Source organism: Ornithorhynchus anatinus, chromosome 6, assembly GCF_004115215.2.
Source record: "Ornithorhynchus anatinus isolate Pmale09 chromosome 6, mOrnAna1.pri.v4, whole genome shotgun sequence".
Taxonomy (NCBI): Eukaryota; Metazoa; Chordata; class Mammalia; order Monotremata; family Ornithorhynchidae; genus Ornithorhynchus; species Ornithorhynchus anatinus.
Genome location: NC_041733.1, coordinates 20,010,110 through 20,297,707, shown reverse-complemented (window position 1 = coordinate 20,297,707; position 287,598 = coordinate 20,010,110). Strand labels below are relative to the sequence as shown.

The 287,598-nt window shown below is 46.9% G+C and overlaps 4 protein-coding genes across 15 annotated transcripts; 2 read left to right on the top strand and 2 right to left on the bottom strand.

Moving 5' to 3' along the window:
* Positions 1–49,137: 49,137 nt before the first annotated feature.
* Positions 49,138–180,959, top strand: ATP2B3 (ATPase plasma membrane Ca2+ transporting 3). 6 transcript variants are annotated; one of them, XM_016227866.2, is made up of 21 exons: positions 49,138–49,445; positions 84,453–84,650; positions 85,610–85,867; positions 88,175–88,300; positions 91,193–91,318; positions 107,547–107,588; positions 112,838–113,002; positions 115,089–115,303; positions 116,346–116,588; positions 117,793–118,034; positions 127,267–127,501; positions 141,340–141,519; positions 141,750–141,837; positions 147,105–147,211; positions 148,403–148,594; positions 150,171–150,384; positions 152,408–152,619; positions 153,956–154,063; positions 156,471–156,653; positions 166,337–166,450; positions 176,834–180,959. In XM_016227866.2, the coding sequence occupies exons 1-21, from the start codon at positions 49,241–49,243 to the stop codon at positions 177,152–177,154; spliced, it is 3,774 nt and encodes a 1,257-aa protein (XP_016083352.1). In that variant the 5' UTR covers positions 49,138–49,240; the 3' UTR covers positions 177,155–180,959. The 6 variants fall into 6 exon arrangements, with proteins under 6 accessions (XP_016083352.1, XP_016083351.1, XP_016083349.1 ...); XM_016227865.3 differs by having other exon boundaries at positions 166,337–166,490; positions 176,834–177,081; XM_016227863.2 differs by lacking the exon at positions 166,337–166,450.
* Positions 180,960–187,456: 6,497 nt separating this feature from the next.
* CCNQ (cyclin Q) lies at positions 187,457–198,306 on the bottom strand. The gene is made up of 5 exons (XM_029068051.1): positions 198,132–198,306; positions 193,674–193,857; positions 191,747–191,879; positions 190,073–190,300; positions 187,457–188,094 (listed from the first exon to the last, which is right to left on the bottom strand). The coding sequence occupies exons 1-5, from the start codon at positions 198,229–198,231 to the stop codon at positions 188,005–188,007; spliced, it is 735 nt and encodes a 244-aa protein (XP_028923884.1). The 5' UTR covers positions 198,232–198,306; the 3' UTR covers positions 187,457–188,004.
* Positions 198,307–229,820: 31,514 nt separating this feature from the next.
* DUSP9 (dual specificity phosphatase 9) lies at positions 229,821–249,748 on the top strand. 3 transcript variants are annotated; one of them, XM_029067802.2, is made up of 5 exons: positions 229,821–229,923; positions 230,345–230,416; positions 240,757–243,561; positions 244,741–245,190; positions 248,306–249,748. In XM_029067802.2, the coding sequence occupies exons 3-5, from the start codon at positions 243,174–243,176 to the stop codon at positions 248,632–248,634; spliced, it is 1,167 nt and encodes a 388-aa protein (XP_028923635.1). In that variant the 5' UTR covers positions 229,821–229,923; positions 230,345–230,416; positions 240,757–243,173; the 3' UTR covers positions 248,635–249,748. The 3 variants fall into 3 exon arrangements, 2 of the variants coding, with proteins under 2 accessions (XP_028923635.1, XP_028923636.1); XR_003760523.2 differs by lacking the exon at positions 229,821–229,923 and having other exon boundaries at positions 230,037–230,416; positions 248,306–248,694; positions 249,147–249,748; XM_029067803.2 differs by lacking the exon at positions 230,345–230,416.
* Positions 249,749–273,302: 23,554 nt separating this feature from the next.
* PNCK (pregnancy up-regulated nonubiquitous CaM kinase) lies at positions 273,303–287,485 on the bottom strand. 5 transcript variants are annotated; one of them, XM_029068045.2, is made up of 13 exons: positions 287,376–287,485; positions 287,186–287,255; positions 283,876–284,018; positions 282,235–282,366; positions 279,324–279,398; positions 278,327–278,465; positions 277,839–277,962; positions 277,193–277,268; positions 276,226–276,338; positions 275,902–275,980; positions 275,690–275,777; positions 275,189–275,314; positions 273,303–274,842 (listed from the first exon to the last, which is right to left on the bottom strand). In XM_029068045.2, exons 3-12 carry the CDS (start codon positions 283,950–283,952, stop codon positions 275,216–275,218), a joined length of 1,002 nt encoding a protein of 333 aa, XP_028923878.1. In that variant the 5' UTR covers positions 283,953–284,018; positions 287,186–287,255; positions 287,376–287,485; the 3' UTR covers positions 273,303–274,842; positions 275,189–275,215. The 5 variants fall into 5 exon arrangements, with proteins under 5 accessions (XP_028923878.1, XP_028923877.1, XP_028923876.2 ...); XM_029068044.2 differs by having other exon boundaries at positions 283,876–284,000; XM_029068043.2 differs by lacking the exon at positions 287,186–287,255 and having other exon boundaries at positions 283,876–284,000.
* Positions 287,486–287,598: the final 113 nt, after the last annotated feature.

The window sequence follows — 287,598 nt, the reverse complement described above, 5'->3', positions numbered from 1 at the left end:
CGCTTAGAACAGTGCTCTGCACATAGTAAGCGCTTAACAAATACCAACATTATTATGAGGGCTCTTGTCCTGATCAGCATCAGATTTAGTGGTCAACCATCCAAACCCAAGCACCACAGGGACTAATTTTGGAGAGGAAATTAAAATGGCAAACTATAGAGGAGGGTGCCTGTAGAAATGGGGACAACAAGGGATTTGCAGGCCAAAGGGTAATAGCCAGTAGGGAAAGGAGAAGAGTATTGGTTTACAGCTTGCTAGGTTAAATGACTTTTTAAAGAGATGCACCGTTCTCTTTCAAGGAATTATGAGCCCCCCAAATTAGAAGAAACAGTATCAATATGATAACTTCGGGACCTGGTTCCTTCCTGCCTTTCTGTCACTGTAGCTGAAGAATGTAGTGGAAGGAAGATCCATGAGGTTGGAACTCAAAGCCCCCGTTATCGTTTTTCTTCAAGTGAGGTTGTCCCTCTTCATGGGTGAGGAGCAGGGGGCTGATTTTCTGTAATGTCAATGGCCAAAGCAGGGCTGTGGACCAGTTGAGTGGGAAACCAGATGAAAGAAGAGGAGAGGCCTCAGTGAGGCTCATGGCGGATGTGATTCGGCCTCCCTGTCTGATCTCCAGGGCTCGGGTTTGTATGGTATTGGTGTGTGGGGATCTGCTTGGCTCTTGTTTTGCAGAGAGGGGCCCTTCCTTTCCCAGGTAGGGAAATAGAAGTAACTGTGATAGTAATTGTAGTATCAATAAACTATATTCGTTTATTATTTACTAGTATTTATTAAACACGTACAGTGTACAAAGCAATGAACTAAACACTGGGAGAAAACATACAGCTGGGAGTTGGGTGGAAATTTTTATGATTCTTGTCCCTTGATGTGTTCCAATTTAAGAGTGCAGGTGGGGAGAAGTGACTGGAAACAGACCCATCAGACTGTAAGCTCCTCCTCTAGACTGTAAAGCTCCTTGGTTACAGGGAACATGTCTACCAACTCAGACTGTATCCTTCCAAATGCTTAGTACAGTGCTCTGAGCACAATAAGTGCTCCATAAATACAACTGATTGATTGACTGATTGGATGATGAAGCAATAAAATGCAGCACAGGCTAATACCCTTGGCATTGCCCAAGTGACACCTTTCTTTCTTCTTTCATCCTCAGTAATGCCAGGTCTCCATCTGAAAAGACAAGCGGTCAGGCTCGCTGGGAAATCATTAGTCTCTCCTAGGGCAAGAGGAGTTTTCCTTCAGTGGAGGAAGGACAACACTCCAGAATAGTTGGTGTGCGACGAATGACGAACATGCTTGAAGCAGAGGTTGGATGCATAGATCTTACCTCAGGGGTTCCCAATCGCTAATGACTAATGCAGGGAGGGGAGGAGATTACAGCCAACAACTGGTACCCTTCAAATTCACCCACTCCACTGGAGCATGCTGAATTTAGAAGGAGAAACTCTATATTGTGTATTCATTAGTTGGATAACGCTTGTCATGTTTGTCAGCTCTGTGATCTCAGACAAGTCACTTGGCTTCTCTAAGCCTTGGTTATCTCATCTGTAAAATGGGGATTAATACTGTGAGGACTGTGAATCTCATGTGGGACATGGATTGTGTCCAATCTGATGACTCCAGTGCCTAGTACAGTGTCTGGCACACACTGAACAAATATCATGGAAAAAAAAGCACAGGAAGGTTGATGATTCCCCATTTTTTAAGGAATACTGGAGACATTTATCAACAGTCTAAGGCTGGATCAGCCCCCTTTGTCAACAGTCTTGGGAAGGGTCAGCCTCCTTTTCTAACACTTAACGTCTTCTAAGGCAGTGAGTTCCAACAGGAGTCTTCTTAGAAAATACTGGGACCCATCTTAAATAGGAGGGACAGATTGATTTATCTTCAGCCTCTTGCTCTTGTCCCTCCAATTTTCTCAAGAGGCAGACAAAGAGTACAGGTAACCCTGGGGAGCAGATGTCAATCATATGAACTCCGGGACCAATTAGGAAGCATTCAGCAGAACAAAATGCCCTGACTGCACAATCTAAGCCTAATGTTTTCGCTTCCTTCCTTGCTGAATTGCAACAAAATCTAAAAGTAGTAAATCTCCTCTCCTTGGCCGGGTACCTTGTCAGTTATGATTAACATCGTTAAGACAGAAGTGGAACCTGAGAAAAAAATTAACCTATAATTAGGCTAGCCAGAAGTTACCCGAGACTGGGGAATCTCACACAGAATTGACAAGGTTACAGTGGAGTCAGCCTCAATGTATCCTATTTCATTTTTCGGAGAGTCCGTACAGTTTATTCACTGAATGAGCATGGCATTTCATTAGAACACTGCCCAAATTACAATAATCTCCATTAGGCTTTTCCTGAACACCACAGTGAGGTGTAGAAAAGCATATGCAAGTCTTGAGGATCGCAAGCCTATTTACTTAAAATTTGCATATACCCAAATGACTCTGCAGTATGTTCTTGGGCAATTTTTAGATCAAAATCTTGTTATTTTTACCCTGAATAATGTCTTCGTTTGATGTCATGAAGAAAGAACATCCAACCAGCACTCCACTCCCTGGGGCATTACCGGGCGGGTTAGCCTTAGGTTCAACCTGCCTTCAGTCATCTAGTCAGTCAGTGGCATTTATTGAATACTTATGTGTGCAGAGCACTGTACTAAGCACTTGAGCGAGTACAATTCAATAGAGTTGGTAAACACTTTCCCTGTCATAACAGCCTAAAGTAGTAGGGGGGAGACAGACATTGAAATAAATTACAGATAGGAGAAATTCCTATCTTCCTTCTTTACTTTCTCCCTCAGAGCCAGATTCCTGTCACCCTGAGGGAAAATTTACAGTCAGCGGGTGGTAAAGGAAACAGTGAGATAAATAGAAACCTCAGTCAGGCCCAGGTAAAAAATTGAGTTCCCTGGAAAGCTCTTCACTGAAGTTTCCCTGAAACCGTCCGAGGAAGGACCCGGATATCTTGTCATAAGGATTGTTTCTAGTTTATTATTGTTTCTACCTGTACTCCTCTTGGTTTCTAGCTTCTCCTGAACTGAGGCCTCCAAAGTTAGCAGACCCTCCTCCCCGGGCTAAGGGTAGATTTGCCCTCCATTTGGAAGTCTCAGGCCATGGTTAAGTTTCTCTCTCTTGGTGAAGCAGGCGGGAGGGTCTGTCACAGGTCATGACCCAGGGTTACTTCCAAAAGATCACACTGTGCTCTCAGAGTGTCCCACCTGCTTTACAGTTTCAGGAAAATTGCTGCTTCCTGACAAGACAAATCTGATTATGAGAGCAGGATGGCCATGGGGCATGAAAGAACGGAAAATGCCACAATCTGAACACTGAAAGGCAGTGATATCTTGAAACCAGAGGTTGTTGAGCAGCTCACACATCACAGGCAAACCTTTAAATTGGATCCTGTCTTGATAAGGAGATCACAAATGTTAGGAGGAGGTGAGGGGCGAGTTGGGGTAATTGTCTATGTGCCTGGCAGTGGCACCTGTCCTTGCTTGGAGGAACAATGAGTTAGAGAGTCTCCTTGACATCCACTCTCTCTGTTATGGCCTTACCACCTAACCCCCCCAGCTTCTCCCACTATTAACCCATTAATGATGCTTTCACCCATGAATTCATCCTCTGGTACGAGGTGATAAGTGGCAGTGAGAAGTCCAGAAAGTGGCAGAGGCAGAAGGAAGAGAAGCAAAGGGTCTGGATAATTTTCACAATCAATATAATCACAACAGAGCAGAGCATTTGGCTAGAAAAGTAAGATATAGCCCCAGGCTTCTAGGAGCTCAAAGTGTTCTTTGTAGAAGGCAAAAACTACCCACGTACAATTAGAATAAAATGACCAAATGCAGGGAGGAAAAAAGGAAGAGTAGAAATAACAACAGAAAAACAGACAGAACTGCATTACAGAGCTCTCAGTGGTCCAATAAATTAATGGTGTGACAGCCATTTCCTGTGCAGTGAGAGGTGACACCTCAAGGCTCATATCCGTTGGCTTAGTGGAATGAGCATGAGACTGGGATTCAGGAGACCTAGGTTTTAGTCTGAGGTCTGTCACTTGCTGGGCCCTGGGAAAGTCACTTAACTTCTCTCTGCTTCCATTTCCTCATCTGTAAAATACGGATAATGATATCTTAATAATAATATCCCAGGGGGGCAGGTCTTGGTACTTGGGAAGCACTTAATAAATACCATCATTACCATTATTACTATTATTATTTTCCAGGGTGGGTGATCCTACATTAGGATTAATGACTGAAGAGGTAATGTTATAATTGGTTTTATTTGAACGTACAGTTCAGGTACAGTTAACTTAAATATGATTTACAGGTAAGATTTACAGTTAACTCTAGGGTTGGGGAAACTAGAGTGGATGACTGTTCATTCATTCATTCAATAGTATTTACTGAGCGCTTACTATGTGCAGAGCACTGTACTAAGCATTTGGAATGTACAATTAGGTAACCGATAGAGACAATCCCTGCCCAGTGATGGGCTCACCATCTAATAGGGGGAGACAGACAGCAAAGCAAAGCAGAACAAAAAAAAACCAACAAGACAACATTATCACGATAAATAGGATCAAGGGGATGTATATCTTATTAACAGAATACATAGGGTAATAAATAATATACACAAATGAGGATAGTGCTGAGGGGAGGGGGAGAGGGAAAGGGGAGGAGCAGAGGGTGGAGGGGAAGCGGGGGGGGGCTCAGTCTGGGAAGACCTCTTGGAGGAGGTGAGCTCTCAGTAGGGCTTTGAAGAGGAGAAGAGATTTGCTAATACAGACAGGAGACTAAATGAGACCATTCTTGGCTACATTTAGAAGCACAGGAAAAAGTTAATGTCTAATAAATGAAAGGATTCAAATGGCAGTATAACAGGTTCTACTTCTAAGGAAAAAGAAACTGTCCAAACCTAGTTATCTTGTACCTAGTGCTTAATAGAGTGCCTGGCACATAGTAAGTGCATAACAAGTACCATTAAAAATCATAATAATGATAATAATAATAATGATGATAAGTACTCCATGGCTTACCTTCATTGTGAAGTTAAAAACTATGCAATGCTCGTGGCAGCGATTTCCCTTCACTTGTGACTTCACCTTATACTTCTTTTGTTGTCCAGTTTCATCTTTGCTGATCTGGGAAGGTTTTAAGCCAGGAGGTAGGAATGTAGAAGAGCGTAATAGGAAGGGAAGAGTATGGTTTGATGAAAAAGAGGGGGAAAGACATTCCAGAAGGTCACATGAGCCGGCTCGGAGGTGAGAACATTATGTGTGGGGTGCCTTTTCTTGTGACTGGGTTGGCTTGGGTTGTGGATTTCCCACAATCTGGGGCAGAGGGGAAGAAAGCAGCAGCTGGGTTAGAAGGACATGTTGGTAGAGAGCCTTGAAATCCTAGTGAGGAGTTTTAATTTGATGTATGTGGCAACAGGGAAGCACTCAAGGAAGAGAGGGACACTATCAGAATGATGCTTGAGAAGGATGATTCTTACTGTTGGATGTAAAAAGACCGGAATGGAAAGGGGCACTGTTACCATAATCTAGGCCTGTGGTAATACAGGCTTACCCTAGGTTGGAGGCTGTAAGAGTGGAGAGAAGTAGTAATGGGCATTTATTAAGCACTTATAGTGTGCAGAGCACTGTCCTAAGCGCTGAGAAAACATGCACAGGAGAAAATCATAATGATCTCTGCCCCTTTTAGAATGAGGGAGGGTAGAAGGGATGGGCAACAGACACATAAGGAAGAATGAAACAGTAAACACAGAAACAACATAAAAGATTTAAGGGATCAGGCAGCGAAAGGGGAAGAGTGGAGATTAGGGGTCCTCACGGCTTGAAGTCCGACAGTCACGCCTGTGGCCATAGGAGGGGAAGGGACAGATCCAAAAAAAATTCCTAAGGACGAGTGGACAGTGTTTCCTAATGAATTGCCTTTGGAGAGGAATAAGGAGGAGGAGGCAAAGACCAGGAGTGGTATTTATTGAACACCCCCAATGTACTAGGCCACAATGTTCCAATCAATCAATCAATCGTATTTTTCGAGCACCTCCGTTGTACTAGAACACAATGTTCCAGGTGACTAAGCAACTCTGAACGTAGGAACTATGGGGACAGAGATATAGGAACAGAAAAGATAGTTGGTATCTTTGGCAATGACTGGATAGTTAAGAGGAGGTGCGGGATTAGAAGATTAAAAGAATTCAGTGTTTTACAGATTGTTAGAGGTGGTGGCAAAAGAAGACAGGAGAAAATAAAAGTCTGGAAAAAAGGTTAGAGGTCAGAGTTGGAAATAGGGATTTGGGAATCACATCTGCATAAAGGTTCTGTCCATCAGTAGTATTTATCAAGTGCCTTCTGTGTGTAGGGTACTGTTCCAAACACTTGGCAAAATGTAATACTTAGAAGACAAACCCTGCCATCAAGCAGTTTACAATGTAGTAGATTATAAGGAATAAATTGTAGGGAATCTAGGAATGTCATCCAACCCATGCCATTCCTCTCCCTTCATTACTCATCCCTCCTTTTCCTTAACCAGTGCTCAGTAGACAAGGGATCGGCCTACATCTATCCTAATTTAGTTTGGGCCAATCTAATAAATGGGCTAATGAAATAGAAATGTCCAATCCTTTTACCCACTAACCAATCCATCACATACTGTAAGAGAAATACCAGCAAAGTGGTTGTACAGTGTGGGAAAGATTCCTTGACTGAATGTTTCCCCTCCCCAGTGGATCGATTGATTTAAGAATAGAGTGAAGGGTCTGTTCCCCTTAAGCATTTAGTTATTCCCCCTTTCCCAGCTCCACATCACCTATGTACATAACCATCTGTAATTTATTTTAATATCTGTCTCCTCTTCTAGTCTGTGGTCAGGGAATACATCTCTCGACTCGGCTATGTTGTATTCTACCAAGCAGTACAGTGCTCCGCACACAGTAAGTGCTGAATAAACATGATTGATTTAACTGTGGTACTTGTTAAACACTTACTATGTACCACACACTGTGCTAAGCACTAGTGTAGGTACAAGATAATAAGGTTTCACACATTCCAAGCAGCGTGGCTGGAAAAAGCCCAGGCTTGGGAGTCAGAGTTCATGGGTTCATATCCCGGCTCTGCCACTTGGCAGCTGTGTGACTCTGGGCAAGTCACTTAACCTCTCTGTGCCTCAGTGACCTCATCTGTAAAATGGGGATTAACTGTGAGCCTCACGTGGGACAACCTGATCACCCTGTATCTACCCCAGCACTTAGAACAGTGCTCTGCACATAGTAAGCGCTTAACAAATACCAACATTATTATTCACTGGCCCACGTGGTGGACTGGTTAATTGTATTTTACTCTCCCAAGTGCTTAGAACGGTGCTCTGCACACGGGAAGTACTTAATATACACCATTCATTGATGAAAACACCAGCCCCAGGTTAATAAATGTCCACTGACACCTCCATCGCTTGACGTCCTGCCCGATCAGATTCCACTTCAATACGCGGACAAGGTCTCGGTGGCTCCTTTCCATCCAGAGGGGTGAGAAGCTGAAACCTTCTTACTCTTCTTCATACACTGGCAGCCCAGTGACTTAAATGGATGGTAAAAATGCACCTATAGCATGCAAAAAAGCAGAAAGCGATTGCCCCGTCTCCCGCCTCTCCCTTTCTGGCCAGAGTTGGCAGGTCATTGAGATCATTCTGATTATCTGTAAAATGTTCGTGTCTGAGAACTAATGACTTGGAAGATCTACTAAAGGGTGGAACTGTGCTCAGAGGAGGTAATCACAGGTCTTAACCGGGATTCAGTCCAGCTGTTCAGCCCAAGAATCAGGAAGGATTTTTTTTTTTCCTACTGGGTATGTGAAATATAATTTGATTGCCTGGGCATGTGATGTGGGAGTGGCTGCTTCTTCTGAAGCATTAGATCGTAGACTTGCACAAATATTTGATCTGGTAGGAGCCTCAAGAAATCACCCAATCCATTTTGGGGCAGGACTGATTTCTCTCCCAGATGGATGAGTCTCTCCTATTTTTAAAACTGACGAGAGACAGAAAGAGATCCCATTACTAGGACCCGAGAGAAGGAAAAATTGATTTGGAATGCAATCTTCTCTGTTCCCTATCAGTCTTCACCCAGGATGATACCTCACACCCCTCCCCTCTCCATTTCCATTCACTCCACTCTTCCATTTAGGAACATCACTCTGTTTCAAAATACCCCACCAAGCTTTCCTCCCATTGACACTTCAGTTTGAAGGCCCACAGACTTGAACTCACAGCCTTCCCAACCCCAAGGCCCCCATTTCTTATTGATGGCTTAAGCACAAATGCAATTTACAGCATTGGCCTCTAACCAAAAGCTTTCCTCAATTTAATAAACAATAAATGATACCAGTAAAAACCGGCTTTCATGGCACTTAAGTTTTCGTAGCTCCTTGTAAGTGCTTTATTGGAACCGTTTAAAGTCTTGGTTAATAATTTTAGTCGGAAATGATGTTTTTGTCCGCAGGGATTTGTCTGAGTGAAACAGAAATAAGTTGACTCTTTCCATGTTGCTCAATATATTTTAGGACTTTGGGGTTAGAAAGCAGAGCGGAGAGCAAGCGGAAAGGCTCAAAAGTCCAGCCACACCTTTCTCTCTTCAGAGCTTTTTCTGCTCTGAGCGACCGTGGAGATCGATTTTTCCCTTCTTCGGAGTGGTTCAGGTCCTAAAGGTCAGAGGCTGCCCCAGGAAGACTGGAAGAGGGACTGAGTTACCTTGGAAGGGAGACCAGAGTAATAGAGAGGGTGACAGGGCAGGATGGAGATCTCTGGTAATCAAATCATTTTTGAAGGCAGGGGATTAGCTGGAGCTACAGGTGCTTGCTATTCTCTGTGATCTATCAATCAGTGGGATTTATTGAGCACTTACTATATGAATATATTCTTACTATATGCTCACCATATGCATATAAACTATATGATGGAGTAAGATAAAATAGATTCCTGCCCTCAGCTTACAGTCGAGTGGGAGCTGACAGCCTACTGAGTGCATAATGGACTCCACTGTAACCTCAGCCGAGTTTCCCAGTAATGACTGTATTTATTAAGCTCCGATATGCCAAGCCCTATGCCTAGCTCTGGGGTAGATACAAGATAATCAAAATGGACACAATAACACGGGGGGCTCCTAGTTAAAGCAGAAGGGAGTAAGATTTAATCCCCATTTTACAGATGAGGAAATTAGGCACAGAGAAGTTCAGTGACTTACCTAATGTCACACAACAGACAAGTGGCTGAGTGGGATTAGCACCCAGGTCCTCTGACTCCCAGGACCTTTCCAGTAGGCCACACTGCTTCTTCCAATGAAATGGATGGTCCTTCACTGGAACCCGTAGGAAATGACAGGATGGGAAGCTTGAGGAGAAATCCCCAGAAGATCCAGTCTTCCAGGAAAATTGGCGTCCACTGGCTTCTCTAACTGGGCATCTAATGAGGACCCATGCAACTTGAGAGTCTTTGCTCGGCTATTAACTGAATTTACTCATGCCGGTGATAAACACTGATAAAACATTCCACCAAATGGCCAACACGGTGCACTGGGAGAAGGAAAAAACTGAAAATCAGCAATGATCCTGGGGAACTTGGAGCATGACGAGGGTGATGATGATGATAGTGATGCCATCATAATGACCCAGCTCTTGTAGGAGCTGATTTGTTGTGGTTTCCCTCTACAGAAACATCCTAGAGGCTTGGGTGAGATGCTAGAACCCACGGGGAAGCTGAAGGGCACAAAAATAAAATCAATTTTCATCCCATCAACTGGGGGGCTACCAGCACTTAGAACAGTGCTCCAGCGCTTAGAACAGTGCTTGGCACAGACTAAGCCCTTAACAAATACCAGCATTATAATTACCATTACCACATTTACTCATTTAAATACCTTGGCCCTACTTCAGATTCTGGGAGATAGTGTGACATCAGATTTATTAAATAGTACTAATAGCATTTATTGAACACTTACTCTGTGCAGAGCACTGTATTAAGCACTGGGGGAGAATGTAAAGAATGTAAAGGTGGGAATTAGACACATCCCGGTCCTTGCCCGGGCTCACAATTCTTACTGTGGGCTCAGCCCTGTGCGTAAACACAGGAAGAAACACAATCAACAATAATGGTGGTTTTTCTTAAGCGGTTACTATTGCCAAGCACAGTACTAAGCAGTGGGGTAGATATGAGATAATCGGATCGATCGATAGTATTAACTGGGCGCCTACCATAAGCAGAGCCCTGTAGAAAGGTTTGGAATTAGAGAGTTAGAGCATTAAGATACAACTGGGACGCGGATAGTGGTCTAAGTGGGTGGAGACCATACTTTGAAGAATGAGTGTGAAGTCAAGAACAATGACAAGCTACAGATTAATAATGTTGGTATTTGTTAAGCGCTTACTATGTGCCGAGCACTGTTCTAAGCGCTGGATTAAGAAATCAAGAAAACAGTGTTACCCTAAATAAATAAAAAATGCTTAGAGAGGGATTCTTAGACTCTTGATCTTCTTTGGAAACCAGTCCTTAAGGTCTCAGCCTCCCCAGCTTTGTGAAAGATGTAAATGTAGGACGGGGCGCTTCTGTCCTGGCGTTAATAAGGAGCCCAAGTGGTGTGTCTGGGGATGGAGAGGCCACAGGCCACTTGGGCCTTATCCCCAGCTCAGCCACTGGCTTGGAGTAATGACCTTGAACAAGTTATTTAAATAATCGGAGCCTCAGTGCCCTCATCCGTTAAATGGGAAGAATAAAACCTGGCCCCAACAGAGATGGTATGAGGATTAATTGGAGCAAAAATAATAATTGGCAAAATGCTTTGAGCTCTTGGGAGATTGCCACTGTATAAATAGATGCTATCGGTATTAAAACTGTTGCCTTGTGGTTTTTATCCACAGGAAGTAGGTAGTGAAAAGCTGAGTCACCAGAATGAATGTCTGCAGGAGCCAGGATAGAGCAGCAAGGACTGTGGTCTCCATTTGTTTTTAATTCATTTAATTAGCTGCTGCTGGCCACAGGCAGTTCATCTGTCTTGACCATTTCGGCTTTCTTTGAGCCAAAACCTGGGGTGAAAGAAGAATAATGGGTCCTGGAAATTCACGCCTCATACGTCGCCCCCCCTACACACACCAAAAAAAAAATCAGAGGGAGGCATAAGTTTGCTTCGTGTGGGAGACAGCGGGCTCTAAAGTATCACTATCTTGAACTCCTATCATTTAGGCTGGTTTGGTTAACGTGAGCCACGGCCGAGTCCCGACTGGTACCTTTTCCTGTGTCTTCTACCGTTCCTCATGGGAGAAAGAACTGGGAAAGGGGTTTCCATCTTGTTTGGTAAACCGTTTCTGGCTGTATTTATGGAGAGAAATGCAAGTTCCTGACTCACGCCGAGCCACATGGAACCAATTTTGTCCATCTTTCCTTTGTCCTGTTGTGCTGGATCATGACCACTGGTTCTTCTCATCCAGTAGCCCGCTTTTCTAGACGCCGTAGGGGGTTGTGTTCTAGATGCTTCCATAGAAAGCCAAAATGGACGATTAATATACTTACATTGGAGTGATACTTTACAGGGATAGCGGGTGGAGATTCCTGGCTGGAATCAGTGATCACCTGAAGCATGAAAAATCAATGGCCCTTTTCTCTGTTTTGCCTCATATTAACATCACAGCAAAACTGATTCTCTTTCCTTCTGCACCTGCCCTTAATTCCCGCCTGGAGAAAATCTGTTCAGATCTCCACCCCACCCTCCTGCCGGGCGGGCCTAAAGGGACCCCTCTTCCCCCGCCAACCTCTCTCCCCACCACATGCATACCCCAGGGCAGCTGGTAGCCCCCACTGAACAGGCCTCATTGACTCTGCTCCCTTCCCACTGGCACTCCGCAACAGAAACCGCCTCTACAGGCCACATGCTTGCGAGATCCATGAGTGCTAGTGACTCAGGGGGACTCTACCCACGTAGCCAGCTGCCTGGGGGGTTTCCACTCTCCGGAAGCCCCTCCCACCCCTCCCCACCATCCCCCTCTCCACTTTGAAGAGTGCCACTGACTTCTGACAGGCTGCCAAGTGAATTCACGGTCAGTGACCGTTAGGTCCGTCCACTGGAGTGCAGTTTCAGGGAGGGAAGGGAAGAGCCGGGAAGATGGTGGCTTTGTGATAACGCATTTCTGAAACTAGTTCGGGATGAGCCCGAACGTGTTAGCGAAAGTGTGAGTTCTGGGATCGGCCCCTCCACCGCCCCAGGCCCCTCTGGGCTTCTAGGCAAACTGAGTCTTCTCAGAGGACGTGGCCCAGATGGGGTCTTTGAGACTTGTTTTGTGTAGGGTCTGGGAGTCATGCTTCGGGGAGGTTGGGGAGTCAGGGGGGTGGATAGTGGGGCAGAAGTCTTCTGTTCCCCAACCTACAGTGTTTGAAAGGGTGGGACCAAGCCACACGCACTGTTTTGACAGATGGACTCTCAACCCAGGCAGCAAAACAAAGGTGGAGATTGAAGCTTCTGGCAGAGAGAATTAAGGGAAGATGATTTCAGGATGAATTGGATCTTTCTGCCTAGGCTTTCTCAGCACAGTTCCTTCCACCTTTCTTTTTTTGTGGTATTCATTAAGGACATACTATGTCCTAGGCACTCTACTAAGCACTTGGGTAGATACAAGTTAATCGGGGTAGATGCCATCCCTGTCCCACATAGGGTTCACAGTCTTAATCCCCATTTTACAGATGCAGTAACTGAGGCACAGAGAAGTGAAGTGACTTGCCTACGGTCACATAGCAAATGAGGCAGAGTGGGATTAGAACCCAGGTCCTCCTGACTCCCAGGCCTCTGCTCTATCCCCTGGACTATGCTGCTTTCTGCCATTCACACCTCTTTCTGTCCTCGCTCACTCTCTCTTTTATTTTTTTTTTGGTCCATCATTCTTTCCTCCTTTTTTATCGCTACCCACTTCCCTCCCACTTGTAGCTGCTTCTGGGCCATCCTTCCCTCTCTCATCGCCCACCTCTGGTTCCTCTCAGCTTTCCCACTCCCTCCCTCCCCGAGGGCCCTGAATCCCAGCACCATCCATTTTGCTGCAAGTTATGACCTGATGGAGAGGGGTCACTACTATAACTGCCCAATTCAGGAGCTTCTTGGGAGGAGGAACCATGCTGTTCTTTTTCATCCATTCAATATTCAATAGTATTTATTGAGCGCTTACTATGTGCAGAGCACTGTACTAAGCGATTGGAATGGACAATTCGGCAACAGATAGAGACAATCCCTGCCCATTGATGGGCTTAGAGTCTAATCGGGGGAGAGAGAGGGACAAAAACAAGACAACTTAATCACGATTAATCCTTACATTATACAGCCTCTCACACTTAGCCTCGAGAGTGCTTAGTCAATTTTCTGTAGGAATGAAGGTCAGAGGAGCGGGAAGGATTCCAGAATTCTTTTTTGACTCAGGTACACTGAATCTACAGCTCCAGGACTTCCCTCCCCACTCTCCCATCAAAATTGATAACATCACCATCCTCCCTATCCCAGAAGCCTGCAAGCCCATCATTATCTTCGCTCCTTACTCTCTTTCTACTCTTGCAATCAGTCTGTCTCTAAACGCTGCCAATTTCCTGCACATTTCACGAATCCGCCCCTTCCTCTCCAACCAGAGAGTCACCATTCTTGCACGGTCACTTGTCATAGCCTGACTAGATTACTGTTTCAACCTCCTTCCTAGTCTCCCTACCTCCGGACTCTCTGCAGTCCAGACTTCACTCTTCCATCAGGAATATTTTTCTAAAGCCACATTCTGCTCGTATTTTTCTGTTTTTCAAAAACCACCGACAGCGACCCACTCCTCTCTGCATCAAACAGAGGGTCCATCATCTCTCTCCCTTTTTATCAGCTCCGTTCTCCCACTATACCTCAGCTTGTACTCCTCTTTCCTACAAAGCCAATCTTCTCAATTGACTTGGTGCTCATCTCTCCTGCCTCCAGACTCTTTGCTCGTGCCCTTCCTCCTGTCTTTAACTCCCTTCCCCCTTCAAATCAGCTAGGCTACCGCTCTTCACATCTTCGAAGCACTTCTGAAATTCCACCTCCTCCAGGAGGTCTTCCCATCTTAAGCTCTACCTTCCCAGATCTTGTTCATCCAACAGACATTCTTAGCACTTACATTCATTAACCTAACATATTTTCGACTTATTGTACCTTACTCCTGTTCGTTTACCTTTTTTCTTCCATACTTTTGCTATTGATCGATCAATCGATGACTCTTACTGAGTGTCTACTGTGTGCAGAGCGCAGTGCCGAGCTCTTGAGAGAGTTGGTTGACACAATCCCTGCTCAAAAGGAATTTACGGTCTAGAGGACTGAGCCAGAGAGCCAAGCTCCAGGTCGAGAGATGTTTTCCATGTGTCTGAAGATGGTCAGACCAGTCACTAGCCATCCCAAACCCACTGCCACCCGGGGGTAAACCAACAGAAACTATCCTTGGGGATATGGGTCCATTTTGGTTTCTTCAACTTGTTCCCCAAGAAGCCCTAACTGTCGAGAGATGCTGGGAGCCAAAAACCCACCTTCCCTGCCACGTCCCAAGGTCATTGACTTCAACCTCCTCGAATGGGGCAGAGAGAAGTGCAGATAGAGAGAATAAAATTAATGCATCTCCTGTCAGGAGAGCCAAAGAGAAGCAATCGATTCCCTCTGAAAGCCATCTGAGTGTGAATCACTCTAGCTCAACCAAAGTAAGGAGCTTTGGCAGGTTCAGCCCCTTAGCCTCAGCATCTCGATCTTCTCACCTTTTGGAAATCCGGAGCGGACAGGGGGCTAGCGAGGCTTAGCAGGAGGGAAATGGGGGTCGTCTTGCCATCTTGGAGAGTACCAGTGGGGCCTCAGCAGAGACAGACACACCAATAGATTGAAAACTGCATAACCCAGAAGGACAATGCTGGGGTCAGAGAGGGTTGAAACCGAGATGAACGGTTTAGAGGAAGGGAAAGAGGTAGATAATGCTCAAAATGAAATTTTGAAATAATCTGCTTTGGATCCGAGTTTGAATAGCTCGTCGGGCCAGTTGGAAAGCTCGGGATCCCCGGCTTGCCCCTTCCTACCTCACCTCACTACTCTCCTACACACCTAGCCTGCACACTTCGCTTCTCTAACCCTAACCTTCTCACTGTACCTCAGTCTCGTTTATCTTGCCACCGGCCTCTTGCCCACATCCTGCCTCTGACCTGGAACTATTTCCCTCTTCGTATCCAACAGACAATTACTCTCCCCACCTGCAAAGCCTCAGTGAAAGCACATCTCCAAGAGACCTTTCCTAACTAAACCCTCTTCTCCCCTTCTCTCATTCCCTTCTATGCCACCGTCTTGCTCCCTTTATTTAGTCCCTCTCCCAGCCCCACAAGCACTTATGGACATATCTGTAATTTATTTCTCTTCATGTCTGTCTCCCCCTCTAGACTGTAAGCCCATTGTGGTCAGGGAATATGTCTTTTGTTTTCTTGCACTCTCCCAAGTGCCTCGTACGGTGCCTCGTAAACAGTAAGTATGATTGACTAAGTTGCATCCAGTGAGTCTTGAAGAGAAAGGATGTCTGTACCCTTGTCCTCCCACCATTCCGATTTCCCCAGCTCCACTCTGCCACTGACCCTTCCCCATCTGCCTGGCCGAGTGAGTGGGAGCGCATATATGTATGTGCTTGGGGAGCCACTGCCTGTCTCTGATGCCAGGGACGCTGCAGTGCAGCTTTTGACAAGAACAGCTCCACTTTCAATTGGATGATTAGTGTAATTTCAGCTCCTTCCTATGAGCCCCTCCCTCAAGGAGAACCAATTCGATGACATGAGACTCGGGGCTAGAGGTCCTTCTGAACCTCAGAGTATACGTGTCTCCGTGTCTTCCAAACAAGCAGTCGAACAATCAATCAATGGGGTTGAGTCCTTACTGTGTTTTTTGTTCGCTTGTTTTTTTTGTAGTGGTATTTGTTAAGTGATCACTGTACTAAGCGCAGGGCTAGGTGCAAGATGATCATGTTGGATACAGTCAATGCCCCACCTGGGGCTCACAGTCTAAATCCCCATTTTTCAGATGAGGGAACGGAGACACAGGTAAGTGAAGTGATTTGTCCAGTGGCGGAGCCAGGATTAGAACCCAGGTCCTCTGTCTCCCAAGGCCATGCTCTTTCCACTAGGCCATGCAGCTCAGTGGAAAGAGCCCGGGCTTGGGAGACAGAGGTCATGGGTTCGAATCCCGGCTCTGCCACTTGGCTGCTGTGTGACTGTGGGCAAGTCACTTAACTTCTCTGTGCCTCAGTTACCTCATCTGTAAAATAGAGATTAATACTGTGAACCTCACGTGAAACAACCTGATTACCCTGTATCTACCCCAGCGCTTAGAACAGTGCTCTGCACATAGTAAGCGCTTAACAAATACCAACATTATTATTATTATTATTCTTTGAGCAAAGCACTGTGCTAATGCTCACGAGAATGCAATAGAGTTGATAATCATGATTCCTGCCCTGAAAGAGCTTTGTTTTTAGAGGGTGATAGATATTAAAATAAATTTCAAGCAGGGGGAAGGCCACTGAGTATAGGAAATGTCCCTGGGACTCATTTTGTGGTAGAGATGGTGCTCAGAAATCCAGCCATCGAACAGAATCTTTCCAGGCACATTCCCAAGGAAAGAGAAGAGACATCACTCCAGAAGCCCCTGTGGAAAATGTCAATAGTACCAGAGGTGGGGATTTGGGCTTAATAAGATATTCGGAAGAGACTGTAAGATTGTTGTGGGCAGGGAATGTGTACATGACTCTGTTATATTGTACTCACTTAGAACAGTGCTCTGCACATAGTAAGCGCTTCACAAATACCAACATTATTATTATTACTATTACTCTCTCAACCACTTGGTACAGTGCTCTCAATAAATATGACTGCACGCTTGATTGATTGGGAGATGATGTCCTGGGTATGCTTTGCCAGATAATACCATATGGGTTCCAGCTTGCTCATGGCTAGCCATTCGTAGTCTCTTCAACTGAAGGAGCAGGGCTTTGGACTCACAGTCCAAGAAAACTCTCTTAAATATGATCTTTTGCATACAGTTTCCCCCAGATTCCTTCAGATTTTTAGGCCCTATATCCATTTTTCCCTTAAGAAGTTTTCCACTGGAAAGTTTATACTGATCAGTTCCGGGAAAAGCAACTTGAAGGAATCTTTCTGCCTAGTAAAACTTCCTGGAGATTAGGCTCCATGAAGCCCAGAGAGATATTCAGTAGCTTGATATTTGCATAGCAAGATGTGGGAACAAGAGAGGAAATACACCGAGTCTGGACCCCTGATATTAAACCGAATGGGAAAAGATATCAGATTTCCAAGTCCGTCCTGAGTGCCAGAGAGAGCAGGGACTGATTTCCTGTGACATCTTTGGCAAATAAGTCTACCCAGAACCCCCTAGAGAATCACTTCAAGCTCTTTACCCCAAAAATAAATATTCTGCAGAATGATGCCCATTCGCAGAATAGCAATTTTGGTTACCTAGGTTTGCCCAGATTTTATGGGCATTTTTTGGGAGAAGTCTTGTTTTGGGCTCTTTTCTTGGGGAAGAAGTGGCCAGTGGATTCATCCACTGTCCAGGTCAAATGCCCACTCAGAGCCCCAAGGGTTGAATCAGGGTTTGCAAGGATGTGACTATCAAATCTGCATCAACAGCAACTGGCTTGACTGTAGAGTCCAGTATGGAGCCTAAAAATTGGATGATTGCCTGTCCCAAAATAGTATGGGATGAGAGGGGGTTAGAGGAGGAGGAGAGAGAGAAGGAAAGAGGGAGAGAGAGAAGGAGAGGTAGAGAAAGAGATGTGTGCACATGGCATAATGGATAGAACCCAGGCCTGAGAGTCAGAAGGTCTTGGGTTCTAATTCCTGCTCCACCACTTGTCGGATGTGTGGCCTTGGACTTCACTTCAGTTCACTTCTCTGTGCCTCCATTACCTCATCTGTAAAATGGGATTAAGACTGTGAACTCCATAAGGGACAGGGATTGTGTCCAACCTGATTTGCTTGTATCCACTCCAGTGCTTAATTCAATGCTTGGCTCATAGTAATGGTTTAACAAATACTAATATTATTATTATTATTGTTGTTATTGGTTGATGGGGAGAAAGATTAAGAAAGTGAAATTTTTTCCTGGGGGTAAAACAGTGGTTCTCCATGGCCAGAGCTCTGCTTCCCGGGGTATTTCTTCAGATGTGACTCTGTCCGAGATGGGAAGAGACCAAAAGAAAATAAAAATAATTTCTTTATATCAATTTGAATGATCGTCTTGGCCCTAGAGAGCCTGCTTCATATCCCCATGGCAACCAGAATCCCAGTAGTGATACTCTCTGGCTTCTTTCTGGATGAGATTCAACTTTGCATCAAAAGGCAGAGACAGATGGTATTCTCCGCTCATCATCAGAGGCAGGTCCACAGAGCTTAATCTGGTCATATTAACCATCTAATGGCAGGGGGGCCTTCACCTCATGAAGGGTAAGTCTAGGGGATCTTAGCAGGCAGGTAAAGGAGTGAACTTTATGGAGAGAATCACCATGCTGAAGGAACCCAGCTTCATACCCTAGTGCAGGCAGAACTGAGACCTGTGGTCAGAGAGGGAATAGGGTTGGGAGGTAGGAGGGAGGGAACTTCCGCAAGGGATGTTGTTTGGAGACTTGGTACTCTACCTCAGCAGCGTCATGCTACCTTGAGCCGCTCACATCCTGTCTCCCTCCACTTGGAAAGAGGAGAAGAAAAACACTTACCATCTCCCTACTTTCCCAGCATTCGGCATGGATCAGAGAATTATAGTTTGTGATTCAATTTGCGATCTTCAGAGGAAGATTCTATTAGTGTGATCATAGGACAGAGGTTCTCATCCAACTGAAGAATCACTGTGAACCACTACTGGGGACACTGAGGAACGAGGAGAGCAGCAGGACGGCAAGCCTGCAATGGTGAGCCCGGCAAGTGTCCGCCTACCCGACAGATTTCCCCCCACACTTTTCAACTACGCTTCGATGCGAGTACTGAGTTGGGATGATTAAGGGAAGAAATGTCAGTCCCATCCTCCGATTCTAATGATTTGGAGGCGTTTGTTGATTTGAGCAGGTGGGTGATGCTGCTTCAGTTCTGAGCAATCCAGAATTTCTCCACTGCTTTCAGCACCGGCAGGGCATAACTCCGTGTTTCTTTGGCTCACAAGTCCCATCCAAAAATCCACCCCCGGGCTTTGCAATTGGCTGGGGTGTTTCGGGGCAGGGGGCTGGTCACTTGCAGGTCACAGGTTCTTGTCTCATGTCCTGGAGAAGGCTGGGAAATGTAATAGCCTGTTGGAATAAATCTCAACAGAGAAGAGAGAAGCTGAGAAGGATTGATTACCCAGCTCAAACCCTGTTCTTGTTTGATGATTTTTTTCTTTCCTTCCCTGCAATTAAAATAACAGAGAAGCAGCTTGGCCTAGTAGACAGAGCACAGGCCTGGAAGTCAGAAAGACGTAGGTTCTAATTCCGGTTCCGCTTCTTGTCTGCTGTGTGAACTTGGACAAGTCACTTAACTGCTCTCTGTCTCTGTTACCTCATCTGTAAAATGGGGATTAAGACTGTGACCCCCATGTGGGACATGGACTGGGTCCAACCTGATTAACTTGCGTCCACCACAGGGCTTAGTTGAATGCGTGCCATATAGTAAGCACATAACAAATGCCATTACAAAATATTAAGTTTTCAGTTATCTCTGGGACAGGAATAACCCAAGAAACAATCAAATAAAATTCCATGGGACCCCAAACGGTGCTCTCCCTCGTTCAGAGTGAGACCTCCTCTCCAGGCACAAAGGAAGCTGATTATCAGGCACTGAATTCTCCCCAGTTTCTCTGCTGAGACTTGTGTTAACTCCGGTAGTGGGTTTTTTTTTTTCCGACGGACCCAAATCCTTTCATAATCAGTTGGAGAAGGAGTCTGAAAAGGGTGTGCCAGTATGTGCCAAGGTGGAAAAATCACTTCCAATCATGTACAGTTCTAAGGATAGATAAAAACGATCCATCAATTATATTTATTGAGAGCTCTAGTAAGCACTTGGGAAAGTACAAATATAACAGATTTTGTAGACATGTTCCCTGCCCACAGTGAGCTTATGGTCTAGAAGATTCTGTCATTCTGGGCTTTATCACTGATCTACAGTTCTCTTAAGACTAAAAAATCAGAAAACAGGCATCTGTAATTTTATGATGACAGTTCTATGCTGATACCTGAATGATTTGATTAAGTATTTGAGATTATGTATCCCTGGATGGCTGATATTTTGGGGGTGGATTTAATGCACCCAATTCCAAATTTCACTCTTTTCCCCAAGATAAAAATGTCACTTTTCCACCCTTCCCAACCTTAGTTGGAAAGTAGGGAGGAAGGTGACAATCACCTAGGTTAGGGTCACACAGCTCCCATGAGAGGGAAACACATCTCAGAGCTGGACCATTTTAAGGGGGTTAGTTTTTCAGATGGTGGTGCCTCATTTATGTTCAAAATTGAGCACTTGCATTAACCCTGTTGCCATGTGATGACCTAACCCCTTAAGGTAGAAATAGAAATGAGGGAGTCAAAGGGGCCACTCCCCCCAGCCCTCTGATGAATTGTGCAGAGATTCAGATGGAATTTCCAATTCTCCTTGCCGTTGTTGTGGGGAAAAACCCAACCAAGAAGCAAAGCTGTCTCATTCTCCCTCAAGAGCTGACTCTCCAGGTGGTGGGTGGACGAGTGTCCAGTTGGTTGGTTGGCTTAGTGGAAAGAGCTTGGCCCTGGGAGTCAGAGGACCTGGCTCATCATCCCAGCTCTGTCTGCTCTGTGACCTTGGGCAAATCATTTAATTTTTCTGTGCATCAGTTCCCTCATCTGCCAAATGGAGATTAAAACTGTAAGCCCTATGTGGGACAGGGACTGTATCCAACCTGATTATCTCGTCTCTCCCCAGTGCTTAGTACAGTGCCTGACACATAGTAAGCACTTAAATACCACCAAAAAAAGAGAAACCCTGTGGCTTTGTCCCATCTCTATATCCTCCCACCTTCTAAGCATTTTTCTTTTTGCTGGAACCTCCAGTGGAGGAAAGAAGTGGGGGTTCAAACACAAATGTTTCACCACTTGCAATCATTCCAGTTAAAGTTTAGGGGAGGAAACAGAGAAAAGTTTTTGGTTAAAAAGGAGGTGCCTGGGCTGGGCTTAGGTTCTAATGACCCTGTTCTTGCCCCCCAAAACATAGATGAGCATGACCCAGATGACCAAAATGAAAGGGGATATTTTTGAGTGAACCTCCATGCTTTAGGGGTGGAGGACCCTTACCTAGTTCTCCTACAGACATTCCCCTTTTGCAGTTGAATAAGTTAGAATCACGAATGAGAAGACCAACACCTGAAATCACATGTATCTGTGTGTCCCAAATCTCCCCTTTCCTCCTCTTCATCACATGCACAGAAACAGTTTTCTGGGAAAGAACTGTCACCTTTCCCAAGCAGATCCTGAAGAGATGAAGGAATTAAGCATATTAAGAGAAAATTCTGAGTCCTACCTTGTGGGCAAGGATTGCATCTCTCAACTCTGGTGTATTGCACTCTCCTAAGTGCTTAGTATGGTGCTCTGCACACAGTAAGCTCTTAAGAAATGCCTTTGATCGACTGATAGTTTCAAGAAATCAAGGAGCAAGGGACCTCTATCCTAGGGTTGTGTCGATCAGTCATTCGATCGTGTTTACTGAGCAGTTACTGTGTGCAGAGTTCTGTATTAAGTGTTTGGGAGAGTACAGCATAACAGAGTTGGTAGACATGTTCCCTGCCCACATTGAATTTACATTCTAGAGGGGGAGTTTCCTACGTGCATACTATGTGGGCAACACTGAGGAAGATACAAACTCATCAGGTTGTATCCTAGAGAGATTGGGAATTGTTGGGTGGGCTATGGGCTGTCTGAGCAACTTTAGGCCAGGCTTGCAACCTCTCTGGGCCCCAGTCTTCCCATTAACCAGTGATTCCGTTTGCTAAGAGTGGGAGCCTGCAGAGGCTGTGAAATTCATCCCATAAGTCACTTAATGATAGCGTCTCCCATGAGAATGACAGACGAGCCTTGGCCTGGAGACGTCAGGATTGAAAACATGCATGGAGGAATTGATTCTAGGGCTAAGGGCTTTCACAGTGACACTCACACTCTCTTATCCCCTGCCAGTCCTGTTTCTCCTAGAATACAGAGTGCAGCGCGTAAGTGTAAGGAAAATCCCTTAATAGGCAATAACTAGAATGGAGTAGAAAATTCTAAAGGAAATCACAGAGGCGTTTTGGGATTTATTAGTATTAAAAAGAGCTTTTGGAGATAGTCTTCTTCACCATCCAACTTTCTACAGAACGCTTCCAAACTAAGAAGAGAAAGGTGTGATTTGCAGGTAAGGGGATGTTCACTGGTAGGTTGATCATGAAAAGATGGATGTGGTGTGGTCAGGTGGAAAGGCCATGGAACCGGGTGTTAATAAACCCAGCTTCTAGTCCTGATTCCTCCACTCGCATGGGGTGGGATTTAACTATTCTGTACCTCAGTTTCCCCATCTGTAAAATATCTGTTCTCCCTCCATCTTAGATCGGGAGCCGCAGATGGGACAGGGATTGTATCTGATCTGATTCTAGTATCCAGGGTTTATTTAGCACAGTGTTTGACACATGGTAAAGACAGTCACTGTTATTATGATCATCAGTGAAGGTAGAAGGGGAAGGAAGATGGGATGGAAAGAGAAGGAATTGGAAATGTTTGGGGGAATGGAACTGCATTTGAAAACTGCTGCTACAGTTTAATGACAGGATAGAGTTTTTCTTTTGATGGTGAACTGTTTCCTCGTTAATAGCCCCTATTTATAGGTATTCCATATTTTTTTCACACATTTTTACTGTTGAAACAATTTTGTATGCATGGGTAAACATACTCAATGGCCTAATTTTCCAAACTCAACATTTATAAAGAATATACACGGTTGTGTGAGTGTGTGTATATGTAATATACAGAGTATGTTCATGCCTCTGTGTGTGTGTGTGTGCTTGTGTGTGTGCACAAACCTATCTGTCCTTATTGGGCCCGTTTATTTGAATGCCTTGACTGCAAAGTAAGCATCTAACTTATCATTTGCAGCAGGGAAAGGAGATCAGTCTCTGGGAGAATCCGATCCACTGAGTCACAGGCTTGCCAACTGGTGAAGCTGGAAGCCATCTTCAGAAACTACCCAATCAATCCCTTTGCTACCCAGTGGCACTTTACCTGTCCTTCCAGGGGCAGGGTGGTTTAAAGATCTTCCAGGCAGGGGAGTTTAAATCTCTCTCAGGATTCTTTTCAAAGAATACACCCCGGCCTAGGCATGTAGATATTACCTGCAGAATGCCTCATGGTTCATGCAAGGACGGTCATTTGTCAAGAGTAGTTGTCCTCCACATTTCGTCAACTTCTTGCGGCACCTCACACTGATTGAGAAAGTAGGGCTGTTGGCACCTTCCGCACTGCTGTTCCACCACCGGGGCTTTAAAGGAAGCACGGTGCTCTAATCTCTTTGTAGTACTGCAGAAGGAAATGATAAATGCAAAATGGTAGCCTATAAATACATTATTTACTAATGACCTAGGACCAATTCTCCCAGTGTGTAGGCTTCTCCCAAAAAGACAGGGAATCTGTCTCTCTCTCAATTAAAGGAGAAGCTAATGACACGTTAAGAGGACAGGAGCTGAGTTGCACGCAGGATTTCTGGGTCTGTGGCTGCTTCCAGCTCTCCAGATCCCCTTCAAGAAATGGGGCCAAGTGAAGAGAAACCATTAAGGATCCAGGAGACTGATTTTAGGAGGTGAAATGTTGTCACTGTTGGGATCCTCTCCATCCTCACCCCTTCTTACTCTCTCCTATGGACTGAGGGTAGATTATCTCCCAGCACAACTTGCCTACACTTCCTTCCACCCACACTCCCACTCAACAAGCCCTTCCTTCTCCTCCACCCTGCCCAATTCCATCAAGGCCACCACAGGATCCATTCCAGTGACCCATGAATTAGGTCCTCGGAAGATAGGTAGGCTACCGTCTCCCGGACACCGACGTGCGTGTCCCCACATGAGGCAGCCACAGCCACCTAATTGGTAAGTAGAGGAGAAAATTTGGAAATCTTCCCTGGAGAATACATCACAAAGAAATGGCATTCAAATTTGAGATCAAACAATTTGGAAATGAATCACAGATCATTAGCTTGCACCTGTACCATTCCTTCAAGTGACTGTGGATTCTGATTGTTAGCTGTTTTGGATCCGACTTAGGCCAAACTAGGGGATGGCACAGTTAACCCCATGCTCCTGGGTCCACGGCGAGAGTGGTTCAAGCTGTTGGTTGGAACCGGGCAATGTGGACTGACATGTGGCCTCAAGTTTCACCCGTTGCCACAAGTTCCCCAGCCACGACAGCTACTGGGCCACAATGGAGAAACCCACAGGGTCTTACTTTGGTTGGCCGGGAGGACTTCCCATACTTTTCTGGGATATGTGGCTTAGCAAAGGGCTCCATTTTAAGAGAGTATTATGGAATACATTTCCCAGAAACCCTTGGGAAAGAGAAGCCCCTCCTTCCTCTCCTCCCCACATCACCACCACCATCTCTATCCCCAGCAAATGTTCTGCTTCCGTCTGTGCCAGCAACCCTCCTCTTCCTGCCCTCCCACGCCCACCCCATCCCACTTTCTTAAACATCCTGTTGGTTTAACACTCTGCCTTAGTACTAACTGGGCGTTTCTGACAAATGGTAATGAGCAATTCCCTCTCGGGCTCCAGCCAAACTGAGTGTCTGTCAAATGCCTCGGAGAGACCACTCTTGCCACTCCGTCACCACGGCCTGCAAAGGCTGGAGAAAATTCAGCAGTCCCCTCAACACCCAGGCTCAGTGAAACTCGCAAACCCCATCTGGTTTAGATTGATAATTGAGCTACAAGGGTAAACAAAACTACACAATTAACCACTGTACTCAACATTTCATGCCTCATGGTGGACTCCTGATTATCCAGCCTACCGGAAGATGACTGAAATGCACAGATTCTCTCCTATATCCACTGAAACTAAACTTTTACCCCATCAACTCTTTAACAGAGCAGCTGAAGAGTGACAATGTCCCATTTTCACCTTTTGACTCCCTCGTTATCTGGAATCATCTTCAACCATCAATCCGTCAGTCTATCAGTGGTTTTTATTGGGGGCTTACTGTGGGCAGAGCACTTTGTTAAGTTTTGGGGAACATACAATATAATGCAATTGGTTAAAGCAGTCCCTGCCCACAGGGAGCTTACAGTCTGGGGGGGAGAAAGATAATAAAATAAGTTTAAAACAAGGGAAATAGTAGAGCATAACGATATTTACTTAAGTGCAGATATTTACTTAAGTGCTGTGGAGCTGGGGTGAGTATCAAAGCAATTAAGGGATAATAATAATAATAATAATAATAGTACTTGTTAAGCTCTTACTGTGTACACTGTTCTAAGCACTGGGTTAGATACAGGTTCATCAGGTTGGACACAGTTCCTGTACCACATGGGGCTCACATTCTTATCCCCATTTTACAGATGATGTAATTGAGGCCCACAGAAGCAAAGTGACTTGCTCAAGGTCACACAGCAGACATGTGGCGGAGCTGGGATTAGAAACCATGTCCTTCTGACTCCCAGGACCGTGCTAGTGAGGGGAGGGGAGGAGGGGAAATATGGGCACACAGTGAGTGCTCAGTAAATCTGAGGAGGAGGAGGAGGATGATAAGGTTGTAGGTTAACTCCTCTACGAGAGAGTCAGAAGACCCAGGTTCTAGCCCTAGCTCCACCACTTGCTTGCTATGTGACCTTGGGCTAGTCATTTAACTTCTCTGTGATTCCATTTCCTCACCTGTAAGAGATACGTGTTCTCTCTTCCTCTTATTCTGTGAATCCCATATGGGAAAGGGACCGTTTCCAATCTGACTATATGGTATCAACACCAGCGTTTAGCACAGAACTTGGCACATAGTAATCTCTTATAAGAAACCACCACTGTGATATCATGATGATGACGATGATCTAGTGGAAGCCCCAGGCTGACATGTGGCTAGCCAAGACCAATTTGTCTCCTAGAAATATAATTTCTGCCAATGGACTCCCTGGTCCCCTTGCCCAAACCATAGGAGGTTGGAGGCATATGGGGGATAATAATAATAATTATTTTGGTATCCGTTAAGTGTTTACTATGGGCCAAGCACCGTTCTACGCACTGGGGTAGATACAAGGTAAGCAGTTTGTCCCACATGGGGCCTACAGTCTAAATCCCCAATTTACAGATGAAGGAACTGAGGGCCGGAGAAGTTAAGTGGCTTGCCCAAGGACACACAGCAGACAAGTGGTGGAGCCGGGATTAGAACCCATGGGCTCTGACTCCCAAGCCCGTGATCTTTCCACTAAGCCACACTGCTTCTCTGTGGGGTGGGGTAGGCCTGGGAGATCCGCTGAAGCGGCTGCTGAACCGGGAAGTGTAAGGGCAGCATCCCGGAAGGTACGGTAGGGCAAGGTGATGGGAAGCTTGCCCCTCTTTGCTTTTGAGAGTCACCCACCCAGTCCTCCCAAGGTCAGCTGGAACCACCTTGGGAGTCCCCCCAACTGATGGCCAACCCCATCGGGGCTATCAGTCCCCACGAAGAACCCCAAGTCGGTCCTAGGAACTCCAGAACCTGGGGAACCCCTCTGGGCTTCGGGGTGCAGGTTAGCGACACTGAATCTTGGTGGTGCTACGGGAGTAAGCTAGTTATCCTGCTTCATCTATTATGTATATAATTATGCATATACATTCATTTATTCCATCATACTGATTGAGCATTTATTGTGTGCAAAGCAATGTGCAGGACGCTTGGTAGAGTACGATATATATACATATAAGGCTACGCTAAGCTGCTGTATACGGGGGAGACCAGGAGAGGAAGAGCCACAAGAAACCAATTTTACCTCCTTCCCTTTTCCCACTCGCTCACCTCTTGAGGGAGGAGCTAATGAGCAGTGACCCAGGGCGGTCATGCAGGGGGCGAAGGAAGGAATTTGGATAATTTGCAGGGAGAATGATCATTCTCTAAGTCCCTAGAACAGAATGAAATGCCTTCAGTGTCAATGCTCTGCAGGAGAGTCCCTCTTCTCAGGGTACGGGGAAGACTTTGAAGTAGTTACAGTCTTTTCGGTGACTAACCTCCGGCAGTAGAGTCACAGCCAACAGAACATCCCTCTCACCACCTTCAAAGCCTTATTAAAACCACATCTGCACTCGAAATTGCAACCTTTCTTCACCCTCAGGCCCACAGAATTTATGTACGTATATGTAATTTAATTATATTAATGTCTGTCTCCCCTTCTAGACTGCAAGCTTGTGGGCAGGGAACATGTCTGCCATCTCTGTTATTTTGTACTTAGCGTTCAGTACACATGGGAAGTGCTCAATAAGAAAGACTGATTGATTGATAGAGTGTAAGATTTTATCTATCCAAAGCCGTACAAACCCTTCTCCCTCTTTAAATTAAATTGAGCTCCTGTACCGATTCACATCTCTCCTACCTCAAATGGTGTTCTGCCAGCATCACGTAGCTGAAAGGATCCAGCGACCTGCCATTTTGGAAACTGCAGTGCAACCTTTACAGAAACAGAAACAAAGCACTGCCTTAAGAGGCCTAAATCTCATTAGCAAAGGCTAGTTCCCCGGCATTTATGATTGTTGTACCTCTGTTGATATAATCAGTGAAGTATAAGTTATTCACAGGGCTGATTATCCAGTGGTAGATTGATTGCCCGCTCTCTGGATCTCCATTTTGCCATTTCGGGGACTCACCTGAAGTGGGAGAGACAAGGACACGTGGAGCTCGATTTTGCCCTTTTGGCCTCTTTTAAGTGCTGCCAGTGAAAGGTTTGATGGAAAAGGAGTTTGAAGCTCTTGGCTAGAATGAGAAACAGCACGGTATATTGGATAGAGCACTGGCCTGGGAGTCAGAAGGTCATGGATTGTAATCCCAGCTCCATCACTTGTCTGCTGTCACTTGCCTAAGGCCAAAGTCACTTCACTTCTCTGTGTCTCAGTTACCTCATCTGTAAAATGGAGATTGAGACTGTGAGTCCCATATGGGACAGGGACTATGCCAAACTCGATTTGCTTGTTTCCACCCCGGCGCTCAGTACAGTGCCTGACACAGAGTAAGTGCTTAACCAAGACCCATATTATTATTATTATTGTGAGAATTTGGTTTATCTGCAAATATCACTGTATGCCTCCTCTCCCTGCTTGAATTGTGGTGATGCCATTCCTTCTGGTGATAATAATAATAATAACGTTGGTATTTGTTAAGCGCTTACTATGTGCAGAGCACTGTTCTAAGCACTGGGGTAGATACAGGGTAATCAGGTTGTCCCACGTGAGGCTCACAGTCTTCATCCCCATTTTACAGATGAGGTCACTGAGGCATCACAGCTGATGTGGAAGAGTCAGGATTCAAACCCATGACCTCTGACTCCCAAGCCCGGGCTCTTTCCACAGAGCCACACTGCTTCTCATACAGGGCATGCCTTGCTATTTCTCAATGATGGAGGTTTTTAAGGCTTTTTTGTTGTTTATTTGCTCTTTGGTATTTGTTGAGTGCCTATATGTGCCAGAAACTGGATTAGGCACCAAGTAATCAGGTTAGATGCAGTCCATGTCCCACATGGGGCTCATAGTCCTAATCCCCATTTTACAGATGAGGTAACTGAGGCTAATAGAGTGTGCTCAATAAATACCACTGATGATGATGATACCCCCAGCATATAATAATTCTGTGTTAATCACTGTGCTAAACACTAGAGTTAATTACAAGACAATCAGATTGGACCCAGACCCTATCCCGACCAGGTCTCACAATTTAAGAGGTAGGGAGCAGGGATCATCCCCATTTTACAGATGAGGAAACTAAGACACAGAGAGGTTAAGTAACTTGCCCAAAACCACAAGCAGATTACCTCGATTCCCTTGGAAAGAGGTGCATTTCAGGGTGGAAAAACCAGAGGGGAGAAAACGGGACACTTAAGTCTCATGCAGAATGGGTAAAAGCAGAACAGGCCCATCTTAGTATTCCTTAATATCTTAATATAACTCTGTTGTACTCCATCAAATGCTTAGTACATATCATCAGTGGTATCTTTTGAGCACTTTGTGCTGAGCACTGTACCAAGTGCTGGGGAGAGTACAATACAACAGAGTTGGCAGATGCTTTCCCTGACCATTAAATAAGACTCCTGGCACCAACTGAGTCAGAACCAATGCTTCTAGGGAATAGAATGGCTCAGGAAGGGGTGAAATCAGAATGCTTTTTCTTCTCCCAAGGATCTCTTCTTTAAGAAACCCAACAGTAGTAACTGTTACTGGATATTCGCTAAGACGTTGGTAATGCTTCCAAGTGAGCTTGCCGGGAGAACTTTCCATTTTAGCTATCTTTCTATTGAGTATCCCGACAACTCGCCCCGACCTAACACTGGTGGTCTTTAGGTTGTGCAAGGTGCTGCTGGAACAAACACCTCTTCCCTACTGAGGCAGCCCCATTGGCCATTCATTTATTCTTGAATAAAACCAAAATTCCTGACCATTTTACATATCCGCTCTCTTCTCCTACATCACCCGAAGGAGGACTCTTCGCTTCTCTGATGCTAGCTTTCAAACCGTGTCACCCTCACTACTTTCCCATCTACCACCCAATACTCATACTCTTCCCCCTTCGTGGCTCGCCCTCCCCACCCAAAACCCCCAAACCACCACCGTCCCAGCCCTCCTAAAAAGCCACCTCTTCCAAGAAGTATTCCTTGGCATTCTCCACCTCCCCTGGCCTGCCTGCCCTCCTTGCCCCATCAGCCAACTTAGCACTCGTGGGAATATCTAGTCACTAATTAAATTTCTTACTTTTGCTTTTATCATGTATCTCTAGGCCCTAACCTATTGCTTGTTGGGACATTTATAACTGTATCTTCCCCCATTAGATTACTCGGAGCCCTTCCTTAAGTACTCATCTCCTCCATTCATTCATTCATCCAGTTGTCTTTGTTGAGCGCTTACTTTGTGCGGACCACTATACTGAGTGCTTGGGAGAGTAGGCTACAACAATAGACACATTCCCTGCCCAAAACGAGCTTATCACTCCTCTTTACATCATCCACACACTTGGATCTGGACTCCTTAAAGAGAAGCAGCGTGGCTTATTGGAAAGAGCCCGGGCTTGGGAGTCAGAGGTCATGGGTTCTAATCCCGACTCTGCCCCTTATCAGCTGTGTGACCTTGGGCAAGTCACTTCACTTCTCTGGGCCTCAGTTACCTCATCTGTAAAATGGGGCTGAAGACTGTGAGCCCCATGTGGGACAATCTATTACCTTGTATCTACCCCAGTGCTTAGAACAGTGCTTGGCACATAGTAAGCGCTTAAATACCAACATTATTATTATTATTATTATTATTTGATATCCACCCCAATCCCAACCCTACAGCACTTTTGCACATATCCTTATGGTCCTCTACTTCTTCTTTTGGCAATTTATTTTCATGCCTGTCTCCTTCTCTAAACTGTAAATTTACCTGCTCTCCCAACTCTACAGACCCTGAAATAATAACGGTGGTATTTGTTGAGCGCTTATTATGTGCCAGACACTGTACTAAGTGCTGGGGTAGGTGGAAGATCATCAGATCCCACATGGGGCTCACAGTCTAAGTAGGAAGGGGAGCAGGTATTGAATCCCCATTTTGCAGATGAGGGAACTGAGGCACAGAGAAGCGAATCACCCAAGGTCACACAGCAGGCAAGTGGCGGAGCCGGGGATTAGAACCCAGGTCCTCTGACTCCCAGCCCCATGTTCTTTCTACTAGACCACACCCTCCTCCTCTACTGTATTGTACTTTCCAAAATGCTTAGTCGGGTGCTCTGTACACAGTAAGTGTTCAAATAAATATGATTGATTAATGGATTGATTGATTACAAACTCCTTATGGGTAGGAACCATGATTTTTGCATTTTCCCAAGAACCTAGAACAGAGCTCCGTCCACTGTACGTTCTTTGTAAATGCTGCCAATTGCTGATGCAGCCAATTGAAATAATAATAATAATGGTATTTATTAAGTGCTCATTATGTGCCAAGCACTGTTCTGAGCACTGGGGTAGATATAAGGAAATCAGGTTGGACCCAGTCCCTATCCCACGTGGGGCTCACACTCTTAAATCTGAAATCTCCAATATCAAGGCCTGCACTTGTCCCACTTACAACTTAGCACCCAGAGCCTTGATCCCAGAACATTGTCTTGTTGACAGCTAATAGCATCTCTGTCTTTTTCGTCTCCCTGCCTTTCTGTTCCCTCATCCCACTGATGGCTGGGTGGGGCAGGGAATCTGTCTGTTTATTGTGATACTGTACTCTCCTAAGCGCTAAACACAGTGCTCTGCACACAGTAAGCTCTCAATAAATGTGATCGAATGAACGAACGAAAATATTCGTCCCCATTTTACAGATGAAGCAACTGAGGCCCAGAGAAGTTAAATGACTTGCCCAAGGTCACACAGCAGACAAGTGGAAGAGCCGGGATTAGAACCCAGGTCCTTCTGATTCCCAGGCCGTGCCCTATCCAATAGTCAACACCGCTTCCCTATTCCTTGTTCATTTCTATTCTTTGTTCACTGTTTCCTTAAAAGAAGTACTTGAAAGAACCCAAAGCACTTCCCAGAGCCCAAGGTCATTAAAAGGATGCCCAGGACACAAAATACCTGGTTTACAAAAGCCAGCCCCATCTCCTCTCGTGTTTCAGACAGCTCTGCCTGCTGGATGAGGTCTTCGCGACCCTGCAGGTTGACCCTGTGGACCAGCTCTCCACCTCGAGGTCACTGTCATGTTGTCTTGCGATTTTTGGAGCGGTGTGGCTGTTAGCCTTGGTCTGTGGCTCACCCCCTCCCTCCGCCGCCCCCACCCCCACCACTCTACACAAGCTGTTCCTTGGGGAGCCCCTCTGCTGTTCAGGCAAAAAATCAGAGAGGAGGAAGATTGGAGGAGAAGACCAGGGGCAGGACAAGGTCTGTTCCTTTAAATCTGTTTTCCTTTTTTCACCAGCACAAGTGCCAGACCTCTGAGCACACAGAAGCTGCAGTGATGGTGCCTCTGAAATATTAATGAGTCGATTCTCTGCGTTAACTCCCCCTCCCGCTCTCAAGCTTCCTCCCGCCCTTCTTCCTAAATGCATTGATTGTCCTTGCAGCAATCCCTTACTGTACAGCAGCACAGGATGGTCACAGATATGTGACAAGGGGAGAGAAAAATAAATAGATTAAAAACACTTCAAGGCCTTAGCAAGTGGCTGTCTCCTGCTGGCTGGGTGGGAGCACTGCTATGATAATAATAATTTTTAAAAAGAACCTTGAGAAACAGAGGAAAACTACGTGTTTTCCATTATCATTTTCTATTTACTTAATCCCCTTCTTGGAGGACCTGAAGGGGACTTAGAAACTTTAAACTCTCCGACATCTGAAAGGTTGCTAAAACTGTATTGGTTACCATCTCCAGAATCTGATCCATTTTTCATCTGGGCGGGAAACATCTGACTGCTAACTCCGTTGCCTTTTACTCTCCCAAGTGCTTATTCAGTCCTCTGTGCATAGTTAGTGCTCAGTAAATACGATCGATTGAGTAATCGGTAGTTGACAGAGAGCATCTTGAGGAAGGAAGGTCAATACATGGAGGTTGTCTTGCTTGAGGTGGGGGTGGGAGAGATTGGGACTGAAACAGGAGACTTTTTTTGTTAGACTGTAAGCTCCTTGTGGGCAGGGAATGTGTCTATCAACTCTATTGAAATGTACTCTCCCAAGTACTTGATACAATGCTCTGCCCACAGTAAGCACTCAATAAAAGCCATTGATTGATTGATTGACTGATTCTTCTCTCACTCTCAAGTTCATTGTTCCAAGTCCACAACATCAGGGTTTATTGTTCTTTCTTTCCTGACTCAAATATACAGTAAAGTGAGGTTGCATTCATCAGGGCAGGGGAGCCCAAAAGAGCAGCGAAGACTCCCCTTGATGCCAGAACAACCTCTCCTCTCTTCTAACACGACAGGTATGCAGGTATCCAGGGAGCAGCAAGAAAGGACGGAAGGTGGGGTGTCTTAGAAACTGCATCTACAAAAGCAATATGAAGCAGAGAATTCAACTAGTGCTGATTGTGATCACTGAACACAGCCAACCCAATCATTCAGATCCCCAAAATAGTAATCCACTTGATTCCCCATTAGAAAGGCTTTTGAATGAGCGATCTGGATAACCTCAATGTTCCTCTTGCTTAGACCCCGGCCAAGTTAGATCATAAGGACTCAATTGCTCTCTCCCGACCCTGGTTTAGGGTTTAATGGATGTGAATCGCTCGCCATCGCTGTAGGAACCTGTCTGCCCCGACTCCTAATTCCATACTCGCGCACGGAGGAAGGTGCTGTGCGTTCCTTAGTTGTGTAGTGAGCCCTTGTTGATGGTGATGATGCTCAAACGTTTATAGGAGCAGTTTGTGTGATTTCGAAGCATTTTGCTGGGGGTGTCACATCTTTATTTGGAAAATCAAGGATTTGGTATGATGTTGTTGACCGAGTATGTTTCTTTTTCCAGCGGGGAAGTTGAGTGATGGTTGGGGAACTGCCTTCAGAGTCCGGCTCTCTCTGTTCTACTCCCTGTTTTGCTGTTTATGAGCTCAACTGTTGCTCTCATGATTCTCCCTAAGTAGCATTAGGAGACTACCCTGAGCTTGCATTTACCCGGGAATTAATGGAAAGAATGATTTCAGGGACTCTTGACTTCTCGTTTTTCCCCCTGCCTGGCTTACCAGAAATGCTGGCAAATCATGGAATTGCTCTCTGCCTCAGTTTCCTGCTTTGAAAAATGAGGTGGAAGATAAGACTCTAGGGATATTGTGACAAGCTACTAATTAATGATTGTATGTATTTTGAGAATATAATTGTTACCTTCTGGGAAAGATATTCAACAGCTGGAACTTAATATTACTCTAGCATTCTTCTCTCCCTGGGCTCACGCTGATTATATGAACAATAGAGACTAAGGGCTTAAACTGGTTATTCATCAGCACGAATAACTGCCGCCTCTCAAGTACCAGAGAGTTCCAGGTGGAGAGGCCTCACCATTTGAACTGAGCCCAGAAGTCTTGTGGGTTCAGGAGTCAGGATCATTACAAATTGCTCAAGTCCACATTCCCACATTCTTCTTTCTGGATATTTGAAGGCTAGATGGCAAACTCATTTCCTGAGCTAAGCTGTTAGCACAAGACATCAGAAGCTTCTGAGGAGAAAAGCTGATATTCTTGGCCTTTTGGGTGTTTTGATGTTGAATTCTCAGAGTAGTTAGTGTCATTATCCCCCAAATCACTTCAGTGGGATGGAATGAAGAGACATAAATAACATCCAGTGTGGACCTAAACCATTCAAAGCGCATATTAATATATCTGTAATTTATTTACTTATTTATCTATTTATTTATGTCAATGTCTGTCTCCCCCTCTAGACTGTGTGCTCACTGTGGGCAGGAATGTGTCTATTTGTTATTATATTGTACTCTCCCAAATGCCTGGTACAGTACTTTGCACACAGTAAGCACTCAATAAACACCACTGAATGAATGACTGAATTCTCAAACAGCAGCATGGCCTAGAGAAGTAGCATGGCCTAGTGGAAAGAACATAGGCCTTGGGAGTCAAAGGACTTAAGTTTAATCCCAGTTCTGCAAATTTTCTGCCGGGTGACCTTGGGTAAGTCACGATTTCTCAATGCCTCAATTGCCTCATCTGTCACATAGGAACTGAATACCTGTTCTTGCTGGACTGACTGATGTGCTATTAGCTGTCAACAAGGCAGTGTTCTGGGATCGAGGCTCTGGGGGCTATGTTGTAAGTGGGACAAGTGTGGGCCAATATTGGAGATTTAAGATTTAAGAGTGTGAGCCCATGAAGGACAGGGACTGGGTCCCAAATGATTAACTTGTATCTATCCCAGCACTTAAAACAATGGTTGACACAGTGAATGCTTAATAAATACCATAAAAAACAGAACTTCCAAAACAAATGGCCCATAAACCTACTTGGTGGAAGGACCCAGAGTGTCACCTCAAGAAAGAGGAATTCCAGTCAATTATGTCTGGCTGCTTTACTCTTCCCCTCTTTCCCATCACCTGGCTACTAAGTGGCAAGCCCATTTTCCTACTAATTTGCCACCAGTAGGAAGCAATTACTGTTTTCTCTGAATTCCATTCTCTCTCCCCTCTCCACCCTCGATGGAGGGGTGCTTGACTCAGTAATCCCTCTAGATAAACAGGATGTCACTCCAATGTGTGGGTGGGGTTCTTCTTCCCATTTTCTCCTAAATCTCCAAGCTCCACCACTCTAACTTCCTCAAAGCCCTAAATGAAGGGGCTGGTTTCTGCTCCTGCAGAATTTAGAGCTTTAGAAAGGATGAAGGGCCGAGTGGGCAAGTTACAGCCCAGCAAGGGGGCCCCTCCGGCCTGCGGAGTGGAGGCCGAGGGCTGGCTCCAGGCCTGCCCCCCAGAACTGTCAGGAATCTCTTCTGATGCCCCCCCTTTGCACACCTGGAAGCTCTTGAACCTGCAGTGGGCGAGGATTGCTGGCCATCTGCCACACGCTCGGAGATATTCGGGAGCCAGTGGGCAGAAACGCAGCTGCTTCCACTCTTCAAAGTCCAACATCCCCCTGGCTCCTGCTTTTTACCAGCAACAGTCCAGTAGAGCTTTTAAAATCTAGTAAGCAGTTCCCTCAGGTGAAATAGCTGCCCATCCCTGATGTAGAGAAGTGAAAATCTAAGCATGTTGTCGTTCAGAATACCAAGCAAAAGACAGAGCTTTGTCACTCTCCAGACCATAAAACACCCAAACCTGACACCCTGTATACAGTTCTGATTGCTGTATCACAAGGAGGATGCACTACGGCAAGAGAGAAGGGCAGCCAGGATGATCATTCAGTTAGATGGAGTGGTTCCACATATAGAGAGACTGAAATGATTAGACTTGGAGCCTGGAAAGACGAATCAATCAGTCATATTATTGAGTGTTTACTGTGTGCAGAGCACTGTACGAAGTGCTCAGAAGAGTTCAGTATAAGAGAGTTGGTATAACAAAGCCTGAAAGGGAACACAACTGTCGCTTGCAAAACGTTGGAGGGCTGAGAATATCACTGTTAGGCCCCAAATCTCATAATGCCAGGACAAGGGGGCATCCACTGATACCTGACGGGGGTAAGTTCAAAACACATAACATTTCTTCTCATGGCTGGTGGCCCAACTATTAACTCTTTACCAAGGGAAATTGTTCAGGCCAAAATCAGGGGAAGCTTCCTGAGAGGTTGGATCAGCATTCCAGAATGGTTCCTAGGTATGAAGTTAGGCACGTAGAATAAAAAGTTAGGGATGTTCCAAGTAGAGGTCGAAAAGGGGAAACAGAATAGTGGACTAGTTGGACCACTGGACCAACCCAATAGTTCTTAGATAATAATCAGGATTTACTTTATGTTCTAATTTGGGTGAGTCAGGGAGTCAGAAAGCAGAAGAGCATATAAAACTAGAGGATATAAAACTAGAGGAGTGGATAAGGAGGTCAAAGTTATCCAGTTCTTCTACTTCAGAAACATTTCTACAAAAGCACAAAACACTTCATTATTAACAGTCATCATTAATGTGCCAGGTTAAGGAAAGTTCTTCAGGTTGACCTCAAACTTACAAACTTCCCCTCATTATCATGTCATTCTACAGTATGCTGATTTGGGAGCACTATTTAGATATCTCTTCCAAAGAAGGTTTGAACTCAGTGGGTAGTCGATTGATCCCTATGATTTAATTACAGAGTATGTGACCTTTAAAAGAGGAAATAGGCCTGGATTAGTCCTGGGTGACCCTGTGGCAAATCAGTGGGTAACACAGGTTTGAACACACCTATGTCCACATGTATGGAAGGATTTGGGACTTCCCATAACAGTGCCCTTCTAAAGTCTAATGAGAAGTTCCTTTATCCTTAATGGTAACTTTGAACCTTCCAGTCCCTGGCAATTAGACACATGTAGACACAAGAACACCCACAGTTCATGCATTTATGCTCAGCCTTGTGATATTCATGCCGTATCAAAAATTACACTGGTCTCCTGGTGGCTGTTTTCCTCAACTGGGTGCGACCAGGTTATCTTTTCTCATAAAGTCCACCTGCTCTTGTTCAAGGGGCCTGATATCGGGACAGCCATTAAGAGAAGATTTACTGATTGCTTAAGAAGCAAATGAGGTGGGCCATGACTAAATCTCAGACTTGAATCTCCCAGCTTCGGTTTTTGACCTAGTTGCTTATAAAAGGTATAATGGAGCGGATTCCCCCAGGTTAGTCCCAGCAAGTGAAAGGCACTTTAGAAAGCCGCACTTTCCCTTCCAAATCACTAGAATGCCATTTAGTTGTTACTTTAGGCAATTAGTGGTGATGGGGGGGACAGAACTGGTGCGGATAATGGAGTACCACGGTTGATCCCCAAACCTCATTTCAGCCATTAGTTGAAACCTCCCTGCACCTTCCTCAGAGCCTCGGCCTAAAGCTCTTGACAATGGTCCACTTTTGTAGTTGCTCATTTTTCCTTTGCTTACCCACTGGTGGGATTTCTGATGATCCGGGAAATGGCCAAAATGAAGCCAGAGGGAGGAGGAGGAGGAGAGCTAAGAAGCCTGGATAGACCACAATCTAGATCATCAGTTCTGAATCATGATAAATTGCTTGATCTGTATCGGTCTGGAAGCTTTCTTTGAGCCAACAGATTTTCAGGGCTTAGAATTTAGGAGTTGGAAGAGCTTGCTCAACATTTCAAGTTGTATGGCCCTGCGTCAGGAAACAATCACCGGAGAGAAATTTTCCTTGTGGTAGATGGCACGTGCTTTCCTGGGGCCTTATTCTTCAAGGGGTTTCCTTCAAGTTTAAGGTTCTTGGACTAGATTGGGATAATGGTGGTGACTTTGCTATGCAACATGGGACAGAGACTGTTTCTAAACTCGTTGTACTGTATTTACCCCAGCTTCTGGTACATAGTCAGTGCTTAACAAATATTATTATTATTATTACAACCTACTACAGTTCAAATGGGAAATGAAGATGGGGGGTATTATTTTTTGAATGGCATTTGCTAAGAGCTTAGTCTGTGCCAGGCATTATGCTAAGCTCTGGGATAGATACAAGCTAATCTGATTGGACACAGACCATGTCCCATATGAGACTCACAGTCTTAATTCCCATTTTATAGATGAGGTACAGTGAGATGAAGAGAAATAAAGTGATTTGCCCAAGGTCATAGAGCAGACAACTGGTGGAGTGGGATTAGAACGCAGAACATCTGACTCCCAGGCCCACCCTCTTTCCACTAGGCCACCCTGCTGTTGAGTAGAATTCCATCACCCTCCCCTTTAACCCCAGATCACCTGAGTCAATTAGAAGCCAGCGCTGCCCCCAAGACTCTCTCTCCCTAGAAAGCACTGGTTGCTTGGAGAAATAGTGCTGGGAGGGTGGAGAGATTCCTCCAAGCTGATAGTGAATCAGCACGAAGAAAAGGGCAGGCTGTCCTGCTGACGTTTCACGTTTCACAGAAGACAGGAGCTGAGACCCTGACCACTTACGATTATTAAAGATACCACAGTGCTCCTCTTGCCAGATTTGGGGTACTGACCTTAATGTCCTGGCCATTTCCAAATTAGAGAATTATGCTGTCATCTCTAAAATACTGAATTTGCCTACAGTTTCAATTAGTTATAGTGTCCCTCCATTCCTGCCTGGGTATTTATCTAGCACAATCAGCTTGTCCCAAGAACATTTGCTCTTGAAGCTTCCCAAAGCTCTGATGAGCTAAATCAAGAGCTTACCATTTCACAGATGGAGAAGCTGAAAGGCAGAAAAGTGAAAGAGCTCATGGAAAGCAGCATAGCCTAATCATTAAAACAGGGGCCTGGGAGTGAGAGGACCTGGGTTCCAATTCCCCCTCCACCACTTGTCAGCTGCACGACCTTGAGCAACTCAATTAACTTGTCTGTGCTTCATTTACCTCATCTGTAAAATGGACTGTGAGCACCATGTGGGACAAGGAATGTATCCAACCTGATTATCTTGTATCTATCCCAGCACTTTATACAGTGCCTGGAACAAAACAAACTTAACAAATACCATAAAAACCCAAAAAATTCAGTCATGCTTCTCCATCAGGGCAGCTTCAAAAGTAGGATTAAAACCCAAGCCTCCTGGCTGCTGGTTTGGTCAAACTTCAGTCCTTGATGAAGAGAAGGTAAAGAAAGGGATCTTCTGTTTCACTAACAGAGAAGTGAAAAAAAATCTCCTATGAGTTCAAACATCATTCTTGCACAGAATAAGAAAATAGATTGTAAATTCGCTGTGGTCAGGAAACGTGTCTACCAACTCTTGTATCGTACTCTCCCAACTGCTTAGTACGGTGCTCTGCACACAGTGAGCATTCAAGAAATGCCATTGATTTAAAAAAAAAAAGGACGGTAAAGTACTCCAGCTCTGAGTGGCATCTAGAAAGCTTGAAGAGTTTACTTGAATTAGTTGAAGGCCTTAGGAACACCTTCAGTTTTGTTGGGGTGTGGAGTGGCCTGGTCATAGTGACCAAGGTAGTCAACCAGGTGGCTTCAGTGAGATAAAGAAGAACCTGATACCTGTAAGGGAAAATGGATGAGTCTTGGTGATAGGGTCTACAGAGAAGAATCTGATACCTGTAAGGGAAAATGGATCAGTCTTGGTGATAGGGTCTTTTTAGGGCAAGGTTGTTACAAAGAAGGGATGAATAAGTGAAACTAGAGGAGATATCAGTTTCCCCACCCTGCATATGGGTGCAGTTGGGAAGTGAGGCCAGGATTCATTAGTGGGCACAGTTCGGCTAGAGGAAGGCATCTGTTCCAGCCTTTAAAGATGGGCTACACAACACGAGATTCCCTGTGGGGGTGGGAATGTTCAGGACATCCTTGTCGCTAAGTACAAACCATTTTTTTAGCCTACCCGCCCCTTCTGCCCTCCCACTAGCCATGAAATAAATAAAATCAGCTCAGTCACAATCACTTCTGAGCCTAGGTAGGGCACCACTAGTAAGGCAGGTAGACAGCGGGACGAGGGCATTTAGGGGAATTGGAAGAAATGGAGAGCTTGAGAGAAGAATTATATAATAGAGACACATGAGGAAAAGCTGATCTTGGCGAAGGCAGGAGACTGAACTAGATCGCCCTTTGAGATCACTCCCAGCTCCAGAAAACTTTAAAACGGTCACAAAAGCTTGGAATATTAGCTGGATTCCATAGTCTCATACTTTATATCAGTAGGAAAGATTTAAACATTAATTTGGGGGAAAACACAATGGTAGCCTTCCCGATTTTTCATTCCAGGACCTAATCTGAAGGCAGAGTAGATAGGATACTGCATCGGACATATCAATAATCTGCGTCAGTCTGACAAGATACCAGACTTACGTTGTCATTGAGAAAGGCAAATTTCATGAGCACTTTGTGTTCCCCAGTCAGCTCTGAACTGAACCTAATGATTCGTGATCCACCAAGAGCATCACGCAACCAACCTCTAGCTCTGCAACGGTATGGACTGCTCCGGGTCCAGATCTAAGGCTCTTTCCTGCTACCCTAACCAGTGATGACGGGATGTTGGTGGGGAGATGGATAGAATGGGGAGCAAAGGACTCTCCAACATTCAGTTCCGGGAACTACCGTCTCCATCGATGCATCGCTTAACATAATGATAAGGATAACCGGGATATTTGCTAAGCAGTTACTACGTGCCAAGCACTCTGTGAAGCACTAGGCTAGAAATGGTTGGGCACAGTTTCTGTCCCCCATGGGGCTCCCAGTTTAAGTAGGAAGTAAGGGAAAAGGATAGTCAGACATCTTCTCTGACTAAACCCTGATTCCTCCCACCTACTCTCCCCTCTCTGCCAACTCCGCACTTGACTGGTATCCTTTAAGCAATTTCCTACTCACTCCAGCCCCACAGTACTTACGTACATAGCCTTATACTCTATTATTTCCCTTATCTGTAATTTATTTTACTGTCTTTTTTCTCGTGAAGACTGTAAGCTCTTTTTGGGCAGGGATCACATCTACCTCCTCTATTTTATTGTACTTTCCCAAGCCTTAAGTACAATGCTCAGCACCCAGGAAACACTCGATAAATATCACTGATTGTTTGATTAACAGATCCTACCTCGAGATTTAATCTGTGGCTATGGGTGTTCCTTGAACCCTGAGCCACCTGGACTCTGAAGCTCCCTCATCTATCAGCTTCATCCTTCTGATTTTTGCTTTTATAATGTTCATTTGGTCTTGTCTTTTATGTATTTTAGTGTTTTATTGTTTCATCATCTCCTATGGTTCTGTCTTCAGTCCCCACTCCCTCCTTCTATTTTTTCACTGTGAGCCCCTTGAGGGCCAGGGACCATTGCTTACCCACCTTTGTATTCTTTCCCAGTGCTTAGAACGGTGTTGAACTTCTATGTAGCCCGCAGACTGGATTTGGCATTACTCTGAGGCAGCTCTTTCTATCCAAAGCAGCTCCTTCCTCAAATGCATTCCAACTTCCCAACATCCAGAGACCCAGACACCAGCAATGGGGACTGGCCAAAAGGAAGCACTAACTCCATCCTTTCCCAACCCAGAGTCAGCAAGGGTCCACCGAAGACAGAAGTGGCAACCCAACACAGTCGAATCCCACTCTCTGCCCCTCCCTTGCTCTTCATTCTTGGCCAAGGAAACTCAAATGTGATATAACTGCCCTCCTACCTTGATTTAAGGGTATGCAAATGATTTTAGAGTAGTGCATTTTGGTTCTCCCAGGTAAGCAATTTCCATCTCCGTGCTGTCAGCTCCCCGTTACTGTTTGAGTAATCACAACCATAAGAGAGACTCCTCACATAGACTGTTGCGTGTTTCCCCAACCTAATGGTAGGGCTAGAACTCTTCTTTGCTTATTGCTGAAAGAGGCATTCCTTCTGAGCTCTGGGACCAATAGTACTTTCTAAATAGCCCATTTCTCTACACTAAACTAAGACCAAAAATGAAGCTAGTGTTCTTCCACAGAGTCACAGATAAATTGGAATTAAAATAACTCAGCCGAATGGGTAATGATTTTGGAAGGATTACTATTGCCCGGAAAGTGAATTTGCACGGTGGTTTTTATCCCAGACTCTATGGTACCTTGAGAGTGAATGACTGAAGGGGTTTGATATTAAGAGTGGAGATTTTTCTGATAGTAATTCTTTTTCAACTATTTTAAATCTGTTTAAGTAAAATTATGCAGTTCATGACAAAGAGGTTTCAAATGTTTTGTTTAGCCCAGGTATCTTCTTTCATATGTTTATCTTTGGGTGGGTTAATAATATGAGTTCATTTTTTTGAAACATGGTCTAGATCAAAACTAGCATTTGAGCTAGTCCTCAAGTGCTTGTGCTGAGGTCAAATAGCCCACAAATCTGTAGAATCTGAAAACTGAAAGAACCCCAAGGTTCTTATAAAGTTGAAAAGCTTTGTGTTATAGGGACTCTGGGTCTAATAGCAAATCCACGTGTTAGCTTCTTTCAACGGGATGGAGGATAAATGTTGTTGGTCTTTGTGTTCCTTATGAAAAAAGGCAGATCGTATTTAAACCAAACCAGTCCAGGTTCTAATCAGCCTGGGCAGACCTCCAGGGGGAATTTGTTGCCCCTTCTCTTAGAATTAGGAAATCTATTTTAGGCTCCAGTCATCTAGTTAGGAAGCATGGTAATTGACAGGCTAATTATTCAAGTCAAAATCCGTTCAGGTCTCACCATCTTTATTCACCTGCTAATGGTTTGCGAAGATCTGCTTAAACATTCGGTCATCCTCTCCCACTCCAAGGAGAGAATTTATCTGTACCGTTACTCTGGAATTGGAGTTGTGTACAGAGGCATAATTGCTTTTCCTCCTGAGACCAGGGATCATGGTCTTTAAGGTCTATATGTCCTGCCCAGCTTGCCCCAGAAACGAGGGCTAGAGTCAGGAGAGGGCTGTGCAGAGAGGAAGAACTTGGTTACTTAAGCAGCTGTGAACTGGGGAGGATAGGTGGTGATCAAAGCTGGGCTTTGAAAACATAGACACCCAGAATCCCTAGCTATCGTGCCAGAAGGTGATGAGTCAATCCTCTCCCTTCTGGTTTGAGAGATTAAATTCCATATCGTTTGCCATGTAGGATGCCAGAGAGCTGTTATTTATTTATATATTTTTTTTTTCATTTTCAAATGGCAAATCTCTGTTCACTGAGCATGGAGAACACTCAAAAGTCCCACAAAGATTGGTTAAACATGGACATTTGCCTTGAGATTCCTGGTCAGAACAAGGCACGTAATGGTTTATTTTTCTTCAGCAGGAGATTGCAGTATCATGGAATTATGATGCTAACGGAAGTCCAGGCCATCTGCTTAAAGTGTCCCCAAAGGAGCAGACTGGACTTCATGATGTATGGTGTCCTCTTGCCCACAACTGCGAGGCTCTGAGCTCAGACACCATGCAACACCACTTCGGCTTCCATTTCCTCTTCAGTCTCTCAACCCTAATTTATGTTCAAACCCATGTTATTCTTTTGTCTGAAACATTTTGAGGCAGATTTCAATCACTTCAACATTTCAGTCTGAAGAAGCGATTTAATGGATTAGAATGACACCCTGAAAAAGAGAGAAATTTGGACTTCGACTTTGACATTGGCTTCTTCGGTCATTGAATTTTAACCTTATGTTGCTTATTTCCCCCCTCAAAAGACAGAGCAAATAATTCTGTACTGTACTTGCCTTCAATGTTTTGGTTTTTTTCCTGAAACTGCTAAAAGTGTGCATACCTAAGGGGAATAGTGGGAAGGTTGGAAAATTTCTCAGGAATGTTGATCCCAGAGACTAGAGCTGAGGAACTTTGCACAGTTGCCAGGTAGTAGAAGAAGCAGGGTAGGTTTTTGGAAAAAGATCTTCCCTTCCACTTACCAGGACTTTATTGTTCTGTTGAGTTCCTGCTGATATGTTCTCTGTCTCCTGCACTGACAGAGATCCCACTATTTTGCTCAGAGTTTTCTTCAGGCCAAAAGGCAATGTTGCCCACCCAGCTACCCCAGGGCTTTTGGGTGTGGAAGGCTCTCCTCAGTAAAGTGCTTTGAGCTCTTTTGGTGGGAAGCATGAAGGGATTAATAATTTAAAATTCTGACTTTTTTAGAGTTGTAAAGCACTTTGGTAGTGGAAAGTTCCATGTGGTGCCCATCAATAAATGAATGGATATAAAGTAGTATTAGGAAAGGGCTACCAGTGTTTCTAACTGGGCTCTTAGAGTTTATTCATTCATTCATTCAATAGTATTTATTGAGCGCTTACTATGTGCAGAGCACTGTACTAAGCGCTTGGGATGAACAAGTCGGCAACAGATAGAGACAGTCCCTGCCGTTTGACGGGCTTACAGTCTAATCGAGGGAGATGGACAGACAAGAACAATGGCAATAAACAGAGTCAAGGGGAAGAACATCTCGTAAAAACAATGGCAACTAAATAGAATCAAGGCGATGTACAATTCATTAACAAAATAAATAGGGTAACGAAAATATATACAGTTGAGTGGACGAGTACAGTGCTGTGGGGATGGGAAGGGAGAGGTGGAGGAGCAGAGGGAAAAGGGGAAAAAGAGGGTTAAGCTGCGGAGAGGTAAAGGGGGGGATGGCAGAGGGAGTAGAGGGAGAAGAGGAGCTCAGTCTGGGAACGCCTCTTGGAGGAGGTGAGTTTTAAGTAGGGTTTTGAAGAGGGAAAGAGAATCAGTTTGGCGGAGGTGAGGAGGGAGGGCGTTCCAGGACCGCGGGAGGACGTGACCCAGGGGTCGACGGCGGGATAGGCGAGACCGAGGGACGGTGAAGAGGTGGGCGGCGGAGGAGCAGAGCGTGCAGGGTGGGCGGTAGAAAGAGAGAAGGGAGGAGAGGTAGGAAGGGGCAAGGTGATGGAGAGCCTCGAAGCCTAGAGTGAGGAGTTTTTGTTTGGAGCGGAGGTTGATAGGCAACCACTGGAGTTGTTTAAGAAGGGGAGTGACATGCCCAGATCGTTTCTGCAGGAAGATGAGCCGGGCAGCGGAGTGAAGAATAGACTGGAGCGGGGCGAGAGAGGAGGAAGGGAGGTCAGAGAGAAGGCTGACACAGTAGTCTAGCTGGGATATAACGAGAGCCCGTAACAGTAAGGTAGCCGTCTGGGTGGAGAGGAAAGGACGGATCTTGGCGATATTGTAGAGGTGAAACCGGCAGGTCTTGGTAACGGATAGGATGTGTGGGGTGAACGAGAGGGACGAGTCAAGGATGACACCGAGATCGCGGGCCTGAGAGACGGGAAGGATGGTCGTGCCATCCATGGTGATAGAGAAGTCTGGGAGAGGACTGGTTTGGGAGGGAAGATGAGGAGCTCAGTCTTGCTCATGTTGAGTTTTAGGTGGCGGGCCGACATCCAGGTGGAGACGTCCCGGAGGCAGGAGGAGATGCGAGCCTGAAGGGAGGGGGAGAGGACAGGGGCGGAGATGTAGATCTGCGTGTCATCTGCGTAGAGATGGTAGTCAAAGCCGTGAGAGCGGATGAGTTCACCGAGGGAGTGAGTGTAAATGGAGAACAGAAGAGGGCCAAGAACTGACCCTTGAAGAACTCCAACAGTTAAAGGATGGGAGGGGGAGGAGGCTCCAGCGAAGGAGACCGAGAATGACCGGCCAGAGAGGTAAGAGGAGAACCAGGAGAGGACAGAGTCTGTGAAGCCAAGGTGAGATAAGGTATGGAGGAGGAGGGGATGGTCGACAGTGTCAAAGGCAGCAGAGAGGTCGAGGAGGATTAGAATGGAGTAGGAGCCATTGGATTTGGCAAGAAGGAGGTCATGGGTGACCTTAGAGAGAGCAGTCTCGGTAGAGTGGAGGGGACGGAAGCCAGATTGGAGGGGGTCTAGGAGAGAATGGGAGTTAAGGAATTCTAAGCATCGAACTAAGCATCGAGCTAAACTAATCTAAGTTTAGCAAAAGACCATTTTTTCAGTCATTATTTCATCAGGGTGCAACAAATAGACTTGTCCAGTCATTAATGCACAGGACAGTAAAGGCATTGAGGTAACATAGCAAACAAACCACAGCAACGACATAAGCCAAGGAAAAAAATGCACATAGAGGTGGTGGGCATCTGAGTAGTAGCGTTTTATTATTTTTATTAGCAATACTATAAATATTTGTGGTGTCTGTTAAATGTGCCAACCAATGCGATTAAGTGCTGGGTAGAAACAAGATAATTTTTGTATGCCTGCCGAACTAAGTGAACATCTGTCCCAGTAATGAGTATTCTGTTCATGTTACAGATTATGCTTTATACAAATTTATACCTGATCTCAAGGTGATTTTGTAGTAGAGTTGAGTTCAAAACTCCCCCGTCCTGGAGACCATGCCTGTATTCTTTGACACTGCCTCCCCACCCTTGTGGCCCGGGAATGTGTCTGTTTATTGCTATATTGTACTCTCCCAAGCGGGGCAAGTCACTGCATTTCTTTGGGCCTCAGTCACCTCATCTGTAAAATGGAGATTGAGACTGTGAGTCCAACATGAGACAGAGACTGCGTCCAACCCGATTTGCTTGTATCTATTCCATGTGTGACTGTGGGCAAGTCACTTCACTTCTCCGTGCCTCAGTTACCTCATCTGTAAAAATGGGGATTAAGATTGTGAGCCTCATGTGGGACGACCTGATTCCCCTGTATCTACCCAGTGCTTAGAACAGTGCTCTGTACATAGTAAGCACTTAACAAATACCAACATTATTATTAGTACAGTGTTCTGCACACAGTAATCACTTAATAAATATGATTGAATGAATGAGAAAACTACTGAGACTTTGACATTGTACAATGCCCTTTGGTTTTCAGGAAGGAAAAAGGATATGAAAAGTCTCTTATCTGCTTTGTCTTTATTCCTTTCGGGGCTGTGAGGTAATAAAAATGATATTCGTTAAGCACTTTCTATGTAACTAAACTCTAGTACAAGATAATCAGGTAGGACATAGTCCTGTCCCACAAAGGGCTCATGGTCAAAGGGGAAGAGAATAGGTATTCCCCATTTTACAGATGAGGAAACTGAGGCACAGAAAAGTTAAGTGACTTGCCCGGATTAGAATGCAGGTCTTCTGGTTTCCACATCTGTGCTCTTTCCACTATACCACTGTGTCTCTACAGAGCTTCTTTTTAAGCCATCCATTCACAAAGACCACCTGAGTCAGTCAGAACAAGGAACACCATTTTCTTTTTTCTCCCTGAGGGAACACCATCCTTTGTGGTGAATGAACAATGTCAGCATGATTAGAAATGAGAAAATTAATTACAGCACTTTTCCCGACCAGAAATGTTGGTGTGGATTGTTACTAGAGAAAAACCATCAGCAGATACACTAAGAGTGGAATACCGGCCATTTCCACGGAACAATACCTCATCTCTTCCAAGTTCATGAAGCTGTAGAGAGTCTGGAATGTTTGGGGTAATGGCTCCAAATTCTTATAAAAATGAATTAGGCTTGAGAAGAGTGAGGTCTAGTTCCAAGAGAGTCATGTGATCCTTGTTGCTGAGCTGTTGTCAGGTGACTGTAATCATCTCCCCAGTTAGGTGGAGGATTGCTTTGACCACCTTCACCTGAGTGTAGTCTTCACTAGTCGATAAGAACGTTTGCTCAGGTCTCCCTCCCTTATATGCTTTCACCAGGCAATTAGCTATAGAAGGCCCTACCGAGCTGAACCCTAGGGCTGTTATTCTGTAGACTGAAACTCCATGAGGTCTCTGTTTATGCTGAATCCTCTCAGTGTTTAAAATGGGGTGTGGCATAAAGTAAGTGCCAAATAAATCCTGAAGCGATTGTTAGTAGGCAGTTTAGGGTGTGAGCGTGAGAGAGGTTGGAGGACACCCACTACCTCCCTGGTGTACTCTGTGCTGCTCAGAGCCCTTAGGCTAGCTCAAGTGTAAAAGCAGATATCTATTGGCTTGCGTAAGTGGATTGAAATCCCTTCTGTATGCTTCACTATAACCACTTTAAAAGCATTATGCTCCGTTCGAGAGAATAATACCACACGGAATCAGGTAACACTCTCAGTAGAGGCAATAGGCTTTACCCTCGTATAGACTACGCCTAAACCATTGTGTTTCTACTGCATTTTGTAAATTATGTATTGGAGTATGAGTCACATGTGAGTAGGTGTGTGTCATATGAATAGATGTGAGTGGCTGGATTGAAAGGTCTTCGGCTCTCTATCTGTTATTTTCTCAAAAGTGTCTTAGGGCTTTTATTATTCAAGTACTCCTACTGGTGCTCAGGAAGCCCAACTCCCTCCAAGTAGCCTGGCTGCCTGCTAGGTCTTCTGGGAAATCTGAATCCATCCTTACCCCAGCATCTTCTCATTTCAGTTTCTCACAGGGATGGAACAGCAAGAAAGCAAGTGGTTAGGGCCAAGAGATCTTAAAACACTGTAGGATGGGTACGGCATGAAAGAAAGGAGGAGACTGGGGCAGCTGGAAAGTGGAAACTCCTTCCTTTCAGGGGAAACTCGGTTGGCCTGTTTTTGGGGCGGGGCAAGCCTGGGTCTCTCTGTCACTGACCTGAACTTCTTTCTTTCCATTTTCCTTTTGTGTGTGTCATTTTCCCAGGTTTCCTCAGTGCAGTGGAGACACTAGGTGTGCTAGGCCCTGACCAGGATCCCATTACCTGCCAGAAACAACCTTGTCCATGGATTGGCCCCCTCATTCCTCCCTGACACATCGTGGCCCCCGTGACTGTTAACTGGAGTTGAATCCATGAGAGAAGACCCCAGATCTATAGCATGAAATCAACAGAGACCATATCTTAACCAGGCAAGTGAGGGGTCCAAAAGTCGATTGGAAATCCTGAAATTGCAATTCCTGGCTGTTCCTCTTAACTGAATTCTCTTCTTCCCCTCCACGCCTTCTTCCTCTCTAGGCGTTTCCATCTTTCTGTCACACTGACCTACAATCGTCCCAGGCCAGAACGTCTACCAGCCACACACCACCGACCTTGAAGTCAAGAGGGCCCCTAGTGAAGACGAGATGGGAGACATGGCTAACAGCTCAGTGGATTTCTATCCCAAGAACCAGCGACAAGAGCTGAACCATGCTGGCGGCTTTGGCTGCACCCTGCCGGAGCTGCGCTCTCTCATGGAGCTGCGGGGAGCGGAGGCTCTTCAGAAAGTCCAGGAGACTTACGGGGACGTCAACGGCCTCTGCCGAAGGTTAAAGACCTCGCCCACCGAAGGTAACCTTCCTCCTTCTAGCTCTAGGGCAGAGTGAATGGGTCTGTCGCTCTGCGTCTGGCCTCGGGAAAGAGAATGGTTAGCCTTGGGGAGTCACAAATGCCACAGAGGAAGAATAGCTGTCTGGGAAAGACATAACCGATCATCTGTCCAGCTCCTGGGCCTGCCACGCTGGCTGGCCAGTCCACACTGTTTCCTACACTGTGCTCTCTAGCGTTCTGAGAAGTCTAGTTTTCAGTGACGGGAGTTCTGAACTAGCCAATTCCTTCCCTTAGGATGGCTATGCCACCGCTTGAGTGATCTCACTGTGCGGAAAATATTTCCAGACATTCAGCCTAAACTTTCCTGAGCTCCATTCCTGAGCATTTTTCCTAGTTCCATAACACCAGGGCTCAGAAACTAGAGAACTGAAAAGGAGGCCAAGGAGGCCCCTTGGATCCAGATGTCATTTCTCTGAGTTGAACTATCACCTGTTATGTCCATTCCACTGTCGTGCTCAGTGGTCCAGCCTTTTTCCACATTCCTGGGTTCATGTGTCTGGGGCTTTAAAGAATGTTAAATGTCAGAGTCAGCTTGGGCTCTTGTGACTTGATTTTCCCTGGTTGACCAGTTCCACAGATACACTCTGCCCACCACTGGAGAGGCCCCCATTTATTTTCAATTAAGTGCTTCAGCTATATAAATCCCAGGAATTGGCAGAACCTCTGTGGCTCGTCTGGTATGCTCTCTGCTTCCTCCTGCACTCTCCCACCAGAGTCTCAGAAAATCATGGATTCCTCTGGCAGGGTTATAATTACCTTTAACCATCTCTAACCTATTTTTAAAACCTCCAAGGAGACAGATTCCACTGCCTCACTCAGCAATTCATTCTAGGATCTAATAACCCTCCCTGTCCAGAGGTTATTTAATCTAACCTAAATCCCTCATTCTTCATTTTAGCTCCCTTTAGCTAATCCCCTTTCTTCTTCTCAAGAATGTGGGAGAAAGTGCACACAGAGCAGTGTTCTGCACCTAGTAGGAATTACTGTAGATACAAGTCCTAAATTCTCCCTAAGTAGTTCCTGATTAGTTAAAACCTGTCTCCACCCATTTCCTTCCCACCGTTGGGCCCCACCTCTACTATTCTTACGTCCAATCCCACTTCTCACAGCTAATCACCTAAGGACCCCAAACACTGTGCTAACTTTGATATTATTTGTTAAACCCAATTGTCAAATACGGTGCTGTGCTGGGTTAGATACAAGATAATCAGCTCAGACCCAGTCCCTAAACCACATGGGGCTCATAGCCTAAGTAGGAGGGTGCAGGATTTATTCCCCATTTCACAAATCAGAAAACGGAGGCCAAGAGAAGTTGTGATTTACTGAGGGTCACACAGCAGGCAAGTGGCAGAATTGTGATTAAAACCCACATCCTCTTACTTCCAAGCCCATACATTTTTCACCAAGCTGCCCTGTGATTCAAAGGTGTCCAGTCTCTGAAAATTGGGAGCCTGAAAAAGATGTGAAGTTAGCCATAGATTTTAAAGGATTAAAAAAAATTTCAGGAAGTATGGTACGTTGAATTTATTAATATTTTAAAGGATTAAAAAAATTAATAAGTCCAACATACCATACTTCCCGAATTTTTTTTATTCCTGAGGGTGTGGGTGTGGGTATATACATATATTTACACATATATGTATGTATGTGCACTTAGTACAGTGCTCTGCATACAGTAAACACTCAATAAATACAATTGAATATATGTACTTATGATATTAATTAAGTGCTTACTATGTGCCAGACACTAGACTAAGCAGTGGAGTAGATACAAGCTAATCAGTTAGACACAGTCCTCATCCCACATGGGGCTCACAGCCTTAATCCCTATTTTACAGATTATGTAACTGTGTCACAGAAAAGTTAAGTGATTTGCCCAAGATCACACAGCAGACAAGTGGCGGAGTCAGGATTAGAACCAGGATCTTCTCACTCCTGGTCCCATTTCTCCCCTCTAGGCCATGCTGCTTCTCTAAATTGCTAATGAGTGGAAATCTCCCTCATAATGTACTGAGGGATATGAATACTTATAATGTGCTAAACACTGTGCTCTGGTAAACATGAGCCCTCAGAATTTAAGAGACGGTATCTTATTCCCATTTCACAGATAAGGCAAGTGGGCACTTGAAGGTTAAGAGACTTGCCCACGGTCACAAAGCAGATCGGGACAGAGCTAAGATTAGAACCCAGACTTTCTACCCATGTTTTTTTCCAGTAAACTCCACTGCTTTCTCCTAGACCCAAATTAATAATAATAATGTTGGTATTTGTTAAGCGCTTCCTATGTGCAGAGCACCATTCTAAGCACTGGGGTAGATACAGGGTAAGCAGGTTGTCCCACGTGAGGCTCACAGTCTTAATCCTCATTTTACAGATGACGCATCTGAGGCCCAGAGAAGTTAAGTGACTTGCCCACAGTCACACAGCTGACACATGGCAGAGCTGGGATTCGAACCCATGACCTCTGACTCCCAAGCCCGAGCTCTTACCACTGAGCCACGCTGCTTCTTATGTTGCTTCTTAGTTCTAAACTAGCAACTGAAGCAATTTAACACATAGTCTAGGTCCTTATCTTACTTCTTGGTCTTGGCTTGCTTGCTTCTCCCTGCTCCCCCAAATCTTTCTCCCCCCCCATGCCACACTCTGTCCACAGTCTTTGGCAAAACCTGGGTCCCTCCTTCTGATGACTGCCATGGGGATGTTACCTGCACATTTTGCTTAGACCTCTACCCCGTACATTCAGGTTACTGGACGTTCAAGTACTTTTGATTATTGGGGGGGGGGGGTGCTGAAGTCGCTAACACAGCACTGGTCTAAATGCTTAGAGTACAGTGGAATCAGCAGACATGATCCCTGCCCTCAATGATCATTCTAGCATTCTACATTCTACATTTACATTCTAGCAAGGGAGGCAAACGCTAAAAAATAGATTAACCATAGAAGGAGAAGAGGGAAAAGATATGGACGTGAACACTCTGGAGAAGATGGTAAAGACATGAGCATACTTGTCATGGAGCAGGCGGTGTGAGTTATCCAAGGGCTTCATAATAACCATAATAATAATACTAGTTCTGTTATTTGTTAAGTACTTAATATTTGCCAGGCACTGTGCTGAGAGCTGGGATGGTTACAACCAAATGGGTACGAGACTCACAGTCTTAATCCCCATTTTACAGATGAGATAAATGAGGCACAGAGAAGTTCAGCAACTTGCCCAGAGTCATCCAGTAGAGACGTTAGGCGAAGCAGAAGTGCTGAGGTGGCAGTTGTGGGGGATGGAAGCTGGGAGGATGAGAAATGAACAAGGGAAGGTCTCCTCGAGGTCAATCGTTCTGCCCTTCATCTCAAATCCTCTCTTTTAGAGGAAAATAGGCAGCTCTCTTCTGTCAGAATTATGACATCATCCTCCACATAACCTAGAATCCGCTTAGGTGATTCATATTTGGCTGGATTAGTTGCCTGACAGATGTCTGAGTGGCTAAAATCCCCCCAGGGTACGGTGCCCGGCACTTTTGAGATCCTCAGTCATTGCTGTATTTCTTTACAATAAATTATCCCCTTAATGTCTCCCTATCTAATTCCAGTGCACATTTTGGCACTGGAGGTCTCGGATGGAAAATCCAGAGCTGAGGCTCCATGTTTGTGCCCAGAGAACTAAACATTGGGTGCCTGGTCTGTGCCTGGCGGTGATCCCTTATGGCCTCGTCTTTTTAGAGAAAGTTAAAAAACGGGGAAAACAGAGGGTCAGGTAAGGGATGGGTCACCCCAAAGGAAATACTAATTATGGTACTTAAGTGCTCCCAGGGACAAAGGAGATAGACATGGGGGCGAGGGTGAGCAGAGGCCAGGGAAAACAACATCTTAAAAAGATGAAGTGGGGAGAGGAGAATGAAAGGGAGAGGGAGAATGTATATCAAAAAATACTCTCCAAGAGGGGCAGAAAGATGAATTGCCTGCAGGGACAGGAGAGAATGAGATAGAGGGAGGAGGAAAGTGAAGGTAGGGAAATCAGGAAAAAGCAAGAATAAAAGGAAGGGGGAGTCTTCTGAAATTCCATCTCCTCCAAGAGACATTTCCTGATTCACTTCTCATCTCCCTGGGTTAAATTGCCCACAACCACCTCTAACACTTGCATACATATCTTACAGACCCTCTATCTTATATATCTATGGCTAACCCTTATTCATATCCACTTTACTTTCTTCCTTTAATCTGTATGTTCTATGATCTGTCTTTCCCCCAGATCATAAACTTCTTGAGGTCAGGGATCTTGTCTAACAGTCCTTGTACTCTCCCTAGTGCTGGATACAGTGCTCCATGCAGTAAGTGCTCTTGATTGACTGAAACATGTTGAGAAGCATGGAGAACAGAGAGCAAAATCAAAAAAGGTACAGCAGGAAGAATGTGGAGCCTTGGGAGGGTACAATATCAGAACAAATTTACCCAGTCAGTGATATTTATTGAGCACTTATGTGCAGAGTGCTGTACTAAGCGCTTGGGAGAATACAGTACAATGGAATTAGCAGTAGGATTCCCTGCCCATAACGAGTTGCAGTCTAGAGGAGGAGGCAGACATTAATATGAATAAATAAGTAATTTATAATATATAATTTAAAATAGGTACATAAGTGCTGTTGGGGTTGGGAGTGGGGCGAATATCAAATGTCCAAAGGTCACAGATCCAAGTGCATAGATGCTGCAGAGGCAGAGCGAGCCAGGGGAAAGAGGATTTAATCGGGGAAGGCTTCTTGGAGGAGATGTGACCTTAAATTATCACCCACATTGCCAAACTGCAGACAGCAGCAAACTCTGACCAAAAGTCATCTCCAATCCCTCCATGAAGCAAGCCTAGCTAGCTGGGGACCTCAGAATGGGAGAGGAGGGTATAGCTCCTCAACCAAGCACAACAAATAGAGCCAACACACGTAAAATACATCCTCAGAAAAGAGCAGTGAACTAGCAATGTTTGCACTACCTCGGGCCCCAAAGAAGAAAAAGAGAAAAAAATGGGACTTAAGCACGGGAGAAAAAAAGAAAAGAGGCAAAAGGAACAAAAAAGAGTGGAAAATGAAGATGTTAGATGACACCTGAAGATGCTTTAGGAAAAGAGAGAGAAAGAAACTCAGACAAATGAGAAGAGGGTAGAGAACTGTGTCAGATGGCTAACAATCAGAAACAGCATGTTTTAAAAATCAGGAAAATCGAGGAAAAAAAGGAAACAGAAAAGACACCTTAAGAAACAAATAAAGGGGAGAAGATGATGGAATAGGACGGTTTCTCCTTGGGCCTGCTCACACACTGAGGTGGATTGGGAATCCTTTGGAGGCCATCAAAGGTGAGGGTTTAAAGAGTCTTAGGTGAGGATGCTTGAGGGACGGAGTGTGTGCATTAACTGTGGGGGGGGGGGGGGTTTGTGGGTGTCTGGGTTGGATGTGGCAAGTGGTTTTCAGGGATGTGTAAACGATGTGGAGAGACAGAGGGGAAGGGACAGGAGCCAAGAGTGGAGAAGCCCTCCTTTCCACATCTCTAATCCAGAATGTAGCCAAGTAAACCCTTTCTTACTTAAATTAACCAAGATGAAGGACAGGTAATTCTATCATTTAAGTACAAATTAAGAAATAAAAGGAAAAAAAATCAGGAAAAACAAAATCAATCCATGGTATTTATTGAGCATTTACTAGGTGCGGAGCACTGTACTCAGCACTTAGAATGCAATATAGCTGAATTAGTAGTCACGTTCTCTGCAAGTAAGTTTAGCAAAAGTATAAAAGGTAGTTCAGTGGAATGATTTTTGTAGTTTTTCAGGGTGTCAATTGAAAGTCCTTTTGTAAAAATCATAACCTGGGTAAATTAGGTTTATCCAGCAAATTTTTTGCTTTTGTTGCTGCTCAGCCAGCTTTTGCAGGGGCAGTCCAAATGGAGTTAAGTCCCATTATGAAGATGCTGAAGAGATCAGAGCAATGAAACAAATGGATGGATTTCTGCTAGGGTTATTGATTTTCTATCTTTATGTTAGTACATGGAGGGGAAGACTTCTAGGGAAAATGAAATAGCATAGAAAGTGTTAGGGTTCATCCCCAATCTGGTGTTGGGCAAATCCAGAGGCAACATTCCCAGTAAATCCAGTATCAAGGAGGATCTCCTTGATTACCAGTAATGAGTCATCCTTCCAGGTCCCCGTCTTTGCTGCTATCCTCTCAGAACTTCTGCTCCTTCTTAACTGGTACTTCTGCTCTCACTGCTTCCCATTCCACTTTCATTCATTCAATAGTATTTATTGAGCGCTTGCTATGTGCAGAGCACTATACTAAGCACTTGGAACCATTCGACTGATGGTATTTATTGAGTGCTTACTGTGTGCAGAGCATTGCTCTGAACGCTTGGAAAAGTACAATGGAACAGTGTCAGTAGACGGGATCCCTACCCACAAGGAGCACAATAATATTTTCCTACACTGCTGTTTGAGCACTTCTTCCTCTTACGTGTAAATAATAATAATGTTGGTACTTGTTAAGCGCTTACTATGTGCAGAGCACTGTTCTAAGCGCTGGGGTAGATACAGGGTAAGCAGGTTGTCCCACGTGAGGCTCATAGTTAATCCCCATTTTACAGATGAGGGAACTGAGGCACAGAGAAGTGAAGTGACTTGCCCACAGTCACACAGCTGACAAGTGGCAGAGCCGGGATTTGAACCCATGACCTCTGACTCCCAATCCTGGGCTCTTTCCACTGAGAATTATTTCACATCTATCTCCCCAGATAGGTTGTTCATTCAATATTCATTCATTCAATAGTATTTATTGAGCGATTACTATGTGCAGACCACTGTACTAAACACTTGGAATGTACAGTTCGACAACAATGGGCAGGGATCATATTTTTTCAGTCACATTGGCCCAAGAGCTTAGACTCGTGCTTGGAACCAAGCAGACACTTGACATATATGATTGAGTGATTGACTGATACATTTTGACAGTCTGTGTGTCACTAACTCTGAGTAGAGAACCCAAAAGTAAAATGGGTACGAGATTCACTCTCACGTAATTAGAAGTTGCCAGTTATTCTAAATAATTCCCCTTTACCTAGCCTACTCTTACAAAATGAAGAGAACTGAGGCAGATATCCTTGTCGTTCAAGGAAAAAGAATTTGCCTTATTTAATTTCAGAGCACGTATACCCATAGTCCCATTAGGTGGGTGATTACTTGAATATTAGACTGTAATAATAATAATAATGTTGGCATTTGTTAAGCGCTTACTATGTGCAGAGCACTGTTTTAAGCGCTGGGGTAGATACAGGGTAATCAGGTTGTCCCACGTGAGGCTCACAGTCTTAATCTCCATTTTACAGATGAGGAAACTGAGGCACTGAGAAGTGAAGTGACTTATCCACAGTCACACAGCTGACAAGTGGCAGAGCCCGATTAGACTGTAAGCCCATCATTGGACATAGATTGTCTCTATCTGTTGCCGAGTTGTACATTCCAAGCGCTTAGTACAGTGCTCAATAAATACTACTGAAGGATTGAATATTAGGCTTTGGAGGTGTTGAGCAAGGCCTAGCCATGAGGTTTGCATCCACCTCAGACTGAACTCAAATGGAGCTCACAAAGTCATATAGTCCCTTCCCCTGCCTGTAAGCAGGAAGTTGGTTTATTTTGGGGGTCTGAGCCCGCTGTTCTAAAGAGACTCTCCAAGGAGCAAAGAAAGGTTTGTGTGAAAGGCCTGCCAACTGACGATCCAGAGAGTAATAACCTCGGGACTCAAGCCAATTCTGCCAAGGTGGCAGCAGATTGACTTTAAACACTGCCGGCCAGAGCGGTCCAGCTCCTCAGAAGAAGGCAGGCCTTTCAGGAAGCAGGGAGTTCTGGCAGGTGGGTATTTGTTGGAGAAATGTAGGGCTACAACATAGAGTTGCCCAGCTCCTTCCTCCAAACTCTCTTCTATTTCACCGCAGAGCCCATTGTTACATTTACTTCTTCTGGTGAATGAAAGGTGCTTCACTGAAAAAGGGGATGAAGATGATGATGGTACTTGTTAAGCGCTTACTATGGGCCAAGCACTGTTCTAAACGCTGGGGTAGATACAAGGTAATCAGGTGCTCCACGTGGGGCTCACAGTCTTCATCATTTTACAGATGAGGTAACTGAGGCCCAGAGAAATTAAGAGACTTGCCCAAAGTCACACAGCTGACAAGTGGCAGAGCCAGGATAATAATAATAATAATGTTTGTTAAGTGCTTACTATGTGCAAAGCACTGTTCTAAGCGCTGGGCGGATACTAAGTGATCAGGTTGTCGCTCATGAGGTTCACAGTCTTCATCCCCATTTTACAGATGAGGTAACTGAGGCCCAGAGAAGTTGAGACTTGCCCAAAGTCACACAGCTGACAAGTGGCAGAGCCGGGATTAGAACCCACAACCTCTGATTCCCAAGCCTGGGCTCTTTCCTCTAAGCCTCGCTGCTTCTCATCTGTCCCCTAACATGAAAGGAGGAAATGCCCACTCTTCAAATGTGAAGCTCAAAACCATTTGTGAACTTGGGGTGGTTACTGGTGGTCCCACTGTCCCTCCAGACTCTCCCTTTCTCTGAAAATTGAACTGTCCATCCAGGGAGCCAAAGGACTAGCATCACTAGGCATGTGAGAGGATTGGAGAATGAATTCTCTCTTTCAGTCTTCTGACCACCAAAATGCATGAAGCCCTGCAAACTCATAAAGCTTAAGGAGAAACAATCAGACAATCCAATAAAGGACCCCAGCCCATTTTCCCACATGTCTCCCTCTTTCTTCCCCAATGCTTGTCTCTCTCCCTTCCTCGACCTTCCTCTGTGCCCTTCTGTGCCCTAACCTCACCCTTCGCTAGTCTTGATTATTTTTAATATCAGCAGAGAGATGAACTGTCATTTTAAGGTTTGGTTCAGATAACTGTTCAAGCCCGTGTCCTCGAGAATTGGTAAAAGACAATCGTGCTTAGTGTCGGTGGGCATTAAGGGATCCCTTTAGAGTAGAGATGTTAGATTTTTCAGTGATTTATTCACCCTACATCTTCCTCCTCTATGAAGTGATTTTTACCAAATCACGATTCTTCATGCAATATTAGTAGTTACAGTCTTTATTAAGTGCTTACTGTGTGCAGAGCACTGTACTAAGCACTTGGGAGAGTACAATATAGCAGTGTTGGAAACACATTCCCTGCCCACAATCAACTCACAGTCTAGAGGGGGAGAAGGCATATTGTTTATATAAATAAATTATGGATATGTACATAAGTGCTGGGGGGTTGAGGAAGGAGTGAATCAGAGAGGAAAATCCAAATGCAAGAGTAACTCAGAAGCGAATGAGAGAAGGGGAACTAAAGGCTTCGACGGACATGTCCAAGAGCTAACAGAGTTGCCATAAATGGAACATGGTAGTGATTTGGGGATTTCTAAAGAGGGATCCGAGGACTTCACTTCCCTACCCAAAATTCCGCAGGGCACGGCATGGTGAATTCTTGACCATCAGCTCCAAGGTTCTCCCTCAGTTGGCCCCCTCTTCCCTTTCTCATCTTCTCCCACTACATCCCAGCTCAGGTTCTCCCCTCCTCCCAAGCCATCCCTCACTCATCACTCCCGTGTATTGAACAGAGAGTGAGGTGAGAGAAATCACCTTTGAGACGTCCCCGGAGATTGGAATTTTTTTAACAGGCGACAAACTATCCTGACCTACAAAGGAACTCTCAGATTTGAGCACAGCATATAAGCACACACCCGTGCTTCAGTCTGCAACTGATTTATGGCTCAGAACAACCAGCCTAAAAATTTATCTCCTCTGCCCTTCCCATCCCTGCGTGTGTGTGTTCATGGCCCTGCTTTGAGTTTATTTTGAGAAAGCTGGGGAGTTGCTATTAGCTTGGTCTATGGGTCCTAGTTAAGCCATGAAACCCATACTGTGTTATCAACCTCCTGATTTCTTCCTGGGCTAGTAGCACCTACCCTCACTGGGCTAAGAGAGGTAGCATTTTTCACCCGTGCCAGTGGGAATGATGGTGTGGTAAAAGAGCTGTTTTCCTGCATTCCCATTTTGTGTGAGGATTTTGGGGGTAGAGGAAGAGGAAAGCCATTCACCAACTAGAGATCTGACCTCTTAGAGATAAAAAGAAACAGATGATATGAGACTTGGTGCTTTTCATTTTACTGCGCCGGGCTGTTTGTGTTGTTAAATATTAAAAATGTCAGATGGCCTAGGGAGCCTGCATAATTTCACTGCATAAGAGGCCATAACGGACCGTCAGAAAATTCCAGTCCCTCTGAGAAACAGATGGGGAATGGCAGCCAAAGAAGCGGCCCGAGTGAACCTTTGGGATTCCTTCTCTGGGGGGTCAGCGTAGCCGGCTGCTGTGGACCTCAGGCCTGGAGCCTGGTGCCTGCCCCTGGCATGGATATTTTGAAAGCCTCCCTTCTTCCCCTGTCTCGGAGAGTCTCAAGTCAGGAACTTGATTTTACCTGTTCACCTGCAACTCCCTCGTGGCTCTTGATGTTTCCCTTGGGCCTCGGGGCTTATAGGTTCAGGGAATGGAGGCCTATATCCGAAGCCCTCCACTAGTCCTTTGGCAAGAACAACATGCTCTCCCTGCACCTCATTTTTTCCAATTGCAAAATGGAAATCGTAATCCTTCCTAGGCTCCGATCCCAGTGCTGAGCTCTGAGGTAGATACAGCATAAGCAGATCTGACATAGTCTCTGTCCAGCATGAGGCTCATGGTCTAACTAGGAGGGAGAATTGGTATTGAATCGTAGATGAGGAAACTGAGGCACGGAGAGAAGTGTCTTAAATGTCACAGCAGACAAATGGAAGAGCTAGGATTAAAACCCAGGTCTCCTGATTCCCAGACCTGTGCTTTTTCCACCAGGACACACTGCCCTCTCCTTCCCACACAGAAATGGCATGATGACTGGTGAGATCGTAGATATGAAAGGCCTCGGGGTTGTTTGAGAGAAAAGTTCCGTCTTCAGAAACACAGTACAAGGTGTAATTCACGTGACTCGTGTGTGGTCTGACTCTAGGATTGTGAGTTCTAGGTCAAAGGTCCAGCTGTGTAGAAAGCAAGTGTCAGACACTTCAGGAGGTGTTGCTGATGGTGAAATTCATCTTGGAGGCCAGATGTGGCTGAAAAGATCAATCGATCCTATTTATTGAGCATTTCCTATGTGCAGAGAGCACTGTTTAAAGGTTAGGTTAATGGAGGCCCCACGGTCCCTCCCCAACTGTACACAGACCCAAAGCTTGCTTGCAGCTCCTGATGCAGTTTTCATGTTTGCCTCCTTGTCTCACACTAGTGAGCTGAATGACATCATCTGCGATGAGAAGAAACAGTGTAAAGAGCACAGAGGACCAGAGTTCTAACCCCGGTTCTGTCACTTGCCTGCTTTGTGAACCTGGGCAAAACACTCCACTTTTCTGGGCCTCAGTTTCCTCATTTGTTGTCTCCCTCCTCCTTGAGACCGCGAACCGTATCCGGCCTGGTTATCTTGCATCTACCTCAGTCCTTAGAACGGTGCTTGGCCCTTAGTAAATGCTTAATAGATGCTATTATTTATTATTGTCTAAGTGAATGCCTGAGGTGGAAGTGATTTGTCTTTTAAGATAGTGACTGGTAGATCCCTTAGAGACTTACTATTTAGGTGAGAACTGCAGGTTATCAATCAGTCAATCAATGGTATTTATTGAGTGCTGACTGTGTGCAGAGCAATATAGGAAGGATTTGAGAGAATACAATACAACCGAGTTGGTAGACACATTCATGCCCATTTTGAGCTTACAGTCTAGAGGGGGAGAGAGAGACAATATATGAATGAATAATTAATAGATATGTACATAAGTGTTACGGGGCTGAAGGTGGGGCAAATACCAAATGTCCAGAAGACCCAGATCCAAGTGCCCAAGTAATCCAAGGTAAAAGGAGACGCTGCCTGTGGTTTGTTAGTTCCACCATCCCTGGGGCCAGAACCAGTTTTAATTTCTTGGAAATTCCCACCTTGCCACCTCCTCCAAACTAGCTGCTTCCCTGCAGGTGCTAGTGGACAGGAGTTGACTCAAAATGAATGAAGGCAAGAAACGTCACTCCTGTTCTTGCAGGAGTCAGTTCCTGTGAGTTAGATAACCCGAGCCAGATGGATTTATTCAAACTCCTGGGGCGGGAGGGGGCAATCCAACATTAATAATAATAATAATAATGTTGGTATTTGTTAAGCGCTTACTATGTGCAGAGCACTGTTCTAAGCACTGGGGTAGACACAGGGGAATTAGCTCGTCCCACGTGGGGCTCACAATCTTAATCCCCATTTTACAGATGAGGTAACTGAGGCACAGAGAAGTTAAGTGACTTGCCCACAGTCACACAGCTGACAAGTGGCAGAGCTGGGATTCGAACCCATGACTTCTGACTCCAAAGCCCGTGCTCTTTCCACTGGGCCACGCTGCTTCTCCTAATTATAATTATAGTATTTATTAAGTGCTTACTCTGTGCCAGGCACTGTATTAAGTGCAGGGGTGGATACCAGCAAATCAGGCTGGACTCAGTCCCTGTTTCACAGCCTCACTCCCCAATTTCCAGATGAAGTAACTGAGGCACTGAGCAGTGAAGGGACTTGCCTAAGGCCACACAGCAGACAAGTGGCGGAGTCCGGAAGGATTAAATCCCAGGTCCTTTTGACTCCCGAGACCGTGCTCTATCCATTACACCGTGCTGTTTTCCAGTAGTACGACCCTGGGATCCAGACACTGTCTGGTTGGGAGAGATGCAGGGGCACGCTCAAATTGTGGGGTGGGGTTTAGTTAGGGGGTACTCCAGGTCTTGTTTCTTTGTGAGTTTATCACGAAGCACAGGGAAAAAAGCTTCTGCCTGCGTTGCCATGTGGTTCCTATAAGAGTGCAAGATTCTCTCACTCCCCTCCACCCCTGCTCCCCTTCCTGCCCTCCGAGTGGGCCACTCTTCTTGGATAATGTTGTGAGGCAATGGTATTTTCAAGGCAGCAATCCCAGGCTCCCTTGGGGTGTTGCCTTATAATGCTGCTCAGCATGGAAATATCCCAGTTCAACTGAGGGCACTGTAGCTTTTCCCAGTCTGATTCATTCAGGTCCAACTCCTGGATGTTCAGGGAAGGGGGTATATCTCTGTCCTCCCCCTGCCTCCCTAGCCCTGGAGAGAGAAGAGTTTCAGAGAAAGACAAAGACATTTTGTGCACCACAGGACCCAGGAGAAAGACCAGTGTGGGAAGACTACTTTCTGAATGCTGGTTCTTTTATTAGGGTTTTTTGTGTTCATTTAATCAAATTGGGATGGCATCTGGCAATCTGGTATTAGCCTAATGCCCTGTTTCCATCCAGGCTGACAGCTTCAACCTCTCTACTTCAGAGCTAATTTGCTACCCCAGAATGCTTGCACTCTAGTGCCTAGCTGGCTCCTCATGCTTTATCTTCAGGTACTGGGGAGGGGCTGCGGTCTTGCTTCCCCGTAGTCTTATTAACTCCAGAGGCTGCATTACACGCCACCTTTTTTCACACCGTAATTAGTTCTGCTTCATATCGCTGCACTCTGACAGGGAAATGAATACTGCAAAAGCCTGCAGCATAGAGGGAGAGAAGGAAAGAGATGGAAATGGGGGAGGGGAGGGGGGGGAAAAGAGGGGAAGGGAGACAGGGAGAGGAGAAGGAGGAGAGCGTAGAAGGGGGTGGGGGAATAAAACCAGGGAGGGGGAGGCAGGGAGAGGGATGTGGCCACAGTGAGGAGCTTTAGCTTGGCGCAATCTCAAGGACAAGTCAAGGAGAAACAATCAGAGAGGGAGGGAGGGAAACAGAGAGAGGGGGAAGGCAAACGAGACATTGAAGCTGGCAGAATCTGCCTTTACATGACATGGTAATTTCCCTCTAGTCCACCAGGAACTGCCCATAATGCAGATTTCTTGAGATAAGATCAGCCCTAACAGGGAATATCATTGCCCACATCTAATTTGAAAGTGACAGTTTCAGGATGGCAGCTCCGGTACACGGAGGGTTCCTTTCCCTCTGGAGAGCAAGCCCAAATGAAGTTTTTTCTGAGACCCCTCCCGAGGAATATGCAGGAGGGAATCGATCAAAAAACCAAAGACTAAAAGAAGCAGGGAGCGGGGAGCAGAGAGATGACGGGTGCTACCCGGACCACAGATCCTATTTTTGGATCGTCTTTTTCAAGGAGAAATAGGTTCCAGCTATCATAAAAGAAACATTTAGGTCTTGATTTTAATGTCTTTAAAAGTCTGTCCATCCTCCCCAGAGCAGATTTTTCAGGAATAGAAACTGGGAAATTACCAGAGATTGGGGGACTGTTATTCCTTCTAAATCCTTTTAGCCCCTGAAAGATAAAGGGGGGTGGGGGTGAGGGGTGCTCTCCTTTCCGTGTACCACTCGCACCCAGTGATGCAGCCACTTAATGTATCCAAGGAGCTGAAATAAAGTCCCAGGTTGAAATGGTGCTGAGAGCAGGAATGCTCCCAAGCGAAGAGTTCTGATGTCTACGAAATATCAGTCTTTCACAGTGACAGTGGGCGGGGACTGGGCTCCCTCAGAACACAATTTATGGGGACTTCGAAGTGAGGGCAAGGTAATCTTTAGGGAGGCACTGGGTGACTGTGGACATCAGCTGCAACCTGAAAATTTTGGCAATACTAATGATAGTAATAGCAATGTGTCATTTAAATGTTTGCTACGTACTAAACCCTGGAGTAGGCATGTGATAATCAGGTCGGACACAATCTCTGCCCCACACAGGGTTCAGTCTAAGGAAGTGGGAAATAGATATTGAATCTCCATTTTACAGTTGATGAAACAAGCAAAGAGAAGTGAAGTCATTTGCCCAAGGTCACAAAACAGGGAAACGGTGGAGCTGGGATTAAAACCCAGGTCTCCTGACTCCCAGTCCCATGCTTTTTCCACTAAGCTACAGAAATCTTGATGAGTTGTCTCATAATGGAATGAACTTTGGGGAATCAAAGAGGGGAGTCCTCGCCCCCGTAAGTCTCACAGAGTGCTCACAGAGAGATGTCCCTAGGACATTCTTTATCACTGCGATCTTCCAAGGGACTGCAGCATAGCCTAGTGAACAGAGTATGAGCCTGAGAGTCAGAAGGACCTGGGTTCTAATCCCTGCTCCCTCCACTTGTCCACTATGTGACCTCCTCCAAGCCTCAGTTTCTTCATCCGTAAAATGGAGATTAAGACTGTGATCCCCAAGGGGGACAGGAACTTTGTCCAATCTGATTTGCTTGTATTTACCCTAGTGCTTAGTAGAGTATCTGGAACATAGTAAGCACTTAACAAATACCATAATAAGAACAAAACGAAAACCCTCAAAGTCCTAATGTGTCAGTTAATAATTAAGCATTAAAGGATGTTTTTCACAGCTGCTGGCTCCAGGTCCCAGGTCAGACAAGTTGCAAAGAAATTGCCCTCTGTGAGACCTTTTAGTGGTCTCAGCCTGCAGTATGGAGGTCATAGTTGTCCAGTCCAATGAATTCAGTCCTGAATGGGCATTCAAGGACGGAACTACTGTTCAAGCCAAACTGGATGATGAAGTAAAAACTCCACTTCTGGTAAAAGCGCCCCAGACGGGCTAGGCATGTGGGGGAGTGGGTGTGTGGGAGGACTGTGGATCTGTTCTTTGGGCATAACGATTATAGAGTGCCCACCGGGGGAAGATCCCAGAACACAATGCCGTGGAGAGTTTCAAAGGAAGGAACATTGCATCCGGCCCTTGAGGAGTTTATAATCTAATAAGGGAGCAGAGCAAACACACGTCTTCAGCACCTACGTAAATACCAGTGAAAAAAGGATAATCATTTGAATCTGTACCCTACTAAACTGAGCTAGACAGAGATCTATATGTAAAGGCTATAGAAGCAGTACGGGAAGCAATGTAGACTGATGGAAAGAGAACTGGTCTGGGAGTCAGAAGACCTGGGTTCTAATCCCAGCTGTGCCGCTTGTCTACTCTGTGACCTTGGGTAAGTCACTTAATGTCTCTGTGCATCAGTTACCTAATTTGTAAAACGCAGATTGAGACTGTGAGCCCCTGTGACACACAGATGGTGTCCAACCCGATTAATTTGTATCTACCCCAGCGTTCTGAATAGCGATGGCCCTGTGAGCCCTTAGCAGATACCATTTTAAAAAAAGGATCAGCGTAGGGCAGGGTGAGAGGGTGAAGGTCAGAGTAGAGTTTCTTAAAACACTTGAGTGTCTGTGTGCATGGGAAGCTTGTCTTTGCCCTTTTGGTGATATTCCTAAACAGGGGGTAGGAGAAGGATTTCAAAAATGTTAAACCAACAAATCTCACCAGTATTGAATCTATGTCTAAAGGATATTAAATGATAAACCTGGTACCAATTATTAGCAGAATTTCATTTTGAATTCCTAGCAATCTCCTGGCCTCTCTGGGTAAACATTACCAGTGGCAACAGAGACCCACAGAACATCTCTGAGGGTGATGGTCACATGCTCCTGATTCAAATATCACAAACATATATCGAAACCCTGGGTTCTCCTGAGAAGTTCAGTTCAGACTATTGCTAAATCCCACTGGCTTTTCCTCCGCAATAGTTCTTCAGTTCAATCCCTCTTCTCCTTCCAAGCGGCCACCACCCTGATCCTGGATTTCGTCACACTCCGGCTAAGTAACTGCATCAACCTCCTTGCTGCTCTCCCTGTCTTCAGTCTCTCCCCTCTCCAGGCCATACTTCCCTCTGCTGCCGGTATCATTTTTCTAAAAAACCCTGTCTCTGCCGCTTCAAAACCTCCACCAGTTATCCATTCCTTTCCGCCTCCAGCAGAAACTCCTGGCCACGAAGCAGCATGGTCTAATGGAAAGAGCAGGGGCTTGGGAATCACAGGACTTGGGTTCTAATCCCTGCTCTGCCACTTGTCTGCTGTGTGACCTGGGCAAATCACTTAACTTCTCTGTGTCTCAGAGTCCATAGCTGTAAAATGAGGATTAAATCCTACTCCCTCCTACTTAGACTATGATCCCCATGTTGGACAGGGACTGTGTCCAACCTGATTATCTTGTATCTACCCCCAGCACTTAGTACAGTGCTTGACACATAATAAGCACTTACCAAGTATCATAACTGGTATTATTATTTTTATTATTATTATTATTGTGGACTTTAAGTACTTCATCAGCTCTCTTCCCCAAACATCTCTTACATGCTCCCTAGCTAAGACTTTCGCTATGCCATCGCCTCCACTTCCCAGCCTCCAACCCCTTCCTCCTTCCTAGAACTTCCGTCCCCTTCAAATCTGCCAGACTTCCATTTTTACAGTCTTCCTGAAATCCCACCTCCTCCAGGAGGCCTTCCCTAATTAAGCTCCACTTTTCCCTATCTCATCCATTCATCATCCACTCTTATAGCCCATTTGTTTATACACCTCCTAAAACCACTGTGCTAAGTGTTTACTGTGTGCAGAACACTGAACTAAACACTTGGAAGAGTACAATACAAGAGTTGGTAGATATACTCCCTGCCCACAACGAGCTTTCAGCCTAGAACGTACATTAACTAACTCTAATTTCTTCGTTTTTCCTTTGGTAAGTCTCCTGTCAACCACTACAGAGAAGTGTATCTTTCTCCTCCTCCAACTATTTGAAAATAGTTATACCTGTGAGCCTCCTCCATTTAATTGTTAGCTCCTTGAGGCCAGGGAAGATGCCTCTTAATAACTGTACTCTCCTAGCACTTATGGTACAGGGCTTTACTCCCAGAAAATGCTCAAGATACTATTGATTAATTAAGTTCCGAACACTGGCCATTAGAAAGCAGATGTCATTATCTGGACAAAGGACTTAGGAGACAGTGGAGTAGAAAATAAAAATATAAGGGGAGGAAATTGAGGAGCCTACGCCAAAAGAATTGGGCTATAAAATGGCAAGTTATAATGATGGAGTTGAAGAATATGAGAGCTGACTGTTCTGGGAGAAGAAGGATAAGGTCAAAGGCGAACGGTCGTATTTCTTTATATTAAAGGAAGTGTGCAAAGGACAAGATTCATTTAGGGGCATAGAAAATGAAGGCCTTAGAATGTTAAACGTAAATATCCTTCAGAGAAGAAAGGATTTATGGCATACCAAGTCCTTAAAGTCAGTTGTTTGCTCTTTTCATTCCAAAATCTGCAAGTTCTTCTGTACCCTTTAGAAGCAATGCAACCCTGCAGGGCTCAGGATGGGTTGGGTGAACCTTCCCAGGATGCCCACAGCCCCCATTTGCCCCCTCTCTGGATACTGGGTACTTTCCCTTTTGAGTCTGGGGTTACCAGGGGCTGTCAGTGTCCAGATTTTCCCTCACCTCCATGCTACTCTCTCTGTACAGAAAGGCTTCTCAAGGATCAAACCAAACCTAGACATTTAAAACCCTCACTTTGGCAAACCCTAAAATCATTCTTCATTTGAATCCCTGACCCTACCCCCCAAAAAAAGAAGACAATAATCCCTATGTCCTAAAACATAGCAGGGTACAGGTTTTATTGGGCGTATGAGCTGGCTGGGTCAAATGCCTTGTCAGAGGGTCTGGAAGGTAATTGAGTTTACACTCGCTCCCATTCATTCCCACAGCTTCAACTACCTCCTCTATGCAGATGTTACCCAAATCTAGATCTCCAGCCCTCATCTCTCTCCAGTCTTCCGTTCTCCTCCTGCCTTTAAGACATCTCTACTTGGTTGCCTACCAGTCCCCTCAAGCTTAACACATCCAAAACAGAATTCCTTATCTTCCCATTCAAACCCTGTCCCCTCTCAGTCTTTCCCATCACTGTAGAGAACACCACCATCCTTCCTGCCTCACAAGCCCATAATCTTGCTGTTATTCTTGACTCCTCTCTCTCATTCAACCCACATATTCAATCCATCACCAAATTCTGTAAGTCCCACTCTCACAACGTTACTAAAATCCACCTTTTTTACTCCTTCCAAACTACTATCCACATTAACACATTCACTCATCCCACCCACCTGGATTAGTGCCTCAGCCTCCTTGCTGACCTTCCAGACTCCTGTCTCTCCCCATTCCAGGCCATACTTCATTCTGCTGCCTGGATCATTTTTCTACAAAAACATTCAGGATATATCACCCACCCCTCCTCAAAAAACTCCAGTGGTTGCCCATCCACCTCTGTATTGAACAAAAACTCCTCACTCCTCTAGTGTTAAGCTTCTCCCTGTGCCTGCATCTCACCTGTCTCGCAGCCGACCCCTAATCCATGTCTTGCCTCTGACCTGGATCACCTTCCCTCCTCAAATCTGACAGTTACTCTCCCCGCCACTTCAAAGCCTTACTGAAGGCACATCTCCCCCAAGAGGCCTTCTCCAACTAAGCTCCACTTTTCCTCATCTCCCATTCCCTTCTGCACTGCCCTGAATTGCTCCCTTTGCTCTTCCTCCCTCTCAGCCCCACAGCACTTAAATATCTGTAATTTTATTTATTTATATTGATGTCTGTCTCCCCCACTCTAGACTTTAAGTTCATTATGGGCAGGGACTGTCACTGCTTATTGTTGTACCATACTTTCTCAAGAGCTTAGAACAGTGTTCTGGACACAGTAAGCACTCAAAAATTACAATTGAATGAATGAATAAAGTCTAGACAAATGGAAGCAGAAAACAGTCCACAAGCTTGCCTTCGGTCATCCTCCACCTGACACCACCCCACCCCGGCCACACTCCCACTCCAGCCTGAACCCCGTTCTTCAAGGGCCAGTGCTAATTCTAAATCTTTCACCAGCAGTGGGAGGTCACCATAGTCACAGATGTCACAGCAGTGGGGTGCCAGGGGGTTGCACAAGGGTGGGAGGTAGAGGGTGATGTGAGAGGTAGCAGAAAGGTGCAAAGAGAGGGCCTTTGATGTGTTTGGTCCCTCATTTCACCGTTCTAAAGGAAGATTTTTCCCAACATGGGAGTTACAGAAGTTCAGAGTGTTTTAAAAGATCCTGTTAGTTTTTCCCCCTGTTTCTATTACCATGAATTTTATCTGCCTCACTTGTTCTCTCTCATCTGTATCTCTTACCCTTTCCACCTCTTCCCCTCCATTCCATTCCACTCTTCCCTCTCTCTAGGTCTCATTCCACTGTCCTCCCTCCCTTCTTCACCTCCTCCCTTCACTCTTAATCAGCACCCAGTGGTTTCAGAGAAGGTGTCTCCCATGAATTGAGGTGAAAGCCAGAGTCTCTTCCTTCATTAGAAACCCAAAGTTGCTTCAGTAAGGAGCTTTTGATAGGTGGAGCCTTTGCATTGAGCTGAGCAATTGAAGAAGAGAAGTACGAATCCAGTCTTCAAAAATGTCTTGATTTATCTGCTTTTGGAACCCAATTGATAGCTCACTTTTTTCACTAAAAAAGGAAGACTAATATGATCTCCACTTGGGTGATAAAAATAATGGAGAATATAGGGAAAGAAGAGAAAAAAAAGTGGTCTGTTGTTGAAGTTCAGGATCAACTCTTTTATTAAAAATAATAATAATAATTATTATAATATTTAAATGCTTACTACATGCTGAATCCTGCACTAAGCACTGGGGTATACGAAAAGTCATCAGGTTGGACACAGTCAAGGTAGGAAGGAGAAGAGGTATTGAATCCCCATTTTACAGATGAGGCCCAGAGTAGTTAAGTGAATTACCCAAGGTCACCTGGCAGAGCGGGGATTAGAACTCAGGTTCTCTGACTTCCAGACCTGTGCTTTTTCCACTAGGCCATACTCCTTCTCACTCCCTCCCAACCTCCCACTCGTACAGATCACCAGGCTCAAAAAATGCTAGTGGGCTGGGGAAGAAATTTGTTGACATCATTCAGGCCTGATTTGTTTTTAAGGCCATCGTCTGATTTCCAGGTTAATTATCATTAAGGTCAGGGCATATGCTGATTTGCATGTCTAGGCTTTATCAAAAAAAAAAGAGATGTGATTTTCCTGGTCTGAGCCAAGAACTGGAAACCAGGAAGGGCTGATTTCTAATTTGGGTTCTAAAAATATCTCTTCCTGAGTGAATCTCTTCACTCTAGCCTCCCTATTTCGGTGTCTGTCTCTAGGTTGGGGAAGGAGGCACTGGAGACTTAGCTAGCTGAAGAATTCAGCGAAGACCCAGGGCAACCTTCAAAGCCCTACTGAAGGCTCATCTCTGCCCCTTCCCAGACTAAGCCCCCTTCTTCCTCAGCTCCCCCTCCCTTCCGTGTCACCTTGACTCACTTTCTTTGCTCTTCCCCCAACCCCAGCCCCACAGCACTTACGTATATACGTATATGTAATTCTATTTATTTATATGGATGCCTGTTTATTTGTTTTGATGTGTATATATCTATAATTCTATTTATTTATATTGATTATTGATTCCTCCTTACTTGTTTTGCTGTTTCCCCCTTCTAGACTCTAAGCCCGATGTGGGATTGTTTCTCTTTATTGCTCAATCGTACTTTCCACGTGTTTAGTACAGTGCTCTGTACACAGTAAGCACTCAAAACATTTGAATGAAATGAATGAATGAATGAATGAATGAGCATAGTGAGCTCTTAAGAAAACCCCCAGTTTTTGTGATTATTGAAGCTTTTCCCCCACCAGTCCTCCCTTCCCACTAGATTCCTTACCCTCTTTGCTGCATTCACATTGAAAAGTTGGGATCTCTAGTCCCTAGCCATTGTCAGTCCTGTTCTGGAGCTGGAGGGGGCTCGGGGTGGCCATTTGACTGGCTTAGTACCGGACAGTCTGCTTTTCAGCTGGTCCGTCCCCTGTTCAATACGGGACACTGCACCAGACGCCTTGAAGACTGCCGGCATCTTTATTTTAAGCTCCCAACCTCTTTCTGGCTAGGCACCTGCCGTCAAGTCCTTCAACTTGGCTGTCGGGTCCCGGTCCGTGGGAGGGGAAGGCCAAGACTCCAGAGTCCAGGGGGTGTCAGGGGTTCTCCGGTGATCCACTCTAGATGCTGCAGTTTTCTGCCAGTAGCTTTTTCAGTCACATGCTGTGCCATCACATTACAAAATGGACGTCTGGTTTTTCCAGGTCAGCGAAGAGGTGACCAGTATTCTCTAAGGTGGTCAGTGCATACGCTGAGATGATCCCAAGCAGGCAGGCCTATTCAGCTAGCATAAACCCTGGTCCTTCCTGGTGCTAAATTGGCTAGTGTCCCAGGCTCAAGGAGCATTAAGAAATTCACTGCAACCTGAAAAACAGGCTCCCTGAGTTCTAATCCCAGCTCCACCACTTGCCTGCTGTGTGCTCTAGGCAAGTCATTTAGCCTCTCTGTGCCTCAGTTTCCTGATCTATGAAATGGAGATGAAATATTTGTTCTCCCTCCCCCTTAGTCTGTGAGCCACATGTGGAAAAGGGACTGTGTGCAAACTTATATCTACTCCAGCACTTAGTAGCCCAGCTCTGCCACTTGGCAGCTGTGTGACTGTATGCAAGTCACTTAACTTCTCTGTGCCTCAATGACCTCATCTGTAAAATGGGGACTAACTGGGCCCCTCACATGGGACAACCTGATTCCCCTGTATCTTCTCCAGCGCTTAGAACAGTGCTCTGCACATAGTAAGTGCTTAACAAATACCAACATTACTTTTATTATTATTATTACAGCGTTTGTCTCAAAGTGAGTGCTTAACAGATATGAATACAAACTATTATTATTATTACATGAAATGGATCAACCCACATCAGTTCTTATTAGCATGCCTTCTTGCAAGGTAGCAGAATGAAAACTCAGCATTCTTGTTTATTCTTAGGAATACTGCTGCCAGGCTCAAATTCAGAACTAAATCACCGTTTGAAAAGTACTTCAAAAAATTAATAATGATGGTATTTGTTAAGCACTTACTATGTGCAAGGCACCTAAGCACTGGGGTGGATACAAGTAAGTCCCACATGGGACTCACAGTCTCAATCCCTATTTTCCAGATGGGGTAACTGAGGCCCAGAGAAGCAAAGTGACTTGCCCAAGGTCACACAGCAGACAAGTAGTGGAGCAGGGATTAGAACTCATGACCTTCTGACTCCCAGGCACTCGCTCTATCCACTTCGCCAGTTCTTAAACTGGAAAGGAAGAATGATGCTAAGCTCCCATATTAATGAATAAAACCCAATCTGCTCAGCATAGTCTCTACAGTAGATCAGTTGATCGCTGGAATTTACTGAGTTCTTACTGTGAGCAGAGCACTGTACTAAGCACTTAGGAGAGTATAATAGGGTTGGTATTCACATTCCCTGCCCACAGAGATCTTACAGATTAAAAGTCACTGACTGAAGTCTTAATTGTAAACCCCTTAAAGGACAGGGATTGCATTTTTTATTTCTTTTGCACATTCTCCAAGCATGCAGCAGGCACTCAATCCTGCTGATACTAATTTACTTAATTGAATAAGATGAATAATTACCATTCTTGGTGACTCTTTTACAGCACCATTAGTTTAAACCAGCAGGTTCCTAAGTTTCTCAGGAACCCATTTCCCCTCCAAAAAAAGCACTTGGACCTTCCTTTAGTCTTCTAGATCTCTTCCCTGGAACAAGAGAGAAGGGGAGGGAAGGAGAGAAGGGTAGTTTGGGGGAAGAGAAGGGAGGATTTTTCACAGTGAACCCTGGATTCGGAAGTTTCATGAGCCTCTTGGAATGCTGAGTCTTAGGCTTGGTGACTCCCACTGGATTTCTCCCACAACATTTGATCTATTCCTGACCTTTGTGAGTTTCATTTTAGGAGAAAAATCCTTGCACCATTTAAAATGTTTCCTTTTCTCAGCAACAGAAAATGGAAAAAAAAAATGCCCTGCCATTTGATGAGATTGTTTCTAGCAAGTTCTTAACCACCAAATGGTCATTAAAATCCTTTTAAAGGAATCAAGCACTGGGAACATCGAAAAGAATCACTGTAAAAAAAAACACATCAAAGAATTTTTAAGGGCGATTTCAGCATACAGATAGGGTGGGCTCAGTTTCTTTTCAGCCAATGGGGTCATCAAAATAAAACTACTGAATATTTAAAATTCAACACCAAATTGAGTGCATTTTTCCATGTTAAAAAAATTGTGCACATTGCCTAAATGGCGCTGATAATTTTTAAGAAACTTGTAAAGAAAACCCCTTTAAAGATAAAATGGCAAAGACAAAACCCAAGTACAAGTTCCGGCAGATCGTCCCCATCAGAATATGTACAGGAGGCTAAATAGAGAAGTTCCCATTTGACCCAGAACACACAATACTAAGTGGAAGACCCTTGAAATAACTTCATTTGAAAGCCAAAGCCAAGGAGCAGACAAAAACAGTGTCACTACTTTTTCCACAATCTTATTTTGAAAGCACTAAATGAAAGCAAAGGCATTGGCAACAACAATAATAATAATAATAATTGTGGTATTTTTAAGTGCTTACTACGTGCCAGGTACTGTACTAAACTCTGGGGTAGAAACAAGCAAACTGGATTGGACACGGTCCCTGTCCCACATGAGACTCACAGTCTTAATCCCCACTTTACATTTGAGGTAACTGAGTCACAGAGCTGTTAAGTGACTTGTCCAAGGTTCCATAGCAGACAAGTGGTGAAGCCAGGATTAAAACCCAGGTCCTTCTGATTCCCAGGCCTATGCTGTATGCACTAAGCCACGCTGCTTCTCTGACAATAAATGAACTTTTCTTATAAGAATCAAACACCCAAGAGAACCGAATGGGATAAAACAACCAAAAGCAAAACATTCTGCTAAAAAATTGGGGCAATTACATTTTGGAATGTAAAAAAAGTCTCCTAAAAATGCCATGGAATGCCTAGATTAAGTGAAACCAAATATTTAAATTGAGAAGGAAACTGGTGGTTTTTTGCCCCATCTTCTTGAAGCAGTTTGGGGTGCCACGTTTACCAAGTGATGGGGAGACCAGATACAGCAAATCTGGAATGGAAAGGCCGTGTGCTGTGAACTTACAGGTGTCCCCATTTCTATCTGGAATGATAAAAGAAGGGAAAGAGGACTGGAAGAGACAAGCATCAAATATCTGAGGATGCCTTTTATATCAAGCAGTCATTCCCCCCACAGGAATTCCATTCTGTTAGCATCGTTTCGGGAAAAGACAAACCTCACTGAGACCCTCTGGGCTATGTCGGGCTGGGAAGGAAGGATGGACACCTGAGAAGAATGGATGATGGCAGGAGGTCCAGCCAGCTGTTCAGTGAGCACTAAAATGGGCAAGAAGGAAGGACAAAACCACTGCTTAAAGGCATGAGGTGGCCCAGCTTCACCCAATATGGTCTAACAGGAGCTGGTTGCAATAGAACAAACAGTCTGTTTGTAACAATCAGGAACACAGTCATCATTCAGACATGTTCCCTGCCCACAACAAGCTTACAGTCAACCAATCAGTGGCATATATTGATCAGTAATAATAATAATGTTGGTATTTGTTAAGCGCTTACTATGTGCAGAGCACTGTTCTAAGCGCCAGGGTAGATACAGGGTCATCACGTTGTCCCACGTGAGGTTCACAGTCCTCATCCCCATTTTACAGCTGAGGTAACTGAGGCACAGAGAAGTGAAGTGACTTGCCCACAGTCACACAGCTGACAAGTGGCAGAGCCGGGATTTGAACCCATGGCCTCTGACTCCCAAGCCCGGGCTCTTTCCACTGAGCCAAGCTGCTTCAATCAATCAGTGATCAATCAATCAGTGGTGTTATTGAGCATTTACTATGTACAAAGCACTTGGGAGAGTACAACACAGCAATATAACAGACACTTTCCCTGCCCATAACTTAGTGTGCAGAGCAGTGTACTAAATGCTTGGTAAAGTAAAATGGACTAGGTAGACATGATGCCTATGTTTAAGACGCTTATAAATCTAGCAGGGGAGACCGGATTTAATATATATTACAGTAGGGAGAAGCAACAGACTAATGATAATAATAACGTTGGTATTTGTTAAGCGCTTACTATGTGCCGAGCACTGTTCGAAAAGCTGAAGCAGATAGAAGGTAATCAGGTTGTCCCACGTGGGGCTCCCACTCTTCATCCCATTTTACAGATGAGGTCAATGAGGCACCGAGAAGTGAAGTGACTTGCCCAAAGTCACACAGCTGACAGGCAGCGGAGTCGGGATTAGAACCCATGACCTCTGACTCCTAAGCCCGGGTTCTTTCCACTGAGCCACGCTACATAAGGATATGGACTTACGTGCTGTGGGGATGGGCTGAGTTTCAAAGAATTTAAGTGGATTCAGGTCACTTGGTCTGTGAGAAGGACATTTATGAGGGGCTTCAAGACTGTAAGCTCATTGTGGGCAGGAAATAAGTCCGCCAACTCTGATGTATTGTTCTCTCCCAAGCGCTTAATACAGTGCTCTGCACCTGGTAAGGTTTCAATAAATGCCATTGGTAATTAATATGCATTGGAGCTAAAAGGAAGATTCTTCAACAGGAACTCAAACAAGAGTTCTGGGCCACTGCTTATCTTAGAGAAGCAGCGTGGCTCAATGGAGCTTGGGAGGTCATGGGTTCAAATACCAGCTCTGCCACTTGTCAGTTGTGTGACTTTAGGCAAGTCACTTCGCTTCTCTGTGCCTCTGTTCCCTCATCTGTAAAACAGGGATGAAGACATGGGACAACCTGAGTACCTTGTATCCCCCAGCGCTTAGAACAGTGCTTTGCACATAGTAAGCGCTTAACAAATACCAGCATCATTATTATTATGCTGTCGAGTCATCTGCGACCCATAGAGACAGCATGGACACATCTCTCCCAGAATGCCCCGCCTCTATCTGCAATCATTCTGGTAGCATAGCCTAGAGTTTTCTTGGTAAAAATACAGAAGTGGTTTACAACTGCCTCCTTCCAGGCAGTAAACTTGAGTCTCCGCCCTTGACTCTCTCCCATCCGGCTGCTGCCCAGCCACTGCAGCAGCCTCAATAAAACTTTGCCAGGTAGAATGAGCTATTAATAAATCATAGAACTAAAATCTGGCTCTAAACCCATCCACTTTCTGCCTGAGGCAAGGAAACTGAAATTTCAAATCCAGTAAACAAGCCCTCGGGGCGGGGGATCCTTAAAAAACAACTGAGTGGAGAAAACAATCGCATTTAGGAATTGGGGATGGGTTTTGGTGATGAAAGATTTTGTTTTTCTGGAATCACAACTGCTTTCTTTGAAATTGGTTAGACCTTTCTAAGGGCTTCCTTTGGTGAAGCCGAGGAGAACTTCCAGTGCCTCTTTAGAAGCACTAAATCGCTGACACAGTTCCCATCCTTGGGAGCTTAGGGAAAGTGGATGGGAGTGGGAGAGGGGGATTAGTTGTGATTGAGAAAAAGGAGATTGTGATGGTTCTTGTCAATGAATTTTGTGTCAGTCCACAGCTGTCTGCTTACACAGCTCACACAGTTGCTGGCAATCCATCTTCACCTGGGGAATTACGGAACAAAATTCACAACCTTCAGCTCCAAAAACATCACTCTCTCCATCCACTTGAATTAATCATCTCCTAATTCATTTGGAATTAGGTGTTTGGATTTGTGGTGCTTATGTCCTTTAGCCATCTTAAGCCTCACGGAAGCAAGAGCACTACCGCTGATCCATCTTAAAGTAGGAAGCCGTAGTTCTTACCCAGCTGAACTGTACAGAAACTTCAACAGAAACAATCACAGCAGAACAAGGCCTGGAGGGAGCATAGTGCAGCCCTCTGCATATAAATCCCAGGAGTAATTTGCCCTCTTGAATGGATAAGATGTTATACTTGGAAGACAATGATGTTATCAATAAAGTATAAGTAAAGGGGTTCAGGTTGAATCAGGTGTTGTATAGTGCTGGCCAAAGAAAAAGCAAATAAAATGGTTAATATTCTACAGGTGCCAAAAACTCTACTGAGGCAGTTCAAACCCTAGAAGCCTGTATGAGCAATTTCTCCTACCTGCCGGCAGACACACACTCAATCAGTGTGTATTTACTGAGTTCCTACTGTGTGCAGAGCACTCTACTAAGCGGTCAATCGATAAATTATGCTGATTATATTGAATGCTTACTGTGGGCAGAGCACTATACTAAGCACTTGGGGGAATTCGACACCTTTGGTAGACGCGTTCCTGGCCCGCGGGTTTACAGGAGAGACAGACCTTAAAATACATAAAGTATAAATATTACAATTAATTATATGAGTGCTGAGCAAGGGGTGAATATCAGGTGCTTCAAGGGTACAGACCCAAGTACATAGAAGATGCAGAAGGGAGAGGAAGTAGGAAAAAAGAACTTAATCAGTGAAGGCCTCTTGGAGGAGATGTGATTTTAATAAGGTTTTGAAGATGGGAAGAATGGTAGTACATGAAGAAGGGAGGAGTTCCAGGCCAGAGGGGGATAAGGACAAGGGGTTGTCAGGGAGATAAGCATGGGAGAAAAGTAGATAGACCTGATTCCAGCCCTCAAGGAGATTACAGTCTAGCAGAAGAAAGAGACGCTAAAGTCAATTACAGAGAGGAGGAAGCATTTGAGTATATAAATAAGTGTGCGGGCAGTGGGAGCGGGGATGGACTGTGAGTACCTAAGTGCTGAGGTGGCATGAAAATGCTGTTTTAGCATTTGGGGATATAAAGTGAGGAGATCAGAAACTAATCAGGAAATGCCGTCTGAAGGAGATGCGATTACAGAAAGACTTTGAAAATGGGGATGTTATATGCTGTTAGGATAAACGTCACTGAACTATTATTAAATTTAACTATTTTTATTAAATGTATAGTAGTTATTAAAGTAATTCAAAGCATAGCATCACAATATTAAATAAACAAATTGTGATATGATTAAGTCTCTGTGAAAGGCTCCAGAAGGAGAAACTTGTTCTGCCTACTGTGGGAGTGGTTTTTCAATTTTAGTGAAGAATCTGCTCTATTTAGGTTAAAGAGAAGCCTTCTTCTTTGCCTCATAATATAATGGTATTTGTTAAACTCTTACTATATGCTAACATTGTTCTAAGCACTGGGGCAGATACAAGGTTATAGGTTGGAAATGGTTCCCACCCGACATGAGCCTTGCAGTTTTGGTAGGAGGGAGTAGGACTTAAACCCCATTTTACAGATGAGGAAACTCAGGCACAGAGAAATTAAGTGACTTGCCCAAACTCACCTAGCAGACAAGTGGAAGAGGCAGGATTAGAACCCAGATCCTCTGGCTTCCAGACCCAAGCTCTTTCCACTCGGCCACACTGCTTCTCTAAAAGCTAAAAGTTTCTTTAACTGAACTCCTTCAAATACCTCTGCACACCTTTGAATTCCTCTTTAGTCTTCCATCTTATTCACACTCAGTTCATCCACAGCGTGTGTTGTCACGACAAGTGTCGGCCAGAAGGTTCTTATGGAATTGGGGAACGTTCTTCCCAACACCATGTGTCTGTTTTGGATGCTGCAGGGTTAGAAGAAACACTGGTGTGAAAGAGTGTGTGTGAGGAGTTGCAACGGGTCAGTGTTACAGTATGAGTTTTCCTTAATGCATAGTTGTACGCAAATGCAACCCCATCTCCTCCCGACTTTACGGAAGAACATAAATTCATCCACTTCTTGAAAAGTGATGTTGGATTTTTTGAATTCCAAGGTGGTAGTGGAGAAATCATAACTTCAGCTAATAATAATACTAGTAACGATGATGCTTGCTTATAATAATAATAATGTTGGTATTTGTTAAGCTCTTACTATGTGTCGAGCACTGTTCTAAGCGCTAGGGTAGATACGGGGTCATCAGGTTGTCCCACGTGAGGCTCACAGTTAATCCCCATTTTACAGATGAGGTCACTGAGGCACAGAGAAGTAAAGTAAAGAAGTAAAGCCCATAGTCACACAGCTGCCAGGTGGCAGAGCCAGGATTCAAACCCATGACCTCTGACTCTCAAGCCCGGGCTCTTTCCACTGAACCACGCTGCTTATGCCTACAGTGTGCCATTTTGCTAAGTTTGGCACCTGCGATGATGCATTGGCTTGTTGATGTTGGATGAGGTCCTCGCTGGACAGTGATTCCGCTCAGTGAAACGCAATTAACTCGAAACACAATTAACTCATCAACACCAGCATTATCCACTTCTAAATTAAGTTGCCTCCCAGGTTCAACATCTCCTTTCGTTATCTCCTCCAAGTTCTCTTTAATATCTTGAAAATCTGTCTGTGAACTTTGAGCAGAGTTTCCTCCAAGATCTGGTAATTGTTAGTTGGTTAATCTCAGCCTGGGGAGAATGTAGGTGGGGAGAGAGTTGGGAGGGATTTACTAATTGTAGTACTTGGTCAAAGTACAATTCGGCAACAGATAGAGACAATCCCTACCCAACAATGGGCTCACCGTCTAGAAGGGGAGACAGACAACAAAACAAGTAGACAGGCATCAATAGCATCAAAATAGATATATAGAATTATAGATATATATGCATCATTAAAAAAATAAATAGAATAATAAATATGTACAAATATACACAAGTGCTGTAGGGCGGGGAAGGGGGTAGAGCAGAGGGAGGGAGTAGGGGCGATGGGGAGGGGAGGAGGAGCAGAGGAAAAGGGGGGCTCAGTCTGGGAAGACCTCCTGGAGGAGATGAGCTCTCAGTAGGGGTTTGAAGGTGGGGAAGAGTGCTAGTTTGGTGGATGTGAGGGGAGAGGGCATTCTAGGCCAGAAGTAGTTGTAACCCACCCTATGCCTGTCATAAGGGTGACATTTGTACCCTCTAGACTGTAAACTCATTGTGGGCAGGGAATGTGTCTGCCAACTCTGTTGCATTGGTCACTCCCGAGTGCTTAGTACAGTGTTCTGCACATAGTAAGCCCTCTATAAATACCAATGATTGCTTCATTCACTCATCAACATTCGCTTATTTGGACTGAGCTCACTCATACGCAGGCTATTCCCCCATGGATCAACTCCGAATTCCTGCCTTCCAGCAGTTTCCATTCTAAACGACAAACCCTCTAGTAAACTGCTACAAGTACAAATATGGGATAGAATTGATCTCGTAGAATTGATCTCTTTAGCTGCTTAAGCAATTTGTGATGTTTATGTAAATGACCCTCTAAATGACTTTCATCTGCTCATCATGAAAGTGAAAAATATAATATTTGGTGGTAAAATCATGCTGGCTGTTCCCTGAGAACAGAAATGATCTCTCAGTTTAAAATTTCCGTATTCTTAACCAAGGTATGTATCTCACTCTCCAAAATTTTCCAAGAGGAATCAATTCTAATAAGAGTAATAATAATTATTGTGGTGTTTGTTAAACTCTTACTTTGTGTCCAAGCACTGGAGTAGCTACAAAATAATCCCGGCCCCACATGAAGCTCACAATCTGAGGGGAAGGAGAACAGAAATTTCATCCCATTTACAGATGAGGTAACTGAGGCAGAAAGAAGTTAAATGACTTGCCCAAGATCAGACTGAAGGAATTTGACTGTCCTGGGATTCGAACCCAGGTTTTCTGATGCCCAGGCTCTGGCTCTTTCCACTAGGCCTCGTTGTTTTCCTGTTAGTTTCCTAGATGTGTACTATGTTGGGCTCTTCTTGCACTCTCCCCTTTAGCAATTTCCGGCTTAGTTATTTTTGTAGGAACCAAACCTGGTCCTTTGCTCTTCCAAAGCGCCTCTCTTCTGTCGGAAGCATCTGAAAGAAGCAATTTATCTCACTCTAACCTCATTTATCTCCCTGCTCCTCCCTGAGGAAGCTAAGCGGATCCTTAGAGATGATGGAAATGCAGAAAACACAGATTAAGGCAAAACCGTGGTGAGGGGTGAGGAAGCTTCCCAGATTATTGTTCTACTGCTGGGCCCCAATCCCAAATAGCTTCACAACTGGCCATAGCCTGATTTATCCAAACCTGGAAAAATATTTCTGTAGCCTGCTAAAAACAAACCCCTTTTTAGAAGCAGAAGTGAGAAGCAGCATGGCCTAGTGGAGAGATCATGGACCTTGGAGTCAGAAGGCTCTGGGTTCTAATGCCGGCTCCACCGCTTGCCTGCTGTGTGAATTTGGCAAGTCATTTACCTTCTCTGTGTCTCAGTTAGCTCATCTGTAAAATGGAGATTATGACTGTGAATCCAATATGGGATATATGGACTGTGCACAACCTAATTAGTTTGACTCTACCACAGTGCTTATCTGGCACGTAAATATTATTTTTAAAAAGCACAGGGGAGCCCATTTTAAGTAGGTCAGACTGTGGTACTGATTGGTAACTTCTTAACCTTGTGAAATTAATAATAATAATGATGATGGCATTTGTTAAGCACTTACTATGTGTAAAGCACTGTTCTAAGTGCTGGAGAGGATGCAAGGTGATCAGGTTGTCCCTCGTGGGGCTCACAGTCTTAATCCCTATTTTACAGATGAGGTAACTGAGGCACAGAGAAGTTAAGTGACTTGCCCAAAGTCACACAGCTGACAAGCGGCTGAGCGGGGATTTAAACCCATGATCTCAGACTCCCAAGCCCGGGCTCTTTCCACTGAGCCACGCTGCTTCTCTAGGAATTCTGTATGGCTGAGTCTTAGGGGAAGCAGCATGGTGTAGTTGATAGAGAATGGGGTTAGGAGTCTAAAGGTCAAAGGTTCTAATCCTGCCTCTGCCACTTGTCTTCTGTGTGGCCTTGGGCAAGTCACTTCACTTCTCTGTGCCTCAGTTACCTCCTCTGTAAAATGAGGATTGAGATTGTGAGCTCCACTTGGGGCGGGGACTGAGTCCAACCTGCTTTGCTTGTACCCACCCCAGTGCTTTGTACAGTTCCTGGAATATAGTAAGCATTTACAAATACCCCAGTTATTATCATTATTGTTTCCTTTCCGCTCCAAGGACTTTTTTTAATGGCATTTATTAAACACTTACTATGTGCCAGGCACTGTACTAAGCACTGGAGTACGTTCAAACTATTCAAGTTGGACACAGTCCCTATCCTACATGGGGCTCACAGTCTAAATCTCCATTTTACAAGCGAGAGAACTGAGACATCTTGCCTCGGGAACTCTTGGGTCACTTTCCCCACCCATCTCCAGGCTTTGATTATGAGGAATGGGCTCCTCTCTTTTGCAGGTGCCTTCCCTCCCATCATTTACTCAAAGTATAACAATAATTATTATAACAGTAATGGCAGTTTTTCAGTACTTACATCGTGCCGAGCACCGTGCTTAGTGCTGGGGTGGCTAATAAGGTTAGACACAATCCCTGTCCCAAACAGAGCTCACAGCCTAAGGGAATGGAATTCCCCATTTTACAGATGAGGAAGTGGAAGCATAGAAAAATTAAGTGGCTGCTCAAGATCACACAGTAGGCAAATGGCATAGACAGGATTAGAACCCAGGTAATAACAACAAATAATAAATAACAAATCATAATAATAAATAACAAATAACTTTGGTATTTGTTAAGCTTTTACTGTATGCCAAGCACTGGGCTAAATGCAAGATAATCAGGTCAGACATAAGCCTTGTTGCCACACAGCATTCTCAGTGTAAGGGGAGAGGAGAACACACATTTAATCCCCATTTTGCAAATGAGAAAACTGAGCCAGAGAGAAGTCAAGTGACTAGTCTTTTGACTCCCAGCCCTGTGCTCTTTCCATTAGGCCACACTGTTTCTCACCAAGTTCAACCGAGACCCGCCTTCCCAGAAAGTCTCCTCAGTCTGGGTCGGGATGAGTCACTGTCCAACGCTCCTTAGTGTATTCATCTGTTTCTTTCCCTAATGGGGCTTGATCATCTCTCTCAATTATACTAGATTATAAACCCTCTGAGAGGCTGAACCTGGCTTCTCTAGATTTTATATGCCCCCCGAGTGCCTAATACAATAACCAGTCAGGAAATATTAAGTGAATTGAATTGGGGTCCATTTAAAATGCAATTCAATTTAAACTGGACCCTGAGTAAACCTATATACCCTGGAAGCCAAAGTGTTCCCCTTGGGTAGAAGTGAAGGCTTCCATTTAATAATAATAATTATGGTATTTGTTAAGCACTTACTATGTGCCAAGCACTGTACTAAGTGCTGGGGTAGATACAAGATGCTTTAGACAAGCAGCGTGGCTCAGTGGAAAGAACCCGGGCTTCGGAATCAGAGGTCATGGGTTCAGATCCCGGCTCTGCCACTTGTCAGCTGTGTGACCGTGGGCAAGTCACTTCACTTCTCTGTGCCTCAGTTACCTCATCTGTAAAATGGGGTTGAAGACTGTGAGCCCCACGTGGGACAACCTGATTACCCTTTATCTACCCCAGCGCTTAGAAGAGTGCTCTGCACATAGTAAGTGTTTAACAAATACCAACATTATTATTATTATACAAGATAATCCGATTGTCCCACTTGGGCTCACAGTCTCAATCCCCATTTTTACAGCTGAGGTAACTGAGGCACAGAGAAGTTAAGTGGCTTGTCCAAGGGCACACAGCAGACAAGTGTTGGAGCTGGGATTAGAACCCATGACCTCTGACTCCCAAGCCCGTGCTTTTGCCACTTGGCCCGGAGAGAGATGTAGTGGACAGGATGCCTGCTGGGTGGTTCTGGTTGGTAGTTTGAAGTGTCAAGAAACAAGAGAGGCTCCTGCCCCCTCCGCTGGGAACAGTGCACCTTGGACTTTCTCAAATATCCTCGGGGAATTTCAGATTTGCAGATGTTACATGTGCCCAGAAGACCCAGGCCATGGCTTGAAATCTAGAACACTTTCAGGGGATCTTAGGGTCCCATTTTAAGAATCCTCTGTGGACATCTTGTTCCAGAGTTGGTTTATCATCATCATCACTGGTGTTTATTGAGCTCTTACTGTGTTGTGTGCAGAGCAGTGAACTAAACGCTTGGGGCAATACAATACAACAGCGTCGGTAGACACATTCCTTGCCCACAATGAGCTTACAATCTAGAGGGGGAGACAGATATTAGTAGAAATAAATAATTTGTAATACATCATTCATAGATATGTACACCGTGAATCATATGTCTATGCTTTCTCTTACCACCCACACCAGGTCTGTCAGACAACGTAGCGGATTTGGAAAAGCGAAGGCAGATCTACGGACAGAACTTCATCCCTCCCAAACAGCCCAAAACGTTCCTGCAGTTAGTTTGGGAAGCTCTCCAGGATGTGACGCTCATCATATTGGAAATCGCGGCCATCATATCCCTGGGTCTTTCATTTTATGCGCCACCGGGAGAGGAGAGTGAAGGTAAGTGCGGCACCTCGATAGGAGATGAAGTGTGCCGGGATGGGCTGCAGGTTGGGGTCTCAGCCGGGCAAGAGGAGAAGCCATTTAGCCGTTCCCCTGCTCCCAGGCAGAAACACACCTAAATCACCCCAGGCAAGCAAGAAACAGTCCAGTAGTCTTCCAGTGAAGGTAATTCCTGCTCCAGCACTATCTGGGTTCAGTTAGTCAATCAGTGGTATTCATTGAGCACTTATTGTATTCAGAGCACTGTACTAATATCTGTAACATTTATAGAGCTGTAATTTATTTATTATATCTGTAATTTATTGTATCTGTAATTTATTTATATATGTATATAGATGTCTGTCTCCCCCTCTAAGACTGTGAGCTCGTTGGGGGCAGGGACTGTGTGTTTGTTGTTGTACTGTACTCTCCCAAGTGCTTAGTACAATGCTTTGTACACAGTAAGCGATCAATAATTACGATTGAACACATGAATAAATACAACAAAAGTGGTAGACACAGTCTCTGTCCACAAACAGCTTACCGTCTTGAGTGTGGGGTGCCTTTTGAATGCCTATAGGAGTCTTAGCCTGCAGTTTAAGACTATTTCCTCTCCTTCTGGCCTCTATGGAGGTGAAGACCACCCTCTGAAAGCTAACCCTCCATGTCCTTGAAGACTTGTGAAATTGTCTCCCAGGCTTCTCTTCTCCAAGCTCCCATTTTCCCAGTTCCCATTTTCTTCCCTGATAAATATTTCGGCCCAGACTTTGGAGTGATCCTTGTGGCTTTCCTCAGCATCATCTCCAGGTTCTACAAGTCCCTCTTAGATTGTGGAGCCTAGCACTGGGATTGCCAAAGAGAAATGTTGGCCTATTCCATTAGGCACTGGTGGTCTGAATTTCCCAAGGCACCTAAGCCTATATCCTAAAAGCAGAAGTAACGTTGCCTAATTTCTCCTCCTTCTTTTGTCGGTACAGCCTGTGGAAATGTAGCAGCTGGAGCAGAAGATGAAGGAGAGTCAGAAGCTGGCTGGATTGAGGGAGCTGCCATCTTGCTGTCAGTCATTTGTGTCGTGTTGGTGACGGCCTTCAATGACTGGAGTAAGGAGAAGCAATTTCGGGGCCTGCAGAGCCGGATTGAGCAGGAGCAGAAGTTCACAGTCATCCGGAATGGACAAGTCATTCAGATCCCAGTAGCAGAGCTCGTTGTGGGAGACATCGCCCAAATCAAATACGGTGAGGAGGACGTCAATGTTCCTGCCGGACTCCCCTCAACTGTGGGCCACAACCTTAGGATATCTATAGATACACCTTATATGTGTGTATTTGGAACTAGACTCCCTGCTCTCTACTGTAATCAATCAAACAGCATATTCAGGGTATATCAGTTTGCCCTGACTGATTTCACCAGCCTCACTCCCCAGTCCCCAGTTCTTACGCATCATCAAAACCCTAAACCTAGAATTGCCTCAGCCCCACAGGGATCACCCCCAAATTAGAAACCCGAACAATTCCTCCCTCACCTCCCCACAGTGTCTGCAGCCTGAGCAATAATAATAATAATAACTGTAGTCATTTGTTAAGCGCTTACTATGTCGCTAGGCCCCGTACTAAGCGCTGGGGTGGATACAAGTAAATCAGGTTGGACACAGTCCCCGTCCCACGTCGGGCTCACAGTCTCAATTCCCATTTTACAGATGAGGTGACAGAGGCATAGAGAAGTTAACTGACTTGCCCAAGGTCAAACAGAAGCCAAGTGGCAGAGCTGGGACCTCCTGACTCCCAGACTCGGGCTCTACCCACTCTGATGTTCCTCTGGTCCACTCCAGAATCCCAAAGTCACAGCAAATGACTGTTAGGCTGCTGCAAATGTGAAATACTAGTAGTAGAGTAGGTCGAACTGATGAGAAGGAAAACCAATCTTCACTTTTGAATGTGCACTGCTCTTTTGGGGTCTTGAAGGCATCTTCAAGTGCTCTAAAAGAAGTAATTTACTGAGTAAGCGAGACTCTTGGATATCCAGGATCCCAGTGATCAGTGGTTCAAGGCTCAGTAATCCTTGGCTGTTGGGAAGGCGATTTGGGGTGTTAGTATATTTTCAAGTTCTTTCTTCTTTCCCTTTCTCCTGTGGCTTGGACACAATGGGAAGGAGAGAGAAACTACTGGCTAAAATGAAGTTGGAAACTATCTGTGAATTTCAGTCTTCTACGCTCTCTCCTTTCCCCAATTAAAACAGAAAACCAGGAGTTGGATGTCGAGGAATTTGTGCTCATGGCTAGACTAGGTTCCTGGATTTCCCAAATTTTCATGCCACTGCTAATAGGGAATTCCTCTGGGTTATCCACCAAACATTCAACTTCCCCGTACTCCAGTTCCCTGCGACAGATTTGGAGAACGTATTACCCCAGAGGGGTTTTACGAGTCTTCATTAGTTCATGTTTGCAAAATACTCTAGAGATGAAATGTGATCAAAGCCACTTCAACAAGTTCTCTGCAGCTCGTGTTGATGGTGGCCCTTTGGGAGAAGATCGGTAATTGAGAAATGGGGTGATGAAAATCATTTGAATCCTTTACTCCACTTCTTTCCTTTGATGTTGTTAACTAAAAATGAATCAAGCTCAGCTTTTAAAAAAAGATGAGTAAGGCAAGAAGGCACATCTTTACTGAAATTAGACAAGCAATCATTTACTGAGAGCTTACTATGTGCAGAACACTGTACTAAGCACTTGGAAGAGCGCAGCGCAACAGAGTTGGTAGAAATGTTCCCTGTTCACAGTGATTTTACAGTTTAGAGGGGGAGACAGACATTAATATAAGTAAATAAAATAAGACAGAGAGGATATCTTTCAGCAGGCAAAGGAGGAGAAGGAGAAAAAGCAGGAAAAGGACAGAGTACATGATGGATGAGATGGTCCTGAATGCCATCCTGCACTTCCTACAGAGACCGGCCTGCTGAACCCTCTCCCAGGGTCAATTCTTCTCTGATCCCCTTCACCCTGGGATTCAAGACCAAAAAACCTATTCGAAGTTCGACCGCTGTAATTTGGATGTAGAAGATTTCATCACCACACCTAAGCAGTGACTCTGACTAGGATGTAGTCTCAGGATTGTTGATCTTCCTTCAGTAGGACCCAAGTTAGCTTCAAGATGGAGATTAATAAGGAATGTGTCGTACGTTCAGTCTCCCCGTAGGTGTCCTTGGGCTGATTTGAATATTAATGATCTTGGGGATTATCTTCGCGAGCTGTTTGTAATTCAGATGGACAGAAAGCTGCATGATCAGACCTGGAACAGCAACACCTCTGGCTATAGAAGCCGATTTTTTTCTTTCGAGCCCTGAGGCGAAGGTGAAGTAGGGGATGTGCTGGAGCTTTACCCTGAGAGGTGAATCCCCAAAGGTAATAGTCCCACCTCCTACCAGGCTTAGTGTGCTTCAGAAGCTGAGGGCCAAACTGGTTGAAATCTGGAATTGGATCAGGGGTTGGGGGCAGGTCATTGAGAGCCTTAGTTTCCTGACTTTCCATCTCACTGGTGTTCTTCCAGGGGACTTGCTGCCCGCAGATGGAGTTCTGATCCAGGGGAATGACCTCAAAATTGATGAAAGTTCATTAACAGGAGAATCAGACCACGTGCGCAAGTCAGTGGAGAAGGATCCAATGTTACTCTCTGGTGAGTATCCCGGCTCTGGAGTTCTGTCTGCATTGTTGGGGGCGAGGAGGCGGGGCCTAAATTAAATGCTGCAACTAGAAGAAGCTTTGCAGAGGACACTGCCCTTTCCCAGCAGAGAAGAATTGGGAGAAATTCAACAGAGAAAGAAGGAGCTGGGAGGCAGAAAATGTCCCTTAAAGGTGAGAAGTCAAATGGGGGAGAAGGATACTAGAGACATAGGGGGGAAAAGACCAAAAGAGGGAGGATGAGAGAAAGTGAGGAGAAGACACAGAGCCGAGAGACCCAGGATGGAGGGGGAGCAAAGAAAAATTGCCTAAAGGACATAGAAGATTAAACTGAGTGAGCAATGGAGGGATTGTGAGTTGTTGGTGACAGGCTGCAGTAAGTGATTGTAGCTAATGATGAAGCTAGTTGCTCCCAGGTTTCCTTTAATAATTATCTCTGACCTTCAACACCATCTGCCAGATTTCCCAGTCTGGGATCCTCAGCTCCTGGCACAGTAATTTACTAGGGGCTGTTTGCACTAACACTGCTCAGACTACCAGGGAGGGCAGCCAGAGGCTGGACACTGGAATACAGGCCTCTTTGGTTCCCACTTCCCGCAAGTCAAAGAAAGCTCTCCGACTCCCACCAACCTTGGGGTCTCCAACGTCACAATAAGAGGAAAGAACTATACCTTTCCAATATTCATGAATTTTAGCGTTTGCAAGGGCTCCCAAATCAATCAGTGGTAATCCCAACTCCGCCACTTGTCTGCTGTGTGACCTTGGACAAGTCACTCAACTTCTCTGTGCCTCAGTTACCTCATCTGCAAAATGGGGATTAAAACTGTGAACCCCACATGGGACAACTTGATCACCTTGTACCACCCTAGCGCTTAGAACAGTGCTTTGCACATAGTAAGCGCTTAACAAATACCACCATTGTTATTTTTTACGGAGTGCTTACTATGTGCAGAGTTCTGTACTAAATCCTAAATGTTTGGGAGCGTACAATAAAACAGAATTAGTGGACACACTTTCTGCCCATAATGGGTTTAAGGGTTGGGGCCAAGGGGAAGTGAAAGTACAAAGAAACAGGTGCCCATAGGTTGAATGGTGGCACTTACAGTTATTCCAGACCTACTCCACCCTGCCCAACTGGACTGTTCAGAAGCTCTACCAGGGAGACCAGCAGACTACATCCAGTTCTATCCACAGGCAGTCCCAAAGTATTTATTGAGTGACAATTGTGTGCACTTGGGAGAGTTAGAGCACACAATCTCCTCCCTGGTGGAGTTTATGCTTTAGCAGGGAAGATAGATACAAAACAAATTACAGGTTGAAGGAAGGAGAGAATGAAATATGGACGAGGAAGTTTTTAAATAGTAGAAGAGTCTGTCAACTGAGGTGTTCAGAAAGGCTGCTGGTGGTAACTAGTTCACAGGTGATAGGAGGATATGTCCTGGGGAGAAGAAAATTGAACTGGGGAGGAGGTGGGATTTCAAATAGGCTTTGCAGAAAGGGAGACCTGTGGTCTGGTAGATCTGAAGGAAGAGAGTCCAGGGAGGAGTAAGAGCATGAGAAGGGGTCAAAAGTGAGAGAGATGAGACCAAAGCACAGTGGCAAACCCCATATTCAATGTCACCAAATCCTGCTGACAAGATCTCCGAGACCAACTCGTCAAATGGCCACCCCGATCAGATCCTGACATGACTACTGCATCAACCTCTTCACTGGCCACTGGCCACCCTGCCCCCAGTCACTCCTCTTTCTGCTGCTCAGATCATTTTTAGTCATAATAGTAGTAATTACATTTATTATGCACTCATTCTGTGCATTTTCCTAAAATGTTCTTCTGCACACATCTACCCACTCCTCAAAAACCTCATATGGTTTCCCATTCCTTTTTGCATCAAGCAGTCTCCTGATCATTGGCTTGGAAATGCTCTATCAGTTCTCTAGCTCTTTCCTATCCACTTTCTTTTACTATACTTTGGTTTGCGTTCTCTGTTCCTCTCACTAACCTATTCCCAGTGCTTCATTCTTGTCTCTCACATCAGCAACCTCTTGTTCACACCTATCACCCTGCCTAGAACTCCTTCCCACTTCAAATACAACAGACCACCGCTCCCTTTCACCTTCAAAGCCCATCTGAAATCACATCTCCTCCAAGAGGCTTCCCCCAATTAATCTGTAATTGCTCCAGGTAATTAGCCCCTCATCTGCCACTTCAGCTTTTCCCAGCCTCCTAAAAAGTCACACCCCCACAGTAGCACTGAAGTGTGTAGGTTATATACCTGTGACTAAAGCCCTAAATCATTCGCATATTCTCTTTCCCTTCTTATGCTTACCTGTAATTCATTTTAGTGTTTCATTTCCCCCAATAGTTTAAAAATTCTCTGAGGGCAGAGGGCAGAGATGGTGTCCACGACTCTATTTTCCTCTGTCACGCACTTACTACAATGCTCTGCACACAGCAGGGACTCAGTAAATGCTGTCAGTTGAGTTATCTTGAGAGGAAAAAAGAGTGCAAGCTGTAATTCAAGAAGATGAATTGATTGGGGGAGGAGGAGAGAGCTGATTGAATTCATTTAATTGCATTTATTGAGTGCTTCCTACGTGCAGAGCACTGTTCTAAGCGCTTGGAAAGTACAATTCAGCAACAGACTGTGAGACCGTTGTTTCTAGACTGTGAGCCCGTTGTTGGGTAGGGATTATCTCCATCTGTTGCTGAATTATACTTTCAGCATTTAGTACAATGCTCTGCACACAGTAAGCGTTCAATAAATGCAATTGAATGAATGAATGAAATAGAGACAGTCCCTACCCAACCATGGGCTCACAGTCCGTGGAGACAGACAACAAGATGAAGTAAGTATGCAGGCTCGCAAACCTTGGTATGTTTTCCCAGGCACCCACGTCATGGAAGGATCGGGGAGAATGGTGGTCTCTGCTGTTGGTGTAAACTCCCAGACAGGAATTATCTTTACCCTGCTCGGAGCCGGCGGTGAGGAAGAGGAGAAAAAGGATAAGAAAGGTAAGCCCTGATTTTGCTACAGTGACTCTTGATTTCTATACGGTTATTGGCTTAACAGGTCTGTGAAGTGAGGCCCCACTTTCCCCCCATCCAACAGCCAGAGTCAGGGAACCTAGGTTCTGATCCCAGCTCTGCAACTAGGCTGTTGTGTGACCTTGGACAAGTCACTGAACTTCTCTATGCTTCAGCTTCCTCATCTGTAAAATGGGAATTCAATGTTGGCTCTCCCTCCTCCTTTGACAGGAAGCACCGTGTGGGACAGGGACTGTGTTGGGTCTGATTATTTTGTATCTACCCCACTGCTTACTGCAGTGCTTGGCACCAGTAAGTGCTTAATGAATACCACAGTTATTAGGATCATTTTATTACTCTTATCATTTTATTATTCCTAGTTACTGACATCAGGATCCTGGTTTCCCAGGGAGGAAGAGCCAGGACTCAGTCCTGACTTGGGAATTGGAGGATGGCCCGCAGAACTTTTAGGGAGCACCAGACTGCAGGCCCCGTTGCCACCAGTGGATCTACATGCCCATTTAGGGCACTTGGTTTTCGTTTTGGCGTCGGCTTTTCAAGAGAAAACTGCTGCTCACTGCAATTTCTTGCCTATTTCCCTACGAATGGTAGCCCAAATGTAGGTCTTAGAGGCTTGGAGGCCATTTCAGCCCAGGGAAAGGCAGGTGGAGAGCTAAGTTAATAGTTCAAATCTTTCAGGTGAATTTTTATTTTTTTTTGGTCAGGGGCGCTTAAATTATTCACATAATCACCTCACACTTTGCTCTATTTTGTACCCATAGGCCCAGATTTACATAGTAGATACCTACTTCCCCGACTGGAAGAAGGGAGAAGGTGGGGAGTGTTTCTAACAAAGCGGTAGGCCCGATTAGCCCCTCAGGTGTCAGAGACTCTCAGATCTGCCAACCAGCTTAGGTTAGTAGCTCATTAACTCCCAGGAAAGCCCTCAGACACGAAACCCGGAGAAGATTTGCAAAACAGTGGAGAGGTAGGTGGGGGGTATTATTTTATTCGGTGAGGACCCCACAACATCCAAAATGTGCTCATTTCTTCTGCCGGCGAGGTAGGAATCTTGAGGCAAGAATATCACTGTCATTCTCTGGAGTATTTCTCGGCGGAGTTCAGAGGGCAGGAAAGAACAGAGTAGAAGGAAGCAGAAGAACGGTGGAGAATGAGTCAGTTGTGTTTCCACCTGCTGCCCTGCAAGTCAGATCTCGTGATGGCAAATGGAACAGCCAATCTGTTGGTTGCAATTCCCAGTTGGTCTACCTCATTCTACTTCTTCCTGCCCCATGGCAGCCTCCGCAGCCTCTGGCCCCCTTCCTCCCAGTCACCAGATGGTCGCAGCACCTCCTCATTGCAGCTTGTGAATGGCGCAACATTAACGCCCAACAGTGTTGTTTCTTTGTAAGGCAATTTTTTTCCATAAAATATTCATGTTCTTTATAAATGATTAACTCCCAGGCACCACGGTTTCCTTTTTCAATGAGAAGACAGGGGTGACAGATGGGAAGTTATTTTCACTTGAAAGCCCAGCTCCTTGATGGTGGACCAGCTAGCGTCTTGTAGCAGTCACTCATTTCCCCCGTGGGGCTTGATCCCTTCTCTCCCCTCTTCGATGAGATGATCTACTGGGATTTATTTCGCAACGCAAACTCACCGGAGAGGTCCCCCCGTCTCTGGGAGACCCTGGGTTTCCTGTATTTCCACACGCCAAGGAGCTAGGACTATGGAAACTGTGTTTGGACTGAAAGTGGAGGAAAAACAGCTTTCAGGAGATTGTCCCCCACAAACTGATCAGCCTTCCTGAAGTTGAGAGGCAGGAGGGCAGTGCTGGCACTGTGGAGGTGGAGATGGGATAGTTGGGGGTGAGAGTCTCGGCTAATAGGAAGTTCAAACGCTTAGTAAAGTGCTTTCCACACAGTAAATGCTCAATAAATACAATTGAATGAAATTCCATAATGAATTTCCCATGGTAAACAATAGTAGTTCCACCACAAAGACTTCAGGACCTAGAAACCTGTGTGAAGGAATGATTTTGGAGCTAGTTGTTCACACATCACCACTTGCACATTCTCTTCCCTGCCAGCCATGTTCCTGCTGAGGCAGTGGATGTAACCAACAAGAAGGCGGGCATGGGAGCAGTAGCGTGGCCTAATGGATAGACCATGGGCCTGGGAGTCAGAAAGACCTGGGTTCTAATCCCAGCTCTTCCACTTGTCTGCTGTGGGACCTGGAGCAAGTCACTTAACTTCTCTGTGCCTCAGTTACCTCATTGGGACTAAGACTGTGAGCCCTATGTGGGACATAAACTGTGTCCAGCCTGATTACTCTGTATCTACTCCAGCACTTAGGACAGTGCCTGACACTTAACAAATGCCATAAAAATAATGGCCAAAGTCCCGTAAGAATTTTACATACAAACCCCATTTACACCCAAGAGGTCAGAGCACATCCCAAGCGCTGGGCCACCAGCAGATGATTACTGCCTCCGTAGCAGCTCCTATCTTCACCACCCACTTACGCGGGCCGTCTTCTGGATTCAGGCCAAAACTGTCCACTACTTGAGATGCCCGAGGTGGTTCTTCAGACAGAAACTTTTAGGACTGACGGCCTAGCTCCAACAGTCCCCCACTTCCGTCCATCTCACCTCCCCCCATCCCCTAACTCTCAAGTCTAACGAGCCTGTTAAGACCTAATTTCCATGGGAACTGGTTAGCGCAGCAATCTTCCCAAACTAGCACTGGGAGATTCAGGAGTACCATGGAGGCCAAGAAACAGCTCCAAATATTCCAGAAGGAATTACCCAGTTCCTGGGGCTCCTAGTCTCCCAGCATGGGTGCCCATCACATCTCCCTGCATCTTAGGTTCAGGCTGGAACTCTAGTAGCGGCTCTGAAGGTGTTAGTCTTCTAGGGCACTCGCCTTTCAAGTGCAAGCTAAAGGATTTGTGAGGGTCTCATCTTAGCTAGGAGCCACCTGTCCCATCTCTCTGAGCCTGCAAGAGTCAGTTTGGGCCCCAGTCATCTCTTCTTCAAGGCCTAAGTCCCAGGAGCTGTTTTGAGCTCATCTTGGCTCAGGGATTGAATGATTTTTGCTGATTTCCCCAAGCATAAAAGGGGGTGGCGCTGGAAACAGAAGGTCTGCTCTTTGAACAGCCATCCCAACCAGTGGTCTATCTCTTCCACCGTGTTCTTTTTTCCTTCTCATTGTTATCCTTTCTACCCTGGACCTCCCCGGCACTCTCTTAAGTACACCCAAGCAGTGCCAACAACATCCAGTGAGTGTGTGGCAGTAGGATTCCGCTGAATGCTTAGGTTTGAGCAAGAGACAAGATGTTTACAGGCAAAACGGAGGGACACGGAGAGGAGGAGAGAGTGGGAGGGGGTGATTCATTATTTATGACGTTCTCTTCCTTTCTGCTGCTGCTTTTGCAGCACAAGCCAAGAGCATAGAAGCTGAAATAATATTCCCTGGGCACAGCAACAAAGCCATGATTCGGAAGGTGGGAGAGGGAAAGGTTCTTTTTCAGCAGGAGCCTGCAACAAAATATGAGAAGGATCCGAGTTGTGAAATAATGGACTGGCATGAAAGAAAGGCTTGCTCTTTGTTAAGTGGAATTCCAGTCACCCGGGTTCTCACTACCAGCCCCTTTCGTTGGCATCAGAGCAATGGGCTTAGAATACAAGGAAGCCTGAGTGTCAGCACTGGGAAAAAAACAACCTTGTAGTGCCTTACAGGTACTTCACGCTAGCTCCCTCTGGTCTGATGCCAAATTGCTCCCAGCAATTCACCCTCTAGTATTTGTCTCGTCTGGTTTGAAGCATCTTAGCTGAACTTACACTCCTTCCCCTGAGAAATGATATAGGAGTGCTTAGTGACACAGTTTCTTCCGATTCTCAAACTAAATTTTTCTTGTCTCTTCCATGGGTCTGCTCTCGAATTACTGATAACTATATGGTTCCCTTCCTAGGAAAATTAAAGCATAGCAGATAGTAAAAAATATAGTGAAGGAATGAAATATGCTAGAACATAATAATATAGCAGGGTTTGGAACCTTTTGTGGTAATAATAAAATATTAATGATGGCATTTGTTAAGCGCTTACTATCTGCCAAGCACTTTTCTAAGCACTGGGGTAGCTTAGGTAATCGGGGTGCTCCAGGTGGGGCTCACAGTCTTAAACCCCATTTAACAGATGAGGTAACTGAGGCACAGAGAAGTTAATGGCTTGCCCAAAGTCACACAGGTGATAAGTGGAGGATCTGGGTTTAGAAGCCAAGACCTCTAACTCCCAAGCCCGGGCTCTTTCTGCTAAGCCACACTGCTGTTAAGTGTTACTTGCCTCCCTCAATTTTTCCTCCTTTGATCTTTTCTCAGGAGTTTTTGTTCTTTCTGGAAGCCCACTCGATGCTGCATTCTAAAGTCAGTTTTGCAAGAATTGTTTGAAGAGGAATAGTTTCTTTGTTTACTGATATGATTCACCTTGACATGAAGCTGAAACTAGTAATAGCCAGTTCAATAATAATAATAACGTTGGTATTTGTTAAGTGCTTACTATGTGCTGAGCACTGTTCTAAGCACTGGGGGAGATACAGGGTAATCAGGTTGTCCCACGTGAGGCTCACAGTCTTCATCACCATTTTACAGATGAGGGAACTGAGGCACAGAGAAATGAAGTGACTTGCCCAAAGTCGCACAGCTGACAAGTGGCAGAGTCAGGATTAGAACCCGTGACCTCTGACTCCTAAGCCTGGGCTCTTTCCACTGAGCCACGCTTGCCATATTGTTCTGCAAGCTGCAGGAATAATGCCTAGTTGCTACTTTCTGCATCTGATTTCATGACATCTCAAGGCCTTTTATGAATTCCATCTCTTCACTCACACCAGCCTTGGAAAACATGGGGATGACAAGAAGCCAGCACCATTTCCCTTCCAATATCATCCAGTAGTCCCTACATCTAGAATGAATCTCTCCATTTAGTCCACAGCCCTAACCACTGTGCTACTGTACCCTATATACTAAGTATTCAATAACTGCCCTCCCTGACATAATCCCTGGGCCTCTTTCTATATTAGATTTTCTTTCTTCTTTCCCACTGAAATTCTAGCAGGATTTTCAAATACTTATAATAATAATTATTATTTTGGAATAAAGTGCTTACTCTTTGCCAAACGCTGCCCTGGGAGCCGGGATAGGTATACGATTATCAGATCGGACATGGTCCCTGTCCCACAAGTGGTAGGGAGAGCAGGGAGCATCCCTTTTTTACATACGAGAAAGCAGAGACCCAGAAAGGTTAGTCGACTTGACCAAGTTCACGCAGCAGGCCAGTGGCAGAGTTGGAAGCAGAACCCAGGTCTCCTGACTCCAAGACCTGAGCTCTTTCCATTAGGTCACAGTGCCTCCAAGATATGTTTTCCCAAAAGCTGTAATTTCCCAAACAGAATTAAATGTTACTCTTTTCTGTGCTTATTGCCGACTTTCAAACATGGACCGGGAGTGTCTACTTGCTCCGTCGTACTCTTCCAACAGATAGCATAGTGCTCTGCTCACGACGGCTGCTCAAGAAATACCAATCATTGAGCGAATGGTTGACGCCCAGGGTCCTTCTCCTCCAAAAGCAGCTGTAGTGTATCTCCCTTTAGCGGGACATGCACATGGGCACCTTGGGATCCTTGGCTTTTGCAAACAAAGCAGAGCCTGGCTCCTCTCCCACCAGTCAGTCCTTTATCCAAAACCACTGTTCTGCCATGGGAAGCAGCACGGCCTAGTGGAAAGAGCATGGGCCTGGGAGTCAGATGACTTGGGTTCTAATCCTGGTCCCACCACGTACCTGAGGTGTGACCTTGGGCAAGTCACCTCACTTCTCTGTGCCTCAGTTCCCTCATCTGCAAAATAATAATGTTGGTATTTGTTAAGCGCTTACTACGTGCAGAGCACTGTTCTAAGCACTGGGGTAGATACAGGGTAATCAGGTTGTCCCACGTGAGGCTCACAGTTAATCCTCATTTTACAGATGAGGTAACTGAGGCCCAGAGAAGTTAAGTGACTTGCCCTCACACAGCTGACAAGTGGCAGAGCTGGGATTCGAACCCATGACCTCTGACTCCCGAGCCCGGGCTCTTTCTACTGAGCCACGCTACTTCTCAAAATGGGGATTCAGTACCTGCTGTCACTCCTACTTAGACTGTGAACCCCATGTGGGGCCTGATTATCTAATATCTACTATGGTGCTTGGCGGACAGTAAGCACTTAACAAATACTATTATTATTGATATGCTTATTTATATTGTTGCTCTCCTGCCTGCTTCCCACATCTGCACTAAGGCACTCATGAAGTCAGAGAACAGGTTTCCATTTTGTGAGGAATGCTTCACTAATTCTGTATAAGACACATCGAATATAGCCAAACCCTGAATTACACAGACTTCTCCAGAAGAAGATATACGACCAAGTGTGCCATATATATTTTATTTTCTTTCAGTTACCTAATGCTTCTTGGTGCTCAGGAGTCTGTGTTTCCTCTGATGGGTACAGACTTTCTTTCTCAATACTTCCTCGGCATTCACTTTAGGTTTGTGGGCTCTGAGCCTTTCTTGTTATAGCTGGTATTTTTCCAATTTGACCTGATTTTTTTTCATGTCCATAAAGGGTTCAGCATGTACATAAGCAATTTTCCTTAATATGCTATGCTAGGTAGCAAACAAATGCACTGATTAACATGTATCTCCGTTTCCTAAGTATTGGCTCCCTACCTGGTTGTTGCGGGCTGCCCACTGGGGTCCTTTATGACTTCATGAGTCTGTCGGTCCCCATCTCCCTCCTGCTTTTCCCTCATATGGTGGGATGGGTTGAAGGGCCAGGATGATGCCTCTGCCCCTGGGCCACCTTTGTCTCTTCAAATTGGCTTCCTCCCCTGTGCCCTTTCCGGGCCTGGCAATCTCAATCAGGGGCCCGGCCTAGGATGGCACGGGGAGAGGCCATAGAGCAGTAGCCATAGGCTTCTCTACACAGAAGTAGGACTCTCTCTTCCCTGGGAAAGGGCGCAGAAGTCATTCGTTCCTTCATTCAATCGTATTTATTGAGCACTTACTGGGTGCAGAGCACTGTACTAAGTGCTTGGAAAGTACAATTCAACAACAGAGACAATCCCTACCCAACACAATCTAGGAGGGGGAGACAGACAATGAAACAAAACAAATAGGCAGGCATCAATAGCATCAAAAGAGACAAATAGAATTATAGATATATACACATCATTAATAAAACAAATAGAATAATAAATCTGTACAAATATACACAAGTGCTGTGGGGCAGGGAAGGAGGTAGAGCAGAAGGAGGGAGCAGGGCGATGGGGAGGGGAGGAGGAGCAGAGGGAAAGGGAGGGCTCAGTCTGGGAAGGCCTCCTGGAAGAGGTGAGCTCTCAGTAGGGCTTTGAAGGGGGGAAGAGAGCTAGTTTGGCAGATGTGAGGAGGGAGGGCATTTCGGGCCAGAGGTAGGACGCGGGCTAGGGGTCGACGGCGGAACAGACGAGAACGAGGCCCAGTGAGGAGGTTAGCGGCAGAGGAGTGGAGTGTGCAGGCTGGGCTGGAGATGGAGAGAAGGGTCTCTACCGGTTGATCATAAACTCCATTTTACAGATGAGGAAACTGAGGTACAGAGATGTTAAGTGACTCGTTGTGGGACCCCGGGCAAGTCACTTAACCTCTCTTTGTCTCAATCCCCTCATCTGTAAAATGGGGATTAAGACAATGAGCCCCATGTGGGTGATGAACGGTGTCCAACCTGATTCCTTTGTATCTACCCCAGTGCTTACTACAGTGCCTGGCACATAGTAAGCACTAAAACAAATACCATTAAAAAAAAAGACTTCCAGGGAGCACCAGCCTAGCTGAGGGTAAAAGACAGGGTGGGCTGGTAGGAGGTGCCCTTCACTGGGCTGCACTCAGCATGGGGGCCGCTAGTGCCCTCCTGGAACAAAAGGCCAAATTGAACCGGATCGGTGAATGAACCGAAGGCTCTGCCCATGCTAGGGAGGAGTCTGGGAGTGCATAAACCAGTTGGTTTGGTGACTCGAGGGAATCGATTAATCACATTTATTGAGCTCTTACTGTTTGTAGACCTGTACTAAGCGCTTGGGAGAGTACGGTATAACAGAGTCGGTAGGCATGTTCCCTGCCCAAAGAGGTTACCCTCTCCCTGTCCTCCCTCCCAGCAGTTCCCAGTGTCCTCGAGCCCAGGGACGGGACCGGTGAGGTAGGGACAGAGTGGAGGCCGGAAGCTGCACTAGCTCGGAATTCTCCAAGCTGCCTCTGCCCGGACTAGGTCTTTCCATAGGCAAAATTTGTCTGTGTGGGTGTGGGTGTGAGAGAGAGAGAGAGAGAATGTTCTTGTGAGCATGTGCATCTATGTGGACATGTGTAGGTGCCTGTATGCATGTAAGTATGTGCCTATGTGCATTTGTGTGTGTGTATGCATGTGTCTGAGGACAGGGGCCACTTCCAGACAACCACAAGCATGGCTCCTAGGTGAAGAGACCACCAACCTGGCTTCCCTGCTTCCCGATATAATCGTGGGCAAAGGGAAAGGTTGACAGGGCCTCTGCTTCCGGAAGGGGAGGAGGGCAGGGGGGCCAGTCTCTGCTGGCGCTCTGGGGGACCAGGCTCTTAAATCAGAAATCACAGTAGAGGCCAAGTAAAAAAATCTACTCCCAGGCACTTATTTCTCCTCAGAAAGGAACAATGGAATAATAACTCCTTCTGAACGTCAGCTGCCAAAGACCCACTGCTAATTTCTTGCCCTCTCTCACTAGCAACCAAACTGGCTTTCTCCATTTTTTTCTTCCATCCTTAACACTGTGGTGCTAAATGCCCTCCAAGATCTCTTTAACCCTCTTTATGGTAGCTGACTCATTCTTGCTCTTTGATGCCCCTTTCTTTTCTCCAGAGAGCCCACCTGGTCTCACGGCTAAAGACGACACCTGGAATTGCAGAGAGTCCCTGATTTCAGGGTTGCTCAGAGGCTCTAAAAGGCCCTGAGGCCAAAGAGGGCAGGCACCGCTCCCCCCCATTCGTTTGGGGGAAGAGGCCTAGGCCAAGAGGTTGGGGACCTGCCCACCCACCAACAGCAGTGGTAGAAACTAGATCCCAGCTCTCCCAAGCCCCCTGAGCATTCTTCCGCCAGACCATCACTTCTGATTCTGCCGCTTCCTCTCCTCTTGCTGATGCAGAAATATGGCCTCTCATTCTCTGCTTTGTCTGACACCGGGTTAGTCCCTTGAGTATTTGTCCCTCAACCACCCAAAATGCTGCAGCTGCCAAGTCCGTCCAGATGGCCCTGCGGTCCACCCTCCCGTCCTTCCCTGACTGTCTTGCCAAGTCTGTTCTTAATAGCCCCAGCATCTGGGTCTCAACCCCCGGTACCATCTTTGTCAGTATTTGCTGTCCCTGTTTTGTACAGAGCTCTGTACTTTCGTGAGCCACTGACTTTAGGAACTGCTCTAAGGTTGAATCAACTTTTGGCTGTTTTCTTGATTGATGGCTATAATCAGCAGCCCTTTGCTTGCACGCTTTTTATCCTGATTTGACATCTCCCTATCCAAGGGTTAGTGCCAGCTACTGCGCTGTCCTGCTTCTGTATTTCTGATAGGAACATCGAGGTCTGTCTGGTTTAGGGAGGGAAAGCAGAGGTTTTCCCTTGTTCTGCCACCTTACCTTTCCCCTCGCTACCCCTGTGTCCCCTCCCCATCCCTTTCCCAACCTGTAAACACCCTGGAAAGTCCGATTCCCTAAAAATAATAATAATAGTATTTATTAAGCACTTACTGTGTGTCAAGCGCTGACATAGAATCAGATAATCAGATCAGACACATTCCTTGTCCCACATGGGGCTCACAGTCTAAGGAGCAAAAGAGAATGGACATTTAATCCCTGTTTTACAGATGAGTTCACTGAGGCAGAGAGAAGTTAAATGACTTGCCCCAACATCACCCAGCTGGCAGGGAGTAGAGCCAGAATTAGAACCCGGGTTTCATCGATTCCCAGTTCTGGGCTTATTCCACCGGACCATGCTGCTCCTCTAATTTGATCCCCCAGGGTCAAATTGTTTGGGAATCTTTCACGCCGTCTTTTGTGAGTCCAGACAAGATTGACCTATGACTTCGGGGCCTGTTTGATTTTTGACAGTCACATCCACTCACGTCGCTCCGTCCTTTGGCTGCTCAGCCAAAATATTGTTGGCAGTTGGATACTAAGTGGCTTCTAAGTGTTAGGCTCCACACAATACCCTTAGTCAACGTGGTAGGCCTGCTCCCTCTGTGCTTCCATTCTAAGGCAGCATTATAGACAATCCTCTACTTTCAAAATATGTTTTTAAACAAGGGTTATTTTGGTTCGCTTGGCTCTTCCTGCACTTTCTCTTTATTTGGAAAACAGGCACGCCCGGCACCGGAGCAGCTTCGAGAGGGGTGTAGGGCTGTAGGCAGGAGGAGAGTGGCAGTTTCAGGAATGTCGTCAGGGGAACGGGGTCCATAACTAGTGCCATTTACCCCAGAATTGCCTGCAGTAAGTCCCAGTGGCAGACCAACTGCAGATGGGGAAGCAGGATCTCACCCGCTGTCACCACCCCTCCACCATAAGTTTTTCTGCAGAAGTCAGAACGTAGCTGTGGCCCCAGCCATGACGGACACGGTCTCCTCTCTGCCCCTACCTCCCTCACCTCCCCTTCCCTCCGGCCCCAGTTGGCCTGGGAGAGGATTAAGGCTCGGCAGACGTTCCCCACCTAAGTCAAGGCTTGGAACGGTGTTGAACGAAAGGAAAGAGGTGACTGGACACCGGGAAGAGAGGAAATTGTTCTCTCTTGGACAGCATAGAAGAAGCTTGAACCCTGAGAGAAGGGAACAGAAGCAGCAAAGAGCAGATTCGTTTGCATGGAATAAAGACAGCAGGCTAGAGGATGGGGGAGACATGGAAGCACATTAGCAGAGAAAGAGGAAGGATGGAAAAATTTTCATATCGGGAGAAAGGTGTTTGGCTTCTCTTATGGCAGGCAAGATTTTAGGGATGAGAATTTCTAGGATTAATAAATCAAATGACATCCTTATAGGAACAGAAGCTTTTAAAATGGAAGGAATGAGAGAATGAGGTTAATCTCATTAAGATTGCACGGTACTTGTTCGAAACTGGATGCCTACAAATGCTGTGCGGTGCTGTCTTTCAGTTAGATGCACTGAAAGCAGATGAAATTTTACTCTGGAGGATAACCTGAAGTCAGAGAAATTCATTAAAAGGTTTCTTTCCCCCAGCTGCCAATTATTCCTGAAAGCCAGCATATGTTTGGGACTGATTTGTTGTTTGTATTTAAAAGGAAGAATGACATATTATATTAAAAGCGGAAAGCGGTAGAAGGGGGATCGTTAAGACTGCTCTTTGGGGACATCAAACTGTCAAGAAAGGCGGGGACAACCCTCGGAAGCGGCTTGCAACTCACCCCAGCCCTAGCAGCAGCGTAGACCCTTTGATGTCTCCAGGGAATGTGGCCCTGTGAGATATTGCTCCGGTGGGCCATCAGTTAGGGCCGAGGGCACGGGGGGTCAGCTTGCTGTCGTGCAACAGGGCAGGGTATCCTGATTCCAGCCCTGTCCCCAACTTGAAAGTGATGCCTGCATAAAGGAACTCCCCCTGGACTGTGAGAAGAAAAAGTAGGAACCCAACTCTGTCAGCGATGCTTTCAGAATTAAGTTGGCAGTGGGCTGTGTTCTGGGGGTTTGAGTTATTTCCCTTCTTGCTAGAGGGGGATTTGAGAAGAACGCTCGGAGGATGATGCCCGGTCTGTTTTCCACAACAAAGTCAAAGATCTTGGGGTAAAAGTGTAGATTTGTCTTTCAGTCCGATGATGAGGTCGCTGAGGGTTGAGCTGTACCTACTTTCTAAGCATGATTGGGTTCCATGTCAGAAGGCTCAGGTGTGGAGAAACTATGAATGGGGTCGGGCCTATCACCCTTTGGAAGTGCTGCTGCAGAATACCATGCAATGTAGGCTCCTAGACCTGGAAGAGGATCTGAGGAATTAATAATAATAATAATGTTGGTATTTGTTAAGCGCTTAATATATGCAGAGCACTGTTCTAAGCGCTGGGGGAGATCCAGGGTAATCAGGTTGTCCCATGTGAAGCTCACAGTTAATCTCCATTTTGCAGATGCAGTAACTGAGGCCCAGAGAAGTTAAGTGATCTGCCCACAATCACACAGCTGACAAGTGGCAGAGCCGGCATTCGAACCCATGACCTCTGACTCCCAAACCCGGGCTCCTTCCACTGAGCCATGCTGCTTCACCCCCTGCCTTAAGGCAAGATCACACCTCAACCCAAGTAGACGTAAGAAGATCTCAAGCGTGGCTTAGTGGGTAGAGCGTGGGCCTAGGACTCAGAAGGACCTGGGTTCTAATCCTGGCTCCACCACATGTATGCTATGTGAACTTGGGCTTTTAGACTGTGAGAGCATTGTTGGGCAGAGACCGTCTCTATCTGTTACCAAATTGTACATTCCAAGCGCTTAATACAGGGCTCGGCACACGGTAAGCGCTCAATAAATATGATTGAATGGATGAATGAACTAAATTTCTCTGGGCCTCAGTCACCTCATCTATAAAATGGGGATTAAGAATGTGAGCCCCATGTGGGACAGGGACTGTGTCTAACCTGATTAACCTGTGCCTACCTCACTGCTTAGAACAGTGCTTGGCACATAGTAAGTGCTTAACAAGTACCATAATTATTACTATTGCCATCTCCTCAGAAAAGAATATTCCACTCCCTCCCAGTCACCAATCTCAATGTTTTGAACAGGTTTCATTGTCGGGAAGTATTTCTTGAGGTCTAAACTTCATTCCCGCCGGTTGCAGTTCAAATATGTAATCCCGTTGTTGGGCAGGGATTGTCTCTATCTGCTGCCGAACTGTACATTCCAAGCGCTTAGGACAGTGTTCTGCACACAGTAAGCTCTCAATAAATGTGATCGAATGAATATCTAATCCTCTAATTCTGTTCTCCCTGGATGGCACTTATTGAGAGCTTAGTGAGAGTGAAACACTGTCCCCAGTGCTTGAAAGAGGACAAATGAAGCGAGATAGCCCTTCCCTGCCCTCAAGGAGCTTGCCATCTCTAAAAACAGGTCATCCCTGTTGTTTAATCACTTGAAAACTGTTCTTTAGTAGCCACAACACCCTAACTTTCCTATCAAAGGGATAACTCAATCTTTCCTTTTCACAAACCGGCCCCCAACCATCAGTTAGTTGAAACCAGAAACTTCACAATTAGGGATGTTTCACACTTATCTTGCTCTCTGATTTGGGAGAGAGTCGCCCTTCTTTTACTAATATTCATTTAGGAAGCTTCCTAGCACCCCAGTGAGCGAGGTAAGTATTGTTCTTATTTGGCAAGCAGGTGGAATGAGTTGTCCACACTCGCACTGTGGTTGCACACAGGACAGAATCCTCTTCCTGGAGAAGGTCCTATGCTCTCATGGGGCCAGGTGGTCTTGAAACCATCTAGGCCCTGGCATTTCTTATCACCTCCCAAACTTTCCATTTCCCATCCAGTCTGGGAAGCAGCCTGACCTACTAGAAAAAGCATGGGCCTGAGAGTCAGAACACCTGGGTTCTACTTCTGACTTTCACAGTTTGCCTGCTGTGTGACCTTGGGCAAGTCACTTAGTTTCTCTATGCCTCAGTTTCTTCCTCTTGTAAAAGGGAGATTCAATAGCCGCACTCCCTCCTACTTAAGCTGTGGGCCCCCTGTTGGCAGGGACTGTGTCGGACCTAATTATCTTGTATCTACCCCAGTGCTTTGCACATAGTAAATGCTTAACAAATACTATTACTGTTAGGTCTGGTTCCCCAACCCAACCCCCAGTAGAATGGTTGGTTACTCCAGAACCCCATTATTCTGAGACATTACAGAAAATTTTAGATGAACTAGCTAAACCACCCCCAAGGCCAGGGGCGATTAATGCGACAGCACGGACTCTGTAGGGTAGAGAGTTATCTGATCCATCCCTCCCATGCCCTACACAGTATGCCAGCCTGAAACCAAATGGAAAGACCAAGATTCAGATGTCCTCCTCTTTTAAGTGACAGGAAATCATCTGTCTGTACCTGGAAGTTGAAAATGACCGACAGAGTTAGGTATTCAGTCCTTGAAGTTAGCGATTTTCCTATTTTGCCAATCCGGGCCACATTCAGTAACATGGCTAACTTGGTATTTTTATCCTGATGTATGTCGAGCCTGAATAATGTTTTGGATCCATTCCATGGCAGGTTTACTCACTTTCTGTTGTTCAATCTCTAACCTCCCGGCAACATCTCCACCACAACTCCAAAAATCATCCCCACTTCATCTCCCATGGAGCACTGCAATCTGAATTGCAATCTGGCCACAAACCCACTTCGTTTCATTCATCCCCATTTCACTTCTTTCCTAGTGGCTGTCAACCATGCTTCCAGAACCAAGATCAATGTGCACGGCATGTGCTCTGGACCCCCCATCTGTCGCCCTGGAGGCGAGCCTTTCCCCCGGACCCTCTCTATCTTGGTGACGGAGCATCTTCATTCCAAAAGGGGAAAACTTGGGACCAGCATTTCCAAGAATGGAAATGAATCACTTCCAAAGGAGAGGAAACCAAACACTCTGTGTGGAGCGATTTCACTGTTTTCCTTCTCCTTATCCCACCACTTCCAAATATGGAGGTTTTCTTAAAATCCTCATTTCCCATGCACATTGAGGAGATTGTGCCTGTTTTCGCATGCAGTGACTTTCAACCAGTATGCCAGCAAGAGAATGGGGTGAGGGTGAGGTTAGATTCTATGAGAGTAGAAAGAGCCAACAAAACAGTAGAGGGCCATCTGGTCTGAGGAAGAGAAGAGGTCATAGTCATGGAACTTCAGACCAAAAGAAAAGCCTCATTAACACCACCCCCATGCCTGCTCCCCTTACCACCTGCCCCTGCTCTAAGTTGCCTCTCTGCTGCAGTTCATTAGCAATGATGCCAGAGAATGAAATAGGGTTTTCTTTCTCTTTCTTTCTCTGCGGGGAAGCATACATGCAGCATAGAAGGGGTGTTGACCCCAATGTTCCTGATTATGTTTAAGCCGCTATAGTCCTGGTTTAAAAAAAAGGGCCAGGGCTCCTGGCTCATAATTCTACTTTACATATTATTTTTCATAAATTTGCATAGTAGATTCGAGAGGCCCTGGCTTCAAGGACATAAATTATAGTAAAGTGAATTAATTAGGCTGATGTACTGCAGCTGTATTAGACCCTAATGGTAAGGACATTATTACGCACATGAAATGCATAAAAGGTTTTGGAACTCATCCCCAGTGGGGAGTGAGGGGAAATGGCTGAATTGAGCTGCTCAGCAGCCCTTGTAGAGAGGCTGGAGGTCTGGAGGTCCTCTGGCCTGCCCCGTGAGGGAGAATTCCTGTCCAGGATCGGCTGCTGTGGGATTCTGCCCCTACCCCAGACCTTCCCTGGACCCAGGTATAATGCTCATTAGCAACAACGGATGTGAATTTCCCTTCGCGCTCACTTGTTAAGTCCTGCATCCTCTGAATTCAGAAAGCAGGCCATTCATTACAGCATCATTAGCCTGGAAGGATCTTGAGAGATTTGGGAGGATCTAGTGGATCCCCCCGTCTGCAGGTTAAAACTGCCCCTAAATCGACCAGAGATCAACTGAGCATGCATCTCTCCTGAAACGGCCAGAGAAGTAGATTCCACCCCCTTTCTCTGGACTCCAAGATCCCATTCTTGTTTCTATCCATCTTCACAAGCAGGAAAACTGTACTTTCTAGCGGACATCCCTTGTGATGCAGCCTAAGACCTTCTCTCCACTTCTGTTCTCAGCTGCCCAACTGGATTTCCCCGAGACATTTCACTTCCTGCCCCCAAATGGGGCAGCCCTGGTGTCAGCGCCATTTTGGTATGGATCCTCCTTACCCAAGAACACAAAGATTGTCTCCACGGCAGTTTCTTTGCCTTCCTCTTCACGCTTCCTCCACCCCCACCATCTCCTATCCTCTGTGTCGGTGTCCATCACTGTGGGGACCGTTTTGTGTATTACGCAGCTCTACTCTCCATCGAGTGTGTGAGTGTGTGTATGGGAGAGTGCTGTCTTGTCTGTTTTCAAGTGTTGTGTTTGTCATTCCTCTTTCATTGTAGGAAAGCAGCAGGATGGGGCTGTGGAGAATAATCAGAACAAAGGTAAAGTGCGACACAGAGCGTAACTTTTCCAAGGTCATTTACATCTTCTCAGCTTTGGAATGCCTTGGGGAAACTGGGTAGTCCTAGAAACTCATGGGTAACCAGGGGCCTGTGACTGGGCTGGTATTCTCTGAACGCGTTTCTCATCTTTCTCCGTTGCCCCCAAATAATCCTGTCCTGGTACTAAGAGGTAAGTGGGTGTTACTCTGAACAGCTCCAGGTGGCTCCTTGTTTCCACGTTTGGAGGAGGAAATAAAAAAGCAGGGATTTGGCTAATGGTGGCATGAATAGGAAAGAGTCTTCCCAGTGTACTTGGGTAGAAACAAGCAAAAGGTACTTTAACGCTCCAAAATGAGGGTTATTTTAGCAAAGCCTAAAACTTAGAAATTAGGAGAGGAAAATGTCCTAAAAATGAATCTGTTCCATACTCAGCAGAGAATCGCACTTGAATTGCCTTAACAGTCAAGCAAAACGGCTGCAGCCAGGAGGTATCCAGTCACTCTATAGTCTTCTGGATTATAAAATAAGAAAATAGCAGACAGTAAGAAATTGTGAAAATCTCCTCATGGCCCATCTATTTGGTAAATATAAACCTCTAAATTCAATCCTTAAAACAATTTTAGACTATAGTTTTTGGCAAAAGAACAAACCTATAAAACCTCACCTCACAGTCTAGTTTTTTTTCGATCCTTGTCTTTGACTTTTAGGATTCTCAGAACTCCTACATGCCAAATCCTGTCATCTGTCTGTCGTTGAGGGAAGGTTTGGATTGCAACTAAGAGATAACTAACTACATTTCTGACAGCAGTCAAGTCTGCATGAGGCAGACCTATTTTTTGAAGAGAATTTTTGATTAAAAAAAAATGTGGGGTGGGGCCTGTATCAGGGCATAGATAATATAAAGCTTTCTTGAAAATTGGGTTTGAGAAACAGCATGGGCCCCAGAGCCAGAGGACCTGGATTCCAATTCCCGTCCTGCCACTTACTTGCTGTGTGACTTTGGCTAAGCCACTTAACCTCTCTGAACCTCACTTTCCTCATCTGTAAAATGGGAATTAAATAGCTGCTTTCTCTCCTAGACTGTGAGCCCAATGTGGGACAGAGACTATATCCAACCTGGTTCACTTGTATCTACCCCAGGGCTTAGGCCAATGTTTGACATATAGTTAGTGCTTAACTAATACCATAATAATAATAATGATGATAAATGATAATAACAATAATAATAAAGCCCTTTAGAACACCAGATGGTTTGTTCCACCCCAGTGACTGATGGGAAGCCTGACATCATCCTGCCCGAGTGGCTAGCAGAGGGCATTTCAGGTGTCCCCCCCTGCTCCTCGCTCCACGGCTCAGGGAACTCAGAACCCTCTCAGATTCCAAATAGGCTGGGAGCAAAGGTAGTGGAGGAGGTCGCAGACGCACCCTCGCCACCCCACCATCAGGCACCAGCTGTCAATCAGGGACCTCACAGTCCAGTTCAGAAGTGAGCAGAGGGAAGCAGTAGTATAACAGAGAGCCACAACTTCCCCTATTGAGACACTGGTTCACAAGACAGATACCCTTTATAGCACAGTGAAGATAAAGAAAGGAAAGATCCCATTGAGTTCTTTCGGACGCCCTTTGTTTGGTCCATGTGGATCTGACCGAATGATCACTGACAAACTACTGATCTAAGCCAACCTCCAGCTCGATTATATTAGGTTAGTCACCATGTGATATGAGGTTAGTCACCATATGACTTCACAAGAGTTTATTCTTTCAGAGGGGGATAATACAGGTGAGGCTGAGTGGAATCAGTGCAGAGCTGATGAGTGCACTTTGCCTTAGAAAAATTGGCAGACAGTGTGAATTTTTCACTGTCAGAGTCCCATGGAGGTAACCCAAAGAAACAGCTCCTTTTTAAGTCATCAGAACCTCTCAACAGGGGGCAGTGAGCTTGACAAGGAAACGGCCCCTGTGTGCCCACGGCACCAACTGACTGGTTTGCCATTGCCTCTGATGAGGTCGCCTGTTCCACAGAGAGCGTATACCTCCCTGTAGGGCCGCGTAAAGTGGGGCCATCTTGGCCAAAGTCATAAGAAGTGGATTGGGATATGAGGAAGAATAGAATGAGGTGAAAGGGCAGATCCTTTCCTTGAGAGCGCGATTCTTTTTAGCCGTGAATGCATAAATACGGAGGGTCTGAGGAAGACAGGCCCAGCCTGAATGCACAGAACATGCACAGAACACACCGTCAGTAGATCTGGGTGGCCTGAAGGAGCCCAGGTGCTGCCAACATGCCATATGTTGCTGACGTCCTCTCTGAGGAAAGCTGTGAGGTTTCCCAAGGTGCGGTGATGCACACTGCCACGTGACTCAGATGACTTCCGCTGAGGCCATGGAATCCCTCCTGAGGCTGGGGACGCGGGGGACGCGGGCTCTCTGCTGAGACTCACCTGCTGCCTCTCAGAGCACCTTCTGGCCCGGGTTGGTAAATTTGCTGGCCACCTGGGCTCTTCCAGGTGGAAATGGCCACCTTCGGTCCCCTTGACCAAGCCCAAGTTCCCAAAGTGAAGGTGTGGACCAGGAAAAGGAACAAAAGGCATACCCCGGGGGTTCTCAGGTACCCTCTCTTTAACCCCTCATCCCCTTCTTGCACAACCCCAGTGCTCACCGGACTTTTACCCCACAGCACACAGCTCTGGGCTGCTCTCACTCTTACTGTCATGCTGTAGGGGAGCTGAATTCCTACCTGTGTCCTGATGTCCCAGGGCAGCTGGGGTGGGAGAGGAGATTAGAGTCGGAATCCTCCGGGAGAAACGGAGGGCAGAATCTGCCCCAGCCCATGTGCCAATGGACTTGGCCAGGCAGGAGAATGTTGCTACTGAAGTTTCTGCCCTCAAGGGGAGAGTACTGGGAAAGTTTGTGCCTGAAAGGCTCTAATGACCCTGATAAATGGCAAGCAGCCAAGGAACTGTTCTGGTTGGAGATGCTGGATGGAAATGAAAGACCTATTTTCAATAGCCTTTACTCACCCTACTGGCCCTCAGCTGGCTTCTCTAGGAGGCGGTTAGGACCTTGCTACTTATTTGAGACTAGGCATCAACCACAAGCAGCGGGAGCTTAGCTTGAAGGGTTAAATTGGAAAGACCAAACCATAGAAAGAGGCAGTGCTGTCAAGCCTCTGGGAATCTGCAATCCTGGAGGCTGCAGTCCTGATCCAGAGCTTGTAAGATAATAATAATAATAATTATGTTTTTTGTTGAGCGCTCACTCTATGCCGAGCACTGTACTTAGCGTTGGGATAGATACAAGATAATCAGGACCCACATGAGGCTCACAGTCTAAGTAGGTAGGAAAGTAGATATTGAATCACCATTTTGCAGGGAACTGAGGCATAGAGAAGTGAAGTAACCTTGCCTAAAGTCATACAACAGATACATGGGAGAACTGGGATTAGAACCCAGGTCCTCTGACTCCCAGGTCTATGCTCTTTCCAACAGGCCAAATTGCTTCTCAATATGGTAAGATGGTCCCTCTGGCCCAGTTTAAAAAAATAAATATGATTAGAAAAAGAAAAGAATTAGAAGGAATGGAAACAGGGTCCAATGAAATTTGTGAGTTACAGTGCAAAGGTTGTCAGTCCCAGAGCTTCTCAACCACAGATCTGCCCTCCGCCAGTTGCAGCAGAACTGTGCTTCTGAGCATCTTAACTATTCCATAATATCATCAGGTACTGCAAGGAATGGAGATAAGATTCTATACAGTGAACAGTGATAAGCAGCCTAAGAATCATGTTCACTTTGGACCGGGACATTCAGGCTCCAGATCACAATGGAAAACTGGTAAAGACCTCTTAATGACCCATGGAGCAGCCAAAGTTTCAATTTGCCACAGATATTTGACTCCCAAAGCAACCTAAAGATGGCTCTTTGATTGCCCAGGGCTATAAGGAAGGGATCTTGTGTGTTTGGTGAATTCTTTATGGAATGAGTTGTTGGGTCTCAGCTTCCTGAGTGAGTGGGAAAGTACGTGCAAAACAGTCACCTCAATTGGCAATTTCTCGGTCAATTTGGAGCTGGAACAGAGGAGGCCAGAATCGAACAGGCCCAAAATCCCACCCATCTCAACCACTGACGTTCTTTTGAGTGAGACCCACTGCTGGGGAGATACAGGTGAGAGAAGCCAAGAAAGAGATGATCCATTTCAAACACGAAGTGGTCAGTGGTGAGTTCAGCACTTCAAGAGAACTTCCACTCTTTCTGACTTCCAGACATATCTGTTCTGTGACTATAAAGAATTCAGCTCTTCAGCTGGTTCCTAAGACCAACTGCACTGGTTGGCACTGAGGGCACAAGTTAAACTTCTGCTCCCATTAGGAAGCCCGGACAGTTCAGTACATGGGGAGGGATTTTCACGCTGGGTCTCGAGCAGAGACAGTACAAGTTAGCACACTTTCCTGGGCAGAGCCAAAGACAGGGGTTAAAATCATCCACCAAGGCAGAGGGGCTGCAAGAAGCCTGGGACATCCCTGGTAGAGGGGAAGGGGAGACATCTTGGGATCAGGTGCAGACCCTGAGCTCGATTAAGCTTCCCTTAAGATGGAGGCAGGCTCTGCCCTGGGCGGTTCATGGATCCTGTGGATCCTCAGTAACGCATTATGTCGTCATCTCAGCACCCCTTCCCTTCCTCTAGCCCTCTAGCCCCCACCCAAGGTAAGTATTACAGCCCCCATCGGGCAGATGGGAGAGCAGAGACCTAGGGATACCTGTTCTTCTGAAGATTAGATGACATCCCAAGGACACCGCCCAGATTGCCTGACTTCAGATATGGCATTCTTCATTCCAATTGTTTAATCTCTCCATGGAAATAAAAGTCTCGGATGGTAAAGAAAACAGGAAATGCTTGGCAATCAGGGACCAGAGCTAAGGCACCACCTCGGCCTGGGGTTTCTGAGCAGTGTCATTTTGTTAGTGTCATCACCTTGCACCTGGACATCAAGTTCTCAAAGGAATGTCCAGTTATGGGGTTGGGGAATCTGGAATTAGGGGTCTAGATCGACACTGAAAACTCACATAGTTACACAGGATTAAATTGATGAAAAGGGGGTGAATTTGAAAGCCCTGATGACATAAGAAAGGATTTAAATTTGAGTGTTTGCTATTGTGGGTTTCTCTTTTGGACTTTTTAACTGTTTGCAAGTACCCCACCCCTCCCTGGGTTGAGGGTTAAGTAGCAACCTGCTGTGTGGTTTCCCTTCTCTGCAGCGAAAAAGCAAGATGGGGCAGTAGCCATGGAGATGCAGCCCCTGAAGAGTGCAGAGGGAGGAGAGATGGAGGAGCGGGAGAAGAAGAAAGCCAGTGTGCCCAAAAAGGAGAAATCAGTGCTGCAAGGGAAACTCACTAAGCTGGCCGTGCAAATCGGGAAAGCAGGTAAAAGATGGCGGAACACTGGTTCAGAACTGACAGCCACCTGGCTGAGGTTTAATGAGGAATTTCAGGGACCGGTGAGGGGGCATGTTTTCCCCACGTTGATGAGATGTGAATAGCCCATTCCAAGTAACAGCAGCTCAATCGGTCAGTCGTATTTGCTGTGTGTAGTACAGAGAGCTATACTAACCGCTTGGAGAGTACAGTCAATCAGAGTTGATAGACACATACCCTGTCCACAGGGAGTTTACAGTCTAGAGGGGAGCTGGACTGGAAGGTCTCCTGGATGCCTGGCTCCTTAATGGGGGTGGTCAGCACCAGCCTCAGCCTCCTTTCTCCTGCCTCCCGGAAGACAGCCCGGAGTTAAATGTTCCCCAGAATTTCAACTCTGCTTCCTCTCAGTGAGGAGGCTCAGTGGGACTAGGGAGGTACTTGGAGATGTCGAGGGGAACAATAGAAACGCAGGACAGACAGACCCCACTTCGGCAGGCCCAGCCTCCAACCTGTCAGCAAGTGAGCACTAAACCTAACTGAAGTTTTTTGCTTCTTTTGAAATCATAAAATAAAATTAATTTTGTGGGCCACTGGACTAAGCAGTTAAGATTATAGCTATCCATCCATACCGGCTGTTATCTGTAGCACAACCTAACAGCACTCAACTGGGAACAATGTGAAACTACGGCAATATTGCCCCAGAAGCATATTAGACACTCTACTGCTTTATAAACAGTGGATGGGATGAGGTATTTGTTATCTGTGGTAGAGTTTTAGTGAGTCCTGGGGAGCCCCTCCCTTTCCGTTCTAATGTGCTGCCCTGCCCCTGACCTGCTCTGGTTTCTGCCTTAATTTGTCAGGGGTTCCCTGTTCCTGAGCTGTCCCTGGGCCAGGCAAGAGGCAATCTAAAGATAATTTGTGTGTAAAAATGTGAGCTCGAAAAATCAGCCCCTGAACCAATTGCCAGCCCTCCCCCATTTGGCCACTGGTTGCAAGAAGGTAATGGAGGGGCACTATGGCCAGGGAGGTGAGAGGGTAAATGAGCAATAGCCTCCGTCCATCTGGGGAGTCTGGCTCACTTGCCCTCTTCCTGTAGCATCCCAGATCTGCCTGTCTGCCCTCCCCACCTTGACCCAAGCTTCCTAAGACCCAGATGGAGCAGAACACGTCCCCTTCCAGTACTGGCTCACTTTGAGAGGCCGGGCTAGCTTGGCTCCTCTTCCTCCTAGTCTAGGGTCAACAGGAGGGGAGAGGAAGGTTAATCAGTCGTATTCTTCAAGCGCAGCACTTAGTACAGTCCAGCACCTTGCTTCACCAAGACATTATTGTTACAATTATTAGGTGGAAATAGTGGGCATGTTTTTTCAGGTTGTGGAAGGCAAATTCTCCCCGTTGAGAGGCTACAACGGTGCACTTGGGCGCTCTGGACCCAGACTTTAGGAAATAGCAGGCTAGTGACCGCTCGAGTCCTGACAGATACACTGTCAGATGAAAGCTTGTGCTCCATCAACCCTCCGTAAGCACCTGCTTCTGACAGGCTGGTGGTCCCTGCTGCCCCGGAAATCCAAGCGGGGGGCTGCCAGCAGCGAGCTCCCCTTTCCCATCCCATTTTCGTAAATGGTTTTGTAAGAGAGTCTGGTTTATTTGGGCCCTGAGCTGTGCAGCTGCCAGAATACACTGGAGTATTTCAGTGTGGGGAGGGACTTGAAGAAGGTTGAATTCCAGATCATGGTGGAACAAGGCCAGGGTGGAGTGAGGCAAACAAGTGGCTGAGCTGCTGACATTTGAATGTATCTTCGAGTTTCACTCCAGTTCTGCGTCTAACTGAAATGCAGCCAACTCCGGGGAGAAGCATGCCATCCGTTTCAGAGGTGGTCCCAACGTCAGAGAGGTTTGCATAAGAAATCCAAGCAAGATATCACCATAAGCAAAAGTGTAGCTGTCCGGTGTGTCAATAAGAAAGTACCACAAGTCGCTGGCAGCTTTTGCCTCAATCTCTTCCTTTATTTGTAATATCTCTCTTTCTTTTCCTTCTTTTGTTTTCCCTTCTCTGTCTCGTCCTCCCGGCACCCTCCTCGGCACTGGTGATGTCCAGGTTTGGTGATGTCTGCCATCACCGTAATCATCTTGGTCCTCTACTTTGTGATTGAGACCTTCGTGATCCAGGGCCGAGTCTGGCTGGCGGAATGCACCCCCGTCTACGTGCAGTACTTTGTGAAGTTCTTCATCATCGGGGTCACTGTCCTGGTCGTGGCCGTGCCCGAAGGCCTGCCCCTTGCTGTCACCATCTCCTTAGCTTACTCGGTCAAGGTAAGCACCAGGGCATTCTGCCCAGGCTGGACCCCTTAGGGCATCATCCCCATCCCTGGGGCTGACCCCGTATGGGACTGCCATGACACTGAGACACTCAGCCCCTCCCAGGAATAGGGGAGGGTCAGTCAATCGATGGTATTTACTGAGTACTTACTGTGTGCAGAGCACTGTACTAAGCACTTGGTAGAGTACGATACACGTTCCCTGCCCACAGTGAGCTTACAGTCTAGACGAAAGTACAGTACAATATAATCTGTAGATGCAATCCTTGCCCACAAGGATGTGGGATGACAAACATAAAAACAGATTACAGATAAAGGAAATAATAGAGAATAGGAATATTTGCCTAAGTACCGTGTGGCTGGGGTGAGAATCCAACGATGCCCTTCTTCATCGGCCTTGGAAGCCATCTGGTCAGATTCCCAGGCGACAGTCCTACAGACCTCCTTCATGGAAGTTGCTTGCCTGTGGCAAGTCATGGAGGGAAATGTAGCAAGTTACTAGAGATCCCCTTCTATAGAGAATGCAACCAAAATACCACAGTCAGAGAAACGGTCACACCAGCCACATGGAAGCACAAAGCTATCAAATGACATGAAAGTCATTTTTATCCTTTGGAGGTTGGTATGTGGGTGCTATAGTACCACAGAGTGCTCTGTACTACCCGATTTGGGGTCACAGTCCCTTCCCATTGTCTCCATTTTCATCCCCTCAGTCAGTTCATGGTATTTATCAAGTGCTTACTGTGTGCAGAGTACTAAGGTCTTGAGAGAGTACAAAAGGTAGACACGATCTCTGCCCTCAGGGAGCGTACCATCTAGGCAGGGAGATAGACATTAAAATAAATTGCAGGTAGGGGAAGGAGTGGAGCCTGAAGATATTTACCTAAGTATTGTGGGAGTCCTGGATTGAGTTCCAAAATGCACCGTGGATAAGGACCCAAGTATGTTGGAGACTCAGAAGGGAGGGAGAATAGTGTAGGGAGATGAGAAACTGTTCCACGCCAGATGCTTCCAACAGATTTCGTTCTCTTTTTCAGAAAATGATGAAGGATAATAACTTGGTTCGGCACCTGGACGCCTGTGAGACCATGGGCAACGCCACTGCCATCTGCTCTGACAAAACGGGCACTCTCACCACCAATCGCATGACGGTAGTCCAGTCCTACGTGGGGGACACACACTACAGAGAGATCCCTGACCCTGCAAGTCTGACCCCAAAAACCTTGGACCTTCTTGTCCATGCCATCTCCATCAACAGTGCCTACACCACCAAGATACTAGTGAGTATGGGAATGGCAGACACGGTCTGAAGGCGCAGGCATATGGGTTCTTTCATTTTGCAGTAGGAAGGAACTGATGTCCAGCAGCCTCGTAGTGCTAAGCCGTGTTGGTAAGAGGGAGCTTTGAAGTCTTAAAGGCACGAGGCATGTTCACATGTACAAAGACAGGTTTTCTGAGCACACGAAAAAAGTCTTTGTGGTTATTTTTTCCACTTTTAAGAAATACGATCTTCTTTCCTTTGGGTAGGTAAAAAGGATCATGGGAGGCAGGGAAGAGAGAGAATGGGATGACAGAAATAGGCAGAGTGCAATACCAAGGTGGCAAATGGAATTTTCGATCTATGTCCCCGCATGTCACATGAGAGGTGAGTGGGATGTAATGGGAAGAGCTAAGGACTGGGAATCAAGAGACACAGGTCTTAGTCCTGGGTCTGCTACTGGCCTGCAGTGTGACCTTGGGCAAGTCACTTGACCTCTCTGTGGCTCAGTTTCCTCCTCTGCAAGATAGGGACAGTCATTCAGAGAAGCAGTGTGGCTCAGTGGAAAGAGCACGGGCTGGGGACTCAGAGGTCATGGTTTCAAATCCCTGCTCCATCGCTTGTCAGCTGCGTGACTTTGGGCAAGTCACTTAACCTCTCTGTGCCTCGGTTCCCTCAACTGTAAAATGGGGATGAAAACTTGAGCCCCACGTGGAACAACCTGATGACCTTGTATCCTCCCCAGCCCTTAGAACAGTGCTTTGCACATAGTAAGTGCTTAAGAAATGCCATCATCATTATTATTATGCCTGCCTTTTCCTACCGTTCAGGGATGGCGTGAGAACCAAAATGAGATAAGTAATGTAAAAGGTCTTTGGAAAATAAAAGTGCCATTCACGAAAGGGAAGAAAGCCAATAGAAATCCAAACTCACAGATGTAGAAATAGGTCAGGTTCCAGAGGAAAGCAAATAGCCCTGCAGAGCCTGATGAGCTGCAATGTCTCGATTGGTTTCGCATTTTAGGTTGATACTAAACTGGCCACCAAAAATTCCCCTGCCAGTTGATGGGCTAGGGGATTTGGTCTGTGACTCACTAATTGCTTACTCCAATCCCTTTCAGCGGTGCTCAAAGGACTCCAGTCCGCTCACCCTTCTAGAAACAATGTGGGGGTCATGGCAGGGAACAGGCTACAGGAAGCTAAGTCATTCTTTTCTCCTGCCACCAGCCTCCAGAGAAGGAAGGAGCCCTTCCACGCCAAGTAGGCAATAAAACTGAGTGCGCCTTGCTTGGGTTTGTCCTGGACCTGAAGCGGGACTTCCAGCCGGTGCGAGACCAGATCCCAGAGGAGAAGCTTTACAAGGTGTACACCTTCAACTCCGTCCGGAAGTCCATGAGCACGGTCACCTGCATGCCCGACGGAGGCTTCCGGTTATTCAGCAAAGGAGCATCTGAAATCCTTCTCAAAAAGTGAGTCCAGGAGGGTTTCGTTCTGCTCCCCTCACACAGCCGTACACTTTACCGGTCCTTCCCTAATCCACCATTGGCAAAGAAACCCTTCCTGCTCGGAAAACTCTAGCACTTACTAGCTTAGTCCCTTCATCACCAGCCTTCTCAGCCTCATCACTGCAGCAGTTAGGGTTACAGGGAAAGCTAGAGATGAGGTCTTTGTGCCAATAGGATGCTGGGGCTACAGGCTCTCCAAAGAAGGGATGTTTCTAGACTTTGTGGATCTTAAGAAACAGCAACTACAGAGATGGGGAAATTCAGGCAGGGAGAAAAGCATAAGGGAGTAGGCGAATGATACAATTTGTCAGACATCTTGTGAACCAGCAGGGCTGGAAATAAATGCTTCATTGCCTTTGAAAGGTTTTTGGACCTAAAAACTGGATGGGCACCGCACTTAATCTTTGCTACTTCTTTTCTGGCACTCGGTGAGATGAGAATATAGCAAGACCGAGGCCGGGATGATTTTGCATCGTAGTATTTATCGAACGCTTACTGTTTGCAGAGCACCGTCCTCTTCATCTTCCCAACCAAACCTTGTCCTCCTCAGCATTTCAGAACGGTGCAAAAGAGTTGGTAGATATGTCCCTCGCTCTCAAAGAGTCCGCAATCTAGAGGGGAAGGCAGACATTAAAATAAGTTAGATAGGTACGTAAGTGCTCTGGGGCCGAGGGAAGGGTGAATATCCAAGTGCTTTAAGGATACGGATCCAAATGCACAGGCAATACAGAAGGGATAGGGAGTAGGGGAAATGAAGGTTTAGTCGGGAAGGCCTCTTGGAGGAGAATCAATTTTAATAAGGCTGGGGAGAGTGGTGGTCTGTCGTATATGACGGGGGAGGGAGGATGTGGGCAAGGGATCGGTGGGAAATAGATTAAATTGAGGTACAGTGAGTAGGTTGGCTGGCACTGGAGGAACAAAGCCTGCTAGGCTGGGTTGTAGTAGGAAATCAGGGAGGTAAGATAGGAGGGGGCGAGCTGATTAGGTGCTTTAAGGGTCAATAGTAAGGCGTTTCTGTTTAATGCAGAGGTGGATGGGGGTTCTCAAGGAGTGGGGAGTGGTGGACTGAAGTTTTTTTTTAGAAAAGTCATCTTGGCAGCAGAATGCAGTGACTGGAGTGGGGAGAGACTGGAAGAAGGGAGGCCAGCTTCGGGGCTGATGCAGTAGTCAGGTGGGATATGTGTGCTTTAATCAGCATAATAATACTTTGAATGGAGAGGGAAGGGTGGATTATAGCGATGTTGTGATGGCAGGCCTGACGGAATTTGGTGACAGATTGAATATGAGAATTGAATGAGAGAGCTGAGCCAAGAATAATGCCAAACTTACAGGCTCGTGAGACAGGGAGGAGAGTGGTGTTGTCTGTGATGATGGGAAAAACAGGGGGAGGACAGGATTTGGTTGCGAATATAAGGAACTCTATCTTCAACTCTCGGACCCTTCTCTATCCATAGGTCTTAGGAACTCTGTTACCAGTGAGATTCCTCCCTTACCTTACCCTTTTGCTTTCAGCTTACATTGCCAAGGTAGGTGGCCATGACTCAGTCAACATTTAATAATAATAATGATGGTATTTGTTAAGGGCTTACTATATGCCAAGCACTGTTCTAAGCACTGGGGTAGATACTAGGTAATCAGGTTAGCCCATGTGGGGCTCACAGTCTTAATCCCCATTTTACAGATGAGGTAACTGAGGCTCAGAGAAGTTAAGTGACTTGCCCAGAGTCACACAGCTTACAAGTGGTGGAACCGGGATTAGAACCCACAACCTCTGACTCCCAAGCCCATGCTCTTTCCACCAAGTCACGCCGCTACTGAGATCTCACTGAGAGCCAAGCACTATACTCGAGAATCTCGCTAGACTGACAGCTCCTTGGGGACAGAAATCATCTCCTACATCCATTGTATTCTCCCAAGCATTTAGTAAAACACTCTGCACAAAGCGAGCTCTCAATAAATACAATTGGGGAATTCACCGATTGAGGTGGGAGCTGAACACTGCATTCCTTGATAACCCTGTTGGGGTGTTCTAGATCCTACTTTTAGCCTGTTTCGCAAGTATACCTGGTTGCAAGATTCTGCCTTGATGAGGATTTTCTTTAGCAATCAATCAGTCCACTGTATTTACTGAGGACTGTGTGCACAACACTGTCCTAAATGCTTGGGAAAATGCAGTACATTAGAGTTGGTAGACGTGATCCCTGCCCACATCTATGGGGGTGAGACAGAAATTAAAATTACAGATAAGGGAGATAGTAGCATAAAGGGATATACACAAGGGCTGTGGGACTGAGGTGAATAACCAAGCACTCAAGGTATAATAATGTTGGTATTTGTTAAGCTCTTACTCTGTGCCGAGCACTGTTCTAAGCGCTGGGGTAGATACAGGGTAATCAGGTCCCATGCAGGGCTCACAGTCTTAATCCCCATTTTCCAGATGAGGTAACTGAGGCACCGAGAAGTTAAGTGACTTGCCCAAAGTGGCACAGCTGACAAGTGGTGGAGCCGGGATTAGAACCCATGACCTCTGACTCCTAAGGCCGTGCTCTTTCCACTGAGCCACGCTGCTTCTCAGCCACGCTGCTTCTCTGGATACCCCGCCAAGTGCGTAGTCAGATTGTCTCCTCTGACTTAAATCATCAACCAACCAATTACTGGTATTTGCTGAGCACCCACTGATCGTTAGAAACCGTGCTAGACACTCCAACAGCAGTAAGACATATTCCCTGCCCTCAATCATCTCTCCCAGAAGCCCTGTAACGTTAGCTGTATTTTTCTACATTCTCTGCTGAATTAAAGCCTGTTACCCCGCTTCTGAACTCAGCCAGGGCTGGCATCTCCATCATGTTGCTGGCCTGGAACACCCTGCCTTTTGGAAAAGCCCCAAAAACATGCTCCCCTCATCCCCCACCCTGCTTCCTGCTTCCCTGTCGTGTGGCCTTGCAGGCTTGAAGAAGGGAAAAGACGGGAGAAGGCCATTTGCTGGCAGTGGCTCTCATCATCTTGAATCCATTTCCTTTCTCCATCAACTGCAAGGAGCCATCACTGCTGAAGAAAGGGAATTTGCGGCTGTTGTTGGCAGAAGGCTTCAGAATACTGATGGTGGGAGTATCTCTGGTCTCATGATACTTGCTACAGCCTGCTCCTAATTGATCAGCCCCAAAAACTGTTACTGATTTCTCGGTGAAATGCATTGACCTGGAGAGACATCTGCCTCATTGAACTCACTACCTGGTAGCGAAAGGAAGGCTCCCCAAAAGGACATTATCGCCATCATCCTTTTCATGAGCAGAGCAGTGTCTGGGGAGCTTGGAACCATAGAGTAAAAGTAAAAGGCACAGATGTTTCCCTCAAGGAATTTATAATCTAATGGTGCATAAAATGGTAACGTTAGTACCATAGGAATCTAATGGGAAAACGTAGATACAGTTGGTCACCGCAAAAGTCAGCAAAAATGAATTACTAAGTCGAAAAAATAAACCTATCTCCACTTTGCTGCTGAGCAGATAATGAGTTTACTTTTTCAGGTGGGCTCTGAAGGTGGGGATGGATGAGGTTTGATGAATTTGAGGCGCCGAGGGAGTTCCACGTGGGGGAAGGTGTGAGCAATGGGTGGGAGGCAGGAGAGTAATGAGCGAGAGTCAGCTAGGTGCCTAGCTTTGTGGGAGTGAAGAGTGGGAGCTGGAGGGTAGCAAGAAAAGAGGACTGGAAGGTAAAAAAGGGGAAGCTGGTAGGGAACCTTGAATCCAGTAGCCTACTTCTCCTATCTGTAATTGACTTCAATGTCTGTCTCACTCTGAGTAGATTGTAAGCTCCTGCATTGCAGGGATCAAGTCTACCAACTTTATTTTAATGTATAAATCAAACAATCACATTTATAGAGCACTTACTCTGTGCAGAACATTGTACTAAACCTTTGGGAGAGTACAACATTACAGGGTCGGCAAACATTCCCTATCCACAGTCTAGAAGGGGAAGATGGTCGATAACAATGTAAATAAATTATGGATATGCACATAGATGCTGTGAAGCTGAGGGAGGGACAATAATAATCATTATTATTATTATGGAATTTGTTAAGCGCTTACGATGTGCCAGGCACTGTTCTAAGCGGTGGGGTGGGTACAAGCAAACAGGGTTGGACACAGTCCTTGTCTCACATGGGGCTCACGGTCTCAATCCCCATTTTACAGATGAGGTAACTGAGGCACAGAGAAGTGAAGTAACTTGTCCAAGGTCACCCAGCAGACAAGTGGCGGAGCTGGAATTAGAACCCACTACCTTCTGTGGTATTCTGTGAATAAAATTTGTGAATCAAAGTTCAAGGGTTACATGGAAGGGAAAGGGAGAAGAGGAAATGAGGGCTTAGTCAGGGAAGCCCTCTTGGAGGAGATGTGTTTTCAACAAGACTTTGCAAGTGGAGTTAGTGATCGCTGTTAGGGGGTGGGTTTTTCAGGCCAGAGGCAGGATGTGGGTGAGAGGTTGGCGGTGAGATAGACTAGATCAAGATACAGTGAGTAGGTTGGCACTAGAAGAGTGAAGTGTGTGGGCTGAGTTGTAGTAGAAAATCAGCAAGGAAAGGGAGAAGGGGGTAAAGTGATTAAGTTCTTTAAAGCCAATGGAAAGGAGTTTCTGTTTGATGCAGAGGTGGGTGGACAACCACTGGAGGTTTCTGAGGAGTAGGGAAGCATGGAATTAATATTTTTGTAGAAAAATGATCCAGGCAGCAAAGCGCAGTGTGGACTGGAGTGGGGAGAAACAAGAGAAGGGGAGGTCAACTACAGTGCTCTCTGCCCAGTAAATGTTCAGAAAATACAATTGATCGATTGGTCAGTTTTCATCCGATGCAGAGAGAACTGGGGAGGTATTGGAGGTTTGCGAGGAGAGGAGTGGTGCAATATGAACGGCCTTTTAGGAAGAAGATGTAGACAAGAGTGTCTAGGGTATTCTGAGCATGGAGCAAATAAGTCAGAAACTGATTTTTGTCTCTTGGCAATGGAAGCAGCCTGGAGCATGACCAAGGGGGTAGGGAGGCAGGAGAGGTGAGGCATCTCTTTTGCTGTTGGTTGAGCTGGCACTGCCCTGGAGCAAAGCTGATCTTTAATTTCCATGTTTGCCCCTCTGGAAGGTTTCACTTGGACCTTTTACCCACGAATGGCTTAGAAATAGAGGAATCCACCTGTCCATTGTCCATTCCTGATTCTTTGTGAAATGTTTGCTCTAACCGTCAGGTACAAGGGAGGGGCTGTTTTGTTTTGCTTTTCCTCTGGTGTTCTGAATTATGAATAACTGTTTCTAGGAATTACTTCCTGAAGCTCTGCTTCTGCAAAACCCTGGAGTCAGGTGGCTGAGGACACAGGATGTTTTCCCTCCAGGCCCAGTTTATAAGGGGCCAAATTGGCTATTTGGTGTCCACTGAGGATGACTAGTCCCAGACACATGCCCTCTGCCTAGATTCTAAGGAGTATTGATCCTTGGGCCTACCCCTCTGGTACTACCAATGCTCTCCGCGTAAAGATGTCCTGACAAAAGGATGAGGGCGAGTAGTCTAGGCCATCTGCTGCTCTGGACAGATGAAGGGGTGTCCAGGGCCCTTACTCATATATGAACAGAGAACCAATCATCCTGCCATGGGTCTGGGACAGGCACCTAGCTGAAATCAGGGGGGATGTTTCCTCTAGAGAGATGGAAGTGGGATTAGGATGAGGTCTAGATCGGGGAGCATTGCAGGAAGGCAGGAATGACCTGTAATGCCTCTTTTAGCAGTAGCAGCCTCTTGAGGATCACCCAGGTTATCCAATCAGTTAGTGGCATTTAATGAGCGCCTACTGCATTCAGGGCATTATTTGAAGCACTTGGGAGAATCCCGAAAGGTCACAGACATGATGCCTGCCCTCAAGAAGCTAACAGTTTTGTGGGGGAGACAGACACTTAAATTACAGATGGAGGAATAATATTGTATATGAAATAGAAACGTAACTACTCCGGGGTGGGGGATAAGGGGTAAGTTAAGCTTTTAGGTGGTGTAGAGGGATGTAAATGACAGTTGGAGGCTATAAAGGGAAGCCTAGAGATTAATCAGGGAAGGCCTCCTGAAGGAAATATCATTTTAGTTGGGCTTTGAAGACGGGGAAGCAAAGAAGCAAAGTGGCCTGGGGGATTCATTCATTCAATAGTATTTATTGAGGGCTTCCTATGTGCAGAGCACTGTACTAAGCGCTTGGAATGTACAATTCGGCAACAGATAGAGACAATCCCTGCCCAGTAATGGGCTTCACAGTCTAAACGATAATAAACCTGGTATTTGTTAAGCGCTTAGTATGTGCTGAGGACTATTCTAAGCGCTGGGGTAGATACTAGAACAGTGCTCTGCACATAGTAAGCGCTTAACAAATACCAACATTATACAAGGTAATTAGGTTATCCCACATGAGGCTTACAGTCTTCAACCCCATTTTCCAGATAAGGTAACTGAGGCATAGAGAAGTTAAGTGACTTGCCCAAAGTCACACAGCTGACAAGTGGTGAAGCCGGCATTTGAACCCATGACCTCTGACTCCCCAGCCCGCGCTCTTACCACTGAGCCACGCTGAGTATGGGCCTAGGAGTCAGAGGACCTGCGTTCTAACCCCGCTCCACTACTGGACTACTCTGTGACCTTAGGCAAGTCACTTCTCTGTGCCTCAGTTCCCTCAGTTGCAAAATGAGGATTCAATACCTGTTCTTCCTCTTACTTAGACTGTGAGCCCCATGTGGGACCTGATGATCTTGTATTTACCCCAGCACTTAATATAATCCTTGACACATGCTAAGCACTTAACAAATGCCATTATCATTATTATTATCATTAGGAGAGCTGGACTTCTTGGATATGAAGGGGAAGGGAGTTCCAGGGAGGCAAGAAGGGCAGGGAGATAAGTAAGAGGTAGGTGACTGGGGAGACAAATATCGGTGCAGAACATCAGCCCAAAGAATCTAATTGGGTTGATGTCTGGAGCTGAGATGCTGAAATGGGCTGCTGTAGCCTCAAGACAAAGAGCAATCAGGGCTCCAGACTGAATACATCTGGCTTAGGAAGGCCAGGAAGGTTGTTTTGTGACACCCCCTGTTCAGGAAGGGTTTGGGAGAATTAATTTGGTAGCATGCATCTCATTTGCCTCTCTAAACATCCTTCTCACTTCAAGGAGTCACAGACTAAAGAAGAACTGAAATTGGATGTAGGTTGTGTGAAAGGTCAGGGGAAATTTTCCCTCTTTGAGTCAGAACACCTTGCAGAATTTCAGAAATTTCCCTATCTGGGTCTTCTGGCTGGAAAAGGGAGAGCTGTGATGCAGAGGCGAGTTATCGATCGAACAGTCATATTCATTGAGCACTTACTATACGTAAAGCACTGTACTAAGTGCTTGGGAGAGTACAATATAATAGAGTTGGTAGACACATTCTCTGCCCACAACGAGCTCACGGTGTAGAGGATATCTTTCCCAGATCAACATTTACTCTCCCTCTAAGATGCAGCCTCTAAATCCTTGGTCATGGAACATGCAGGCCTCAAGATCAGCGTGGCTCAGTGGAAAGAGCCCGGTCTTGGGCGTCAGAGGTCATGGGTTCGAATCCCAGCTCTGCCACTTGGCAACTGTGTGACTATGGGCAAGTCACTTAACTTCTCTGGGCCTCAGTTCCCTCATCTGGAAAATGGGGTTTAAGATTGTGAGCCTCATGTGGGACAACCTGATTACCCTGTATCTCCCCCAGCGCTTAGAACAGTGCTCTGCACATAGTAAGCACTTAACAAATACCAACATTATTATTATTAAGATAGGTGTTTTTCGACTAAATTATAAACTCCTGAGGACCGGGATTGTGCCCAACAACTCTCTGTACTTTCCCAAGTACTTAGTACAGTACTTTGCACATAGGATTGTTTGATTTTTTCCTCTTGTATATTGAACCACAAAATTCACTGTTTCATATGTGAATGTCAACTTCACATATTTTACCGCTTCTGTAGAGAGACCCAAGACCACACTCACTTGGGTTTCAAATTCTGGCCCAGAGTGCTAGCTCTAAATTCATTTAAAATATTTTCCAGAAATAAATTTACAAATAACCTGCTTTCTTATTAAAACTAAACTAGGACTCACTGAGTGTCTTCATGTAACTCACAAAAGAAACCCTTGTCTCATTCAGTCGACATCTCAGATGGAGGCCTGAACAGCTAGCTGAGAGATACGTAATAAATTACCTGGTCTAAAGGAAAGTGGGGGTTAGTGGGATAAACTTGATATGAATACTCTTCCCTCAAAGTCAAACTCAATATCTCAGAGTAGAAATGCTGCCCCTGGTAGGGTGCTTGTGGCTTTCATCTGAGTAAAAGAGTAAAGATGGCAATATTCAGTCAATCGATGGTATTTATTGAGCGCTTGCAGTAAGCACTTGCAAGGGTACAGTAGAGACAGGGAGGCAGAGTGGCCTAATGGAAAAAGCCGACAGGGACTGGGATTTAGGAGACCTGGGTTATAAGACCTGGTTTCAGCACCTGCCTGCCAAATTGCTTAACATCTTTATGCCTCAGGTTTCTCAGGTATAAAATGGAGATAAAAATAGCAAATAGCAGTTCTCTCTCCCATTTAGAATGTAAGCCCCATGTGGGCAGGGACTGTGTCCATTCTGACCATCTTGTTTCTATCCCAGCCCTGTTTGGTGCTTGGCACTTAGTAAGTGCTCAGCAAATATTACCATTATTATTTAGATAGGGCAGGGATGCAGGGCTTTTTTGGAGTCCAGAAAATCTCATTATAACAAACCATCCCTACCAGCCGGGGGTACCGTGACCTACTCCAATACAGTTCATTTGTCTTACATGGGTGAGCACTTTGCCTCCAGGAATCGCTGTACTCTCCCAAGGGCACCTTAGGCTCAAGCCAATTATAAACCATGAGGAGAGTGATGAGGATGATGATAACTAGGTTGAATCCACATTCACTACCAGAGTGTCGGGATTATTTAAGCATGTAATATCAGCGGGTATCCAGGGCAGTTCCCCGGCTAAGCCCCAGGGATAGCTTGGGTCCAGCTCAGTAGAGTTATTCATCCAAATCTTGCCTGGGACGGATGGCACCCCTGGGAGCAAGGGGGATTTCTCACAGTCTGCCTTCACCGGGCTTGGTTTTTTCTTCCCGTTCCCCTTTGGCTCCAGGTGTACGAACATCTTAAATAGCAGCGGTGAGCTCCGGGGCTTCCGCCCCCGCGACAGGGATGAGATGGTCAAGAAGGTCATCGAGCCAATGGCCTGTGACGGATTGCGGACCATCTGCATCGCCTACCGGGACTTCTCTGCTGGGCAGGAGCCAGAGTGGGACAACGAAAACGAGATCGTCGGAGACCTGACCTGCATCGCTGTGGTGGGCATCGAAGACCCCGTCCGGCCCGAGGTGAGTCCCAGAGAGCAGTAGGGGAGTTACATCTTATGCTGTCCTTCCCCAGAGAAGGAAGTAACCTGTGCCCTCCATGGAGAAATCCCGCTTCTCCTTAGTGAGCTTTATTTTTGCGTTATTTTTGAAGCCCTTACTATGTACCAGACGCTGTACTAAACGCTGGGTAAGATACAAGGTAATCAAGTTGGACAAAGTCCTCATCCCACGTGGGGCTCACAGTCTTAATCCCTATTTTACAGCTAGAGTAATAGAGGCCCAGAAAAGTGAAGTGACTTGTCCAAAGTCACACGGCAGACAAGTGGCAGAGCTGGGATTAGAACCCAGGTCCAGCTGATGCCCAGGCCCGTTCCCCATCCATTAGACCACACTGCTTCTTCGTGGTGGCCATGGTCAGAGGACAGTTTCATTACCTGCCTGGGTTGATCCCTCCCTTAGCCCCAAAGCACTTATGTACACAGCGTAATGTATTTATTTCATTGACTGCCTACACTTCTAGACTATTAGCTCGTTGTGGGCAGGGAATGTATCTTCAAATTATGTTTTATTGTACTCTCCCCAGCACTTAGTGCAGTGCTCCACACACAGTAAGCACTCAGTAAGAACGATTGATGGATTGGGAGAGGGCACTAACTGGGAAATTCATTTCCAAGAGGTGCCTGCCTTTAAAGGGTATATCTGCATAAACTCAGACTTTCTTGGGGATTTTTTACTTGTCTGAAAAATTCAGAGTCCCAGATTCATTGAGTTGTAAACTCCAGCTGTCCTGGGACTACTTTAAATTCAGTCCACTGCTTTTATTTCTCTGGTGAATTCACTAAGAAGCCAGTGCCCTTCTGGGCACCCAGCAAGTGCTCAGTAATGAATGTCGGTGTCTCTCTTGCTGGTCAATTCACGACATACCAAATGTGTTCCTGATGTGAAATGAGGAATAGGTCTTTTCATTTTCGGCTCCCCTAAATCTGGAGTTTCCAGTTAACAATAATAATAATAATAACTGTGGATTGTGTAAAGGGCTTGCTATATGGCAAGCACTGTTCTAAGCACTGGCGTACATACTAAACAATCGGTTCCCACATGGGGTTCACGATCTAAGTGGGAGAGAGAACCGATATTGAATCCCTATTGTGCAGATGAGGGAATTGAGGCACAGAGAAGTTAAGTGACTTGCCCAAGGTCACACAGCAGGTATGTGGCAGATCCAGGATTAGAAGCCAGGTCCTCTGACACCCAGGCCAGTCCTCTTTCCACAAGGCCTGTTATGTCTTCACACCAAAGGGGATTCTTACTCTCTCCATCCACATCTTTCCCTTTTCTGCGGCCATCCAATACTCAGAGAAGCTGAATGGCCTAGGCGAAAAAGTATGGGCTTAGAAGTCAGAGGACCTGGGTTCTAATTCTGGTTCTGCCACGTACCTGTCGCGTGACCTTGTGCAAGTCACTTAACCTCTCTGGGTTTCAGTTTCCTCAACTGTGAAATGGGGATTCATTACCTTTCTCCCTCCTACACAGTGAGCCTTCTGCAGAACAGAGTCTGAGTCTGATGTGATTATTTCGTATCTATTCCAGTGCTTACTATACTCTTGCCACACAGTAAGGACTTGACAAATATTATTAATATAATATTTAATATAATATCAATATTAATTTATTGTGTTATTTATTATTTAACCGTGTTAAATGTTGATATTAATGTTATTAATAGAATAAGGACTTAGTTATTATTTTTAATTCCTGTTTGCACTCAGCTTACTGAAGTCGTCTTCAGGTCTGTCAGAATTTCCCTTCACACCAAGCAATTTCTCCTGCCCCTCTCAACTACAGCATTCCCTCCCCAGCCCCAAAGAAGATCAGCGTAGAAGGAGATATGTGTCTATGTACTGGGGGAAATTGTGTGTGGGAGTGCAGGAAGTGGGGATCGTCTATGTGGGTGCCTATGATTTGGGCTCATTTTATGAAGGAAAATGAACAATATTTGAAACTTGAGGAAATCTAAAATCAAACTCACCTCTGAATGTCAAATTCAATTTATTTTATTCTGACTCACCTTTCCATGGCCTTGTTACAGAATGTGCAATCCCCGGGGTAGAGCAAGTGAGACTTATATCAACATATCTGTATTTGTAAAGCTAAAAATGTTGGTTTGACATCAAAGTCGGATGAAGCCAACTCTTGATTGTCCCTTATCAGGAGGGAAAGAGAGGTCATGGACAAATGAAACCACAGACGGAATATGGAAACCTCATTTCAGCCAGTAGTTTCAGCCTCTCCAAGAAAGTCAGGTCGGGCTGCTAGCAATATACCCAGTGACCTTTGAAGTTTCACTCATTTTCTTTCTTCTTTTCTACCTTTGGAGAAGATGCTAACCAACAGCACTACTTGTCTGCTGTGTGACCTTGGGCAAGTCACTTAACTTCTCTGTGCCTGTTACCTCATCTATGAAATGGGAATAAATAATGTGAGCCCCACGTGTCCAACCTGATTAGCTCGTATCTACCCCAGTGCTTAGTATTGTGCCTGGAACACAGTAAGCACTTAACAAGTACCATAAAAAAGAAAAACAGTGAAAGAGCCAAAAAGATGGGGAGGATAAAAAGGAGGGAAATTAGCCTAGAGAGTGCACAACTTGGACAGTGAGACATGGATTAAGACATAGTTTAATTAAGACTTTTTCATATAGGGATGTTTGCCACCCATCTTCTAGAACACAGCCCATATGTTTGATATGCATAAATTTTCTCCTGTGCCTTGTATCTACCCCAGTGCTGAGTAGAGTGCTTGGCACATAGTAAGCACTTAACAAATACCACAATTACTATTATTAAGTCCAGTTTGCACTCAATCTGTTGACAGCTTCTTCAATTCTGCCAATTTCATCATTTGCTCAACTGGGTATGGAAAATGTACGGACCTAGTTTTAGGTTCTGTGGATACTATCCTTAGCCATCTACTTTAAACTTTAGAAATGTAAAATTTATGGGGGAAAGTACCCTAATGAACTAATTCGGCCTCTTGTTACCAAAGGATGAACACCAGTGGAGCCTCTTTTTGCCTTTGTTAATCAAAAATTTGACTGTGACTGTCTCAGCTTAAGTTTAGGAGCATGTAGAAAATGCCCTTTTAAACATGTTCTTAAATATGAAAAGTGTGTTATTGTGGGACTGTAACAGGAAATGTTTTTACTCCCAGTGTTCAAGTCCAGGACTCAGCTGAGGTTGAGGGATCTGGATGTATTTTAAAAGAAGCAAAATGAGCTGATCCAGAATTGGTTGCTATAAATCTCATCTCCCTACTTCTTCACTAAGCTTCTTTTTTTTCCTCCAAAAACCAAAGAAATTGTCAGCCATAAAGGTGGATCCCCATTTCCTCAACAGCCCTCCCTATTAACTTCCCCTATCAAATGCATTTTCCATTCTGAAAGTTGTTTGTTTTCTTCTTTATTCTTGAATTCCCTCCTTTCTATATAGATTACATTCCTAAATATGAAAATACCCTCACCTCCCTCACGTCCAGCCAATAGGAGACATTTATTTCTAATAGGTTCTTCAGGAATTTTTGAAGCTGTGACTGCAAATTTTTCCAAGTGAATTTCTTGATTTAGAGCTTGAGGTATGAAGACTTCATAAAGAAACTGCCTTAGAATAGAAAATAGACATTGAACAGCTCGGGTGCTGTCTTTGCTGGGGACAATTCTTGATGATAAATAAACTTGAAATAAACCCCCCGGGCAACATTGTGCGATTTTGTTTGGCTCTGCCCCTTATAACAAGTAGGAAGAAGCCTAACCGGAAATTTTTTTCTCTGGTTCCTCAAACCATCTTATTTTCTGGCCACTCACCTGAGCAGGATTTCAAGGTGCTTTTGCTGGCTCAAGTTGGAACTCCCTTCTGAGGGGGTTAGGTGGCTGTTTTTTTTCTCCTTTAGCCATCACAAGACTTATGGAAGGAATATTGAGGTCTTGAAACAATGTAAGGGAAAGTTGTACTTCAATTCTGATTGTAACTTCCTGCTGTTCCAGTTTCACTTGCTGATTGTTAATTCTCACTGGTCGGGAGGTGGAGGGGTAGGAGGGTGTAGCCTGGGGACTGGCTGTTGGATTTTCAGTCTCAGGGGTGCACAGCTTCTAGCACAGGAGCCCAGAAGGCACTGGAGGGCAAGCCATTCTAACTTGTTCACAGTGCCCATTATTCACCTTGGTGTTTTCAATAACTTGGTGTTTTAAGCTAATTTCCCCCATTAAATTACTGCCACACTCTTATCATCTAGGCGGCCACTGAAACGTCTGTCTGCCTTTTCTCTGCCAGTTGCCATCAATCAATCAATCAATCAATCAATCAATCAATGGTATTTACTGAGAGCTAGCTGTGGGCAGTATAGTGTACTAAGCACTTGGAAGAGTACAGTCTAACAGAGTTGGTAGATATGTGCCCTGCCCGCAGTGAGCTTACAGTCTAGAGGAGGAAATGGATACTAATATAAATAAATTATGGATAAGTACATAAGTGCTGTGGGGCTGAGGGAGGGGTGAATAAAGGGAACAAATCCAAGGTCAAAATGCAATGCAGAAGGGAGTGGGGGAAGAGGAAATGAGGGTTTAGTTAGGCAAGGTCTCTTAGAGTTGTGATTTTAATAAGGTTTTGAAGGTGGGGAGGGTGATCATCTGTTGGGTGTGAAGCGGGAGGGCCTTCCAGGCCAGAGGCAGGACATGGGTGAGAGGTCAGCGGTGAGATAGATGAGATCAAGATATAGTGAGTAGGTTGGCATTAGAAGAGTGAAGTGCGTGGGCTAGGTTGAAGTAGGAAACCGGGTAGATAAGGTAGGAAAGGCTGAGCTGATCGAGAGCTTTAAAGCCAATGGCAAGGAGTTTCTGTTTGATGCAGAGGTGGATGGACAACCACTGGAGGCTCTTGAGGAGTGAGGAAACATGGACTGATCATTTTGGTAGAAAAATGATCCAAGCAGCAGAGTGAAGTATGGACTGGAGTGGGAAGAGCCAGGAGGCAGGGAGGCTGATTCAGTAATCACAGTAGAATAGGATAAGTGCTTGGATTAAAGTGGTAGTTTGGATGGAGAGGAAAGGGTGGATTTTTGAATAGAACAGCAGCATCATCATCCCCAACCTCAGTGATCTCTTGCTATCACATTGTCTCTCCTTCAGGCCAAGTGGGACTCAAGTGGGGAGAAGGAGGGGAGGGAGAGTGGCTCTCCTGCCCAGATCCCCTAATACACACTGTGCAAGGGATATGATAAGCATGCATCAGTCAGTCATATTTATTGAGTGCTTACTGTGTGCAGGGTGCTGTACAAAGTTCTTGGAAGAGGATAACAGAGTTGGTAAACACATTCCCTGCCCACAAGGAGTTATTCCAAGCTGCCAAATAAATTAAAAGCCTCTTCGGTGGCTACTCTGACTCCTGGAAAAAGTAAATCCGAATGTCCTGGATGGATCTGGGTTTCCAACACTCCAAAACCCAGAGGGATAGAGTCTTAAAAGCTCCCTTTTATTCAGCTACTGGTTATTCAGATGCAGCAATTATCTTCCGGCATTTCTCCCTGGAAGCATCTTCTGTGGAAACCCCCACAGACTCCAGCTGAAGCCGAGTGAGCTTTGAAGCTCCCCGTGCCTTGTGCTGGACATGATTTATGCACTTCCTCACTGGGGAAGTGTCCTAGAAAATGCACCATGAATTAAGAGCTGAAAGGGATCCTGACAGGTCGTTTTTCTAATTCATCAGGCAGGAACCAATCTTAAACCATCCCAGACAGTTGAGACTCAACTTTGCTTTTAAAGACCTCCAGAGAAGGGGATTCTACAGACTCACTGCTTGCCTACCCTGTGAGGAAACTCTTATTTTCTTTTTTTAAGAACTTACTATCTTCCAGGCACTGTACTTATCTTGTAGCAAATCAGGCTGGAAACAGTCCATGTCCCATATGGAGCCCACCGTCTTATTCCCCATTTTACAGATGAGGTACCTGAAGCTCAGAGAGGTTAAGTGACTTGCCCCAGGTCACACGGTGGCATAGTGGATAGAGCTTGGGCCTGGGAATCAGAAAGTCACGGATTCTAATCCCGGCTCCACCACTTGTCTGCTGGGAAACCTTGGGCAGGGCACTTCACTTCTCTGTGCCTCGGTTACCTCATCTGGAGATTGAAACTGTGAGCCCCACGTGGGCCAGGGACTGTGTCCAACTTAATTTGCCTGTATCCACCCCTGCTCTTAGAACAGTGCCTGGCACATAGTAAGAACTTAACAAAAACCGTAATTGTTAAATAAATGGCAGAACCATGATTAGAACCCAGGTCCTTCTGACTCCCGGGCCCCTGCTCTACCCACTAGGCCACGCTGCTTCTCTAACTTTTCCTTCAGAAAAACTTAAATGCCCAGTTTTACCACTGAAATCTCTACTCTCTTGCTCTGTTTTGAATTGGCACTGGGGAGCTGACCGTCCCCGGCTTCTTCCCTTACCGAGTTGCCCCTTCAGCCCTCTCTTCTCCCTGTGGACTAATCCCAGTTCCTGAAAACTTTCTTCGGTATTCGAAGTATCGCTAACCCCCTCTGAGATCTCTGAGCCTGGCTTATGAGTGCCTGATTCGTGAGTTCTCAGTTAATCGATCAATCGCATTTACTGAGCACTTGTGCAGGGTACTGTACGAAGCACTTGGGAGAATGTGGTGTAACGGGGTTGGTAGACACATTCCCTGTCCGCAGTGAGCTTACCATCTAGAGGGGGAGACAGACGTTCATATAAATAATAAATAATTGATAAGATCATGTTGCTATATTAGCACTACTGTATTGTATCATATTGTATCATGTTGCTATATTACCGATTTCGTTTATTACTGTTTATTGTTGTCAGTGCTGCCACCCACCTCTCTGGCCTCGCCATGTCTCTCCTCCCCCCCTCCCCCCTCCTGCCCCTTCCTATCCTCCCCTTCCCCTTCCCCTCTCTCGCTCAGCTCTTTCCCGCTCTCTCCTCTGTCTCCTCCCCCCCTCCTCTCTCCCGCCCTAGAACCCCACTTTACCAGCGCTACCCCTCTTCCCCCTCCCCCTACTCTTCCCCCCACCAAACCCCCTCTTCACCCCCTCTCCCCTTCTCTCTTCCCCACCCATGCCCCATCCCAGTCCTCTTGTCCCACCGCCACCCCTCATCCCCCTCTCCTCGTCCAGGGCCCCGCCATCTCCTTCCCATCCAAACCCTCCCCTCCCCCCGCCCTTCCCCCCCTCCCCCCCTTGCACCCACAGCTACTTTCAAGTGTGGCCTCTGGAACCCCCGCTCTATTACAGGCCAGCTACCTTTCATCCATGACCTTTTCCTCTCCCGCTCTCTCCTCCTCCTCGCCCTTTCGGAAACGTGGCTCTCTCCCGAAGACACGGTCTCCGCCGCCGCTCTCTCCAGCGGAGGCCTCTCCTTCTCCCACTCCCCCAGACTCACCGGTAAGGGAGGCGGCGTCGGCTTCCTCCTCTCGCCCCGTTGCCGCTTCCGCACTATCCCTCCTCCCCCCTCCCTCTCCTTCCCCTCCTTCGAAGCCCATATCATTCGCCTCTACCACCCACTCCAGTTACTTGTCGCCGTCATCTACCGCCCTCCCGGTCCCACCTCCGACTTCTTCAACCACCTTGACCCCTTTCTCACCTTGATTCTCTCCTTCTCTCTGCCCACTCTGATCCTCGGAGACTTCAACATCCATACGGATGTACCCGACGACTCCTCTGCCACCCGCCCGCTATCCCTCCTCGACTCTGCCGACCTCCTCCTCCACCATACCGCGCCCACTCACCGACTCGGTCACACCCTCGATCTCGTCATCTCCTACCGCTGCACTATCTCCTCCCTCACCGACTCTGAAATCCCTCTCTCTGACCATAACCTTCTCACCTGCCTCATCTCTCACACTCCCTCCCCCTGCAAATCTTCGCTACTGCCCCACAGAGACCTCCGCTCTCTCGATCCCATCCGTCTTTCCAATAGCATCTCTCCTCACCTTGCCGCCCTGTCCTCTCTTCCCACTCTCGACGAGCGGGTCTCCGCTCTCAACTCCACCCTCTCTACTCATCTCGACTCTCTCGCCCCCCTTTCCCTCCGCCGCTCTCGCTCCACTAACCCACAGCCCCGGATCACCTCCTCCGTCCGCCTCCTACGCTCCTATGCTCGAGCTGCTGAGCGCTGCTGGCGAAAGTCCAAGCACCAAGCCGACCTCACACACTTCAAATTTATCCTTTCCTGCCTTAACTCTGCCCTCTCCTCCGCCAGGCAAAGCTTCTTCTCCTCCCTCATCGACACCCATGCCCGTCACCCCCGCCGATTGTTCCGGACCTTTAACTCTCCTCTTAGGCCCCCTGTTCCTCCCCCTCCCCCATCTCTCACCCCCAATGATCTGGCCACCTATTTCCTCACGAAAATCAACACGATCAGGTCTGAGCTCCCCAAAGTCACCCCTCTGCCTCTCCCCTCCCCCCCACCAACCCCCTCCCCTACTTTCCCATCCTTCCCTGCAGTATCCTCAGAGGAGATCTCCTCCCTCCTCGCAAGTGCCACCCCCTCCACCTGCGCCTCGGACCCCATTCCCTCTCACCTTCTTAAAACCGTCGCCCCTGCCCTCCTCCCTTCCTTAACTTCTATTTTTAACCACTCAATCTCCAAGGGCTCCTTCCCCTCTGCCTTCAAACATGCCCACGTCTCCCCCATCCTAAAAAAACCCGCTCTTGACCCCACTTCCCCCTCCAGTTATCGTCCTATCTCCCTACTACCCTTCCTTTCCAAAATCCTAGAACGAGTCGTCTACAATCGATGCCTAGAATTCCTTAACTCCCATTCTCTCCTAGACCCCCTCCAATCTGGCTTCCGTCCCCTCCACTCTACCGAGACTGCTCTCTCTAAGGTCACCCGTGACCTCCTTCTTGCCAAATCCAATGGCTCCTACTCCATTCTGATCCTCCTTGACCTCTCTGCTGCCTTTGACACTGTCGACCATCCCCTCCTCCTCCATACCTTATCTCACCTTGGCTTCACGGACTCTGTCCTCTCCCGGTTCTCCTCTTACCTCTCTGGCCGATCATTCTCGGTCTCCTACGCTGGAGCCTCCTCCCCCTCCCATCCTTTAACTGTTGGAGTTCCTCAAGGGTCAGTTCTTGGCCCTCTTCTGTTCTCCATTTACACTCACTCCCTCGGTAAACTCATCCACTCTCACGGCCTTGACTACCATCTCTACGCAGATGACACGCAGATCTACATCTCCGCCCCTGTCCTCTCCCCCTCCCTTCAGGCTCGCATCTCCTCCTGCCTCCGGGACGTCTCCACCTGGATGTCGGCCCGCCACCTAAAACTCAACATGAGCAAGACTGAGCTCCTCATCTTCCCTCCCAAGCCCGGTCTGCTCCCAGACTTCTCCATCACCGTGGATGGCACGACCATCCTTCCCGTCCCACAGGCCCGCAATCTCGGTGTCATCCTTGACTCGTCCCTCTCGTTCACCCCACACATCCTATCCGTTACCAAGACCTGCCGGTTTCACCTCTACAATATCGCCAAGATCCGCCCTTTCCTCTCCACCCAAACGGCTACCTTACTATTACGGGCTCTCGTTATATCCCGGCTAGACTACTGTGTCAGCCTTCTCTCTGACCTCCCTTCCTCCTCTCTCGCCCCGCTCCGGTCTATTCTTCATTCCGCTGCCCGGCTCATCTTCCTGCAGAAACGATCTGGGCATGTCACTCCCCTTCTTAAACAACTCCAGTGGTTGCCTATCGACCTCCGCTCCAAACAAAAACTCCTCACTCTAGGCTTCAAGGCTCTCCATCACCTTGCCCCTTCTTACCTCTCCTCCCTTCTCTCTTTCTACCGCCCACCCCGCACGCTCCGCTCCTCTGCCGCCCACCTCCTCGCCGTCCCTCGGTCTCGCCTATCCCGCCGTCGACCCCCGGGTCACGTCCTCCCGCGGTCCTGGAACGCCCTCCCTCCTCACCTCCGCCAAACTGATTCTCTTTCCCTCTTCAAAACCTTACTTAAAAATCACCTCCTCCTAGAGGCGTTCCCAGACTGAGCTCCTCTTCCCCCTCTACTCCCTCTGCCATCCCCCCTTTACCTCTCCGCAGCTAAAGCCTCATTTTCCCCTTTTCCCTCTGCTCCTCCACCTCTCCCTTCCCATCCCCACAGCACTGTACTCGTCCGCTCAACTGTATATATTTTCGTTACCCTATTTATTTTGTTAATGAATTGTACATCGCCTTGATTCTATTTATTTGCCATTGTTTTTACGAGATGTTCTTCCCCTTGACGCTGTTTAGTGCCATTGTTCTTGTCTGTCCGTCTCCCCCGATTAGACTGTAAGCCCGTCAAACGGCAGGGACTGTCTCTATCTGTTGCCGACTGGTTCATCCCAAGCGCTTAGTACAGTGCTCTGCACATAGTAAGCGCTCAATAAATACTATTGAATGAATGAATGCTGTGGGGCTGAGCGAGGGGTGAATAAAGGGTTCAAATCCAAGTGAAAGAGAGTCATAGAAGGGCATGGGAGAAGAGGAAATGAAGGCTTAGTCAGTGAAAGCCTTTTAGATATGTGATTTTAATAAGGTTTTGAAGGTGGGGAGAGTAATCTTCTGTTTGATATGAAAGGGGAGGGCATGCCAGACTAGAGACAAGACGTGGGCAGGGGGTCGGTGGCGAGATAGATGAGATCAAGGTACAAGGTTGGAATTAGAGGTGAGAAGTGTGTGTTCTAGGTTGTAATGGGAAATCAGCAATATAAGGGAGGGCTGAGTGCTTTGGTAAGTTTCTTTTTCTTCTTTTTTTTATGGCATTTGTTAAAGCACTTACTATGGGCCAGTCACCATCCTAAGCACTGGAGTAGATACAAGCTAATCAGGATAGGCACAGTCCCTGTCCTACCTGGGGCCCACAATCTTAATCTCCATTTTAAAGATGAGGCACAGAGAAGTGAAGCGGCTTTCCGAAGATCACACAGCAGACTAGCGGCGGAACTGGCATTAGAACCCAGGTCTCCTGATTTCCAAGTCCACGGTCTTTCCATTAGGCCATGCCCTCCACTAAATCTTTAAAATGTTTATTGTGCCCTCCATGCACCCCATTTTCAGTTCAGTTTGGGTTTTTCTCTGTTTGTCCAAGCCCTTAAAACTGAGTTTCTATAAACATGGACTTACTGCCGGTGACTGATGTCAAAGACAAAGCCTCACTGTACTAAACGCCAGGGTAGAGATAAGTAAATCAGGTTGGACATAGTCCATGTTCCACATGGGGCTCACAGTCTTAATCCCCATTTTACAGATGAGGGAACTGAGGCACAGAGAAATGAAGTGACTTCCCCCAAATCACACAGCTGACAAGTGGCAACTGTGGGATTAAAACCCAGGTCCTCTGACTCTCAAGCCCATGTTCTTTCTTCTGCTTCTCCGTCTTGCCATGTGATGTAGCTATGGCTCCCAGAGTTGCTGATAATAATAATAATAATGTTGGTATTTGCTAAGCACTTACTATGTGCAGAGCACTGTTCTAAGCGCTGGGGTAGATACAGGGTAATCAGGTTGTCCCATGTGAGGCTCACAGTTAATCCCCATTTTACAGATGAGGTAACTGAGGCACAGAGAAGTGAAGTGACTTGCCCACAGTCACACAGCTGACAAGTGGCAGAGCCGGGATTCGAACTCATGACCTCTGACTCTCAAGCCCGGGCTCTTTCCACTGAGCCACGCTGCTTCTCAGATGACTTTGCTAGAGGTCTCGCAGTGCCTCCTGAGGGAAGCCCAGCTCCCACAGCCACAGAGAAGTTTGCCCACCCCCACAGCTCTGTAAACCGTCAACTTGGCATGACACGCCATGCCCCGTGGATGCCAACCGCTGTCGGTCTCTTGAAGCGTCTTTGTCTAACCGTGCGCTGTTGGCTGGCGTTCAGCCTGGGGAAGAGAATTCACTTACAGGATTGAGTGCTGTGTTGCCGATGAGCATTTTTGGCTCTCCGTAGGGTCTCCCTGGTGCAGGCTGCTCCCTAAACCCTTCGGACTCATTGCCAATCCAAAGCTGTGGGCAGACTCTTCAAAGGAGTTCCTAAAGATCCACTTTTCCTCTTATGTATGTGCCTCTGGAGCCAAGTCACTAGCCCACGTTAGCGTCTGGCTAACTGACAGAGTCCCGTTTGGAAGAATTTCCCAGTGGGTCAAAGCACATTCTGGCCCAGCTTTAAGGCCCAGGTTCTGGCCCAGCTTTAAGGCCCCTCTTCCCACCCTCCAGCCAACCGTGTATCCACCTCAACGCTTAGTATAGTGCCTGGCACATAATAAGAGTTTAACAAATCCTACTATTATTAGTAGTAATAATAACAATAATAATGGCATTTGTTAAGCGCTAAAAAAATTAACAATTCGTTATTGTTATTATTATAAAGAAGAGTCGGACAGGATCTGACCTTCACTATCAGCTTGCTTCTCTCTCGGTCAGACTCTGTGAAGCCATGAAGCCATGAGCCCATTGATGGGCAGGGATTGTCTCCATCTGTTGCCGAATTGTACATTCCAAGAGCTCAGTACAGTGCTCTGCACATGGGAAGCGCTCAATAAATAGGATTGAATGAATGAATAAGCAGTTCCTTGAGGGCCTATGAATGAAATGAGCCACCGGATGGCAGCAGAGATTAAGGAAAGGGAACTGGGCAGTTACATCCCCGTAGAAATATTCCAAACTCTTCCCATCCCAACATGGGAATCTCTATTTTTCTTTAATGGAATCGACAAAAATTAGAAAAAGCTAATGGAAAGAGCAGCCCCTCACTCCGGATAGAGCTAATTAGACTTCAGCGGGCTCACCTGCCCCAGGATTTCCCTTTTGTTCTCATTACCTGAAGAAGCAACTGTACACAACGAGGGTCCTTCCAGTGCCAAAGTCATGAACTGACGTGACCGTAAGGACTGCAAAAACGGGGACCTGGTTCTCCCCGGGGCCCGTTGTGTTGCCCTTAAAAACAGGGTCAAGAAAAGGAGGGTCCCTGAGGGCTCCTAGATCTCTCACCAGCAGCAGACCCCATTCTAGTGAGCTGGTTGAAAACCATTTGGGACAAACTTGCCAGTTGGAACCAAGGGCAAATAAAAGCAAAATTCTTCCCTGATGTTTGCTGAAAAAGCCCATGGGATCTTGAAGAGGGAAGAGGGAGCCAATCATTGGAAATTCTTTGAGGGAAAGTTGGATGGTGGCTTCATCTACACACTTGAGTCCTCCCTCCCTAAGCACTTCTGTACTCTCCCCTCACCACCATCCCTACCCAGAACTTATATACTGGTCTTTAAACTCACTCGGTTCCTTTTCCTACCTAAAATGTATTTTAGGTCCGTCTCCTCTGCCCAAGGATAAGCTCCTTGAGGGCAGGGATCATGTCTTCTAGCTCTAGGGTAGTCTCCCTAGCGCTAAGTAAAGCACTCAACACAGAGGAAACTCTCAATAAAGACCACTGATTGATTGATTTATTGATTGATTAGGGTGTCAATGAGAGGCTGTTCTAGCAGTGAGGAGTGGCACAGAACAAAAGGGATCAGAGAAATGACACATAAGTGGGGGACAAGGGTCACAAAAGCCCGGAAAATAGGAGTCTAAAAGACCTCAAGCGTAGTCATATTGGTAGGTCTGACTCTCTAGACTGCACGCTTGTTGTGGGCAGGGAACGTGTCGACCAGATCTGTTGTACTGTACTCTTCCAAGGGGTTAGTACAGTGTTCTACACACAGTAAGCACTCAATAAATATCACTAACTGATGTGTAGCCCGGAGCATGACAGAACCTCAGCACCAAATGTTTCCCGCGCGGGAATAAATCTCTCCTTTCGTCTTCAGGTTCCTGAAGCCATTCGCAAGTGCCAACGCGCTGGCATTACCGTCCGCATGGTGACGGGAGATAACATCAACACTGCCCGGGCCATTGCAGCCAAGTGCGGCATCATCCAACCTGGGGAGGACTTCCTGTGCCTGGAAGGGAAGGAATTCAACCGGAGAATCCGAAACGAGAAAGGAGAGGTAGTGCTCTTCTTCTAGTGTAAGGGACGAAGCCGGGCTTCCTTGTTCAAGGGACGATCCTCGTAAGCACCAGACACGAGTGTGTGCGTATGACTGTACCTCTCACACCGGGCTCTGGAGAAGGCCTAACCCCTTGGGATGTTTCTGCCTTGCCTGTATCCCTCTGTCGACTTGCTCTGTCTTTTTTCCCCTGCGTAGCTGTATAGCTCTGTGTTGTTTGCTTTCCTCAGATAGAACAGGAGCGCCTGGATAAAATCTGGCCAAAGCTGAGAGTTCTAGCTCGCTCTTCTCCAACCGACAAACACACACTGGTCAAAGGTAAAACTCAGCAGTAACCATCACCACCGCTTCCATCCTCATCTCCACCTGTCCCACTTCTGCCGCTGGTCTCCTCCTCCCCGCCTCCCCGTTGCTTGTGTGCCTCTACTCTTTTCCCCCCCTCGCTCTGTATGCATCCTTGCAGTGTTGTGTCTGAAGAGCTGAGTTCATTAAGGCCCCGGTTTGGTTCACGTCCTTTCCCACACCGACACTGCACGTTCGGAAATACACAGAGAACACTTTGGGGGTTTTGGTGCTGCAGGGCCGGTCTGAGGGTCCCTTCCACCAAAGGACTGTAGAGGAAAAGGGGCTGAGAGGATGAGCTGGAGATAGAAGAGTCTTCTGGATGTCAGGATGCCTAGCTAAAGGTGGACCCTTATGCTCACTTATGCTCATTCCCACCTCAATGGCTTGGCTTCGGGCATGCGTGGCTTGGTCCACTCTGAGTGGGTCCCCAAGCCAACTCTGGCTCCAGGGGTCAGTTCCCGTTCCTCCCATTTCCCACGAGAAGCACCTTCCTCAGTCAGGATTCCTCTGGAATAAAATTTGACAGATTTTTGATCCACCCAATTCCCAGAGGATCATTTTCATCTCTTCTCAGAGACCCTCAATCTGGTGATAAAGGGGTGCTGCAATTTCATCCGACTTGAGGCACCCTAAACAGTCAAGCTGGTCCATGAGGAACTCTCTGATTTTATCCTCCTCCTGGCATCTGAAGCTGTCCAGCCAGCCCAGAGCAGGTGCTGGTATTTCACCTGGCCAAGGGCAGCGCCCGAAGCTCTCAGGCCGGCCCTGTGCGATTTGGTTAGCTCAGAGAACTCCCAGGCTTCTTTTTTCCTCTGTGCAGTTCCCCGCACTCCCTCCTGAGCCACAGTATGTGAGGTGTGTGTGCACATCTCTGCCCTCGAGCATTTTACATGCATTGTGAGTGAATGTCTTGCATGCCCGTGCTGACCTGGGCAGGGACCGGGAGAGAAGGAGGGACGGCATCTGGGTGCACTCCGCAGAGCTCATCCACCGGGCTGGGCACCCAGGCCTGATGCAGGGGTGTGGATGGGTCCTTGCCCGACTGAATGAAGCAATGGGCAAAATGGGTAGGGCCTGGAGTTAACGGGTGGCTGAGCTGATGCCACTGAATGTTACAGAAATGAAATCAGGAAGGAGAACAGGAAGAGAAACTGAATTACGGGCCATTTCTCTGAATGCATGGGAAGCGGAAGAGTAAAGGAGCCCAGGACAGCTGGACTCAGACTAAAGTTACCCCATTTGATTTAACAAATGTTCTGCGGACCCCTATCCTTCAGAAGCCCCATTTGTTGATGCCCAAGCTGTAGGAGGGCAGACAACTCGATAGAACCTGGCCCGCTCAACCCCTGACCCTGGCCGGCCTCCTCTGGCCCCCAGGGTCCAAGGGCCAAACTGAAGCAGAAGTGAGCAGAAGTTACCACAGCACAGTATTTTGAACATGGCAAACTCTTCTCCTAACGGGCAGGGAACGTGCCTGCCAACTCTGTTGCATTGTAACTCTCCCAAATGCTTAGTACAGTACCTGGCATATAGTAAGCACTCAATAAATACCTTTGATGACAACTAGCTTATGCACGTGTGGTAGCTCCCAGAGCATCTGGGACACTGGGAATTTTAGTCCCAGAAGCCTAGAAGGTAAGGATGCCCCAAATCTATCTCAGCCCCTTTCAGGATGAAACCCCCAAAATGGAGGTGAGGGGGGGAACGGCGGTATGGGAATTGTGAGTTTGACTCAAGGCTCACCTGGGGAAGGGCTTTGGGGGCCCAAGGAATCCCAGCTGATCTATAATAATATCTACCCAACTCTGACCTTGAAACAAAGCAGGTTTGGGATGGGCAGGTGATGTGGGGGAAAGAAGAGGAGAAAAAAGAGTGAAAGCAGCCCTGGAGAGAAGCATCTACTCTTATCGGTCCATCTCCCAACACCCTGGCCTCGTGGACCCCAATTCACAGTAACTCAGTCGAGGAAGATGTGACCCTAAACTGAAGATTCCTATCCTGACCTTGACCCTCCCAAAATTGTTTTAAATCTGCTGTTGTATGAGTCTTCCCCCAGTTTAAGCCTTGAGGGGTTGCTGGCTCAGAAGCAGTATGATCTAGTAGAAGAAGCACAGTCCTGGAAGTCAGAGGACATGGATTCTAATCGTGGCTCCACCACTTGCCCGCTGTGTGACCTTAATTTCTCTGGGCCTCAGTTTCTTCAACTGTAAAGCGGGACTGTGACAGGGACTGTGTCTGACCCGATTACCTTGTATCTACCCTAGTGCTTAGAACAGTGCTTGTCGCACAGTATGCACTTAAATACCATTTAAGGAAAAAAAAAACCCAAACCCAGCCATTCCAGAGAAGAATCCTTATTCCTGGCTCACCTTAATTTTGGTGCTGGGGCAATTAAGCCCTCCTCTCTGGGCCAGTATCAGGCTGATGATATGGCCACTGGGACTTTGAGGCCAGCAATGCGGCTGTTAAGATGCTGCTGCCTCAGTCTCTCCACATGCGACAAGGTGACTCTTCACAGGCTGTGAGACATAGAAACTGGTCTGCCCTCTAATACCCATTAAACCTTTTGCTCCACATTCCAAAAGACACCTGTTAGAGCTCAAGTCCTCATCGAGCTTACCTCCACGCAAATCTCCTTGAAAAACCAATGTTTAAATCTCCTAACCTGTTGGATAATAAGCTATCCCACTCTGTTCTCCCAGAGGCTGCGTTTGAATGCGGGCGATTGAAATGGTCCTATTGGTCGAATGCTAAGGATCCTCAGGCTGCAGTTTGGAAATCAAAGATGGAAACTGTCACTTTCACTTCATTTCAAATGTGTTTTTTAGAGTCCAGCAATTGACCACCCACTGCAAGCCAAGAAATATTTATTTTCTATCAATCAATAGTATTTATTGAGTGAGTTCCATGTGAAGAACACTGTAGTAAATGCTTGAGAGACTAAAGCAATTTTAAAAGTTCCCATTACTGCCACTGAGGAGATTATGCATCCAACACAAAACCTTAGTAGCAATTATGTACATATTTTAAACTCTGCTGCTTCCCCACTATGTTGTCTATCACCTCTACTGAACTCTACAAGTGCTTAATACAGTGCTCTACACAGAGCAGGCCCTCAGTAAATACTACTGATGGACTTACAGCCTATAGGGGAAACAGACCCTAAATAATTTACAGATAGAAGAAAAGAAAAACATGTGTGTAAATGAGCTAGTTAAGAAGTAGATTTTGTTTCCACTGAACAGAATTCTCCTTCTTTGTGATTCTGTTTATTAACTCTCCCAAGGCTTAATAAGAGAGATGGGTGAGTTGTTGTAGGCTGTATTTTTGCAGAGCAAAGGGAACTTTGGCTTCTTCTTACTGAGAATTCAACCTTTGATGGCTATTGACGTCTGGGTGTCTATAAATCGCATGCCAGGGAAGATCACCTCAGTGAGACTGAAGAACCGAAGAAGTTGTTTCAATTATTATCAGTCCTTCATATATTTGTGTTACTTTTAGTAATTGTGGTATTAAACACTTACTATGGGTTAAACACTGTACTGAGCATAGGGGTAGATATAAGATAATCAGATCCCACTTGGGGCTCACATTTTAAGTTGAAGGGAATATTGGTGCTGAATCCCCATTTTGCAGATGAGAGAACTGAGACACAGACAAGTTAAGTGACTTGCCCAAGATCGCACAGCAGGTAAGTTGCGGTGGTAGAATTAGAACCCAAGTCCTCTGACTCCTGCGCAAGGGCTCTTTCCACTAGGCCACTATGCATTTCTGTGCTGTTGAAGCAATAAGTACCTGGTAAAGCCAACCAGAGGCTCTCTGCCAAATATCTCAGAGAAGAGATTTCTCATGGGACAGAGAAGATAATCAACCTACTTGACAGCCCTCACACCTCCATTTTGGGAAATCTTACCTAAAATAACATTGCTAGTCCCAATTCCTTCATTTTAAAAATGTCACCATTTTGGGTGATGACAGCGATGGGAAAATTTTCCAAAATGGGACAGGAATAACTTAAGAATTGGTGAGAACTGAGATGAGAACAGGAGACTGTACCTCATTTCATCTAAAATAAAGTCTCTCCAGGGGACACGTCAATGTTCCTTGGCTATCCCAGCAATGAGAACAGAGGAGTAAAAAAGCAGTAGCTCCGTGGGACTCAGCTGTTGAGGCCATAAAAACTAATGGGACTGTGTAGTTAAGAAGGATTAAAATGAGCTGGGGAAGTGGGAGAAACTTTCTCTTAGGAAGGAAAATTAAGCAATGGGGTAGTTGAGTGAGCAGATCAATGCAGAGTGTTGTTTGAGATGCAGTAAATTTAAGGCAGAAAGCAAGAGTTAGAATGCTGAGATGTTTTTAGAATGCTGAGATGTTTTATCATCTGAGCCTCCAAAACTCAACCGACAGCGTAGAATGGTATTCGGGGCGTGGTATGAGGAAAGAAGTGCCAAGAAATATGCCCTTCAGTGCAGGGTTTTTATGAGCAACATCAGCAAGAAGCACATATACTACAAATATTTATAACTGAAAAAAAAAAAGGAACCTCATGAGGCATAGACCTGGAGGCAAGCATGTTGTCCCTAAAAGAGCAAGTAGTGACTGTCCTAGAATAAAATTGCCCACCCTTGGGCCTAATCCGCTTCACCGTGTATTTAGATAAGCAGCATGGCCTAAAGGAAAGAGTACCATCCTGAAAGACAGGAGATCTAAATTCTCATCCTGCTCCATCAACTTGCCTGCTGTGTGACCTTGGGCAAGGCTCTTCATTTCTCTGTGCCTCAGCTTCCACATCTGTAAAATGAGGATTAGTCAGTCGATCAGTCATATTTATTGAGCACTTAACCTTTTTAGAGCACTGTACTAAGCGCTTGGGAGAGGAGGAGAAAATCATCTATAGAATTGGAATAGAGAAGAGAAATGGAAAAGCAGAAAAGACAAGTTAATCGATTCAGCAGAATTCAACCCCAAGGAGGAGTGTGGATGTGGAGACCCAGAGGGAGGGGGATGGTCCAACAGAGAGTAATGTTTTGAGGTGGGGAGGGGTAGGGGAGCCGGGGAGGTGATAACTGGGGAAGGGATGGGAGCTTTCCCTCAGTCAGCTGTTAAAGAAAAGCTCCAGGAGAACTTTCAGATCCCCTCTGAAACAGGCAGGCCAGCGCCACTCCTCTCCCCACCCCGCCATTCCCCGCCATTCGGTAGGTGGACTTCCGGCACCAGCTGTGGTCTGCAATGTGTTTCAGGAATCATCGACAGCACCATTGGAGAGCAGAGACAAGTGGTGGCCGTGACCGGGGACGGAACCAACGACGGACCGGCCCTGAAAAAGGCTGACGTTGGCTTTGCTATGGTAAACAGACCTCGGGAGCCGTACGAGTCAAGTGCCCCCTCACTCTGGTCCCATCTGCCTTGGAAAAGCTGATCTCATTTTAACTCTTTTAAAGGTGGTAATCCTCGAGCTGTCGTTTAAAGTGCCCTAGAGACCAATTCCTATGGAAAAACTCAGAAAGCTATAGTTCTTCTCACCATTCTAGACAGCTTATCTCTTCCTGTGCCTTTGCTGAACGAATTAGTTAAATCCCCAGAGAGCTGACTGGGGGCCAGGTCTTGGATTGACTCTCCTCAACCCCTAGCTGAGCCCTGCATTCATCACCAAAAACAGGTCTCACCTGCCGATTACACTTAGCTACCCAGGTGCTCCATCAAGCCCTGCCCACTGCTGCTATTTCACCCATCCCCACCTGAAGAGATGACCACTAGAGCCCAAAAGAGAGACAACCAGAGTCTGCTCCCTCTTTGGTTTTCCTGCCAAAATCTCAAACCAAGGAGCCTCATCTGGCTGGACTCTGAGGATAGCTTTGTTTTTGGGGAACTCTTTTATCTTTCTTAGAAACTGAAGTGAGACCCTTCAACTCACTTTCCAAAGGGTCACCAAACAGTATTGGCTTTTGATGGATGCCTTCTCACTGGCCCAGGTTGGATTCAAGCGAGTGACCTATACACAGAGAACTTTCTCCTTTAGAATCTACCCGCTCTTCCACCCAGATTCACAGAATGCTGCTGCAGCTTAAAGGTGGCTTGAGCCTCATCCTTAAAGGTACTCACCTCCCACCAAACCCTTTAGGTGGACAGGTGACTAATCAGCTCTCAAGGAGGCTGCTAGGGTAGGGAATAGGCACCCCCTCGACATCCACCTTGGACAATCCCTCCCTCCCCTCACCCCAAGTTCCAAAACTATTTGAAACCCCCTTCTTCCAAAGTGTGGGTCTTTTGGTGGCTGGTGGTGTTTTGGAGGTGTTAGGCCATATCTAGGGCCCCCACCCCATGACTAAGAGGAGCCATGGAGTCTGAACGTTTGTTCAGCATCTGGTTATGGTTTGCGCACTCACGCATCTAATTGTGCGATATGTCATGGCAGAGGGGGACACTCGACTATCACCCTGGTGTGGCGGTCACTGAGCCCAGTCGGTGGGAAGCAAGGAAATGGGAGGGCAGGGGCCTCTGGAGGTATTCCCAGTTGTACCTGTGTGTGACTCTCCAGGGGATAGCTGGGACGGATGTAGCCAAAGAGGCTTCGGACATCATCCTGACAGATGACAACTTCTCCAGCATCGTCAAGGCGGTGATGTGGGGTCGCAACGTATACGACAGCATCTCTAAATTCCTGCAGTTTCAGCTGACGGTCAATGTCGTGGCAGTGATTGTGGCCTTTACAGGTGCCTGCATCACTCAGGTAAGTGTGAATTGAAGAAACTTCCCAGGTCCCTTGATAGTGGATGATCATCATAGATTGCTTAACAAATACCACAATAATAATAATAATGATATTTAACAGGCAAATGGGAGCCCAACACCAAATAGCTCAGTTTGAAGTAACCAAATGGCTCAGTTCCTCAGTAATGGGTTAGAGATCCTTTGAGAGAAGTCAGTCTATCATATTTATTGAGTACTTACTGTGTGCGGAGCAGTGTACTGAGTGCTTGGGAAAGTACAATAGAACAATATGACAGACACATTTACAAGTTGTCTGTACATATTTGAGTTCTATTTCCCCTGCAAGTGCTAGGACACGTCAGATTGGATGGGATCTGAACGAGAAAATACTTGTGGTATTTGTTAAATGCTTACTATGTGCCAAGCTCTGTATTAAGTGCTGGGGTAGATACAAGCTAATAAGATTCAAGCGCTTAGCACAGTGCTCTGTACACAGTAAGCGCTCAATAAATACGACAGAATGAATAAGGTTAGACATAGCACCAGTCCATGTAGGATTCACAGTCTTAATCTCCATTTTACAGCCGGTATAACTGAGGCACAGAGAAAGGAAATGGCTTGCCAAAGGTCATGCAGGAGACAAGTGGAGGAGCCAGGATGAGAACCCAGGTCCTCTGACTCCCGGGCCCATGCTCTTTCCACTATGCCATGCTGCTTCCCTGAAATTCCCTGGAAGCCATATTTTTACTGTGCCCGGGAGTCAATCAAGTTGGCTGACAAGCTTCAGTCCCCTTCTCTCAGACACAGTTTATCATTAAGACAAAGCAAACTATCAGTAAAATAAGATAATAATAATAATAATGGCATTTGTTAAGCACTTACTTTGTGCCAAGCACTGTTCTAAGCTCTGGGGGGATACAAGGTAATCAGGTTGTCCCACATGGAGCTCACAGTCTTAATCCCCATTTTACAGATTAAGTAACTGAGTCCCAGAGAAGTTAATTGATTTGCCCAAAGTCACACAGCTGACAAGTGGCGAAGCTGGGATTAGGACCCATGACCTCCGACTCCCAAGCCCATGCTCTTTCCACTGAGCCACGCCGCTTCAAGATTAAAGACAGATGTGGCTCAACAGTCAATTAATGGCATTTATTGAGTACTTACTGCCATGGACTAGTGGAAAGAGCACAGGCCTTGGAGTCAGGACGCCTGGGTCTTGATCCAGGCTCCACTACTTGGCTGCTGTGTGACCTTGGGAAAGTCATTTAACTTCTCAGAGCCGTTCTCAGAGCCTCAGTTTCTTCAACTGAAAATGAGGGTTCAACACCTATTCTCTCTCCTAATTACTCTGTGAGCCTTGATGAATGACAGGGATTATATCTGATCTGGTTATCTTGTATCTGCCCCAATGCTTGGCACATCCATTTTTATTATTATTTTTAATAAAGCTTCTTTGAGCCCTCTGAAGCTAAAACCCTACCCAGTGAAGACATTGGCCCCAATTTATTTAGCCAAAGGGCCAGAATTGTGGTGAAAATCTCCCCTGACTTTGTTCCTGCTGGCTAATTTCTTCCTTCTCATATCCTTTCCTGCAGGACTCTCCTCTCAAAGCCGTCCAGATGCTCTGGGTGAATCTGATCATGGATACGTTCGCTTCTCTGGCTCTGGCAACAGAACCACCCACCGAGTCTCTCCTCCTGCGCAAGCCGTATGGTCGCAACAAGCCCCTCATCTCGAGAACCATGATGAAGAACATTCTGGGACACGCGGTCTACCAACTCACCATCATTTTCACCTTGCTTTTTGTTGGTACGTCCACAGTCCCAGAAAAGCCGGGCTTTCCATTCTCCCAGGAAAATTAGTCTTTCCCTTTGTTGCAATCAAAGAGCAGACAGGGAAGATTGGACAAGGAAGCAGTCAGGGCAGGTTGGGAGGAAATCTTTTAACTTCAGGACTCGACTTCTGATGCTTAAAGAAATGGGCAAAGAACTCTGTTTGGGGGTCTCGCACCTTCCAAACACAAAAGAGAAAAGGTATTTGACTGTAAAACACACCGCCCCAGACTGTAAACTAGTCCCCTAGACTATAATCTTGTCCCCTAGACTGTAAACTCTCTATGGGCAGGAAATGCGTATGTTATAATGTTGTGTTGTACTCTCTCAAGTGCTCAGTACAGTGCTCTGCACATCAGACAAGGAAATTCATGTGCAAACGCAAAGTGTTTATGCTAATAATGTCAGAGACAGAGCAGCCTCCCAATGGCTCTGGAGAAAAGTAGCTTCAAAGGGAAACAGTTCCTTTTTTTAGAGCACTGGCAAATCCTGAGGCCCTTTTGTTGGAGTTCCCCACCTATTACTCCTGGGAGTAATAATAATAATAACAGTGGCATTTGTTAAGTGCTTACTATGTGCCAAGCACTGTATTAAGCAGTGGGGTAGATACAAGATCATCAGGTCCTTTATGGGGCTCACAGTCTAAGTAGGAGGGAAAACAGGTATTAAATCTCCATTTTGCAGATGAGGGAACTGAAGCACAGAGAAGTGAAGTGGCTTGCCCAAGGTCACACAGCAGATGAATCTCCATTTTGCAGTTGAAGGAACTGAGGCACAAAGAAGTGAAGTGGCTTCCCCAAGGTCACAAAGCAGATGAATGACAGAGCCGAAATTAGAACCCAGGTGCTTTGATTCCCAGACCCATTCTCTTTCCACCAAGCCACGGTGTTTCTCAAGTAGCGAAACAGAAGCTTTTGGAGGATTCTTGAGCAGTGGGTCACTGCGAAAATACATTTGAAAAAGTACCTCGTTAATCAGAGGAATGAAGAGGTTTCTCTTGCAGATACAAAGTAAGCAATAGAATTGTAGCACTTAGAATGGAGAGGGCTGACTGGGAGACCAGAGGACAAAGAGGAAACCTAGAGAAGCAGCGTGGCTCAGTGGAAAGAGCACGGGCGTGGGAGTCAGAGGTCATGGGTTCGAATCCTGGCTCTGCCACTTGTCAGCTATGTGACTGAGGGCAAGTCACTTCACTTCTCTGGGCCTCAGTGACCTCATCTGTCAAATGGGGATGAAGACTGTGAGCCTCATGTGGGACAACCTGATTACCCTATATACCCCAGCGCTTAGAACAGTGCTCTGCACATAGTAAGCACTTAAATACCAACATTATTATTATTATTATTACTGACTGAAAGATGGGCATGGATCTTGCCAATCTGAAATTTCTATTCTTCTAACAAAAGCTTAAACTGGCTCTGGGGTAAGACCAGTCACTGTCGTGTACAGTAATGTTCCTCCAATGAGTGGAAGAGTATTGTTTGGGGAATTAATTATAACATCTATTAGAGTCCCTATTAGATTAGGCTAACAAATGTGCTTGCCTATTAAATTTCCTAATAACCTGGCCTGGTCGGAAATTTAAATTCCAAACAAATCATTTTACAACCGATGTACCATTTTGGGGTACGTCTAGTAGATGTCCACGGAAGGGAAGGCACCAAAAAATCCACACTGGGTGGCAATTGCTATCAACAACTCTACTTTTGATGGTAAGGCAATCAATCGGTTAATTGCCTCGGTATTTACTGAGTGCTTACTGTGTGCATAGCGCTGTACTAAGCACTTGAGAAAAGAGTACAATAGAATAGAGTCGGTAGATATGTTCCCTGCCCACAGTGAGCTTACAGTCTAGAGGCAAGAGAATGCAGTGGGGGAAGGCAGCAGGGTGGGGAGGAATTAAACCAACCCTAACGACTCTAGAGATTCTCATACTACATTGCTGCATTTGTTTTTCACTAACATTTCTTCTCTTTCTCTGCAATGTTCTGCAATTCCAGGTGAAATCTTTTTTGACATTGACAGTGGCCGAAATGCTCCTCTGCACTCTCCTCCCTCCGAACACTACACCATCATCTTCAACACTTTCGTCATGATGCAGCTATTCAATGAAATCAATGCGCGGAAAATCCACGGGGAAAGGAACGTCTTTGATGGCATCTTTGGCAATCCCATCTTCTGTACCATTGTACTGGGAACGTTTGGTGTTCAGGTAAGAGACGTGGTTCGTGGGTCGACATTCAAGATGCTAGGGGAATGCCCAGTCATCAAACCGCAGCAGTTTTAGAACGGTTCCTCTTTAGTTTGAAGATGGAGAACACAGGATGAAGATGTTCTTATAACTGCTCTGACCCTTAATTTGCCAGTGACCTTGAACGAGTCATTTACCCTCACTTGCCTTAATTTGCCGGTGACCTTGAACAAGTCATTTACCCTCACTTGCCTCAAGGTAAAATTGCTAAAAAGGAAATGGCCAAGTAGAAGAAATGGCCAAGTAGACTTGGCTGAACCCAAAGAATCAGAGAATGTATCCTCATTGTTGCCCCTTAGTGAATAGATGGGCACTGTATTTAAGAAGGTGAGACCAAAAGCAGTGCTCTGTCCTGGGGAAGATCAATGGTCCGTCCAACCCAGTGTTCTGCTCTGCTCTGCCAATCACCTCCGAATCTCGTGTACTTGTCGCCCTCCTTGACATCCTTCCTCATGATTAGAAAAGCAGGACTGTCTAGCTGTTCCCTCTAACAAACTCCTCAGCTGGAATAAAAGGAGAAAGGAATTCTCAAAATGGCTGATAACAAATCACCTCAAAGCTACCTAACGAAATCAAAATGTATGTTGAACTTTAGAAGGCGGGTTTCTGAGAGTGAACTCTTTTGAAGTTACCAGGGTACACAGTGGAATATAGAAACCAGGGTCAGAAAAGGCTCCATCAGTCATTCATGTTCTCCACCCCGCTCAGAGCTGCATTCCTCCCGACCAAATAGGGAGTGGAGACTTTATTCTGGCCTCATTTAAATGTCCCGAGCAACGGGGCTTCTATAACACACGTGAATTTTAAAACAGTCTCTCCACTGTATTTTTCTCTACTAGTTCCAGTTATTTATGTGCCTTTAGCAATATGAATAATTACTCCACCCATCAAGAACACGTATGGAATTGTTACCTGTCTCTCTATTTGTCCTTTAGCCAAGCCAAACCTAAGTGATTCTTTCCATCCTTTATCAGGGTCCTGCCATTTCCTTAAAAATGATTATTGCGCTTCAGAAAGAGAATGTAGATTACAGAAGTAGGAATTTGGGATCAAGATATGCCAGCGTAAGAGGGTGAAGCTTAGAGGGATGTGGCAATTAAAAGAAGTAGCTCAAGGGGAAAGGTGAACTTCAAGCTGGAAATGAACAGATTGGCGGCATCTTGTTTGCCTGGATTAGCAAGACTGCATCGAATGGAAGGGGTAAAGCCTCTCCTGGGTGAGAGGGCCAATCCCATTTCTGCTTTGTTTTTGTCCAGACCATCTGGACTGTTGTCTCACGCCAGTTCTTCTCTTGCAGATCGTGATTGTGCAGTTTGGTGGCAAGCCCTTCAGCTGTTCACCTCTGACCACAGAACAGTGGCTCTGGTGCCTGTTTGTGGGCGTGGGGGAGCTGGTCTGGGGACAGGTGAAATACCCCCTTTTCTACGTTTTCCCTTTGCTCATCATGGCCAATTGTCGCTATTCTATAGCCCCTTACCCTTTTCAGTGTTTAACCCCTGACAGAGCTTGGGACTACTTCTGCTCCAGAGATGGAGACTTCTCCAAGAGGGAATAGTCAGGTAGTTGAGGGTACATTAAAGCTTGGATTCTCCATAGGCTACTGAGATAGCAGGGCTGAGGGGGCCCACATTACCCTATGCTCTAAAGGTTCAACGAACAATACCTCTTCATAGCCTGGGCATGACTCTTTCTCCAAATAGATGGAAAAAAATGGAAACAGTAAGGCCATTCGAAAGAGATCGGGCCTGGGAGGTAGAAGACCTGGGTTCTAAACCCCTCTCTGCCTCTTGTCTGGTGTGTGAACTTGGGCAAGTCACTTAACTTCTCTGTGCCTCATTTTTCAACTGAACTCCTTATCTTCCCATCCAAACTCTGTCCTCCCTGTCTTTCCCATCACTATCAACAATACTACTATCCTCCCTATCTCACAAGACCATAACCTTGGTGCTGTCCTCCACTCATCTCTCTCATTCAACTCATATATTCAATTTGTCAACAGATGCTGTCGGTTCGACCTTGACAACGTCACAAAAATCCACCCCTTCCTCTCCCTCCAAATTGCTACAATACTGATCTAAGTACTAATCCTATGCTGCCTTGACTAATGCATCTGCCTCTTCACTGAACTCCCTTCCTCCTCTCTTACTCCAGTCCATACTTCCCTCTGCAGCAAGGGACATTTTTCTAAAAACAAATTGTTTAGTTCATGTCTCCCTGCTCCTCAAGAACCTCCAGTGTTTGCCCATCCACCTCCACACCAAACAGAAACTCTTTACCATTGTCTTTAAAACGCCCAGTAAGTCCACCTCCTACCTTACCTCACTGATACACTACAGCCCAGCCCACACACTTGGCTTCTCTAGTACCAGCTTACTTATTTTTCCCCAATTTTATCTACTTTGTTCCCAGCCCCTTTCCCATGTCCTCCCCCTGGAACTTCCTCCTTCTCCGCATATGCCAGATCACCACCCTACCCACTGACAAAGCAATTGTTAAGGTCCCATCTGCTCCAAGAGGCCTTCCCAGATTAAGTCCTCTTTTCCCCAGCTCCCTCTCCCTTCTGAGTCATCGTCTATGCAGTTGGACCTGTGATCTTTGGGCATTTGATAGCCACCCCACCTTCGGCCTCAATCCCCTTATGTGCATATCTTTAAAGTATATATTGTAATTACTTATATTCATGACTGTCTTCCCCTCTAGACTTAAAGCTCACTGTGGGTCGGGAGTGGGTCTGCCAACTCTGTTGTGTTCTTCCAAGTGTTCAGTACAGGCTTCTGCACATAGTAAGTGCTCAATAAATACCATTGTTGATGATGATGATTTAAGAGGGGAGATGGGAAAGAAATAAGGCCAATTAAATCCACTCTTCCCATGATAGTAACACCAACAGAGATATCACTATTGATGTTACGTGTCCTGGTGATTTTTCTCATGAATAACTTCCAGGGATTGGGATTTGATCACAAATTCAGTTTCCGCTTAGATTCTGAAAGAACTCTTCGATTCTCTCTGAATCTCAAGGCTGAAAAGGACCTTGAGAGTCACCTCTAAACTGTGAACTCCCTCTAGACTGTAAGCTCCTTGTGGGCAGGGAGCTCTATTGCAACTGTATTGCATTGTATTCTCCCAAGTGCTTCGTACAGTGTATGATATGTTAAGTGCTCAGGAAATGCCTTTGACTGACTGATCTAGTCTTTCCCCTTGCCCTTAGGCAAGGCCATATCCAAACCATTTGCAGAAGGTAAAAAACCTGTCCTGCTTTTTTAAAACTTCCAAATCAATCAATCGATGGCATTTCTTCATTCATTCAATAGTATTTATTGAGCGCTTACTAGATGCAGAGCACTTCTTGAGCACTTACTAGGTGCAGAGCCCTGTACTGAGCACTTGGGAGAGTACAATAGAATCGACAGACATGCTCCCAGAGAAGAAGATCCCATAATGTACCTCAGTGACCTGTGGCCGGGCTCAACTTGCTACCCACAATTCAGTAATATGTCACTGTCTGCATGCAAAAGGGTAGGGGAAGTTTGGTGACCTAAAGTATTTAAAAACTCTCCAGATGAGGACTGGTGACTAGAGAGCCAGGGAGATACAACTGCAGGCTTCAATCGTCCGTCAATCAGTGGTATTTATTTAGTGCTTATGGTGGGTGGAGGACTGTGCTAAGCGCTTGGGAGAGTACAACACAACAGAGTGGGGAAACTCATTCCCTGTCCACAAGGAGCACTTCCTGTAAAGATGTTTCCCTCGGTCCCAGCCCTTATCTGACACCCGCTTTGGGGGCTTGTTGGCCTTTTGTCTCTACTCAGGTTATCGCCACCATTCCCACTAGCCAATTAAAATGTTTAAAGGAGGCGGGGCACGGGCCCGGAAAGGACGAAATAACCGATGAAGAGATGGCTGAGGACGAAGAAGAGATTGACCATGCCGAGAGAGAGCTCCGACGTGGCCAGATCCTCTGGTTCCGCGGCCTCAATCGGATCCAGACTCAGGTACTCCTCCTCTAGGGAAAACGTGGGAGGAGGACCGATGGAGACCGTTTGCGCCGTTCAGGTCTTTGCAGTGCTCTCCAACGCCATTTCTAAATCGATTCCAGAGTTCTGCATGCTTTCTGGGGTTGTGCCAAACAGCCATGGTTGTTTATCTAACAATTTTGCTTTTGTTAAACATTGCTTTTCCACCTAGAGAGACTGGAAAGAAGCAGAGAATGGGAGAACTGGGCCTAAACCACAGAAGGATTTTCTTGTCCTCTTGCCAATAAGTTGAACCAGCCAGTTGCCATTCTGTTATTAAAAAAAAAAAAAAAGTTGAGCTAGTTGGTAACCCACTGTGAAAAACAGAAAGAATTTGAGTTAGAGGGGGGAAAAACAAGCTGTTTTCCTTCCTTCTAAAGACAGATATGTGGGTATTAATTGAATTCTAAGAGAACCATCTATACAAAGAGTTACCAAATGTTAATGTGTGTTCCAACCAGAATAACTCTCTAGACCAAATCCATCTGTGGGGTGGAGACTTCTGTCTCCACATCCATGTCAGAGTGGTTTAGACCACAGCTGGACCCAAGTTCACCTACCACCTCCTCCTCCTCAATGCTTTGGGCCTTGGCAGGTCGGCCAGGTAAGATAAATAAATCTGTCACTCGGCCGCTGCACTCTGAGGCGAGATTCCTCACCTGGATCTAACTGAATTTGACTAGCAATCCGGTGGTGGTGCCGGGGTTTGGGATTTGGGGTTCCATGAGTGATCAAACCTGGCCATCTAATGAGCCTGCCAGCCATTTCTGGATTGCGATATCCTTAACTGCTTCTCCCCTCAACTCAAAAAGGACCCCCAAGGTACTTGTTGGACTTCAATCAATGACTTCGCTGCTCAAGATGGAATACAGGTTGGACCTAGGCCTTGTCCCACTCTGAACCCAGTTTGACCCCTCCAGTCCTCAGTGGCACAGGGAAATCACTGCAACCATGAGGTTTTGTGCCCAAAATGATTTGGGCTAGACAAATGGGTATGGGCCGGTGGGCCCAGTTCTCTTTGGGGAACGGTGAGAGATCCAGATCTGTCCTTCAGGTGGACATAGTTTTGTCTTAACATGGGTTCTAAGCCACTCCTATTTTTCAAATGTGATAATCTGGCCATTTTTGAAGCAGGCTCCCTCCTCCTCCCAACCCCCGTATTTGCTTTTCTTCAAAGAGCCTACACTAGAGCCGAAGTGGGTCCATAAGCACTTTATTGTCTTAACTGCCAAGGTTATTTTGAGTTTATTTCAATGAGATTTAAGGTACAAAACTCTCCAACCCAGCAAAGATTGTTTTTATCCACCTGATGTCAAAACGTTTTCGCTGGTCTGTCTCACCTGTTCGTTTTTGTAACCATGTTGTTGTCTGCTTTTTCATCCATCGTAGTCCCTATGTTGCCTGGTGTTTTGATGTCCTGTCACGTTCCTCACAGATTTACTGAGGGTCAGGGTGCTGCTAGAGGAGCTTCCATTTGCTTTTTCCCCGGCTAACATTTGGGGCCAGGTGGCTGCTTTCTGGTAAAGTTTGGATTTATGAGGATTTGCTAGGTGCTTCTTCAAAGGTGCCCAGGGCCTAATGCGGGTGGGGTGGGGAAGGATGGGGTTCAATGCCACGCCATCTCTTCATACAAGGAATGTAATCATTTTGCTTCCTCTTAAGGGTTAAATCCGGGTGAGGAAGTAATCCATTCCCCGGTCTTACTTCTTCCACTGAAACAGTGCCCAAACCTCCCCGCTTCCCTCATCTCTCTCTAGTCAACATCACCTCTGCCAAGTCCACCTATTGTATCCGAGCTCTGAGCTATCTGAGTCCTCTGCCCTGCCTAATGCCAGCCCTTAACTGGGAAATCTGAGATTTCTTTGATCCATTTCATGAGAATCTAATTATGAAATTGCCTTCACTCTCTTTCCGGGGCTTCTTGTTTGCGAATCAGTATTCCAAACCCCAAGCCGTCTCTTGCTGATTTCAGCTTTTCACTGGAGAGTGTTTCATCGGCAGCCTGCTCTGATTTCTGGCATTTAACACTGTGGCTGTTCCTGCCCTAATAGTGGGGCTTAGGCCTGAAGCCAAAGGTCTGCTCTCCAGGCTCCTGGCAATTTAACCCATATTGCTGCCACCCTTTCCCATGCTATCCCTCAGAGTCTGTAGGATGCATGTTGAGAATTCAGTAAATGTTGCCTCAGGCTGCAAGTGTTCTGCTCTTTCCTGAAGTTTCTTCTCAACAGGAAAACCAAACAGTCATCTGTGTTGGATGAGCGAGGTCAGGGTTCTCTAAACTGCCCCACAGACATGAGTGACCTGGAAATGTTTTCTGCTGGCTTTTGCCAATTTAATTAATTATGGCATTTACTAATCACTTACTATGTGCTAAAATCTGGGATGGTTATCAGAGCAGACACAGTCCCTGTCCCACAAAGAAATCACTATCGACCTTATTCCCATTTTATAGATGCGGAAATTGAGGACCAGTGAGGTTAATTGACTAGCCCAAGGTCACACGGCTGGCCAGTGGCTGCATTTCCCCAACTGTTCATCTTCCATCGTATGATGATTGTTTCTGTGTAGGGGCTCTGGGACCAGTGACAGCCTTGGGTGAAATGGAGTGTGGGTTAGTGATCAGTTTTAGTTAGAAAATTGCCAGAGAATCTATGGGGCTACTTACCTAGGCATGTACTGCTCAAGTGGAAATTCACTTGAGTCTCTCCCACACCTGAAAGTGGTTCATGGCAAAAATCCTAGTGGAAACCAGGCCAGAGCCTGGTGTACTCTTGAGAGTTGTCCTCCCAGCGCTACCAGTCTAAGTTTGCAGGGCCCCAAACGTTCTGTGGGATATAAATTGTCTCATCTCTTGAACCCCTGGGCTGGCATGAGGGCTATTCCTGGATATCTCGAGGTCTTCCTTCACTCCCAGAGTTACCTGGGCCTGCTCCTTGGATTGAGTCCAATCCTGAGATACATTCAAAAAGGCTTTTCCAGGCTGGACTCATGTCATGTGGTAGGCCCAGTAGCCCAGAGACACCAGCTAGTTCTGGATTTTGCTGAGTGATGGGAGGGAGAGGAACAATCTGGGCCCAGGCCAGGCTTGTTATGGGATCTTTTAGTCAAGGCGACCTCCTTGTATTGCTCCAGTTACGTTCCCTCGGGATAGTGCAAAGATCCCCGGCAGTGCAGAGAAAGCTGAACCATCATTGAGTCTCCCTCCTCTTTCTCTTTTTCTTCCTCCACCTTTTGGATCTGAAACTCGACGGGCAGAGACCTAAAATGAACAAAAAGAAGCCCATCTTCACCCAGCTGTTGGTAACATCATCACAGGAAGGCATGCAGGCCAGAAATTTCAGAGGGGCTGGTTAAAGAGGGGTAGCATCAATTCATACATGACAGGTCCATAATGCTTTTGAAAGGGAAGATCAAGGATGTTAGGGTGACGATGATGAAGGATGTCAAAAAGCACAACCATCATTTGGTCCCTCTCAAAATCCTGTTTTTGTTGGGGTAGACAAAAATTTGGTGGATGAATCATTGGTCTTGGTCTGATTATGGTATCCCTTATGTTCAGGTCTTAAAAACTGGCCGTCTTGTCATGATATAATCTAAACTGGGAGGAACAAAACTCTTTGTCTCACTTCTTGATAATGAAAATCACAGGGCACGGGGTTAGAATTCAATATTTTCTGTCCTGCCAAACTAAACCTCCACCTTTCCCAGTACACTTCTGTATGAGTTTCCTCTCTAATACTTGCCATCTATAACCTTGTCTGCTCAACAAGAAAACAAGATGATGGATCAATGTCAATGCATTATTCAAAGATCAAGGAGGCCCTGAACCTCCTGCTACCTTAATAGTACTTTTAATTGATTTTATTAGTGTCTTTGCAGTTTTTCCTCAAATAATCAAATGTCCCAGATATGCATAATATCTCTAAGGCAGATTGATCCACCTTGATTCAACTTCACACTCCTTACTCCCTGCCCTGAAAATCACTACATGAATAGTTAGAATCACAGATCATGGATATGCTAGGTCTTCTTTTCCCAGAGCTAAAGTTGGGATCTCCAGTACTGGACTATGGTTTGTTTTCCTGGCCCATTCCCTATGGAGGGGGAGTGGATCATTCCCTCCATTCATTTAGGATACTGAAATAAAAACTGCTTCCTCTTCCAAGGCCCTAGTCTTGCGTCAATTCCAGTTAGGCCTCACAGTACATTCCCTAAAGCAGAGAGCAATTACACCCACGATATTTGGTATGTTACCGACGAACGATTATCAGGACCTTCCCCACCAACAAATAACAAGCCACCACTGGCACAGGTTGGTGTGTGTCATCAGATGAAAGACTCCCATCTTGTAGTCTTTATAATTATCTCCAAATTCTTCCGATGCCCCAGTTACTTCCCAGCTAACAAATTTCGTTCACCTCTTGTTAATTTTTCCAGGGTCATTTCTGCTTAGGTCCCTTATGATTTATTTGTTTATGGTGGAAACCCTTTTATTAGAAATTCAGTTTGGAAGCTTGTTACAGGTTTTCCAGGTCCTCAAGATCTTGATCTCTTTGTCTTGTTTTCTGTGCAGCATTCTAAGATACTTGGGTCATAGCTTGGTTCTGATCAAATGTCCTTCTCATTTTCACACTTGTACTTTAGAACTTTGGCCTACTCAACTCCCTCCAGGTAAAATAATTCAAAGAGATTCATTTGTTTAAGGCCTCTACCCTCTAAATAGAAGGCATTTTTGTCTTCGCTGAATGTTGAAAATTCTGTTATGTTTTAGTTTGATTTAACCTTGTTAAATTCACCATGCTGCTCTTGAATGCTGTTAAATAAATTGATGATTTTATCTGAACCTTTTGAAGAGCTTCTGCTCTGCTTGCCTCGAAGTATCTGATTATATCCTAAAGGATTCACCAAAAGATTTGGTTCCAAATCTGCCGTACTTTTATTGGTCTTCTGTCTCTCTGCCATGCGGTTCTCATTTGTTGCGGAATGGCAATTGATTTGGTCTGTTAAATCATCGGGGAGTAATTATTTAATACTCCTGTGTATTATTGCATACTGTGCTAAACATGAGAAAGATCAAAGAGAAAAATGATTAGTTTTAATGATTGATGACATTTCCTTTGGCTCATATATTTTCCTTAACTTGGAGTTTCCTTGGGTTTAAAAAATGCAAATATGTGGGTCAAGATGAAAATGGGTCAGTGCATCATTGTGTGTGTGTGTGTTTGGAAACATATTTCTCAGGTTCTGAGAGATAAGCATGTGTGCATCTGTGAATAGGTGGGTGTATACGTGTGTTCAATACAGTTCTGTGACCAAGTCACAATGGCATCAAAATGATCAAAAACATTACCTTTTGGGAAAGCATCTACAAAAAGGTGTGGATGTAACTGTGCCCATATTCTCCAGTTCATCTGTTGAAGGAAACTTCACGTCTGTATGGGACAAATTTGGCACAGTAGGCTGAAAAAGCAACTAGAACTAATCTGCGCCTTAGCAGGCCTGACCATGTATGTGTGTGTGTGTATATATATATATAAACATATACATTTACATGTATATATATATGTATATGTGTATATATGTATAAAATCACTCACCTTAGTTTTCAAAAGTGATGCTACTAATGGTGAGATCTATACCTGCGGTTATAAGTGAGCCTGGAAAGGTTGATTCCTGACTGAGATGCCCTTCCTTATTGTGTGCACCGAAAGGTAGTTCAGCGCTATGCTATTGGGTGTATCTCATACAGGCCCTGTCTGTTTCCGGGCCTGCCTCTCGGAACCCGGGTCGGTCTTCGCAAAGTCTTCCTCTCCCATTGCTGCCCATCGGTCCACCAGCATTTGACTCTTTCATCTGCTCAGGCAGGAAGAATTCCTACGACACTGCCCTAACAATTCAGCACAGTCAGGCTGAGGAACAATAGGCTGGGGATGGTGCAGACCTAGGACTTTGATTGACCTAGGACTCTGCTGATTGACAGCTGTTTCCCAGGGTACCTAACATCCCTAAGCACCCTGCCTTTTCATGCCACTAGCCTTTCTGGACCTTAAAGGTGTCCCTGAGGTCACCCCAGAGGGTGGCAATGAGGGGAGAGGACAGGGCTAGGAGACGGATAGAAGTCCCCGGAGGGACTCTGGTGTGGGCGAGTGGTATGTGGCTGTAACATCATGAATCTTTTCTGAGCCTACATCCCCTTCCTGTGTTGGGTTGGCATTTAACATTAGGCTTAACACATCCAGTCCGGGGCACCAAGTTGATTTACCGAACAAGGAGAACTTATTCCTAAAATCTGCTTCCCCTCTACAGCCAGAGTCAGAGGTCAGAAGGATCCTCATCTGACAGGTTGCTCTGGATATTCATTTCTAACACAGTCATGATTCTAAAAGGAAAAAAAGAGCGATACCAAAACCTGATATGATTTTATGCCCCCACCCCCAAAAAAGAAAAATCCTTTCTGAATATGTTTGGTATTTACCATAAAGGTGAAACTGATCAAATCCATTTATTATAGTATTTGTTAAGTGCTTCCTGGGTGCCAGACACAGTGCTGGGCACTGGAGTACGTAGAAGCTAATCAGGTTGGACATAGCCCATGTCCCACATGGGGTTCGAAATCTCAATCCCCGTTTTACGATGAGATAATTGAGGCACAGAGAAGTTAAGTGACTTGCCCAAGATCACGCAGCAGACAAGCGGCAGAGCTGGGATTAGAACCCAGGTTTTTCTGACTCCCAGACTCATGCTCTATCCATTGTGCCATACTGCTTCTCTCATTTTGCTTTCCTTTAATATCTGAATGTGATTCCACAACGCTGAAGATGACCTAGGTTAATATGGTCAGTCTTGGGAAACCCGGGGACTTGGACAAATTCGGTGGTGAGTTAATTGCATTCACTCTTGTGTATCCCCTGCTTCCTCTCCCTCTCCCTGTGCTGTCTTTGGAACAGGAGAGTTGGATGTGACAGAAGTGCTGATTTTTCATCAGACCACAGGATTCTGGTGATTAACTTGGATGAATACAAGTCTGTTTAAGAATAAATTCCCCTCCAAATGAACTTATCCAATCCACTCCTCCCACCCCACCCCCAGACTCTCCCTCCCCTGGGCACATATAGATGGGCTTCTCATGATTTATTAGCGGAAAATGTTATATTTCAAAAAAGGCATTTCTACTCAGGCTTTCTCTATTGACAGAAAAGGAAAGGGGAGGAGAGAGGCAGAAAATAGACCTTCTGTCTTGATGACATTGGTCTGGACCAATGTCTACCCTCTGCCTCCCTCCTTCTGAAAACCGTTTTTCAACTTGATCTCTCCCTTCTTGTTTTTGCCTCAGTGAGGACATCTCCTTTAAATGAGACCATTCACCCAGATGGTCTTGATAAACCCCCAAATTTAATTGCCATAAGTGAGGGGAAACAATGAAGAGGTCCTTCATTTTTTGATTAAATCAATCATTTGGTGGTATTTATGGAGAGCTTATGGGGTGCAGAGCACTTTACTAGGCTCTTGGGAAAGTACAGTATAACAGAGTTGGTAAGGCACATTCCCTGCCCATAAGGAGGGTGAGGAAGCAGTGGGGCCTAATGGAAAGAGCACAGGTCTGGGAGTCAGAAGGATCTGGGTTCTAATCCCAGCTCCACCACTTGTCTGCTGTGTGAACTTGGGCAAGTCATTTAAATTATCTGTTGCCTCAATTGCTTCATCTGAAAATGGGGATTAAGATTGTGAGCCCCTTGTGGGACGTGGACTGCTTACAACCCGATTAGCTTGTATCTTCCCCAGTGTTTAGAACGGTGCCTGCCACATGGAACAAGTTTAACAAATACCATAAAAAAATGGAGCTTACATCCATGAAATGACATTTAATTATCTAACTGCCTTCTGCCTGCAAACCTTTCTGTGTTTTCAAGTGGCTGTATTGCTTACCTACCACAACTGAGCCCCTGAACCAGACAAATGCTCAATTCGCCTGTAGAATTTTGGACTAGTTTTCCTTACTCGGGAGGAACAAAGGGCTAGAAATCTCAGGGCTCATCAGGAAAGCCCTAGGCAGAATTTTGAGAACCGGTTAACGTGAGTAACGCTGCTTGTGTTCGTGTACCTCCTGCTTTGACCCGTAACGTCCAAGCATTGCTTGCAGATTCGTCTGTTTCACCTTTAATGCTTCTGCTGCATGGCCAGTCAAAAGCATTTTCAACCCCTGAACAACTCGGAAACTTTGGGTTTGATATTTGGTTAACAGAGCCTGGGGAGAGATGGAAAATAAACCTATCCATCCCTAAGTATAAATGGGTGGATGAAGGAGGATGGGCTTCGAAAACAAGGTCTAGAGAAATGTATTTTCTCATTTTGATGCAGTATTGAAAAAGATAAGAGGATGATGAACGACCGTCCCGGAAGTGATTGAACCTTGAACTCTGCTGCTATGACCCTCTCAATAAACTAACCTAAATGTCTGCAACTTCTTTGGTTTAAGTCAAGAATTTGGTTCCTATTTTAGGGGTGTAAAATTCTCTGAATGTCATGAGGATTCTTAGACAAGCTTCAGTTAGGTGATTCAGTGAGAGTATAATATCTAAACCAAAAAGCCAAATGCGATGAAACTTTATTAAGCAAGTTCTAGGCCTGCTGCATGCTCTGGTCAACAGCCCCCACCTCCTCCTCGTCCCTCCCACCTCACCCTTCCTCGCTCCCTCCTCCTTCCCCTTTAAGTCTTTGGAAGAGTTGGTTTTCAAGAGGAGCGCTCACATTTCAAACCGTAGCAGAAGGGAAGGGGTTCTGTTTGTCTACAGAAAAGCACAGTATGGAGAGGCAGATCAGGAAATGTGATGGCACACTAAGGATTGAGTGCCAAACAATGAAGGGTTCATGAGGTTGTATTACTAAACGCAGCCTGAGCCCAAAACGCTTTTCCGAAATGTTTTATGCCCATAGCCTCAACCTAGCCCTCTGCAGAGATCGAAGTTATTTCTTCAGTCTACGTAACAGCTGATTACTGGAACCTCAGTTATTCCAGTGGCCACTTATCTGAACCGAGGCTGATTCCATTAACGCGAACAAAACAGGGTTTGTGCCTGTTAAGATGCCCAGTTATTTGGATTATCTGCATTTACTCTCCCTCTGACTCAATAGTTTGGCTAAGAATACAGACTCTAAAAACGGATCACATCTCGTACCTGGAGGGAGAAAAAAAAAATGTATATGCCCCCACATCCTTATAGCTCTTTCCCGTTTTCTCTGGGATTCTGGATAGCGGAATGGAATTACGGCACATCAGATGAATACAGTAGGCACCAGGCGCCCAGCAGCTTAAAGGAGAACAGGTCTATCTACACGGCAGAAGCCGATCCTGTGCTCTTTCTTGCGGAGATGAAAGACCTGAGGAGGCTTTATGTTGTGGTCGCTTTCTATACTCTGCTCCCTTTGGGATCAGCTTCCTGCTGGTGTTTACTAGTGGAGTCTTGTGCTTTAGTCAGACTGGTGAGCCCTGAAACCAGCTCAAGGAGTTTAAAGAAGAAAAAAAGGTAGAAGAGTTTTTAAAAGTCACTGCCCAGGGATAATTTTGGATCCAGTCCCACGTTACCTCTCCCTGTCCCAACCCTTCCTCCACGCTCCCATGTTGCTACTACAAGCCAAACTTTATCTCATTTTCTCTCCCACAGATGGAGGTAGTGAGTACCTTCAAGAGAAGCGGTTCATTTCAGGGTGCCGTGCGCCGACGTTCCTCGGTCCTCAGCCAACTCCATGACGTAACCAATATTTCTACCCCCACTCACGTAATTCTCTCTGCCGCCAATGCCACCAGCACTGCTGGGAGTGAGTCTTGATTTCTCCTTTCTGCTCGTGAATAACATCCTTTAAAAAAAAAAAAAAAACCCAACCAAAAAAATCGCCCCCCAACTCTTTCTTCTCTTTTTTCCAGTCTTGCATTCTCTGCTCACCGTGATTTTTGAGTTCTTTCTTTATTGCTTTGTCCAGTCTTTCTCAGTCAAGATGGTGTATAATTTCTCAAGCCATAATCTCTTACGATACCTCTCTACATCAGTGGTATGGCTAGAGCTTCTGTTTTGATTTGTCCTCTTTTCCGTTTCGATTTGAGGGGCTTCGTTTTTCGTTTCCTTTTACTTTGATCTGTCCGACTTCTCGGTGACTTTGGCTGCTTTCTTGTCTGTGGCGTAACTTGTCTGTGGTGTGTTGATTGAAGGGTTGGGGGTCTTATATTGTCTTTGGTGGGGAAGGGCAAGGGGGCAGTGCACGGTTGGGGACAGCCTTCTAAGCAGTTGTTTAACCCACAAGGAGAGTGGGAAAAGGGATTCAAAGAGGAAGAGAAATTATTTTTTCCTGTCATTTCAGCAGAAGAATTCACTTACTCGGGCCACTGATCAGTAGCTTCCAGTCCTATTTGGAATGGATCCATTAAAAGACTAAAAAATGGGTCAAATGGATGGTGAACTCTTGTTAAATGGTCCCCTCTATTGGTTTCTTTTCATGCTCACAAGAGTTAGCAGATACGAGCCAACGTCCACTGGGCTACAACCTTCTCATTGCCTACCGCCTGCCCTAGAACTAGCACTAGGGACTATGAAATTAGAAGAGGATACCGTCCTGTACCTTGTCTTGGGCCGATGCTCGGCACACTTTTGACTCCTAAGTGAGTCTGCCTTCAGTTTATATTTTCGTTTGAATCCTTTGCTACATCTTTCTTGAAAGCCATGGATTCAAACTCTGCAGAATAATTGCCCTGGACCTCAACATCCAAATGACTTTGAAAATGGAGACCGCTATCCTTTTTTTATTACTATTATTGGTTTTGGTGGTGGTGTGTTCCTTGTTGTATCAAGCACTTCTTTATGTGAAAATCACTATGCTAAGAACTGGGGTAGTTTCAAGATAATCAGAACAGAACCGGTCCTGCTTTTAAAGCATCCATCTGTTTCCACCAGGGCCTGTGCATTCTAAGTGGATTCTACTGCTTCTGTATTTTATGAAAGCATTTTCCCACCCAATGGCCATATTGAGATGGTGATCCCCTGCTCTGGCTTGCACTCCACTCTATATCTCTCTCCTCCTTCCTCAGAGAAACTGAGGGAAGATGTCCCCTTTCTTTTGACATTTATTCAAAGAGGTTTGGGTTTTTTTTCCTTTTTTTGACTGTTAAAAATAAATCAGAGGACTTGTCCAAAAGAGGTAAGCAATATTTATTATTTTGCCAATCCAAAACCAGGCAAAGTAGCAACAATGAGAAGTAGCTAGAAACTGACATCTATTTGTCCTGGTCAGTGTTTCCTCAAAAAGGAGAGAATATAGCGAACTATAATTGATGGCGCCACAGATTCCAATCATACCACCGGTCTACTTGTCACTCTTCACCCAAGAACTGAGAGTAAACCTTCGAGTATAGGCCCAGAGTGTTTGCTGAAATATATTGATGCTGCCCGTTTTTGTTTTTCCTTCCAGTGAAATGCATTTCCTTTCACCTGCAGTGAACCGAACTGAATATTTTAAGAGACTGAAAGTCATTAACTACATCTTTTTTTTTCCCCATCACAGAAGCTTTGGTTTTCTTTTTTTTAGGAACTGTTTAAAGGCCACCAGTGGGGTCAGCAGTCCTTGTGTCTAAGCTGTCATTTCAGGCTTCCCAGAAAATTTGGCCTCGAATGAAAAGCGTGCCTATCGTAGGAACCCCACCTCCTGTTCTCCCAAGTGCTTAAGACAGTGCTCTACACAGAGTAAGCACTCAATAAATACAATTGATTGATACTTCTCTTAGAACATAGCCTAAAGGCATCTGTTGTGCTAACTACTGTACTTCCTGAAATGATATTCAGGCATGCACTGACTGGAATATCAGCTTAAAAAATGCAGATTCACACTGAAAAAGGCATCCAGTAATTCACAAATACCAATCAGTTAGCTCTGTTTTGGGAGCCAGCCGACTGGGTGCGAAGCACTGTGGTAGGCACTCGGGGAGCATACAGAAGAGGTAGGGGGCACTAGCTCTGTCCCACTGAGAAGCAGTAGCCACAAGTGGGCAAGAAGGTTTAGTGACAAATACCCCAGTTATTATTAGTGACCGCTCCGTGGCCATAAATGTGTAGGCTGAGACGTATTCATGCCGAAGAAGGCTGGTCGAGGCAGTGATTCCTCAAACCTTGAATGCTCAGTCTGGATCTAAACAGGGAAGTGAGTGGTGCATTCTACAGTGATTGTTTTTGGCCAAAGTAAATATTCAATCCTATTCCCTTTGTAAGAGGGAGCACCTGTTGGCCTAAATCTAAGGGAAGAGGAGGCATTAAGAAGCTTACATTAGAGAAAGCTTCAGGGTTATCATTCTTAAATACTTTCACCTTTTCTGCCTTTATTGCTGCTTTATTGATACTGAGTGTGCCCCTTCTGACCTAAGCTCCTGGAACACTACCAATACCAGTAGCTGTATTTCTCTTCTTAATGTCTCTCTGTTTGCTTCCTGTCTGTGTCTGTGTTATTGTTTTAGGAGGAGGGCAACAAACACTCATCTCCTACCTGATTCTTCCATTCCTGCTTTTTCTCTTATGCTCTGACACTTGCTTCACAATGGCCCTCTCACTCCCCTTATAATCTGAATGCCATAAGGCAACGTTCCCTGCTCCCCGAGGGTCCCTGCTCCCAGGGATCCTTTCTCTTTGCTGTTCCCTGCTTGGACTTTTCGGAGCGTCCCCAAGACTCTCTGCTGTCCCTAATCCACCCCGGGCTCTTGGTTCCTTCCCTTCCAATGGGATTTGCCAATGATCCTTCCTTCCCACTGCTGGCTGCCGTCCAGGACCTGGTGGCTGGTAAGTACAGTGGGAGATCGATTAATATGACTCCTGCTGTTTCCTCAACAGCTTGGGCAGAGAATTAACTAATCACTGAAGGGGAAAGGTCAGGCATTTCTCATATTCCCTCTGGTCCCTTTGGATCAGCAAACATGCTTATAGGGTTCTGCCGTAAGCGAGAGTTGAGCTTTTTCATAATTGATTTATTGAACAATGTCTGAAGAAAGAATGAGAAGTACTGGTAGCCAAGATAGACTGATTTTTTTCTTTCTTTTCCCATCATGACCCCTAAAAAGAAAGAATAAACAACCTAAGTAGGGGCGTTATCAATGGTCCTGACCTCTATTCTAAGCTTCACTACTGTCTTGCTGAGCAACTTAGCCAAGAGGCTATTGGCTCACGCTATTGTAATTAAGCTCATGCTTAATAAATATTCCCCTGATTGTAAAACTTCACCAAAACCATGGAAAGTTTAGTGGGAAAAGGTATAGAGCCTTATATTTGAAGAAGAATCCTGGGAAATAAGACAGGATTTTTATTTATAAAATGAAAACAAGCAGTGTTTCAACAGGTTGTTTTTTTTTTCAGAGCATTCAAGAGCTGGAATGCAAATAGTAAAATAGCAAGAAATCTTTGGAACAAATCCGCTCTCCCTATGATAACATGACTAGATCATACAGAGAGAGATTTATATATGAAGAATGTTTAAAATGAAAATAGATGATGATGATGATGTCATTTCTGATGATTGTTGTTAGGAATGTGAAGCATTTCGATTACTTTCACTTATTCTGCCAAAGGGTGATCCTAAACCACAAAGCACACACTTTCCACCGTCTTGGAGCCCACAAAGCATGCATGCACCCGCAACCTACACCTTTTCCACAGATGCCAAGACATCTCTCTCTAGTGTCACAGCCTCCAGCTGGTATAATTCTACCTCCACACTCCATTCCTCTGCTTCCCAGAGCACTGTCAAACCGAGCCTGAAATGAACTCTTGACCACAAGAGATATCTGTGAGCTCCCCTGTGACTTTCATCTCAAAATCGAATTGTGCCCAAAACCCAATTTCTCCTGTTTTCAGCTCAAGAAGGAAAAATGGATGGACTCGGCTTTCTTCTATTCGGAGTTTGATCTTCATGGATGTTCTTTTAACCTGCTTTGTGTTTCCCTGTTTTGTTTGGTTTTTTTTCTGATAATTTTGCCATCATTGTCATTCCATTTTAAAAATTGTTTTCTGCTTGCTGTTGTGTCCATGGCATATCACATATCTTTTCACAGTCACCTCTTCATTTGTCAGAATTAGCATCGCCATCGCTCTCTAAGGCCTGCAAGCCCATCTGGTAGACCACAGCTAAAAAAAAAACAAAAAACACTCCCCTCCTGGTATTAACTTTAGTTATTGTTTTACACAGACTGAGGGGACCTATGTTTCTCCTGGATGGGTGCATATTTCCCTACTAATACAGGGGGGATCTCGTCTTCCCACACAAGAGTGTTTGACAACTCCATTAATACGACTTCGGATTTTTACCTGGTTGTGCAAATTTATCACGTATATTCATTAAAACGGAGAATTGTAAAATGTCCTGAAAAGTATTCCCATATTACTTATACACTATCAAATGACCTGAAACTTATTGTTTCCCAAGTAAACATTTTTTTTTCAAAAAAAAAAGACCACCTTTTTAGTTGAGAGGCAAATTATTCCCCCAAGTGTGGGTTCACCAGGTAGCGTCTCAAAGAGAAAAGCTGACAACGGTCAAGAAGCGTGCAATCTGTTAAACTGAAGCATGAAAATGATAATTTCTCATTAAAGCTCAGAGTCCACGAAAGGCTTGTCCAGAACCAGCCCTGCTTCAGCAGATGCGATTAAGAAGACCTAGTTGGCCCAGCTGAAAGCCAAAAATTCCTTCCATAGTGCCTAGCTGCATCTGAAGACATGCATTTTCACACACACACATACACACACATCTGACCCACACACCTGTGAAGCCGCTCATCTCAGTCACAATTTGCAGTTCCTTGTTTATTTCTTGTGTTTCATCAGCTTTCTTCAGGGCTTAGGCATGGACGGACCACCAGCCACCTGGCATGCAAAGCTCCCTATTTAAACAGAGGTCACTCCTAGCCAGTCCCTCTTCCAGCAATAATGGGCCTTTATACTCGAATGTTTACTGGTGCAATAATGCATGAGTTCTATACCTGAGCTTCCTTCGAGGGGTTTCAGGCTTGTCGATTGTGGACAGAGGCCTCCTCTATTGTTGTTTTGATGATTCATGCCGGAAACAGAATCACGGGGGGTTATTTTTCTTTCTTTTGCAGCATGAAAACATTCCATCTAGCTTTGCAAAACCAGAGCTTTTGACTTGTTCTAGGCCTGTTTGCCACCCTATGAGGGTGTTCACTGCTTTTCATTAACACAACTCTCTAGAGCATGTGTATTCTTTTTCACGATGCAAGAAAAAGATTTTTCTTCCGGTCCCGTGCGATGGTTTAATCATTATGGAAAGCGCGATGTTGTAAGTAGCTCTTTTCCTAGAAAAACCTAAACGTTTCTAACTGCTCCAAGGGAACCAAAAATTTAAGCCAACCAAAAATGTCCAGTTTTATGCATTGCTGTGAGTTCAGAGTTTCTTCTACAAAAATGCTTTTTAGGATCCCTAGAGCCCTCAACGCTTTGGGAAAGGTGTGAAGCAGCAATCACGGCAGCTGAAGTTCGTTAAACTGCGTAGGAAGCCTCCCTTTATTGGGAAGTAAAATGGGCCTTTTTCTAGTTAGAAAGCAAACAGACCTTCTGAAGAGGTCTTCTGCTCTCTCTCCACTGTACAGCTGATTTGTGTTTTCATTCGGGGCCCTGGAAAAGATTTAGTTCTCAGAGTCAGACTTAGTTCTCCTCAGCATCAACACGGTAGTTCGATGTAAGCTTTTCCAGATGAAAGCCTCCATATACCTTACTGTAGTCCATCAATTTGGTTCGACTTTACAAACAAAACCTTACCCCAAGTATCTGGATACTGGGAAGTCCCTAGTACATCCACCATAAGTCACTGGTCCTCGGCCCTGGCTTTCAGATGCCATTTACTAATAACTGTGGCCTTTGTTAAATGCTTACTCTATGCCAGGCACTGTACTAAGCCCTGGGGTGGCTACCGTATAAGCAGAATGGTTACAGTCCCTGTCCCTCACGGGGCTCACGGTTTAAGTGGTAAGGGCAACAGGTAGTGAATCCCCATTTTACTGCTGAGGAAACTGAGGCCCAGAGAAGTTAAAGGACTTGGCCACAGTCGCAGGACAGTCACAGATCACTTGAGAACCAGCCTGGCCTAGCGGATAGAGCACGGGCCCGGGAGTCAGAAGGACCTGGGTTCTAATCCCTGCTCTGCCACTTGTCTTCTGTGTGACCCCGGGCATGTCACTTAAATTCTGTATTCCAGTTACCTCAACTGTGAAATGGGAACTAAGACTAAGCTCCATGTAGGACACATATTGGGCCCAATCTGATTAGCTTGTATCTATCCCAGCAATCAGTACAGTGCCCTGCACATTGTAAGTGCTTAACAAATATCATTATTTAAAAAAAAATGGCAGAGCCGCGATTAGAGCCCAGGCCCTCTAACTCCCAATCAATTAATCGATGGTATTTATGGTACTATATGCAGAATACTGTATTAAGCTTTTGGGAGAGTGCAATAAGGCCTAGGCTCTTTTCACTAGGCCATGCTGCTTCCCTGAGCTCTGTTGAATGTTCTTGTTCTGTAGCAGTAAATCTCCCAAAAGGCTGCACCTCCCCTTCAGGATAAAACAGCTTTTGCCTTCATTTTGGGGTGTTTCCTGCTTCTTGGGGTTGCAGAGTGCTATGGAAGTGGACCCGTGTTGAAAATCATAGTCGCAAAGGTTGCGGAAGAATTTTCCTCAGGGCTTACACATCTTCAGGTACATTTTCTGAAGTGATTCTTGACAGTTTAAAAAAGGCAAGGATGTCAATCATAGGCCACTTTTACTAGTTTTGTCATCGGCACTTTCCGCTTGCCGAAACATAACGTGCTCTCCAATGCCACCACTTCTTCATTTTTTTTCTTTAGGTTTTTGCCTCTCCATTAAAGGACCAACTGTGGATTTTGATTTTGATTTCTCAGCTTCAACCCCCCCCAAGCATTAATGCAGTGGTTATGAAATGGGGCCTTTCTAAGATAGTACTTCCATTTCCGGTGCATGAATTTGAGCATGAACCCTTTCTTTGCATTCTCAGGGTATAAAGTCTGCTTGATTTCTTTTCACAAATCAAAACAACTCTCCTATCCTAGGCTGTTGGCAAAAGGTTTTCCATTTGGCTTTTAAGCTGCATCCTAGAAGTCAAATATAGGAAATGGCTTTTATAAATGAGAACTCTGAAGCTAACTGTAAGCATTTCCAAAGGATCAATGTGTGGTTCCAGTTTCTCCTACCCACTACATTCAGGATTTCACTCAAAACGGGAATGTTTTCCCACAGTGGGATATTGCCAAGGTTTCTCTGCCTTCCATAGAGAAATCTACCAGGGTTTCACGGATGCTTTTGAGGAACAAAGCGGACAGTTCTGGACTAAATGGTTTGTACTTCAGCAGTGGGATTCAATTAACAAGACTGGGCAAGAGTGGGGTTTTCAGAACAATTTTAATGACAGCAAATGTATTGCAGACTGCTAGAATCCAAATCATATTTGTAAAACTTAGTAAGAGTGATGCAGTAGGCAGGCTAGGAAATGATCTTAAAATGCATGTTTTTTCTCAGCACTACAGCAGCATTTGACACCTGGATTTTAATTCTGCCCAAGACATGAGGACAGAAAAAATTGAAAAAGTGGCCGTCATATGGTTTCAATCTTGGTGGTTTTTTTCATTTATGTGGGATTTTTTTTGGAAGCGTAGTTTGTTTTTTGTTGTTTTTTAAAAAAAATCTGTGGGTGATTTTCCCAGCTCTTTGCTTCTATTTTACTGTTTCATCATCCTCCACCACTGTCATGTTCATCACCAACTGCACTGTACCACAAGGACTGAATGAAATACTAAACACATATCTATTTCCAAAATGGCCTTCACGCTCTCTATCTAAACTATCTAACTATATATATATATATATATGTGTGTGTGTGTGTATTATATATATATATATGTAATACTCATTAACCAATAGCACATTTATGTTGCATATTCTATCACAAGCATCCCTTCTGCTTCTTGTTTTTCCTTTCTTTTTTTATGGCGTCCTCGTTAATTAGAAAATGTACCCACACCCCAACGTGCACTGTTCTGTCTTATATGTTCCTCAGCCTGGATCAGTCCACACTAATACATCCAACAATATATAATTGTTCATCCATGCTCATCAGGAACCATTTTACAAAATCCTCTCTAAGTACGATGGGTGAGTAGGATAGATGTTATAAAGGACTTGCATTTAGGCGGGGGGTAGGGGGGGAGAACCTGGCCAGGAATCTATCACCGATATTCTGAATACCCTTTGGGTTTCTTCTCTTGGAAACAATAGAACCCTAGTGAAATGGAGCCCCTAGTGCCAACGTGACCACACTGAGCTCATTTTCCCTTGAACGCACCCTTCTAGGACTTAGCTTTCTCTTAAAGACAAATGTTTTCTCTCTGGGTCCTTGATCACACTTGCTCCTCAGATGCCCTGCCCCTCTCAAAACCCACTGTCTGTACGTTATTTAAACGGGCTCAAAAATATTTGAGAGTGCTCGGAGTACTCTTCGTATCATACAGTCAAGGCCCCAAAAACCAGCCCCGAAGAACCCAGTTCCTCTGAAAGGGAGGCAAGAAGTGACTCCATCCCAGTGGCCAAGATAGCAGAGGAGGAGACGGAACCCAGGCCGCCAGCCTCGAGAGGCTGAAGAACCAGAACTAATCCATCAATTGATAGGATTTGAGTTCCTGTCGGGGGCAGAACACTTATCTAAGACCGGCTCATACTATCGTGCACGAAACGTGGACTTCTCTGTTTGTGACTAAGTCAGCATGATTAAGAAGTCAAGTGACTACCCCACTGGTCAGTTACTAGGTACAGAATTAGGTGTGCAGAGCCCATCGAAAGCAAATGGTCTTTGGCCCATTCCCAAATTCAAATCTGATGTAGGCCATCGAGGGCCGATTTAAAGAAAAAGCTTGGGTTCCTCTTAAATTTTTTTTTAAAAAGAGCGTAACAGGAGCACAGTGGAAAAGGAACTGGCAATTTCAAGGGACTCAACTCCAAGAGCAAGCTCTGCATTTGGAGGGCTACTATTTCGTAGTGGGGCATAAAACAAATAGAAATAAACCAATTCACTGTCTAACGAAAATAAAGCCTAAACCACCGAAGATTCTCAAGAGTGGGGGAATTAAGAAGCCTCCCTGAGAGATGGCGTGAAGAACACGTGAATGGTGAGAAGAGGCCCACCAAGATTTTAGTAGCTCAGCCACCACAGGAATTAGTCTTTGCCTTCTGCACAGCTTGAGCATTTCTGACAGGTTCTCAGATAGCAGGTGCCCTGGCTCAGCGCCCTGGAAAACTTCTAGCAAGTCAGTCCTTCGCTAAAGTTTATCGAGCTCCTACAGGCTACCAAGTGCTGTACTCTGTGCTACTGCATGCCCACCATTGACAGGTTAGCTCTGCCCGACAAAGGTTGCAATTCCGAACTTAGACTAACTTCCAGCTCGATTCACAAGCTGCTGTTTCCAAAATCCTGGCTAAGCTTTCCTCCAAGAATAAAATCGTTAGCTAATAAGAGGAGAATGAAAAAAAGAATGCTCTTTTCTTATGCCACTGGGTCTTTTTTTAGGTTAAGCAGTAATTACCCCCATTTCCTTACAACAATACCTGGAAGACACGGGCCACTTTGGGATGCCCAAAACCGAAGTCCAATCTGAAAATTAAAGTCACCACGATAGTAAAGAATCAAAACCAGATTTCTAGGGCCCCTTATAAAAAACAAAAGGCATTTGGTTCACTGCTTCTCCTGAGCGGGAAGCAACGGCACACGCATCCGAACATAAGCACAGATTCCGAGCGGGTCAGAAGAGGGGAGCCTGTCACCGGTACTGGTCTGGATCAGTTGGATGAGAATGGAGCTAGGGACCCCGCTTCTCAGGAGCACATCTAATGCGTGCAAGAAAATTACTATATTAAGTAATGAGATGAGTATACAGGGACCCACCTGATTCTTTAATTTGGCTTTTAAGCGGATGAACAATTATAATGCGACAACCCAAAGTCATTAATGTGGACTGACCAGTCAGCAACAATTAGTCAAAAACTTATTGTTTCTTCCTTACTCTTCTCCTCTCCCCATTCCAACTTCTGCCCTCCTGCCCCTCAACTCCCATTTTAGATCCGGGTGGTGAAAGCATTCCGTAGTTCTCTCTATGAAGGGCTGGAGAAACCGGAATCCAAGACCTCCATCCACAACTTCATGACGACGCCTGAGTTTCTGATCAATGACTACATCCACAACATCCCTCTCATTGATGATACAGATGTGGAAGAGAATGAAGAGCCTCCAGGCAAGGGCCTCCGGGCCAGCCCGCCCCATTCCCCCAACAAAAACAACAATGCCATAGACAGTGGCATCTACTTGACCACAGATGCCAGCAAGTCAGCTACCTCTTCTAGTCCAGGAAGCCCAATCCACAGCATGGAGACGTCACTCTAACCAGAACTTCTCTCTCAAGCACACGCTCATAGAAACAAATACCGACGCCCAACCCCACAAACAACAGCAAAATGCAAATATGTATACACAGACATACACACACAAAACACAGAGAGAGAGAGAAGCCAATGCACAAGAGAGGAAAACAACAGAGATCTCTGAGACTATTTTTTTTTGCAGATGGTTTGCAAAAAGAAGAATAAATTAAACAAATAAGGATCGTGTGGCAGATGTTTGTTTATCCAGGACATGAGGAATAGCTTATTACACAAAAGGGGAGAGAGAAAAAAAAAACTAGAGAGGGGAAGGGGTTTTTTCCCCTATTGATTTTTTTGTTGCTAATGATTACAAAAATGAACTCCTAAATTCCACCATCTGTTGGGGGCTTGGACTCTGAGCTGGGGTGGGTTTTTTTTAATGCACGGGGGAAGAAAGACAAAAATGTACTCATAAAGGAAAACAAAAAAAAAGAAGAGACTTCGGCGGTTTGGGCTGAGCTCAAACCAAGGAAAATGCTGTACAGAGATAACATGCATTTATTGATTTTTTTTTCCTTTCTCTTCAGTCCAGCAAAGAGCTCACATGCGTGAGCCACTCAAATATATTTGCACCAAAAAAAATTTAAAAAAACAAAAAAAATCTTCACAGCTATATTATAAATATATATAAGAAACAAAACAAGTATTAAGAATAGGAAACTGATTCTTGGCATGATTTTTCAGTTCCTTTTTCCAGGCACTTTTATTTTTAAATTGCATTTTTGATTGTAGCAGGTATTTTTTCAGGGAAATAGTTTGCAAAAATAACTTTTCGGTTCCAAAATTTTGCTCCCTTTCCCTTTGTTCCATCTCTCCTTCCCAACCACCTTAACTTCCTGGCCCCTGCATTTATCCCTCTTCCCCTAGAGTTAAGTTCCTGGAAATATTTTTTGATGAAAAGTCATAATCCTAAGGGGAAAATAAATGAAGGGGAGGGGAAGAAAGGGCTTGAGCAGGAGCTAGGAAAGGGTTGGAATAAGATTATTTGCACTTCAAGAGATATGACTGCACACTTGTGGCGTGAGGGAAGCTATGTTAAAGCTCATTATTAAAAAGACTGTAAGAAAGTGTCTAATCCGAAAGATGTCATTCAGTAGGTGGAAGCTGAATTATTCTTTTACATTTCACTTTGTTGGCTCATCCTGACTCCGGTCCACAAGCCGGATGTTGCTATTTCTCTATCCTCCTCCCCAATCTAAAGAAATGGGATGCCAAAAGCTCCATAAAAGTTGCCAATCCCTGATTATCGTAGAAGTCCTGATAATAATAATAATCGTGATATTTGTTAAGCACTTACTATGTGCCAGGCACTGTACTAAGCGCGGGGATGGATACAAGCGAATCGGCCCTGTCCCCTCTCGGGGCTCACGGGCCTTAATCCCCATTTTACAGATGAGTTAACCAGGGCACAGAGAAGCTGTGATTTGTCCAAGGTCACACAGCAGACAAGTGGTGAAGCCGGGATCGATCTCTGGCACTGGAATTTACAACAGATTGAATTATCATAGCACATTCCCATTGGAAGCTGACCTTGGTATGCCACTCTAAGCTTCTTCAAAAAGAACTTCTTTAAGGAGGGGAGGGAGGAGAGAGGAACCATTAAATCGTTGCCTCTAGATGGCACGGAGCCAACACGGTCATTCATTCTTAACTGCACACGCCGCCGTATATGCTTGCTCGTCACAGTCCCCCAGGGTTAGACCTCAAAGGAACTGGAATAAAGGTGCTAACAGTGAAAAATAATACGCTTGAGTAAAGCTATGCCACGTTCAGTAAAGGAGAAAGTTGGAGCAAAAGGGGCACAATGCCAGTGAGAACCAGCGCTTAGTTTTATTCGGTAGATAATTAGCCCTCTCTCTTACCTGTCTGGTCTCCTCCAAAGCTCGGAAGAAATCATTCCCTCTGCTACAGGAAGGTTTTAGATTTAACACTGGAAAAGCATGGATCTTGTGAACGGCACTTTACCTGGAGGCTACCGACAAGGTTTGGACCCGATCTATTTTTCTTGCTCAGCCCATGAAATACGCCAAAATTAGCGTCAACAGAGCAACGGTGGAAACGTGTCAGATTAATATCCACGATCAAATGGGACACGTCCAAAATCTCTTCCGATCTTCCACCTTCTGGCTCAATGAGGAGGTATAAAGAGAAAAGTAGGAAAATATAGCTATTTTAACCTTCATTTATTTCAGCTTGTGATAACGTTGAGAGAGACAATTGCATAAACAAAGCCATCTGGAGGAATCGAATTATGTCCTTGTTAGAATAACGCTCTGTCTCCCGGGCACTGGTTGGGGGGTAGGAAACCCCTTCAATTATGCAAAAACAACTTCGTTACTTACGCGACAAAAAAACGTAAAATGTTTTAACGGATCCGTACGTGTACCACCATTTTAAACAGCTCATCGACGTGGAAGAGTTCTTCTAGCATATTGCCGCCCTACCTGGTGTTGTCATTCTCGCCATCTGTGGGCATAGAATTTTTCCACATCCGATTTGAAGTCATGCATGATCCCACACAATTTAGGGGCACTTTAAATAACCTCATGAACCCCTTGTCACCATTTTTCAGCTGTAAACACTTTGTATTTTCACTCAATATTAGGTTGAACCCTTAAGGAGATGGAAACATTTTCCAAGAGTGTACAGTTCTGTGCATATTCTGCCAAGGGGAGTCAGGGCAAGCCTAGATCTAACATTGCAACCCGAGAAAATCGAGAGAATAAACAAACCATTTTGTGGTCGTCCAAAGGTATAAACCTCTGACGACCAGAGACTCATACGATTCTTTAAGGCATGATTTCAAGAACACGACAACTACTTTTTAAACCAATAGGAGGCACAGCAAAGAGAACTGTTCTTTCTCAACTGCGCAAGAGGATCGATAGCTTCATCTGTTAGCAACCTCGCTTCCTTCGCATTGGTTGGTACTTTTTAATTGAGATTACTCCATGTTTTATCTGCTGAAAGATCCATCTCTTTGTAGCTGGGGCTAGACAGTGGCCTGGAGGAGGCTGAGGTGGCCGGGGGTCGGCGGGGCTGGGGGGAGAATGGCAGTGGAAAAAACTTATATTGTGAAACTCGTAGTTGTCGAAGACAGCGGGAGACTGGCCTAACGGGCGTGCCTAGAAATATATTTTTAACCTGCCAGGCGAGAGAGCACACCACTCCCACGCCAGCTCTCTATCATCTTCACAAATGGTGCAGCATTCACACAAAACAAGTGCCATGCAAATGCCACAGAGGAGTTGTTGCGTTTATCTTGCTCTGTCCCGATAGGCTTCTCGGCTGGTGTCCGCCTGCATGGAAGACAAGACTAAAGCGCTCCAGTCCCCATCGTGCCATTGTGTCACAACAGAGAAAAAAAAAGAAAAAAGAAAAAAAAAGGATTCAAATCTGTCTCTGAAAAAAAATTCTGTTTAAATAAGATCCCACTTTAAAATACCAGCTACAGATAATTTAAAGCCATCCCTTTTTTCTAAAGGGCACATTGAGAATGTTACCCATTTGTAAATCGTTTCTTGCTGTCCTTGTTTTCAAAAACAGAAAAAGGCAACTCAATTTGTTGAGCATCTGCGTGTTCTTAAAAATGAAATAAAATTCTAAGTGTTTAATTTTAAGATGATCAAACGTGTAATACTACATTCGCAGGCTTCTTTTCATTCAATATTGTAGATATATTGATAGAACAAAGGATAAAATATATATTTAAAAAAACAAAAAAAACTTCACTGCTGCTGTATAAAGTCGCCAAATGTAAGCATCAATGGCTTATTCACTGGTTTTCCTTTATGGTGGGGGTGGGGGGGTTGGGAGAAGAGGATGGAGGTGGGGCAGTGAAATATGTTCATGTTGAGTTTTTTTTTAATAAAAACAACAATTGCTTGTACATTTTCAGGAGGAGGGGCTCTGTCTCACATTGGGAGGCCTCTCTTTACAAAGCATTATACTCTATTGAATGGCTCTATAAACTTTGTTCAGATTATTAAATATGTTAAAAAAACTTATCTGCCTGTTATAAAAACAAATGGAAAAAAAATTATATATGAAAAAGAGTCCACACCTGTATAGTAATACAAAGTCTGTAACTGGAATTTCTGAACTTAAAAGAATAGGCCAAAACTTTTTGTCTGTATAAAAAAAAAAAATATGAAAGTATCCTACAATCCCAGCTTTGATAATGTGTGTTATTTGTTACTTGCTGAAATCTCGCATGGAACAAAACAACAAAAGATTTCCTCACCACTGTTCACAAATACAGCAGCTTGACTAAAATATAATAAACTGCAGTAGTGATGTGCGTCAATTACGTTGTGGAAGAGCTTTTCCAAGTTTTTCTAAAGAGGAAAATGGCCTAGGCGATGAGGGACAAAAGGGTCATTCCGGCTAAGAGGTCTCATGCCCAAATCCACAAATGTCACCGGCAAACTTATACATGATTATACAAGAACACACTACTTCAATTTATCAAATTAGGATGGCACAAGGGAGATTATTAAGGAAGAGCGAGGAGCTTTCTTTCTGGGTTGATTGGATTACACGCTGGAGAATCAGGATAGAGTACGAAGTGATCTAGTTGGAAAGGTGATTAGAGATAAACAAGAAGTTTATAAAGGCCCAGCAGGGTTGGACTATTTCACCAAGATAGCAGGAAAATCCCCACTGAACCAGTGTGGACCACCGTAAGCCAGAGTCTGAGGAGAGCATAGAGGAATCAAACAGTGGGCCTCTCTTCTATACGCAGCATTGGTCATTTCAAATTCACTTGGGGGTCCTGTAGCTAAAATGGAGCCTGAGAAAGGGACGGAAGAGTGAACTAATTAAATACAGTCCGTTGGAGTTAAAGGAGCCTGTTCAAGCCTTGCAAAGAGAAGGCTAAGAAAGGACTTAGCCTTCAGGATAGCTTGTTGAGTGAAGTGAGCAGCTTTTCAGTTCCCACCGTAGACAGGACAAGGAGATATGGATTTAAATTGTAGAAAACTAGACTTTAGGAAGCACTTTCTGACTAAGAACTATAAGATATTGGGATGGTACAAGGGAAAGTTAGGACAAGTTAGTACAAGGGAAAAGTTAGCACCTTTCTTTCTGGGGTGATTTGAATACAATCGATCATCAGTGGTACTTATTGAGTGCAGACCACTGAATTAAGTGCTTGGGAGAGTATAATAGTGTAGATAGACAGGATCCCGGCCCCCAAAGAGTTTACATTCTACTGGGGGAGACAGAGGTTAGAATAAATTACACATAGGGAAAGGAACAGAATATAAAGATATACATAATATAAATTCATAATACATAATAATAATAATAATAACATTGGTATTTGTTAAGTGCTTACTATGTGCAGAGCACTGTTCTAAGTGCTGGGGAATCAGGTTGTCCCACTTGAGGCTCACAGTTAATCCCCATTTTACAGATGAGGTAACTGAGGCACAGGGAAGTTAAGTGACTTGCCCACAGTCACACAGCTGACAAGTGGCGGAGCGGGAATCCCTGCTCTGCTACTTGCCTGCTGTGTGAGCTTGGGCAAGTCACTTAATTTCTCTGTGCCTTAGTTACCTCATCTGTAAAACGGGGATTAAGACCGGAGGTTCCATATGGGACATGGACAGTATCCAACCTGATTAGTTTGCATTAGAGCTTAAATACCATGAAAAAAGATTTCTAGGATATTCCAGAAATGCTGTGGCAAGTAGAAGGAAAAAAACAAAAGATGAAATAGGATAGACAAGTGATTAAGAAGCATTGCTTCAATTCAATGTCATGAGTTTTAAATCATTAGAAGCAGCCAAACCTACTGTGGAAAAAAAATTTTACAACGTGCCAGATAGTAATAGAATTTTAAAAACGAATAAAAAGCCACACTTTTAGGCAAAAGGCAGAGGAAGTTGATTAGAGTCTAATGGAGAATTAGAAATAAAACAATTACTGGAATGAGTCTAAACTCATAAATCGTTGCCGAACTGTACATTACAAACGCTTAGTACAGTGCTCTGCATATAGTAAGCGCTCAATAAATACTATTGAATGAATGAATGAATAAATAAAGATGCATAAATTGACAGTTTTGTGGGACTCCACCAAAGAACGGCACTAAAGTTCTGACTGATAGACTTAACACATCTTGTAGTTTAATCTCTAAATACAGGGAGCAGAAATATATGTCAAAATTCATACTTTCTCCCAGTATATTCCTAATAATCAATCCATATTTTATTCCTCAAATGCCCCCCAAATAGCATACTAAAGTCTATTTGACCATGCCTTTTTCCAAAAGTAATTTCCCAGAATTGTTCATTTCCAGTGTGAATTGCATTGTGAATTGGAAGGAATAACATTTCTCTGAAATATTTGTCCTTGAGCTGTGGGTTCTGGATATTTGTTTGGTGGCAGAGCAGGGCAAGGTGGCTCTGAAAAATTCTCTTCCTTCATCTTATCCATTCCTAGCTTAGGGGTTTGCTCAGCTGCTCTTAAGGCTAATTCGGCACCTACTAGACCTTAACAGTTGGAACTCCAGCAGAGAAAAACCCTGGTCAAAAGGGTATGTTTCAGCCACGAATGTCCCTGGTAGAAATGAAAGAACAGGCTGGTTTCGTGTTTTATTTTCACAGCTCAACGGGCATTGTTTCAGTTTGAATGAGACAAACTACTGAATTTAAGAATCTTCACAAAGCAGAGATATTCAAGCTTCAACCTGAATTATACACACACTGTATTTTTCCTCTTTCCCCTCTCTCCCTTTATCAACAACGGTATTTACTGAAGACCTACTGCATGCACTGTTCTAGACCCTTGGAAATATAACTCTCTTCAGGGAACTCACAATCTAATGGTGGGGATAGGCAGACATAATTGTCAACCATATAGAGAACAGTAAAAAGATTCAAGAGTATATAGACTCAGATGATAAAAAACAAAAGGCATTGAAAAACCAGAACTCGAGCGATGACGACGGCTAAAGTTTAAGATATGACCAGGAATGTGGGGATTAATGGAGAATGTTTCATGGAAAAGGGTTTCGAAAGGGGACTGAAGTGGTTGGCTGGATTTAAGGAGGGGTTGGCCTTTCTGCACAGGAGGAAAGGACTGAGAATGGATTGAGCACGTGAGATCCAATGAGGTACACTGGGAGGAAGGAAGAGTGTGAGCTGGGGTATAGTGGGAGAGGAGTAGAGACACAGATGGCGATAGCAGGAGGAAAGTCTTCAAGTCCCTGGTCAGAAAGTTTTATGAGAAAATAGCTGTGGGAGATTTGAGATTTTTTTTCCCTATAATTATCTTCTTGTCACTCTCCTCCAGCATTTTATTATCATTATAGTACTTAAGTGCTTACTATGTGCTAAGCACTGTACTAGCGCTGGGGTAGATAGAAGATAATCATGCTGGACACAGTCCCTATCCTACATAGGACTCACGCTCTTAATCCCCATTTTGAAGATGTGGTAACAGGCACAGAAAATTTAAGAGACTCATCCTAGGTCATCCAGCAGATAAACAGAGGAGCCGGAGTTAGAACCCAGGACCTCTGACTCCCAGGCCTGTGCTCTTTCCACTAGGCCCCTTCAAATAACCTCTTGCTCTGCTGTTGCTCTCCATTTCCCTACTGGTCAGCTATTCCTACTGTCTGTAGGTGTTCCTCTTCCTATTTTCTTTGGGTTCTCTTCTTGCTCTTACCTATTCTCTGCCCTCTATCCCCTTTGCTCTTCTCCCTGTAATTTCACACTTCTCTTCCCTGTAATTTTGCCCTTATTCCTCCTTATGCCACCCACCAATAACAACAGGGACTCACGAGCATCTTGCTAGGAAGGGGTCGAGGCAACGCTCAGAAACAGGGAGGGCAATCACTTCTCTCTCAGGTTATCTCCTCCACTTCTGCTGCAGAAAGGGAGACGGCAGGAGACAGGAGAGGTAGAGTTGCAACAGACAGCGCTCGAGAGTTCCAAACAGCCCCTCTCTAGCCCCTCGAAGCCAAAGATGTGTTATGTTTCTTAGGTTGCATAATGGAATGGCGTCAATGGGACGCCTGAGATTTCTTGGTGTAAGTTTGCCGAACCTACAGCAGGTGGGATGTGCCACACTGGTTCCAGAGCCATGAAGCTCCCCTCCCAAATCCCCGTAAATATAGGCACCGCTTCCGAGCCATGTGATTCACTGGTAGGAGCTGAAGTGGAAGAAGGCTGAGGTTTAAGCCAAAAATACTGAGCATTAAGAGTCTTGGCACCATATTCAGACTTTACAAGGGTTAGGCTAAATGCAACTTGGACTGCTGGGTAAAAAAAATCTGGACCAAGCTTTTCCCTCCACCCCCAAAGCAGTCCACGGAGCCTGAGAGGGCTGCTGCTTGTGATTCAGGGGGCTTGAGTTCCACAGCTCCCCCATCCAAAATACAAACTCTGGGGACACAGTGGAGCTCGGTGTGTTCTCTAGGCTATTTTCTTCTCCGTATCAGGCCAGACACTCTGTGGCCACAGTGGTCTCCATGCCAACCATACAGCAGTCAAGGCAAAAGCAATCTTATTTTCCACACACTGATTACAGCTAGAATAGGGGGGAAATAGAGGGAAATAACAGGCTAGTGATTCACCAGTAATAGCTGGTAAATCACAGCGTTCAGGTTAAGCACTCAACCAGCTCTGAAAATGAATAGTTGGGGCAAATAAAAAAAAAACAAAAATTGGGGAGTAGTAAGAGACTTTTACCTTTCTTTTCACTGGGGTCTAATCACTCTAGATTTGAGCTCACAGTTTTGATTACAGAAATATACTCAGACTCCTGTTTATGAACTAGCCAAGATGTAAATCACGGTGGAAGATGGCACTGCAAAAAGTGGGCTAGAATGGTGAAAACGTTTGTGGGAAAGGATTCAAATCTAGTCTCAAAGCTAGTCCAAGTCAATTTTTCCACATAAAATAACTGACAGCTCAAATGAATCCTAAATGCAACGATGATTTAGTACTGGGCCAATACTGCTCAACCAACGTTTTTGAATCTTTAAGCCCTATCTGCAATTGCCTTCTCGATCAAGTTGTTAACCCATCTGGAATCTTAATTTTATAGACCTTTTCATAGCAGTATTTTAAAGTTTAGATGGAGGGGCTCGTTTGCCTACAAAAATGTCACAGACCATTTCTGCCCATAAATGTAATAATTTCAGCAGATACTGTTTACTGTGGGCAGGGAACATTTCTACCAATTTTACTATAGTGCACTCTCCCAAGCACTTAGAACAGTGCTCTACATGCAGTAACTGCTCAATCAATGCCATTGATTCATATAAAACACTTCTAAATAAGCATCAGTAACATTCACAAGACACTCTTTCCTTTCCCTCCCCTTTAAAAAAACCCAAAAAACCCAAAAACCAAAAAAATGAAATCAAAGCTACAAATTTTATACTTGGGGCATACTTTAAAGAGGAATGAGAAAAGATTCACTATCTTCTGATAAGCGTCTGAGCTTTTAATTTTCTGCAAATTTATCAAGTGCTTACTGAGTATAGGGCATTAAAAAAAGTGCTTCAGGCAGGTAAAATATGAATGGAATCTACAAATAATTCTCAAACCTCGATTTAGTCCATGCTTCAACTTTGACCCCTATCAAGTCAACAGATTTTTACCAGATTTAACAGCAAGCAGCTAAGGCCCATCAGTTTCACCTCCTTTCCCTATCCTTGCCCCTAGATATGTGGCAGGTGTCAATGAGCAATAAAATGGTGGCTAAGCAGTCAGCCAGAGGGGAAGCAAAGAAGTGGATAATCCAAGATCCTCTGCATGATCACATCCTTTAGATGATTTTAGATCAACACACAACCTAACCTGTTAAAGTTCAAAGAATATAGGGCTAAATACCTGTGACTTTCATTTCTGTATCACAAGAAAGCATTTCCACAAACACATTTATTCAATGGGGTGTAAATTAATTTATATTATAGGGAGTCAATGACATTTTCCAAATATATTAAATGAACCAAATTTGACAATTTGCATTTCAAATTCTAAACTCTTGGGAGGGATGTTCTAAAAACTACAATACACCTATTTTAGCGAAATCCACGTCATAGTTACAATGAAGTAATCTCAAACCTAAAAATGCTTCTGTTTCAGCACTTTAACCCAAATGCTGATATCATAGGAATATAGGGAACGTTTTCAAATTGTACTTACCATTTAAATGCAGAGAAAATTAACTCTCCCCCCCAAATAAAACTAGCCCTTATATTAACAGAATCCAACACAAAAGTAATAAAAAACACAAAGAAAAGTTGTCTGTGTTTATCCACACAATGTTTTATTAAACAAAATAAAATGCAATACATTTGTTAAAAGTTAACACTTCCTCAAATATAATGAAGAAATACTGATGCTCTCAACTGCGGTGTGCACCCAAGCCAGAGTTCAAATACTTGTAACACACTCTTGGCATCTTGGAAGTCAAATGAGGATCTTACAGTAGTATTGGGATTGTGGGGGTGGATTTAAGGTATAAAAAAATTTACCTCTATGCAAATTCCACCTCAAGGAAGTCAGAGAATAACCTGTTTAGAGGATAAGGACTGAAGAAAATGACCATTTTCCTGGGCATGCAAAACTGCTCCACAAATTCTAATTTCTTGCCACCAGCTTCCATGATAATTTGATGAAGATTCATTCCAGAAATTTTCCCCTGCTTCAAGAATTCCATCCTCAAGTTTCCCAGTCTTAGGCACATTCAAAGAATAAAAGTGTGCCTTTTTTCATTCTACTGGGTCCAACCCTTAACAAGATCATCAGTTGCTGCTCTTTACAATACTCCAAACTATTCTGTTGTTCCTTATTAGGGAATTTCTGTGTCCAGGGTGTAAATCTGAATTAGGTCAGATACAATATTATCAATGATTGACTTTGTAAGGTCTTCACTAAAAACCTAAAAAAGAAGAAAAAATTAAGTTTAGACGGACTTGCCTTTTATCAAAGAACATTCAAGATCATTCGGGTGTTTCTCTTCTCTTCAAATTCAATTGTTTCCTCTCTGAAGGAAATGATTACAGAGGGCAAGTTTGGATTTTCGTACACTGGTTGCAAGTTTAAATCAGAGATGATCAAAAACTTGCACTCTGGTATATTTGCTGGATTGCCTAAAAGGATTCTTGCTCTTCTAAAATGAGTGTTCTAGTTCTTTTCCAGAAGCCAAATGAGTGCACTGGAGATAACAGCAGTCAGTAAAAACCTTCAGTGGCTGCTCTTGCCTCTCCACATCAAGAAGAAATTTCTGACCATTGGCTTAAATCAATCAGTGGTATTTATTGAGCACTTTTTATGAGCTTAAGGCACTCATCAGCCCTCTCTCCTCCACCTACCCTCGCTCCTCTCCCACTACATCCCACCTCACCCACTTTGTTCCTCTCAAGCCAACTTACTTCAGAAACTAAAAAGTTTCCACATATTATTCCAGATAATATGAAACAGGGAAAATCCACAGAGAAAAGAGAGGGACGCCTTCCTCAAACTTAGAATGCAATCGATCCAGACAACGAAAAGGCTGCGAGAGTAATGATATTTACTAAGCACAGTGTACTGTACTAAGTCCTTGGGAAGTACAACAGAAGCGCAAGATGTGTTCCCAGCCCACCAGGAGCTTATACTTTAAATGAGGGATATGAACATAGAAATGTAAACAATATACACGTGGGCTGAAGATGAGCATAAGTAAATACGTAGATGCAAGAGGTGTCTGAAGGGTTGATAATGCAGATGATGACAATTAGACAAGGGAGGCTTCTTGAGGGAGGTGGGATTTTAGGAGGGTTTGAAAAAGGGGAGGACCAAGGTCTGGCAGATTTGGAGGGCCCTAGGGATTGGAAAAAGGCAAGATCAAAACCTTATTAAAGGCACATCTCCTCCAAGAGGCCTTCCCTGACTAAGCCCTCATTTCCTCTTTCCCCACTCCCTTCTGAATTGCCCCTGCACTTAGATTTGCTCCCTTTATTCACCCCTCCCTCATTCATTCATTCAATAGTATGCATTGAGGGCTTACTACATACAGAGCACTAAGCCCTCAGCAAAACAGCACTTATGTATATATCCATATTTATGTTCATTTCTTTCTCCCCCTCTAGACTGTAAACTCACTGTGGGCAGGAAACGTGCCTACCAACTCGGTTATATTTCCCCAAGCACTTAGTGCAATGCGCTGCACATATTAAGCGCTCAATAAATATGACTGATTAATTTGAGCTGGGTACTGAGGAGAGCAGATAAGAAAGCAGGAGGGAAAACTATTGGAGGCAAATGGTAATGAATCTACTGACTCTGGCATTTAAAGAAGAGCGCAGCACCTCAATTCAACTTCAGTAACTTAGTCTAGGGCAGTTCACCTGTCACCATGGCTTCTCTACTTCAGAATCTGCTGGCATTTACAATGGGATGCCCTGTCAGGAGGGTCACTTGGAGGTAAATCGCAAAAGAGAGGGTGAATATCAAATATGTTATAAACAAACAGTAGTAGAATTTATCATTTAAGAATATGGGAAGGACAGGAATTGTGGGAGACGGTGATGCCCCCAACAAGAAAATAATGCGACACATTCAGTTTCTGGAGTGTGCTCTTGGGGAACTCTCTCAAGGCTCATATCCCTTTTGAAATGGAAACAGATCTCTCTCAGACGATGACCTCCTCATAAATATACCTTATGAAAGCCAAAGTTAAGAGTGTTGAGTGGAGTTCTAGTTAGTTAATGAGATTTTGTAAATGGATGCAAAATTTCATAACTCCTATACGCCCTCCTTCTTCCTAGACGAATGACAGAGAGAACAATGACTGAGAAGCGGCAGGCCCGAGAATGGAGGCCTGATGGACTTTCATCCTAAAACCAGAAAAAAGCCCAGGCTGAATACCCTCTTACCTGCCACCATGGTTTCTCCGCCTCAGAATCCGCTGGCACCTCCACCCCATAGCACTGAAGGGCAAAATACAGCACGGCCACAGCAATGTGCTGGGCCTGGTAACGAAGGCAGAGTGCTCCGTGGTAACTATCCTGGAGGAGTGCCCACGCAGCCACCGAGATGGGGGTTCGTTCCCAGCTATGACGATTCATCCAGTGTTTTAAAGATATTAGGTAGTGCAGCAGATACTGAAAAGACACAAACATTGGGTCAGTTTTCTTTAATGGGAATTATTTCCTTCGAGTCTGGCTCTTCCTACACGAAGTCACCACTTCTGATTAACTAAATAAATCTCAAACATTTATTCTTCCAGAAAAACATCTTTCTTGTCCCCCTCAAATCAATTTGGAAAGAAAGCCAATGGACATGCTAGAAACTTTTTCAGGGGAAATGTGTACTTGGATATCAGCTGCCAGGCAGGAAGGAGTTTTAAGACAACTCCAGGGCCTAAATCCACTTGAGAAAAGAAATAAAGTTTATAAAATTCCTAATAAGAGAGTGGCATCTGCCTTTATAGCTTTTCCACTGACTCATGACCCTTCCTGAAATAACCGATTAGTACTTCTTAAAACTTGCTGTCTTTTTAACCATCTCTCACAGAGAACACTGTTTGGTCTGCCAGATATATATAAACCATTATTTTCCCTGAAGAAATTATTTTGTTTTTGTTAAATACACAGATCAGAATTCTTCCGTTCTTACTTACTTTTTGCCAGGCACTGTACCAGGTTTTGGGGTAGATACACGACAATTAGTTTGGACACAGCCCCTGTCACACATGGGACTCAGGGTCTTAATCCCCATTTTACAGGGAGTTTTACATTTTACAGACCAGGCACAGGGACATGGCGACAGACAAGTGAAAGAGCGAGGATTAGAACCCGGGTCCTTCTGACTTCCAGATCTGGGTTCTTTCCCCTAGGCCATGCTGCTTCTCGCAGGCCTTGCTGCTTCTTGCTTTTTCTAACTCATATTCTCTAGTTGCTCTCATTCTTCAGAGAATTCTTGGAATGCTCAACTTATCTCTGCAATTGTTTAAATTGTTCTTAAAAAAAGAACTGAGTTGGAGGCGTTATAGCTTTCACCATCTGTTGACCTATTTTGTGTTTCTATAGGCCAACTGCATGGGTCACCTCTTAACTGGCTACAGCAAGCACAGGTATCAGTAATTTTTGCTAAGGAAGACAGCTAGCTGCTCTTCTGAAAAGTTGCCCTATGTTTCAACTGACCTACAGCTGTATAGGAAATCTTTTAAATGGAATCCTGAATTTGTCACCTGCTCATCAGAAAACAGCTCTATCAACACCAGACTCCAGACCGGGACAAAGGTCGGTGACTGGTATTTAAGCAGATGAAAAATGCTCAACAAGACATAATTCAATAAGGACACAAGGAAATTAAATATGCCGGTTGAGTGGGGAGGGAGAGGGGAATTGGGGGATGGAGGGAAACAGAGATGACTTCCTGATTCCTGAAACATTAATTTGGGATCCAAAGGATGAGATGATTAACTTTCTGGCTAAAGAACAAAGATCTTGGCTTATTCGTCTTAAAGCCTCAACGAATGACCTCAATGCCGTGTCCCCTCCTCTTCCAGCATTCCTTTTCCCGCATGACAATTCTGAAGTACGTACTTTGTGTGGATGCTGGAAGGAGACCCGAAAACGTAAAACTCTTAGCATGAGTAGTTCACACTGAACGATGCTGTCTCTCAGTTCCCAGAAACGAGAGTCCAGCTCCAAGGGTTCACTTCTTGGATTCAAATACCTACATGGAGGAATAAGATGACTAGGATGTTTATGGATTTTCCCTCAATCACTTCCTCATGATGGTACTTCTTCAGTTGATCAACAAAGGAATGTTTTATTTACCAAAAAGTCAGGCTAATCACTTAAGCTTCCAGCACACAAGGCTTAAGAGTTTTAACAAGGAAAAGAGTTAAACTTGCATTTTCTTCTCTAGAAGGACTCCCAATATGATTCAGGGAAACGCCATTTTTTTTAAATCTACTTCTCACCCTGCCATAACATCAGCCAAAAAGGATGGTGGTTAAAAAATCCTTTTAAACCTTTTTCCAACAAGGAATTTTGCACCTCAGTATACGCAGCTTGGAATATTTTTAATTCCAGCCCCAACCTTTCACTGCCAGTCTAGCTAGTTGCTTAGGAATAGCGGGGGATTAGAGACACCCACACTGTAATAAATACATGGTCAATGTGTTTATTGGTCAGTGGTCATGAGTAGTTCCTTGTCCAAGTACCCAAGTACCCAAGGTTGTTTTTCTGCCAAACACTTGATTCTATACTTTGTGCCCCACCTAGACGGTAAGTTTGTTGTGGGAAGGGGACACGTCTACCAACTCTGTTTTACTGTACTCCCAACCATTTAGTACAGTGCTCTGCACATTGTAAGGACTCAATAAATAGCAATGATTGATTTTCTCACATAAACAGGACCACCCAAGTCTTATAGAACACCCTCCTTAACCACAATCAGGGTTTCCAATCATCTTCTCTTGTTACTCATCGTCCAACCTCCCCCTTCCCTCCTGATAAAGCCCCAACACTTCTTAGTCTCTCTTCCCTGTTATTCAACAGTCAAAAGCTAACAGACTCCCCAACCCCCTCCCTTCATCAGATCCCTGCCTGGTTTCCCCTCCATTTATCTCTTCCCCACACTCTGAAGCTGTCACTCTTGGAAACAAAATATTTCCTTCATCATCTGTTCTCAAAATTCAAGGACAAAGTAGTTTCCCTATAAGCTATAAGTGTCCCAGTAAGTGCCTGTGACTGAATGCTGCCTAATTACTTTCCATAAGTCATTTTGTATCATTTGGGGACCAAAGTACTACTTGAAGGTTTGGAGGGAAGCAGAGCTGGGCTGGCTCTGACAAAAGTACAAGGAAATCCCTGCAAAAAAAAGAGCAACACGGAGGCAATAGCTCCATTCCCCCAATTTTTTTTTCTGGTATTTGTTAAGTGCTTACTATATGCCAGCCATTCTACTATGCACTGAGTAAATACAAGCTAATCAGGTTGGACATAGTCCATGCCCCTCTATGGGGCTCAAAGTCCTAAACGCCATTTTACAGATGAGGGTAACTGAGGTATAGAGAAGTGAAGTGACTTGTCCAAAGTCGCACAGCAGACCAGTGGCAGAGGCGGGATCGGAACCCGGATCCTTCTGACTCCCAGGCCTGTGCTCTATCCACTAGGTCACACTGTTTCTCGATTAACCCTGCACGGCCCCAACAGCATCTCAAGTAAAACCACATGGGCACACAGGGGCCAGACCGGACCTGATGGGTGTAAGCTAAGAGGAGGAGTCTGAGCAGCCTTCCCTGTCGATAGATTCCATGCCAGGGTAGTTCTCCAATGGAAAAGAAAATTTTAAGTAGCCAATATAGTCCCACACTAGAATGCCATCACCTGGATCAGGTGTATTGTTGGAGAAGGCTATCTGATCTTACCCACTTGAACCTAGAGCACATATAGAAAGAATGGCATAATAGGATTGTTCTGTTTGCCAAAATCAATTCCAACCCAGCAAAGAAAAAGTTACCTGTGTGATACGTTAATAATGTCTCGAGTCCGCAGATGCTGCTCCTCTACTTTGCCTGCCAGGTAAATGGCAGACATAGCGACCAGATAAGGATCATATGCATCCAGGGTGGTCTCGCAGAAAAATTTGTGGTAAATGGTACAGGCCGTGGCGATGGGAATAGACTGCATTCCCAACTTGACACCTACGAAAAATAAGACATTTTTACTTCAGTTTGCATTTACTGACCCTTTACAACTAAATGGAACTGTAGTATTACTCATTCATTCATTCAATCGTATTTATTGAGTGCTTACTGTGTGAAGAGCACTTTACTAAGTGCTTGGAATGTACAATTCAGCAACAGATAGAGACAATCCCTGTCCAACAACGGGCTCACAGTCTAAACGGGGGAGACAGACAACAAAACAAAACAAGTAGTCAGGCGTCAATACCATCAAGATAAATAGAATCATAGATATATATACATCATTAACAAAATAAACAGAGTAATAATATATACAAATGAGCACAGTGCTGAGGGGAGGGGAAGGGGGAGCAGCAGAGGGTGGTGGGGAGGGAAGGGGGAGCAGAGGGAAAGGGGGGGCTCAGTTTGGGAAGGCCTTTTGGAGGAGGTGAGCTCTCAGGAGGGCTTTGAAGAGGGGAAAAGAGTCAGTTTGGCAGAGGTGAGGAGGGAGGGCATTCCAGGTCAGCAGTAGGACATGGGCCAGGGGTCGACTGTGGGACAGGCGAGAATGGGGGACCGTGAGGAGGTGGGTGGCAGAGGAGCAGAGTGTTAGAGGTGGGCTGTAAAAGGAGAGAAGGGAGGTGAGGAAGGAGGGGGCAAGGTGATGGAGAGCTTCGAAGTCAAGAGTAAGGAGTTTTTGTTTCGTGTGAAGGTTGATAGGCAACCACTGGAGGCTTTTGAGGAGGGGGGTGACATGCCCAGAGCCTTTCTGTGGAAAGATAATCTGGGCAGCGGAATGAAGTACAGACTGGAGCGGGGAGAGACAGGAGGATGGGAGATCAGAGAGGAGGCTGATGCAATAATCCAGTGGGGATATTATCAGTGCTATTACACTATTTCTTTTGAACTCCCCCAACTGCTTAGTACAATTTTCTTAAATTTAATCTTCTGATTAAATACGACTGATTGATACCAGAAGTTATCTCAGGAGAGATGTGGCCTGAGGGTGCCACTCTATACCCCAAACTGCCACTTCGGCAATTCCTCTCTACGTAAGCGCTTGGTTGCTGTTCTTTTCTGGTATTTGTTAAGCACCTACTATGTTGCCAGGCACTGTACTAAGCACAGAGATAGATACAAGCTAATCAGTTTGGACACAGTTCATGTTCCATTTGGGGCTCACCATCCTAATTCCCATTTGAAAGATGGGGTAACAGGCACAGAGACGTGAAATGACTTGCCCAAGGTCACACAGCAGACAAGTGGCAGAGCCCACCCCCTTCTACTCTCCCACCATAGTTCTTAGGTATCTAGGTTTATACTCTATTACCTTCTATCAGCAATTTATTTTAGTGTCCAGTCCCCTGAAGGATCATATCTACTAATTCTACTGAATTCTCCTAAGCACTTAGTACAGTGTTCCACACTCAGCAGGCACTCAATAAACACTACTGATGGATGAAACTAGAAAATGAACAAAAATACAACAGACGAGAATAAATGGCTTAATGTACATACACCTTCATTCCCACTGAGAGCAGGTCAAATCTTTCTTTTAATCAAATCGTATTTACTGAGCGCTTATTGTATGCACAGCATATATGGCTTAGTGGAATGAGCACGGGCTTGGGAACGAGAGGTCACGGGTTCTAATCCCAGCTCCGCCACTTGTCAGCTGGGTGACTTTGGGCTAGTCATTTAACTTCTCTGTGCCTCAGTTACCTCATCTGTAAAAGGGAGATTAAGACTGTGAGCCCCACGTGGGACAAACTGATTACCTAGTATTACCCCAGGGCTTAGAACAGTGCTTGGCACATTGTAAGCGCTTAACAAATATCCTCATCATCATCACTGTCCTAAGCGCTGGGGGCAGTAGGAGACACAGTGTGGCTTAATGGATAGAGCACGGACCTGGGGTTCAGAAGGATCTGGTTTCTAATTCCGCCTCCGACATGAGCCTGCTGTGTGACCTTCAGGAAGGCACTTAATAATAATAATAATATTGGTATTTAAGCACTTACTATGTGCAAAGCACTGTTCTAAGCGCTGGGAGGGATACAAGGTAATCAAGTTGTCCCAGGTGGGGCTCACAGTCTTCACCCGCATTTTACAGAAGAGGTAACTGAGGCCCAGGGAAGTGAAGTGATTGCCCAAGGTCACACAGCAAACAAGCGGCAGAGCCGGAATTAGAACCCATGTCCTCTGACCCCTCCAGCCCGGGCTCTTGCCACTAGGCCACGCTGCTTCTGGCTTGTAACCACCCCTGCGCTGAGCGTTCATTCATTTATTCAGTCCCTCAAATGTATTTATTGAGCGCTTCCTGTGTGCACTGTACTAAGCGCTTGGAAAGTACAATTCGGCAACAAATAGAGATAATAGTACAGTGCCTGGCCCACAGTAGGCGCTTAACAAATACCATAATTATTACTGAACGCCACTGATCGATCCAAGCGATTAAAAAGCCATTGATCCAGGACCCGGCCGAAGGGCCCCCACCACAGGGCGGACACGTGCATGTGGGTCATTCATTCATTCATTCAATCGTACTTATTGAGCGCTTACGATGTGCAAAGCACTGGACTAAGCGCTTGGAATGATTCGGCAAGAGATAGAGGCGATCCCTTCCCAACAAGGGGCTCACAGTCTAAACGGGGGAGACAGACAGCAAAACAAGTAGCCTGGTGCCAATATCATCAAGATAAATAGAATCACAGATACATGAACATCATTAACAAAATAGAGTAATAAATAATATATACAAATAGGCCCAAGTGCTGTGGGAGGGGAAGGGGGGAAGAGCAGAGGGAGGGGGGAGGGGGAATGGGGAGGGGAAGAGGGGCAGAGAGAAAGGGAGGGCTCAGTCGGGGAAGGCTTCAAGAGCATCCAAATAAATAGAATCATAAAAATTAATAAAATAGAGTAATAAATAATACATAGAAATAGGCACAAGTGCTGTGGGGAAGGGGGATGGAGATGGGGAAGGGAGGAGGGGCAGAGGGAAAGGGGGTGCTCAGTCTGGGAAGGCCTCGAGAGCAACAAAATAGAATCCGATATATACACAAGATTAACAAAACAAATAGAGTAATAAATAATATATAGAAATAGGCCCAAGTGCGGTGGGGAGGAGAAGAGGGAATGGGGAGGGGAGAAAGGGAATGGGGAGGGGAGCAGAGGGAAAGGGGGGGGCTCAGTCTGGGAAGGCCTCAAGAGCATCAGAATAAACAGAATCATAGATATATACACATCATTAACAAAATAGAGTAATAAATAATACATAGAAATAGGCACAAGTGCTGTACATTCCAAGCGCTTAGTACAGTGCTCTGCACATAGTAAGCGCTCAATAAATACTACCGAATGAAAGGGATGGGGAGGGGAGGAGGAGCAGAGGAAAGGGGGAGGCTCAGTCTGGGAAGGCCTCAAGAGCAACAAAATAGAATCTGATATATACACAATATTAACAAAATAGAGTAATAAATAATGCATAGAAATAGGCCCAAGTGCGGGGGGGAGGGCAAGGGGTGCGGGAATGGGGAGGGGGAGCAGAGGGAAAGGGGGGTCTCAGTCGGGGAAGGCCTCAAGAGCATCAAGATAAATAGAATTATAGATATATACACAACATTAACAAAATGGAGTAATAAATAATATATAGAAATAGACACAAGTGCGGTGGGGAGGGGAAGGGGTGCGGGAACAGGGAGGGGAGGAGGGGCAGGGGGAAAGGGGGGGGGGGGCTCAGTCTGAGAAGGCCTCAAGAGCAACAAGTAGAATCATGGATATATATAAACAGCACTAACAAAATAAAGTAATAAATAATATATAGAAATAGGCCCAAGTGCTGTGAGATGGGGAAGGGGTGTGGAAATGGGGAGGAGGGGCAGAGGGAAAAGGGGGGGCTCGGTCGGGGAAGGCCTCAAGAGCATCAAGATAAATAGAATTATAGATATATACACATCGATAACAAAATAGAGTAATAAATAATATATAGAAATAGAGACAAGTGCGGTGGGGAGGAGAAGGGGGGTGGGAATGGGGAGGAGGGGCAGAGGGAAAGGGGGGGCTCAGTCTGGGAAGGCCTCGAGAGCATCAAGATAAATCGGATCATAGTTATACCCACAACATTTAGCGAAATAAATAGAGTAATAATAATATAGAGAAATAGGCACAAGTGCTGTGGGGAGGAGAAGAGGGAACGGGGGGCGGAGGGAAAGCGGGGGCTCGGGCCGGGCCGGGCCGGGCCGGGCCGGGCGGGCCTCCAGGAGGAGGTGAGGAGGGCGGGCATTCCGGGTTACCTGCCTCCATGATGAAGCGAGTCATTTTGAAGTGGACTTTGGCGTCCGGGGCGGCTTTGCCCTCGGCCGGGGGCCGGTCGGGGTCCGGGCCCGGTTCCATGGGGCCCCTCCGCCGCCTCTGGGGAGGCCCGGTCCTCCCAGGGCCGGTCCTGCCAGGGCCGGTCCTCCCGGGCCCGCCGCGCGCGCGCGCGCGCCCCCCCCCCTTCCCCCGGCGCGCGCGCTCGTGCGCCGTAACCCCGCCCCTTCTCGGGGCCGCGCGGACGTGACGTGCGCGCACGCGCCAAGGGCCGCCCGGCCCTTTCCCCTCGGCGCCGGGACCCCGCCCCTTGCGGCCCAGACTTCATTCATTCAATCGTTCATTCATTCATTCGTTCATTCATTCATTCGATCGTTCATTCATTCAATCGTTCATTCATTCATTCAATCGTTCATTCGTTCGTTCGTTCATTCGTTCAATCGTTCATTCATTCATTCATTCGTTCATTCATTCATTCATTCGTTCATTCATTCGTTCATTGATTCATTCAATCGTTCATTCATTCTATCGTTCATTCGTTCATTCATTCTATCGTTCATTCATTCATTCGTCCGTTCATTCATTCAATCGTTCATTCATTCAATCGTTCATGCAATCGTTCAATCATTCAATCGTTCATTCATTCATTCGTTCAATCGTTCATTCATTCATTAATTCGTTCATTAATTCATTCAATCGTTCATTCATTCATTCATTCGTTCATTAATTCATTCAATCGTTCATTCATTCTATCGTTCATTCATTCATTCGTTCGTTCATCCATTCAATCGTTCATTCGTTCATGCAATCGTTCAATCATTCAATCGTTCATTCATTCATTCAATCGTTCATTTGTTCATTCAATCGTTCATTCATTCATTAATTCAGTCATTCATTCAATCGTTTGTTCATTCATTCATTCAATAGCATGGATTGAGCGTCTGCTATGTGCAGAGCACTGGACTAAGCACTTGGAATGAACACTTCGGCAACAGAGAGAGACCATCGGGCTTGGGAGTCAGAGGTCATGAGTTCGAATCCCAGCTCTGCCACTTGTCAGCTGTGTGACTGTGGGCAAGTCACTTCACTTCTCTGTGCCTCAGTTACCTCATCTGTAAAATGGGGATTGACTGTGAGCCTCACGTGGGACATCCTGATTACCCTGTATCTACCCCAGCGCTTAGAACAGTGCTCGGCACATAGTAAGCGCTTAACAAATACCAACATTATTACCATCCCTGCCCATTGTCGGGCTCACGGTCTAATCGGGGGAGGCAGGTGGACAAAAACAAGACAACATCATCACGATAGATAGAATCCATTCAATAGTATTTATTGAGCGCTTACTATGTGCAGAGCACTGGACTAAGCGCTTGGAATGGACAATTTGGCAACAGATAGAGACAATCCCTGCCCAATGATGGGCTCACAGTCTAATCAGGAGAGACAGGCGGACATAAACGAGACAACATAATCACAATAAATAGAATCAAGGGATGTACACCTCATTAACAAAATAAATAGGGTAATAAAAATATATACAAATGAGCACAGTGCTGAGGGGAGGGGAAGAGAGAGGGGGCGGAGCAGAGGGAAAGGGGGGAAAGAGGGCTTAGTTGAGGGGAGGTGAAGAGGGAGCAGAGGGAAATGGGGAAGCTCAGTCTGGGAAGGCCTCTTGGAGGAGGTGAGTTCATTCCGTCGTACTTACTGAGCGCTTACTTTCATTCAAGTCGTATTTACTGAGTGCTTACTATGGGCAGAGCACTGTATCAAGCACTTGGAATGGACAATTCGGCAACTGATAGAGACCATCCCTGCCCAACGATGGGCTCGCGGTCTAAATGGGGAAGACAGACAGCAAAACAGAACATGTAGTTGGGCATCAATATCATCAAGATAGCTAGAATCACAGATATAGACACATCGTTAATAAAATAAATAGTATAATAAATAATGTGCAGAGCACTGTATTAAGCGCTTGGCATGGACAATTCAGCCACAGGTAGAGACCATCCCTGCCCAACAACGGTTCGCAGTCTAAAGGAGGGAGTCACCGCAAAACAAGTAGTCTGACGTCAATATCATCAAATAAATGGAATCACAGATATAGACACATCGTTAATAAAATAAATAGGGTAATAAATAATGTGCAGAACACTGTACTAAGTGCTTGGAATGGACAATTGGGCCACAGAAGCGACAATCCCTGCACAACGACGGGCTCGCGGTCTAAATGCGGGGGGATCCAGGACCCGACTGAAAGGCCCCCACCACAGGGAGAGATGTGCACCACGCTGGCGGGAGCGGGGAGATGGGGACGGGGGAAGGGGGTCATTCATTCATTCAATCGTACTTACTGAGCGTTTACTATGTGCAAAGCACGGTACTAAGCACTTCGGCAAGAGATAGAGGCGATCCCTGCCCAACAAGAGGCTCACAGTCTAAAGCGGAGAGACAGACAGCAAAACAGGTAGTCTGGCGTCAATATCATCAAGATAAATAGAATCACAGATATAGACACATCGTTAACAAAATAAATAGAGTAATAAATAATATGTACAAATAGACACAAGTGCTGTGGGGAGGGGAGCAGGGGCAGAGGGAAAAGGGGGGCTCAGTCTGGGAAGGCCTCAAGAGCATCAAAATTAATAGAATCATAGATATATACACAACATTAATAAAATAAATAGGGTAATAAATAATGTGCAGAGCACTGTACTAAACGCTTGGAATGGACAATTCGGCAACATATAGAGACAATCCCTGCCCAATAACGGGCTCGCAGTCTAAACGGGGGAGGCAGACAGCAAAGCAGAACAGAACAAAACAAAAGAAATAATCTGGCGTAGATATCATCAAGATAAATAGAATCATAGATGTATACATATCGTTAACAAAATAAATAGAGTAATACATAATATATACAAATATGCACAATGCTGAGGGGAGGGGAAGGGAGAATAGGGAGGGGAAGAGGAGGAGAGGGAAAAGGATAAAAGGGGTGCAACTTTTCATACTGTTTTGCTGGGGGAGCTTGGTGGTGGCAGTGAGGAAACAAGTGGCCATGGGGTGGGGAGAGTTGCTATATCTCAAGTAGCAGCGTGGCTTTGTGGAAAGAGCCCGGCCTTGGGAGGTCAGAGGTCATGGGTTCGAATCTCGGCTCTGCCACTTGTCACCTGTGTGACTTTGAGCAAGTCACTTCACTTCTCTGTGCCTCAGTTACCTCATTAAAATGGGGATTAAGACTGTGAGCCTCACGTGGGACCATCTGATCACCTTGTATCTACCCTAGCGCTTAGAACAGTGTTAGGCACATAGTAGGTACTTAAGAAATACCATCATCATTATTATTATTATCATATGCAGCCTGAAAGAAGGGCTTGGTATTTGAGTGTAGGTATTATGCCACCAAGCGCTTTCCTGAGGTGGAGCACAGAAACTGTAGCTTCCTCATGGATTTTGAGCTTCAGTGCAAGTCTATTCTTTCATTCAATAGTATTTATTGAACACTTACTGTGTGCAGAGCACTGTACTAAGCTCTTGGGAAAGTACAATACAACACTAAACAGTGACATTCCCTGATCACAAAGCCAAACCCTTAATTGGGCTCCCCCCCCCCCATTAACTAATAATGTCTTTTGGGTGCTTAATGCAGAGCACTGTATTAAGCACCGATTATGGAAAGTGCACTGTTCACCCTGCATGGGCACTTAAATAATCATGATTATATTGAGCACCATAGCGTAAAAAGAAAAGTAAGAATAGCCAAGGCATTTTTCAGTTTCCTCTCATAGTTGCTCTTGTTTCAGGTTGTTTCAAATGGGAAGGGCATGGGAGAGCAAAGGATGAAGTACAGCTAGGAGATTAACTTGGGAGGAGAGAAGAGGGCAGAGAAGAGAGCAGGTAGTTGATGGAGAGCCTTAAATCTAGTGTCCGAGGATTCCTGATTGATATGGGGAGTCATTGGAGCTTTTTTCAGGAGCGGGGTAATCTGGTCTAAACAGGTTTTTAGGAAGATGGTCTATATGACAGAGTGGAGATTAAACTGAGGAGGCAAAGAGACCAGTAGTTCCGCTGGGAGAAGGCAAAGAGACATGGACTGCGGTGATGTGAGTAAGAATGAAGAAGTAGGGACAGATTACAGATTCAAAGACTGAATTTGAAAAGTGAAAGAGAGAGATCAAACATCACCAGTTTTAAAAGACTGGGAGACTAGGAGGGTAGAGTGGAGTCAGTTGTGATCAATTAAAAGTCTGGAACCTACTATGTGCAAAGCACTGTATTAAGTGAGTGGGAGAGCACAAGGGAGAAAAAGATCTTCTACCAGAAGGTCCCATCTTTAATTCCAATATGGCTTCAGAAGCGTCTATGTTTGGTATGTTGAACTTCTGCTCTCCAGGTTCTCTCTATCCCAGCTCCAATTAACCAATAGCACTCAGGTAAATATGAAGTTAGACACAATTCATTCAATCAATCGTATTTACTGAACGCTTTCTGTGTGCAGGGCACTGTACTAAGCACTTGGGAGAGTACAATACAACAATAAACAGTCATATTCCCTGCCCACAATGAGTTAACAGTCTAGAGGAGGGGAGACAGACATCAGTACACATAAATAAAATTACAGATATGTATTTAAGTGCTGTGGGCTGGGAGGGGGAAGAGCAAAGGGAGATGCCAGGTGAGGTAGGCGGGGCCAAGGTGGTGGAGTGATTTAAAGCCAATGGTGAGGCATTTTTGTTTGATGCAGAGGTGGATGGGCAGCCACTGGAGTTTTTTTGAGGAGTGGAGTGGCATGTCCTGAACGTTTTTATAGAAAAATGATCCCGGCAGCAGAGTGAAGTATGGACTGGAATGGGGAGAGACAGGAGGCTGGGAGGGTAGCAAGGAGGCTGATGCAGCAATCCAGGCAGGATAGAATGAGTGACTGTATTAACGTGGTAACAGTTTGGATGGAGAGAAAGGATGGATTTTAGCGATGTTGTGAAGGTGGGACCGACAGGATTTAGTGATGGATTGAATATGTGTGTTGAATGACAGAGGAGTCAAAGATAACACCAAGGTTACGGGCTTGTGAGACAGGAAGGATGGTGGTGCCGTCTACAGTGATGGGAAAGGCAAGGGGAGTACAAGGAGCTGTCTTTAGTGCAGGAGAAAGTCACATACCATAAATGGAGGAAATAATAGAGAATATAGAACTAGGTACATTAGCATTAAAGGGGTTGTGGAAACTTAAGTACCTAAGTGTTTTAAAAAGGCATGAAGTGGAAGTTAAGGGGAAATTAGAAAAAGGGCTATGAAGATGGGGAGAATTATGGTCTTGGATATGAAAGAGGTAGGAATTTCTGGTCACCACTGATTCCAGTGACTCAGAAACGGTAACCAAGTGCAGGGAATCTGGGAGGGGAACACAACTGCTCTAGAGCACTATTGATTGGCAAGGGGTGGGGATGGGGAGGGTCAGGGTTACCCCCCTGGAAAAACTTTCTAGGCTCAGGCAAACTTCCACAATAGGGTTCTATCTACAAACCGATCAATCATATTTAATGAGTGCTTACTTTGTGCAGAATACTGGCCTTAGTTCTTGGGAGAGCACATTATAACAGAGTTGATAGGCATGTTCCCTGCCCACACTGGGCTTACAGTCTAGAGAGGGGGATACAGACATTGGTATAAATAAATTGTGGATTTGTACATAACTACTGTGGGACTAAGAGAGGGGTGAATAAAGGGTGCAAATGCCATCAATGGCCACCTGAAATAGTCCTTGCCTTGAAGGACCTACAGTTGAAGAGGGAATCCTGATAGGCATAAACCATTCATAAAATGGTATGGCAGTTGATAGCAAGAATATGAGAAGATAAGTAGATTAATAAATGCAACTGAATATATTTGAGAATACAAATGTCTAAGGTGAATAAACAAAGTGCTCTAAGTGCTAAGAGTGGCTGTTGGATGGATACAATTTAACCAGTCAATGGCGTTTATTGAGTGCTTATTCTGTGCAGAGCACAGTACTAAGTGTTTTACAGCAACCTGGGATGATGGAGCTTAATGAATGCTTCCTGGGGGAGGTAGGCTTCTCGGATGGCTCTAAACACTGGGAGGGCCATAGCCTGGCCGATTTCGAATGGGGAGGAATCACAGGTGCAGGAGAACACGGGAGCAAGAGACCAAAAGCAAGAGAATGGTAAACAAGACAGAGTAGAAGGTGGGGGTGTATTGAGAGAAAAGCTGGTATGAGGAAGAGAGTTGCCAGGGTGCCTTAAAGGCAATGGTTAGGAGTTTCTGCTTAAGCACTTAACAAATACCATAAAAATGGTAGGATGGAGAATTAACATCAGAGCCAACAATGAAGAGAAAATAGCAACCTATCCATCTCTTGGGTGACTCCTCTAGAGAGAAAAGAGCTGCTCTGGAAAATCTGTGGTGAGGTGTCAAAAAAGAAAAGAAAGTTCAGACAGAGTTGCATTGGAAGTCACCAAGCAAAAAAAAACCAGAAAACCAAGCCATTTAGAGAGACATTTTCCAATCAGTCAATCAATCATATTTACCATGTGCAGAGCACAGAACTAGGCCTTTGGATAATCCCTGGTGGTTTATGAGTGGAGAGATGCTTATGGAATGATTAGAGGAGCAACATGGCCTCCTGGAGAGACCTTGGGCCCTGGGAGTCAAAGGATCCAGGTTCGAATCCCAGCTCTGCCAGGTGCCTGCTGTATGACCTTGGGCAAGTTACTTAACTTCTCTGGGCCTCAGTTTCTTCATCTGCAAAATGGGGATTCAATAACTGTTCTCCATCCTACTTAGACTGTGAGCCCCATGTGGGCCAGGGACTGTGTCCTACCTAATAACTTGTATCCACCCCAGTGCTGAGAACAGTGCTTGACATATGGTAAGTGCTTAACAAATACAATAATAATAATAGTAAGAGGAGCTGTTTAACAATTAAGAACATCAAAAAGAGGTAGGAGGAGAAGATTCAGCAGGGAACTGTCAATAAAGCTAAGGTTGAGTGATCGAGCCCTTTCATTTGGCAAGAAGGTGGTCCCTGTTGATCAAGGAGGGAAATGGGCAGAAGCCAGATTGTAGTGCATCAGGAGGGAATTGGAAGAGGGAAAGTGGAGCCTGAAGGTGTATGAAATCCATTTGAGTCAGGAATGGGGGCAAGAAAATGGGGCCAACAGCTGCAAAGGTAAAATGGGTTCAAGTGATGAGAAAAGGAGGTGAAGAAATTTAGTAGGGAAGATGAGGACTAAAGTTTTTGCCATGTGGAGTTTAAGGGGTCAGGGGTAATCCACATGGAGATATAAACTCCCTCTAGAATGTAAGCTTGTTGTGGGCAGGGAATGTGTCTACCAACTCTATATTGTACTCTCCCAAGTGCTTAGTACAGTGTTCTGCTCACAGTAAGCACTCTCAGTAAATACTATTGATGATGATTGATGACAGGAAGAAATGTAAGATTGTAGAGTTGAGAAGACCAGGCTCATAAGGTAATTTTAGGAATGATTCTAGTAGAGGTGCTTGCTGAAGCCGCAAGAACTGATGAGCTCCCAAGGAGAATGTGTACCGTGAGACGCCTAAAATAGCAGAGTCACGCTACTCAAATGTTAATGTTAGAAGGTGCCAGCCTCCTCGGGGACTGCTGATATATCCAATTAAGAACATAGGCCTTCTAGTACCAATTCACGGCGCTTTTTCCTCATATCCAGTCTCTGACTCTCTCCGTTGCTATCCAATCTATCGATCAACAGAATTTATCGAGCGCTTACTCTAGGAAGGTGGGAAGATGGAAGAGAATAAAGCATAAATTAAAAATACACCTGTAGAATCCTTGTCAGTTTGCACAGTTCAGTGTGGGATTTCCGAATGCCTCTTTTAATAAACCACGTTTTCCAGTTTATTTTACAAAGTAACGGCAATATAAGGTTCTGGGGATGCATAGTAGTGTATTTCCCAGGTTAATGATATTCCTAAAACCGTGCGAGAATATTTTCCTAGGGATGAGGGGGGTACACCTCAATTAATCTGCACTTCAGTTTCATCAGGGAGCCCTGATTTTCCATATAACTAAGTGAAAGAGCAAAGCAGGCTCTTGGAAATAATGAATGTTTATCTGTTTCCCTGCTACAGAGTTGGGCTTGCCGTTCTCTTCGAAAATCACAAGGTGGTGCAGTTGGCTAAAAATGGCTTATAACCCAGTTCTTCCAGGCGGGTTTTTGCTAGTGGATATGATAATTAATGTTATATTCCACAGGGTCTGGCTCCAAGTCCTAGGAATAGTAACCCTTTGCTACAAGGCCTTTGGGAACAACACCTTTTCTGACAAGCTTCTAATAACTTAGACCGTGAGCCCCAAGGGGGATGGGATATGTGTCCGACCTAATTAACTGATTTCTGCCCCAGAGCTTAGAACAGTGCTTGACACATAGTAAGCACTTAACAAATAGCATTTTTTAAAAAAAACAAAAACTGTTTTTTTCTGGAATCTGTCACAAAGATCTCTGGGTGGAAAGCATGGACAAAGCACGTGTAATCCACCTATAGAAAGTCACAGGCCAGAGAAGGTACAATAAACATGCAGATGCACCACCTTTTGGAAAAATCCGATGGCCGAGATGACTGGGTGGATCTCATATTGCTCTGTCTTAACTGTGAGAGTTATAAGAATCTATCAGTGATATTTAGTGAGCACCTACTGTGTATAGAGATTTGTACTAAGCGCTTGGGAGAATGCAATAAAGCAGAGTTAGTAGATGCATTCCCTGCCTAAAACCTGGGCAGCGAATGAGAAATAGATAGTTCAGAAGAGAAAGGAATTATTCATCCAAACGGTGAGACCTGCTAAGACAGAAATATCTAGGGATGGAAAATGGGACTGAGCGGTATGAAGTGTTCTGCTCAAGCTGGATGGAAGCCCTGTGTCTTCCTGGACAAGCTAGGTATCTTTCAGGTCAGGATTAAGGTACCTTGGCAGCGGCAAGTGGAAAATCAATCTGGCCTATCTTTCCTCATTCTGCTCAATTCCGGGCGGGGGGGGGGGGGGGTACTAAAATTCACAACAAAGTAACCAATGAGCAAATAGGCCCTACTCCCATAAATAGGCAGCACTTTCTGAGAGGGGATTGGAATATCCTCTCCCATTTCCTGTTGCCATGGTTTCCATTCACATACCAGTCACCAGTTTGCGGTGGAAAATGTTCCTGTAAAGGGAACGAGCAGATCCACTGCTGACTTTCTGCAGCAAGTGGCAACCAGACTGAAAAAACGCAACCCCAGAATCAGTCAATCCATGGTGTCACATCAGTTAGCTGTTAAATAGCCTTTGAGCTCAGATCTTGATAAAGCTGAGCAGGAGGAAACATAGTCGTCCAACACAACTTATTCTTTTGTAAAATAAAGTGAGCATTAGGCAGCATATTGATAATCAAAATAAATTCAAGTCTATGCCACTACAAAAGACATAGAAGAACTATTGCTAATTGACTTTTGTGCCCATCAGAACACAGTTTTCCAATCCTCAAGTGGACCCAAAAAAAAAAAAAAGGAAATGGATCCTGCTCCCTGATCCCAGGCTAAATAAGACTAAATCTTCCAGCCTCCTCTTTCCAGAGAAAAAAAAAACTATAACAGATCCTGAGATCTTGAGATCCTGAGTGATATTCCCAGACATAAGCCTTTCAGTGTTCTCTAAACCCAGGGGGCTGACTAGATGTTTTTGCTTCCAGAGCGAGCTTCATGAAACGAGTCCCACTGGACAATTTTCTTATCTCCTTGGCCCAACGGAGAGAGAAGCGTGTTCATAAATGGAGGGACCCTAACCCTCTGTTTCTTGTTCTTTCCCCAGCTGAGAGATGGCAGCGGTGGAGAGAGGGGATTGGCTGCACAGCCCTGCTGCCTTGTGTTTTTCAGCCCCACTTGTTTGGTTTCATTCTGGATTCTATTCTGGCTTATGTCCTGTGGTTACCCCGCTCTTTTTATGTCACTGTCTCCGCTCACACTCCGCAAATATAAACTAGCTGATGCTTCAATCGGAGGTATATATTGAGTGCTTACTGGTGCAGAGCACTTGTACCGAGCACGTGGGAAAGTACAGCATTAGACTGTAATAATAATAATAATGTTGGTAGTTGTTAAGCGCTTACTATGTGTAGAGCACTGTTCTAAGCGCTGGGGTAGATACAGGGTCATCAGGTTGTCCCACGTGAGTCTCACAGTCTTAATCCCCATTTTACAGATGAGGGAACTGAGGCACAGAGAAGTTAAGTGACTTGCCCCCAGTCACCCAGCTGACAAGGGGCAGAGCTGGGATACGAACCCAAGCCCAGCCTCTTTCCACTGAGCCACACTGCTTCTGTAAGCTCACTGTGGACAGGGAACGTGGTTACTCTGTTGTATTACACCCTCCCAAGCGCTAGTATAGTGTTCTGGACAAAGCAAGCATTTAATAAATACCACTGACTGTCGACTGATTACAGTACAACAGAGTTGGTAGACACCTAAGAAATACTGGCATGTTTCTTATCTCCTTGATGTATAAGATGGAGACAATCTATAAGATCTGGTCATCAAGTCTAAATCTAACCCTTTTTCTTCTCCTACTGTGGATCCATCGCTCCTGACATTTCCCCAGCATAAAATACCCTCCCTCCACCACTTTACCAAATGACATTCCTTCCCGGCTTCAAGATATCTCTAAAAAGTCACTTCTTTCGTGATGCAGTTCCCCCACAATAAATCAGCTTGACATTCCCTCAGCCACCTAAGCACCCATCCAATCACTTCATGAATATATCTATTTATCCACTTGTCCAGCATTTATCTATTCTTACATTCTTTTGACCGTTATACATTTATCAATTTATGTCCGATTGTCTTTCCCATTAGACTGTAAGCTCCTTGAGGACAGAACTTTTTTATATGTCTGTAGTTAGCCTCCTGGTGTTTTCCTACAAGAGAGGAATTTACCTCCTTTTAATTACTTCAGGAGAGGTTACCTCAAGATTTGAACTGGAAGCTCCTTCCAACCATGGGGAGTTTGGGGAGTGAAGCTGCTCTCTGGTACAATAGTTGTATTCATGACACTGCCTCAGTTGGGACCTCTTCCAGCTTTCTACCCAGTTAACAGCCCCCCCACAAAATCAGCAAGCCTGGGAGGGCAAATCAGCAGTCCCCTTTCCTATACCCCCATGCCTATACCCCCCCACACACACACACTTAACACCAGCCCAGCTTCTCATCATTTCTCATTTACATGTCCACTTCATGCATGATACTTTCTGGTGCTTTAAAATGCTTCCTGAGACACTGAAAAGATGAGAGGCATGTTTTTAGGGCATCTTGAATCTTGGAAATGATGTCAATCTCTCTGCTGTCTATATATAGCAGGGTTTCCCCTGTCAGAGCCCCTGAAGAATAAGGACTTTACCTATCTTATTCCTAACGATAAAACTCAGAGTCCGTTAGCTTTCTCGATGAGCCCATTTTTCCTGTTATAGATTAAGGGGGGTGCAGTAATGCCTTGTTTTTTTTTTTTATTGGTAATTTGTTAGGAGCTTACTACATCCCAAGCACTCTATTAAGTACTGGGGTTGATGCAAGCTAATCAGATTGGACACAGTCCATATCCCACATGGGGTGCACAGTCTTAATCTCCATTTAACAGATGAGGGTACTGAGGCACAGAGAAGTGAAGCGATTTACCATGGTTCACACAGCAGATCAGTGGCGGAACCGGGATTAGAACCAGGTCCTTCTGACTCCCAGGCCCGTGCTCTATCCACTAGGCCACAATGCTTCTCAGTCCACCTTCTCGCTGACAGCCTCTGACTCCAAATCCTTAGGTAGTTGGGAGCCCTCTGCACTCCTTAGTCAAAAAACCTAAGTCAAGCAACCTAAATTGTTTATTCTTCTTAATGTGTGCCTCCCCCTCTAGACTGTAAGCTCATTAGGGGCAGGGAACATGTCTGCTAATTCTGTTGGACTCTTCCAAGTGCTCAATATAGTACATGTGCTTCGAAACAACATGGTCTAGTGGATAGAGCGCAGGCCTGGGAGTTAAAAAAACCTGGGATCTAATCGCAGCTCTGCCACTTGTCTGCTGTATGACCTCGGGCAAATCACTTAACTTCACTGTGCCTCAGTACCCTCATCTGAAAAATGGGAATAAAGACTCTAAGCCCTATGTGGGACAGGGACTGTGTCCAACCTGATTAGTTTGTATAATAATAATAATAATGTTGGTATTTCTAAAGTGTTCACTACGTGCAGAGCACTGTTCTAAGCACTGGGGTAGATACAGGGTCATCAGCTTGTCCCACGTGAGGCTCAAGTCTTAATCCCCATTTTACAGATGAAGGAACTGAGGCACAGAGAGGTTAAGTGACTTGCCCACAGTCTCGCAGCTGACAAGTAGCAGAGTGGGGATTTGAACCCATGACCTCTGACTCCCAAGCCCGGGCTCTTTCCACTGAGCCACGCTGCTTCTTGTGTCTACCCCACCGCTTAGAACAATGCCTGTCACATAGTATGTGCTTAACAAATATCATTATTATCATTATTATTACAGTGCTCTGCACTTAGTAAGAGCTCAATAAATACCATTAATTGATTGATTGATTGAATCTAAGTTAGCCGGGTAGTTACAGACTGGAGAACATTCCTAGTCAATCGATCAAAAGTACTTATTGACCACCTACTGTCCCTCTCCCCACTCCACAGCACTTATGTATATATGTATATAGTTACAATTCTAATTGTTTATATTGATGATGACGGTGGCATTTGTTAAGTGCTTACTATGTGCAAAGCACTGTTCTAAGTGCTGGGGAGGATACAAGGTGATCAGGTTGTCCCACGTGGGGTTCACAGTCTTCATCCCCATTTTCCAGATGAGGAAACTGAGACCCAGAGAAGTGAAGTGACTTGCCCAAAGTCACACAGCTGACAAGCGGCGGAGACGGGATTTGAACCCATGACCTCTGACTCCCCAGCCCGTGCTCTTTCCACTGAGCCATGCTTCTTCTCTATATTGATGCCTGTTTACTTGTTTCAATATGTATATATCTATAGTTCTATTTATTTACGCTGATGCCTTTTTTTACTAGTTTTGATGTCTGCCTCCCCCCTTCTAGACTGTAATCCCGATGTGGGCAGGGATTGTCTCTCTTTATTGCCGAACTGTATTTTCCAAACGCCTTGCTCAGTGCTCTGCACACAGTAAGTGCTCTATAAATATGAGAAGCAGCGTGGCTCGGTGGAAAGAGCCCGGGCTTGGGAGTCTGTGTGTTTGACTCCCAGCTCTGCCACTTGTCAGCTGTGTGCCTGTGGGCAAGTCACTTAACTTCTCTGTGCCTCAATGATCTCATCTGTAAAATGGGGATGAAGACTGTGAGCCTCACATGGGACAACCTGATTACCCTGTATCTACCCCAGTGCTTAGAACAGTGCTTGGCACATAGTAAGCGCGTAACAAATACCAACATTATTATAAATATGATTGAATGAATGAATGAAGACTGTGTGCAGAATACTGAACCAAGCACTTGGGAGAGTTCAGTAAGGTGAGTAGACCCAATCGCTGTCCACAAGGAGTTGGCAGACTGGTGGGGAAGACGGCCTCCCCGGTCCCACTGGTGGCTCGAGTCCACCGGCAACTTGGATCTCCAAGGGTTTGCAGCAGCCTTGGAATCCCATAGTCTCTCCATTGTGGAAATAATAATAATGTTGGTATTTGTTAAGCGCTTACTATGTGCAGAGCACTGTTGTAAGCGCTGGGGGAGACACAGGGGAATCAGGTTGTCCCACGTGGGGCTCTATCCACGGGTTAGTGGCCACGCAGTGTGGCTCAGTGGCAAGAGCCCGGGCTTGGGAGTCAGAGGTCATGGGTTCGAATCCGTGCTCTGCCACTTGTCAGCTGTGTGACTATGGGCAAGTCATTTCACTTCTCTGTGCCTCAATTACCTCATCTGTAAAATGGGGGTTGAGACTGTGAGCCCTACGTGGGACAGAGATTGAGTTCAACCTGATTAGCTTGTATGTGTCCCAATACTTAGTCCAGGGTCTGCCACATCAGAACTTAACAAATACAATTTAAAAAATGCAAAAAAGAGATCTGATCCAAATGAGGAAAATTCTTGTTTGGGGGTTCCCCTCCCTCCACCCCTGCTAGTGACTGGTCCAGTTCTGGGCAACTGGAAATTGGGTCAGATTCCCCCAGCGTGGGCTGCAGATTAGAGCCTAGTGAAAAGAACCTGAACCTGGGAGTCAAAAGGACCATAGATTCTAATCCCAGCTCTGCCAGTTGCCTGCTGTATGAACTTGGGCAAGTCACTTAACTTCTCTGGGTCTCAGTTCCCTCATCTATAAAATGGGGATTCAATACCTGTTTTCCCTCCTATTTAGACTGGGAGTCCCGTGTGGAACCTGATGATGGGAAGCAGCGTGGCTCAGTGGAAAGAGCCTGGGCTTCGGAGTCAGAGGTCATGAGTTTGATTCCCGGCTCTGCCACTTGTCAGCTGTGTGACTGTGGGCAAGTCACTTAACTTCTCTGTGCCTCAGTTCCCTCATCTGTAAAATGGGGATTAACTGTGAGCCTCACGTGGGACGACCTGCTTACCCTGTATCTCCCCCAGCGCTTAGAACAGTGCTCTGCACATAGTAAGCACTTAACAAATACCAACATTATCATTATTATTATAGTCTATCTACCCCAGGGCTTAGACAGTGCTTGACACCTAGTAAGCGCTTAACAGTATCGTAATTATTACTGTGGTTATTATTCTTTTTATTATTAGAACAATAGTTCTGGGGCCACTCCCTGAATTACTGGCAGGCTCAAGAACTCTGGGCCATGTGCAGTGTGCTCCACCCCAGTAGGTTGTCCCGGAAAAGTATTGCCCTCCTGCCTCTAATTCCATTCCAGAGTGGCCCAACACACCATCAGGCGTCTGTAGAGACTCCTGTGAAGAGACACTGAGGATAGCATTCCTTCTGAGGATTTGGCAAGGGGATCCAGCACTAGACCCGCTTAACGCTGTGCAGAGCACCTTTCTCGGCCTTCCCCTCCCCTTCCTCTCCCCCGGACGGATGATATACCATATCACCAGCTCATTGTGATTCATTATGATCCCCTGGTCGTCTTCTGGGCCCCAGCGTCTAGCCAGTCTTTCGCTGCCTTATACCTGAAAGGCCAAGTATAACAAATTGCTTTTTTCACAGGTTCACGCTATCACAGAGGCCACATCTGCTCAGGGCAAAACCAGCACTCATTCCCACCTGCCTTTCCATTCAAGCCTGAAAGGGGTTTGCCCACGGCATATTTTTCAGTTGCATTTAGGAATTGGCTGAAAACCACTGAATTTTGGTGGTATCATCCTGTCTCCGGCATCCCCTGGAGATTGTCTAGCAAGGTCCCTCAGTAATAGCTCCTGTTCCAGATTGTAGGGAGCTCGGTTCTCCTCTCCCTCTGCCTGCCTGATGGAATCCCAGATCCTTCGGGGGAGAGGGGATCCCCAGGACAGAAAGGGAGTGGGGACATAGAGCTGGGCCTGGAAAATCCCCAAACGCAGTGGGTTAGTCAGGCCGACTTGCTAGCGGCTTCCCATTATCTTCCTTCCTGTTTGTCACTCAGAAGGATTTTCCTATTTTTTTGTCTTAATAATCCGGATGCATTTTAATGAATGGCCTTGAGCTTTGTTCCCGAATAGCCCTTCTGGTATACTTTTGTTTTGTTTTTTAAATGGTACTTGGTAAGTGCTTACTATGTGCCAATCACTGTACTTACTAAACTCTGAAGTAGATTCAAGATAATCTACTTTCCCACATGAGGTTCATAATTTAAGTAAAAGGGAGTAGCAATTTAATCCCCATTTTACAGATGAGATACCTGAGGCCCAGAGAAGTGAAGTGATTTGCCCAAGGTCAAACAGCAGACAGATGGTGGAGCTGGGATAAGAACCCAGGTCCTCTGACTCCCAGGCCTGTGCTCTCACTCTCACATCATTTTTTATTCTATTTTCTGTTGTAATTGTTAGTACCTTGAAGGACGGGAGAGTGCTCTTTGTGGGCAGGGAGTGAGTCAACCAACTCTGTTGTATTATACTCTCCCGAGGGCTTAGTACAGTGCTCTGCACACGGTAAGTGCTCAATAAATATCTTGGATTGATTGCTTCGCCCAGTGTTGTGCCTAGAGGCACTCAAAAAGTAGTCCTGATTGATGGATGTGTGCTGCCATCTGCTTTTATAGCACAGAAGCACCAGCAATACCCAGGTAGAAATTTCACAAGGGTGAGGGGGCGGGGAGTCAAATATCTTCCCTCTTGGTCCCCAGCCTCTGCTTTCTTTTATTTTTTTATTTTTTCTCTCATTTGGTTCACATAGCAACACCCCTGTTCTATTCCCCGATCCTGGATGCTAAAATAGGTAGGGAACCACACACACTTGTGAAAACCCGACTGTGTGACTGTGTGTGTGTTTGTGTTTGTGTGAGGCTGATTCCCAATCTCGATACCAAGGCACTGACATCTCATCGGTCGCTTGCCAGAGTCCTGCAGGCTGAACTTTCCGGGAATACAAATGCACAGCCTTTTTTTTTTTAAGCAGAAATAAATACACATATACACCCCCAGAGCATTTGCAAGGATTTGTCTCTTCCTTGAGAGATGAATAGAAATCACTGGTTACTTGTTTTTTCATCAGTAACAAAAACCTACCACTGATTAGCTTTGTCCTCACCCTGCAGTTATTGGGAGAGGGCGGCTGGGCACCGGGATTTCTGCCTGCAGCTGGATGCGTGTGCTCTCGGGGCGTGGCCTGGGCTGTGCAACAGTTAGTAGTCCCTGCCTATGACCCTCTGACTTCCCATTCGCGTATCCTCTGCCTCGCACACTTTAGAATAGTAATAATAATAGCGGTGTTTGTTAGAAGCTTTCTGTGTGCCTGGCACTGTACTAAGCACTGGGGTGGATACAAGCAAAGCAGGTTGGACACAGTCTCTGTCCCAAGTGGGGTTTACAGTCTCGATGCCCATTTTACAGGTGAGGTAACAGAGGCCCAGAGAAGTGAAGTGACCTGCCCAAAGTCACACAGCGGGCAAGTGGCAGAGCCGGAATTAGAACCCATGACCTTCTGATGCCCAGGTCTGTGCTCTCTCCTTACTCAAACCCCAAAATGAGCCTTACTCAAACCCCAAAATGACCCAATGCAAAACTGGGGTCTTCCATCAACTTGAATGGTTTAGTCACGGTAGATAGATTAATCAATCAATTATATTTATTGAGCACTCACTGTGTGCAGAGCACTCTACTAAGCCCTTGGGAGAGTTCAATATAATAAAGCTGGTAGACACGTTCCCAGCCAACAGTGAGCTTAGAATCTAGATTGTCAAGTTTTAGGCAGCTGGGTCTTTTACTAGAGAAAATTCTCCAGCCCCAAATTTATACCGTCCATTTTACGCCGTAATCCATGGATTGATGCAGTTACTTTAGACAGATGGAGTGATCGAGCAAAGGATGGACAGAGAATGAATGAGTTAAAAGCCGAGATTAAGAGAGAGGAGAGCAATCAGTGAGTGTGGGAGAATCTCAAGAGCACGCTTTAAAACTGCATTATGTCTGGCCTCCAATGTATTGATTTTTTTGTTCTATTTATAGCAGCTTCAAGCAATGGAAGAATCATTTTGTGCTGCAAAGGCTGTAGTGTGAATCAGGCTGGCTCATCCATCTGAGAGCAGGCAAGTGAGGTGAGAGAACCATGGGGAAATTCAGAACGGCTACCCGCTTCTCTATGCATTTAGCAGAAACTCTTGATCTTTGTATTTAAAGCTCTCCACCGGAGGACTCGGGACTGTTCTCTCATCCCACCACAGCCCAGTTCTCACTCTTCACCCCTCCCAAGTTAACCTTCCAACTCTACTCTCCTTTCCCCCTGCATGAAATTCCTTTTCCCTTCTAATCAGCCAAACCACAACCTTCCCAATCTTCAGAGCGTTTCTGAAGAGCCATCTTTTCCAAGGGGCATTCTCCAATTAAGCCTCTACCGCCTTCGTCACGTCCCCCTATCTGCCCCTTTGGAACCCGTGTGTACATCTCTTGTTATATTCGATTATTTTCTTATTTTTTACAATCGTTGCATCTGTGAGTACAATTTGTGACCACTCTACCTTAATTGAAAAGCTTTCAGAGGTAGGCCCCTAAGCTACCACTTTTAAGATTCTGTGAAATCCACCCAATTTCATTTATTTGCGGTGCTCAAAAGACCCTCTAGACTGTAAGCTTGTTGTGAACAGGGAACGTGATTACTAAGAAGATTACTTATGAGAAGCAGCGTGGCTCAGTGGAAAAGAGCATGGGCTTGGGAGTCGGAGGTCATGGGTTCGAATCCCAGCTCTGCCACTTGTCAGCTGTGTGACTGTGGGCAAGTCACTTAACTTCTCTGTGCCTCAGTTACCTCATCTGGAAAATGGGAATTAAAACTGTGAGCCCCACGTGGGACAACCTGATCACCCTGTATCTACCCCAGTACTTAGAACAGAGCTCTGCACGTAGTAAGCGCTTAACAAATACCAACATTATTAACTCTATTTTACTGTATTCTCCCAAGCACTTAGAACAGTGCTCTGAACACGGTAAGGACTCAATAATTACCAAAAAACGAGACCCATTCTCTTTCTCTCTCCCTCTGTCTCACTCCCTCTCCGTCTCTCCCTCTTCCTCTCTCTTCCTCCCTCCCTCCCCTTCTCCCTCTCTCTCTCTCCCTCCCTCTCTTCCCCTTCTCTCCGTCCTCCTTTTTTTCTCTCTCTCGTTCTCTCTCTTTCCTCTTCCCGCCCCCCCAGTACATGGCATCTGTGTAGCTCTCTGCTTCAGTGTGGGTTTTTTGCTATCGGTATTTTCAGTATGCAAATCAGCTACCAATGTGGGAAGCAGGTACGGCAGGGATAATAACTGCTCTCTAAATTTAGACAGGAAAAAAAAACCCGTAGATTTTACTGAAATATTTCCAAGCATTTCTTGCAGAAACTCTCAGCAAGTGGCGTGAGCTAGAGGGAGGGACCACGTATGCCTAGCAGAAGACGGTTGGAAAAGAAGAGGGTAAAATGGGAAATCCCAATTGGAGCTTTTCCAACCCTTTCCCAGGAGACCAATACACAATGGCTCCTTACTGTTATAGACCTGCCCGGAGGCCCCAGGGGGAAATAAGATGATCGCTAAAGGCCTTTCTAGACCAAAGGATGCTATGATTTTTCCAGGGATTTTCTCCGATCTCATTTCAACCATACGAAGTGATGGCATTTCCACCTCAAATATCAGAGTTTCTCCTCAAATCATGATAATATTAAAGGCCGGGCTTTGGCCTCACCGACACTGGGCAGCAAACGTGGAAGGGCCCTTCGACTTGAAGAGGGATCTTAAGCATTCCTACTGGAGGAAGGAATCCCTATTTATTTCTTTTAGGACAAGAGAGGAGTTGGACGGTTTAGGATTTCCGTCCCTTTGCTCTCCAGAAATCTTCTACAGTGTATCTCCCAGTGGTATCTGGAAGATTTAAATGACCTTAATTCACCACACATTTCAAGATCAGAAAAATCAGATTTTTCTGAAATATCTGGGTAACTGAGGCTAGAGAACTTCTTGGGACTGAAATAGTTGAATAATTTGCTAGCAGAGACTAATGTGATCATCCACCTCTCGTTAGGCTGGACGGTTACAAAATACTAGGCACAGTCAGCACCCACAAGCCTCAGGTGGGGTCCGGTGACTTCGGCTGAGGTGGTGGAGGGGACAGATCAATTAATCGACTGCATCTATTGAGCGCTTACTGTGTACGGAGCACTGTCTCCCCTTCAGCAATCGATCAATCGGTGGTATTTTAGTACTTACTGTGTACGGATGGGTCGCTGTACTAATCACTTGGGAGAGTGTGATGCAATTGAGTTGGTAGACACAAGCCCTGCCCACAAGGAGCTTACGGTCTAGAGCGCTGTCATCGGCGCTTAGAACAGTGCATGGCACATAGTAAGCGCTTAACAAATGCCATCAATATTATTATTATCACTACCATGACCGAACCGCCCCCTTTCCTAGGCCATTTTCTGGTGCAGCCCAGGTCACCTGTTTTGGACTGTGCTGAGCACCTCCATAGTCCCACTCCCAAATGGCTGCCCCCATGCCAGCGTCGGCCACAATAGAGCCTGTGGCCCACGGCCATGGCAGCAATAGGGACTCTTACAGCAGTGGAGTTCGGGAGAATGGCTGTGTGTGTGTGTGTGTGTGTGTGTGTGTGTGTGTGTGTGTGTGTGTGTATATGTTGCCCTGACTCTTCAAGGCCTCTCCTTGGGGTTTTTTGTTTGTTTGTTTTTTATGGCATTTGTTAAATGCTTACTATGTGCCAGGCACCGTTCTAAGCACTGGAGTAGATACAAGGTAATGAGGTTGGACACTGCCCGGATCTCACACAGGGCTCGCAGTCTTAATCCCCATTTTACCGACGAGGCAACTGAGGCCCAGAGAAGTTAGGTGACTCAACCAAGGTCACACAGCAGACTAATGGTAGAGTCAGGATTACAACCCAGGGCTTTTTGTCTCCCGGGTCTGTGCTCTAGCCACTAGGCCCTGCCGCTTCCTTGATTCCGCTTTGAGCGGAGTCTTAATTTAGCCACTTAAAGTCAACTCCTTTCACCCCTCCAGCTGACTGATAAGAGTGGGGTGGGGGAGCGGGGGGCGCGGGGGTGAAGTAATGGGGGAAAACTGCGGCCCAGGGGTTGGAATTTTGGGCGGAAGCAGGGGCAATCTCCCAAAACATAGTACAGGGCTCTGCATGACGGAGGGACTTTTGATGGATTGGGGCGGGGGTTGCATGATGAAAACGTGAGACTGACGGCTGCATGGTTTGGCTTCGTAGGAGGGAAATCCGAACAAGTTTGGAAAAGCAATGTGTGTTTTGTACAGGAATGGCTTAGGAGAATGAGAGGAGGGTTTTTAGACAAGGAATCATGGAGTTACAGGAAGAGAAAGAAAGTTGAGGTGGGGCATCACTGAGAGCTCTGGATGAGGGAAGAAATTGGAGGTAAGGTTTTTAAAACCAAAATTTATTTAGTTTTGGTATTTAATGAGCAGATCATGGGTGCAGAACACTGTACTAAGCGCTTAGGAGAGTACAATAGAGTTTGTACACTCAAGTTCTGGGAAATGCACCAGAGGTGGTAATCCTAAATCGTAATACAATTCTCAGTTTTACTGAGCGTTTAGTACAGGGCTCTGCACACAGTCAGCACTCAATAAACACCACTTAAGGAATCTTCACCTGAGCTGCGTGGAAAGTTGCATCGCTTAGTGGATGAAACATGGGGCTGGGAGCCAGCGAACCTAATCCCAGCTCCACCACTTGCCTGCTGTGTGCCCTTGGGCTGTGCCTCAGTTTCTTCAACTGCAAAATGGGGATTCAATACCTGTTCTCCAGTCCTACTTGGACTTTGATCCCAGTGTGAGATTGATTAACAGTGCTTGATACAGAGTAAGTGCTTAACAAATACCATAAAAAAGGAATTAAAAGAGGAGAAAAACACCAGGGATGCTTTTCAAGAGTGTGTTTAAAGAGGGGAAGAACCAATGGGATTTAGAGAGCTGCTAATACAGGTGCCCTTGGGATGAGGGACACGAAGGTGGAATTGGGAACTGATAGAGGTATGAGGCAGAAAAAAACAGCAAAGGGAGACACACCTGTCGGATGGATGGGAAAGAGAGGTTCTGTTCTCATAAACTGTGAAGGGGCTGGTTTGCCTTAGAAGGAAACGTGGAACGATAATACAGGGGAAGTAAGATCAGCACCCTGCCAGGAAGTTTGAGCTAATCAATCAATCAGTGGAATTTACTGAGCGCTTACTGTGTGCACTGCACTGAACTAAGCCCTTGGGAGAATGCAATATAACAGAGTTGGTAGGCACCTACCCAAAAAATATGAATTCTTGGCGTTGCTGGTGATGCTCTCATCCTTATTCAAGCCGCCTACATTTTTGCCGCGTGTCGATTGGAAGGTGTTTACTGTTGCTGCTGACATAGGAGAAACACTTGCAGAATCTTCCTGGAGAGTGCAGACTCAGCCAAGCATTTAGTGCAGTGCTCTACGCATGTAAGTGCTCAAAAAATACCACTCACTGATTGATTGATTGGCCCTGTTATTCTCCTGCCCCCTTTAGACTGTAAGCTCCCTCTAGACTGTAGTGGGCAGGGAATGTGTCTGTTTATTGTTACATTGTACTCTTCCAAGCGCGTAGTACATGTTCCGCACACAGTAAGCGCTCAATAAATACGATCGACTGACTGTTCCGTAAAGAAGAGGAGCAGAAGTGGCGTTGATAATGTTGAAACTGAAGAAGGGAACCCATTCCCCCATCCCCTCCCGCTTCATTATCGTGACCCACTTTCATTTAATAACTATTGCTACCGAACCGATCTATCCTGCCTTTCGGTTCTCGTCGACTCTGTTAACGAAGGGGTCCGAGACGGAGCCGCCGGGATCTAGAAGGGAATCGCCCCCAAGGGAGCGGATCCACCGTTGGGACCTTAGAGTTTGGTTCTTTCTGCATCACGTCTAGTCACAGTCCATCACCGGCCCAAGAGGGAACAAGAAGAACATGGGGCAGCCGGGAATTATCAGCCTCACTGAGCTGAGAGGTAATGGAGAAGCCAAGCCCCGGCCAAGCAATGAAGTCATCTGTTTATATGCTCTCCTTCACTAAATGGGGGCCGATGGCTTTTAAAGATTGATCACTCCGCTGTGAAGCTGGCCTTTTGTTTACCAGCCTGGATGAGACCCTCTCTTTCTCAGGCTGGTTGATACCTCTCTCTCTGCCTTGCTTTTGACCCCTTTGTTTATCCTCCTCTTTCCGCGTTCGTTTTCCAACTTTTCGTTTCATGCCTCGCCAGTGCACTGCTCCTGATGTGTCTCTTTCTTGTCCAGGATTTCACCATCTGCAACGTATACTGGAGAGAAATGCTTCACTTGATGGGAGAGGAGGCAATAATAATAATAATTTTGATATCTGTTGAGTGCCTACTCTGTGCCGAGCACTGTAGAAAGCTCTGGAGTAGATCTGAGATAATCAAGGGGGCTCACGGTGGAAATAGGAGGGAGAAGAGATATCTAATCTAGTCACAGAAAAGTAAATATTGGTCTTTGTTAAGTCCTTACTATGTGTCAGCCTCTGCTGTTGCTGGGCAGGGATTGTCTCTATCTGTTGCCGAATTGTACATTTCAAGTGCTTAGTGCTCTGCACACAGTAAGCGCTCAATAAATATGAATGAATGAATGAATGAATGAATGAATGTTAAGCACTGTGTGTTGAGTGCTGGAGTGACTACAAGCAAATCTGGTTGGACACAGTGTGCCGAGCATACAGTAAGCGCTCAATAAATATGAATGAATGAATGAATGAATGAATGCATGAATGCATGAATGAATGTTAAGCATTATGTGTTGAGTGCTGGGGTGGATATAAGCAAATCTGGTTGGACACAGTCCCTATCCTGTATGGGGCTCACAATCTTCATCCCCATTTTACAGATGAGGTCACTGAGGCCCAGAGAAGTAAAGTGACTTGTCCAAGGCCACACAGCAAACAAGTGGCGGAGCCGGGATGAGAACCCATGACCTTCTGACTTCCAGGCCTATGCTCTATTCATTAAGCCGGGCTGCTTCCTCTTACTCCCCGCCACACAGCAAGTAAGTGGAGGAGCCAGGATTAGAACCCAGGCTCTCTAATTGCCAGGCCTGAAATTTTTTTCCACTAGGCCACGCTGTTCCCAAAAGCAATACAGTGGGTTTGAGGGTTTTACTGTCACCTGACTGGAACCTTGTTCCTGGTGGGCCGTAAACGACAGCAGGTCTAGGAACTGTTGGCCCTGGAGGGATGACTTTAGTTCCCTCTCCCCGCTTCCCGGGATCCACGCCAAAATGCATGCTGACCCCACCGTCCCTTCTTCTCATGAATCTGCGAGACTTGCTGCCCTGCTACCGACCCCGTTCCTCCGGCCAGATTGCTGGGCAGGTGTGGGGGGGGTTTTGTTTATTAAATTTCCACGGGTGTCTCCTCTTTTGGAGTTGCTACATTTGAGGTTTCAGACATTATTCAAGGAATGAGTAAACAGGTGGGCCGGATCAGGGCAGGAGTGAGTGTGCTGCAGGGTGGTGGGAGGGAATGTGTGGGTTTCCATAATGTGTGTGCACGGGTTGTGCGTGTGATGCACGTGACGTGTTTGGGTGCGGGGCAGAACCATAGCAGGGTCTAGTGGGTCTAGAGTCAGAAGGTCAGGGGTTCTAATGTCGGCTCCGCCACTAGTCTGCTGTGTGACCCTGGGCAAGTCACTTCACTTCTCTGTACCTCAGTTACCTCATCTGTAAAAATGGGGATTAAGACTGTGAGCCTAATGTCGGACGGGGACTATGTCCAACCCGATTTGTCTGTATTCCCCCCATCCCCGCCCCCAGTGCTTAGTACAGTGCCTGGCACATAGTAAACACTTAACAAATACCCCAATTATAACCATTGTGTGTACGAATGGATTGAGGCAGGGCTTATATCTGGACACTGTCCACTGTGCACCGGAGAGATAATACCCTGGTTTGATAACACACTTTTATTCCCAAAGTGAGCTCAGGGTACTTATCACACTTTTGTCCTTTCAACATCCCTGCAAGGTAGGGAAAGGCAGATATTATTAACCCCATTTCACAGATGAAGAACCTGCCCTCGGTCGCACAGCGGGCCAGTAGAGCCGCATGAGACTAGAATCCGGGTCCTCCACCTCCCAGGCCTGTGCTCATTCCACTCCACCCCTCTGACTAATAATAATAGTGACTGTGATATTTGCGAATCGGTTACTATGTGCCGAGCACTGTATTAAACACTGGGTTGATACCAGGCATCAAGTCTTCTTCCGCCCCACGGGGGACTCACTGAAAGGGAGACAGGTATTTCATCTCCATTTTACAGATGAGGAAACTGAAGCAAAGAGAAGTGAAGTGACTTGTCCAAGGTCACACAGCAGACAAGTGGCAGAGCTGGGATTAGAACGAGGTTCTCTGACTCCCAGGCCCGTGCTCACTCCACTGTGCCAAGCCATTTCTCCCGAGAGAAGCCCACCAGTGGGATTGGGGAGGAGTAATATGCAGGGAAGACACTAATGCTAGGAAAAGTCCAGGGAAAACGTGGACGAGGCAGACCAGCAGCTAGATGGGTAGAGACCATAACAACGATAACGGAAGAACCGTTAGAAAGTTTGCGGATTAGGGCAGAGGACAGGACGTTCTGGAGAAAATATATCCGTGGAGTCGCTATGAATCGGAAATGACTTGACGGCCCTTAATAATAATAATAATAATGATCTGGGATCAGGGAGTGGCACATCTCTTTGGGGGAAGTATTTAGGAATACACAGTTTCTGAATGTGAGCAAGTGGTTCAAGGGGAGGGTGATGAATGAACAAGCAACTTAGCGTTTCTTCCAGCACTTGTATGATCATGGGAGGAGATTACAAAGCAAACCACTTTCAGAAGAAAGATTAAACATTTTAAGGTCTGAGAAGCAAACATGGCCTGGGAGTCAGGGGACTTGGGTTCTAATCCCAATTCCACCACTAGTACGCTGTGTGATCTTGGGCAAGTCACTTCGCTTCTCTGGGCCTCAGTTACCTCATCTGTAAAATGGGGATTGAGACTGGGAGCCCCTCGTGGGACAGGGACTGGGTCCAACCCAATTTGCTTATGTCCACCCCAGCGCCTCGTACAGTGCCTGGCACATAGTTAAGCGCTTAACAAATACCATAATTTTTATTATTATTCTCTGAGCCTCAGCCACCTCATCTGTACAATGGGGGTTAAGACTGTGAGTCCCATTGGGAAAAGGACTGTGTCCAACCTGATTATCTCGTATTTGCTGCAATGCTTAGTACAGTGCCTAGCACATAGTAAGCACTTGACAAATGCCATTGAAAAAAAATGATTGAGGGTGGTCCCACAGAAACTCACTGCATGCGAAAGAACATAATCCCTAAAAAAGCTCGAGGAAACTATGAATGTTGTCCCTCAAGTCCCTCTTCCTCAGCAGTGCCCCATCAGTCAATCAATCTTTTAGTGATTGATATTTATTGAGCACTTACCCTGTACAGAACACTGTACTAAGTGCTTGGGAGAGTTGGTAGATGTGCTTCCTGCCCTCAAGGAGATGCCCTTCTAGCGGCATCGGCCCTCTCTCGCTGATTCAAGCGGACGAGAGAGTGAGGCCACAAGTTCCCGTTTCCACCTTGGAATCTCAGTATTTATTTTATGGTATTTGTTAAGTACTTATTACGTGTCAAGGCCTGATTTAAGCTCTGGGCTGGATACAAGTTTATCAGGTTGGACAGAGGCCTGTTCCACATGGGGCTCACTATCTAAGTAGGAGGGAATAGGATTCAATTCCCCTTTTACAGTTGAGGAAACAGAAGCACAGAGAAGTTAAGTAATTGCCCATGGTCACACAGCAAGTAATTGGCAGAGCCAGGATGAGAACCCAGGTCCTCTGACTCCCAGGCTCTGCTCTTTCCTTGCTCTTTCTAGAAACAGCGTGGCTTAGTGGAAAGAGCCCGGGCTTGGGAGTCAGAGGTTGTGGGTTCTAATTCTGACTCCCCCACTTGTGAGCTGTGTGACTTTGGGCAAGTCACTCAACTTCTCTGTGCCTCAGTTCTCTCATCTGTAAAATGGGGGTTAAGACTGTGAGCCCCATGTGGGACAACCTGCTTACCTTGCATCTACCCCAGCACTTAGAACAGGGCTTGGCACATAGTAAGCACTTAACACATATCATCATCATTATCATTATTATTATTTCCATTAGGCCATGCTGCTCCTCAGTATCAAGGGGAAAGGATGCATCTGCATCTAACCTCTTTTCAGTATGGGTTTACCCTTTCGGATTGTTCATGGGCCTGTGTGACCACCTGGCTGGATGATGATATTTTTATTTTTGTCCTAGCAAGATGGGGCTGGGTCAATCAGTCTGTCAATCATATTCATTGAGCCCTTACTGTGCGCAGAGCACTGTACTAAGGGCTTGAGAGAGTACAGTACAACAATAAACAGACACATTCCCTGCCCGCAATGACCTTAAAATCTAGAGGAGGAAACAGATATTAATATAAGTAAACATTAACGTCTGGTGAGGTCCAGGCCCATTCCGTTATCCAGAGACGGAACTAGAGCAGGGCCCGGAAATGGGAGCTGATGCGTGTTGTCACTTCCCAATTGTTTGGCTTTGATTTCCCCTCTGACCTCTACCCCGTCCTACTGCAAACTTGCTATTTCCCCGAGTAGCGGACCTGTCTGCCCCAAGCCTGGCCTGGCCAACACACGACATTCATTCAAGCTGGCTCTGACCAACCTGTATTCAACAATGAATCTATTGACATTGCAGCTCACTAGGGCATTTTGCATTTTCCCTATGCCCTGCCTAGACGGCTCTTTTCTCACCAATTCCTTCCTCTGAAATGAGACTCGGTTCTACTCTCTGCGTATCCTAGAGCATGGCCCCTGAACACCATTTTTTTTCTTCCCCGCAAATAGACATCATCCTTTGTCCCTGCCAAGTGTAAATGGAGCCACATCTGAACATGGCTTCAAGTTTAATTTCAGGGTCGAGTGCCTGACTTGAAAGCTTAAACCAAGTTCCCTTCTGCTGCTCCCGTGAGCTACTCAGGAGGAAACTTAAGGTTCCGTGGCTCTTGATAGATAGAAATGAATGAAAAATCGACATGACTTCTCCGGATTCTTTTGTCCAAGAACACAGCGACATCGGTCTATTCCCACGCTTACTGCTCTGTCACTTACCAGCTCTTGGGACTTTGAGCTCACCTCTTTGTGAAGAGGACCGGAAAAATTTCGAGGAATAAAGTGTCCTGGGGGAGAAGCAGCATGGCCCGGTGAAAAGAGCACAGGCCTGGAAGACAGAGGACCTGGGTTCTAATCCTAGCTCTGCCACTTGTCAGCTGGGTGACCTTGGGACTAAAGATGACCTCTGTTCCCTCACCTACAAATTGGGAAATCAAAACCTGTTTTCCCTCCTACTTAGACTGTAAGCTCCAGATGAGACCTGATTCTCTTGTATTCACCCCAGCACTTAATACACATAGTAAATGCTTAGCAAATACCACAGTCATTATTATTATTATTAGTGGACAGTGGAATATATTATGACTAGAAAAGTGAGTCAGTGGCTGAAGGGGACTCAAACTCAAAATGGCCCCAGTTCCTGGTCCAGTTCACTGGACTATTGGAAGTTCTGGGGAAGATTTTTCCAGGCAAACCTGTTGACTGACTGGTATCGATGCTTCTATGCGCCTGGCTCTGTTAGGCATTACACTCCACAAGATAAAAAGGCACAACCCCTCCCCACTAAGTGCTTCTCAACAAAAGTCAAAAAGCAGTAGGAACTCATGTGTAGGGAATGTCTTGGAGGCACAACTTTATGTTAACAAATCAAACTTCCACGGTCTACAATTCTCTTGGATTTCTTTCAGTCGATCAATAGTATTTATTGAGTGCTCATTATGTGCAGAGCATTGCACTAAACACTTGGGAGAGTATAATCCCGGCTCTGCTACTTGTCTGCTGTGTGATCTTGCGCAAGTCACCTAACTTCTCTGTGCCTCAGTTACCTCATCTGTAAAATGGGGATTAAGACCGTGAGCCTCATGTGGGACAACCTGATTACCCTGTATCTACCCCAGCGCTTAGAACAGTGCTCTGCACATAGTAAGCGCTTAACAAATACCAATTCAAAATACAACAGAGTTGGGGTGGACACTTTCCCTGCCAACAGTGAGCTTATAGTCTAGAGCGGGAGGTGGACATGAATATTATGGTTGTGTATAAAAGTGCGGTGGGACTTAGGTAAGGATGATTAAAGGGTACAAATCGAAATGTAAGGGTGAGGCAGAAGAAGAAATGAGGGCCTAGTCGGGGAAGGCATCTTGGAGGAGATGTGCCTTCAATAAGGCTTTGAAGATGGGGAGAATAATTGTCTGTAGGATATGAAGAGGGAGGGCGTTCCAGGCCAGAGGCAGGACGTGGGTGAGAGGTCGGCAGCGAGAGCGATGAGATCGAGGTACAGTGAATAGGTTGGCATTAGAGGAGGGAAGTGTGCAGGCTGGGTTGTCGTAGGAAACCATGGAAGTGACGTAGGAGGGGACAAGGTGATTTAGTTCTTTAAAGTCTTTGATAACGAATTTCTGTTTGATATGGAGGTGAATAGGCAACCACTGGAGGTCCTTCAGTGGGCAAACATGGACTGAACGTTTTTGTAGAAAAATGACCCGGGCAGCAGAGTGAAGTATGGACTGGTGTGAGGAGAGATGACTTGAATGTGCAAGTTCAGTGAGTAAGGAGGGGCCATCACATGGTAATTACTATTTGTTTGAGTGCCTTATTTAAAGAGAGATATAATATCCAGCAATCCAGTGGCTCTTCAAGAGGACCCCCTTGTACCAAGGCAATAGGAGGCCTCTCCTGTTCCGCCCTGGGACTTTAAAATTAAAAAAAGATGGCCTAACCACTCCCAGAGAGGCATGAGAATTCCCTCTGGTGTGAGATGGCAAACAGAAAGTTTGCCTTTTTAAAAAAATGGTATTCGTTTAGCACTTACTATGTGCCAAGCACGGTACTAAGCGCTGGGGACATGTTAATCAGTTTGGACTCAGTCCATGCCCCACATGGGGCTAACCATCTTAATCCCCATTTGACAGATGAGGTGGCTGCGGCACCGAGAAGTGAAATGACTTGATCAAGGTCATACAGCAGACAAGTGGTGGAGCCGGGATTAGAACCCAGGTCCTTCTGACCTCCTGGCCCGTGCTCTATCCACTGGGCCGTGGTGCTTTCTTCCCATATTCCGCCACTAACCACCCTCTTCCCCTTCTTACAGATAGCAACTGATGTCTGCCGAAGAGCCCAGGCTTTCTAAGAACAAGGTCTTTGAAAGGAGAATGGGGAGAGAAATTTCTCCAGAGACCAAGAGCAGTCTTATTCATATAAAAGTCCCAAATTATACTTGGGCTAAGGAGCTTTATTCTTTCTTTTAATATGGTGGTTGTGTTTCCAGGGAGATTGAGGGTTTTGCAAGGAAGTTTAGTTTACTGCGGTTTTTTTGTTGTTTAAACTTTTGTATGCGTGTTTATTCACTTGTAGAGTCAATTATTTATTAAATGCATTTTCCCCATTAAAGTGTAAGCTCTTTATGGCTAGGGAACATATCACTTCCCTGCTTTGTACTTCCTAAATATTTAGTACAGTGCATCGCACTCAATAAATACGGCTTCCACCACTTCTATAACTAGTTCTCTCACTCTGCAGTCTATTCTACATCCTAGAGCACGCATCATCTTTCTGGAACATCCCACATAGCACTTCTCAAAAACTTCCAGTGGCTACCTGCCATCCTCCTCCACATCAAGCAGAAAAATCTCCTTAATTTTGGCTTCGGGGTTCTCGCCCATACGTCTCCTCTCTCTTCATTTGTTCTTCCCAGCTCACCCTCTTTGCTCTTCCCAAACCCACCTTCTAATCACACTCCAAACCTCTTGCCGTTACCCCGGTCTGAACTCTCCTCATCTCCCAAATCCATCTGACCACAGCTCATCTATTTTCAGAGCTCTCTCCCTCTCAAAGAAAGGAAACTGCCCCCTCCAAAAGCCTTCCCAGATGAATTCACGCCTAAAACATTTTATTCCTAGCCTCATCTCTTATATACACAGATATATTTTAGTTACATATTTATCTGCATTTTTATTGCATATTTGGCTAGTTCATCCTCATAGATATCACTCTTCCTCCCGCTACCGCTCCCTTTATATTTTTTGTCAGTCCTCCCCATTAGATCGTAAACGCTTAGAGGGCCGTCAGCGTGTGTCCGGTTTCCGTTAAACTCTCCCAATTGCTTGGTGCACTGTTTTGCGCCCTTGTGCCCAATCAATACCCCTGCTGATGATGAATTCACGCTCGCCGTATTCACTCGCTCTCTCGCCTTCCCATCAAATGGTCCCAACGCTTTCATCCTCCTTCATTCGATCGTATTTATCGAGCGCTTACTGTGTGCAGAGCACTGTACCGAGCGCTTCAGTTTGGACGTTCACTCCACCCCCAACCCCAGCTTTTCCACCCCATCTCCTCAGAGCTGTCAAGGCCGGACAGGGGTCCGAGCTTCCAAATGGGCCCAGACTTGCTACCTCCTTGCCACCGACGGGAAGGAGCAGTTTCCCAGGGAAATGGATCTGGGAATGGAGGGCTCCTTCCCCAATTCCTTGGCAGCCCCTCCCAGCAGAGCCTTTCCATCAATGAGAAGCCAGCTGGGCGGGTCCCGGGCTGTATACAGCCACCACGTGGAGCTGGGGTGGGGATTGGCATGGGAAAGGCAGGGAGAAGGCAGCAGCAACGGCATTAAAAGTGTGCGCTTGCCAACCTGCAAGAGGGAGGGAGGGGAGTGGGTGGAGAAGAGCGGTCCAGATTTCTCCTTTTTCTCCAGCACCACAATTCCTTCCTCCTCTTTTCTCTGGGTGGTGATTTTATTTTTTTAAGGGTGGGGGGGGGGGAGAGGAGGGAAGGGAGAAAGGACAACAGGGGATAGGGTGCTTATTTTTTTTTTTTTTGGTTGGTGTCTTCCTGCTGCTTCTTGGATCCTAAATCCAGATTAAGCTCAGAGCTAGTGTGTTTCTATCTTTGGAAAGTTGCTTTGCAGCAAGGTGGAGAGAGGTGAGTAATTGGCGTCTCCTCCATCCCTTTTCTCTGCACCGAGCTTTGCAGATGTATCCACCTCCCCCTCCCTCCCCTGCCGCCCCCACCCCAGCAAAGCATCAGTCGTGTCCACCCCTCCTCTCCGCTTCCTCTCGGGGATAGACTGAACTGGGGAGATTTAAAGAGGAATCTGCTTCGGCACAAGAAGAGAGAGCGAGTGGATTGCATTCCTGCCGCTTGCATAATGCACACAAGCTGCAGCAGTTCCCTGGATCAATTGTCTGCCTTTTCATGGGGTAGACAACATCCTCTCAGGGGTTTGTTTTTTCTTCTTCCCTGCTTCAGGCGGGTTTCAGCCGTTATTGAATCAAAGATCCGAAGGTGCCGCTCAAAGCCTCCTTTAGGCACCCACTTTATGCGACTTTGGTTATTTTTAAAGGAATTCGTTCCAGCCACGGGCAAAGATGAAGGTACTTTGTGATGCAGCTGAATGGATTGGAAGTGCACTGGGGTAAGAAAATCAGCTGATGAAGTCCAGATAGACATTTCAATGGATGTAGCCTGCATGCGTGTACGGAGGGGGGAAAGCGGGGAAGAGGAAAGGATGACGAGACCCTTAGTAGGTGAATCCAGTATTTTATTTCAGAGCAAATGATGTCTTTCTCCTAAATCCACTAGCAAAGGCCCGGTGGAGGGCGGGAGGTTGGATGGGGAATCTGTGTTGGCGGAGGACCTAAATGATGTTAGCTTCCCTGCACAGTTGATCGGTCGAGTGGGAGAGCTGGGGTCTTCCCCGTCGTTAAGGTTGCAGAATTTTTCACTTAAGAAGCTCTTGCCGAAGGACTTGATGAGTGTGATTCCGTAGCGCGGTGGTGACCACCCAGGCCTGGCTTCTCTGAGCAGAGCCTTGGCCAGCGACCGTTATTTGGGGGGAGAGAAAAATGTGGCCTGGAAGTAAGTAGGGTGGGTCGGCAGGGGAAGGGAGGGCCGAACTGGAGAAGTGGGATATTTCTTCTTGCTTTGAGGGGCTAAATGAAGAGCCTGAACTTTACCACGACATCGCATTTCTCACAGTCACTGGTATTTGTTGAGCTCAGACTGTGTGCAGAGAGCTTGGGAGAGTACGGTTCAACAGGGTTGGTCCCCTAGGGAGATCATCTTTCAGCACTTTGCTCTGCCTTGCATGGTTCACTAGTGGGAAAACACTAGGGAAACCATGTGGCCTAATGGATAAAGCACGGGCCAGGAGGCCAGAGGACCTGGATTCTAATCCCAGCTCTGCCACTTGCCTGCTGTGTGACCTTGGGCAAGTCACTTAACTTCTCTGTGCCTCAGTTTCCTCAACTGAAGATTGGGGGTTGAATTCCAGTTCTCCCTCTTAGGTGACTGAGAGCCCTGTGTGGAACAGGGACTGTATCCAGCCTAACTTGTATCTACCCCAGCGTTTATCACATAGTAAGCGCCTAGCAAATCCCATTAAAAAAAAAAACCCAAGCACCAAAATGGGTATAAGATGTTTCTGAAGGAGAAACAGAGAGGATGAAATCATTGTACCTTTTCATTCATTAAACAGTATTTTTTAAGAGCCCATTGTGTGCAAAGTACTCCCCTAAACACTGAGAAAAAATTACACGCAGCGTGGCGCAGTGGAAAGAGCACGGGCTTTGGAGTCAGGGCTCATGAGTTCGAATCCCAGCTCTGCCACTTGTCAGCTGTGTGACTGTGGGCAAGTCACTTAACTTCTCTGTGCCTCAGTTCCCTCATCTGTAAAATGGGGATTAAGACTGTGAGCCCCACGTGGGACAACCTGATTCCCCTGTGTTTACCCCAGCGCTTAGAACAGTGCTCTGCACATAGTAAGCGCTTAACAAATACCAACATTATTATTATTACACGGATGAGAAATAGTCATGGTCCCTGTTGTAAAAGGACTCTCACAACCTAAGAATATAGGAGGGAAGGCCACTCGTCTGGTGCGTGACCTTGGGTAAGCCTCTTAACTTTTCCGTGCCTCAGTTACCGCACCTGTAAAATGGGGATGAAGATCGTGAGCCCCATGTGGGAAATGGACTTTTATCCAACCAGATTATCTTGAATCTACCCCAGTGTTTAGAACAGTGCCTGGCACATAATAAGGGCTAAACAGTTTCCATTAAAAAAAGGCACGAGACACTAACAGCATAAGAAGACAAGGACGGGTCAAAATAGGACAACAGAGCACAGTGGCTAAAGGAGTTCTTGAACATAAGTGTTAAGTAAATGCTTCAAAGTACAGCCAGTTCTGGTATTATTTAAGGTGGCACGGATAATCGAAATCCACAGGTCATCCCAAAACCCCGTTAGTTTTAGCAATTCTTTTCCACCTCTTCTCCCTCCAAACTTTTTTGAGGCTTGCCAGCGAGAGCAGCAAAATCAAGTGATTTAGCTTGCACCTCCTTTCCCCAGCCCTACTCCCCCCACACACATACACACATACCTCTCCTCCGGCGGAGGTGCTGAAAGGCAAGGACATGGTCCAGGAGGGCAAATTAGGAAAGAGGGATAAAAGAAAGGCCGGGCTGATAAATTCCCTGAACAATCCAACAGCTCCAGCCCGGACAATAAACATGAAAGTAAACAAATGGTAATTTTTTTTAAGGAAAGGAGGGAAAAACAGGAAGTCCAGTCCATGTCGGGAAGCGGGTCACAGTTTTAAATAATCTGAAGACCCTTTTTTAAAAGAAAAGATATTCTGACCATAGAATATTTTGGGCCCGCTAAAGCAGGGTTGTCTGGGAGCAATCTTTAGTATTAGCTTTCGAGCACAACTATAGCCAGAGGAGGAGAATCTAAATTTTTCCAAGAGAAGAAAAGTAGTTCATTTGGTTGCATTTGCTGTACTGCTTAAACCATCATGCCTAAACTTAAGCCATCGCCCGAGGCAGTTACCATCTGTATTGTCTTTTGTTATGGGTTGAAGGAGGATTCCCTGTAGTAAACCAAAGCAGAAAGCATCGCGGTCCTGCTAATGGACAGTGGACCAGGTGACTCTTCATTTTCCAAGGGAAAAACTGGGTTAGTGGGGTTGTGCGTCGAATGATAGGAAGCGCTCTGAACTGAGAATCAGAGATGTCGATTTCTAGTTCCAGTTCTGCCCCTGGCCTTGAGCAAATAAGTGTCTGAGCTCCCAACCCCCCCGGGGTGTCAGTTTCCCCACCTGCGAAATGGATTGAGTAATCCCCTCCTTACAAAACAGGGATCTATGAAAGCGATTTGGGATCTTAGCAAATGCTGTATTCTGTAATCAGAAAGCTGAATATCGTCAAGGTGTCTAAATTCAGGTGTCAAGCGGGGCCAATGGGTAGAGCATGGGCCTGGGAGTCAGAAGGTCCTGGGTTCTAATCTTTGGGGCACCACTTTTCTGCTGTGTGACTTTAGTAAAATCACTAAACTTCTCTGAGCCTCCGTTCCCTCGTCTGTAAAATGAGAATTAAGAATGTGAGCCTTATGTGGCACAGTGAGCCTATGTGGCACGGGGTCTGGGTCCAACCCGATTATCTCGTATCTACATGAAAGATAAGGAAATGGCCCAAGGAGGCAAATTAGGAATGAGGAAGAAAGGAAGGGCCGGCCTAATGAGTTCTCTGAACAATCAAACAACTCCAGGCAGGACAATAAACATGAAAGTAAACAAATGGCAAATTTTAAAGGAAAGGAGGGAAAAACAGGAAGCCCAGCATGGCGTGGCGGCCTGGGAGTCAGAAGGTCATGGGTTCTAATCCCGCCTCCTCCACTTGTCTGCTTTATAATAATAATAATAATAATGTTGGTATTTGTTCAGCGCTTACTATGTGCCGAGCACTGTTCTAAGCGCTGGGGTTGCCCCACGTGGGGCTCACAATCTTCATCCCCATTTTACAGATGAGGGAACCGAGGCGCAGAGAAGTGAAGTGACTTGCCCACAGTCACACAGCTGACAAGTGGCAGAGCCGGAATTCGAACCCATGACCTCTGACTCCCAAGCCCAGGCTCTTTTCCACTGAGCCACGCTGCTTCCCTATGTGGCCCCGGGCAGGTCACTTAACGGCTCTGTGCCTCAGTTCCCTCATCTGTAAAATGAGGATTAAGACTGTGATCCCCACGCGGGACAGGAACTGTGTCCAACCCGATTTGCTTGTATCCACCCCACCGTTTAGTACAATGCCAGGCACATAGTAAGTGCTTAACAAATATCACAATTATCATTATTACTATCATTTTTGCACACCCCGGGTTCTGACCTAGTGAATAGAACATGGTTCTGGGAGTCAGAAGGACCTGAGTTCTAATCCTGGCTCTGCAACTTGCCTGCTTGTGACCTTGGGTGAGTCACTTCACTTCTCTGTGCCGCAGTTGCTTCACCTGTAAATTGGGGATTGAGACTGTGAGCGCCATGTGGGATGGGGACTGTATCCAACCCAATTACTTTGTATCTACCCCAGCGCTTAGTACAGTGCCTGGCACATAGCAAGCACTTAACAAATACCACAATTATTATTATTCAATCTTCCACCGCTAAGTTTTCCCAACTTTGGAAATAAAGGGGGGAATTGAGTTTTTTTATTTGTTTTAAATTATGGAATTGTAGGCCTTACTCTGTGTCAAGCACTGTTCTAAACGCTGAGATTAAGTTAATCAGGTTGGACCCAGACCCTGGCCCACATGGGGCCCAGAGTCTAAGTAGGAGGAAGAACAGGTATTGATTCTCCAGGGATTGAATCCCCATTCTTACAGTTGGGGAAATTGAGGCATTTAGAAGTGATTTGCCCAAGATCACAGAGCAGACCAGTAGCAGGGCTAGGATTAGAACCCAGGTCCTCCGATTCCCAGTGCCATGCTTCTTCCACTAGGCGACGATGCTTCTCAATATTTAAGGCAGTCTTAGTGGGAAAGAACTAGGGGGAGTTACGTGCAGTTATGTAACTCCTTCTGGCCCTTATTCCCTTCATTTTTCTTACAAATAATCCTCCTTCCCAATACCCACTGAGAGCTTCAGAGTTTCCTCCAGTTGGAGGAAACAGACCTTCAAGTTGAGTGAGACTTGTCCAAGGGCTGCGGAAATCTAATCGGCAGTGGATTTTGTGCTACGAGATCTCAGATGCCCAGATCATATCCCTTCATCCTTTCCGGGAAGTGCCACATGGCTAATGTAAGCGCCCGGTCATGTCCAACCTGTGAAGAGCGTACGTGGGGAGACTACTTGAAAGATCGTACTATGGCTGCCTGCTGTTCCAACTGATCAACTAATTGATCTGTAAAGAAATGGAAGTTCCCGTGGAATGGAATTCATTCTTGCATTCAGTTGTATTTATTGAGCGCTTATTGTGTGCAGAACACTCTACTAAGCGCTTGGGAGAGTACAGTACATTGGAATACCAATGAAGAGTATGGGGAAGCAGCATTGCCTAGTGGGAAGTGTCTGTTATATCAGAATATATCTGTTATGTTGTTATATTGTATTCTCCCAAGTTCTTAGTACAGTAAGCACTTGACAAATATGACTGACTGGCTGACTGAAAGTCCACGGGCCTGGCAACTAGATGACCTGGGTTTTAATCCTATTTTGGCCACTTAAATGCTATGTGACTTTGGGCAAGTCGCTTAACTTCCAGAGTTCCAGCGTGGCTCAGTGGAAAGAGCACGGGCTTTGGAGTCAAGGCTCATGAGTTCGAATCCCAGCTCTGCCACTTGTCGGCTGTGTGACTCTGGGCAAGTCACTTAAGTTCTCTGTGCCTCAGTTCCCTCATCTGTAAAATGGGGATTAAGACTGTGAGCCCCACGTGGGACAACCTGATTCCCCTATGTCTACCCCAGCGCTTAGAACAGTGCTCTGCACATAGTAAGCGCTTAACAAATACCAACATTATTATTATTAACTTCACTGTGCCTCAGTTTCCTCACTTGTAAAATGGAGATTCAATACCTGTTCTCCCTCCTACTTAGACTAAAAGCCCCACGGGGGACCTAATTATCTTGTATCTACCCCAGTGCTCAGTACAGTGCTTAGCAGATTCTAAGTGCTGACAAATAGGTTTTAAAAAAAATGATTGTGAATTCAATCCTGTCCCTCCCTTCAGATAATTTGATTTTAAGGCTTTCATGCCAAGAGAAAGCTTAGAAAACAAGAATGTTTTCTGATAAGGCCTTTTTCATTTTGTCTGACATTGGTAATTCATTAATGAGAGTAATTAGCAAACCTCATCATTGACCTTTTAGTAGTACTGAGAGCCTGAGTCTCCTTGGCTACAGATTTCCATCCGCTTGGGGCTTTTCCCCTGTTTATTTAAAAGGTTTTTATCCTCTCCTCTCTGTCACCTCCTCCGTCCCCCAAAATAAGTGCTGAGACTCCTTCTCCCCCTATTTCTTCCCACGCACACCCACACAGCTTCTCACACAAAGTGCTGGGAAATCACCGTCGTGCCTTTATCATGGTGAAAATTGTACCCACCATTACTGGTTCATGCCGAGAAGCATACACACAGGCTGTCCCTAAGCTCACGATTTGATGAGTAAATTGTTCTACCAAACAGTCATCCTCCCAGGGTCTTGCCAAGGCTCCGAAGAGCCCGGGCCATTATTGAAAGACCTAGAGAGTCTGAAGCCCAGCCTGGTGATGACGTGGCCAGTTTTTGTGGAGGTTTTATGGAAGTTAAGGGGTTGCTCACTATCCCTCAGGCTCCCAAAGCAGAGTGGTACTCCAAGGCTGATCAATCAATCAATTGTGTTTACTGTGTGCAGAGCACCATACTGAGCACTTATCAATGATAATAATAATGATGCTGGTATTTGTTAAGCACTCACTTTGTGCCAAGCGCTGGGATGGATACAAACAAATCGAGTTGGACGCAGTCCCTGTCCCAGTCCCTTTTACAGATGAGGTAACTGAGGCACAGAGAAGTGACTTGTCCATTATCACACAGCAGACAAGTGGCAGAGCTGGGATTAGAACCCAAGACCTTCTGACTCCCAGGCCTGTGCGCTATCCACTACCCCACGCTACTTCTCTTCACTTGGGAGAGTACGGTATAACAGAGTTGGTAGACACGTTCCCTGTCCGCAAGGAGCATAAAGTCTAGCCAGGGTGGGGGGGAACAGACATTAATATAAATAAATAAATTATGGATATGTGCTTAACTGCTGTGGGGTTGAGGGTAGGGTGAATAAAGGGAGCATGGGCTGATCTTGGGCAGGAAGGTGGGGACCCTCTATTTTATTACCTCTCTCAAAATTCTGGTTCCAAGTTCCTGAACTAGGAAGAAAAGGTTGATTTTTAGATTTCTATCAATGATATATATTGACTAAGTGCTCAATAAATACCACTGATGATTGAGCGCTTACGGTGAGCATGACGAGCTTGGGAGAGTACAAGAGAGTGTATAGACACGATCCTTGCCCTTAAGGGGTTTGTGGACTAGTGGGGGAGGCAGGCATTAAAGTCAATTACACTTAGGGGAGGCCGAAGAGTAGAAGGATATGGAAATAAGTGCTGAGAGGCTGGGGGTGGGTTATCAAAGTGCCTCAGGGTTACAGACCCAAGGGAGAGGGAGCAGAGTGGGAGAAATGAGGGGTTAGTCAGGGAAGGCCTGTCTCCATTCCGTATCAGTGTGATGACTCCAGAATTTAACTTGAATGTGGAGGTGTCAGCTGAGAATTTTACCTGGGCTTGGGTTGCCGATTCAGATTGAGTCAGTCAGTCGTATTCTTTGAACCCAATGGAGAAGTCAGTGCCGCTTTTCCAGAGATCAAAAGGGTTCTTCGAAAAGGGTCAGGCCACTAGGCAGGACAGCAAGGGTGACCCGAGGGCTGGTGGGAAGGGGTGAGGGAGAAATGGCTCAATTAATTGTGTTTTCTGAGTCACTTTACTTGATAGTGGGGCCAGAGCAGACTGGAGCTGGACCTGCCCGTCTCTTCTCCAGGAGGATTGGTCAAGTCCTCAAAGTGAGCAGAGCGCCTTGGGAGTATGGGAAGGCTATAAAGAGAGTCTGGGACTTGTTGACCACTGAACTCTCACCAGACTAAGCATGGCCCCAGGACCAGGGTTTTGGAGATTATCATCGTAGTATTTATTTGGTCCTTACTCTGTGCCACCGCACTATTTGAAGCCCTGGGGTAGATAGAGGATAATCTGGAACACAGTCCCTTTCCGAGCTCTTCTAATGGAGAGGAAGATGAGGTTTTTAATCTCTATTTTATAGAGGAGGAAACCAAGGCCCAGAGAATAATAATAATATTAGTGGTATTTTTAAGAGCTTACTGAGTGCCTGGGTAGATACGAGATAATTGGGTCAGACACAGTCCCTGTCCCACAAAGGGCTCACAATCTTACAGAGCCCTCAGTTACCTCAATCTTAAAATCTTACATTTTACAGATGAGGTAACTGAGGCATAGAGAAATTGCGACTTGTCCCAGGTCACACAGCAGACAAGTGGGGGAGCTGGGATTAGAACCCAGGTCCTTCTGACCTCCAGGCCTGTTCTCTATCCAACAGGCCATGCTGACTTGCCCAAGATCACACATCGGCAAGTGGCAGAGCCGAGATTAGAACCCAGGGCCTCTGACTCCCAGGCCCATGATCTTTCCACTAGGGCCCACCTCCGACCTCTAGACCCTTACTTAGGCTGCCCAGAAGAGGGACTGGAGCAGCAGCCTCCACAGGAGATGCCCGACTGCAGAGGGGTTAGAACTCCCTTCCATGCTCCCTCAGCCCTCTTCCCCACCCCTAAGCCTGGAGGACAGAAAAGGGAGACCCACTCATCCCCTTGGGGTTCCTTGTTCTAAATTACTGAGGAGAGAGAAACGTTTAGACCGGTGCCATTCAAAACACAGAAGCAAGTCAACTGCCTTCAACAATGAAAAATGCTCAAGATTCACAGCCTAAGGAGAAACAAAATATCCAAGGGGGTCTTTTCATTCGTTCATTCAATCGTATTTACTGAGCACTTACTGGGTGCAAGCACTGTACTAAGCGCTTGGGAGAGTATAATACAACAATAAACAGACACATTCCCTGCCCACAATGGGTTTATGGTCACCACTGAAGGCAGTTGCTAAAAATAATAATAATAATAACGGTGATATTTGTTAAGCCTTATTCTGCCCCAAGCACTGTACAAGACCCTGGGGTAGATGAATCAATTAATTAAACAATGAGCGCTAACTGTATGCCGAGCACTGTGTTGAGCACTTGGGAGAGTCAAGTACCACAGAGTTGATAGACCTGTTCCCTGCCCACATGAGCTTACAGTCTGGGGGGAGACACATTAATATAAATAAGAAATTTATAGATATGTACACTAGTGCTGAGGGTGGGGAAAATACCAAATGCTTGAAAGGGACAGATCCAAATACAAAGGTGACACAGAAAGAGAGGGAGCTAGGAGAAAGTGGGCTTAATCGGGGAAGGCCTCTTATACAAGATAATCATTCATTGATTCAATAGTATTTATTGAGCGCTTACTATGTGCAGAGCACTGTACTAAGCACTTGGAATGTTCAATTTGGCAACAGATAGAGACAATCCCTGCCCAATGCCGGGCTCACAGTCTAAACGGGGGAGACAGACAGCAAAGCAAAACAGAACAAAACAAAACAACGTCATCAAGATAAATAGAATCAAGGAGATTTACACCTCATTAACAAAATAGGGTAATAAATAGTATATACAAATGAGCACAGTGCTGAGGGGAAGGAGGAAGAGCAGAGGGTTGGGGGGAGGGGAGGAGAGGGGGAGCAGAGGGAAAGGGGGGGCTCAGTCTGGGAAGGCCTCCTGGAGGAGGTGGGCTCTCAGTAGGGCTTTGAAGAGAGGAAGAGAGTCAGTTTGGCGGATGTGAGGAGGGAGGGCATTCCAGGACACGGTGGGACGTGGGCCAGGGGTTCGACGGCAAACCGGACATAGTTCCTGTCCCACACAGGGCTCACATTGTAAGAGGGAGGGAGAATCGGTATCTTGTCCCCATTTCACAGATATAGAAACTGAGGTATCGATCAATCCATGGTATTTAGCACTTACTGGGTTCAGAGCACTCTATTAAGCGCTTGAGGCATGGAGGCGTAGAGAAGTGAAGTGACTTACCAAGGTCGTAGAACAGGCAAGGCCAGGATTAGAACCCCAGTCTCTGGACTCCTAATCCTGGGCTCTTTCCACTAGGCCACGCTGCTCCGGTCAGGGCCAGTGTTCGCTTGAAAAATCAAATGACCGTAGTAGTGGTGGGCCAACTGGACTGGAAACCCAAGACTGAGAGAGTGGATGCTGGGCACAGAAGGCAAAGTGCCCAGCTGAGGTGCATGTGGGAGAGGGGAGGGAGTCAGGTCAGCTCCCGGGGTGCTGGGTCTGAGACTGTGTCTAGGCGGTTTGGCCTGTGGATTGGGCAGGTGGTGGGAGCTGGCCCAGCTCCAGCTCATGCCCAGCTTCAATATCCAATGCCCCTCCAGATCTGCAGCATAAGACGTTGGCTTTTCGTTTTCCCCCTTACTCCTCTCTCTCCTCCTCGCCCCCCTCTTTCTCCTCCTCCTCGTCCCCTCCTCCTCATCCCCCTCCTCCTCCTCCTCCTCCTCATCCTCCTCTTCTTCCTCCTCCTCCTTCTGTCCATGTCCAAAGGAAATGGCCTGTCAGCAGCAGCGGGGCTGGTTCAGGGCTTCAGGATGGAAGGTGGCTGGCCAGCTGCCAGGAAGTGGGAGGAACCCTCTCCCCCCTCCACACACACACATACACACGCACACACACACCCCCGCCGCCCCTGCTTCCCCATCGGTTTCGGAATTTGGTCGGCGCTTGCGCCGCCTCCGGTCTCATTTCCCAGCTTGGAGCTGACCCCGTCTGCTTCTCCTGACAGGTCTCCTCTCCGCTTCCCAGGCCCGAAGCCTCAAGCGGCGGTGACCCAGGCCCGCCCCGCTCTCAGCCCTCTGGCCCCGTGCCCTCCAGCGGCGTGTGGCGGTGGCCCCTCTGGCTCGGCCGTTGGCACTGGGCTCCCAGGGGACATCGGCGCAGGACTTTAGCCCCAGCCATCCGGCTCAGCTGGCGTCTCCGCACCTCCCCACCCCGCACACGCGCTCCCCCACGGCACCTCTGGATTCCCCCCGCCGCCCGGGACCACTCGCCTTCTCACCTGGATGACTTCTTGCCAACAGCTGGGGACTCAGAGACCACCTCCTTTTCCACTTGAATTCCGGCTCCACCTTTCCAGTGGCTTCGGATAGCCAGCGTCTCTGCCGGGGACCCACTGGGGGTGGGAGGGATGTGCTCAAAATAACCTTAAGGGGAAGGAAGGAGAAAGAAGAGCCAGAAGTGGGTGACAGCAGCCTACCCGTCCGCCTGTCCATCTCTCTCTCTCTCTCTCTCTGTCTTCCCCGTCCCCTTCCCCACCTTCCGCAGATCCGCCATCGGAAATCTGGAGGCCTCCAAGCTCAGATTGCTGCTGAGGGTGGGGTCGCCACAGGCAGAACCTTCGCCCCATTTCGGGGGTGTTTTCCCCGCAGGCCGAGTGACTGACCCGGGACCGGCCGAGGGCGTTTGAAAAGGAAGTGATTCTGTTTTATTTTCTTCCCCTTCTTGTAGTACGAAGGAACTCGGTCCGCCGTGTAAGCAGGTATTTTCTTGGAAGTTTTCCGAGTCAGATCGCGAGGCCATTCTCTTCTCTTTTTCTTTGCGTTGAGGGGAACGAAAGGTTGGGCAAAATTGGCATCAAACACCCCGGGGCCTGGCCAGCTCTGACTGGGACCTCGGACCCGCAGAGAATCCACATGTGCCGAGGACCCAGTACAACCAGCTGAAACCGCCCTACAGGTGCCCACACGGCTGAGCCCGTGGGGGTAGATAAAGCCCCCCGGGGACATGCCCTTTTGTGCCAAAAGTGGGACCCGGTTACTCCTGCCTTAAATTTTTGCTCTCGGGACCACCGCCGGGGGAATCACCAGGAAAAGGGGACTTGCCCGGAGCCTGGGCGGCTCCCTCCTGGGGCCTGGCAGACGGAGAGGCGCCCCGCCACAGCGCCAAGGGAGAGGAAGGGGCGGAGAAGAGGGGTGTGCTCTCCGGGTCAGCGGAGGCCGAGGGCATTTGAATCCCAGTTTGTGGTGGGGACCTCGAGAACTGAGGGGGTGAGCCCATCTCCTGAGTTTCCTGGGGTCTCCACCCACCCCTCTCCCCCCCCCAGCCACCGTGATTTATTTAACCGTGGCCCCTTCGGAGGAGATAGCAGGAGGCCGTCAACCTTTGAGTCGGTGGCTCAGCGGCCTTCCAGCTCTCCCTCCCCCTCCTCGTCTCCGTTTTGGTGTTCTGGCTCTTGGCTGGCGGGAGGGGTGGGGAAGTGGCTGGCAGGGTCGGGGAGGGGAGGCAGGACCGAACTCTACAGGGAGAGACTGGGGCATTTCCTGCTATCGCCACCTTGGTGCCTTGCTGGGCGTCTGGAGCTTGTGGAGTCCCGCCGCCTCGTCGTGTCGGGGAGGGAAGCGGGGCAGGGGCGGGGGAGTCGAGGCCAGGTCCTAAGCTAGCGCGCCTTCCCCGGGATGCAGAGCAAAAGCTGAGGACTCCCAGCAGGCAAGGGGGTGGCGACGGGGTTGGGGGGACTCTTCCTTCCAAGGCCTGGAGACCCTCCAGCCTATCCGCCAAGCGTTGCGGGGACTCTGAAGGCCGGGGTTCCGCTGAGTTGGTTTTCTGAGGCGTTGAGGGACAGAAGGCCAAGGAGCCTATTCCCTTGGGGAGTCCTTCTTCCTTTGGAAAAAAACAGGAGTTCTCATTTTCAAATGGAAGTTCATTTTCCTCATTTGCTCCTCTGAGCTTTGACCCCGGCTTTTACTTGCTTCAGCCCCTCCCGGAAGTCTGAGAGTAGGCTAGGGTTGGGGGAGGAAGAGGAGGGGAAATCCAAAGAAAACAGCCGACCCCCAGTCTCCCGGGACACTCCGGGAGGGAGGCGGGGAACGGGGAGGGGGAAAGCCCTGGCAGGACCGGGTCCTCCCTCAGGCCCCGCCTGACGACAGCTCCCGGCTGCCTGGCGGGCAGACCAACCGACAGACCATCTCAGGCCACAGATCGCCTCTCGGCTGGCGGGAAAGAGGCACCGCTGGCTGGTGCTGGAACTGGATTGGCTGCTAACCTGTTCATTTCCTAAGCTATTTCTCTCCCACTTGCTTTCTGCCTCCTCTCCCCCTCCCCGCTTTCCTCCATCCCCACCCGCCCCCTGGTCCCCCGAGCCCCGTGGGTCCCCCGGGGCCTGGCCTCTGCCCGAATCCTGGGCGCCGCAGGGACCGGTGAGTGATGGAGGCCTTGGGCAAGTCGTCCTTGTGGCTGCAAGGGGAGCTGGCCTCGCCTGAGCCCCGCCTGCACCTCCTGGACTGCCGCAGCCGCGAGCTCTACGACTCGTCTCACGTGGAGGGGGCGCTTAGCGTGACCCTGCCGGCCCTGCTGCTCCGGCGGCTGCGCAAGGGCAACCTCTCGGCCCGCTCCCTCCTCCCGGGCTCGCCCCGGCGCCAGCGGCAGCCGCCGTCCCCGCCACCTCAGGCCGGGGCCTGCGGGAGCCCCATCCTGCTGTACGACGAGGGCACCGCCCCCCTGCCTCGTCCCGGCGAGGAGGCCACGGACTCGGTGCTAGGCACCCTGCTGCAGAAGCTGCGGGAGGAAGGCTACCTGGCTTACTACCTACAGGGTAGGTCCTGGGGGGAGCATGGACCTTGCTCGTTGGCGGGCCTCATGGGCCAGGCCATCGGACCTTGGGCCGGGGCGCCGGGCCGGGATCCGGAACACCAGGCTGGGAGCCTGGGCGGGATGTTCTGGAAACCGGCTGGGATTTTCTCTCTGGAGGGTGGGGTGACTCCTGGTACCCTAGAGAAGGTCAGTCAGTCAATCATATTTATAGAGCACTGTAATAAATACTTGGGAGAGTATAATGTAGTAAAGGTGTTACAGTTGATCCCTACCTCAGAGAAGCTTGTAGTTTAGTGGGGGAGGCAAACATTAAAGTAAATTCCAGAGAGGGGAAGCAGTAGGCCTCAGACAGAGCCCAGATCTTACCACATGTCTCTCATCACCGAGGCTGGGCAGAAGGCTGCACCGTAACAAGTGGGTCCAGTGTTCCTCCAAGCCACTAAAAAACAAGTTTAGCTTAAAATCAGGAGGGCCCAACAACTTCCAATGTCCTCAATTTGTTTTCACCCAATCTTGTAAAAGGGCCAAGGTCCCTTCAGGGCCCAGTGACAGCTCCATGACTGATTCTCTTTCCCGTTCATCATCGATTCACCAGGCAAAAAAAGGGAGCTCCATCCCAGGCCTGGAGTCAGCACCCTCTCACCCTTTGATTGTATAGACAGGGCACACCATAAATGAGTTGGGGAAGGGAGGAGAGGGTTGTCCTTTGGTTAGAAGACAGTGTGGCCGATGGGGAGGTTGTATCCACCTAACCATCTCGCCAAGAGTCCGAGCTTCACTGCGGAAACCCTCTCGCACACGTGCACCCTCCCCCCGTGGCTGCCCCAGGCCTAGAAAGAGGATTCATCCTTGTGGGGGAAGGGGAAGGAGAGATGGGAAAAGTTGGAGAGGGAAGGGGGCAGAATTCCAGCCAAGATCCCAGGGATATGAGCACCTGGAGAAAGGATGAGGAATTTTTCCCAGACGCCTTTTCCCTCTCCCTCTTAAGGGGTGGTCACAAAGGAGGCAGGTGGCTGGAGGTGGAGGGGCTTCGATGGCGGGGGTACCATGCACAGAAGGGGCCTTGCTCGGTGCCACCGGGCCTTTGCTGTTTGCCAGTCTCCCGGGGATTGGGTCCTTTAGGTGTAGTTAGCGAGTGTGCCCCAGATCCTGCTCACCACCTCTCCCCATCTCCCCATAGGTGGCTTCAGCAAATTCCAGGCTGAATGCCCTCATCTCTGCGAAACCAATCTGGATGCGCCCTGTGCCAGCCACTCCCCTCTGCTGCCCCCTGCCCCCGTGGTGGGGCTGGGCGGCCTGTGCATCGGCTCCGACTGTTCGGATGTGGAATCTGACCCCGACCGGGACCCCCTGAGCTGCGGGGCAGAGTCGGAAGGGGCCAGCCCCCCGCATGGCCAGCCCCCGTCCTTCCCGGTGCAGATCCTCCCGCACTTGTACCTGGGGAGCGCCCGGGATTCGGCAAACATGGACACTCTCGCCAAGCTGGGCATCCGCTACATCCTCAACGTCACCCCCAACCTGCCCAACCTCTTTGAGAAGGACGGGGACTTTCACTACAAGCAGATCCCCATTTCTGACCACTGGAGCCAGAACCTCTCCCAGTTCTTCCCAGAAGCCATCGAGTTCATCGGTGAGTGGGCTTGTTCTGGCAGCCCACCCCTTCTTCGGAGGGGAGCCCCGCCTCCCCGACGACCTTCTTGGCCTCCTGCCCCTGTCGCCTCCTGCCCCGGTTTGTCCCTTCTTTCCTCCTGCCTCCCCTTGGAAGACTTCAGCGGCAGCTGGAGTTACATCCTGCCTAGTTACGACTGAAGCAGTTTCCTCACTTCCTGGGAAGACAAAGGAAAGAATATTTGCCTCCCCACGTACCCTGCTGCATCCGGAGGCCGAGTCCCAGGGCGCCCCGGGCAGTGTGCCTGGGACTCTCGTGCTCCCGTGCCCATCAGGGGATGGGGGAGGGGGCTGAGTCTGCTCTAGGAGCGTCCGCTTTAAGTCCCCGAAACAAATCCAAAGTCTCGGGGTGGCCTTGGGCTGAACCAGGGATCCTCGGCCCCGGCCGTGGGAAGCCGCAGGTCTTTGTCTGCGTGACCAGCCGGAGCTGGGCCCCGGGGCTGGGCCGTGGGTAAGGAGGCAGACTGCTGCTCCCTCGCCAAGTTCTATGCCTTGTCAGACTTTTCCTCACTCCCAGTTAATCAATCAACTGTATTGAGCACTTCCTGTGTGCAGAGCATTGTACTAAACGCTTGGGAGAGTATAGCACAATGGAAGCAGCATGGTGTAGTGGATAGAGTATGTGCCTGGGAGTCAGAAGGTCATGGATTCTTATCCCAACTCCGCCTCTTGTCTGCTGTGTGACCTTGGGCAAGCCACTTCATTTCTTTGGGCCTCAGTTACCTCATCTGTAAAATGGGAATTGAGATTGTGAATCCCACGTGGGACAGGGACTATGTCCAACCCAATTTGCTTGTATCCACCCCAGTGCTTAGTATAGTGCCTAGCACACAGTAAGCGCTTAACAAATCCATTATTATTACTATTATTATAACAGACACATTCCCTGCCCATAAAGAGTTTACAGTCTCTTCCTAGTGCCTATTTCCAAAGGACACTATTTTTAGTGGAAGTGGAACCCCAGATCCCTCTGCCCTGGTATTTGCTAAGTGTCTATTATGTGCCAGGCACTGTTCTAAGCACTGGGGTAGATGCAAGGTAATCAGGCTGGACACAGTCAGCTGTCCCACAAAGTGTTCACAGTCTTAATCTTTACAGCAGACAAGTGTTTTACAGATTAGGTACAGATTAACTGAGGCACAGAAAAGTTAAATGACATGCCTAAGATCACACAGCAGACAAGTGGCAGAGCCAAGATTCAAATCCAAGTCGTTAATAATGATAATGATGTTGGTATTTGTTAAGCGCTTACTATGTGCCGAACACTGTTCTAAGCGCTGGGGTAGATACTGAGTAATCAGGTCATCCCACGAGAGGCTCACAGTCTTAATCCCCATTTTACAGATGAGGTAACTGAGGCACTTAGAAGTTAAGTGACTTGCCCAAAGTCACACAGCTGACAGGTGGCGGAGTCGGGATTAGAACCCATCTTTCCACTGAGCCACGCTGCTTCTCGGTGACCTTTGTCTTCCCTATTTTCCTAATCTCTGATTGTGTCACTCCATCCAATCTCTCATGTCTTCCTTCTTTCTCCCCTACCTAATAATAATAATAATGTCGGTATTTGTTAAGCGCTTACTATGTGCAGAGCACTGTTCTAAGGGCTGGGGTAAATACAGGTTAATCAGGTCATCCCACGTGAGGCTCACAGTTAATCCCCATTTTACAGATGAGGTAACTGAGGCACAGAGAAGTTAAGTGACTAGCCCACAGTCACACAGCTGACAAGTGGCAGAGCTGGGATTTGAACCCATGACCTCTGACTCCCAAACCCGGGCTCTTTCCACTGAGCCAAGCTCCTTCACCAGACCTCTAGCTCCAAGACTTTCCCCTGAAGTAGGGAGAGGAAGTGGAGAAGGAGGAGGAGGAGCAGGAAGGGAAGGAGGAGGACAAGAAAAGTCCCACCTGGGAGGGGACTCTGAGTTGCTCTTCTGAGCCCTGGTCTACCCTGTAGCCTCCTTTCCTTGAGAAACTTAGCTCTGGAAAGATGTCCTCTTGCCCATCATCCTGGCCACCGTATTTGACTAAATGGCCACATGGAGGATGTGGGGCTTCTCTAGCCTGTGTCTTAATGCCTTGAGAAGCAGTGTAGCCTAGTGGAAGAGCATGGGCCTGGAAGTCAGATGATCTAGGTTCTAATTCCAGCTCCACTACTTACCTTCTGTGTGATCTTAGGCAAATCACTTAACTTCTCTGTGTCTCAGTTCCCTTGATTGCAAAATGAGGATTCAATACCTGTTTACCTCCTACTTAGACTACTTTCCCTCTTATATCTACTCCAGTGTTCAGTACATTACTTGACACATATCATCACTGGTATTTACTGGGCATTTGGTGCAGAGCACTGTACTAAGTTCTTAGGAGGGTACGATACAACAGAGTTGGCAGACACATTCTCTGCCCACAACAAGCTTACTTAGAAAGATCTTAACAAATATCACCATTATTAATTATTCCCGAAAGAAGCAGCATGGCCTAGTGGATAGAGAACGGGCCTGGGTTCTAATCTTGTCCCCTCCACTTGTCTGCTTGTGACCTTGGACATTTAACTTCTATGTGCTTCGGGTACCTCACTTGAAAAAATGGGGATTAAGACTGTGAGCCCTAGGTGGGACTTGGACTGTGTCCCACCCGATTAATTTGTACCTGGTCCATCACTTAGTACGGTGCTTTTCACATAGTAAACGCTTAAGAAATACCATAGGAAAAAAAGCAAAGAAATCAGATTGGGCCTAAGAGAATTCCGGTAGTGGGGAAGGTAAGCCTTCTGTTCATTTGGGATTGAACCTCACTAGGAGACCAAGGCTTCTGCCCCCGTGCTGAGTCCATTCTTTGCTCTCACAGTTTGAACAGAATAGGGAAAACCTTTGCAGACCGAGTGGCCACCAGGGATCCCTGAGGTCGCCGGCCTTCCCCTGCAGCACCAGTAGCCCCGAGTGGCCTTCGGCAAGTGGCCGCGCTAGCCCAAAATGCGGTAGGGTCGGGAGGGGGCAAGCCTGTCCGTCCAGCGCGGTCCGGTCTAATCCAGTCCGGTCCGCCTTCGGTTCAGCTGCTTCTCTCTGTCCCTGCCCCTGCAGATGAGGCCGTGTCCCAGAACTGCGGGGTCCTGGTGCACTGCCTGGCCGGCATCAGCCGCTCCGTCACCGTCACCGTCGCCTACCTCATGCAGAAGCTCCACCTCTCCCTCAACGACGCCTACGACCTGGTGAAGAGGAAGAAGTCCAACATCTCCCCCAACTTCAACTTCATGGGCCAGCTGCTGGATTTTGAGCAGAGCCTCAAGCTTGGGGGCAGCCGGGAAGAAAGCGGGGGGCCCGCCCCTTACGACAACCGCCGGCAGGCCGACCCGCCCTGCTTCTTCACAACCCCGACTAACGACAACGTCTTCGAGCTGGACCCCACGTAGCGGGAGCCGGGGACGGGGCGGACCCCCCCCGGGGCCTCCCCGGGGGGCTGTAGGCCACAGGTAGTGGTTCCCTTCTCCACCCTGGGGGGTTCCTGCTCATCACGCTTCCCTACGGAGCACTCCTTCTGTGTCGGACGCGGGGTCACTTGGTGGAAAAAGCCACCCCGAGCCCATGGGGAGGTGAGCTCCGAACCTTGGGTGTGAGGGGTGACGGCTGAGGTCCCGGGCATTTGGGGGTCCCCTGCCACTCCCACGATTATTTCAAGTGAATCAGCGGGAATAAGACAAGCCTGCGGGTCGGGAATCAGCGGTACCGCCCCTGGGCCTGGAGGGAGGGGGCACCGAGGCCCAGAAGGTACCAGGATGACCCAGGCCCAGTCGAGAACCTGCCTCTCTGAAATGTGCGAATAGTCAGCAGGACCATAGCAAGGACCGGGCTTCGCAACCTGCCACCCTCTGAGAATTGTTGTTGTTGTTGTTATTGTTGTCGTTGTTATTTTTAAACCTTTTAGAGGGGCCGTAGAGGTGAACGTTTTAAAACCACAACGGACTTACGGAACCCAGAGCCTCGGGCTCCACGAGCAGTTGAAGATCTCCGTGATGACTCAGGTTGTGACCTGCCTCTCCGGGGGAGCCGCTTCATGCTCCCCGCCTTCTCTGGAAACATTTGCACTACAGCCACCTCAGACAACAGCACGGCCCAATTAATAGGGTCCAGTCCAGGACTTAAACCAGACCCGTTCGCAGTGGGCCGGCTGCTCTAGGCCAGCTCCGCGACCCGCATCTCTAAGAGGGGTGGGGCCCTTTGGTTCTAGAGCCAGCCATCTTTCCAAAATTCACCTCGTAGAAATTCTGAAGCAGGTCTGGAACCTGCCCCTTGGAACTGAGCTGTATATCCTGCATCACCATACCTCATCTGTTGACTCGGACGCAACCGGAACAAGTCGGCCGCACCACCTGTTGGAGCGGACTGAGGGCCGGTCACTTCTGGCCCCAGGAGAACTTGTGGGAAGATTTCCGGAACCAGAGTGGAGAGGGCAGCAATCAATCAATCAGTGAAATAACAGCTCTGGACTTGACTTTGGGGTGGAAGGAAGAAGGGGAAAGAGGGAAGGGAGGGATGGGTTGGGGGGGGGGGGGGGGGGGCTTTGGAGCTGCAGGTCAGAAATCCAGGCCCAAGACTGGCTCTCTGACTGTTGACCCACTTGGACCTTTTGACATTTAAGATTTTTTTTTTTTTCCGGATGTGACTTGAGTAACTTGAAGTCCCAGGGAGACTTGGAAGCAAACTGGCAATTGGTCGTGGTCGGGATGGGAGAGGATGGGGAGGCCAGGCTCCCTGAGAAACCAGGACAGCAAGAAGCTTGATGGGGGGTGATGGCGGGGAGGGAGGGAGGGGGCTTTTAAATGTCCTCAGGTGATAGCATCCTTGTGTGTATGAAATGAATGAGCATACACACACACTTGTGCAGTCTATTTTGACCCAGGAGGGGTTGGTTCTCTGTGATTTATAATGTGATATCCCTCCCATCCAATGTGGCTTATCACATAATTTATCACCCTCCTATCTGGAGGAAGGGAGGTGATTATTTTTTTATATACATGATGATTTGTTTGTTTAATTTTTTTTTCCTTGAAGGGCAGGTTAAGTTTATAATAAACACTTTATTTAAAAAAGAAAACTGTTTCTGAATCATTGGAAGTTTGGTGAGAAAGATGGTACTTTAAGGTGGGGATCAGAGAGTGCCTCTGACTGAGGCAGATTTCAGCTGTGGAGTTAAGCAAAAAAGGGCAGTGGGATTCTTTGCTTGCCTACATTCATTCATTCAATCACTTATTGAGTGCTTACTGTGTGCATCACACTGTACTAAGCGCTTGGAAGGTACAATGAAAATGATGTGTGGTATTTGTTAAGCACCTACTATGTGCCAACCACTGGAGTTAATACAATATGACTAGATCACAGACCTTATCGATCAGTGGTATTTATCGGGCACTTAATGTGTGCAGACCACTTTATTAAGTCCTTGGGAAAGTAAAGTACAATAGAGCTGGTAGACAGGATCCCGGCCCACAAGAAGCTTAAATTCTTCCTCAAATTGTTTGTGTTCAAATGCCAAAATATTCAGGTAGCTTCCGCATTACAGTTTGCCAGAAAACTCCACCACTCCTCTCCAATTCCCCGAACTTACAACCAACTGAGAACCAGAAAGTCAGTTGCTTAAATCTGGAGCTTAAGCAGAGACGAAACCTTGGCTGAGCACGCTCTTGATCTTGATTGTTATTGTTTGATTTGCCAAGCAACTCCCCGGAAAATGTCATTTCAGTTCACCCAATCCTGGCAAAGCACCACCACTTTCAGCTCCTTGTTCTCTAGCACTCATTTTCATAACAGGGCTTTTCACTTTCTTTGTTTCCAGTGGCCTGTCAGAGGCTTCAGGAACACTTATCTTAGTATTTTGTGTGTGTGTCGTGCTTTTTTAATGGCATTTGTTAAGCTCACACTATGTGCCAGGCACTGAACTAAGCTCTGGGGTAGATACGAGCTAATCTGGTTGGACATGGTCCATGTCCCATATGGGGCTCACACTCTTAATCCCCGGTTTACAGATGAGGTTACTGAGCCCAGAGAAGTGAAATGACTTAACCAAGGTCACCCAGCAAACAAGTGGCAGAGCCAGGATTAGAACCCAGGTTCTTCTGACTCCCAGGCCCATGCTCTATCCACTAGGCCATGCTGCTCTCTTCTTGGTCTAATTAATTTATTATTTATTGTGTATTTATTGACCACTTGCTGTGTGCAGAGCACTCTACTAAACGCTTGGGAGAGTCCCATATAACAGAGTTGGTGGATGCATTCCCTGCCCACAACAAGTTTACACTCAAGATCTTAATGTGTTTCACTTGAACTGATGAAATTGGTTTTCATTATAACTCAAGGCTGTCCCCTGTGAAAACTGAAGGTCATTATCATATGGACATTTATTAAGCATAATCGAATGCTGATCTATTTATCAAAACCAATGAAGAGATGTTAATGGAAATGAGAATGCTCAGCCTTGGAGAAGAAAATGGAGAGGGGCAAGTTAAGTGTGGTCTTTGTCATCCCACAAAAGATGCTAACTACCATTTGTTCATTTTCTCTCTTTCTCTCTCTCTTTCTCCCTCCTCTTGGAGAGAACTAGTTTCTCTAGTGGAGAGACAGCAAGAAAGATTTTTAAGGCCAATAAATCAATAGTATTTGAGTTTGTGTGAAGAGCCCTGTGCTAAGCATTTGACCAGTTCTCTCCCTCTTCCTCAAAGCTCCCCCTCACCATCGGTCCCTAGCCCCGGGTACTGATTGATTTGAAACACACCCAGGGGTTCTTCAAAGTCAGTCCACAACCGATCTATGCCAGGTCAGAAAGCTGTGCAGGATTCAGAAGAGGGAGAAAGGCACTCTGAGGTCCTGGCTGAGTTGTGGCCTCTGTTGGCCTAAGCAGGGGAGTCACTCCTTCACATCAGCCATTTCCCACGGAAACTACCACTGCTAAAAGCTGCTTAAAAGCAAGCTCTTGGCGGGGCTCAAGGCTGTCTCAAATCGAGGAAAATAGACTGTGGAAACATGCTATTCGGCGTGGACCCCTAGTTATTTTTCACTCGGTGACCAGCTTGCCAGTCTAAAATAACTCCATTCAGCCAACCACCTCGGAGCGTGTGGCTGAAGCTAATTATAGTTTTTCTCACCCTGTGGAGGAGAGTCCATCATGCTTATTATTATCTCTAATTTGCAAATGGAGAAACTAAGGCACAGCCCACACACTTCGCTCCTCTAACGCCAACCTTCTCACTGTACCTCGATCACATCTATCTCACTATCGACCTCTCCCCCACGTCCTGCCTCTGGCCTGGAACGCCCTCCATTCTCATAACTGACAGACAAATAATCTCCCCACCTTCAAAGACTTATTGAAGGCACCTCTCCAAGAGGCCTTCCCTGACTAAGCCCTCCTTTCCTCTTCTCCCACTCCCTTCTGTGTCACCCTGACTTGCTCTCTTTATTCATCCCCCCTCCCAGCCCATAGCATTACGTACATATCTGTAATTGTATTTACTTATATTTCTCGCCCTCTAGACTGCTGTAAGCTCACTGTGGGTAGGGAATGTGCCTGTTCTATTGTTAAATAGTACTCTCCGAAGCGTTTAAGTACAGTGCTCTGCATACAGTAAGTGCTCAATAAGTAATACTGACAGACTGATATGGAAGAAATATGTTTGGTCCCCCGAGCTGCCTAATTCAGAATTATAGGGTGCTGATTTAGGCCATAAGCTTTAAGGGCCACAAGGAGTTTAGAGTTCTCTGTAGGCAGAGGGTTGAAATAAATGACCTTTTACCCTTACATTCCATTATTTTCAGTTCCTTACTGCCCGTCCCTCCCCACCCCCTTGATACAGGGGACTGGGAACAAAACTGAAACTTCAGTTGCTAAAATCCTAGGTAGAGCGCTCTCCCCCACTGCTAAATTGGTGCTGCGGCTGTTAACAAGAGTAAAAAAACTTGCCATCGGGAAAATCAGCAGCTGCGAATCACACGCACAAGCTAAAGTCATGTTGAGTCAGAATGTGCTATTTTCCAGAATCCCTTTTCTTACTAGCCACTGTTCATGAATACTCAGAGCTGGAGCAGGGAGATAACCACCCAGAAAGTTCCTCCTACTCAGACCCTAGCCTTCAGGGTCAGAAAAATCCCGGCTTCCGAACCTTTCTTTGCCCAAGTCCCACTCTTGACATCTGCCTTCACTGTGGTGGCTGACTCCAATTCCCCAAGTCCCTACAGATTTAATACCGAGATTTCCTCCTGCCCCAAGACTGTTTATTATTGCCTTTAAGTTCCATTCCCCTGTTCCTTGCCCTTTAAAAGATCCACCTCTCATCCCTTTAGTTACCTCACCGGACCCTCAATGTCTCCTTTAATAATGATTGCTGTTTTGGTTTTGGTTAAGCACTTATTATGTGCCCGGCTCAGTGGGAAGAGCCTGGGCTTGGGAGTCAGAGTGCTTGACATCCTAGAGAAGCAGCGTGGCTCAGTGGAAAGAGCACGGGCTTGGGAGTCAGAGGTCATGAGTTCGAATCCTGGCTCTGCCACTTGTCAGCTGGGTGACTGTGGGTGAGTCACTTCACTTCTCTGGGCCTCAGTTACCTCATCTGTAAAATGGGGATGAAGACTGTGAGCCTCACGTGGGACAACCTGATTACCCTGTATCTACCCCGGCGCTTAGAACAGTGCTCGGCACATAGTAAGCGCTTAACAAATACCAATATTATTAAAAGCATGGGCCTGGGAATCAGAGGACCTGGGTTTTAATCCTAGCTCCAACTTCTCTGTGCCTCAGTCTCCTCACCTGCAAAATGGGGATTCAATACCTGTTCTTCCTCCTCCTTAGACTGCGAGCCCTATGTGGGACCTGGTTAGCTTGTATCTACGCCAGAGCTTAGTACAGTGCTTGGCACATAGTAAGCACTTCTCAAATGCTTCAGTTATTATAAATGACTGCTCACTGGCTGCAGGGATCTAGGCCAACCCCCTCCACGGGACCAGGCTGTGAGCCAGGGGATGATAGAAAGTGTGAGATTGAGGAAAAAGAGCCCCACCCTTGAGCATCCTCCATTCCCTTCCTGAACAGGGACGGCCATTTTAAGCACCTGCACCAAGCACCTTGTCAGGCAGGCCGAGGCCTAGCTGGCTCCTTCCTCCCTCTCCTAACGTCTGGAGCTGAAAGAGCCGGTGTTTAATCACTCGGGAAACATTGATTCTGATTGAGCGGGGGAACAGGCAAGTTCTAGGCCATCTGGTAACTGCAGTGAGATCAACATGCAGCTGGGATCACTTTTTTTCCCCCATCTAGATTCTAATTTTATCATTCACTGGTGCTGAGCTGGTAGGCCAGGCAGTGGATGCAAAATAAATCTAAATTCCCTGCTCTGAGAAGTAGGGGTCCTGTCCTGAACTCTGCAACAGTGTGGAGAGGGACAGCTAGGTCTAGGTTCTGACTGATCCTTTCTGCGCTCTCAGATCTCTCCCAGCTCAGGATTCGACAGGAGAGGGGTGGCACCATTGTCTCCCTTTGAACCAGTGACCTGGGAATGACCGAGCAGGACCCAGGACCGCTGCAGGCTGGACCTGTTCTTCTGATCAAATCAGCTTCCGGGAGAGCGAATTAGCGAGTAGGAGAGCCAGTCACCCACCTTACTGTCACAACATGCTCCTCTTTGCCACTGAACTGGTGGGATCTCTCCACGGTTCAGTCTTGTTTTTATCTTAAGAGAAACGGCACGGCCTGGTGGATAGAGCACGGCCCTGGGAGTCAGAAGGACCTGGGTTCTAATTCCGGCTCCACTTGTCCGCTGTGGGACTTTGAGCCAGTCACTTCACTTCTCTGTGCCTCAGTTCCCTCATCCGTAAAACAAGGATGAAGACTGTGAGTCCCATGTGGGATATGGACTGGATCCAACCTGATTACCTTATATCTACCCTAGTGCTTAGAACAGTGCTTGACATATAAGGAGCGCTTAACAAATAGCAGCAACAGCAGCAGGATAGAAGATGGAAAAGCCAGGAGGACAGGCAGCTAGAAGTGCCAGAGGGCAGCAATGTAATACTAGAGTCACTGGGAACGTCAGGAAAGGAGCGGGGCCCTGAGGCAGACAGAGCCCATCCAGTTGCTGGTGAAAGCTCCCCTCCTCAGCCCTGGTGACACCAGAAAGGGGCTCATTGCCAATGGGAATGCTGAGGGAGAAGAGGAAGGCTCAACATGAGTGAATCTGGGGAGGGACAGGCAGGCAGAGGGACAGAAAGAATTGCTGGTGCAAAGATAGAGCGGTGAGACGGATTGGTTGCTTGACGGATTCAGTCCTAATTCATTCATTGATTCGTTCAACTGTATCTATTGAGCGCTTACCGTGTACAGAGCACTGTACTAAGCTCTTGGGAGAGTACAATGCAACAATAAACAGACATATTCCCTACCCATAGCGAGCTTACAGTCTAGAGGGATTTGCTATAGCTACTTTATTACCAAATCTCACATTCAGAGAAGCAGTGTGGCTCAATGGAAAGAGCCCAGGCTTGGGAGTCATAGATCATGGCTTCGAATCCCAACTCCGCCACTTGTCAGCTGTGTGACCTTGGGCAAGTCACTTCACTTCTCTATGCCTCAGTTCCCTCATCTGTAAAATTGGGATGAAGATTGGGAGACCCATGTGGGACCACCTGATCACCTTGTATCTACCCCAGCGCTTAGAACAGTGCTGGGCACATAGTAAGCACTTAACCAATACCAACATTTATTTTTCTTTATTTATTTCATTTCAACCCTCACAACAACGCTGATGAAAAAGGGGGACAACGCAGGTATTATTATTCCCATTTTACCAATGGGGAAACTGTAAGATGTCAGGAAGGGATGCGTCGATGGGTAAGTTCATCTTTGTTGTCCGTGGGAGTTGAAGTTGACCGAGGTTCAAGGGATGCAGGGAGGAGGCAGCAAGAGGGACGCTGAGAGGAGCAGGCAGGTATCAGAGTGGGCAGAGGCTGCCAACCTATCAACCATTCAATCCATAATGGTATTTTTTGAGCGCTTACTAAATGCAGAGCACTGTATTAAGCGACTGGAAGAGTACAATACAACAGAATTGGCAGGCAAGTTCTCTGCCCACATCAAGCTTACCGCCTAGGAAGGGAGACAGACGTTAACGTAAATAAATAATTTATCCCTGCAACTCTTGGGCCTGGGTAGAAGCATGCATATCTCCAGCCTCCTACCTCCATCTCTGTGTATTTTTTCGGCACTTGTCGCAGAAAAGTTGGTTCTGCTGTTTTGCGTTTCCCACTCTTCCCATCTGTGCAGGCCTGGGCTCTTGTTCATCTCCCAGTTGCCTGGAAACCAGTGTCATTGCTGTGGTTTCAGGGGATGATTTGTCATTGGTCCAAATGCTGAAATGACACGCAAGGTAAATAAATGGGAAGGGAGAGGATTGGAGAGCTTGGGAAGGAGGAGGAGGAGAAGAAGGTGAAAAGGAAGGAGGGGCTGAGGAGGAAGTGCTTAGTACAGTGCTCAGCGCACCGTAAGCACTCAGTAAAGACCACTAATTGATTGACGGAGTACATCTGTGGAACAAGTTGAGGGCTTGGCAGAATATGCCAGGTGTCCTTACTTACCCTCCCTGACTGCTTAAGGCTCAGCTGGGTAAGAGGTACAAGAGCAACTCTTATCAAGTAGGGGACCCCACTCCTGAATGTCACTTCCCCTTCTCTCCATCTCCAACCCTACCTGTCCCCATCTTCCCTCAGGTCAAAAACACCGTGAGAAGAAGGAGCTGGAGAGGAAGGATGGGTGTCTCTGGGGAGAAGTCAAAGTTTTCAACAATAATAGTAGTTATGATTTTCAACAATAATACTATGCAACTTTGGGTAACTTCACAAAACGATGGCACTGACTGATTGGCCCTAAGAAGAACTATTCCAAGAACACAGACAGTGAAGGGAAATCAAACCGCGGGTCCAGTAAAGGCGGCCTGTCGGTGCTTTTTTCCTACCAAAAAAAAAACAAAACAAAAAACCACCGACCCAGACAATCCACTCTCAGTTCTAGATCTGGCTTGCAGATCTGGGTCTGGGTTTGGAGGGAGGTTGGGGTAGGTAATACCCCCTCAATAATGTGGGTCTTGAAAATCAGAGTGTAGGCAGAGCACCAACTCAGTCCATCAATCAAGAGCATTTACTAATCTCCTCCTGTGTGCAGAGCAGTGCATTAAGCACTTGGGAGAGTTCAGAAGAGCCAGAAGATACAATCCTTATCAAGGAGCTTACAGCTAATGTGGGAGACAAACAAATCACAATAATGATAATTATGGTATTTGTTAAGCCCTTACTATGTGTCAAGCACTGTTCTAAGCACTAGAGTAGATACAAGTTACGTTGGATGCTGTTCCTGTCCCACATGGGACTCAGTCTAAGGAGGAGGGAGAACAAGTATTGAATCCCCATTTTACAGAAGAGGAAACTGAGACCCAGAGAAGTGAAGTGATTTGCCCAGAGTTACACAGCAGGAAAATGGTGGAGGTGAGATTAGAACCCAGGTCCTCTGATTCCCAAGCTCAGGCTCTTCATTATTAATAATAATAATGTTGGTATTTGTTAAGTTAAGCGCTTACTATGTGCCGAGCACTGTTCTAAGCTCTGGGGTAGACACAGGGGAATCAGGTTGTCCCACATGGGGCTCACAGTCTTAATCCCCATTTTACAGATGAGGTAACTGAGGCACCGAGAAGTTATAATGGTATTTGTTAAGTGCTTACTATGTGTCAAGCACTGTTCTAAACACTGGGGTTGATACAAGGTAATCAGGTTGTCCCACATGAGGCTCACAGTCTTAATCCCCATTTTGCAGATGAGGTAACTGAGGCACAGAGAAGTTAAGTGACTTGACCAAAGTCACACAGCTGATAAATGGCAGAACCGGGATTAGAACCCATGACCTCTGACTCCCCAGCCCGGTTTCTTTCCACTAAGCCACATGGCCAAAAGCCAGTGGTGAGGGTTTAAGTGCTGAGGCGATAGACCAGGAGCCCCTATTTGGTGATGGCCAGTGCGGGACAACTCTTTAAAAGCCTCCTCCTTCTGCCTACGCTTTCCAGGCCGAGGGTTTGCTCTCCTGGGCCCATCCCTTTCCTGTTGACCGGTCAGTGACCAGCAATGGGGGCCTTATCACAAAGTTAACTGTTGCGGGGGGGCAGCCTGATCTAGTGGAAAGTGTGCGGGCCTGGGAGTCAGGAGACATACATTTGTTTTAGTCCCAGCTCCGCCCCAACCTCCTATGTAACCTTGGGCAAATCACTTAACTTCTTTGGGCCTTAGTGACATCCTCTGTAAAATGGGGAGAGTAATACCTCCCACTCCATCCTTCAAAGGGATGTTGGGAGGATAAAATGAGATCACTGATACGTAAAGGCTTTGGAAAAATTAAAGTGCTGTGCAAAATATTACTATTGTTATTGTTTATATTATTTTATTGTCATTATTATTATTGTTCATTATCACCTTCTTCATTAACGGGAACCCTGGACCAGAAATCTTAGTACAGGGAAAAGCTTTGCCCGCCTCACTACTCAACTGCTATAACAGAGTTGCCTGACCCCCCCCAGTGTCATGTCTAAAGAGATTAATCTGAAATATGAAAATAGAATGCTGAACTCGCTGAGCAAATTTGCTCAGACTTTAAAGTAGTAGTCACCACCGTGGCATTTATTGAATGTTTAAGACCTGTGTTCTTGGCCTAGTGGGCAGAGCAAGGGCCTGGGAGTCAGAAATACCTGGGTTCGAATCCCAGCTCTGCTATTTGTCTGCTCTGTGACCTTTCGGGCAAATCACTTCACTTCTCTGTCTCTCATTCATTCAGTCAGTCAGTCAGTCGTATTTATTGAGTGCTTACTGTGGGCAAAGCACTGTACTAAGCACTTGGGAGGGCACCAGACAACCACAAACAGACACATTTCCTGTCCACAACGAGCTCACCGTCTAAATGGCCTCATCGGTAAAATGGGGATTAAGATTGTGAGCCCCCTGTGGGAAAGGGACTGTGTTCGACCCGATTATCCTGAATCTATTCCAGCACTTGCGACAGGGCCTGGCACATAGTAAGCACTTAATAAATACCACAATTATTATTATTATTAGTGTTGGTTTTGTCCGCAGCTAGCTAAGGTACAATGGAGATGGCATGTGCATTTCACAGTGTGTTGCACCCCTGCCCGCCTACTTGCTCTCGCACTCGGTTTCCCGGTTGGGGATAAGAGTCTGAGAGTGGCACTGTCTAAGCCACTAGAACTAGAATCAACTCCTTTGTGTGAGTTCTCAGTCCTAAAGTTTCAGCCACAAGACTCATCTGTTGCTCCTGCCTGGAGACTCCAATCACTGTGAACCAAACACTGTGCTAAGCATCTGGCCCATTCACCCCAAAGTCTAGGATGCAGCTAATGGCAGAAACCTGCTGGGTGCCAGGGTCAATCTGGCCCAATGGAGGAGACACCCAATTTTCCATTTTAATTCCAATTTCCATTGGCCTGATTTCTCTCCAGCTTCAGGCCTTGGATTCCTGCTAATTTGCAAGTTTGTAATAAACCACAGTGGTCTGCGACATAGGCCTAACCTTGACCACAGTCCAGAAATGACCCAGGTTGCAGCTTGAAAAGCCTACAATCTAATCAGTTGCTGCCCACGAGAAGAGCGTGGGGAGACACTCGGGACATGGCCGGAGTCATTGGGCACCTGGGGGTTGGGGAGGACCAGAGAAGGAGTGGGCTTGGTAAAGGTTGCTAAACCATCCCCTTGTCTGACAAGCCCCCCAGGTTCCCTTCCTGTTGGGTCCCGTGGCTCGCCCTCATCCAAAGTCCCAATCCCCTGCCCCCCCCACCAGCTGAAGCAATCTTGCTGGAAGTGTCGGCACGTGTGCACACACGGAACGGTGACTCGATGTCCCCTGGTTTCCGTTCCCACAGCCGCCCTTTTCCCCTGAATACAGCCACTTCCTGCAAGCTGTTTCCGGGGGATCTTATGGCTGTCTTCCTGCCATGCTGGAGGAGCAGGGCATGTTGTCAAGAGGGCTTGGAAGGGGTGGTAAGGGAGGAGGTGCTGATGAGAGAGGATGAGCCACTTCCCATGAACAGCAACTGAGAGAGAAGGTGAGGGAGAGGGGGAGGGCTGGCAAGCCCAGTGATTATCCTGGAGGATGAGAAGGGCAAAGGGGCAGGGCACCAATTCCACCGGAGGAAGCCAGCTGCCTGTGCTGCTGCTGACCTTGGCCTATTCTCTTCCCCACTGTGCCCGAGTAGCTCTCTTTCAACTAAACACAGAGGGTGGCCTGGTCACCAGACGGTCAGTGTCGCTGACCTGAAGGTGGGTGAGCATCCGGGATGGACTCCTGAGATGAAGATGAGGTGGAAGGGGCCCAGTCCAAGTCCCGAAAGGGTCCCAGATGACACCTCCATCTCTCCCAGGGCAGTTCCAGGGCCGAGGGTGCAAGACTGAATGGGCGGATGGATAGAAGAATGCTCAGTTCTACGAACTCAGTTCTTCTCCCTCATCCTGCTTCCAAAGTCCCACTCATTCCTCACTCTCTCAGGCAACTCAACCCTAGGAGATGCCCATTCTTCCCTTCCCGCCACTGGCCACTCTGCCTAACCCACCCGAACAGGCTACACCAACCAGTTTTTCTGGCTGCTTCTAGGTCTGCAGAATATCAACCCTGGGGCCCGAGAAAGCAGCAGAGACCACTGTTTTCCAGGATTTGCACGGATCAGGGTTGAGGGTGAAGGGGGTAGTCAAGAGAGACTGGTCAGAGAAGGGGGTGGTAGGGAGAAGGGAGTGGTCAAAAGGTGGGGCGCGTTCAGAGAGAGGGTGATCAGAGATTGGGTGATCAAAGAAAGGGTTTACTCAGAGAAGGTGGTCAGAGAAGGGAATAATCAGAAGGGGTGGTCCGGGGGAGTGAAAAAAAGAGGAGTGTGGTCAAAGAGAGGTGAGAAGTCAAATAGAGGGAGGTGGCCAGAGAGGGGAGACTTTTTCTCACAAAACTGCTGCCCTCCTCTCTCCTTCCTTCCCTCTCCCCCTCCTATGCCCCCAGCCCCAACCCTAACTCATAGAAACCCAGGAAACGCAGGGAGCCCAGCCCAACTCCACCACCAGCTGTGGACGGGGATCTTGCCATGACAGCTTGTCCAGGGTACAGACAGCAGCTCAGTCATGTGTGAACGTGTGTCTGTCTGTGTGTCTCCTGACAGTGGAGCAGGGCCAAAGGAAGGCCAAAGGTGCTGGGCACCCACTCTGTCCACAGAAGAAGCTCCACTCCAGGGTGGGGGACCGAAGGATCTGTGTGAGGGGCTGGTTGGGGGTGGGCAGAGGAAGCTTATTCAGGGGAGACCCAGTCTTGGGCTATCAGTGAAGGACAGGGTGTGTGTGGTGGGGCGGAGTGGGGTGGGGGAAGCGGGCGGGAAGGGTGTCCCCATCTGAGTTCCGCCTGAGTCATTCTCTTCCATGCCTCCCCCACACTCCTGTCTCCCCCCCCCCCCCCCCGCACTCCAGTCTTCCTGGAAAAGCCCCCCTTCCCCCTCCACCCCCAGCCTGGCTGGAGACAGGGCCTCAGGCCTGCTTCCTGCCGGCTGTTGCCACGGGAACTCTCTCTTCCTGTCTCTGGGAGAAGGACGCGCCTGCTGAGGTCAGCGCTGGGAAGTCCCTGCAGAAAACCTTCCTCTTCCAAACAGCCCTGTTTCCTGTCAGGCAGCTGGTGTGAGGCAAGGCCAGGGGATGGGAGCATGGGCCAGATGGCCCACCCCTCAAGCAGAAGAGTAGGGCTGCCAGGACCCCCGGGACAGGAGACCCTGAAACCACCCTGTAATAATAATAAAAATAAATGCGATAAATGCTGAGCGGCTAGCGTCGTGCTAAGCCCTGGAGTATATTCAAGGTAATCAAGTCAGTCATAGTCTCCGTCCCACAAGAGCCTCAAAGTCTGAGGGAAAGTATATAAAGAATCCCCATTGTACGGATGAGGAAACTGAGGTAGAGAGAAGTAGCTTGCCCACCGTTACGCAGCAGATAAGTGGTAGAGCCGGGGTTAGCCTGATTCCCAGACCCATGTTCTTTCCATTAGGCCACAGTGCTCAGACCAGGAACATAAAAAAGAGTGGGTCCCTTCACTCAGGGGCCCACCAGGTCAAGGGCCACACTGGCCAAAGCTCTCCTCTCTTTCACCCCCATAAGACCTCACCATCCCTCAGATTCAGAGCAGATTTCCCAGATCCACTTGACTGAGGGTGAGAAAAAGGAGATGAGAACCGAATGGGGCTTAGGCCTCCAGACCCCGAGATCCATGTGGGAAAAAGGAGAGAGGCAGTGGGAGGCTCCAGATGGTCAGATAAAGATTGGCAAAGTCAGCAGTGGTGATAGCAGGGCTTTTAGGCCCTTTTTTTCCTGAATCCAGTTGATGCTCTTTGCCTGGAAGAGACAAGAATTGTGACCCAATGGTGAATCCACTCCTCCTCGGGGCCGGCTCCAAAAGGCAAAGTACCGCCCACGTGACTGATCGACAGGTGACATTTCCGGCTGATCCAGCTCCCGGGTCTTGTGTTCTCTCACCTCACTGCCCCCTGGAGCACCTCCTGTCCATCCTCTGAGCCCTGGCAGGCCAGAAGCGGAGTAAGAGGAAGGGAACTAGAGATTCAGCACCACTGGCAAAGTCAGGAGCAACAGCAAGAAGCAGCATGGCCTAGTGGGTAGAGAACAGGCCTGAGAGTCAAAAGCTTCGACATCTGACTGCTGTGTGACCTTGAACAAGTCACTTAACTTCTCCGTGCCTCAGTTGCCTTATCTGTAAATTGGGGATTAAAACTGTGAGCCCCATGTGGGACACGGACTGTGCAGCTTGTATCCACCCCAGCACTTAGTACAGTGCCTGGCACATAGTAAGCGCTCAACAAATACCAAAAAAAAGGAGCAGCAGTTGTCATTCTGACAGACTCCTGGCCAATCAGGAGGTTTGCACGGATGAAGAATTACCCGGGCAAAAAAGCCATGTGACCAAAGAAAGCCTTTACAAATCTGCCTTTGGTGGGATTGGAGATGAAGCCACTTCTGTTTGCACTATGAAGAAATGTGAAGGTTTAGAATTATTTTTTTCCATATAAGCAACTGCTTTGCCCCAGGGAGACTCCGTCACTGTGAAAGCACACAGTTAGAATTAATTGTAAATCACTGGTCTAAATCCACATTTCTCAAAGTGAGGATCAGGATCTCCGGGGTGGGGGGGATAGGGGGGACTTTGAATACTACCTCAGTTTAATGCATTCCTTTTTCTTTTTAGAAGCCCTTTCACAGCACCCCCGATACCCTGGCAAAGGAGGAAGATGTCAGTAGAACAGTACTTTATAGACTGGGAAACAAAGAGTCCGGAGATGTTCCTAACTTCTCTTTCACTGCCTTTCTATCACTCCTCAACTCCACTGACTTCCTGCTCCACTCCAGTTTACCAATCACCAACGTGGACACAAACTGATCTCATTATCTCTTCAGTTACTATATGAGCATGGGCCTGGGAGTCAGAAGGACATGGGTTCTAATCTCCGCTCTGCCACTTGTCTGTTGTGTGACCTTGGTTAAGTCACTTGACTTTTCTGAGCCGCAGTTTCCTCATCTGTAAAATGGGGATTAAGACTGTGAGCCCTAGGTGGGACAGAGACTGTGTCCAACCCAATTCTCTCGTCTCTACCCCAGGGCTTAGAACGGTGGTGGCAAATAGTAAGCATTTAACAAATACTGTTATTATTTTTGTCCTCACCAACTCTGAAATCCCTCTCTCTGACCACAACCTCCTCATTTGCCTTTCTCCCACATACCTTCTCCCCACAGATCTGTCCTGTTCCCTCACAGAGACTTCCGATCTTTTGACCCCATCCAATTTTCTCAAGTCATCATGCCACTTAGCCTCCATACCCAAATTACCTTCCCTTGAAGACCAAATTGACACCCTCAATACCACCTTCTTAACTGAACTCGACTCTGTTGGTCCCCAATCTCTTCTTCGATCTCGTAGGACTAACCCTCAGCCCTGGATCACCTCTATAGTCCACCTCCTCTGCTCCTGTGCATGAGCCGCAGAGCGCTGCTGGAGAAAATCTAGATATCAGGTCGACTTGGTCCTCTTCAAGTTCATCCTTGTGTGCTTTAACTCTGCCCTCTCCTCGGTCCAGCAAAATTATTTCTCCATCTTTTTTGACCCACATGTCCACTGTCCTCGCCAGTTGTTCCAAATGTTTAACTCCCTCTTCAAGTCCCCCTTCACCCTGCCTCCCCCACCTCTTGTCCCTAATGACCTGGCTACCTACTTTACTGAGAAAATTGAAACCATCAGGTGTGATCTGCCTACCATCTGTAAAATAGGGATTAAGACTGAGCCCCACCTGGGACAACCTGATAATCTTGTATCTCCCCCAGAGCTTAGTGCTTGGCACATAGTAAGCACTTAAATCCCATCATCATCATTATTATTATCTCTTGGAGTGAGAGTCGGAGCGGGTCACTAAGCGGATCGCCGCTGGACCCTCCTGTCGGGCCCTGGGGACCCAGGATCCCCAGTCGCCATTGCAGCAGCTGTTATCCACTTCTTCCCTCCTGTCCCCCATTGGGGCTCCCCCGCCCCAAGGTTCAGACCTCCCATGGGGGTGAGGATCAGCTGGGGCTCAAAGTGCATTTAGCAGCAGTTTCAAGTCTTGTTCCAGCCCATTAGCAAGTTTTGGGGGTGGGGCAGGCTGGAGGGAGATGGGCCCTGGGGAGAGACCGGAGGTTGGGTAGTGCTGAGGTCATATCACTTAGCACATCCTCCTCCCCCACCCCTGCCCCCTCGGGGGTTGGGGAAGAGGAGGCTACAGGGGGTGGGATTAGGAGAGAGAGAGGAGAGAATTGGGACAGATGATGTCACCTTTGCAATCATCAAATGAGTTGTAAGAGACCACAGAATCCGTGTGAATCCCAGTTTTTGTGTGGTGTCAGCTCCCTGGCCTGGGATTGGGAGGGATATTTCATTCATTCATTCATTCGTATTTATTGAGCACTTACTGTGTGCAGAGCACTGTACTAAGGACTTAGAAAATACAAGTCAGCAACAAATAGAGACAATCCCTGCCCACAAAGGGCTCACAGTCTAGAAGCAGCTTTTTGACCCCCTACGTCAAAGAACCCCCACTGTCAAAAAGCAGCGTGGCTCAGTGGAAAGAGCCCGGGTTTGGGAGTCAGAGGTCATGGGTTCAAATCCCGGCTTGGAAATTTGTCAGCTGTGTGACTGTGGGCAAGTCACTTCACTTCTCCGTGCCTCAGTTACCACAACCCCAAAATGGGGATTAAGACTGTGAGCCTCATGTGGGACAACCTGATTACCCTGTATCTTCCCCAGCAATTAGAACAGTGCTCTGCACATAGCAGGCGCTTAACAAATAGCAACATTATTATTATTATTAGAAGGGACAGACATCAAAACAAATAGCATCAGTATAAATAGATATAAATAAATAGATTAATATAAATAACTAGAATTGTAAATACATACATATATACACTAGTGCTTTGGGGTGGGAGGGTAGAGTAAAGGGAGCGAGTCGGGGCGATGGGGAGGAGGAGCAGAGGAAAGGGGGGCTGGGAAGGCCTCCTGGAGGAGGTGAGCTTTCAGTAGAGCTTTGAAGGGGGAAAGTGTGATTGTTTGGCAAATTTGAGGCGGGAGGGCATTTGGACGGGCAAGAAGGAGGCACAGTGAGAATAAGGATCTCACTGTGAGTGAGGATCCAGGGGAGGGCTGGGTTTGGGTTTGAGACAGCGGAAGGAGTCAAGCAGAAAGACCAGGAATCTTTCCTGGGGTTGCAGCAGGAGCCACTGAGGTATTTTTAGCTGGAAAAATCAATCAATTAATTAAAGGTGTTAATTGAGCACTTACATGGGTTCTAATCCCGTCTGGACACTTGTCTGCTGTGTGACTTTGGACAAGTTACTTCATTTCTCTGGGCCTCAGTTACCTCATCTGTAAAATGGGGATTAAGACTGTGAGCCTGTTGTGGGGCAGGAACTGTGTCCAACCCGATTCGTTTGTATTCCTTCCCCACCCCCCAGCACTTAGCACAGTGCCCGGCACATAGGAAACACTTAACCAATACCATAATAATAATTATTGTTATTACATAAGAACCAATTTTCTGATATGAACAATATTATAAACGGGAAATCGGTTCCTAAACCAAAGTTAGATATCCTGTTTTTATCAAAATTGTGTACTCGGGCAAGTGCTATAGAAGAGTTGACTTTTACTTCATCAGAAGTTAAAAAAGACACATTGACCTTTCCTCCTGCCTTCAAGATATCTCTACTTGGCTGTCCTCCCATCACCTCAAATTTAACATTTCTAAAACTTATCTTGCCACCCAAATCCTGTACTCCCCCTGCCTTTCTCATCCCTGTAGACAGCAACACCTACCAGCCTCCTTGCCGACCTCCCAGCCTCCTGTCTCTCCCCACTCCAGTCCGTATTTCACTCTGCTGCCCAGACCATTTTCCTACAGAAACTTTCAAACCAGGTTTCCCTGCTCGGCCACTTGTCAGCTGTGTGACTGTGGGCGAGTCACTTCGCTTCTCGGTGCCTCAGTTCCCTCATCTGTAAAATGGGGATGAAGACTGTGATCCTCATGTGGATCATGATCATCCTGATCATCCTGTATCTACCCCAGCACTTAGAACAGTGCTCTGCACATAGTAAGCGCTTAACAAATACCAACGTTATTATGATGATGATGTTTCCCCCTCCTCAAAAACCTCCAGCGGTCGCCCATCCACCTCTGCATCAAACAGAAACTCCTCACCATTGGCTTTAAAACCCTCAGTCACCTGGCCCCCTCCTACCTCACCTAGCTACTCTCCTCCAACCCAATTTACACACTTCTCTCCTCTAATACCAACTCACTCACTGTACTTCGATCTCATCTATCTCACTGCTGACCTCTCGCCCACATCCCACCTCTGGCCTGGAAGGCCCTCCCTCCTTATATCCGACAATTACTCTCCCCTCCTTCAAAGCCTTCTTGAAGGTAAATCTCCTCCAAGAGGGCTTTGCTAGCTAAGCCCTCCTTTCCCCTTCTCCCACTCCCTCCTGCGTCGTCCTGACTTGCTCCCTTTATTCATCATCACCCCCGACCCCGAACCCCACGCCGCTTGGAGAAGCAGCGAGGCTCAGTGGAAAGAGCCCAGGCTTGGGGGTCAGAGGTCATGGGTTCAAATTCCGGCTCCGCCACTTGTCAGCTGTGTGACTTCAGGCAAGTCACTTCACTTCTCTGTGCCTCAGTTCCCTCATCTGTAAAATGGGGATTAAGACTGTGAGCCCCACGTGAGACAACCTGATCACCTCGTATCCCCCCCCAGCACTTAGAACAGTGCTTTGCACATAGTAAGCGCTTAACAAATGCCAACATTATTATTTTATTATTATATACATGTCTGTAATTTATTTCTATTAATGCCTGTTTCCCCCTCTAGACTGTAAACTCATTGTGGGCAGGGAATGCATCTTGATTGTTATATTCTACCGTCCCAAGTGCTTAGTTCCATGTTCTGCATGCAGTAAGCCCTCGAAAAATATGATTGATTGACAGATGACTCCTGACTCTCCAGCTCGCCGCCCTCTCATCTTTACATTTTGTCTCCCTTCCCCACCCCCATTTGTTTCTCCACTTCCCCTTGACCTCAGAGGACACTCCCCACATACACACACACACACACACACACACCCCACACACACACAACCCCCTCCCACCCCCACCCCTGTTGCCAGTGCTGTAGAGGAGGCTCCATACTGTGAAACGGAAACTGTGCCTTGCAGTTGAATCTGGGTCAGCGTCAAAACGCAAAGACTGGCTGTAGAGATATCTTGGGACCGTTTACCGCCCCCATTAGATTGGAGGATGGCAAAGTTTCCTTCTGCTCTCCAGTACAGTGCTCAGTATAATGGAGGGGCTCCGTATTGATCAATCGATCAGTGTTTTTAGTGAATGATCACTATCCTCTTCTCCCACACCCTTCTGCGTCGCCCTGACTTGCTCCCTTTGTTCTTCCCCTCTCCCAGCCCCACAGCTCTTATGTATAAATCTCTCATTTATGTATTTATAATAATAACTCCCCCCCACTAAACTGTAAGCTTAATAATAATAATGATGGATTTAAGTGCTTACTATATGCCAAGCACTGTTCTAAGCGCCGGGATAGATACAAGGTAATCAGGTTGTCCCACGAGGGGCTCACAGTCTTCATCCCCTTTTACAGTTGAGGTAACTGAGGCACAGAGAGGTTAGGTGACTTGTCCAAACTCACCCAGCAGACCAGTGGCGGAGCCGGGATTAGAGCCCACGACCTCTGACTCCCAAGCCCGTGCTCTTTCCACTGAGCCACGAAGGTTGTTGTGGGCAGGGAATGTGTCTGTTTATTGTTGTGCTGTACCCTCTCAAGTGCTCATTACAGTGTACACGGTAAGTACTCAATAAATACAAATGAATGAACCAATGGATAAATGTGGGATAAAGGCTACTTTAATGACCAAGATGGCAGAAATAGGGGAGGTGAGTCCCACAGGGAGGAGAAACAAATCACTACCACTCATAGTCACCTTTCTCCACCTCCTCATTCAGCCACAAATGGCCACCAGGCCTAAGACAGGTGACCACCGATCTGTAGGCTTAATGGATCGATCAATCACCACTTGTCAGCCGTGTGACTTTGGGCAAGTCTAGCTTACGAGAAGTTAAGTGACTTGCCCAAGGTCACACCGCTGACAAGCGGCAGAGCGGGGATTTGAACCCACGACCTCTGACTCCCAAGCCTGGACTCTTTCCACTGAGCCACGCTGCTTTGCACTCCGACGGGGAAATTAGGTTCCTGCAACTTAAAGGATGTCAGAGAAGCAGCGTGGCTCAGTGGAAAGAGGCCGGGCTTGGGAGTCAGAAATCGTGGGTTCGTAATCCCGGCTCTGCCATCTGTCAGCTGGGTGACTGTGGGCGAGTCACTTCACTTCTCTGGGCCTCAGTGACCTCATCTGTAAAATGGGGATGAAGACTGTGAGCCTCAGGAGGGACAACCTGATGACCCTGGATCTCCCCCAGCGCTTAGAACAGTGCTCTGCACCTAGTAAGCGTTTAACAAATACCAACATCATTATTATTATGTGAAATGGAGAGAAACGTGCTTTAGGCTTCGGCCGCTGAGGGGTGGGTGGGGGGGACCGGCCGCCGCGGGCCTGGGCTGGGCCAAAAGAATGGTCCCGGAGCGCCCCCTCCTGGCTGCAGACGAACTCTGCCGGCCCATCCCTCGCCCCGCCCCCGCGCGCGCGACGATCAGCTGACCTACCCGAGCCCTCTGATTGGCTGGTTCCTCCCGGAGCGCGTGCCTGGCTCGAGCGCGTGCCTGGCTCGAGCGCGTGCCTGGCTCGAGCGCGTGCCTGGCTCGAGCGCGTGCCTGGCTCGAGCGCGTGCCTGGCTCGAGCGCGTGCCTGGCTCGTCGTCGTCCTATTTCATTCATTCAGTCCCCTTCATTCATTCAGTAATATTTATTGAGCGCCCACTGCGTGCAGAGAGAGCACTCCACTAAGCGCTTGAAATCTAATTAATTAATGATTCATGTTGGTATTTGTTAAGCGCTCACTCTGTGCAGAGCACTGTTCTAAGCGCTGGGGGAGATCCAGGGTCATCAGGTGGTCCCACGCGAGGCTCACAGTCTTCATCCCCATTTGACAGATGAGGTCACTGAGGCACAGAGACGTGAAGTGACTTGCCCCAAGTCACACAGCTGAGAAGTGGCGGAGTGGGATTCGAACCCACAACCTCTGACTCCCAAGCCCAGGCTCTTTCCACTGAGCCACGCTGATCTACAGTTTGACAACAGAGAGAACCCCCTGCCCAACAACAGGCTGACAGGATTTGTTAATAATAAAAAATAATGGCATTTGTTAAGCGCTTACTATGTGCCAGCCACCAGGGTGGCTATGAGCAGATTGGGTTGTCCTGCCCGGGGCTCAACAGTCTCCATCCCCATTTTACAGAGGAGGTAACTGAGGCACAGAGAAGTGAAGTGACTCGTCCAAGGTCACACAGCAGTCAAGGCTGGGGGTAGCATGGCTTAGTGGAAAGAGCCCGGGCTTGGGAGTCAGAGGACACGAGTTCTAATCCCGGCTCTGCCACTTGTCTGCTGTGTGACCTTGGGCAAGTAGCTTCACTTCTCTCTGCCTCAGTTCCTTCATCTGTAAAATGGGGATGAAGACTGTGAGCCCCTCGTGGGAAAACCTGATTACCTTGTATCCACCCCAGCGCTTAGAACAAGGCTCGGCACATAGTAAGCGCTTAATAAATACCATAATTACTATTATTATTAAAAACCGGAACGAGAAGGGTTCGGTGCTAGATTTGGAAGACAAAGGCTAGGGGGCCAAAACTGGAAAGAGAAGGATTCGGGGCCAGGCCTGGAAGGCAAAGGCTGGGGGGCCAAAACTGGAAAGAGAAGGGTTCAGGGTGACACACAGCAGCCAAGTAGTAGGGTCGGAATTAGAACCCAGGTCCTTCTGGCTCCTAAGCCCGTGCTCTATCCACTAGGCCGCTCTGCTTCTTGGTACCCTCCCCTTCCCTTTCCCTCCCCTTCTCTGTCCTCCCAATACCCCCGAGCTCGGGGCCCGAGCTGGTCCCTCCCGACCCCATAGCCGTCCCGCAGGTCCAGGCCGGCCCCGGGGACAACGGTCCGAGCGGGACCAGCTCGCCGAGGACAGATGGTGCAGTAAGGAAGGTGCCCCGCATCCTGACTTTTGTACCCTCCTCCGTCCACTGAGTATTGTACTCTCCCTGGCGTTTAGTACAGTGCTCTGCACCCAGAAGAACTTAATACCATTAATGATGAGAAGCAGCGTGGACCAAAGGGGAGAGCGCAGGGTTGGGAATCAGGAGACTTGGGTTCTAATCCTGGCTCCACCAATTTTCTGGTTAGGTGACCATGGGCAAGTCACTTGCCTTCTCTGGTTCTCAGTTTCCTCATTTGTACAATGGGGATTAAATATCTGTGTTCCCCCTTTATTCGTTGAGCACACTGTGTGCAGAGCGCTGTACTAAGCGCTTGGAAGAGTATAGTGTCAGGGTTGGTAGGCACGATTCCTGCCCACAAGAAGCTCACATTCTATATAGTGCTGGGAGAGCTATTAAAATAAATTACAGCTAGGGAAAGGGGCAGAGAATAAGGATAAATTCTGTGGGCCTGGGCATGGGTTAAGTATCAGAATGCATAAGGGACACAGACCCAAGTGCGTAGGTGAGGCAGAATGGAGGTAAAAGGGGAAATGGGCTTAGTTGGAGAATAATAATAATTACGGTATTTGTTAAACACTTACTACATGTCAGACACTGTACTAAGCGCTGGGGTGGATACAAGCAAATCGGGTTGAACACAGTCCCTTATCCCACATGGGGCTCACAGTTTCAATCCCCATTTTAAAGATGAAGTAACCGGGGCACAGAGAAGTGAAGTGACTTGTCCAAGGTCACCCAACAGACAAGTAGCAGAATTAGAACCCAGGTTCTTTGGACTCCGGGCTCGTGGTCTATCCATTACGCCGGGCTGCTCAGTTGGTGCCCCAGGGGCCCATAGATTGAGGGGGTTGATCCTAGGGGCCGTCCTTCCCCCCACCACCCCAAGGCTCTGCCCAGCCTGGGGAGTTCTGATCGAACCTCAGTTGATGCCAGGGCTGAACTGCAGCTTTCCAGCTGGAAGCAGCCGCAGCACCACTGGGTTCTGGCCCTGGCCTCCTCTGGCCTCAGCCTCCTCTGGCCCCGGCCTCCTCTGGCCACGTTCCATCCATCGCCCAGGGCCCAGCTCTGCGCCTCCCCCTGTGCTGCCGATGGGTCCCGGAGAGAGGTGGAGGAGCTAGCTGGCCCACCGGTGGCCCCAGCCTCCCAGGGAGAGGCCTGCCACGAGTCACACAGTAATTATCCTTTGGACCCATTGCCCTCTGCCCTCCTACCCCCACCCTCTGCCCAGCCCAGGGTGTCACCCACCAGTTCAAGAGGGTAACCAGGAGGGAGCCTGGCACTGCCCACGTTGGCTGCAGATGGGGCACGGGGGTGGGAGAAACGCTATCCCCCCCATTGACCGTGCAGGGAGGAACCAAGAAATCTAAGGGCAAGATCAAAGCACAGCCTGGCCTCGAAGGCAGGAAAACTGAGGCACAGAGAGGGCAGGAGCTTTCATAAAGGGAGTATTTCAAGGGGGTGGGGTGTTCCTTGACTCATCTCTTCCCACCTCTTACTTCCCGTCATTCCCCCCGCCTGTGTCTTTAGGCTGCTCACCCCCCTTGCTCCTTCCCTCCCAGACTAGACCATCTGGAGGGTCCAGTCTGTCTCCATCTTCCTGGAGCAGGTTGGTTCCCCCCAGAGGTCCCCCGTCCATGGGGCTGCAGTGCAGGGGCAGCTGAGGACAGGGCGAGGATACTAGGCCAGATGTTCGTAAGCTCCCTGTGGGTGGTTAGGGAGCGGGGTCTTCTACTACATCTGTTGTCCTCTCCATGGTAGGCAGTCAATAAATACCAGCTGATGGGTTATAATAATGTGACATATCATGGGGAAGCTCCACGGGGAGGGAGTCCTTCTCTCCCAGCTATAATGTTAGGCCACAAGAGTTGGGCTCTGTTCTTTCCCCAGCCTGGACCAACTGCCTTCCCCCTTCTCCGCTCCCCCCGACCTCAAGGCTGACCCGGCCAAAAGCTCTTTGCCACAGGCCTGGACAGGAGATCGAGCTGAGCTGGATGTGAGGGAGGTCAGGTGTGGGCTGCCTGGTGGGGGTACCCTGAACACTCTCCGCTCCCACCCGCAGGCCTCAACCTCTCCCTCTCCCTCTGCCCTGGAGGCATGTGCTGATTCCTGGATTTGGAGATGCTGGAAGCTAGAGGAAGCCCATCCCTGCCCTCCTCCCCCTCCTCCTCCTCCTCCTTGCCCCTACTGCCCCCAAACCCACAGGCCAGGGCTCACCAGAAGCCCAGCCCCATGTGGGGCCCAACACCATGCACTGAAGGAGTAGGCTTTGCCTATATTGGGTTATGTGCATCTTTATTCTTGGGAGGAAGAATAGGGTGGTGGGGCAGGGAGGAGGGGGAAGTTAACATCGACGGGTCACAGACACAGAACAGGCTTCTCTTGCAATTTTTGATTTTGAAACTCTCCCAAGAAAAGAAGATTCCACATCACGATAAAGCATTCCAGGCCCGCATGACATCACAAGCATATGGACACTGTCGCACAGTGAAGAGAGCCCCACTCCAGGGCCCCAGTCACTCCCCACCCCTCCCGATTCCACTAGGGTGGTCTCCTTTGCGGTCTTTCTTCTTCCTTTGGCCCTGATTGGGAAATAGATGGGGCCCGGAGGGTCAGGGAGCCCTCTACCCCAACCAACCTCTCCTCCTGTTTCAGAGGCTCCGTAGGAGCCCTCAGGCCCGAGGGTTTGTGACTCATCCCAGGGTAAGGGAAATTGTGTCCAGGAAGGCTTCCGCTGGGGTCAACGTGGACAGGGAGGGAGGGCAAAGGGAGAATATTTGGGGCAGGAGAGGAGGAAGTGAAAGGCAGAAGCCTCCAGGCCAGATTCCCCTTCCCAGCATCCCCTCTCCAGCCCACAGCCCTCCGCTCGCTACTCTATAGCCCAGTCGGCTCTCAGTTCCCACCTGTCTCCCTCAGGCCTGCAGTCAGTCTCCCTGGCTACCTTGGCTGTCTCTGGTTCCTTCTGGCTCCCTCTGGCTCCCTCAGCTCCTGCTCCTCCTTGGAGCCTCCTCAGGGCCTGGCCAGGCCGAGTCCTCCCCGTCAGAGCCGGGCCCAGCAGGCCTGGGCTAGGTTCTAGCCTAAGCTTTCAGCCCCTGGCCCTTGACCTGGCCAGCTGTCTCATTCCTTGGCACCTCCCACACAGCTCTGGGTGTCCAGCCCAGAGGACCCCGCCTGCCAGGGCAACCCTCTCCAGCTCCTTTCCTCCCTGGGTGAGCAGGAGGGTGGAATAGCACCCCCAGCCCTCCCGCCATGCCCAGGTGGGCCACCCCTGCTGGAGAAGGGGAGGGGGGAAGAACATGGGGAGGACCAGACTCAGAGCTTGAGGACACCAAGTTCTGACCCCATACACCGGGTCCGTCCAGATTGGGCGGGCACAGGGCACCATTCAGATTCCCCTGGGCAGCAGGGCCCCTTTCCTCTGGCTCTTGCCACCTTCCCGGACCCAAGAATCTCTCTTGCCCTTCCCATCCCTTAGCAGCCTGGCTCGGGCTGCCTGGCCGTCACTGCTCCCCAGGCCTGGGCCCGGGCACGAACCCGGCTAAAGTCCCGGGGGGCTGGGAGGTGACAGCGGAAGGGACGCGGGGCCGGCCCCTGGCGGGAGAGGGGATCGACTGAGAGAGAGATGGCCGGATGGAAGGAGGGGTGGGAGGGGGCGGGGAGGGACAGGAAGGATGGCTGCTGATGGCTGCTGATGGCTGCACATTGCATGCAGACAGGTGTCACCAAGAGCTCATGCAAGGACAGAGAGGGTGGGCGGAGTCGAGTTCTCCAGCACTGGCCCATCCGATGGATGTGGAGACTGCAGACACCGGGAATCTGCCCAGGGAGTAGAGTCAGGTCTTAGTCGGTCCTTAGTAGCCCAACTCCCTCCAAGCCCTCCCTGCTGCTCTGGTTGGCACAGACCCTGCTTGGGCAGTGCCAGGGGCATAACAGGGGGACACCCTACCCTCCAGGGGGAAGATTAGCCAGGCCCTCCCTTCCTGGGCAAGGGGCCACCTAGGGGAGGGGAACGCTCAGCCCGACGGGGCCATGGCCCGGCAGGCTTGGGCCTACAGGCTCCCTGGGGCCTTTGGCTTTGCCAGAGAGGAGGTATGGGGCCAGGGGAGCAGAGGGGTACCCCCTAACCGGGCATGACTCGGCCCCATGCCCACAGACGGCTCACCTCACCTCAGCCGTCCCCCTTCCCAGGCTACTCTGGGGGTGCGGCCTCAGCCGCTAGTTCCTCGCCCTCGGCGCTGTGCCCCATCTTGGTGATGTGCCGCAGGAAGGACGTGGCATTGAACGCTCTCTGCGCGGAAACATGGAGCAGTGTCAGGAGAGGGGCCGACCGAGAAGGGCCATGTCACTCCCGGCTTGAGTCTGGGGTCGGGGTCTTAGCTGGCCGCTGGGAGCACACCCGCTTGGGTGCCGGGGCTCAGTCCCTTCCCCCAGGACGATGGGGTTCCCAAGTAAGGGTGCCAAGCTCTGGGGCAGCCCCAGCTCTGGGCCAGGCAATGCCCAAGCTCTCTGGGTGTCACCAGCCGCCACCCCCTCCGCTGGTGGCCTGGGACCAAGGAGGGACTGGTGTCAGAAGACAGCTCTTGCCCTTCTCCTCAGTCCCTGCGCCCACCTGCCCTCCCCAGCCCATTCCACCCACGCTCACCGGCCCCCACCCGCACCACACCTTCCACTGGCTCCGAGCAAAGTTCTTCTGGATCTGCTCGCTGACTGAGCCATGAATGTCCTTGTCCAGAGCCGTGTCCCCGGAGATCCTGGGCAGGGGATGGAAGTTGGAAAGGTCCGGGAGGGAAGGAGGAAGGGTGGAGGAAGGGAGGGTATTCAAGGGGCCTCGGGTCAGGGGGTTCTGAGGGGGATCACAGGGGGTCGGAGTCTCACCAGGGGTGCTGCAGGGCTTGCTCACAAGTAAACCTCTTCTCAGGGTCCCTCTCCAGCAGATGGCGGATGAAGTCTTTGGCTGAGGGCGCAGAAGGAATTCCCCGGCTTCAGGGTCCTCCTCCTCCACACCCGAACCTCCACCCCAGTCCCCAGAGCCTTGGTCAATCCCACCTTCCTGGGACCTGTGGCCTAGTCAGCCCAGGGATGGATGATGGGGGGCAGGGCCGGAGGGGTTGCCCCAGGGGGCTGGTGGGGGGAAAGCAAAGTTTTGGTCTCTCCCTCTTTGGTAGGCAGAGAGGAGCAGGTAAGGGCCTCATTACTCACCCGACTCGGAGATGTCATCCCAATAAGGAGCATCAAACTCATACTCGGCTTTCAGGATCTGGCTGAAGAGCTCTGAGTCGTTCTCATCGTAGAAGGGAGGGTACCCACAGAGCCTGTGGGCACAGAATGGGCAGGGGCCACAGGCAGCTGGTGAAAGACTCTTGGGCATCAGTGGAAGATGAACTTGGGGACTGCCCAGGGCACACCATGAGAGGTGGAGGCCAGGGAGATTGGGGGTTTGGGAGGCTAGGGCACACCAAGGGAGGTGGAGACTGAGGAGATTGGAGGACTCAGGGCACATTCACGGAGGTGGATGACAGAGGGATGGGAGGGACTGGGGAGGGCGGGTAGGGGGTTGGGGGAGATGGAGGGCCCAGAGATAGCAGGGGCACAGACCACAAGAGAGGTTGGCAAAAGTGATAGGAGGTGATACAGGGCATGAGAAATGGAGGCTGGATGGACTCAAGATAGTGATGGGGAGTGTGATGGGGCAAGGGGACAAAAAGGGCATGGGAAGTGAGGGGACACATGAAGGAATGAAGGAACACGTTGGTGAGACAGAGCGGACAAGGAGGCCTAGGGAAGACCCACGTCGACCTTGAGACCCAGCGGCGTTCCCAGAGGCCACCCCTGGGAGATGCACCGCAAGCTTGTCCGTGCCAAGAGGGGGATGGCGGGCGAGAGCAGGACACACAAGGAGACATGGGAGAGGGCATGCCCAGGGAGATACAGATTGGGAAGACTGAGACTTCAGGCTTATCCCCTGCCAGCCCCCTCAGCTCTCCATGGGAAGGTCAGGGGGAGGATCTGGGAGGAACAGCTGGCTTTGAGCTTGGCCGGCCAAGGGGCAGGACCCCGTAGGGTTAAGCGGGGAACAGAGCAAGCTCGGCCCACGCTCCAGGAAGAGGAAGGGCCCTGGGTTCCCAGATAAATGGGCAGGCGAACAGAGGGAGCTCCGGCCACTTACAAGATGTAGGAGATAACGCCCAGTGCCCATACGTCCACTGCCTTCCCATAAGGCTTCTGTTCCAGGAGTTCTGGGGCTGGAGTGAGGACACAGGTTGGAGGTGTGAAAGATGAAGGGGGGAAAAGGGCCTGCCACCCTCCTGTTCGCCAATGCAAAGACCCCCAGGGGAAGTCACAGAGGCCTCAAGGAATCCACCAGGGCTAAGCAGAGGATGGACACAGAAATGGCAGAGTCCCCTACTCCCATGCATCCCCACACCTCCAGAGGGAATTGAGAATTGGGGGTGGTGGATGTTGGTGTTGAGGGGCTTGTATAGGTTGAGCAGCAGCTTGATCTAGTGGAAAGAGCATGGGCCTGGAAGTCAGAGGACCTGGGTTCTAATCCTCTGTAGAAGGCTCTACCCTCTAATGCCTATCAATCAATCAGTCAATCAATTAAGCAATCAATGCCTAATTACCACTGCTCCCTTCCTCTATTCTGCTTCTCAGAAACCTTCCTGAACCCTCCCTCTGACTCCCTCCTATTCCCTTCTTCCAACCCTAGCCTCTTTGTGCCCAACCCCTCCCTAACTCCGCCCAGGGCTTGTCCCCCCCCCCCGACCACGGGGAGCTCCACCCCCCATTAGCCCCCTGAGAACCCTCTTTACCAACATATCCAGGGGTGCCGCAGGCCGTGGCCATAACACTGCCATCCTCAATCTTGGAAAGGCCAAAGTCAGTGATCATGATCTTGGAGTCCTCAAAGGGGGTGGCGTACAGCAGGTTCTCCGGCTGGGGAGGGGAGAGGTGGGGAGGGCTGGCCCTGGGGACAGTGTGCCTGGGGGTGGGAAGTTCCCACCTCCGGGGATAACTGCCCTGTGACATGGATTTGGGAAATCTGGGGAGAAGGTGGCAAAGAGCAGTGACTCCAGGAGCAGGACCCCTTCAAAATCTTTTTCAGGAAGACAGGAGAGAGTAACTCTCCCAGTGGCCAGGCTGCCAGTGTGCCCAGGGGCAGCGAGGGCCAAGGGGACGGTGCCTCTCCCAGCGGACGACCTGCCCATACCCATGTACCCAGGGGTGGAGAGGGCAGAGGGGACAGTTCCTCTTCTTGTGGCCAGGCTGCCCATATGTCCACCTCCCCCAGCCTTCACACCTTGAGGTCTCGATGCACAATGCCCAGCTCGTGCAGGTAGGAGACAGCATCCAGGACCTGGCGGATCAGCTGGCTGGCATCCTTCTCCGTGTAGTAACCCCGCTCGATGATGCGGTCAAACAGCTCCCCGCCGGTCACGCTGCTCGAGAAGAGGCCTCTGAGGACTGCTTACCACCCAGGCCCTACCCTCCCTAAAGCACCCTGTTATGTCCCCCTTCCCTTCTTTAGGAACCCACCCCCCTCCCGGTTCCTCCACATTTCCTCTTCAGGGTCCTCGGTCCACAATTCCTTACCACCCCTTTTCTCTCCCTTGAGTTCCCCTTCCTACTTTCCTCCTCTATCCCCCATCCCTCTCTGGGTGCTCTCCTGACTGGGGGTTTGAAGAGCCCTGGGCCAGTGACCACTTCCAGCCCTGGCTGCCCCCTCTCCTGCCTCCTCATCCAGCTGGGCCCACGGACTGGACTAGCTCCCTACCCCGCTCACCCTGAGGTCACCCCAAAACCTCCTCCTGCTCCTCTTCTTCCTCCTCCTTGGCCTCACCCTCTCCACCCACTGCCTGGATCGAGAGGGGGTACAGAGAGAACAGGAAAAACTGTCCTGCTCCCCCCCCACAGGAAGGTTCCTGAGCGTGGGGACGGTCGGTTAGTCATCCTAGCAATAGGTGTCATGTGAGGGCCTGTTGGAGATGGGACGGAAGGGATGAAGCCGGACCTTGTCCTTGACTCCATCCCTAGTTGGCTGAAGGAGCCCATTTCCTCCGTTTCTCCCATTTTCAGCCTCGATTCTCCCTGTCTGGCCTCCAGTTTTTCCCAGGATAAGAGCAACATCCTCAGGCAGTAGATAGGGCAGGCTACTTCTAAGAGGAGGCCCTAGGCAGGCAGAGATTCTACTTCCTTTCCCTCCTGCAGGGGAAGGGGCCCTCTGTGCCCCAGTGGTGCCCTCAGATTGACCCCCAAGCTATTCCTTACACCACCCCATCACCCCGGGCCCCACTCACAGCTCCATGGCCAGGTACAGGTGGGTGGGGCTCTCATAGATGTCCTCTAGGGCCACAATGTTCTTGTGCTTGACCCTGAAAAGAAGATGAGCTGTTGGCCTGGAGAGGGAGCAGAAGCCAGGGTGGAGGGCTGGGGGAGGCAGGGGCGGGAGGGGAGGGGAGCAGGCTGGAGGCTGAGCAGACGAGGGCCCTGGAACTCTCACCTAGCATGCACCCGGGGCTGAGGCCCACCGGGGCTCCGGCCAACACCCCGGCCCCATACAACGCCCCTTTCAGAGTCCTGGTCCCATAGTGAGACCCAGTCTCTCCCACCCTGGGCCCAAGTGACAGCCAAAGAGGTTGAGAGTAGCCAATGAGAGCAGTGTGGTCTAGTAGAAAGAGCACAGGCCTGGAAATCTGAAGTTCTGGGTTCTAATCCCTGCTCTGCCACTTTGGGCAAATCACTTCAGTTACCTCATCTGTAAAATAGGGACTAAGACTGCGAGCCCTTTATGGGACAGGGACTGCAACTGACCCAATTATGTTGTATTTACCCCAGTACTTAATACAGTGTTTGCCATTTTTTAACAAACCCATTAACAAATACCATTAAAAATAATGGGGGATTTTCTTGACATGGATCTGCTTGGGATATGGATCTGATCCTGCTTAGTAACTGCTCTCCCCATACTGCGCAATACATTGCCTGCACACAGGAAGTGCTCAAGAAATACCATTGATTGACTGCCTGAAAAGGGTGCAGGATAAGGTTGGGGCAGCAGGCGGGGAGCCAATGATAATGAGGGGAGAAGGAGCGGTTTCAGCAGGATGGGGTGGGGGCCGGAGGAAGCGGGAGGAGGCCAGCAGCCTGGGAGACCCGGTTGGGATTGGTGAGGTCAGGGAGCCTCCCAGAGTCAGGAGCAGCCGTGGGCAGGAGCAGGCAGAGAAGGAGGTGGGAGTTGGCCAGGTCCAGGTTCGAGGAATGACGTATGATGCTGGGGCCCAGAACACACACACACACACACACACACACACACACACACCCTCCTCCCCCACCCCCCAGATTCTAAGAGTGAGATATGCTAGGGCCCAGGACACACACACACCACACACAAACTTACACACATACACTCTTTCTCTCTCTCTCTCTCTCTCTCTTACTCAGCCAGCCAGCCCACACTGATTCTCCAGGGTAATGTTTGTCCTCTGGCTAGAAATAAACCCAGATCCCTGGGGGAAGTGGCCCCAGGAGTCACATGCCCATCTCCTCCCACCTTCTCCAATCCCCTAAAAAAGAGGCTGAGAGACCACCTCAGGGTGAGCTGGTGGGAGCAGGGAGGGGTGGCAAGGGGAGTGAGGGTTGTTGTTTGGGGGGGGCGGGAATCAGGGAGGGGCAGGGCCAGAGCTTCAGAGGAGGAGGAGAAGGAAGGAGGAGAAGGAAAAGGAAATAGGAGGAAGGATGAGGAAGAAGAAGAAAAGGAGGAGGAGGGAATGGAGGAGAATTAGGGAGGGGGAGAAGAAAATGGAGGGAGAGGAAGAAAAGGGGAAAGAGGAGGAGAAGGAGGAGGAGGAGGAGGAAACTATGGCAGCATAGCAGGTTCCAACCCCAGTAGGGTTGGAAGATGGGGGCAGGGTTGGGGCAGGGAGTCAACTGGCTCTGGGCCAACCACGGGGCAGCAGAGTTGGAGGATGCCAAGGACCTGAGCACACAGCCTGGCAGCTGGATTTTTCCCTCTTTTCTTCCCTGCCTGTGACCTGGCCCAGAGGGATTCATGCTCATGCACATGTATCCCCATTTATGCCCACATAAAATCAATCAGCGGTATTTACCGAGTGTGAATCGTGTGCAGAGAGCACTGTATTAAGTGCTTGGAAAGCACCATATAACAGAGTTGGTAAACGAGGTCCTTACCCACAAGGAGCTTAATAATAATAATAATAATGTTGGTATTTGTTAAGCGCTTACTATGTGCCGAGCACTGTTCTAAGCGCTGGGGTAGACATAGGGGAATCAGGTTGTCCCACGTGGGGCTCATAGTCTTAATCCCCATTTTACAGATGAGGTAACTGAGGCCCAGAGAAGTTAAGTGACTTGCCCACAGTCACACAGCAGGAGCTTACAGATTAGAGGACTGTAAAAATATCCAAACATAGGTTCCCTTGCCTACACACACAAGAGCACATGCACCAGGCCAGTCACACATGCACAAGCACGAAGACGTGTCTGTGGAAACACATGCACTGCTATCAAGGCTCCAGAATGCTCCCACTGCCCCTGGATGACTGCCTACACACCTTCAAATTATTCCTTCATTCATTCATTCAATCGTATTTATTGAGCGCTTGCTGTGTGCAGACCACTGTACACAGCGCTTGGAAAGTATAATTCAGCAACAAATAGAGACAATCCCTGCCCACAGTGGGCTCACAGTCTAGAGGGGGGAGACAGACATCAAAATAAATAAAAAGGCATCAACACTGTGAATGCCCATGAACTGACCCATTCATATCCCCTGGAAACACCTGCACAGACCCTGTCTGCCCTGGGACAAATGGCCAGGCTACAGTCTCACACCCACGTACACCCTGATGGATTTTACACAAACACCCACTCACCTGCTGGACCAGTATCTAGGCAGGTGTTCCCAAGTGCCTCTGAACAGACACAGATCCACCGATTGCTCTGCAGGTACCCACCCCCCAGGTGGCACACACATACACACACGGACACAACTGTGCACTTGACAACTGTGTATACAACTCTCCATTGACGATGAGATCCAGGCCAGCTTGGATGCAGGGGGCTGGACCTGTGTCCACTTTCTGTAACCCCAGTTGTGTCCAGCTAGCCCAGCCTCCTAGGGGGCCTTCACCCCAGCCCCCGACCCCTTCAGCCTGGTTCCCCTCCCCCATTTCGGCCCACCACACTCACTTCTTCAGGACAGCAATCTCGTTCTCCACAGCCGCCTCCTTGCCCCTCAGAGCCTTCTTAGGGATGCATTTGAGGGCCACCAGCCGCTTAGAGTTGCGCTCCTGGGCCAGCACCACTTCAGAGAAAGCCCCCCTGCCAAGAGAGAGCGTCCTGTTCAGCTGGCCCCTCTCCCCCAGGCATAGCCCAGCCGAAAGAACTCATGCCTGGGAGTCAGAGGACCTGGGTCCTAATCCTAGGTCTGCCATTTGCCTGCTGTGTGACCTACCTAGACTGGAAGCCTCATAGCAGGCAGGGACTCTGTCCAAACTGATTATCTTCTATCTGTTCCAGTGATTGGCTCAAAGTAAATGCTGAACTATATAATAATTCTTATTATTAAGCACTGAAGGCAGAAGGGTCTGGCCCCCACCAAAAATGCTACCAGGCCACCTTTTTTCCTGGTTTGATCTGCCAGGCCCAGACAGATGAAATGTGGTCCCAGGTCCAGGCAGATCAAGAGCCCAAGGTAATCCCAGGCTGGGCACAGAAGGCAACAGATGGGCTGGATCACACCCATCCTCTCTCCTGGAGAGGCCCCAAGTTGGCCTAAGTCCTTCAGGTGGTCTTACATGCAAACTCGTGGACCCTCCTGTTAGGAACCGGACATGAGATTACGCTGTCAGCCTGCCAACCCCCGGAGGACACAGAACTCGGGCCGGGAATAAGGATAGGCAGGACTGGATCATCCTGGACCTGGGTGTCCAGCTCACACAGATGGATGGGAACTCGGGCAGGAGTGCCTTCTCTGCTCAGTGAACGGGGCAGGCAGAGACGAGCCCCTGTGTCACATGCAAACTATGCACAGACACGCACGTGGCAGAGCCGGGCCGGGCCCCATGGGCATGAAGGTGGGTGGGCGGGAATACAGGCTAACTGACCCTTCGGCAGTGCCCTTCCTGGGCTGGCCTGCCAATTTCTGCTCAAAAATACCAAACCATGCAGACTCAAACCTTCTTACGGACATGAGGAGATTCACCCAGACATCCAGACTATGGCACTGAGCTCCTCTCTGGGTCCTCCATCCCGCTGCCTAGCTCCCCAGTTCACGTCCCTGCAATGCCCAGCAGGGTGGGGGGGAGTCACAGGGAGGGCAAGAGCCCGCACATTCGCCCCGTGGCAGAATAATTCCCTGTCTCCAAAAAACTGACCGCTGGCAGGCCCTGAATCTCAGTTTGGGGAAGGAGGGCAGAACCAGAGCCAGGAACCAGCTGTTTGGCAAGTCATCGGCTGGCACTGGGGCAGGCTGGGGCAGGGACAGTGTCTTCTTCCCCCTTCTCCAAGGGTCTCACTTCCCCCGAGGCCCTGTCCCCCATCCCCTCCATCCCTTGTGTCCATGCCACATTTATCCACCCACTCAACCCTCCCCATCCCTCAGATACTCCCTGCCCCATCTGCCCAGTACTAGGCACCCTATCCCCTGGCCCAATCCTTGAGTTCCTACTGGGTCTTTCTCTCCTTGCCCCCAAAGTCCTAGGTCTTCTCTCTGTCCCTCAGTTCCTGGACACTCCCCTCACCAGCCCTCCTTCTTGCTCCCCACCTCCAAAGCCCTGCCTCCTTCTTCCTCCACCGGTTCCACCTCCTTCCTCCCCACACCCCACTTACGCCCCAAGCTTCTCCTTGATGTGGTAGACGCTGGTGATGTCTTCTGTCTTCTTTTTCCAAGCCTTCCCAAGCGGCATGGTGACCCGGGCTGCCTGGAAGCTTGGGGCTAGGTGCCGGTTGGAGGCCTGGGGGGAAGACGGAGGCTAAGAGAGTGAGGAAGAGCACAGGGCTGTAATAGCAGGAGACTAGAGGTGTGGGGAGGGAGCAGAGCTGCAGGGAGGGTGCAGGGTGCAGGAGTGGAGAGGGAGCTGGGAAGGGAGGAATCAGCCCAAGGAGTCAGCCTGTTCCCAGGCTCCAGCAGGAAACGCCGCCCTCATTCCTCTTCCCCCTCTGCTCCCCCCATCCCACCCCCCAGGGGGGAGCTGGCTGGGAACAAGAGACAGGCTGGGCTGGTGAAGGGGGAGAAAGGAACGAGGTGAAGTGTCGGCCAGCTGGCCAGGCCTCGCTGGAGAGAAACAGGCCTTCTCATGCCCTCAACCGGGAGCCCCAGCCCAGCTCTGCTCCAAGCCCAAGCGCCCAGGGTAACCCCTTCGCACTCCCCTTTATCCGCCACAGTGGAGATCTAGATTTCTTCAACCCCTACCCCCCACAACCCCAGTAAACCCCATGTCCGACTTAAGCGGGCAGCAGGAGCCGGAGTTGGCTGGGGGTGGTGGGGAGGTGAGGCTAGGAGGAGAATGGGGGGGTCTAGGCAAGGGTTTTGGTGGGGGGGGGTGGGGAGGGACTTGTCCCACCTACAATCTGACCCCATACTTGAGCAGCGGAAGGAGCAGCAGGAGGTCCAGCTGCTCCCCTGACTGACCATATCCCACTGCCCCTTACAGCAGGCTCTGTCAACCCCCGCCCCAGGCTGCATCAGCAGATGGAGCAAGCTTCTAGTGCCCCGACCCCAATCTCAGCAGAAACTCTGCCAAGCTTCTCTTCCTCATCCTCATTTTCTGAGCAAATTACTGTGTGCAGGGCACTTTCCAGGTGCTTGGGAACATACAACAGAAGCAAAGGAAGTAATCCCTGCCCTCGAGGGGTTTACATCCTGGCAAAGAGGAGCCCATACCCTCCATTTCCTGGGCATGGTGCCACCACTTTGAGAGGCATCTCTGAGACTCCGAGAGCAGGAAAAGGGGGAGCAGACCCACCGGAGCAGGAAAGGAGGGAGCTGGAGCCCAGGAAGGAGAAGGCGGGAAGGCCTGGCACTGCCTCTGAACTGAGAGAAGCCTTGGGGACAAAGAATGGGAATGGGGGTAGCCCTGACCCCAGAGGCAGAAACCTCTAGGGAGAGTTGTTGAGGAGGGAGAGAGAGCAGGGCAGAGCAAACCAGCCCCTTTCACCACCACCCCTGGACCATCTCCACCCCACCATTTTTAGATGCTCTGGGCAGACTGCAAATATATAAAAAACAAGTCATTCCTACATTTTGTGACATTCCTACAAAATGGAAGCAGTACTCTGAGATGATCTGCAAGGATGGGACTCCCTCCTGCCAGTGCCCTGTGGAGGTGGGGAGAGGGACGGGGGAAAGGGAGACGGGGAGGGAAGAGAGGGAGGAGAAGGAAAAGGGCAGCTCGCGGAATATTCTGTCTCCATTCGACTGTAAGTTCCTCGAGGACAGGGTCCATGTCTGTTTACTTGGTTGTACTCACTTGAGTGTTTAGTACACTGCTCTGCACATAGTAAGCTCTCAATAAATACCATTGATTAATTAATTAATAGAGTGATCTCAATAAATACTATTGATCGATTGTTTGGAATAGGCCCAGTCACCAGGAGAGAGGAGGGGTCCCTGCCACAGGGCTCAGGTGAAGTCATTTCCATCTGTGCAGGTTTGTACAGAGCCGAGCAGAGGGACAACCTGGCATCCTTCTGATCTGGTAGCCAGAGAAAAATTTTCAATGGCAGGTGAGCCTGGGAAGAGACCAGCCAGAACTCAACCCACCTGTCAGAACCTGGTCACCAGAGCAGCATCTGACCACTGACCTCTGGGGGCAAGGGATTTCCCTCCCCTTGCCCAGAGCTGCTCCCACCCCATCTGCTCCTTCCCCTCCTCTTCTTCCCACTAGACTGCAAGGAGGCCCTGGGCCTGCTCTGATTGAAAAGGGAATGAGGAATCGGCCAGGGGATGGGCCAGCGCCGGGCTGGACTCGGTTTGGTCTGGGCAGGGGCTGGGCTGAGCGATGTCTATCCAGACACTAGGGCAAATGGGAGCCTGTATGAAGGCGGGTGTTTGTGGGGGTGTCCACATGTCTGAGTGACAGTGAGAAAAAGGGATGGGAAGGAGAGAGACTCCCATAATGCTCCCCCGCCCACCCTGTCAACGATGGAGACCCAAAATGAATGTAACGGCTAATCGGGGAACACCAGCAAAGCATCTCACAGACAGGAAATGGGGACTGATCCTCTAGAGAGACCCCCCAAAGAGAGACATGGGATCAACCCCTCACACCTCATAGCAAATACACACGTGCATGAGCGCACATACACTCTCTTTCTCTCTCTCAAGTTCCTGCAGAATGGTGGATGAAAGAGATTTTACACCACCAACTGCAGATGAGTCCTTAGCATTCCTGGTCTGTCCTCATCTCTGCTCCCCCTGCAGCCTCCAAGGCTCTCTGCTGCTGAGGGAAGTCGGGGGGGAGTCTGCTGGAGGGAAGAGATGGTTGGCAAGGGACTTCAGAGCAGGGTGGAGATTGACAGATCTGTGTCTGCTGTGAGGCTGCATCTCTGAGTTATCTCTGACTGTCTGGATCTGTGTGAGTGTGGGCGGGAGGGGCACGTCTCTGGGGGTGTCTGTGCCTGATGTGGGGTTCTGGAAACCCACAAATCCCCTCTTGTGTTTGTGTATATCTGTGTTTGTGTATATCTGTGCCGGTATATGTGGTTGTCAGTGGGTTCCTCTGAGTATGCGCTGGCGCCTGGCTGTCTGGGGGTGTGTGTGTTTGTGTGTGTGTGTGTGTCTGCATTTAACATTTCTGAGCTTAATAAAGGTCACGTAGTACGCATTTATATGCGCTTTGTAGTTGGATGGGTGCTAGTCTAAGGAGTGGGGGTGGCATTTGTGGATGTATATGCGTTTGTGTCTGTATGTTGTTTGCCAGTGTGTTTCCCTAGTACTGTGTGTGTCTGTGTATGCGTATGTGTATATCTGTTATGTGTTCCCTGAGGAATGGGAGACAGAAGCCCCTGCCGAGCATCGGGTCTAGGTGGGGAGCTGGTAAGGCTAAGGATGCTTGAGGGCCTGAGAGGGTCCTGGTTAGACACCCACCTCCACCCCCCAGCCCTTTACCCTTTCCCCCTCCCCGGGGCCCGCTCTTACCTTCTCCCTGCAAGTTTCCCTCCTAGCTCAGTCCCTGGACTCCACGGATCCTCGCTGAGAAGAGTCCATGCTATTTAAAACATTACATTCCCCTTCCAGTTTACGAGAGACGAGCCCCCCTCCCCGCCTCCCTCCCTCGTCCCTCCCTCCCACCCCCTCATAAATCTCCCTTAAAGGAGCTGTGCCTTACCTTGTAAGGAAATCCAGAATTTCTCTCTGGGGAGAAGCTCCCGCCAGTCACTGAGTGGGGGGCCTGCTCTAGTGGAGGCGAGGGGGTGCCGGGTTGCTTATCTGGGTGGAGCCAAGGAGAGGGGCCTGAAAGGGGAAGGAGAGGGATTAGGGTCAGGGAGAGGGGAGCCCCCAGACCAGTCCTACTGCCCCTATAGGGAGATCTCCCCTCCCACTCCCCTTGA

What these genes read in the sequence shown, in the direction of transcription:
- ATP2B3 (XM_016227866.2), top strand. Translation starts at nt 49,241, where the DNA reads ATGGGAGACATGGCTAACAGCTCAGTGGATTTCTATCCCAAGAACCAG. An exon ending in CGTGCAAATCGGGAAAGCAG is followed by an intron (nt 113,003 to 115,088) that starts GTAAAAGATGGC and finishes GGTGATGTCCAG; the next exon opens with GTTTGGTGATGTCTGCCATC. An exon ending in TCTGAAATCCTTCTCAAAAA is followed by an intron (nt 118,035 to 127,266) that starts GTGAGTCCAGGA and finishes CTTTGGCTCCAG; the next exon opens with GTGTACGAACATCTTAAATA.
- CCNQ (XM_029068051.1), bottom strand. Translation starts at nt 198,231, where the DNA reads ATGGAACCGGGCCCGGACCCCGACCGGCCCCCGGCCGAGGGCAAAGCC. An exon ending in TCGCTTCATCATGGAGGCAG is followed by an intron (nt 193,858 to 198,131) that starts GTAACCCGGAAT and finishes TATTTTTCGTAG; the next exon opens with GTGTCAAGTTGGGAATGCAG. An exon ending in CCTTCCAGCATCCACACAAA is followed by an intron (nt 190,301 to 191,746) that starts GTACGTACTTCA and finishes GTGTCTTTTCAG; the next exon opens with TATCTGCTGCACTACCTAAT.
- DUSP9 (XM_029067803.2), top strand. Translation starts at nt 243,174, where the DNA reads ATGGAGGCCTTGGGCAAGTCGTCCTTGTGGCTGCAAGGGGAGCTGGCC. An exon ending in CCTGGCTTACTACCTACAGG is followed by an intron (nt 243,562 to 244,740) that starts GTAGGTCCTGGG and finishes ATCTCCCCATAG; the next exon opens with GTGGCTTCAGCAAATTCCAG. An exon ending in AGAAGCCATCGAGTTCATCG is followed by an intron (nt 245,191 to 248,305) that starts GTGAGTGGGCTT and finishes CTGCCCCTGCAG; the next exon opens with ATGAGGCCGTGTCCCAGAAC.
- PNCK (XM_029068045.2), bottom strand. Translation starts at nt 283,952, where the DNA reads ATGCCGCTTGGGAAGGCTTGGAAAAAGAAGACAGAAGACATCACCAGC. An exon ending in CGGCACCCCTGGATATGTTG is followed by an intron (nt 277,269 to 277,838) that starts GTAAAGAGGGTT and finishes TCCTCACTCCAG; the next exon opens with CCCCAGAACTCCTGGAACAG. An exon ending in CAAGCCCTGCAGCACCCCTG is followed by an intron (nt 275,778 to 275,901) that starts GTGAGACTCCGA and finishes TCCCCTGCCCAG; the next exon opens with GATCTCCGGGGACACGGCTC.